Source organism: Asterias rubens, chromosome 14, assembly GCF_902459465.1.
Source record: "Asterias rubens chromosome 14, eAstRub1.3, whole genome shotgun sequence".
Taxonomy (NCBI): domain Eukaryota; kingdom Metazoa; phylum Echinodermata; class Asteroidea; order Forcipulatida; family Asteriidae; genus Asterias; species Asterias rubens.
Genome location: NC_047075.1, coordinates 3413360 through 3639542, shown reverse-complemented (window position 1 = coordinate 3639542; position 226183 = coordinate 3413360). Strand labels below are relative to the sequence as shown.

General features: G+C 40.3%; 9 protein-coding genes across 26 annotated transcripts; 5 read left to right on the top strand and 4 right to left on the bottom strand.

Annotated features, from left to right (window-relative positions):
• Positions 1-9158: 9158 nt before the first annotated feature.
• On the bottom strand, positions 9159-17748 carry LOC117299075. Its single transcript, XM_033782491.1, has 5 exons — positions 17560-17748; positions 12264-12423; positions 11617-11685; positions 10587-10829; positions 9159-9239 (listed from the first exon to the last, which is right to left on the bottom strand). The coding sequence occupies exons 2-5, from the start codon at positions 12420-12422 to the stop codon at positions 9174-9176; spliced, it is 537 nt and encodes a 178-aa protein (XP_033638382.1). The 5' UTR covers position 12423; positions 17560-17748; the 3' UTR covers positions 9159-9173.
• Positions 17749-22927: 5179 nt separating this feature from the next.
• On the bottom strand, positions 22928-29260 carry LOC117299474 (protein limb expression 1 homolog). Its single transcript, XM_033783014.1, has 5 exons — positions 29106-29260; positions 26898-27140; positions 26308-26471; positions 24511-24651; positions 22928-23751 (listed from the first exon to the last, which is right to left on the bottom strand). Exons 2-5 carry the CDS (start codon positions 27115-27117, stop codon positions 23350-23352), a joined length of 927 nt encoding a protein of 308 aa, XP_033638905.1. The 5' UTR covers positions 27118-27140; positions 29106-29260; the 3' UTR covers positions 22928-23349.
• A 259-nt stretch (positions 29261-29519) lies between these two features.
• Positions 29520-36263, top strand: LOC117299475 (low molecular weight phosphotyrosine protein phosphatase-like). Of its 3 annotated transcripts, none has more exons than XM_033783015.1 (5): positions 29520-29629; positions 31240-31430; positions 32868-32929; positions 33696-33795; positions 35764-36263. In XM_033783015.1, the coding sequence occupies exons 1-5, from the start codon at positions 29587-29589 to the stop codon at positions 35839-35841; spliced, it is 474 nt and encodes a 157-aa protein (XP_033638906.1). In that variant the 5' UTR covers positions 29520-29586; the 3' UTR covers positions 35842-36263. The 3 variants fall into 3 exon arrangements, with proteins under 3 accessions (XP_033638906.1, XP_033638907.1, XP_033638908.1); XM_033783016.1 differs by lacking the exon at positions 31240-31430 and adding an exon at positions 30983-31173 and having other exon boundaries at positions 29530-29629; XM_033783017.1 differs by lacking the exon at positions 31240-31430 and adding an exon at positions 30983-31173 and having other exon boundaries at positions 29610-29633.
• A 5678-nt stretch (positions 36264-41941) lies between these two features.
• Positions 41942-48899, bottom strand: LOC117299323. The gene is made up of 8 exons (XM_033782842.1): positions 48543-48899; positions 47510-47611; positions 46622-46806; positions 46028-46196; positions 45415-45566; positions 44606-44751; positions 43503-43607; positions 41942-42278 (listed from the first exon to the last, which is right to left on the bottom strand). The coding sequence occupies exons 1-8, from the start codon at positions 48581-48583 to the stop codon at positions 42219-42221; spliced, it is 960 nt and encodes a 319-aa protein (XP_033638733.1). The 5' UTR covers positions 48584-48899; the 3' UTR covers positions 41942-42218.
• Positions 48455-58017, top strand: LOC117299322 (integrator complex subunit 12-like). Of its 3 annotated transcripts, none has more exons than XM_033782841.1 (8): positions 48455-48513; positions 49856-50051; positions 50868-51008; positions 51388-51526; positions 51966-52168; positions 54647-54739; positions 56484-56606; positions 57545-58017. In XM_033782841.1, exons 2-8 carry the CDS (start codon positions 49908-49910, stop codon positions 57860-57862), a joined length of 1161 nt encoding a protein of 386 aa, XP_033638732.1. In that variant the 5' UTR covers positions 48455-48513; positions 49856-49907; the 3' UTR covers positions 57863-58017. The 3 variants fall into 3 exon arrangements, with proteins under 3 accessions (XP_033638732.1, XP_033638731.1, XP_033638730.1); XM_033782840.1 differs by lacking the exon at positions 48455-48513 and adding an exon at positions 48895-48916; XM_033782839.1 differs by lacking the exon at positions 48455-48513 and adding an exon at positions 48910-48950.
• Positions 58018-60805: 2788 nt separating this feature from the next.
• LOC117299564 (single insulin-like growth factor-binding domain protein-2) lies at positions 60806-63054 on the bottom strand. The gene is made up of 3 exons (XM_033783114.1): positions 62999-63054; positions 61888-61996; positions 60806-60943 (listed from the first exon to the last, which is right to left on the bottom strand). Exons 1-3 carry the CDS (start codon positions 63052-63054, stop codon positions 60806-60808), a joined length of 303 nt encoding a protein of 100 aa, XP_033639005.1.
• Positions 63055-73516: 10462 nt separating this feature from the next.
• Positions 73517-120854, top strand: LOC117299111 (vinculin-like). 13 transcript variants are annotated; one of them, XM_033782559.1, is made up of 30 exons: positions 73517-73878; positions 80403-80510; positions 83654-83825; positions 84724-84869; positions 85761-85929; positions 86921-87018; positions 88500-88623; positions 89599-89744; positions 89917-90109; positions 91800-91948; positions 92982-93144; positions 93636-93784; positions 94924-94989; positions 95412-95523; positions 97401-97598; positions 99918-100009; positions 101092-101223; positions 104902-105141; positions 107649-107756; positions 108021-108083; positions 108571-108633; positions 110489-110584; positions 111440-111505; positions 112332-112487; positions 114999-115080; positions 115529-115653; positions 116792-116907; positions 118975-119098; positions 119677-119767; positions 120509-120854. In XM_033782559.1, the coding sequence occupies exons 1-30, from the start codon at positions 73816-73818 to the stop codon at positions 120673-120675; spliced, it is 3777 nt and encodes a 1258-aa protein (XP_033638450.1). In that variant the 5' UTR covers positions 73517-73815; the 3' UTR covers positions 120676-120854. The 13 variants fall into 13 exon arrangements, with proteins under 13 accessions (XP_033638450.1, XP_033638459.1, XP_033638452.1 ...); XM_033782568.1 differs by lacking the exon at positions 104902-105141; XM_033782561.1 differs by lacking the exon at positions 110489-110584.
• Positions 120855-125894: 5040 nt separating this feature from the next.
• LOC117299390 (WD repeat-containing protein 76-like) lies at positions 125895-147642 on the top strand. 2 transcript variants are annotated; one of them, XM_033782929.1, is made up of 13 exons: positions 125895-126097; positions 127643-127846; positions 128283-128363; positions 129633-129694; positions 130004-130145; positions 131049-131354; positions 131744-131902; positions 132872-133008; positions 135020-135121; positions 135913-136065; positions 137600-137650; positions 140126-140228; positions 146929-147642. In XM_033782929.1, exons 1-13 carry the CDS (start codon positions 125993-125995, stop codon positions 147076-147078), a joined length of 1755 nt encoding a protein of 584 aa, XP_033638820.1. In that variant the 5' UTR covers positions 125895-125992; the 3' UTR covers positions 147079-147642. The 2 variants fall into 2 exon arrangements, with proteins under 2 accessions (XP_033638820.1, XP_033638821.1); XM_033782930.1 differs by lacking the exon at positions 125895-126097 and adding an exon at positions 126110-126247.
• A 3658-nt stretch (positions 147643-151300) lies between these two features.
• Positions 151301-207282, top strand: LOC117299563 (double-stranded RNA-specific adenosine deaminase-like). The gene is made up of 9 exons (XM_033783113.1): positions 151301-151405; positions 190696-192722; positions 194177-194333; positions 195338-195509; positions 200770-200863; positions 202525-202796; positions 203978-204160; positions 204448-204682; positions 205998-207282. The coding sequence occupies exons 1-9, from the start codon at positions 151301-151303 to the stop codon at positions 206230-206232; spliced, it is 3480 nt and encodes a 1159-aa protein (XP_033639004.1). The 3' UTR covers positions 206233-207282.
• Positions 207283-226183: the final 18901 nt, after the last annotated feature.

Genomic DNA, 226183 nt, shown 5'->3' with positions numbered 1-226183 from the left:
ATAGGACAAGCTGTCACAAAATGACATGTACGTGCTAAAACTACATATATTGTACACAATTCTTGGCTAGTACTCCTAATATTCGACTCGTGTTCAAGCCTAGTCTGGACGTCATCTGAACTTTGTTCATGGGAATTATTTGAATTGCTCCTTTGGACTTTTGAATGCTGATTCAACGTGGGCATTCATTTCCACACGAAATTGAATGGACCGGGTAGTTGAATGATTGGATTTCTGATGAAATTTGCAGGGGAAACACTGTATCCCGTGTGGTAGAATACCCCCCCCCCATGCATTCCCCCAGATCCTCCGCGAGTGGTATCATTTTCTTCGGGAGACCCATCTGAGTGATTATTTTAATGTTACCGGTGAAAAAGTTGGGATGCATAAAGATGCATTTCAAAATGGCCGCTTTCGCCGAATTGTGCCTATAATTTCTCGGTCTGCGAAACTTGGTCGTGGTGTCTATACAAATGGTTTCAGGGTCGAGGAACCCATGAAGACCAAATTAAAGAGTATTGGATCATTTTGACAAGACCGCCATTTTGAAATTTTGATTTTCAAAATGGCCGCCATTCAAATGCGTTTTTGCTATATATCGCTAGTAGATTCACGTGAATGGAATATAAAACCGGTGGGTGGGAGCCGGTTCACTCTAATCCCTAGCCCCCCCCCCCCCACCCCTTGACCCACTTGCACATCAAAGAACGTTCAATGCATCAAAAGTCTCCCAAAATTATTTCTTAACTCATCCTAAGTCCTATTAGATTAATCCTAAAGAAGAGTTTGGTGAAATCGACGGCTGTACTTTTTTGCTATCGTAGCTTCGATCGTGACGGTATGTTCAGATTAACGTACGCACAATCACTATTCTCTGAAGGAACTACCTGGTACCTCTCTACGGTGTCCTCTAAATGCCGTGGCGACTTTGGATTGTCGACCTGTGCGTATTCTTCCTCCCCAGCCGTTGCCTCCGCGTAGTTGACAATCTCAGACTTTTTGGTGACTGTTTTTAGGCTGATTACCGAGGTGTTCAGAGCTGTGTACGGGTCCTGCGTGACCGTGGAACTGTTGTTCAACCCTTGATAATGGCTATCAGATGTTTGGTTCCTTGCCACCATCTCTGGAACCGTCTTTGTGGTTTGTCTTTTACTCCGAATAGCACAGTAGATATTGAGGATGATTGAGGTGCACAACATAGTTGACAAGACTACAACTGCTACGACTAAGACAGAGCCGTCACTGAGTAATTGGTTGCCGTACCCAGCCGATGGGGGCGTAGCTGGTGATGTGCTCACCTTTTCGCTACCGTCAGGTTTGGTACCCCGTTCGATACCTGATGATGTGCTTACTTCGCTACCGCCCTGTGTGGTACCACCTTGGTCGATGTTTTCCTCGCTGTAGAATTCGGCAGGGTATACCGATAGCGGTATCCCGCCATCTTGCGCTACAAGCAGACTAGCAGAACCAAACAGAACGGCAATAAACAAAAGCGTCATATTTACCCTTAAAAAAAAACCAAAGTCAACGGTATGCAGTTCGAAAGCAAACAAGCTGATCTTAGGTTGCTTTTATTTTTAATGCGTTGTTTTACATGCGCAGTTTTTAAATACACAGTTTTAATTTAACCGCTGAGTTATACTGTAGTATTGCGTTGTCTGACAGTTTTTCCTTGCGGTTGAGTTAAACTGTCGTGTTGCATTGTTTTTCCAGTTTTTCTTTGCCGTTGTTTTGCGTTCTTTTACAGTTTTTATTTGCCGTTGATCGGTATACTGTAGCCTTGCGTTGTTTTACAGTTCTCCTTTACCGTTGAGTATTGCGTTATTTTACCGTTTTTCTTTGCCGTTGATAGAGTTATACTGTAATAGTGCGTTGTTTTTCAGTTTTTATTTGCAGTTGAATTTCGTGCCCAATGTAAATCTCTGACTGGAAGTAGAATACTCAGCAAAACGTTCTGGCGTTGCTTATAAATAGTGTCATTCACTAAAAGGTAGATCTCCTATTATACGTCAGTTTACCTTTACAATCAGCTCGCATTTTAAAAGGTGGTTCATGGTATGGAGTCGTCATCAGAACAACAGGAAAAAGTGGTATTGGTAGCTGGAGCTATTGGTCTTTTAAACGTTGTGGCCAGGTTTTTTTTAGTGGCGCTGCTTACCACGGAATTTGGGCGTTTTACGACGCAGAGAATCACATAATTAAGTACAGGGCGCCGTTTTCCGCGCTAAGGTGCGCCGACTGAACCCACTGATAAAGTTTCGAATCATTGTCACCACACAGGACGTGGTGAAAATAGCCTTGAAACTTCATCCTGTTGTCGATATTAAGGTTTTCTTTTCCGGACCCGGTATAACATTACTTTCCTTTTGTCTTTTGGTTCGGCCTCCGGTTCTGGGAAGATCCATAAGGGGATGACGTCACCATCTATAATGGCCGGTAATTAATGGTTGAGGAGAAAGGGAATAACAGTGTGAAGATATGGGCCCAATTTCATGGCTGTGCTTGCACCAAGACTAGCGCGAAGTATCCGCTCACAACCGGTTATAAACACTGATCATTACCAAAGGTTTAAACACCCCCACGTGACGCTCTCTCCCGGCCAGTAGTAATAGCGACACTGTCTGAGGTATTGAAGTATATCTTTTTAAAGGCACTGGACACGTTTGCTCAAAATATAGCATAATACTTGGGAACGAGCAACGGAGAGCTGTGCTATAAAACATCGTGAGAAATGACTCCCTCTGAAATAATGTAGATTTTGAGAAAGAGGAATTTTTCCACTAAAATATTTCAATCTGAGAAATGTCTGTCAGGCCTGAACCCATACAAATTAATTAGTGCAACAATGGAGTTTTTTCTTTCATTTTTTTCTTGCAACTTCGATGACCAACATTGAGCCCAAATGTTCACATTTGTATAGGTTTATACGCATCATGTTGGGATACCCCGTGTGAGATTCAACACTGTTCTTTGACAAACACCAAACGGGACATGCCTTCATGTAGTGCAGAAAGTCTATTTCGTACTGTGTTTTTTTGTTTTTGTTTTTTAAAGGAACACGTTGCCTTGAATCGGACGAGTTGGTCTATACAACGCGTTTGTAACCGTTTGTTATAAAATGCATTTGGTTAGAAAGAGGTTTAACATTAAAAGTAGAATACAATGATCCACACAACAAATATGCCTCGAAATTGCGTGGTTTTCCTTTTACTTTGCGAACTAACACGGTCGGCCATTTATGGGAGTCAATAATTTAATAATTTAATAAATGGCCGACCGTGTTAGTCGACGAGGTAAAATGTAAACCACGCAATTTCGAGTGATACTTGTGTGGATCATTATGTTCTACTTTTAAAATATCTTTCTAATCATATGCTATAACAAACGGTTACATACGCTTTTCAAAGACCAACTCGACCGATCCAAGGCAACGTGTTCCTCTAAACAACACACGGAAACTGTACAAACCGAAAGACAAAACAATTACGTTTAGTTTTCTTACTCAAGGACACAGGTGTTAAGACCGGAACTCGAGCCAACACTCCCGGTTGTCAAACTTCATGACTCTGGGCCTAATTTCATGGCTCTGCTTACCGACGAATTCGGCGCTTACGACGATCACGATTCCCCGCTTACTGTGCAAGCGCCTAATTTCTGCGCTAAGCTGATGTATAAGCGTAGCATGCATGTTGTTAGTACGCACGTGCAAAATCCAAAACTCGCCGTTAACCCATGAATTACGCCGCCCGACGTAAGCACATAATTCCCTGCTTCCGCAAGCGCAGATTCCTTGCTTACAGTAAGCAGATCCATGCAATGAGAACCTGCTATACACCGACAAGTGTTGCAAACAGAAACAGGTTACCAACTAAAATTAATTAAGTTTACATTGTTGTGACTGATCTGTCTCCCAACACATGTTTTTACTTAGCGATGACATTGGTAAGCAGTTTTTCCTCGGGGGCAATGGCACCATTGGCTTACGAGTCTTGTTGTTTTAATGTATAACTGTCTTTGAATTCAGTCTAGATGGCAAACGGCTCCTTCATCAACGATTGAACAATATTGATAGATAATCGTTTTGACTCAAATGTTTAAAGCCATTATACACTTTCGGAACAGAAAAAAAACCCACAGATTTACAAATAACTTAGAGGGTTTACAGAAGGCAATGTTGAAAGACTTCTCTTGAAATATTATTCCATGAAATGCTTTTACTTTTTGAGAAAACATTAAAACAATATCAATTCTCGATATCGAGAATTACGGATTTATTTTAAACACATGTCGTGACACGGCGAAACGTGCGGAAACAAGGGTGGGTTTTCCCGTTATTTTCTCCCGACTCCGATAACTGATTGAGCCTAAATTTTCACAGGTTTGTTATTTTATACATAAGCTGTGATACACGAAGTGTGGGCCTTTGTAAAATACTGTTTACTGGCTTTAACACTGATTTTTTGCAGAGCAAAGATTTCCATAGTGTCTTGCGAGTCTAGTAGTTTGTATGTACAACTTGTCTAATATCACTGTCTAATATTTGAACGGAGTGGAACGAAGATCGAAGACTACGCAATGAGATATAACAAATGGTTCCTTCGACAACAATAGAACTTACTAGATAATCGTTTTGACCTGGAAAAGAATGTTTAAGTCTCAGAATTTCGAATGTACAACTTGAAAGGAGTCTTTATTGACAGCAAATGGCTTATTCGACAACAATAGGATAACTAGAGAATCGTTTTGACCTGAGAAAGAATCATGTTTAACTCTGAACGGCTAATGGGGAGAATACAATTTAGTCCACGCGGGCCAGTGGCATCCCTGCCCCACCCGGTCACATTACAACGGGTGCGGGCCGAGCATCATTCATAGTCGTCGAAGAGCCGCCTGGAAGCGGCAAGCCTATGACACGCCAAAACATGTGTTTTTGAGCCCGGAACACCTACACTGGCTTTGAGGCAGAACTCAACAACAATCTTTGCTGTGAAACCACCGTAAAATCTCAGTGAAATGCATCATTTGGCTGAATTTCAAGGAGCTCTCAAGGGGTTCTCCATCGGATACCCTTATCGTGGTTGTTCATCATGATTTCATGAAAAGCTCTCCATCCAAGTCTAGACATATCTTAAGAAGACTGAAAGTGGATTTTCACTCCATTTCAACCACATTTCACTCATTTTTACAACAAGGGATATCTCATTGAGGTAAATTAGTGGACTGAGTGGACTGAACAAGCGTCCACTGTGTAAAGTCGTCACATTTACTTCGCATGAAATGTGCACCAAACGCTACTAAAGTCATGTGGACTCTAACCTTTTTGGCGGCCATTTTGAAAAGTCGTCACATGGACGCAGTGACACAATGCAATGGGAATGAATGGCAAAGAATCAGTGCACAATCGGACATTATGGTTTCTGGGCTGACTGCTGGGTGTTTTTCAGGCGTTGGGCAACAGTATTGAGCGACAGGTGAGTTTTTAACAATGTTGTATTAGAATTACTTAAATACATTCTAAGAATTTAAGGAAAAATTTTACGTCCTCGCCACCAACTTCCGGCCTTTTGTATGCCACCTCCCTATTGTTTAAGGGTTTATCCTTCTGGTGGATAACTTTCCGTATCACGCGTTCACTCATTTGTACAAAAAGGGATATCTTATTGAGGTAAATTAAATGCTATTTATTATTTCACGTCGAATGAAAAAGTGGTGGCGCCATACGAAAACTTTTCCGAACAAAAACAACTATACATAACCTTCTTTCTTTTGAGTCCAGCAATTTATTAATTATACTGATGACTGACTGACAAATCAATTAATTAAATAAAATCCAACGTATTTGTATTAATCGATTAACGTCTGGGAGTATAAGTTGACCATAATTAAATGATTTCTACGATAATAATCATGATTAAAATCTGAGAACACCCCACCAAACCCCTGGGTCAACAACGTTCAAATAAAATTAAATAACAAATATAAACAAGTCAACACATAAATAAACATCCCGGGGGAAAAAATCTACTGGTTTCTACAAAGTTTACGATAAAAATGAGGGGAACAAATATATATATAAAATGAAGATAATAAAATGAAGATTACAAAAAATGGGGGAAAAAATCTATTGGTTTCTACAAAAAGAAACATTAAAAATTATGAAAATAAAAAAAGAAATAAAACAATTAAGGTACAAACTTAAAAATAAACAAATGTTTATGATTATGTACATTTTGCTAATAATTCAACTGAGCAAGAAACGTGTAATTTTCACAAAAATATATAAAACAGGAATCATGATCAAATTCTACTTATTTTAAACCCTCAACCATAACAATAGGAGACTTTCCAACGCTAGGCGGCAGCAGACATACCGGGTAAATTTCCATTGTTTACGTAGTTCTGAACATGCGCATAATTCTGAGAACAATGGATTTACCCGGTAAGTCTGCTGCCCTCTATCGTCCCAGAAAGTCTCCCATTGACGAAAATCGAGTATACGATTATTAACACTTGTATGATAAATTTTTTGTTTAACCATATTGAAATTGTTTTAATCTATCGAGCTTATTATTCTGAAAATACACAACATGGACGCACTTCAGATGTAAACCCCCAAAAGGAAAACCCCTTTGTTCTCATTTTCCTTAGAACACTTATAGGCCTACTCACTAAATCAGTATTCAGTATATTTCCTGTAAACTTCCTTAAATTTCGTATAATATGAGAAACTTAAATAGAAAGCACGCACATTGGGTGCGTTCGTTTAGCTTCCCTGGGTCGACCCCGGTGTGTGGCGTTTTTTTTTTATTCCAGGACGAACGTGTGCAGATAATTACCCACGTTTGTCCTGGAAAAAAAAACGCCGCACACCGGGGTCGACCCAGGGAAGCTAAACGAACGCACCCATAGAAGCTTACCTTGGATCGGTCGAGTTGGTCCATGACAGCATTTCAAACCATTTGTTATGAAATGCATATGGTAAGATAATACATGCCCATTGAATTGAAGAAAGATGTTTTAAAAGTAGATGTAATAATCCACACAAACGTGCCTCCAAACTGCGTGGTTTTACTTTTTACTTTGCGAACTAACACGGTCGGCCATTTTGTGGAGCCAAAAACTTGACTCCACAAAATGCCGTGCCGTGTAAGTTCATGACGTATGCGGAAAACCATGCCATTCCGAGGCACGTTTGTGTGGATCGTTTAATTCTACTCTTAAAATTATCTTTCTAATCATATGCATTTCATAACAAACGGATTCAAATGCTTTTTATGGTATGGACCAACTCGACCGATCCAAGGCAACGTGTCCCTTTATTCTAAAATAACAAAAACACTAATAGAACTACAAAAAAACTGTATTCGTGGAAGCCCTTCATTTTTATTTTTGTTTTCAAGATAAAACCGCGATTTTTCGATTTTTAATGTTGTATTTTGTTGAAAATGTAAAACTCATCTCAAAACATATTTCTTTGGGAAACCATAGCCTTAACTTTTGGTTGTCTTGTGATGTCAGAGTTCTTGTTTTTGCACCAGGAATGTCATCATTGACAGACACGGCTACTAGAAATGTTCAACATTGTTATTATTATTTTTTTATTTTGCAGGGTACCTATCTTGGTCATTTTCAGAATACATGTACTTTCTAAGAGTTGATTTCTAAACGGATAGATTAACCACTTCTTGAGCAAGCTTTGGTTGATTTCACTGGTACCTATACAAAAAAAGGTAACAAATAAACAAAATAATGTTAAATGGTTTATGGTATGGTATGACAATTAAGAAGCAACTATCTAAAATGTAAACTTGCAGGTACAACCAATTATAATATCTCTTTTGAGGAAGTGTTGGCTCTAAAAGCAGCCGGCCTGGTCTCGACGTTTCAAGCAGAATACTCCGTCTCCTGAAGACGAGTAGAGGATACTGTTCGAAACGTCGAGAACACACCGCCTCCTTCCAGAGCCAACACTCTCTCAAAAGAGATCTTATACAATATGGTTATATTCGCAAATTTACTATTTAGAAAAAGACGATGTGACATGTGACATCACATGTTTACAAAAGAGCCACAGAGCCTGGACTTCCTGCAGGCATGATTTGTACACAGCTCAATGGAAGAAAACATAAAATCTTATATATTATGAAGATTGCACTGTCTAATTCTTATCAACTTTTGATATGATGAAAGGGGCACATCCCAAAACTTGTCCAGCTTTTAATTTCATAACTGTTTGTTTAATGTGGAAATTATGACACAAAATGTCAACTTTCCCCTAGAACCAGTGTAGTATCTTGCCTGCCAAAAATACTCAAAGAATGTAAAAGGTCACACTTATTGTATTGGATTCACATGGTCTATAGGTACTTCTTACATTAATGTTAGCTGTTTTTTGGTTGAGGTCAGGACCCGATTTCATAAAGCTGATAAGCAGCAAATTACTGCTCAGCAAATTTCCTTGCTGAGCAAAAATAAAACATAATGAGTGGGGCACCAGTTGCAACGATGTAACTTCATGGATTTTTGGTTGGTAACCAGTTTATGTTAAAAGCAAGATTTAAGAGCAGAATTTATGTGACAAGCTGATTATCATAATTTGTAGGCCCTCAAAAGCTTTTGAAAAGTGACGTTTTTCGGGTCATGCAATTAATAGATTATTTAATTACAACAATGTATCAGAACCTGTGGGGCTCTGTGCTTCAATATTGGTCATCGAATTTGCGAGAGGGTATAGTGAAAGAAAAATGCTTTCTGATGCAAAGTAAAATACTTCAGCTGAAGTCTTTTCTATATTCGCGCGATAAATTTCCCACAATGTTTTATAATATCAACAGTTCTCCATTGCTTGTTAAAAAGTATGCTACAGGTATTTTTTTTAATAATTACCACTTCCACTAGCTACCGGGCAACCTCGGTAGTCTAGTTGGTAAGACACTGCTCCGTGGGTTCGAATCCCACCCGAGTAACATGCCTGTGATATTTTGTTCACAGGACTCGGGAAAGTACTGAGTATACAGTGCTAACACACATCGGTGTATGGGTTATAACCAAAATTAATATTCTTTATCCCCGATGCAAATTTAACATCTCTTAAATTTACCAATAGTGTCCGTTGACCTCTAAATTCAACATACCTGCACTGAAGATTGATTTTTCCATTTTTCTGAAGACGTCTATTGTTTGTAGATGTGGGCGGGTGGACCGTAATGTCCATCGTAGTATCGTGGACGACTTGGTGGCTGTGGGGTTGGGAAGTAAAGACTTTTTTTATGAAGGCTGCACTTAAATCATGTATAGTATGTCAGTCTCCTGACGATGACTAGAGCAAGCTAGTCGAAACGTTGAGACCAATTTAAGAACCGACTCCACGGTAGTACAATTAATCACGATGCTATTAGTCCCAGCCAATGTTCAATACGATCCGCCAGGGTAACAGTTAAAAAGAAGGACAGTTCTTTTCATAACTGAGAAGTCTTTCGAACCTCCGAACATCTACTCCGCGGTAGTAGAATAAAGCAAGACAGTTAGAACAAACTCTACTTGGCAAGTAGATACACACATGGTGTTACCGCAAACCAAATGTATATTGATATCTGAATTGAACAATTCAGAAGTGAATAAAATAGTTCAGAATAATGTAGTTCTATAATATTGTGGAAATTATAACGTTTTGTGGAAAAATGTAAATTGAATTGATTTGAATAATAGGTATATAGTTTAGATATAGTTCAGAATATGTAGTTGAGATATAGTTCAGAATAATAGTTCAGATATAGTTCAGAATAATAAAGTTCATAATAGTAGTTCAGGATAATAGTTCAGACATACGCCTAGTTCAGATATAGTTCTGAATAATAGTTCAGATAGTTCAGATCTAGTTCAGAATAATATAGTTCAGATATAGTTCAGAATAATAGTTCAGATATAGTTAAGAACAATAGCTCAGAATAATAGTTCATTATAAAGTTCAGAATAATAGTATACAAATATTGACTGCTTCGAGCGCTATGGTTCCCGAGGTGATCCCCGGAGCGTTCTATTTTCCCAAGGCGGAGGGGAAATAGAACGCTACGGGGATCACCGCGGGAGTCATAGTTTTAACCATTGCACGAGTAAAAGCAGTCAATATTTGTTTTATAACACCCCAAACATTTCTAAATACTGTACTATTATTATTAAGTTACAGACCTGAATGCTACAATCCACGGACGACGCGAATACAGATTGCAAGAACGTTTACTGTGCTGCATGTATATGTGTCGTGCAGTCCGAAATGGTTACAGACTACTAATTTATCATCATCGGACACGCAACGGACGTCTGGGTACTGCACGCCGTGTGCTAGTCTTTGGACTAGCGCACGGCAAACCGAAGCACTATCACACGGCCGCCTTCTAGCAAAACTAAGACATGTCATGTGACGCGCTCTAAACCAATGAGCAGGCAGAAAACTTGTAAGGGGTGTTATAATTCAGAATAATAGCTCAGATATAGTTCAGATATATCGTTCAGAATAATAGTTCAGAATAATAGCTCAGGTATAGTTCAGAATAATATAGTTCAGTTATAGTTCAGTCCATACTCACCCCGTAATTATCTGCCCCGTAGCCGCCGAACAGGGCAAAGCTGCAGCAGTCCATGAACATCGCCATCAAACTGACCAGGAAGATGCTGATGGCCATTAAGATGGCTGTGGCGTACACTGAGACATCGATCACAACATGCGGGTTTGCGGAGATGGCGGACCATGAACCCCATGTGTAGAACCCGATCAGGAGCGATGAGAGTACAACTCCGGTCAGGTTGAGCATAAGGGAACCAAAGTTGATCTGAAAAAAAAACATTAAAAGAGTGGCCGAGTGGTTGAGAGCATCGAATTCAAGTTATGGGCCCAATGCCATAATACCCGTAAACGAATAATTGCTGTGCTTACTGTAGTCTCGGTTCAAGACTCTCCTGGATTTGTCACAACAGGGCGCGCTATCACCCCCAACGCGTTATCAACCACGAACCGCTATCACCCGAGAACCGCTATCACAGGAGATGTTTCCCCCCAATTTTTTTTTTTTTTTTTTTTTGGGGGGGGGGATTTAACGAATGTGCCAAGACTCTCCTGTGATAGCGGTTCTCGGGTGATAGCGGTTCGTGGTTGATATCGCGTTGGGGTGATAGCGCGCTCTCTTGTGACAAATCCAGGAGAGTCTTGAACCAAGACTACAATAGCAATAAAAATGTGCGTAAGCAAAACACGTATTTCACCATGATTTCTCAAGTAAGCAGAACATTTCTGGGCGCTCATGCACGCTCACCATGGATTTGCATTGTTACGTCACTCGTGCGCCTAGAAGTGCGGGTTAGCAAGCATGTATACAGTTCTTACCGGAAACAGTTTTATGAAAATATAAATTATGCTAGTCGGGGAAAATAGAACGCTTCGGGGATCACTTCGGGATCGGAGTCGTCGTTTTAACCATAGCTCTCGAAGCAGACAATAAATTATTAATTGTATGCTAAAAAACGCGGCAGCCGTGTAAAAGTCGTTTTATTTGATGATTTGACAATGATGATAGTCCGAAGACTATCTCAAGGCGCGCGTTGAATATCTTAAATGCTTACCAGCGAACGGGACTTCTTCTTGCTTCTGGTTGCAACGATGATCAAGTTCCCAAGACCGATCATTATAATCTATTAAAAAAAAACATACAAACAAATCAATTCGGTAATCAATAAAGAAAATATCCAATAAATGGATTTATAAATAAACGTATGTGCGTTGTATATAGTACATGCATGTGCATTTGCATATAAATTTAAAATTTGGCGTAGAATTAGACACTACGTATCTCTATGTGTAATTGATGTAGGTCAAAGGTGAATGTACATGCCGGCTGGAGGCCGGTCTCCAGTGCGTTGTTCACGAGCCTCGAAGTGTGACGTCAGATTTTCAGGCTAGACTTACACGAACCTTGTCCCCATGGTTTACTTTATTTTCAACCATGTGTACAATAGTATAGTCAACCCTGGGATGGAACCTCCTTACTTGGACCATGATTGGACCCTGATTGGACAACGAATTTACAGTATAAGAAAATGTTCGTACCGTACTTTGAGATTATGACGATGTGAATTTCGAAAAGTAGCCCCCCCCCCCTTTTTAAATGTGTATACGTATATTTGGATATGCAAATGATCCAATACCAGGGTGAGAGGGCGGTCAACCTTGTAACCGCTCGACACAGCCTGGGGGACGAGGTTGGACTTACCCCAACACCGGTCCACATAGGTGCCCCTCTAGCTGCATGGTCATTGGCGGTTGCGTTTGCGACCGTGTAAGCATCCTTCCCGAATATGACTAGAAGGTTCCCGAAGATCATATCGAGCCCCCCGATAAACAAGAGGAAGCCATCACGACCTGACACCATTCTGTGGGGAAAATATTATAAATAGAAAGAGTTATAATATTAATAATATAGGGTTCAGTTCACAAGTATCAAGCATACATCACTCCTTAATTGACCATAGTTTATCTCATATTAGAGCTAGACCAAAATACACAAAAATAGCCTCAGCGAGCCGACACGATAGGAAAGTTATTATAAATAGAAAGAGTTATAATAATATCTAGTTAAATGGCGCTGTACAAAACTATCAAACATTTCATTTCAAAAGGTGGAGGCGGTTTTTTGTAGGTATCGTCGAAACTCCGTGGTTAATAATGTCCATGCAGGAAGAACAATACACAATATTCAGGTTCAAATTTTGAGGCATTCCCTTTAGTTTTAACACAACCATATAACTTCCATTTTACTAGAAGTGTTTCTCAAAAATGCTGTATACTAAAGCTTCCTTAGGCTTCTAAACCAGTTGTTTTTATTGTCATCAATATACCAAACGTATACCTTCCCTATCCCATATAACATCTTAAACGTTCACCGTGTTTTTCCACACTTTGACATAATCCGCACCCATGAGGTTAATCAAAACCTTTGGACCAGAAAAGGTGTGGCATTAATATTCCCAAGAACGTTGAACAGAATCAAATGAAATGTGGATTGGAAGGTGACTCATTCGCCCTCTTTTCTGCATAACCAGTTCCTTTTTTAAAGTGTAGTTCCCAGTTTATAATGAATCAAGCAATGCAAATGGAAAGGTTAGGGTGTGGTGGTTACCTCCATGGTTTTAGGGTGTATGGGGTTATGTTGTCCTTACTCGTCCGCTCTCAAATGCATGACCAGTTACTTTTTCGAAGTGCAGTTGTTAGACCATAGAACCAAATTATGAAGTTTGATGTTAAAATGTGGTGTGTGTGTGGTGGTTTGGGATGGGTGTGTGTATGGTGTCCTTGCTCATTCGCCCTCTTTTCTAAATGACCAGTTACTTTTTCATGACGTCATCAAGTGCAGCTCCCAGTCAATAATAGAACCAAATCGTGTTGGATTTCATGTTCGTGTGTTGTGGTTGTGTTTCACTAGATTTTTAAGATTGGCTTGGATTCTGCCAATTCAGTCCAATGTAAAATTATTTTTCTGTCACTATTTTTCTGGCACGGTTGGCTTGTGCGTAAAGCGCTCGCCTCTCACCAAGGTGACCCCGGTTCGATTCCCGGTCGGGGCCATATGTGAGTTGAGTTGTGCGTTGGTTCTCTGCTGTGCCACGAAGGTTTTCAAGACTATCCGGTTTTCCTCCCTCAGGAAAAAATCAAACACTTTCGATCTTGGCTGTCCTCCGTGGTCATAATGGGTTGATGTGGCTGGCAGCTGAATGCGCCCTTGCATGCCTGCTTCTTGAACATGTTGTAGCCGCGTCCTCAGTCGCAATTCAGCTCTAGCTGCGAGTAAGGACGATTAGCCCCCCAAATTATTATCATTCTCTTGCAACTGTAATGACCAATAAAGTCAACACTTTCACAGGTTTGTTATCGTAAGCATTTATGGGGATACACTAAATGAGATTAATGGACTTTGTCAAATACAAAAAGTGTCCAGTGCCTCATTTCGAACTGAAACAAGATGGCGTCCAAGCGACCTCTAAGTGGTAGTTTTTTTCGTAGGGCCACATCTCTCGTGGTAAAGATTTTCTAACAAAGACCATGAATAGTTTCGCTATAATGCTGTCAGTGTTGTGGTTTATTTCGTTAGCTATGGGAACTATTTACAATCCTTTATGACGCACAAATGCGTAAAACTTGACCTTCCAGAGAACCAGAGAAAAAAAGAACTTGGCAATTGTGTGGGAACAGCCGAATGCATATCAAACAGAAATATTAGTTTCTCGTCCATAACTTTCAAACAATAAATTTTCATGTGTTGACAATTTACCAGTTACTTTTAATAAATAATAATAATAAAAATAATTAGAGATTTATTAAGCGCACAAATCTGCCTAAAATGGCACCCAAGGCGCACAAGAAAATACTAGAAACAGTAAATAAACGAAATAATGACAAGTATGGAAATAACAGTTAATTGCTGGATTCCTTCATGAGGTATGTTTTTGGATTCCTGTGAACAATTCTGTAGTTATGCTAGATTTGATAAACACTCTAAAAACTCCCGGGTCAGAATTGACCCGGATTTGGGTCCAAGGGGGCCGGACCCATTTCTGGGTCCGTTTGACCCGGAATCCGTGTCATCCGTTTTCAACATTGGTGAGGAAAAGAAACACAAATTCATTTTGCACAGGCCTTTTGGATTTTGATTGTTGTATTCGGATAGTATTGTTACTGCCTGCCGATAGGGCGTAGCCAATTGAAAGGAACCATCACTGCACCACACTCTTTAGGTGTGAACTTGTTTCCCCCTGAATACAAAGTATGATCCATAATTTGTAATGATAGCTAAGTCAGATAAGGATTTCAACCATATTTTAGTATCAACTGTTTGGCTGAGAAATATTTTCATTTGAAGTTACCTTTTTACTCTAAATAAAATGTATGATCCATTATTGTTAATGATAGCCAAGTCAAGTCAAAGTGTACGCGGTCATATTTTGTAAGTAAAACAGAATCATTTGTTTGCTGAGAGCTATTTTTATCTGAAGTGGTCTTTTAATTTCCCCTGCATAAAAAGTATAATCTAAAAATTATATCTAAAGTCAGCCTAAAGATTCAAATTACATTTAGTGTGTACAGTATACCAGTATCAATTTGTTGGATGAGACAAATTTTCATTTGAAGTGACCTTTTTCTCCTGCATAAAAAGTATCTAAAAAGTATATTCTTTAAATTGTAAAGATAGCTAATGTCAGTTAAAGATTCAAATCTTATTTAATGTACAGTATACCAGTATCAATTTGTTGGCTAAGAACTATTTTCATTTGAAGTAAGCTTTTTCACCTGCATCTAAAAAGTATAATCTATAGTTTTCAATGATAGCTAAGTCAGAAAAAGATTAAAATCATATTGTGTATGTATGTTAGTATCAATGTGTTGGCTGACAAATATTTTCATTTGAAGTGAACTTTTTCACCTGTTTTAAAAGTATAATCTAAAAAGTATGATCCATAATTTCTAATGATAGCCAAGTCAGGGAAAGTTTCCGGTCATTTTTGTATGTAAAAAAGAATTAATTTCTTGGCTAAGAAATATGTTCATTTGAAGTGAACTTTTTCCCCTGCATACAAAAACTAAATCTATAATGTTTTTAACATAATGATGGAAAATGTGAAGATGGCAAAAAGTGTGGTTTCTTTACCGCCTATTAGTCGAAAGCCTTTTTCGATTTGGCAACCTTCCAAAAACTAAACATACTAAAATGATTCTACACTCATATATTGTATAATTAAACACTCAATAACAATTAAAGACACTATGCATATGCATAAAATAACAAACCTGTGAAAATTTGAACTCAATTGGTCGTCGTAGTTAAGTTGCGAGGTAATAATGGAAGAAAAAACACCCTTGTTTCCCAAGTGTTTGTGCTTTCAGATGCTTGATTTCGGGACCTCATAATCCAATTCTGAGGTCTCGAAATCAAATTCAAATATTTTAGTGGAAAATTACGTCTTTCTAAAAAACTACGTTACTTCAGAGTGAGCAGTTTCTCACAATGTTTGATACTATCAACAGCTCTCCATTGCTCACTATAACTTTGTAAGTTTTTATACTAACATTTTTTTGGATTAAATACCAATAGTGTCCAGTGCTTATTAAGTATCTTTGAATTGAAATTTAGAAATGGAACCCCGATATGATTCTACTGTGACGATCAAAAATGCTTTCGACTGATACGTGGTATAAAAAAAAAACGCCATCTTCGCATTTTCCATCACAAACTTTAATATTGAATTCTTAAACTATACATGTACTTCGTTGGTGTCAGGACACTCCGTACCTTTGCCACTTCGTACCCTGGACACTTCTTATCTTTGCAAGGTACGAAGTGACTTTTGACACTTCTTACCTTGGACACTTCGTACCTTGTTACAAGATACTTCGTACCTCGTACCATGCGCGTACTAAATCGAGATTCCTGCATCGTTTATGATTATGTTGTGCTTTGTGTTCAGATTAAATCAAACCAAATTACTACACTATGTTGGGACCAAGGAGCCATTTTGAATATTGCTCGATTATTGGACTTTAAACTTATTATTAAAATAAAATAAAAATCGGCGGAAGATAGTGACCTTTGCGGACATTTTTTATACAAATAATTAATTTCACATTATACAAGGGACATTCACGTAGTTAAACAAAAAAATTCAGTTAATTAAGTACTATTGGTCACCGTATTATTTGGTATCTCAACGAACAATTAACTTATTAAAGGAATACACATTATAATACTTGATCGTTTAGCGTTGTAACCTTTACTCTCAAGTATGAAAATAACCTTTTTAAAGATGTATTTTTATATTAAAAGTTGGTTCCGTTTGCTCGTTATGATGTGTTTAAAGCCTACATAGCATTGGAATGCAGCCAAGCCAACAATGCCCAATATTGTAAAGACAGAACGTTTCCCTTATCACGCCATCTTCCAACTTTCCCTCACCAATTTTATTATTGAACTTTGAAACTATATACATGTAATCTGTTGAGTAACAACTTTACAACTTCAAGTCATATGAACGAACTGTTTAAAAGTATAATTATTCCAGTATGTTTAATAGATTTAGGAGTTGTTTTTAATGTAGATTCGTTGTGACGAGTTCCAAGACAAAAATGCCCAATATTGTAAAGACAGATAATTCCTTTACCACGCCATCTTCTAAACTTGCCATCAACTTAAAGCGAATAGTCCCTAATCTTTACCATTAGTCTACAGTGTTAACATTCTACGTGTGTGCTTGTATATTCTTAAGTCGAGGGGTCGGTAAACAAGACGCTCACATTGTTTGCTCATGGGGGGTTAAAATACTTGCAAACACCATGTCATGAACGACCAACATTGTCAAAGCATGGCATGAAAATTATGCAAAATGCAGTTCAGAATGTAAACTATGTTTTGACTGAAATGTTCATAAAGAGTTTCTTAGTACTAGGGTTGTTACGAATGAACATGTTCTCTGTGTTTCAGACAACAATGATTTGGGGTACAAAGATCTTTACAAACATACCTGATTTTCCAGCAGTCAAAAATACCTGACGATAAAGTTGAAGTAGGCAAGTTAACGTCGCTATACTGTCTCCTCTATAACGCAGTATCGACCTCTTGGCTAGCAATTTCTATAATGGATTTAGACTTTACCCAACTGGTTGTGACACAATAGGCGCGCCTGCAAACTTCTGTGAGAATTGTACGGGTTCACCGTCCCATGAAAGTTATTCAAAGCAAATCCATTGACGAAATTGAAAGTACCCCTTCCACCAGTTGAAGGTTCAACACATTGCTAACGTACGTGTACATGTACAGTAACTTTAACCAAGGTTTATTTTTTCTAGTATACGGGACTCCTTTGTTGGGCGTAAGAAAAATATCATATGTAATCAGCGAACCGATAGGTTGTTTTGGGGTGTGTTGTTTTTGTTCTCATTTTTTTGATTGTCCTGTATGATTGAAGTGCAGCGAAAACAATTCTTAGGCGAAATCCACGGCTACACGATGACGTCATAAACAAAACGCCCTCAAATGAAAACAATGGTGGCATACTCATGTTTGCATAATTGCTGTGCCATATCTAAGTAAAACCTTTAAGCAGTATTTTTTAAGAGTTGGAAGGGAAAGTATGCATATATTTTTTGAAAACAAGTTTGGTGGAAATATTTCTTGCAGTGAAAACACCTTTAAGGCAAAGGTGCGGGTGTTCAATTTGAATGACGACGTCATGAACAAAACGCCCTCAAATTAAAACAATGTTGTCATAACTGCTGTTCATAATTTGTTTAACAAGTTTAGGAGACCAATGTGGGCCATTAAAACAACTTTAAGGCAAAGGTATACGGGTTTTTGATTGGAATGATGACGTCATGAATAACACGCCCTAAAATGAAGTCAATGTTGAAATAACTGCTACGCCATATCAAAGTAAAACTTTCTAAAAGCCAATCAGTACTTTGTAAGAAATTTAAGGATAGGTGTTCATAATTTGTTTTAACAAGTTTGGGGACAAGGTGCATTGAAAATAACTGTAAGCAAATGTACGGGTCTGGATTGGAATGATGACGTCATGAATAACACGCCCTCAAATGAAATCAATTTCAACATAATTTCGCCATGTCAAAGTCACAAAGGCCGTAATAGATCCGTAACAAGTTTGGGGAATTGTTTTTGACATCAGTTGATGATTGCTTTTCGGTAAAATAAACAGTAGGTGTACGGACTGTGTATAAAGTGTTGAGTGTTTCTTTGCTTGGTTGACTCGGAAAGCTTTGCTTGATATGATTGGTAATAATGAATAATGAATATGATCAATATCATTCTTAGGGCGTGGTGGGGTCTGGGTACCCTTTGCACGACAAAAACACTGGACTCATTTGAAAAGCAAAGTTTACACACAAACAAACAGCCTTTAGTTACATCATAGAAAAAGTTCAGCCTTTAATACATTACATGCAAACAAGATGATTGAAAAAAATTAATTTTGACACAAGTAATTAAAAAAATTATAAATCTACAAATTTAAATGGCATTAGAACCACTACAACCACACCAAAACAAACATAATATAATTTAGAATTATGTACAATATGTGTAATACCAGAAAAAGAAAACACGTTTTTGTTATCCAAAGTTGTCAAGTTTTTCAGGAAAGGGTGAAAATCACACAGCAGTGTTTTCAGGAAAGTTTGGTAAATCCATAGTACATGCTAAAATAATTTTTGTGACAGAAATTGGATTGCTCATTTCTCAAAAACTACGCCACCTCATCAAGTAATATTCTAAGCGAAGCTTTCTACTGTCATTATCATTACAGTGTGTAAGTTAAGTGTAAATCTGTGGACTGTTTTTGTTTTGTATTGTACAAAAGTTCCAAAACCCTTTAGGCCTAATTGATATAACGGTGCTCATTGTAAAGGTTTCAAGAAAAGGTGTGGCCCAGTGAAAATAGTTTATTTTCACCCAATTGGGAACCCTTGATATTATTTGTATAAGTTTTCTCTGTCAACTTCGGCAAATTTGGAAGCCAATTTAACCACCAAACCATTCTTTTTCGCGTGCAATTGATTGCTGCTTAAAATAGTTTCGTTTTGAGCCTAGGCAAAAACAATGTTGCGTCATTCGATTTAACAAAATTAACAACTTAACAATCAACAAAACAGAATTCAAATTCGCAGGAGCTTTTTCCAGTCCAACCAGGTTGCTAAATTGAATGGTATGCTAAATTGAACACATTGCTTAAGCAATTTGAATGACAAAAAAAATGAAATTTAATGCATGAACTCTGAATTTGAAAAAAAGGAACAACTGGTTTGGCAAAATCGCTTTAAATCGAACGCATGAAAAATTAAATTGGCTGCACTTTTACCGAAATTGACAGAGAAAACCCATAACATGAGAGAATGATGTACCTTACTTGAACTTTCCTTTATAAAACTAAAACACACAATGTAGTTGAATAAATAGTTTAGAGTTGTTGATTTACAACTAAAAGCTACAGTATATAGGCAGGAAAAACAAGAATGTTACAATGACTTCTAAAAAAAGCATGAAAGAAAGATTGGTAAATGATTATATTTAATTGTATACAAGTAAAGTAGGATCAATTTAAAAGGCCAATTTGCAGAGAGAACTCTAAGGTGAAATTAAGTTTTGTGATGCACTCATTTTTCAATAAGTGAGATTTGAGTCCTCAAAAAGTGGGGAAAAAGTTACAAACTGTAGTACAATGTAGTTTTAATTTAATACTTTTGAGTGCGAAATGATGCCATCAAACAGCGACAACAAATGGGTATGTACTTTCTATAGTGGAGATTTCTCACCAGTCATAAGTTCAATGCTATTCTGACTGGATTAACTTAATATTCTCTGTACAAAAATGTATGAACCATGAATTTTGAAGTTTTTTTTATTTTTGACCGAAAATTGAACTTGTAATTAATTTTCCTTTTTTTTGAGGACTCTATCTAACTGAATTTGACCTCTGAGCCTCTCTTTTAGGCAGAGCACCAAAATCATCAACCTTCACCCAGCTGGTAAAACACTGCTTTAAAATCGCAAAGATCATGGGTTCGAATCACTCAGGAAAGTACCGAGTATACAGTGCTGACAAAATAGTAATAATGGCTTCTTATATAGCGCTCAGGTCCGTCACGCAGTGATGCTCATGGCACTCCAAATTTATCACCCCTGCCGTCGATTTCACTAAACTCTTCCTAACTTAAGACTAATCTTAGGACTTAGGACGAGTCCCAACCCTGCACTGTAGCATGCAGCCCTTAAGATTAATCCTAAGTTAGGACGAGTGAGATAAGACGAGTCCTAACTTTTTTGTGACTTAAGCCATCTCAGACCAAAGTTGATATTCTTTATTCCCCATGCAGATTTAACATCTATTAAAGGAACACGTTGCCTTGGATCGGTCGAGTTGGTCTTTGAAAAGCGTTTGTAACCGTTTGTTATAAAATGCATATGGGTAGAAAGATGTTGTAAAAGTAGAATACAATGATCCACACAAACATGCCTCGAAATTGCACGGTTCGGCCATTTATGGAGTCAAATTTTTGACTCCCATAAATGGCCAACCGTGTTAGTTCGCAGAGTAAAAGGAAAACCACGTAATTTCGAGGCAAACTTGTGTGGATCATTGTATTCTACTTTTAAAACATCTTTCCAACCATATGCATTTTATAAAAAACGCCCAAACGCTTTTTTATAGACCAACTCGTCCTATCCAAGGCAACGTGTTCCTTTAAACCTACACCCGTTGGTGTGAATGCTGCATTCTTGTCAACTTGGAAGGCTGCGTAGATTTTATTGAATTTTTCAATTTGAATTCTTCCCGCCTCACTCAGTTCAACAACAGCTGGGAGAAACACTAGCTATAGCAGTCACAACACAAATGCAACTAAAAAACAACTGTATTTTATACATTTTGAGCAGAAGAAAATAGCTTAAAATCCTTTTAAAAACCTTTAAATAAATGGCACTTTGATACAATGGAAATATTATTTATTTAAAAATCTTTTAAACCCCCTTTAATCTTTTTAAAGTGAAAAATAAAAAACTCTTACATTTTCATGACACTACCAATGCCTGTATTTCGAGTATAGAATTACATGTGCATTATTATCTTTGTTCTAGTCTTTGTAAGAAACGTTTCCACCAGAAACAGACAAACTGCTTTAAAAATCTTAAAGTTTAAAAATGCAGGAAAATACATTTCATACAATAAATTGGCCTTTCTCATTAAATATGTGATTTGCTCATCAGCATGTGGGCGCATATTCTTAGAGCTGCTTAAAAACAAAAATTGGCTGAGCACAACAAAATTATGCTCAGTAGAACAAGGTTACCAGCCGAAATAACATGTCATAATGTCACATTTCTGACCGGTATTCTGTTTATTTCTGCTTAGCAGGAATTTGTTAACATTATCTGCTTCTATGCAGCTCTATGACATTGGGCCCAGCACACAAACAGTACTGGTTTTCAAAATGAACAGTAAACATCGTGCCTTTTTGTATAGGTCTGATTGTGCCAAATTTGATGGTGTCTGCAACCAATAACGTATCATGTACGCATACATGAATGAATTAATTAACATACCTCATGGGAAGGGCTCATTGGATCGTATGAGAGAAAATAATTTAAATATATTTGAATATTACTGCTGAATATTAATGAGTAGAAACCTTTAAAAACTAACCACGTCCAACCCATCAGAATACAACGGTGTCACTGAACGGTGTTAGATTGAGTACTGCGTTGCCAAACTAAACATGCTTAGCAATGAACCAGGCATACCACCAAAATAAGAGTCCTCCAACCCTGGTGATGGACTGAGTACTGTGTGCCAAACTGATCAAACTTTGAAGGTGTCAAGCTTTGCTACAGTGCAAGGATAGGTCTTGAAAACAGACCATGGCCCAATTTCATAGCGCTGCTTAACGGAAAGCAAATTTTCGTGCTTACTGCAGCAAACAAATTTGTATTTCACAGACAGAAAAATTGGGCGGCCATATTGCGCGTTTACCATGGATTTGCATTGTGACGTCACTTATTTTTGTGCAGTAAGCACTGGAAGGTTAGCATGCCTCTTCGTGTGCTTACGGTTAGCAGCGCTATGAAATGGAAATCGCACAGTAAGCACAAAATCGGCCGCTAAGCAGCGCTATGAAACTGGGCCCATATAGTAAAGGGTTAAAGGCAATGGACACGTTTGGCGATTGTCAAAGACCAGCGTTCTCACTTGTATCCCAACATATGGATAAAATAACAAACCTGTGAAAATTTGGACTCAATTGGTCATCGAGTTTGCAAGAAAATAATTCCAGAAAAACACCCTTGTTGCACAAATTTGTGTGCTTTCAGATGCCAGAAAAAGGCTTTAGGCCTGACGTCCTTCTCAGATTCAAATATTTTAGTGAGAAATTACCCCTTTCTCAAAAACTACATTTCTTTCAGATGGAGTCAATATAGTTAAGTTGTATACTATCAACAGCTCTCCGTATTTATGCTGATGTATATTATGAGTAATTACCAAACTATAACCCGAGACTAGTCCTAACTCTTTGTGAAATCGACCCCTGCACTGCCAAACTTATATTTTGAGTAATTACCAACACATCCTGTGCCTTCATCCCTGTGGTCCTGTGGACTTCCCCAATGAATGGAGTCCTGGATGACAGTGTGTCATCCCTTGAAGAAACCAAATTCTTATCTATTTTTGACCAATATTTTCCCTGTTTAACCTCTGAAATTTTAAGGTGACTATTTGAAAGCATGGATGACGTGGTTGAGGCGGGATCTAACCTGGACCAAGCTGACTACAAGCAAGCATCAAGATGTCCTTCTTCTCCTTCGGGAAGCGCAGCTCTCTCCCGGCGAGTCTCGCCGTCTCGATCTCGTCGTCGGCTCGGTGGAGCTCCTCGGCGATGATCCCGCACATCTCCTGCTCCCGGGAGATCCAGTCCAGGGCCATCTGACTCCTCATGTCATCGTCGAGGTTGCGGTGCGAGTAGTGGGCAAGGACCTCCTGGCGGGAGCAGTCCCGCTCTCTCATAGCCTTCAGGCTGCCGTTCCAGTGCAGGAGCTGGAAGACGGTCATCAGCTCTTGGAATTCCAGCATGGACTTGGCGCGATTGGCTTCCAGCATGAAGCGGAATGCTCCAAGGCTCGTGTTGGGGTCGTTCTCATCTTCGGGTGAACCCTGTGGAAAAGGAACAGCCACTTTGAATATTTCTCAGTGAGAGTTAAAAGATTGAACCCAGATAGTGCCGAGAGCTTCCGTTACCTGCAATCTTGTTCGAAGATTGAGGGGGCCGTCGGGTGTGGCATAAACTATCCTCGCCCTCCACCCTGGTTCGAATCCTACCAGGCATGCCTCGAAATAACCCGCAGCTATTGCCATGGTGCCCTTTGCTTTTGCTATGGTGCCCTTTGCTTTTGCTGTGGTGCCCTTGGAATTGACCTTTGGGGTTTTTCCTGCCACATCTAAACTAAAACTTCATTCCTTGTCACTTTGTAAACGCTGTGATATGGTTTTACCATGAATAGCGTACCTAAATGCTTAATAATAATAATAATAATAATAATTCTGGGCCCAATTTCATAGAGCTGCTTAAGCAAAATTTTTTGCTTAAGCAAAAAATTCATTGCTTAGTAAAATCAGATTACCGGCCAAGACTCCACTCAATTGTTATGCTAAGTAAACAACAGCTAAATACTAGTCATAAGCAATGTATATGGCATGACATTTTGGGCAGTAACATGTGTAAAATAAGCGAGCTATTTTCGTGCTTAAGCAAATTTTTTGCTTAAGCAGCTCTATGAAATTGGCCCCTAGTATAGTAATGTGCAAGTTGGCTTTTCGCAGAAGTCTTGGCTTTACAACAGTTAAGAAAATAAATAGAAAAAAATAGTTGGCCACCTGACGATACAATTTGTTTACTTTCAAACTAAACCATACCTTGAACGATTTCTTTGCATCTTCAACAGCCTTGTTGATAAACTCATCGGTGATTTTTCTCGACGGGTGCTCGTTGAAGACAGAGTTCATGAGGGCTATCTTAGCCGCACTGCGCCTTGCCTCTGCCTTGGTGGGACAGTTCTACAAAAGAAGTATAGGTACAGTACAATTAATTGACATCAAAGAAAACAAAGTATAATTTTCTATAGTCATTTTATATGTAAAAGCCACCTCAGGGACTCGGTTCGAATCCCAACCATGGCACTACATGGATTGGATGTGGATTTTGGTTTTCAGTCCCAACTTGACTGCGTGGGTTTTCCCCTGAAACAATTTTCTGGGGTTTTCCTCCCACATCTAAAACTGAAATTTCTTCTTTATCTTCTCTCCTCTTGATATGTAATAAGTTTTTATTTATTTTTTAATTTTTTATGCAAGTCGCCTGACACACAAGGCCTGAAGGCCACTTCAAGGTGTGGGCTACAATTATTTTGTCCAGAGGCCGTTGCCACCTACTCCTAGGGCTGAAACAGGGTTATATACCCCTTTCACAGTCCATACGAATGTAGGCTTGGGTATCATCAATTCGAAGCCTGGCCGGTAGAGCACAAAGCACTACCTCCCCAATTTTATGTAGCAAGTGTCACGACCGGGATCCGAACCCACACCCTGCTGATCAAACACCAGTGCTTGAATCCGGTGCTCTTAACCGCACGGCCATGACACTGCCAAGTTAGAGCGTTGAGAATATTTCCAGATCCAGATCCAGAAATAACCTGCGTTGACCTGTGACCTTTGCATTGTAGACAATTGAGTATTGTGTTGTGCTATTTTCTTGTGAAGAATAGATTAGCTGCTGGAGATTCATATTTTTATACGCTCAAGTATGGCTACCAGGAAAAGGCATCAAGTCCATTGTCCCGTCTCAAACGATCTTTCTTCTTTAATCTTTTGATATGCATGACTGATATGCATAACTGTATGCAGTGTACCTTGGAACGTGTAAACACATGATTGTATTGTAATGGAGTTGTGTCAAAATACTTGCCTCATCACACAAGCGTACTAGGCTTCCTACACGCGCCATAAGCGCTCAAAAGTGTATACGCAAAGTAGTCACCCTTGTGAACCAATCAGCAGTGTTTTCTAGTTGGTGACGAGAGGCATCGATATGGCGCCCTGCCCAGTGAAGGACGGTTTAGGATCATCTTCTTACATTCAAGGCCGAGTTATAGATGGTCACACGATGGTCGGGCGATGGAAATCTTGAAGCGCGATCATTAAATCACACAGTTTTTAGGCCTCAGCGATAACTATAAACTGTGTTTTTTAGGATCGTGCGTCAAGATTTCCATTGTGCGACCAGCGCGCGACCGACTATACACCGGCCTGTAGGTCTTGCTCGCACAGGAATTTCCTCTTTGAGAGGGCAAGGCCATTTCCATTTTTTAAAGGGCACTTCCATTAGAAAAAGTCAATTGGAAACATTTGCAGGGGCACCAAGGCCCAAGACAGGGGCAACAGAGGCCATGGGCTGCGTGTAATTCCAGGCCTGCTCTCAGACCTCCTGATACAAAGAGAGGAAAACACCAGAAAAGGAGAAGAAACCAAAGCCTACATCCGTATGGACTGTAAAAAGGGTAACCCTCTTTCAGCCCTAGGAGCATGGTGGCAACAGCCTCTGGAATAAAATAATTGTAGCTCACACTTTGAAGTGGCCTACAGGCCTTGTGTGTCTGGTGACTTGCATAAAAAACAAAAGGCAAACAATACAAGCAGGTGTTCTCTCCTTTTTACCTGGAAACTAGCAAAGCAGCTTCCTCCTGGCAGGGTGACGAAGCAAACGTATGGTGGACTTGATGTCGGAATGGACTCGTAGACCACAAGAGGGCCTCCTTTCAGTTCTGTGCCGCGAGATGCTTTCATCTGCCAGAACTCTTGCAACGCTTCCACAACATTGACTATTGGACAAAATAGAAGGGTGGGTTTAGTTAAGCAATAGCATTAAGGTTTAAAGATGAGTACAAGTTACACTTCCACTGCACCCTTGTGGTCGCAAATGATTTTGCAAAGGGCACTCCCACTAGAAAACCTAAAAAGTCTATGTCTTTATAATAGGAAATTTTTGAAGGGGAATCAAGGCCAAGACCCAAGTTCTTATACATGTAGCTGCTTAAGCACAAAAAGTGGCTAAGCACAACAAAATCATGCTTACCAGAATATGGTTACCAACCAAACTACTATGTAACATGAATTTTGTGACTGGTATCCTGCTTGTTTTAGCTCAGCAGAAACTTCCTAAGTAATATTTTCTGCTTTAAGCAGCTCTATGAAACTGGCCCCAGGCCTGACTATATTAAATTCCTTGGCTTTCCAATTATTCTTACCTCTGCCGTAGCCATGTGTGTGCTTTGCGAAACTATTGACCACAGCATCGACTGCTTCTTTCAGCACTGTCTTCGCCTTCTGGTCACTCATGGGTGCCCCTGGGTGCCTCTGACCAGCACCTCTACCTCTGGGCGTCAACCCCGCCATCGCTGGGTTATGGCGCTGGGCAGCTGATGCTTGGCTACCGTTTGGAGCATGGTAGAACCTGTTTGCCATCATGACCCAAGATGCTGTTCAAGAATCTATGGAGACAATGTTGAGAATGAGGGATCGACCCCAAAAAGGGGAAATTACATGTAAATGTCCATAGATTTACATTAAACTCACAGGGTTTGATAATAATTATAGTGGAAAGCTTCCCTTCAAATATTACTTACTGAGGTGCTGAAGTTATTGAGAAATTAGTAAAAACAATGTCATGAAAATTCGTTTGTAAATGATTAAAATAATTTTCGTCTCATGAGACGAAATATATTTTCATGACATTGTTTTACTCATTTCACAAAAACTACAGCACCTCACAGCACGTAATATTTTCAGGGACGCTTTCTACTATTATTATCTTCAAACTGTGTAAGTTTAGTGTAAATCCGTGGACATTGTGTTTTTTGTCCTACAAAAGTTACATAGACCCATTAAGAAACTGGTAACAAATTCAATCAAAGACTGAAAGAGACCTTTTAACAAACTACATCCATGACATCACTAACTACTCAAGAGCAACTGGATTAACTGTGTTGACTTTGTATACATTTTTATGAAATGGTTAGGCCTACTTCTAGGTTCAATAGTCGCACGAAAGGCAATAGATAGCCTATTTCATTGATTGAAGAGTAACCCTAGTTGCAAAAAAGTAACCCTCCTCCCGACGGCGGAGAGGAGGGTTAAGTTATCGCAACTAGAGTAACCCCACTTTTGTGGCAAAGTAGAACCAGCACAACTGGGTGAGTCGCACTCCTTTTGAGGTCCATACATAATTGTTTGCGTTTGCATGTGTGTGAGTCGAGAATGGTGATCGTAAGCTCGCACAGAATTCGGCAGTAAGCAGCCAGAGCCATGAAATTTGGCCCAGGCTAGGATTTCACCATCGTTTCACTCACACCCGACTTGGTTGGGCTTTTCCTGATAATATTAGAAGTTACTAGAGCGGTCCTACTACTTGCCCTCAATTCGCCGACTTGCCGTCAACTCATTACATTTACATGAACAATTTATAAATGGGGCACGGAAGTGTTAAGTCTGGGCTAAACTACATCTTTCTCATGGTTTTCGGTACAAATTCATTCACAAAAACGACTTTGTGTTGATAAAAAAAAGTACCAATCATTGACATCTTGGGCCAAGACTAATCAATGTGAAAACGCATAATGGCGGCCGACGGTTTTGCTGCTTCGAGAAACTTTTTCACGAGAAAAAAACTCAAATTTTATTCCGAAATTTGACCTAAAACTTACTCGAATTCTCTTTGAACTGATACTTTACAGTTCTATGCTTCTTTAGTGGATTTTTAAATGTACATTGGTGGAGTTGACGGCGAGTTGACGGCAAGTAGTAGGACCCGGTTACTAGGGCCTAAAGTTTAACTAAATAAAACTCAGTCATTATTTATGGCAACTATAGAATACAGGGCCACACTCGGTGACAGCCCTAGCCCTAACCCTAACCCTAACCTTACCCTAACCCTGGCTGGAGTGGCCCTGTATTCTTCAAGTTCTATAATTGTACCTAACTATAATTTAATAGACCTTATGCACATGACGTCATTTCAGTACGGCGCCCCCGCATTGAGGGCAAAAGGAAATTGTTCATTGGTCAATCTATGTGCGTTTTGATTGTTTCGTCACCGTTTGACCTCAAAGATGGCGGCTGGATGACGTCAATGCATAAGGTCTATAAACAAGTAACTAAAAGATAAATAATAATAATGAAACACAGTTTACAATGTTAATTCTCCATGTCTTCGAGTCTTAGTGCTGCTAACGAAATAATGTTCTCTATTTCAGACTCTTCTTGATTGAATAATAAGAAAATTGTACATGCTAAATACTAACGGTGCTACTGCTCCATCATCCATGCTTACACACACTTAATAAAATACATTTTGTAACAATTATTAACGGTCCTACTAAAAGGCCGACAACATTGCTGTTGCAACATTTTCTCGTTCTCGGTTAAACTTCGAACACTAACAGAGATTAAATACATACCGGTTCAAAGGAAGAATACTCTAAATCTATCGGTTGAGCATGATTAATCTCAAGTTGTTTTTTGGGGGGTATTAAAAAAGTACTTCCCAACTTTACATAGAACAGAAACAAACAAACATATTGTTGACGATTGATTGTCCTTTTTTTGTCATAGCGCAGCGACTAGACAGTTTCAGAGTACCAGTGGCGTCATATTCAAATGGAAGCATGTACAACAGGGGCGGTAACCAGCGGCAGTAAAATATGATCTGGTTCCAGACTCTATTATTGAACTACTTTACTTATGAGTTGTTGAGACTGCGGAACCAAACTGTGTAATCCCGAGTTGGGTAAATGTTCCAACCGTAATTGGGCATAATAATGAACTTGAGTTGGGCATGCTTCCAATTACAGTTGGACTGCTGTAAACTATAATTGGGCAGTAGAAGTAATAGTTGGGACATTATTTTTATCAACTTGGGTAAATCTTAACGAAGTCAAAATGGCTGCCTCCGCAAATAAATCGGTTCTTTTCGTCTGCCTAGGTTGGTAGGGAAACGTGATTTACTGTTTTATTTAAAGTGACAATTATCACTTGCATATTGATGGGTGTGTGCTGGTCATCTTGGTATTTAAAATGCATGAATGTTGGCCGCGACAATGTTTGTTCGTGGGCACAAACGACCGTCCGCGTCTGATGTGCAGATGTGTATTATTTTTTTATTAATTTGTTTTGTGGTGTCCGAATTCTCGAATTTCGGGGGCGGGGTCAGACTCTCAGAGGTGGGGGGTGTATTATATTGTTCATTGTTGTGTATTGTTCATTGATGCAAACTTTGTTTCCTCTCTTGATTTGTAATACTTGCGCAGGAAAATGCGGGCGCAAAGTTGAAATAAAGACACTTTCAGACAGTTTTCGACCCTATTCAATGTATTGTAATTGTCAAAGACCAGTCTGAAACTGAGTGTTCTCACTTGCTGTGTCTCAACATGCATGTAAAATAACAAACCTGTGAAAATTTGAGCACAAGTGGTCGTCGAAGTTGCGAGATAATAGTGAAAGAAAAAACACCCTTGTCACACGAAGTCGAAGTTGTGTGCTTTCAGATGCTTGATTTCAAGACCTCAAAATCTAATTTTGAGGTCTCGAAATGAAATTCGTGGAAAATTACTCTTTCTCGAAAACTACGTTACTTCAGAGGGAGCCGTTTCTCAGAAGTTTTATACTATCAACAGCTCCTCGTCACCAAGAAAGGTTTTGTGCTAATTATTGTTTTGAGTATTACCAATAGTGTCCACTGCCTTTAAACACTGAAATCTTTGTTGTTAAACAAAAATGTTCATTGTTGTGAAATATTAAGTCTTTAAGACAATTTATCCCCAGAGGTTAGGGTGATGGTGTACCAATTAAAATTTGCACAATTTTCACCTGTACGTTACAGGTGAAAATTGTGCAATTTTTGTTCAAACATCTGATTCTGAATGTAACTTTGAAAGAATGTGCACTACTTAACTGACCCTCTTATTCTTAGGCGCTAAGGGGTGATGTTCTCAGCTACTTAACCCCAACCCAAGTCCTGACCGATGCAGACGAGAACACTCAAGTCTCAAACCAATTTGAAATTCCTACAACCAACTCACATGCCAACTCTTTTTGCCCCGAACCATTCAGTTCTTTTAACAACAACCTCCAGCTGTCAATCATCACTCAATCATGCTTGTGCAACAACATTTAAAGAGCAATGTCCCAATGAAATTGAAATTCTTCCTTAGGCCCCCCCCCCCCCCCCCCCCCCGCCACCTCCAGTCAAAACTCTTCAGAATGGAGTGTTCTGGAGGAAAAACAACCAAGTACCAAGAAGATACTTCTACCCGCCCTTCCTTTTTTATTTATAAAGGAAATATCTGTCGATCACCGATGGGCGAGAGTATGCTAGTCCACATGCTAGAAGAACGGGGTGTGGCAGATGATTGGTTGGTAGATAGTGCAGCCACTTCTACCTATCAGATTGACAAGGAGCCTGACCATATGGCCAATACTGTGTTAGTTGAAAATGGAATCAAGAAGAGCCATCATAAGGGGAGACAGGTGAGTCTGGTACCTAGAACCACATTTAAAAGCATGTTCTGTTTGTTTGTCTTTCTCTCTGTTTAGGCAATATATGCCGTTCCACAATGGCTGAAGCTATGCTGAAGCATGAGTTGAAAGCGAGAGATGTGATGTCGGAGTGGACTGTGGATAGTGCGGCGACATCCACGTATGAGATTGGCAATGAGCCAGATGATCGGGGGAATGATTTGTTGCAAGAGAATGGCATTGAGAAAAACAGGCACAGGGCAAGGCAGGTGAGGTGTTATATTCACTGAGTGTAAAGGGCTAGACTGGTGAATATCGACTGAGTGCAAGGGGCTAGTCAGGTGAGGTGTTATATTGACCATAGAGGAAGGACTGTCTTCCTCTATGTGTTGACTGATTGCAAAGAGCAAGACTGGTGAGGTTAAATTGACTAAGTGCTAGACTAGCAAGTTTGTTATATTGACCGAGTGTAAAGGGCTTGTAAGGTGATATTGACCGAGTCTAAAGAGCCAGACTGGTAAGGTTAAATTGACCGAGTGCAAAGTGCTAGACAAGTGAGTTTGTTATATTGACTGTAAAGGGCTAGAAAGGTGAGGTGTTGTTTTGAGCGAGCGCAACGAGCAAGACGGATGAGGTGTTATATTTGACTGATTACAAAGAGTTACGTAGACGGATGAGGTGTTATATTGACTGATTTCAAAGAGCTTGACAGATGTGGTGTTATATTGACCTGGTGTAAAGAGCAAGACGGGGGATGTTTTATATTGATTGAGGGCAATGAGCTACAGAGGTCTCTGGTGAGGTGTTAGCTATTGACTGACTGCAAAGAGGTAGACAGGCAAGCTTTTATAAAGACTGACTGTGTTGCAAATCGGTGAGGTGTTATAATGTTAGAATAAAAGAGTTGCAACGAGGTCCTAAACAGCCTGTCGTTAAAAACTGGTGTCCTAGGAAACCTGTCCCTAATTTGCTGAATTAGGGGCATTTTTTTTATGTTTATCTTTATCAGTAGTACAAACTTGTAATCTTTATTTTTGTGGTATTGAATGCTGTTTAGTTTTGAAATTATTTTCTTTGATATGGGGAATTAATAAGGGAATCAATGTGTGGTGAAGAGGTTTTCAACTAGTGGTTTAATCCCAACGAGGCCTGGTTCTTTATAATTTTACCGAGACAAAGTCGAGGTAAATTATCAAGAACCAGGCCTCGGCGGGTTTAAACCACTAGTTGAAAACCGATTCAACACACTTTGATTCCCATTCATAAATACCTTTTCGGTCAAAAAACATCAACACTTTTGGTCAAATAGTAAAATAACTGCAAAAATTATAATTGGTCAATGATTTCTTTCAACACAACACCCCCCCCCCCCAGCTATGAAATGGTAAGGCCCTCCGCTGCCACGGGTAAACAACTTTTAATAAGGGAATGCTTTGGGCGTCGCTCGTATCGCTTGATGTGCCACAACTGTCCCAGCCGTTGCTCTCGACCAATAGGAATGAAGAAACTGTCGTATAATCACAGGTGCAAGCTCGCGTGTCACGCCCATGTTCCAACACTTTTTACCGGTCATAAACAAAGGTTTATACACACCCACGTGATGTGCTCTCCACCAATAGGAATAGCGAAACTGTCCAAGGTATTTATGAATATGTTTTATTATCCCTAAAATTAATTTTGTTTTAATTTAATTTTTGTGTGTGTAGATTACAAAGCAAGATTACACCAAGTTTCACTACATTTTTGGATTTGATGATGACAACTTAAGGTAATTAAATAAGCTTTTATAACAATAATAAAAATAATTCATTCTTAAGCAGCTCTATGAAATTTGAGTTCAAACCACTAGTAGACCGCTAGGTCACAACAAGTCAGTATTTGTGTACTTATTAAAGGGAAGGTACACATTTGGTAATTACTCAAAACAAATATTATTTTAAAAACTGACTTGGTAACGAGCATTGGAGAGCTGTTGATAGTATAAAACATTGTGGGAAACGACTCCCTCTGAAGTAACGTAGTTTTTGAGAAAGAGGTAAAATAATAAAAGACTTCTAGCTAGAAGTCTTTTATTCCTATCTGAAAGCACACAAATTCGTCCAACAGGGGTGTTTTTTCTTTCATCGTTTTCTCGCAACTTAGATGACCAATTGAGCACAAATTTTCACAGGCTTGTTATTTTATGCTTATGATGGGCTACACCAAGTGAGAACACTGGTCTTTGACAACTACCAAACGTGTACAGTGCCTTTAAAGTACGGTAAAAGAGCCTTTGCATTCAGCGCCCCCACCCTTTGGAACTCTCTTCCTGCTACCCTCCGTTCCCAGATAAACCCGGACCTCTTCAAATCACATCTCAAAACCCACATGTCCACTCAATCTTTTTTGTAATCTCTTATTGTTTAGTTGATTTGTTGCTTTCTCTTGTATCATTTTTTTTTATTTGTAAAGCGCATTGAGATTACTTCTGCCTTGCGCTATATAAGTATTTCTTCTTAAACCCACAACTCACACACCTGTGTGATTGATTTCAGCATCTTAAACCAACGCAAGCCAGCAGGGAGCACCAGCCTCGTCAGACTCTTGGGTGATCTAGATCCACAAAAGGATCGCATCATTGTGGACCCCTACTACGTAAGTCAAAATGGAAATTGTTAAGTTAATATTTGCGATAGCACCTTGTGTTAATGTCCCTTGAGTAATTGGGGTGAGTGGTAGTTGCACCGAGTGACAGTCTCTTTTAAAGGCAGTGGACACTATTGGTAATTGTCAAAGACTAGCCTTCACAGTTGGTGTATCTCAACATAATATGCAGAAAATAACAAACCTGTGAAAATTTGAGCTCAATCGGTCATCGAAGTTGCGAGATAATAATGAAAGAAAAATAACCCTTGTCACACAAAGTTGTGTGCGTTTAGATGGCTGATTTCTCGAAATCAAATTCGTGGAAAATTACTTCTTTCTCGAAAACTATGGCACTTCAGAGGGAGCCGTTTCTCACAATGTTTCCTACCATCAACCTCTCCCCATTACTCATCACCAAGAAATGTTTTATGCCAATAGTTATTTTGAGTAATTACCAATAGTGTCCACTGCCTTTAAATAGTAGGGGTGAATTTGCCAAAACACAATTTGAAAATTCCTTCTCTGCACAGGACTTATACAGGTAGAACGTGTGCCATTGTCCTATGTTACAGTGATGCCTGTTGCCTATTGAACACTAGATCCTAGGACACACGGAACTGGTGCCTAAGACCTATGAAAATGGTGCCTAGGGCGTACCCACCTAGTGCCCACTTGGGCATACAGAACACCTGTGTCTAGTGCCTACAGAACACCTGTGTCTAGGGCCTACAAAACACCTGTGTCTAGAGCCTACATAACACCTGTGACTAGGGCCTACAGAACACTTGTGCCTAGAGCCTACAGAACACCTGTGTCTAGGGCCTACAGAACACTTGTGCCTAGAGCCTACAGAACACCTGTGTCTAGGGCCTACAGAACACTTGTGCCTAGAGCCTACAAAACACCTGTGTCTAGGGCCTACAGAACACTTGTGTCTAGAGCCTACAAAACACTTGTGTCTAGAGCCTACATAACACCTGTGTCTAGGGCCTACAGAACACTTGTGTCTAGAGCCTACAGAACACCTGTGTCTAGTGCCTACAGAATGCCTGTGTCTAGGGCCTACAGAACACTTGTGCCTAGTCCCTACAAAACACTTGTGCCTAGAGCCTACAGAACACTTGTGCCTAGTCCCTACAAAACATTTGTGTCTACAATCCCAGCCAAAATGCTTGGGCCACCCATTCCTAACATTATATAACACCATTCCCTGTCCACTTTCCATTGACAATAAACATTGTCTCCCCCGCCCCCCGTTTACTGTTGACTGTAGCGCAGAAGAAGGCGGCCAATTGGAACCAACATTGAAAGGGGGCAGGAGGCCCAACAAGGTATGGCCGGGATTGTAGAGCCTACAGAACACCTGCGCCTAGGGCCTATGGAACACTGGTGCATAGAGCCTAGCGAACACCTGTGCCTAAGAGCCTACAGAACACCTGTGTCTAGGGCCTACAGAACACCTGTGCCTAGGGCCTACAGAACACCTGTGACCAAGGTCTACAGAACACCTGTGTCTAGGGCCTACAGAACACCTGTGCCTAGGGCCTACAGAACACCTGTGCCTAGGGCCTACAGAACACCTGTGCCTAAGGCCTACAGAACACCTGTGCCTAGGGCCTACAGAACACCTGTGTCTAGGGCCTACAGAACACCTGTGCCTAAGGCCTACAGAATACCTGTGCCTAAGGCCTACAGAACACCTGTGCCTAGGGCCTACAGAACACCTGTGCCTAGGGCCTACAGAACACCTGTGTCTAGGGCCTACAGAACACCTGTGTCTAGGGCCTACAGAACACTTGTGCCTAGAGCCTACAGAACATCTGTGTCTAGGGCCTACAGAACACCTGTGACCAAGGTCTACAGAAACACTGGTGTCTAGAGCCGAACACCAGTGCTTAGTGCCTACGGAACACTGGTGTGTAGGGCCTTTTCAGATTTAATTTTTGAAGACTGTATTTATTTTTGTTATTCACACAGTACGACAAGGCCGCCTTTGAGAAGGTGTTTGTTCAAAACAAACGATGCCTGGAGGCATTCTTAAAGGAGGTACTGTAAGAATCTCAGAGATGCAGTAGAAGCTACAGTGAAGAGAGAGCGTCTCAATGTGTCGACTCGGTCACATTTCAATTGGGTAAAAACGTTTGTCGTGGCCGAGCGAGCGAATAAGAAAAAACAAACCCAAGCTCTGTTGTATCTGTTTAGTAGAGTGTGGGTTAAAGTCTCGCTTGTGACACTTGTGTCCCTAAGCAAGACACATAATTGCTTCTCTCCACCCAGGGGTAAATGAGTGCCTGATTGATTCAGCTTAGTAGCGCATATTATTTATTGCACAGGCTGTGTACTCCCAAGAGAGTTGAGATGGTTTATGGAATGACCAGGAGTAATAATGTAAAGGCCTGAATAAAAAACGATTATTATTATTATCATATAGAAAGGTTTGCGGTAACACCATGTAATGACTATCTCTAATGAGTTGGGGTGGTTCTTAAAAGAACCGTTGGTTTCAACTCGACGTTTCGTTCAGTATGCTCTGATCGTCTTCTGGAGAAAGCCAGAAGACCTTCTCCAGAAGACGATCAGAGCATACTGATCTAAATTCTGTAAGAAAAGTTACAGGCAACTCACTTGGATTGGGGTTGAATCCACAACCTTTGCCTTTCTAGAGCAGATGTCGTACCACTAGACCACTAAGCTAGCTCGTTGACTATAGAGGCAGTTCTAATCATATTTGTTGCAATAATTTAATAGATGCTTGTTTTTGCATTGAGGGTAAGGCATGTACTAAAGCCATTGGACCCTTTCGGTACAGAAAAAAAAAAAAAAGTTCACAGATTTACAAATAACTTACAGGGTTTACAGAAGGTAGTGGTGAAATACTTCTCTTGAAATATTATCCCATGAAATGCTTTACTTTTTGAGAAAACAGTAAAACAATATCAATTCTCGTTAACGAGAAGTACAGATTTATTTTAAACACATGTCATGACACGGCGAAACGCGCGGATACAAGGGTGGGTTTTCTCCCGACTCCGATGACCGATTGAGCCTAAATTTTCACAGGTTTGTTATTTGATATAGAAGTTGTGATACACGAAATGTGGGCCTTGGACAATACTGTTTACCGAAAGGGTCCAATGGCTTTAAGCACTGTATACTCGGTACTTTCCCCCGAGCTCTGTGAAAACAAGTTCACTTGCAAATCACGGGGCTGGGATTTGTGTGTAATGAATGCATGGTGTGTTCTAAATGCATGAAGAAAAAAAATCACGATTGGTGATGTGGGATATCTTAGTATTCTGCTCCAGCTAGGAACTTCCGAGATAAAGTTGGTCCCGAACATCTTGAATTTTAAGTGAACGCGATTCCGTTGATTCAAATATTTAAGTTTAACATTTGATTTGATGGCCATACAAAGTCTATCGTGTTGTTGGGAAGATAAACTTTAGCTATAAAATAAATGAAAGTAAAATACTTAAACTGATTTCACTGGGTGATTTTATTTTCAGACAATGCACGAATGAAATGTACTACATTAAGGGCACCGGATTTGCTGTGTCCTATGGATGGGACGTAAAGCCGTTGGTCCGGTGTGTTGTATAATGAACGTAAAAGAACTCAGTGCACTTATCAAAAAGAGAAGGGGTTCGCCCCGGTGTTCTTGGTTTGAATGGCTGCATTTTGCGCTATGTCCCAGCACTTTGCAAACCATGACATAGTAGAGTGCACGGCAACGACCCTGCAAGGTTTTAAACAGACGTTTAAGAACCAGTCACTAGTTAAAAAAACGTTAAAAAATACAATTACGGACACTTCGAAAGTTGAAAATTCGAAGTTTGAAATATTTTTTTTCAAAAACTTTGTGAAGTAGATTACGCGCTGTTACTAATAGCTGTGAATTGTATTCCGCGTGATAATCTTGCGCGCCTGACACGCGGAAGCCAGCCGGTTATAAACACTGGTCATTATCAACCGTTTAAACACCCCCACGTGACGCGCTCTCCACCAATAGGAGTAGAGAAACTGTCTGGGGTATTTATGAATGTATGTTAAAGGGCCTTGAGAGTCACCGAGTGGCGGATATGAGCACTATATAAGGAGTCACTATTAATATTTATTATTAATAAATATTAATTTATTATTATTTACATACCGCACACATAGATCAATTATCACTTGATTTTTGTTGCACAATAAACACAAAGTAGACTTGGAACCTAGCCCATCCCACACTCAAAATTGTTTTGTTGGGTCTAACAGTGGGGAACGATTATTTTGGAACACCAGTTAACAAAACTCGTGTTACCCGCCGCGCTGTGCAGTCGTGATACATTCGTTTTTGTTGCACGTCATTTGATTGGTTGTCGACCAATCAAACTTCACAATTTGTTACCGAGGTAAAACAATCAACTCTGGCGAATGGATGTCTGTAGTTGAGGCTATGTCTGGATGTCTGTAGTTCAAATAATGTTATCGCATCTGGGCCCAATTTCATAGAACTGCCAAGCACAAAAATTTGCTAAGCATGACATTTTTTGCCTTGATAAAAACAGGATTACCAACCAAATTGTCATGTGATTTTCAGGATAAGCAAACAACAGCTGAAAACCTGTTAACAAGCAATATGCAACAAATGGAAATTCGGTTGGTAATCCTCTTGTTATCAAGAAATAAATTTCATGCTAAGCAAATTTGTGTGCTAAGCAGCCCATGAAATTGAGCCCTAAGCACCAATTGGCACCAATTTGTTTCAATTATAAAGACATTTTCTCATGTTGATTTTATGATTTGGTTCTTTGCTTTGAATTGTGTTATTTTCTTTTTAAATGGTTGCACTCTAACAAAGGGTAATAAATGATCAAATGACTTCCTTTTAAAGGCACTGTACACTATTGATAATTACTCCAAATAATTGTTTAAAGGCAGTGGAAACTATTGGTAATTACTCAAAATAATTATTAGCACAAAACCTTTCTTGTTGACGAGTAGTGGGGAGAGGTGGATGGTATAAAACATTGTGAGAAACGGCTCCCTCTGAAGTGCCATAGTTTTCGAGAGAGAAGTAATTTTCCACGAATTTGATTTCGAGACCTCAGATTTAGAACTTGAGGTCTCAAAATCAACCATCTAAACGCACACAACTTTGTGTGACAAGGGTGTTTTTTTCTTTCATTATTATCTCACAACTTTGATGACCGATTGAGCTCAAATTTTCACAGGTTAGTTATTTTATGCATGTTACACCAACTGTGAAGGCTAGTCTTTGACAATTACCAATAGTGTCCACTGCCTTTAAATAACATCTGTTAGCATGATTGATTGTTTTGCAAACATTCGGATGTCCATGCTATAAAGGTTAAAACATTAACAAAGGATACACAAACATAGTTACATTTATGGTTCAAAAGAAAGTCATTTTATTTTATTTATTTCTTAGAAGTATTTTCATCTTATCTGTAATGTCCCAAAGAATTGTATCAGAGACAATTTAATAAAATATCAAATTGTATAAAGAAACAAATCAGAGTGAAAATTAAACTATATAAACTGATAACTATTATTTTCTTGCACCTTGTAGCTTTCTCACATTATGTTGTCCTTACTCAGGTTTAAGGCAGTGGACACTATTGGTAATTACTCAAAATAACTGTTAGCATAAAAACTTACTTGGTTACAAGCAATTGAGAGCTTTTGATAGTATAACACATTGCGAGAAAAGCCTCCCACTGAAGTAATGTAGTTTTTGAGAAAAAAGTTTTTTTTTTCACCCAACAAATAATATAAGACTTCGGGCCTGAAGCCTTTTCTTATGCATCTGAAAGCACACACGTTTGTCCAACCAGGGTGTTTTTTCTTTCATTATTCTCTTGCAACATTGATGACCAACTGAGAATACTGGTCTTTGACAAATACCAAAGGTGTCCAGGGGTCGATTTCACAAAGAGTTAGGACTGGTCCTAGCTTAGGACAAGTCTTAGGAGATATAAAAAACGCATGGGTAGTCCTAAGTTAGGACCAGTTACTCATCCTAACTCGAGATAAGACTAGTCGTAACTCTTCGTGAAATCCACCCCAGTGCCTTTAAACAACAAAATCGTGAAAATGTTTGTATTCACTATTACCCATTGCACACTGCACAACTGACTAATACAGCCTACTAATGTTGTCTGCCATTTTGGGAGTCGAAATGTACGCAAAGGCATTGACTCCCAAAATGGTGGAAATGGTAGACGCCCACTGTGACATCTTATGCAAGGTTTCAATTTATTGTCCCCTACTTCATGGCTCTGCTGACTACAGAATTCTTTGCTTACAGGCGCCATTCGTTGCTTACAGGGCTCGCACCAAATAACTTGGCTAGCCGTGTAAGTGGAGAATGGTAAGTAACATGAAGTAAGCATTTTGCATCAAGCCAAAATGCCTGGCGTCAAACAAATGTTTTTCTGAATCCGCAAGCGCCAACTGTTCACTCACAGTACGCAGAGCCATGAAATTGGTCCAACAGAAAGTAGGAACCATTTAACATCTTAAATTGAAAGGGCATTAATACATCATTGATTTTGACAGTTTTTCATAGTTTTTTTAAATCACATCCACAAAATGTGATGAAAATGAAATGAATGAATGACATAAAGTTAGAAGTTCATTCCAATAATCTAGGTTCAAAGAAATAAGTCGTAAAAAAAACGACCTCTGATAAAATAACTCATTCAAAAAATGCAGCACTAATTAATATTGTTTGGAGAAAATGGCGACTAACAATCACATTTCATGTGTATACAATTCACCCATCTTTTATTCAAATAATACGATACTTTAAAAGGATTTTTACTCTGAAAGATTCTTGGAGGGAGCTCATTTATTTTCACCACCGATGTGAAAACAATGTTTTACTGTTGCCTTTAAAGGTTGGATCATAGATTGGCAAGTACTTCAAAAACCAATGACCATAAAAACTTCTTGGTGAGTAGCACTGCAGCTGTTGATAGTATAAACTATTTTGAGAAAAGAATTCCCTTTGAAGTAGTTTGGTTCGGATAATTTTTACTCACAAACATTTGATTCTGAGAAACGATTCATGCATGACTCGTTTTTTTTCCAGATCTGTGAGGGTTGGTGTCTGTTCACAGTTGCTGCAGCCAGAGATGCTGTTGGTACCCACTATTGCCCTGCCATACGTGGATGTATTCGTTTCAATAATTGACGTTGGTCGGAAGGTCTTTGGTTCGAATCCCATTCTTTGTTCGAATCCCATTCTTTGTTCAACCCCCAAAACCAATATTATTTTGTGTGACATTACTGTGACAGTTTTATGCAGTTCTTCTCAGCAAAGACAAGAGACTTTCACACCTGACTTTTATTGTACCTTTCTTTATAATTTTGTCTATAGACACATTGCACAATGCGAAGTGCACTTGCACGCAGGTCTTCTGTCCACCATTTGGGGGGGGGAGTCAAAACATGCACAAAAGGATGGTACATGTGTTTACATGTGCATTGGTGAGTGAACACATGTACCATCCTTTTGTGCACATTTTGTTCCCCAATATGCACGTTATGCAATGGGTTTATACAAGTCAGTGGGTGCGTTCGTTTAGCTTCCCTGGGCCGACCCCAGTCTGCCCCGGTATGTTCAAATAGCTTTGACGGGGCTCACCTGGGTCAGCCCCCACTGCCCCGCTTGTGGAGTGGGTCACTTGGGGGTGACCTGAGGTGCATGCCGTCGCCACGAGAGGGCGAGTGTGATCGTTCGATTAGCTCTTGTCAGGGGCTCACCCGAGTGAGCACCGCAGGGTCGACCCAGGGAAGCTAAACGAACGCACCCACTATTATAGTGACAGAAAAAAAATCTATGACCTTTAACGTTTGTGCAAAACATTGGAGAGATGTACAAGACTTTTAGATCTTTGTATTTAGTATTTGCGTATTTCCGTGTATGATGCCTCATTATACAATGGTCCTGACCTCATTGAACTGCTCAACATTTACAGAGTTTAAAGTGAACACAACTTTGCATCTGAAAGCACACAAATTTGTGCAACAAGGGTGTTTTTTCTTTCATTATTTTCTTGCAACTTTGATGAATAATTGAGCCCAAATTTTCACAGAGTTGTTATTTTATGCAAAATGTTAGGTTACACCAGGTGAGAATACTGGTCTTTGACAATAACCAAACGTATCCAGCTGTCGATTTCACCAAATCCTTCCTAACTTAGGATTAATCTTAGGAGGAGTCACATGTAAACGTTAAGATTCATCCTAAGTTAGGACTAGTTACTCGTCCTAACTCAAGATAGGATTAATCCTAGCGTTTTGTGAAATCTGCTGTAGTGCCTTTAATTAACAGCTCAATGAAATTGGGCCAAGATCTGTTCTTTCTGCAGAAACATTAGACTGTGTACAACTACCTAGAGAGCTACCTAGAGTAGCCGAGGTCAATCAAGTACGTTTATTTCTTCATCGTTGTCGTCATCCTGAACCTGCAGAGAGAGCACCTGGTGAGTCAAAGAGACAATATTTTAATGAGTCATTTACAGGCAGTGGACACTTTCGGTAATTACTCAAAATAATTGTTATTATAAAAACTTACTTGGTAACAAGCAATGGAGAGCTCTTGATAGTAAAATAAAACATTGTGAGAAACGGCTCCCGCTGAAGTAATGTAGCTTTTGAGAAAGAGGTTATTTTCCACGAATTTGATTTCAAGACCTCAGATTTCAAGACCTCAGATTTACATTTGAGGTCCCGAAATCAAGCATCTGAAAGCACACAACTTTGTTGTGACGAGGGTGTTTTTTCTTCCGTGTTTATCTCGCAACTTCAACGACCAATTGAGCTCAATTTCACAGGTTTGTTATTTGGTGCACATGTTGAGATACAGCAAGTGAGAAGACTGGTCTTTGACAATTCACAATAGGAGACTTTCCAACGCTAGGCGGCAGCAGACATACCGGGTAAATTTCCATTGTTTACGTAGTTCTGAACATGCGCATAGTTCTGAGAACAATGGATTTACCCGGTAAGTCTGCTGCCCTCTATTGTCCCAGAAAGTCTCCCATAGTGTCCACTGTCTTTCAAGGGAGATACACGTTTGGTCATCACTCTTAAAATGTCAATATAAATTTACTTGGTTCTCAATACGCTTGATGCTACCAAAAAACATAAAGCATTTTGGCATATCATTTCACCTCGAAGTATCGTTGTAATGGAAAAAGATAGCAGTTTTTATCCCCCCAAATTTGAATCTGATGAATCATTTCCAGTAAACGGAAAGTGTAAAGTCAAGTCTCAAACTTCACAGTGTTTTTTTTTAAAGTTTTTTTTTATGGAAGTCGCCAGACACAAAAGGCCTGAAGGCCACTTCAAGGTGTGGGCTACAATTATTTTTGTCCAGAGGCCGTTGCCACCTACTCCTAGGGCTGAAACAGGGTTACCCCTTTTACAGTCCATACGGATGTGGGCTTGGGTATCATCAGTCCGAAGCCTGGCCGGTAGAGCAGAAAGCACTACCTCCCCAATTTTATGTAGCAAGTGTCAAAACCGGGATTCAAACCCACACTCTGCTGATCAAACACCAGAGCTTGAATCCGGTGCTCTTAACCGCTCGGCCATGACACACCACAAAGTCTCAAGTCTTTGAGGTCTTATGGATATCTCCCCCATCAAGAGAAAACTCTTAAGTTGGTCTACAGGTTTATGTTGTGAACAAAATGACAAACCTCTTCGAGAGCAAATAGTCGACTCTGTTCTTCTTTCAGAGTTTGCTTCTTCTCTTTAGTACGTCTCTTCCTGTGGGCTTTGTGACGGGACCTTCGCTCCAGAGACTGCGAAGTGCAAGAGACAAAACTCAATTACAGTAAACTCCAAGTGTTTAAATGCAGTGGACACCTTTCTTGGTGACGAGTAATGGGGAGAGGTTGATGGTATAAAACATTGTGAGAAACGGCTCCCTCTGAAGTGCCATAGTTTTCGAGAAAGAAGTAATTTTCCACGAATTTGATTTCGAGACCTCAGATTTAGAACTTGAGGTCTCGAAATCAACCATCTAAATGCACACAACTTCGTGTGACAAGGGTGTTTTTTTCTTTCATTATTATCTCGCAAGATGACCGATTGAGCTCAAATTTTCACAGGTTTGTTATTTTATGTTTATTTTGAGATACACCAACTGTGAAGGCTAGTCTTTGACAATTACCAATAGTGTCCACTGCCTTTAAATCAGATCTCCAAGTTTGAGATTGATACACTTGCGCAAAGGTAACACTGGCGTAAAGGTCACACGTTCATGACATTGTAACAGTGACATTAAGGTCATATGTTCATAACGGTGTTACACTGGCACACAGTTGTCTATGTAACACTGACGTAACGGTCACACATTGTGACGATGTTACACTGGTGTAAATGTCACATGTTTGTGATGATGTTACACTGACAAAAAGGTCACACCTTCATGACGATGTGACACTGGTATATTAAAGGTCATACTTTTGTGGTGTTGCTTAACTGACATTAAGGTCACATGTTGGTAATGATGCGTCACTGGCGTGAAGGTTACACTAGAACAATAGAACACTTTTTCTGGTGAGCATAGTTTTGTTGTGCTCAGCTACTTTTTGTGCTGCAGCTTCTCCATGAAATTGGGCCCTGATCACTGGCTCATTTATTTCATTCCTTAAACCATCTCAGCTGACTTAGCCACCGGAACTTGCATCCAATAAACTTTACCACTCAGCCACAACTCGTTTAAATGAACTCATGATTCGGGGACGCGGTTTTTAACAGAAAAATTTACTGTTGATGCATTTGTTGCCCTCCATACCTTTTTGTGTCTGGATTGATTCGATGAGGTACTGTGATGCTTTTCTGTGCACGTTGTCTCTTCACTTGCTGCAGCTGTATGGAGGGCCATTTGGGCCAAATATTCACGTATAGACTTAAGCTTACTATTGTTGATATATGCAGCATCTAAACACAAAATGATAAAGGATTATGAAAGTTTTGCTTTTACAATTAAATACATTTTTCTTGGCCCTGTTTACCACATTCTGTGCTTACACATGGCTTTTTTAATGTGCGTAATTCTAATGGTTTGTTAGTGCAGAATTACCACCAAATAGCCCCAATGTTTTTAAAAGGAATTCACCCAAGTCCTGCACCGCCCCGCCCCGCCCCGCCCCAGCCCCTTTCAAAAATACAACCAGAGAAATAGTTATCTTTCAGCAAAAAATCATGGCAACCTTCCCTACTAGGGTTTCTCTAAATACCCTGCCAAATACATCAGAATGCAACACAGTTGAAACCAAATGCAACAAAATGCAACAAGGGATCTTGTTGCTTTGTGCAGGCATACATGTACTGCTATGCAACAGTATGCACATACGTGTAGTGGTGGCTTGGCTTATATGTGGGACCATAAACTCTGCAAGATGCAACAAAGTTGACTGCAAAGTACAACACAATGCAACACCAATATAAAGTCACTTGACTGCTAAGTGCAACAAATTCAGTCAAAGAATGACATCTGAGTTTACTGCCGAATGCGACAGATTACCATAACTATTTCCATTTGGTGCGTATTGTTGCATTTAGAATGGTTAGGGTTCAATGTAAACTTGAGTACACACTTACTGATGGTAAACCTGCCATCTGACGGTAGTACTGTCATATCTTGACCAATTATCCGCAGTAACTCCAGCTGCTCCCTAATACTGGACTGATCAGTGATGGCCTTCTTTATCTCCTCTACCGCCCTCTGTTGTTCCTCCATGTCCATCTCACTCCTTGGAAAGACAAAGCAAACGAGTGGTAATAATTTGAAAACGCAGAGAATATTAGTTCCAATTCGGAAGCTCACTGATTTTGAAATATAAGTCGGTAAAAGCATCTTGAGTTCAATTCCATCTCATGGCAAGGTTGGCGTGTGCGTAAAGCGCTCGCCTCTCACCAAGGTGACCCCGGGTCGATTCCCAGCCGGGGGCCAAATGTGAGTTGAGTTGTGCGTTGGTTCTCTGCTGTGCCACAAAGGTTTTCCAGACCATCCAGCTTTCCTCCCTCGGGAAAAATCAAACACTTTCGATCTTGGCTGTGCTCCGTGGTCATAATAGGTTGATGTGGCTAGCAGCCAAAGGCGCCCTTGCATGTTTTATACTAGCAACAGCTCTCCATTGCTTGTTACCAAGTAAGTTTTTATGCTAACAATTATTTTGAGTAGTTACCAATAGTACCCGGTGCTTAAACTCACCACTGTAAGTTGTGCATTTTTTTCCTCTTGGCTGTAGGGCTTCCTGGACAGGAGTTGACTGTACTCTGACTACTGCTTCCAAAGCTGTCATCCGAGTCTGATAAATCAACGCTGTAAGCGACGTCCAAATCCGACTGAAGTAACTCTGCTGCAAATTGGGCTTCATCTTCTGTTCATGTGCAACATTCAAGACAAAAAGCAGTAGTGTTAGTCTGACGGATGAAACAAGGAAGGTTGAAGTAGCACTTAATACAACGACCTTAGGAATATTATGTTGGCTTATAATATAATTGATCATTCCTAAAACTACTGGTTTCAGGCCTGCAATACCGTGTAAAATTTGAGACCTGATTTCTATTAGCTGGAACATTTCAAAGGGCACCAAGGCAATAACGCCTCAATGAAGTATCAAGCCTGCAACCTACCCGTTGTTTCATTGTCCTGCAATGCACCCAGATTAACACCAGTTAGGTAGTCGCTGTCTGGACTACCAAAGATACCCCTAGTGTAAAATTGGTGCTCCGATTTCTACTGTAACTTTTGCAGGGCACCAAGGCAAAAACGCCTCAATGAAGTGTCAAGCCTGCAACCTACCCGTTGTTTCATTGTCCTGCAATGCACTCAGATAAACACCGGTTAGGTAGTCACTGTCTGGGCTACCAAAGACACCCTCCAATCGATTCCTGTTGGAATCCTGCTGGAAGCACCTCTCCCCATGCGGTGAAATAGAACGGTCCACATAATCATCGAGCGGGTCGAAGGTTGACGTCCAAGCAAGACTGTTAAGGACAAAAATTAATATTTGTAACTATTATTATTGTTATATTCAATATATTTCTGGTTATAAAACCAAGGACGCCTCATAAGTGAACTTAATCACTGTCTTGGTGCACCTTCAAAAGTTTCCCGTTGACTTTAAAGCCCCTTTCACACGAGAGAAATTTAGCAAAGGTCCCTTGCTAAATTGTAGCATGGTTGTAAGATTTTATAAAATGCACCTCGTGTGAAAGGACAATAGTGTTTTGGGGTGTCTAGGGTCCCATGTCAAATCTTGTCCAACATTGCTACATTTTGTCGGAGGTTCGGACCTACGACAAAATCTTACACTATCGGAAGTTTTGACCATGGGCTACATCATCGTGTGAAAGGAACCCTTGTTTATTGAACAACGTCCTAGGTGAAAATGCCCATACAGCGCATGCTACTGAGGGTGCTATCTTGTCCAACTAAGGTGATCAGGATTACCAATGCGTCATATCACTCTTATGTATCACAAGGGTTGTTAGTTTTTTAACTTTGCAGTGTGAAAGCTCACAAAATCAGTCACACATGGTGATAACAAATAAACAATCCAATAAATTGTGTAGCAAGGGACCCTGGCTATATTTTGGCCGTATGAAAAGGGCTTAAGATGTTCCAATGGTAGTACCCTTGCCCTTTCAAAGCTGAAGTTCCTGGCCCAGAACACTTTTCTTTTTTTACCTCTCCAATCTGTCGTCATCGGAGCCCAAATGGGCCATTTCCACATCTAGCTGAAAGAGGTCCTCATCGTTGCCTAGCAACAGAGGTTCGTCACTCCAACTGCTGTTAAGAAAATAAAAACAATAAATTTTAAGTTATCCATTGAAATTAACACAGTTTTGAGCTTGTTCTCATGATTTTGTATAAATTTGTCTGTTTCTAACAAAGTTTTACCGTCTCTTGCTTGGTTTCCTTCTGAAATTTCAAGTGTAATTTTAAAAGTGTTTTCTCTTCATGTGAAACTAAAAAAGAATATTTAAAACAAATTACTACAGTAGACCAATGTTGGGACTTAGTTTCTCTTGAGAAATTGGTAGCTGAAACGCTATATATAAGTTTTGACCTTTAAAAAAAATAAAATAAAATCAAGCGCACATTTTATTGCGCAAACAGAAGTAGGTACGTGCAGACATGTCTACAAGAACGCAAATAAAATGAACTTAAAATAGAGTGTAGCGAGCAGCATTGTGTAGGACTCCTCAATCAAGAGAACATATGTGATAAACTGATAAATAGACCACTAAATCCAAAGGTGCCCGACAAGCCCACTGCATGCATCCACCCCTTTCTCCCTCCATGATCCCTCCAGACACCCCCCCCCCCTACACCCACACACACACCCCCCACCCACCCCCCCCCCACCCCCCCCCCCCCCCCAACCCAAGCAGTGTTTTTTTTCACATTCTCTATCTATTCCTTCTACTTCTTCAGTCAACCCTTCTTAATTTCGGACAGCTAAACGATATAATTTGATCTAAATTAAGAGACATAAAGTTGTGGCTGGATGCGAAAAGCTAATAAAAATGACCACCCTTCATCCCACCCTTATTATGTTGGCAGACGTGTCCGCGCCGGCCATACGGAGCGCTCGCCCCACGAGCAACGCAAACCGTGCGTGTGTTTGCACGCGGTTTCCACCAACATCGAACAGAAATTTAGATAATCACAATCACTATTTCAATCAGGTTTTATTCTTTACAAAAAATATACCAACCTTGTTGAGGTTTGTAGAGGGAAGTTGTATTCCGCCAACATCTTGCTTTTTTCAAAACCCCATTTATTCAGCAAAAAAAAGAGTGAAATATTGAAGACAAACCGGTGTTACAGAAAATCACAAAATATTACGGCGCGCTATTGGGAAATTTCTCATATCATTTTCTCATTGTATATGCCATGCCACGTGAAAAGGCGGAAACTGGCCGAGCCCCTTGTTTTGTAACTAGTTTGTCATTACAAGGCGTCTGGGTACCATGGCAAATAATTTCAATTTGGTTCCTGGTATTCCACTCACCAAGAACTAACCGTTATAAAAATGATTGAATGTGCACCAGACTAAAACAAACGAAAAACAAAAAAAAACAGCGGTCGGTAAGTCATTTTTTTGTTTCGTAGAGAAGGGGTGGTGAGTATTTCTGTTTGGGTACCTCAATCAACCTAAATCTTCATTGCCAAAGTAAAACACCGAGAGTGATGTCATTAACTTAGGCCTAAATAAACAGTTACTGTGGTCAAAGACTAAGATTAAGAAGATTAATTTTGTGCATTGTTTTGTGACACAAGCTTTTATCTTTTCCGGAAGATAGAATAGCGCCCTCTTTGGCGGGTAAACAAAACAAATATAACTTTCATATTTATAAGTAGCCAACATGATATTATTAAAATTTGCATGGTTTCATCCCCACTTTTATTTTGAATTTTAATTGTAGCCCTTTTCCCAATCGTTTCCTTGTTGTCCAACCCCAAATATGAATATTATTTTTGTAAATTAAAAATAAATGGAGGAATATTTATACTGAAAATATTCCTCCTTAAAAAATTGTCAACTGTAAATTACATTTGACAATTTTTCTTGACTTTTTGTACAAATTATAATTATAAACCTTGAAAGTTTAAGCCCGGTTCATACTTCATGCGAATGCGAAGCGAATTTAACGTCACAACCCTCCTTTCGCAGCAATATATGCAATTGCAAGTGAGTTGAGCAGAGTTGAACTGTTGCAAATTATTCGTTGCGAATTTGTGACGTCAACATTCGCTTCACATTCGCTTCACATTCGCATGCGGAAGTATGAACCAGGCTTTATTTACTCCCTAAAATCTTGGCATGTGACGTCAATCCCCCTAATACCCTTCTCTTGAGTAAGCTACTTCAGTGTAAAAATGACTTTACGAGGTTCATTCTGCAGTCGTATTCACGATGTCATGGATTTGGAGACATTAGCGGAACGACCCTCAGTTCTAGCCTAGGGTAGGAGTACTGTCTATCCGTGTATTTTATTCTAGTTTTTCATTTATTTGCCTTTTCAGTGAATCTGTCCCACTTGGAAGGCAAGGTTTTCCTCACAGCGGATGTTAATCCATGATGACTGCATTGGAACTTGATCCGGTTTTCGTGAAAGCTTTGGGTTTCCTTCGCTCCCGCAGTAAGGAATCCACCGACCAACTCAAGGCATTGTTGGATGAAGCGCTTGCAGGGACCGGTCGGAGCCGGTTTCCTAAACCCGTAAGTATTTTTTTTTGTGATACTGTTCGCTTGGTCCCAGTGTGGGAGATGTCGACCGAGCAGTCCGCAGCCGATTTCACAAAACGCTAGGATTAATCCTATCTCGAGTTAGGACGAGTAACTTGCCTACAAGTAACTCGTCCTAATAAACTAAGGATGGGTTCAGTGCCTCCTATCGTCTATGGAATATGGAACTTAACTCGTCCAAAGATTAATCCTAAGTTAGGAAGAATTTGGTGAAAATGACGGCAGGGTGGTCATTTACTGACTGTGTGTTAGAATTCTGGCCTTTTCAGTCTTGACCCTTGTGTCCTTGAGCAAAGCATTTATCTTAATAAGCCTATTGCGAGTTAAATTTAAATAATGTCTGGTACAATGACTTGCTTAATTACAATGCACCGCTTACATTTGAATTCCTCAGACTACCGAGACAATTGCTACGCCATGTGATAAGGGGCAAGCTTTTGTATAGCAACCTCCAGGATGAGCAAACCCTGATACCATTTTGCCATACTCATCCATTCAGATTTGTGTATGGGTGTTCACCGTCTCTTACATTGTACGTAACTACGCAAAAGCTTGCCCTTAATCACGTGGTGTAGCAACTGTCTTGATAGTGTGAGGAATTCAAATGTAAGCTGTGCATCGTAACTAAGTGAGTCATTGCATTGTACCAGACATTATTCAAATCTAACTCGCAAATGGCTTATTGCTTTAAACAGGTGGTTGGTGTAAGAATCCTGGCCTTGTCAGTCTTGACCCTTGTTGTCCTCGAGCAAGGCATTTATCTTAATAGTTGCTCTCTCCAATAAACAGATGGCTGATGAGGGCAGGAAGGCATCTCACACTAGCAGGAGGCGAGAGGACAAGACGCCCACACCTTGCATCAAACTCGCTGCCACCGAGGGATCAAGGAAAGAGGCAGAGCGTCGAGCAGAGAAGAGAACTGGCGAACGGGTAAGGACATCCCCTCCCCCCCCTTGGTCACCCTCTCCATTGTTCATCCCTTGCTTTTTCTAAGTGCTTTCTGCCCTCTCTCTCTTTTCATTTCTTTCCCTTTGACTGCTTCTTTGATATGAGAGAAGTGGGCCTATTTATAGACCGCGTTCCCACTAGATCCACAATGATTTTTGTTGTATTATACGTTTAAATTTTGTTATTGTTGTAACCCTTCCCCAGGGTATGGGGTTTGTTCGTTTTTTGGAATAAAATTGATACATGTACAATTATTGTTATTATTATTATTATTATTTTTAAAGTATGAAATAACCGTCTTCTTGCAACTTCTTGGACCTATCTGAGATTCTCATATGTGGTAATAATTCATTCCTTTCAGCTGAAATCGGACGGGTCCGACAGTCTCGATCCGCCCCAGTCCAAGAAGCTACGCTCCTTAGAGAAGCAGAGGAAGCCCGTCATCGAGGACGATGATGATGACGATGACGACGACGATGAAGATTACGCGGGAGAAGAAGGTGACTTTCATGTAAAATATAATAATAATAATAATAAAGGCGCGCTAAATCTGGTGAAAAACCATTCAAAGGCGCCGGTCAAGATGGAAAGAGGGAAAATTCTCAAGTGTTGGGGAAAGCAAGTGTGAACAGGTGTGTCTTAAGTTGATGCTGAAAGATGGAGATGTCATGGATTTTCCTGAGGTTTTCAGGGAGTGAATTCCAGAGCCTGGGTGCTGTAATGGAAAACCCCCTGTCCCCGTAGCTGGCTAGACGAGACCGGGGAATATAGTAGAACATCACTCCATAAAAACACTCTGATGCAATCTTATGGCTCTGCTTACCGCCGAATTCGATGTTTACAATCGCCTTTCTCGCTAACGTGCAAGCGCCAAATTGCTGCGTTAGAAATAAATGTTGTGGAAATAAGTGTTGTGGAAACAAATGTTGTTGTTTACAGAAGACGAATCGGCCAGCACGGAGGACAGCAGCAAAGAGGAGGACACAGGCGAGAGTAACCCTGGCGACAGTAACCAGGGCAGCACAGATGCGGACGACTTTGCCCTGGAGCTTGGGCTCGCGTGCATCGTCTGCAAACAGTTGGATGTGTCTGCGGGGAACCAGCTGGTGGAGTGCCAGGAGTGTCATAGTCTTTATCATCAGGTGAGAATGTTGTTTACCGGTTTAATATGTGTATTGACCCCCTTGCATGCGCGACAAATGTGGCGACTGTGCCACGCTCACCATTTGGTGGGCAATTGGTTTATGTGTAAATGCTGCGTCCCCTAAAATGCGCCCTTCACTGATAATGCACAGTGACATTGCCCACCAATATGGTGCATCCAAGATTATTGTGATGATGACCTTAGGTGAATTAGGTCAATAGACTGTATCGATGCTACAATTTAAAAACCAGTCCCACAACATGGTGTTTGCGTGCGCGTGAGTGTGCATGCGTGTGCCATAAAAATCAAACCAGAAATACTGCAAGCCATATGCGCATCTAAACGTAAGCACGCAGCATTTAGCAGCTGCACGCTGCCTGCTCACATTTACACACGCATATGTCCTGCTCTGCTTAATGGCCACATTCATAGCATCTAAGGGTTATTCGATACAGTGGAGAGCATGCAAGTCTGGCATGAAATCAAACACTTTAAGGCAAAGTATACCATGTTCTTTGAACTGTTAGATTGTTTAATCCTGTCAAAATGTAGGGTACACAATCAAACTCACATGTGTCAAACAACTTCTTTAAATATACGTGGATTCAAGCGAGACTTGAAGTACCATTTGTTTCGCTAGCATTTTTCTTCACCTGTTCGGAACATATCTTTTGTGCCATCCTTTTTATATGCACCTTGTATGATTTTCCGAAGATGTGCTCATTCTAAGGCCGTGTCCGAAACGGCGACTTCGGCTACAGCTACGGCTAGATCGCGCGCGTCTGCCTATTCTTCAACACTGGTAGACGCGCTGATCTAGACAGAGCTGTAGCCAAAGTAGTCGTTTCGGACACGGCCTAATTCAATATTATTAAATTTGTATTATTGCATGTATACACATGTATATGTAGTCAATGAAACCATTGCGCAGCCTAGCTGCAATAGGAGACTTTTGAACCCTAGGTGGCAGCAGACTTGCCAGGTAAATGTCCATTGTTTACATAGTTCTGAGCATGCGCATATTATTACCGAGAACAATGGATTTTACCCGGGAAATCTGCTGCCACCAAGGGTCCTGAAAGTCCCCTACTGGCAGTGCCTTTCTTTCTTAAAGGAACATGTTGCCTTGGATCGGACGAGTTGGTCTTCAAAAAGCATTTGAAATCATTTGTTATGAAATGCATACTGTTGGAAAGATGTTTTAAAAGTAGAATATAATGATCCACATAAGTGTCACTAAAAAATGCACAGTTTTCATTTTACGTCGCGAACTAACACGGTCGGCCATTTAAGGGAGTCACAAATTTGACTCCCATAAATGTACGACCTTGTTATTGGACGAGGTAACAAGAAAACCACGCAATTTCGAGGCATGTTTGTGTGAATCATTGTATTCTACTTTTACAACATCTTTCTAACCATACCGATTTTATAGCAAACGGTTACAGAACGCTTTTCAAGGACCAACTCGACCGATCCAAGGCAACGTGTTCCTTTAATGATCAGCATACAAGTAAATAATTGTATCATTCTTTTTATCACCTCCTTATACCCTCCCTCATCTTGTCAACATTGTTTTTTTTTATGGTTGCTGTTTTAAATCTGATCTTTTTAATTGTTCTTGCCCATGTGTATGTATATTTTTGTAGTTGCCTTTTTAAATTATATTCTTCGGATACTCCTTTTCATTGTAATGTTGTAATTTGGTAAATCCTATTGTTATCTTTGTGTTAGCACTTTAAGGCCTTTAAATATCTTTTTATTATTATTATTATTATTATTATTATTATTATTATTATTATTATTATTATTATTATTATTATTATTATTATTATTATTATTATTATTATTATTATTATTATTATTTCATTTTATCACAGCATGCAAAAGAAAGATCTCATTTTCCTTTGTGCCGGTAACTCCTCGAGCCGGGCTACGTCCCGTAGCCTTAGATCTCAAGGGTCTTTCTCAGGATCCTCGCTGTTCCCAAAAGCGCTGCCTTCTGTAATAGATCTACCCTCACATTTGTCCCTATTTCATCTAGATGTTTCCCCAGTGCTTTGGGAATGGTGCCAAGTGCTCCAACCACCACGGGGACTACTTTTACCTTTACCTGCCAAATCTTACGAAGTTCCCTGGCCAGGTCCTGGTACTTCTCGATCTTTTCCATCTCCTTCGAAGCTACCCTTATATCACCTGGCACCGCTATGTCAATGAGATGACATTATTATTGTTATTATTATTATTATTATTATTATTATTATTATTATTATTATTATTATTATTATTATTATATAGGCCTAATTGTGTATTTTTTATATCCATCTTTTTATCTTGTTACATGAAACCGTGCAACGTAGCAAATTTTCTTTTTGTGGACTAATAAATAATGAATTATTTATTAATGAATGTATTGATTCTAAAAGTATCTGTTTCCAATTATGACTGAAAATTCTTTGGGAATTATTTCTTTCAGCTCTGTCACAAACCCCCAGCGAGTGAGGCTGACCCTAATGACCCCCGGCTTGTCTGGTATTGTAGCCGCTGTACGCGTAACATGAAGAAACAGGTGAGTTTCATTGAGCCAAGCTGCCAAACGCTTCTTGACTCCGCAAAAAAAATCCTGAAAATATGTAAATCTTTTCATGTTCTGATGAACAATTTTGAAAATCTCCCTGTTTATTATGTAGAAACGTTTTTTCCCCTTTATGTTGAATGTGATTCCAAATAATCTCCCTGATTGTTGTTAAGAAGAATTTGCAGCTTAACACCATGTGAAAATCTCTTTTTAAGTAGTGTTGGTAGTGTCTGCCCCCCATCAACCAACTAATTCAACACCGCCGCTCTGCCTTCTTCGGTCATGTCGCTCGCCTAGCTGACAACATCCCAGCTAAAAAAGCTCTAAGCATCGCCATCAACTCCAGGGGAGGCCTAGCACCGGCTCCTGGCTGGAAGAGACCTAGAAGCCTAGTGTTGGTAGTGTCTGCCCCCCATCAACCAACTAATTCAACACCGCCGCTCTGCCTTCTTCGGTCATGTCGCTCGCCTAGCTGACAACATCCCAGCTAAAAAAGCTCTAAGCATCGCCATCAACTCCAGGGGAGGCCTAGCACCGGCTCCTGGCTGGAAGAGACCTAGAAGCCTAGTGTTGGTAGTGTCTGCCCCCCATCAACCAACTAATTCAACACCGCCACTCTGCCTTCTTCGGTCATGTCGCTCACCTAGCTGACAACATCCCAGCTAAAAAAGCTCTAAGCATCGCCATCAACTCCAGGGGAGGCCTAGCACCGGCTCCTGCCTGGAAGAGACCTAGAGGCCTAGTGTTGGTAGTGTCTGCCCCCCATCAACCAACTAATTTAACGCCCCGCTGAGCCTTCTTCGGTCATGTCGCTCGCCTAGCTGACAACATCCCAGCTAAAAAAGCTCTAAGTATTGCCATCACCTTCAGGGGAGGCCTAGCACCGGCTCCTGGCTGGAAGAGACCTAGAGGCCGCGCTCGATCATCCTGCGCCTTTACAACTTGGCCGGCCTAGCGAAATCAACCACATGTGGCGAGAGTCTGTAGGACGTGGACACAGGAGATCGGCGCAACAGAACCTTGCTGTCTCTGCGGTCGATTGATTGATCGGTTCTGAAAAGAAATGGTGGTTGACACTTGACGTTTCTATCAGTATGCTCTGACCGTCTTTGGGAGATTGATGACGATCAGAGCATACTGATTGAATTATTGAGTTGTCAGCCACCAGTTCTTTTGAGAACCACCACTACTCAAAAGAGATCTACTCATGTTGCTGCCTCAAACCTCACATGATTTTACTCCCACCATGCAAAGTTTCAAATCCTAGTTAAAGGCAGTTGACACTTTTGGTGATTGTCGAAGACTAGTCTTCACAGTTGGTGTTACTCAAACTCAATGCATAAAATAACTAACCTGAGAGAATTTGAGCTCAATCCGTCGTTGAAGTTGCGAGAAAATAATGAAAGAAAAAACACCCTTGTCACACGAAGTTGTGTGCTTTCAGATGGTTGATTTCAAGACCTCAAATTCTAAAGCTGAGGTCTCGAAATCAAATTCGTAGAAAGTTACTCCATTCTCGAAAACTACGTTACTTCAGCGAGAGGCGTTTCTCACAATGTTTTATACTATCAACCTCTCCCCATTACTCGCTACCAAGTAAGGTTTTATGCTAATAAGTATTTGAGTAATTACCAATAGCTTCTACTGCCTTTAAAATGCACTTTGCTCCTACAAAACTTGCTCTTTTTTGCACAAGTTATTTTAGAACTTCCAATCGTTTGTCTTCCTATCTCAGGTTTCAAAGAAAGTAAAGAGCTCCGGGTCGTCAAGCAGCAGCACAAAAGAAAGCAGCAAAAGAGACGTAGAAATCAAAGGAGAATCTGAACCTGTGAATCTGTTCAAACGGACAGAGCATAAAGTAAGTGTGTTGAGGTTTCTGAATTAACTGTTTTGCAACATGCCTCGGTTTACATGGTGTTATTTTTCGTAACGCACATAAAAGAACCCAGTGCACTTATCGAATAGAGAAGAGGTTCGCCCCAGTGTTCCTGGTTTGACTGGCTGCATAATGCGCAACAGCACCTTGTAAACCATTATTTGTTTTTCTACCTCTGTACAAATTGTGAAGTTTGATTGGTCGAGAACAAATCATGCGACGCGCAACAAAAACGCAGGTTACAAGGCTCGACGGGCCGGGTAACATGAAAAGTGATGTACACCGGTGTACATCACCTTGATCGTTCCCAACGCTGGTCGATTTCCAGCGCTGTGTACGAAACAACGGTGGGTTCGAGGGAATTGTTTCTTGTTCGTCTGCTTATTTAACAATGCATAATCTGTTGTAAAAATGTTTGAAGATGACAACAGACTTTCGAGACGAGGAATAACAATTTTACAAAGGTATAACAAAACAATTGTTGCATGCTGTGACTGGGGTCCATGGGTTTCGTACACCCTCGAAGGGAAAAGGCATCCTCGGCTTCGCCTCGGGTTCCATTTCCCCCCTCGGGTGTACAAAACGCCATGGACCTCGTCACAGCGTGCAACAATTGTATAGTGATATGTGAAAGAAGTAGGTCTCATACTTCAAACGTAGCCCCACATACCTCGCAGGAAAATACTGAATGTTGAAGCACCTTGAGCGGATATAAGAAGCAACTATTATTATAATTATTATTTATAATTTAAGTTTGGTTAAAAAATACATCAATAATTAATCGCGGTGTTAATACAGTTGTTTAGCCGTAATTGGTTAAACCCCCCCCCCCATAAAATAACAATTATAAAAACAATTAATAAGAAAATTTTGTCAAGAATGATGTCATAGCAATATTTCTTCTTTGTGTTTTTCAACAGACTTCCACTTCTGCACCTCCTGTGAGCTCGTCTGCTAAAACGCCCTACACCGGTTTGGCAAGCTTTGCAGCCACAGCTCGCTCCTCATCCCACACCAAGCCGAGCTCCACCAGTAGCAAGCCCTCTAGTGCCCACTCCAAGTCAGGGTCTAAAGTGAGCCCTCTACCGTCACCTGTTAACAAGGCTCCTTCGCATTCGGGTTCCAAGACGCAAGGTGCGTCTAAGTCGAGCGGAACGTCAGGGAAGACTGCTCCTCAGACAAGCACCGCCTCGGCCATGAAGAGACTCCAACAGATGAAGAAGAAAGCTAAGAGATGAGTTTTGATTGGCCGGTAGACCAATCCAATTCATGCATTGACCATTCACAGGGAATGTTATAAGTATGTTAAAGAATACATTTTGGACTGAACACAACAAATTTACCAAAACAGGATTTGAAAATTAAATCATCAGCATTTTATTTGGTTTTACCCTTACAACGATGTGTTTGAGCATTGTATACTCAGCACTTTCCCAAGTTCTGTTAAAAAGAATTTCAGGCATATTACTCAAGTAATTGAGAGATTTTTTTTCCCGGAGTATTTGAGGAATATTTGGCTGAAAATATGGTCTGAGTTTTTGAAAGACTTTAGTCAAAGTAATTGAGAAAGTTTTGATCTAAGTTTTTGAGAAATTCATGTTGATGTTTTGAAAAACGGAAGATGTTATTTTTTTTCATTGTTGTAGAAAAATTGCAGACACCATTAAAAAACAATAATACACAAAGAAAACTGTTCAGTGTTTTGTTGTTTATTTGTTATACTACATTTTATAATTTACAATCAGTCAACATTTTAAACTGGTCTCTAAAGGATAGAATATTTAACCCTCCTACTGTTGGACCTTTCAATATTTTTTACTTTGGTTTTCAATAATAGATACACCATGCCAGCCTGAACAATGCGATTATCATGTTGGTGAATGCATATCTCAACACTTTATACCATATCACCCCTTACAAAGATTCTGCCTTTTGCTAGACCCCTTTTTAATACACGTGACGCCACACGCTCAAAAAACGCCCTCACTTTTATCAAAAGGTGCCCTCACTGGAATCAAAGGAAGCAAATCGTTGGACGACTGCTGTTCTTTATGCGTACAAACGTGCACGTGATCTCAGCATCCCTGTAGTGTTTTGCGTTATGCAAGGTGTCTCTATTGGTTTATAGCGCATCACATGACTATTTGGACTAAAAAGCCGCACGACTGCAACATGCTATTTTAAAGTAGCAAACGATGTTCTATACCTGTAGCAACCAATAAACTATCCAATAGCAACCAATTTACTATCCCATAGTAACCAATTTACTACCCCATAGTAACCAATTTACTATCCCATAGCAACCAATTTACTATACCATAGCAACCAATTTACTATGCCCATAGTAAAAATGGCTTCTTGGTCATTATTACGTACCTAGCAGCTATGCACTACATGGAGATGTAAAACAATTGCAGTGTATTAACTGTTTTCACTTTGCCTTGAGGGAAAACATGGAGCAATTGCTCCATGGGAAAGAGAACGCCTGAGTTGAGTCATGTTTTCAACAATAGCTCTTGAAGTAGTCAATACCTGATACTGTGCACAGCTGTGCCACACAGGTGTTACTTCACGGAGGCAACGTAGGCAGTTGCCTCAATGCCCTCTGGTCATTGTCTTGGTGCCCTTGAAATGATCCAGTAGAATGATACAAACTTCTCACAGTGTGCCCTTTACCAAAGAGAAAATACAGGCCTGACCACTCGCTGGAAAATTAATGTTTCCAAGAGTAGGAGGGTTGACTTCTTCATATAAATTATGTTAAGGTACATAGACTTGGTACAAGTCATAGACTTTGTACAAGTCGGGTCCCATGCTTGTTTACACTGCTGGGCCGTTCCAGTGTTGAGTTGCAAATACCATCTCTTGATTTTCCTGACCTGTACAAGACAGAATACAATGTAGATAGATTTAGACTAAAGAGCAAGTTAGACTTGTGTCAAGTCTAGGGTTTAAAGGAACAACCGCTTGCTCATAAATTTTTTTTAACAAATCTTTAAAAATCAGAAATATTAGAAACCCAAAACTCCTTGTACACATTTTTTAGATCTAAAAGTTTAGATGATCCTGACCTATACAAGACGGATATAAAGACGAATTTAGATCAATGGGAAAGTTAGACTTGTGTCAAGCCTGGGTTTAATAGAACAACCCCTTGCTCATAAAAAAGTTAAACAAATCTTTCAAAATCAGAAACAAAGAAACTCCTTGATTATCTTTTAGATCTCAAAGTTAAGATGATCATGATCTATACACGACGTGTCAGACGAATTTAGATTAAAGACACTGGACACCTTTGGTTATTGTCAAAGACCGGTCTTCTCACTTGGTGTATCTCAACATATGCATAAAATAACAAACCTGTGAAAATTTGAACTCAAATGGTCGTCGAGGTTGCGAGATAATAATGGAAGAAAAACAACCCTTGTCACCCTTGTGTGATTTCAGTTGCTTGATTTCGGGACCTCAAAATCTAATTCTGAGGTCTCAAAGTCTAATTCTGAGGTCTCGAAATCAAATTCGTGGAAAATTACTTCTTCTCGAAAACTATTACCTCAGAGTGAGACGTTTCTCACAATGTTGTATACTATCAACAGCTCTCTATTGCTTGTTACCGAGTAAAGTTTTATGCTAACAATTATTTTGAGTAATTACCAATAGAGCAAGTTAGACTTGTGTATATCTACTTAAGTGGCTACGTAGTCTTGGTTCTTGTGCATAAATTGTGTGCTTTAGATGCATATTATATAATAAAAGGCTATTTGTCTGAATTGTTTTGAGTGAGAAATTACTTCTTTCTCAAAATCTATACGCTACCAAAGGGGCCATTTCTCACGATGTTTTGTTGTTTTACACTGTCAACAGCTCTTCATTGCTCGTTACCAAGTTAGTTTTTATGACAACAATTTACAATTAGTGTCCAGTGCCTTAAACAATGACAAATACAGTGTATTTAATGGGAGACTTTGGGACGCTAGGTGGCAGCAGACTTACCAGGTAACTTTCCATTGTTTACGTAGTTCTGGGCGTGCGCACATGACCGAGAACAATGGATTCTACCTTGTTAGTCTGCTGCCACCCAGCGTCCAACAAGTCTCCCATTAGTTTGCAGTCTTGCTTTGTATTCTACTACCGCAAAGTAGATATCTTTTGCAATAAACCCATATAAATTACCTTTGACATTACTGCTCAGGCTTGCAGTATCCGGGCAGTGATGCACAGCTGGTTTTCCCCTTTTTGCAGACTGGTTTCTCACAATAAAGACCTTCAGAGCACTTGCCGTAATTCTCCATTAGCCCCTCACACAGCTCGTCCAACCCCTGAAGATAATATTAATAATTTGCATTTAGAGGGATATGATTTCTCCATTTTCAACCGGATTTCCGGGGGTGGGGGGGGGGGTCCCCCAAAAAGGGAAATTCCGTGGGTTTTTTTAAAGATCAAGTTCTAAAAGAATATTAACGCTCAGATTCAGGAGTAAGGCTGTTAAAACCAAAGATAAATGTTAAGTTTGCGAGCTCGCATGCTCTCGCGCTTTGTCTCTTTCTCAACAGCCTGTCAACACATCCCTAATTTATAATGCGCCGGTATTTCTTTTAAAAGTGCCACATATAAGAAGCAAAGATCTTCATTATATAAACAATTCTTTTGCAACTTACAGCCCGAGTTGTTGCCAACCCAGGTTGGAGAACTATAAATCCATATAATAATGCAAATCAAAAACACATCGCTACTTGTACACACACAAAAATAGTCGAACATTGTGTGGATACATGTATTGTTGAAAACATAACAACTAATTAGGCCCATGGGAGGTATTTTATTTAATTGAAAGTTTGCAGATTATGTTGATTTCGGGTTTAATCGTCTGTTAAAAACACTGGACACAATTGGTAATTGTCAAAGACCAGTCTTCTCACTTGGTGTATCTCAACATGCTTAAAATAACAAACCTGTGAAAATTTGAGCTCATTTGGTCGTCAAAGTTGCGAGATAACAATGAAAGAATAAAAAACCTTGCTTGCAGAGGCATGATTTCGGGACCTCAAAATCTAATTCCGAGGTCTCGAAATTCGTGGAAAAGTACTTCGTTGAAAAGTACTTCTTTCTCGAAACCTACGTACCGTCAGAGGGAGCCGTTTCTGGCATTGTTGTATACTATCATCAGCTCACCATTGCTTGTTACAAATTTTATGCTAAAAATTATTGTTTTGAGTGATAAACAACAGTGTCCACTGCCTTTAACAACTAGTTTCAGTCTTACCTTAGTGCAGACCTTACAACAATCGCACTCGTCTAGTATAGTCCCGTACTCACAATCTGGCTCTACACAGTTCATATCTTCACAATCCATGCAAATGGTGCCCTCGCAGCTTTAAAAGGATGGGTGTGAACATACAAGAACATTAATAAGAAACAGTTTTGTTCGGCGCTACTATTGACAAAAAATCATATGAACTTGGAAAAAAAATGGTTTTGTTTGACGAGAGGGCGTCTTTAAGCTTTAAAGCTGGGCAGGGCCCAATTTATTAGAGCTGCTTTAAAGGCCCATGACCCGTTTGGTAATCAGCGGCGTTAAACTAGGGTATACAAAATTAGGGGCAGGATTTGAAACTTTGCATGGTGGAGATAAGATATAGAAGAGTTTGCGGTAACACCAACCAAAAATTAGGGGCACACAATTTTCTAAGGGGTAGGGGGGGCACTTCAGAACAAAGAGGGAGCATGCGAGCGCGTAGCGCAAAGTCTTCACGGCGTGGGGTCTCGAACATTAATTTGCATTCTAGATGCTCCGTGGTGCAATCTCAGGCCATACAGACGCATGAAGAGAACTTGTAATTGACGAGCAACTTATAATGTAGTCATAATAATAATGAAATTTATACCGCGCATTTTCCATATTAAAAATGATCAAAAGCGCCTGACAATAAAATGACTACGAAGAACTAAAACAAAGATATAGAACACAACCCAAAAATAACATATTTATTAATTAAGCAAAAGTAAAATAAGCAAAAGAATAAACACATTTCTAATCTCCAACTTCGAGGCTTTGAAAGCCTTCAAAATCAGAGATGTCGAATGTGGGCCTTTTGGATTTGCCCAAGTAGAAAAAAAAAAGGGTTGGTCGGTTTGGAATATATTTTTTGTGAGAAATTGGGTGAGAAACTGCCTTTAATTTGCACCTTGTCGTCTGCGGAAAAGTGGTGGACTGGGGTGATATCCACTTTTTTAAAGTAAGTGGTGATACAATTTTTCGTTTGATATGCCCAAGTTCAAATTTAAATTTTGGTCAAAGTCCCAAAACGATGACGTCACATTTGAAACATTAAAATTGTAAACAGTCAAACACAATTGTCTTCTTTAGCACTTACCGTTGAAGACACACAGCCAAGACTGCCAACATCGCCAGAGAAAGAAACTTAGACATTGTTTTGTCGGAGTGTGAAGCCGAAATCGCTCTTTTAAATGTCCAAAGATTGGTACGAGACTCAAATCGACTGAGAACAAGGTTGTCGTTAAAGCTGTGACAGAAAATTTTAGTGGCGTTTCATTTCCGACGTTGACTCTTTTATACAAATTACTCCGCTGCGCAAAATTAATATCTAGGATGTTCCATTCTAAATGAAGGGTTGATTTGAAACTTAATGGAAGGGGTAAATATTATTTACTGGTTTATTTATTTTATGTTATTTTTAATCTTCTGACAATAACAAGTGCACTGTCGTCTGGGGCAATAAATTTGAACAAAAACATTCTCTCGCAACTTCGACGACCAATATTGAGTTCAAATTTCACAGGCGTGTTATTGTATGCATATGTTGAGATACAGCAAAACGGAATTTGTCGTACTGGCTGGACATGTGGGGGTCACGACAACAACTGAACAATGGACCCCACAAGACAATCTCAATGGACCCCACTAGGAAGTTCTTTAGAAAAGGGACAAAAGGTTAAACAACGCAGGACCCCAGCAAACCTTTTCCTTAATGATGTGTCTATATGTGGTTTTACCTTTTACAAGTTTAGTTTCCTTTCGGTGATACTTTTTTTTCTTCTTCATTTTTTATAGAAAAAGAGCCATCCGTTTCACATCCGTTTAATAATAATTCTCGAAGACTACCGATTTTGAAATGGTTTCTCCCTTTTCTCAATACAAAGAATTATTGCACCATCACCAACAATTGATGCAATAAGGAAATTTGTCCCACAATAAAATCAAAACCACCGCACTGTCATCACACAAAGGCATGTAATTAAAGCCAATATGTTTCTGAAATTATCATTGTATCATTCATAACTACCTCTTTTATAATACACACATATTGGTTTAGGCCTTAAAGGAACGGTCATAGATTGGTTAAAGCCATTGGTCACTTTCGGTAAACAGTGTTGTCCAAAGGCCCACACTTCGTGTATCACAACTTATATATAAAATAACAAACCTGTGAAAATTTAGGCTCAATCGGTCATCGGAGTCGGGAGAAAACAACGCAAAACTCTCCCTTGTTCCCGCACGTTTCGCCGTGTCATGACATGTGTTTAAAATAAATCCGTAATTCTCAATAATTATCGAGAATTGATATTGCTTTAATGTTTTCTCAAAAAGTAAAGCATTTCATGGAGTAATATTTCAAGAGAAGTCTTTCACCATAACCTTCTGTAAACTCTGTATGTTGTTTGTAAATCTGTGAGCTATTAAAAAAAAATTCTGTACCGAAAGTGTCCAATGGCTTTAACGACCGTTTCATTATTTCAAAAATTAAATTACAATGTCCATAAGTTTAGCTGACCTGCCGCCGATTTCACGAAACTTTACGCAACTGCGTAAGTCCACTTGCGCAACGTTTATGATGGCGCAACTTACCCCCATAAACGTCGCGCAAGTGGACTTACGCAGTTGCGTAAAGTTTCGTGAAATCGGCTGCTGTCCTCTAATTCAGTATTGCGTTAATACAACCAGTGTATGACACTGCCTTTAATTTTGGTAAACTAGAGCTAGTATTCAAAGGATCAGTTATTAATTTCATCTAAAGCCTGTGACCCGTCCTTGGTGTTTTGTTCTCTTGCGTGGGAGGAACAGCTGCTTCCAGGTTCACAAACGGAATCTTTCAAAAACTATAACAACCTCGTGCAGTTATATCCTTTGAATGAATTGGTAGTATTTTTCACACTCAATGGCCTCATAAAGCAGCAGCCGCAGAGGGCTGCAATTTGAAATGTGTTGCAGGGACTCTTTTTTTGTAGTGCAAAAACTAATTAAGAAATCATTCAATATTATTATTTGGTGTACTGTTTTGTTTACTACAATACACATGTGGTTTCTGGTGTGGCATGCGATTCTGTCTGCCAGGGAATTCTGTGAAGTAACGCTGTTTTTGAGAAAAAAAATAATTTCGCACTCAAATAATAATAAAAGTCTTCAGCTGATGCCTTTTATTATGCATCGGAAAGCACATACATTTTTTGTGCAAATAGTTTTTTTTTTCTGTCACTATTTTCTTTCAACTGTGATGCCCAAAAAATTGAGTTCAAATTTTTACAAATTTGTTGTTGTGTATGCATGGGACACACCGAAAACCATAATAATTGGTCTTTGACAAATAATACCAAAGGTGTCCAGTGCCTTGCTGCCCATAATACGATCTCTATGAAGAGTCACCTATGAATTACCTCAAAAACAAAAATTTACAAAACAAGAATTGAATTTGTTTTTTTTGTGTGGTTTTATTTCTCCAACGAGCGATATATAATATAACATACATAATGTGTGAATCTTAAGTTATCTACAATGGGAGACTTTTTGAAAGCTCTGCCACTAGAGGGCAGCAGACTTACCAGGTAAGGGTGCACAACTCCTATATCAAACAATGGTAAATGCTAAAAATTCAAAAATACTTAACACAAACTTAGAAGTCTTTCAGCCTCTTGAAAATTAAATCAGATACATTGTCATGCAACTAAACTTCAGATTTCTTCTCGAGTCTTGGTAGGTCAGCATTTTGGAATGTTTGCTAATTACCCTAGAAGATAAACTCATGTACACCGCTTGTTATCATTGGGGAACTCGTGTCCAGTACGTCCTGTTCCAGAACAGTTTGGTTTATGCTGGCAATGTGTTATGAAAAACAAAATACAGTTTGGCTAAATCTAAAATACAGAATCAAAAACACGCAAAACACAAGGTATTTGCTGTCAGTGACCGTCACCGTCATGCTTATCCTATTCCTAAGTTGTTGACATAGACCTTATCGCAAATACCAATGCGCAAGCGCAGACTGTTGACTGAGGTGCATTGTGGGATATATATGGATCAAATTTGGATACCAGCAAGACCACAATGCACCTAATTCCAAGCTTTACGCGCGCGCCCCGGTATTTGCGAAAAGGTCTATTACCTGGTGAAGAGCGCCCTCTCTTGGTGATTGGCAGATACTCTAAAGTTTCCCATTAGGCCTGTAACTATAAATTCTTCATGGTCATAGTTATTAATTAGCTTCAAGTGTTGTTGTTGTTGTTGTAGTTGTTGTTGTTGTTGTTGTTGTTGTTGTTGTTGTTGTTATTGTTATTGTTATTATTATTTGTATTATTATTACGATAAGTTTGGATTTCTCGTGTACGTACACGATCAGTATACCGAAACGTGAGGTTATGATAGAGGTTTTATTTATGTGGCGGCAAAAACGCTTCCGTTAAAAAACAGTTACGAAAGGCGCGTTATTAGTTTTTTACAGAATGGGGTCACGCCGTGCCTGGCTCTGTACAAACAGTGTGTGTGTGTCCTTGAAGAGTTTAATTATAAAGCACGGCTGAAACTGCCATGCCTATTATTAAAAAAATAGGCAACTATTATTTAATTTGACAACAAAGGGGGTTTGCCGTCTTCATTTGGGGCCAAGTTTTTATAGCTCCTTTTATAACTCCTGCCTGCTGCTAATTAAATTGCCAATCAAAAACAAGTCATGCATCAAAATTGTTTATCCTAAAACGCCTTGGCTGTCCTATATAAAATTATGATAATGAGCGGGGCCAATTTTATCTGCGTCACACTTGAAGGTTTGCCGAGGTGCAGTTAAGACGTTGTTTTCATAGAGCCACCTAATTAGCGGTCTCTCTCCATCACGTAAAAACAAAGGTAAAACACTTGAAGTTATTCATCGTTTAGCACCATTAAAATAACAGCAGGCCCCAATTTCATAGAGCTGATAATAACGGTAAGCGTACATTTGCGTGCTTAACTGTAGCAGAACAACATAATGTGTAAGGGCGGCGTATTCACAGGTAAGCACGAATAATAGGCAGCCATATTGCGCGTTCACAATGAAGCCGCGCTGAGTAGTGAAAATCCTACTGATGTAAGCACAAAATCAGCCATTAAGCAGCTCCATGAACCTGGGCGCGGTTCAAACCCATTTCGATTTTTCAACTAATGCCTTCAAATGCAATCAATGCGTTTCGCTTCTTGCATTTTATTTTATGTACACATTGGATGGACATCGCCATTTGTATTCCATTTTGGGGAGGGGGGGTCAGTTTTGAAAATTTTCTTTCATAATAATAATAATAATCGAAGCCTTAGCGCCGGTATCCGCCAATGCAGGCGCTCATGGCGCTTGCTCAAAAAAATCTGCACCCTAGTCAGCTTAGCTCCAGGCGCACTGCGTCGCGATATCTCAAAAAAGGGTATAGTCATTATGCTCCTCAAAGGCAATGATTATTTGTGGATGTTGAACAGATGTGTTTTGAGTGCTGATTTGAATGTATCAGTTGTGACAGCTGCCCGGACGTAATGTGGAAGACCATTCCATATCTTTGCTGCTGCGACTAGAAACGAACGCTCTCCCCAAGAGTTGCGTGCCCTGTGTTCTTCAAGGAGAAATTTGTCTGCAGAGAGTAGATTTTCTCGTGTTGGAACATATGGCTGCACAAGATCACATAACATGTAAGACGGGGATTGACCATTCATCGCTTTAAACACTAGCAAGCAGAGTTTGTACTAGATTCTCTGTTCAATTGGGAGCCAGTGCAGTTGTTTCAGAAGAGAGCTAATACTTACACTCTTTTTGGATAATGTAACTACTCTGGCTGCATTGTTTTGTAGACGTTGGAGTCGATTCAGTTGTGATTTGTTCAGTTTGTACAATGCAGAATTACCCATATCAAGCCTTGAAGTGATGTATGCATGGGATAACAGTTCTGCAACATGATCATTGATATGCTTGCGGACCATTCCAATATTTCTGAGTGACAGGAAAGCTGCTCGGGATACAGCGGAGATGTGGCGATCCATGGAGAGATTAGAATCCAAGATGACACCAAGATTCCTGACAGTGTCTGATGGAGGAATGACGCCTGTACCCACCCTGATCCCAGAGATATTTACCTTTGACCTTTGATGTTGAGATCCAATTACTATGAACTCTGTTGGTCTTCGGTACGGTAGACCTAATGATTTAGCCATAATCAGTCGTCTTTATAACAATTTATATTTTTGGGTGTTTGTATTTATTTGAGTTTCATTTTTATTTGTTTCATATCAACCAGAAGCAATGGTGTACGTGGTGTGGGCACTTGCTCTGCTGTCAGCAGTCATTTATTGGGACAGCGCAAAATCTGAGAATGTTTTGAGCAAAAGTCAACCACAAAGCGCCCATCAGAAGATGCGCAAAGGATACCAACACCAATTTTATCCCGGCCCTATACGGGACCATGCACTCCGCGGTAAGACGTACCGCACTGCAACAGTGCAGTCACATGTGCCCTGCGCAGTACTCTGTCTGCATGAGAACGCCTGCAAATCGTTCAATTACTGCGAGAATGACAAGCTCTGCGAGTTGAACCGTGCCGTGTACGCTGCGGATAAATCTGACATACAACCATCAAATGGCTGTTACTACTTTGACGAACAAGTTCATAAAGGTACGTTTGAAAACCCTGCATCTAGTGACATAGGGTTGTCCCGAGCGGTATGTTTGTAAACAATATGTTGTGTGTTCCGACGAAGCATCGGTCCAAAAGCTCCTAATTCAGACCCAGCCAAATTGCATGGCAAATGTACCCTAGGTTAAATCTTTGACTTAAACAAAATTCGGTTACACCCTTATGTTTTGACACCACTGTCCGTCAGTCCTGTTATAATATTTTCCTAACACTCAGATTTTGTTTGGAACATAACATAAGGTTTGTTTTACCATTATGGGTGTCTGAATATAGAGTCACCGCATCACTGCTCTCAAATGTCCATAGGATTTGTACAACAAATCTCTTATCCAATGGTTGATATAGGAACTCCTGGCTGAAATCAATGAGTTTTTTTTAAGTGTATCATTAGTTTTTGACGGAAATGCTGTTATAACGTGTTTGTTTACCATTTAAATGTATTGTGATATTAATTTTGTACACTCCTTAATTTTACGTTATTATTAATTAAAAGATCAGGCCCAACCTCAAGATTTTGAAAAACTAAAAACATTTCTGCCGTTGACGGCGTGCGTCAAAATGGCAATACTTTGACGTCATGTGTGGGAGTTTGCTTTGTCCCACACGCTGCAACAACGCGGCTAAACAAGTTGGAGCTCCCACATTGACGTAACATGAGTGATGACGTAACAGCTTTTAGCGAATCATCCAGAAAAGCACTGGATAAAACGGGGTACTCGAAATGATTATTTTTTTACACATTTAAAGACTATTTATACCCATACGACTCAATTTCCTTATTGGTTGAAAACATTTTAAGAGAAATTCAGCCCAAAAACAACGCCTTGCCATTTTCGTTTAGGTAGGTCATACTTAAAACAAAATGTTTGAAACTCAAAATTTCCCAACATTTTTAGATATTCGGTAATCTTGAGCTTTTAGACAATAACAAGTAACCTAATCGGATTGCTTTTGTCGAGAAATTGTTCAGGAAAGTTTTGTTTCTATGTTGTTTTCTCTTTTTTGTCTGGCAGAATGCGACGTTATTGAGATACCGGGCAACTCCATCCCGAACGACTTCCATTATGACTTCATGTTCCCGAGACTCAACTCAAGCACAAACATCAGACTGGACTTTGCCGCGAAAGGGCAAGAGAGCGCAATGTTAGCTCTTTCTGAAATGCCAAATGAAGATGAGTTTTATTCAATCGGTACGTTTTCTATTAATTGTTGTTTGTCTTTCATTGTGTCCACGGTTCCGCCCCTGAATATAATATTAATCTTATCCTGCGCTATGTTCCTTCCATACGTCTTCGTTCTTTGGATTCTGGCTTACTCGCTGTGCCCCAAAACGCTCGCTAATTTGGGGTTGGGGGGGACGACAGGTCCTTTGCACTCGCTGGACCGTTCATATGGAAGTTGCCCTCACATATTCGGTATACTAGTACAGGACAGTAGACACATTCAAAGACAGATTGAACAAAAACAGCCTTGTTGCACAAATTTGTGTGTTTTCAGGTGCCTTTCAGCTGAAGTCTTCCTTTATTTGAGTAAGAAATTACTTCTTTCTCGAAAACTATGCTATAACTTCGGAGGGAGCCGTTTCTCACACAGTTTTATAGTATCAACAGCTCTCCATTGTTCGTTGACAACAAAATTCTGCTTATAATTATTTTGAGTACTTACCAATATAGTGTCCGATGCCTTAAATCAATTGTTGTACATTTTTTACCAAACAGGTATCGGTGGGTGGGGCAACACGAAGTCAGCCATTCGTTGTGATAGGCATTGTTATCCTTTCGATTTTGAAGTTTCGAAGGACGACGTACTGGACGAGTTTGAGTATCGTCGATTCTGGCTAAACTACGACAACGGGATGATACAGGTAGGACAAGGTGGTCAGCTCGTCCCATTTATTAAATGGTACGATGAGACCCGTAGGGTGCAAGTCAATTATGTCGGTTTAGCTGCGTATAGCTCGCCTGTAAGCTGGATCTTTTACAGTTATTGCTATGAATGAATACAAATGGCACAACGTTTCTGTTTGCCTTAAAAAAAAATAAGCAGTATACTTTTTAATATATTGACGCACAGTTTTAGAGGTTTTGTTGCCCAAACTATAGTTATTAACAAAAGGGGCTGTATAGCTGTTATTGAAAACAGTCGCACAACGATCAAGTCACTGTGTATACCTTTAAAAAGAAGTAATACCAATTATGCCTCTTTTTCAAATAGCTCAGGCCAATTGATGCATAGTTTGGGGGGTTTGTTGCAAAAAATATAGTTAGTTAAAAAAAAACACCTGTAACCGAAACCGTCTAATTGATAAGTTTAATTGAAACACTTAATGTTCTATTATTTAAAATATATTAAGATTATGTAGGCCTTTTAATTGAAACACTTAATGTTCTATTATTTAAAATATATTAAGATTATGTAGGCCTTTTGTTGTATTTATAGTGTGAATAACTGTAATAGAACACAGATTTTGATCTCGATAAGTATAACAAGTTATCGACGTGGATGTGTTAGTTTCATGTAAGTTCACGTTCACGGATAACCGTCTTGATCTGAAATACTCTTATTCTTGTAGACATTAAAGGCAGTGGACACTATTGGTAATTACTCAAACTAATTATTAGCATAAAACCTTTCTTGGTGACTAGTAATGGGGAGTGGTTGATGGTATAAAACATTGTGAGAAACGGCTCCCTCTGAAGTGCCATATTTTTCGAGAAAGAAGTAATTTTCCACGAATTTGATTTCGAGACCTCAAGTTTAGAACTTGAGGTCTCGAAATCAACCATCTAAACGCCCACAACTTCGTGTGACAAGGGTGTTTTGTCTTTCATTATTATCTCGCAAGTTCGATGACCGAATGAGCTCCAATTTTCACAGGTTTGAATTAATTATGCTTATGTTGAGATACACCAACTGTGTAGTCTTTGACAATAACCAAAAGAGTCCACTGCCTTTAAAGCTAAGATTATGTAACCCAAACAATATTGTTGTATTTTGTGGTGTGAAAATTAATTGTAACAGAACACACAATTTCAATTAAAATATTAAAAATTAATCTACGGACAATAATGTGCTATAGTTTCAAGCTGGAAGTTCACCATACAAAATGCACAGACCGATTAGGGCTGCAAAAGAGGGGTAGCCTTTTCCCCACAAATACTTATAATAAAAAGATTATTGTACATACACAATCATGAGGGAACTTTCACTTAAAAAGTAGTAGGTTAATATTAATAATAATTAAATAGATTTAAAAACAAATATTTGTGGCATCAAGTCTGTTGTAGTGACATTATTATTATCAGTTTTGCAAAGAGAGTTAGTGTTGCTTTTTACTGTTGTTTTGCTAGTTAATGTGGGTCTTTTGGGACGCTTGGTGGGAGCAGACTTACAACAGGTAAAATCCTTTGTTGTCCGTTAAAGTCTTCTGGAAGTGGTATTTTTTCAAAATAAAGCTTTTGTCTCTAATACATGTGTTTTGATGAGTTGAATGTGAATAAACAGTTAACTAAGGTTTTAAAATTCAGTTCTTATGTTATTTACAAATTAAGAGTATACCCCGACCCGAGAGGGCGCTGTTCGTGACGTCAATCGTAATGCGTAGCGTAAACACAACTGCAAAGTACATGTACGGACCAAGTCGTGAGTTTGTACGTTTCAAAAAAACTGAATGCAGAAAAACACTTTTTGAAATGTACCAACTCACGACTTTTTGGACGTACATGTACTTTGCACGTGTGTTTACTATACGCATTGCAGGCAAAGTCTGCCTTGAATGACGTCACAAAAGGGGTAGGCGGAGTCAGCCCCCAAACAACTTTATATATTTTTTAAACATATAAATCGTGACAAACAATTACTAAAAAAATTGTTTTATTGTTCGTAAGCATATACTCTTATGTTTGAAAGAAAACAAATTCTATTTCCAGGTGACTTTAAGTACGCATGCTCAGAACTACGTAAGTAATGGACATTCTTGGTAATTCTGCTGCCACCTACCGTTCAAAGCTTTCCAATACCACACATCGATTACTTTTATGGTGTACATGTTGGGGAGAGTTCAAAATGTATTTTTGAATCGATGAACTTGTATTACAAAAAGCTGGACAGTCATAATTTTTCTAAATCGTGTCTAACTACGTGGCCTCATCAATGGCTTAGCACATGGAAAATCATCCCCATGCTTGAAGCCAATTTGATTACTCATAATATAAAATTATTGTACAAAACCTATTTATGATTCACAATTGATGTATGTCATTATCGTTCGTTGGATGAATAAAACCACATAAAAAGACAAACATTTCTTGTTTGGTGAATCTGTTCTTCAATGCAAATCATTGATGCCTCTGATCTATAGATCGTAACTATGAGCAGGGCCCAATTTCAATCTTGTTTTTCTCTGGTTAGAAATTTCATGCTTAGCAAATTTTTGTGCTTAGCAGCTCTATGAATTGGGCCCAGGTGCACAGGGAATTCTGTCCGCCGGAGATCTTCTGTGTGGTGATTATAGGTTGTAACTATGATCGCCACAAGAGGGCGGGCTAGCGGGCGTACAACAGTCTCAAAAGGGTAGTGATGGAGGGGGCGGGGTTCGCTATCGGTAGACATCATAGGACCCACGCCTGTAATAATTATAGATTTGGGTGACCCGTCCCTCCTAGTCCTTGACATACATGAACATTAATTAAACATTTTTTTTTAATGCATACTTGTGATTTCCCATAAAGACATCTTTTATATTAAATTTTACAATTTTCATACAGTCTGGAACCCCCCCCCCCGCACCCCCCGCCCTATGCAGTAAACTTTTTGACAAGAAAAAACAATTAGCAACAAGTCGGGAAACAAGACCCGTCCAGCGTGTTCAAAATACCTCCTCGGAACGTGTATTACGCATGGAGACGAACGACCAGGCACCCGTCTATAAATAACCTCAAAAACCCAACCCGTGTGGCATTGGAACGCAAGGAATGTCAGCTTGCTGAAAGACGATCATGTTTACTGTCTTCAAAACTGTCATTAAACCGGAAAAGTGAGCATTTTTAAACCGGAAAACGCAAGTTCGTGGTATATCGGGGACACTGTTGGATTGCTGTTTATTCTACATAGCTTCCGACTAGTCGGTTTTACTCTGTATTCTGAGTGCAACAGTTCCAGACAACGAGAACGGAGTTGTTCAGCGAGCAGAGGTAATTTTACCCCCCGAGGCCAAACAGCAAACTAGCGGGTGCTAGTGCAAGCAGACAAGATGCCGACCACATCGTACCGTACGAAGACTATTCACAGCATCTTGGATCCAGTTGCCCAACAGGTATTTATGTCCACATTTCTTTGGTTTAATCATGGCATGACAGGATTTGAGTCGAAGTGTTTGAACTTTGAGTTTATATGTTCATCCTTCCATTCTATCTAAGGAAAACTTTCCAGCCACCACTTTATTTGACTTTCTCATTCACTTTTTACAAAAATAAGTTTAATCTCGAAATTTTGACATCCCGATAATGTCAAAATTTTGAAAAAAGGAGAACAGCGCCCCAGTTACTAATACTGGGTCTACATGGTCTAGCCTATAAGATGTAACTATTTTATTTCATAACGAATGAGAAAGTGGTGGCAGGATACGGACAATTTTCAGTTCAGTTCCTGCCGCCCCCATTTTTCTCTGTTTTATCCCAGGGCCAGGGTGTAGTTATAGTGCATGGAGGTAGAAAGGACCAAAGCCAAATGATATTGATAGGGCCTGTGTAAGCATTATACAAACTTCTGACAGATTTAATAAGCACAGATAAATCCTGGAAACAATTTTCCGTATCCTGCCACCACTTTTTCCTTCATTTTGGGATACTGATTTATTTTGTAACATTTTGAATGAGAAAGTGGTGGCAGGATGTACGTGTATACGGAAATGTTTCTGTTTTTTTTAACTGTAAAAATAATGTGTCTGTTAAGTTTTTGTCATCAATCGTGAAGGTAAATATATCCTATTCTTAACCTGCATGACGTAAGCGTGGAATTTCCTGCTTCCGTAAGCGGCTATTTTTTGCTTACGGTAAGAAGAGCCATGAAATTGGGCCCTGCTATGATGGTGACACCTTGACAAAGTTGCTCGCTACATCGTGTTAGTTCCTGTGTGAAATTTCCTACCCCACCCCCTGAGGAGGTCGGGCTTCGCTCTTTTCATTTGTTTATTTTGCTTTAAAGACACTGGACACCTTTGGTAATTGTCAAAGAACAGTCTTCTCACTTGGTGTATCTCAACAATGCACAAAATAACAAACCTGTGAAAATTTGAACTCAATTGGTCATCGAAGTTGTGAGATAATAATGGAAGAAAAAAAACCACCCTTGTCACACGAAGTTGTGTGCTTTCAGTGTTGGTTTCGAGACCCCACAAGAGAAATTACTTCTTTCTCAAAAACTATGTTACTTCAGAGGGAGTCGTTTCTCATAATGTTTTATACTATCAACAGCTCTCCATTGCTTGTTACCAAGTAAGTTTTTATGCTTACAATTATTTTGAGTAATTACAAATAGTGTCCAGTGCCTTTGATAAAGTAACAAATACAATGGTCTCTGGGGAAAAAGGAAAAGTAGACGCTTAGCTTGCAAGTGAAACCACAGAGAAATCCTATGTCTTAGAATAGATATCCTGTTTTACTTCACTTGACAATAGCGTAGCCAAAGCTTCATGTTTTTGTTTTGGACAGTAATTAAATTTGTTCGTGTTTGTTATTTTTATTAATCATTTAAGTCAAGGTTATTTTTGTCTGTTTTTTTTGTCTAACCAGTTCCGCAGATTTTATTTTATTTAGGGTCTACTGCATTCTGTCTATTTTAATAATTAGTTGATTTAATGTATCTCTTCCTGTTTAGCTAATACATGTACTACTACAATAGGCCTGGAATTTCATTTCAAGCCCATTTTCATTTTGCATTAGGAACTTCCATTGAAAAATCTTTAAAAATTAAAGTCAGTTAGAAACTTTTGATGGGGCACCATTACCAAAGCCAAGACCAAAAGTGAGCAACCGATCGATGACCTAAGTTGCCTCTTTGTAATTAATTCAAAATGAAATGGTTCTCAAAAGTAGCTGTTCTTTGTCAACCCTTACAAGGTGTTATTTATTTTAATTTGGTTTTACTTTAAAGACAGTGGACACTATTGGTAATTGTCAAAGACCAGTCTTCTCACTTGGTGTATCTCAACATGCATAAAATAACAAACCTGTGAAAATTTGAGCTCGATCAGTCGTCGAAATTGCAAGATATTAATGAAAGAAAAACACCCTTGTCACACGAAGTTGTGTGCTTTCAGATGCTTGATTTCGAGACCGCTGCTCAAATTCTAAATCTGAGGTCTCAAAATCAAATTCAGGGAAATTTACTTCTTTCTCGAAAACTACTCCACTTCAGAGGGAGCCGTTTCTCACAATGTTTTATACTACCAACCTCTCCCAATTACTTGTTACCAAGTAAGGTTTCATGCTAATAAATATTTTGAGTAATTACCAATAGTGTCCACTGTCTTTAAGAGACTCAAATAAAATAAAAATGTCAGTATTTGTCTTGCTGTTTTCTGGATTGTTTTATTTTATTTTATGTTATTCTCTAATTATAGGTTTTCCGGTTTAGACTGGAAGCTTACAACAGTGGGAAGAGATATTATTTGCCACAAATATTTACAGTTGGCAAGTCCATGCACAAACAGGCGGGTTAGCGGAAACAAAGAATTATTTTTATTAGATCTCATTACCACCATTGTCTAGCCAGCTGGACTACATTGTACAGTAGTTAGATCATTGAGGAAGAGCAATCAATGATCATGGTTGAACTGGTCCGTTATTAAAGTAGGGCCGAGGAGGGCTGCGGGGCTCTCGCCCGGCTGCAGTGGGGGTGGTTCGTGGGGGCCAGCGGCGCTCCGTCTCCCACGAGCGTTATACTCGTCGGAGAGGTGGCTCGTGGGGGCCAGCGGCGCTCCGTCCCCCACGAGCGTTACGTGAAGACCCGGTCCAGGGCCAGGCCCAATTACTTAAAGCCTGTTGGCTAAGCGCAGACAAATATTACTTTGGAGAAACTGGTTACCACCCAAAAGTCCTTTGGTTAACATTGATGTGACAGGCGCTCTGGAGTGTTTTTTTGCTTATTAAGTGTAGACAAATTTGCTAAGCAGTATTTTTTATTTCCAGCATAGAAATTTGCTAAGCAGGTCCACAGTGTTTTTAGTGACAGGTGCCCCACCCATTTGTTGCTTAGTTTAGGAATTTGCTACAAGTTTGCTGAGCAGTATGTTCTGCTTAAATGTAAAACAGCTATATTATGAAATTGAACCCTAGCCACCTAGTATAACATTGTGTATGACTAACTGAATTCCTATTCATGAGTAATTCTACCATAACCCCTGCTGGGAGAAAGATAATCTTCATGCACTGTATGAGTTGAAAATTATTAAAAAAAACATTGTGAGTCATTCAGATGCAGACATCAAGCAATGGGGGAGGCCGGCTGGCTATGGCTGGCTGGACATGGCTTGCTGGCTATGGCCGGCTGGCCGTGTCCACCCTATTACCAGGCCTTGAACTTCACTCTTTAAAGACCATGAAGACACTGGACACATTTGGTAATTGCCGAACACCGGTATTTTTACTTGGTCTATCTCAGTGCATAAAAAAAACTAATTTCAGGCCCTGTGAAAATTTTGAAAGAGAATAACTATATAAAAGGCATGCAAAGTGCAAAGTGTTATAATAGGAGACTTTCCAACGCTAGGTGGCAGCAGACAAACCGGGTAAATTTCCATTGTTTACGTAGTTCTGAACATGCGCATAATTCTGAGAACAATGGATTTACCCGGTAAGTCTGCTGCCCTCTATCGTCCCAGAAAGTCTCCCATTGAGCGAGACATTACCTCTTTTTCAAAAAAACTACGTTACTTCAGAGGGAGGCATTTCTCGAGTCCACAGATTTACTTTAAACTTACACCATTTGGAGATATAATGGTAGTAGAAAGCAGACCTTCAAATATTAGTCGCTGAGGTGCTGTAGTTTTTGAGAAATGAGTAAAACAATGTCATGAAAATACGTTTTGACATGCTAAAATAATTTTCATCTCATGATCACTGAGTTGAAAACTATTTTCATGACATTGTTTTACTCATTTCTCAAAAACTACAGTACCTCAGCAAGTAATGTTTTCATGGAAGCTTTCTACTATCATTATCTTCAAACTGTGTAAGTTTAAGTCTTTGGACATTGTGTTTTTTGTCCTACATTGTGTTTTTTGTCCTACAAAAAGTAAACAGACCCTTTACGGGGCACTGCAGGTTTCCTCTGGTACGGCAAGGGTTTTGTAAGGGGCACTTCGCTGAGGGAAAATGCTCATTTGTATTGGAACTTTGCACTGAGCACCACAGCAAAAAGCATGGGGCACTACGGCAATTGTTTTGGGTGTCATGGGGTATTTTGACGCCTGCCCTATTTTTTGCTTTTAGGGTTTGGCTGATTCAAGAATTAAGATTTGTAATGAACATTTTTAAAGTAAAATAATACATGTAGCCCAAACAAAGTGGCAGTGATGTTAACCGGAAGGAAGTTGCCGATATAAAATGATATTAGAAAAAACTACTTTTTAAAATGTCACCCGAGGCCCGATGCTTTGTTTTTGAAAGGGCAAGGGCACCGAGGCATTTTCTTCTTGGTAAAGGGCACCCAAACAAAGTGGCAGGGATGTTAACAGGAAGGAAGTTGCCGATATAAAATGAGATAAAACTAGACCCTAAACAAACTTTTTAAAATTTCACCTCAGGTCTGATGCTTTGTTTTTGAAAGGGCAAGGGCACCAAGGCATTTTCTCGTTGGTAAAGGGCACCCAAACAAAGTGGCAGTGATGTTATCACGAAGGTTGCCTATATAACATGATTTAATATATATATGAGAAAAAACTACCTTTTAAAATTTCACCCCAGGCCTGATGCTTTGTTTTTGAAAGGGCAAGGGCACCAAGGCATTTTCTCCTTGGTAAAGGGCACCCTATAGGAGGCAGCTAACCGCTGATTTCACAACGACTAGAATAAATATTGTCGCCTAGTTACTGAATCACAATTTCTTGATTTGTGCAATTCATAATCATAGACGTTAAACCAATGTTTGTATGAGAGAGATTGGTTGTTGCCAGCTTGGTGTTTATATCCCTTTGTGGGAGTTTGCTGAGTTCCCTTGATGGGAAGATCATCTTAAACAAAATAACATTTCAGAGTATTTCAAGGGCACTAAGGCAATGACCTGGGCCCAATTTCATAGAGTTGCTAAGCACAAAAATTTGCTAAGCATGAAATTTCTTCCTTGATAAAAGCAGGATAACCAGCCAAATTTCCACGTGATTTTCAGGATAAGCAAACAACAGTTGAATACCAGTAACAAGCAATACGCAACAAATGGAAATTTAGTCGATAATCCTGTTTTTATGAAGAAAGAAATTTCATGCTAAGCAAATTTTGGTGCTTAGCAGCTCTATGAAATTGGGCCCAGGGCATGTTGCCTCCATTATTTTCTTCCTCCATGCCTCCATGTAGTATCAGGCCTGGTGTATACTAGAATCAACGATGCATTATTATCACACATGTTCATGGTCAGCTGGCTTGCCCAACCAGCTTGCCACAGTACCGACTCTGTCACTAGGATCGTGCCCATGTTTGGTAGGGTGTAGTTCTCATACACACAAGCATCATGTGTGTGTGGTTAGATGCTGTACCATCACTATGTGTGTCATCAGTAGACCATGTATATTCTGTCATGCGAGTACACTATCCAGCTACTTGTCAAAGCCTATTCAGCATCTAGACAAGATGCTTCATGTATTTTAAATGATCTACCATCAGCATTTTGTTTAATTGATTGCATGTGTAGGCCTCTCACACAAAATTTGGTTATGATTTTTTCTTGGGAGTTTAGAGGTTTGGAATGGATAGTGCTCTTACCCAAAGCAATAGTGCACCATCCCTTTATGATATTTTAATAGATAAATAAGTAGAAGACAGGACTGTTCTTCCTTAGACCAAATGCTCTACCATTCCTTTTAAGCCTGGTTCATACGTCCTGCGAATGCGTATGCGATGCGAATTTGACGTGAATTTGACGTCACAACCTTCCTTTCGCAGCGGTATTCGCAAGTAGGTTGAGCAGAGTTGAACTGCTGCGAAATATTCGTTGCGAATTTGTGACGTCAACATTCGCTTCGCCTCGCATTCGCAGGAAGTATCAACCGGGCTTTAGGGGCATATAATTGCTGAAAGACTTTTAATTTTAAAACTACCATACTACCATACTCTTCCAAAAACCAATGATGTTTCTGGAGTGGAAAACTAGAGGTTTTGAATGAATGAATTTACTTGATGGATCTACACATACATGTGTACCATCAATTTGTGATGGTTTTCGATTAAAGCCATTGGACACTTTCTGAACAGAACAATAATTAAAAGTTCACAGATTTACAAATAGCTTACAGGGTCTACAGAAGGTAATGGTGGAAGACTTCCCTTGAAATATTATTCCATGAAATGCTTTACTTTTTGAGAAAACATTAAAACAATTATCAATTATCAATATCGAGAATAATGGATTTATTTTAAGCACATGTCATTACACGGCGAAACGTGCGGAAACAAGGGTGGGTTTTTTCCGTTATTTTCTCCCGACTCCGATCACTGATTGAGCCTAAATTTTCACAGGTTTGTTATTTTATATATAAAGTGTGATACACGAAGTGTGGGCCTTTGGACAATACTGTTTACCGATGTTGTGCGATTGCTTTAACAAAATACATTTCCTTTCTTTCAGGTTGGACAACTTGTGATCCTTCATGAACAAGCTGAAGATGGAAATGCTATGTCAGATCTGACGTCGCCGATCAAGATCGTCGCCCAAGCTGTCAGCAACCTCGTAGCTGTAAGGACTCAAAAATCAAACCGAGAATATTCTTTTAAAATGTAGAGACACGGAAAGGAGGCAGCAGCCGATTTCACGAAAGGCTAGAATAAATCCTATATCGAGTTAAGACGAGTATCTCGTCCTAACTTAGGATGGGTTCAATGTGTCGTAACATCCATGGATACGGAAGTAAACTCGTCCTAAACGCCCGGTCACACAGGCCCCGATAACGAGAACGAAAATGAGGACGATAAAAATGCACGCCCTTGATTGGTTGAATGAGTGTGGGCGTATTCTGCGTGGAGCAATGCAACCAATAGAATGCGTTCTCTTTTCGTCTTTATCGTTATCATTTTCGCTATCGCTGCAGTGTGAATTGGCCGTAAGTCCTAAGACTAAACCTAAGTTAGGAAGAGTTTGGTGAAATCGACGGCTGGTCTTCTATTTAGAAAGGACGACCGTTCACCAAAAACACAAAAGCAAAATCCAGATTATGGCGTCTAAATATAAACTGATTTTTGGGTTGAACAAAGAATTGACTAGAACGGGATTCGAACCAATGTCCTCCACTCTAGTCAATTCTTTGTTCAACCCCAAAAATCATTTCAAAATTTACCCAGTCAGTTTCCCTTGTGGTTTATATTGATAAACATAAACTGATCTCTAGTACAGGGCCCAATGGTATAGAGCTGCTTATTTAACATGTTTTAAGCAGAAAACACTGCATGAAAACAGACATACACTGTACATGTATCCAAGGAAAGGGTGCTCAAGGCCCAAGTTTTGATTGTCATTTTTTTTGTTCAGTAGATATACTGCTTATATATGCAGCAATTACAAGTCACTAACCTCCCGATAATTTGGTGTGAATTACTATTTTATTTCATGAATAAGCTTTCAGATTGAAATTTGAAACCTGACATAATTTGATATCAACAACAACAACAATCTCTACATTCCAGAGAGGCATTTTTTGCAATAGTCAAAAGGTCAAATTCAATGCATTTTTGATTGAGTATCGTCACAACTCAATAAACTTACCCGCACAAAAATGTACAGACCCATATTTATTTGAATTGCGCATTTAGGATGTTGAAAAAATTGCACTGGGCCAGATTTCATAAAGATGTAGCACAAAAACTTGCTCATTACCAAGGAAGTTTGTGTGCTAATATTTTGAATAACTACCAAATGTGTCCAGTGCCTTTAATTTGGTAAGAATTTATTGTAATAATACAAATTGTGCTTGGGCTACTTGTTTTGGATAAACAACGCTATGAAATTGGACCCGGTTGTCTGCTGGCCAAATGCCGGTTAAAAGTCTGGCTGGTATTTCTGGCTACTTCATTACTTCCTTAATTTACATATTTTGTAAAGAACCACTTCCTGCACAGACTCTTCCTTTTGGCTTCAAATTCTATTCGAAGGAATTGTATTTGTTTGGTAATTGGCACTCACTGTTGGTTTCAATCTTGTATAGTTGTAGATAATAGAGAGGTTTTGCAAGCGTGCGGATACAGATACAGATATGGATATGATAACCGTATCCGTTCACGTCAGCCGCGTGTTGGATTTTGTTTCGCAACATACATGTACATGTATAGGTATGTGTCACTCGAGTACACTCGCATTCATTATTAGAGTGTTTTACCCGACAAGCATGACAGATAGAGACTCCAAGTTTTATACACTGCATTTTCTCATCGTTTTGCTTGCAAATGACAAACAATTTTCTATCTGTATCAAGCACTATACCAGTGAAAGCAATTCCGGGGGAAATGTTTCTTGATCTGGCCACAAAAAGACAACTAAAACTCTGCAAAACGGTATTTGCTTTTCTACGATGTGTATGAGCTCCTGTATCCGTTGCTAACGTGCATGCAAAATGTGATAGTTGCGGAGACGCGCCCTGTGAACACACAAAGTGTCGACGTATCGGTATCTGTATCTGTGTATCCGTAGACTTGTGAAACCTCTCTAATACCATAAAACTAACCTGTGAAAGTTTCATTGCAAAAGGCGGTAGCGTTTTTGAGATATTGCCTGAAATCTAGAGCGGTTTATGTCCACACAGGAAGAATAATCTCCAATTGGAATGTACACAATCTGAGAAGCACTACTGTCAGTAAACACTTCCCAGACTCAAATTTAAAGGGATAACAATCGATATGTTTTTCAATACCACATTACTTCAAATTCATAAATACCTCAGACAGTTTCGCTATTCCTATTGGTGGAGAGCGCGTCACATGGGTGTGTATAAACCTTTGTTTATGACCAGTAAAAAGTGTTGAAACATGGGCGTGACACGCGAACTTGCACCTGTGCTTTTAAGACAGTTTCTTTATTTCTACGTTGAGACCAATTTAAGAACTGACTCCGCGGTAGTACAGTTAATCCTGATCCTATAAGCTGAAGTAGTAGTCCCAGCCTATTTTCTATACCATCCGCCCGGGTAATAGTTAAAAAAGCGGGACAGTTCTTTTCAGAACTGAGAAGTCTATCGAACCCCCGAACATCTACTCCGCGGTAGTAGAATAAAGCAAGACAGTTCTCGGAAAACAAACTCTACCTGGCCAGTAGATACACACATGGTGTTACTGCAAACCAAATATTAGGTTTTTATTGTCTTTAATTTTGAAAGTCATTCCCAATCGTATACATACCCTTGCAAGGGAGGGTACACCTTTGGTAATTACTCCCAAAATGAATGACCATAACAACTTACTTGGCAAAAGCACTGCAGCTGTTAATAATGTATTAACATGATTAAAGGCAGTGGACACTATTGGTAATTACTCAGAATAATTATCAGCATTAAACCTTACATGGTTATGAGTAATGGGGAGAGGTTGATAGTATAAAACATTGTACGGCTCCCTGTGAAGGAATGTAGTTTTCGAGAAAGAAGTAATTTTCCACAAACTTGATTTTGAGACCTCGAAATCAAGCACCTGAAAGCACACAACTTTGTGTGACAAGAGTGTATTTTTCTTTCATTATTATCTCGCAACTTCGACGACCGATTGAGCTCAAATTTTCACAGGTTTGTTATTTTATGCATATGTTGAGATACACCATCTGTGAAGAGTAGTCTTTGACAAATACCAATAGTGTCCACTGTCTTTAACATTTCCACTTTCAAATCTCAACAATTCTAGGTCGGTAAACAGACTGCAAGTACCAGCAAAGATGAGATACTCCGCCGTGAGATGCCGCCTACGTTTCAGATGGTGGAGCGGTCTTCCGGGTTATTGGTGGACGCAAGTCACATGTTACAAGCCGACCCGTACTCGGTACCAGCCCGGAAGAAGCTCATTGATGGAGCTAGAGGTTGGTGCAGGATATCGTGGTGTATCGTGGTCTGTTGTTGTGTGTTGTAGTGTATTGTGGGCTGTCGTGGTGTGTCGTGGCCGAGCAGTCTACTGCTGAAACACCAGAGCTTGGGTCCAGTGAACTAGACTGTTTGGCCATAACACGCCCTACTTGTTTTGTTTGTACATCCAGGCTTTTTTAATCGAGGTATAACATTTTGACAATTTCAAACTTTGAGAGGTTTGCGATAACACCATGTGAATATTTCTTGATGGGTCTGAAGAGAACTGGTGTTTAACGACTTGATGTTTCGAACAGTATGCTCTGATCGTCTTAGCATAACCACCGGTTTGTTTCGGGAAATTTTGTGGCCGAGCGGTTAAGAGCACCGAATTCTAACTCGGGTGTTTCTGATCAGCAGAGTGTGGGTTTGAATCCCCAGCCGTGACAATTGTGTCCTTAAGCAAGACACTTAACCATTGCTTCGTCCTTTGGATGGGACATAAAGCCGTTGGTCCCATGTGTTGTGTAACGCATGTAAAAGAACCCAGTGCACTTATCGAAAAGGGAAGGGGTTTGTATGCGCCGTAGCGCCGTGTAAACCCTGTGCTAAATAATTGGGTCTCAGAATTCATCACTGCAGTAACCTATCTTTCTGAAAGTTTGTATATACTCAGCGCCTTGAGTTCCTTGTTTGGTAGATACGTGCGCTATATAAGACTGTGATATTATTATTATTTTTACTAACCAACAGTACTCAAAAGAGATTACACATGGTGTTACCGCAAACCTCTCTTAGTTGAATTTCTAACAGGCAAAGTTTGAAATCCTACTTAATTCAAACTTCCGCGTATTAAAGTACGATTTTAGGAGATTTTTTTGCACTTGCTAAACGATATTTACATTTTCAATGCAGGGATTCTTCAAGGCACCTCTGATCTCCTCTTTGTATTCGACGAGAGCGAAGTGCGTAAGATCGTCAAGATCTGTGAGCAAGTGCTTCAGTTATTGGCCGTGTCGGAGGTCGTGGACACCATGGCAGACATTCTGACTTTTGTTCAGGTACAGAGCAATTTTTTTTTCTTTTCAGAAATTAAAGACTTTTATCTAAAACCAGTTTTTCTAAAGTTGGCCCAGTATTGGGTATTTTCCCTCCAGTTAACTCTGCCCCTGGTCCCACTACCACCGTTCGAATTCACACTGAATTTGGCGCCATTGCTTTTGCCCATATTCAAGTCCAAAACCTGAACATAGTGTTTTTAGTGTTGGATTATTTTGATAGCAAGTTGCATTTGTGGAGTGTTGTGGCCTAGCGGTTAAGAGCACCGGACTCAAACCCTGGTATTTCTGATCAGCAGAGTGTGGGTTCGAGTCTTGGTCGTGACACTGTGTCCTTGAGCAAGACACTTAACCATGATGCTTTGTCCTTCGGATAGGATGTAAAGCCGTTGGTCCCATGTGTTGTGTATCGCACTTAAAAGAACCCAGGGCGTTTTTTGTAAAGAGAAAAGTTATCGCCACGGTGTTCCTTGTTTGATTGGCAGCATGTTGTGACACAGCACCTTGTAAACCAATACGTACATGGTGCTATGTAAAAAGATTCGGTCTGACATCGGACCCTTCCCATGAAATATGCTAATTACATTCAGGCATGCGTACAGATCCTATTGGTTGGCAAACGCCATAGAGTTGTGCACTAAGCAGACGCGTAATCGCGTCTGCGTCACGCAGCCATTAGCCATGTACAAAACAGCGCAATTTTCCCTCATTTTGCCAACCGTGCGCACGCGCTGTGTGCAATTTACATATTTCATGGGAAGGGTCTATTCAAACGTAGTCGCACATACCTTGCAGGAAATACTGTAGGTTACAGCGCCTTGAGCATCACTGAGTGGTGGATATGCCTGCTATATATAAGAAGCCACTATTATTATCCCCAATATTTAATTACAGAGTCTTACTCCCGGAGCGACCAGCATGAACGGTCAAGTATCAGCACGCAGGGAGGAGTTGATCAACGCGTCCCACGCCGCTCAGCTTGCTCAACACACCGAACAGTTCCAGAAGCTTATCCCCTTACTGGTCTCTAGCATGAAGATCTACGTCTTTATCGTACAGGACAGTAAGTATAACAGCAGCCCAGTGAAACCTTACCGAACAGTTCCAGAAGCTTATCCCCTTACTGGTCTCTAGCATGAAGATCTACGTCTTTATCGTACAGGACAGTAAGTATAACGGCAGCCCAGTGAAACCTTATATATACACCGCCCTGATTAACCGTCCATTTGCTCGGGACAGACTTTTTCTTAAAATAGTTTCAGGCTAACTCTACTAGAAAGAAATGAGTTCTGGTTTATGATTAAAAAATCTGGGCAATTTATTTGTTACCACAGTAGAAACCTTTTATACTGTAAGAGTCTTTCAGTTAAATGGTTTTGGTACTTTTTGTAGGGCACAAAACACAATGTCCACAGATTTAGATTAAACTTACACGGTTTGAAGAAAATGATGGTAGAAAGCTTCCCTGAAAATATTACTCGCTGAGGTGCTGTAGTTTTTGAGAAATATGAGTAAAACATTGCACCAAACTAATTTCGTCTCAGTTGTAGCATGTAAAATGGGTCGAAACAACTTACACCGTATAGGTCATTTTGGTTGGAACACAGATTGCAACACAACAGGCAATTCTATTTTCTTCATTTAAAGCCATTGGACACTAATAATAATTACTCAAAATAATTATCATCATAAAACCTTTCTTGATTACGAGTAATGGGGAGAGGTTGATAGTATAAAACATTGTGAGAAACAGCTCCCTCTGAAGTGACGTAGTTTTCGAGAGAGAAGTAATTTTCCACGAATTTGATTTCGAGACCTCAAGTTTAGAAATTGAGGTCTCGAAATCAAGCATCAGAAAGCACACAACTTCGTGTGACAAGGGTGTTTTTTTCTTTCATTATTATCTCGCAACTTCAACAACCGATTGAGCTCAAATTTTCACAGGTGTGTTATTTTATGCATATGTTGAGATACACCAACTGTTAAGACTAGTCTTTGACAATTACCAATAGTGTCCACTGTCTTTAATATGATTTGTTTGATTTATTTTGCAGATAAACCAGGCAAGCAAGAAGCCTGGGAGAATCGTACGTACATTGCCAGTAAAATGATCTATCATATTCAGGAGATCATACGCGTTCTGCTAGCTGTGGTGAGTTGAGTTACATGCATACATGTGGCAGTGTCATGGCCGAGCGGTTAAGAGCACCGGATTCAAGCACTGGTGTTTGATCAGCAGGGTGTGGGTTCGGATCCCGGTCGTGACACTTGCTACATAAAATTGGGGAGGTAGTGCTTTCTGCTCTACCGGCTAGGCTGCGAATTGAAGATACCCAAGCCTACATTCGTATGGACTGTGAAAGGGGTAACCCTGTTTCAGCCCTAGGAGTAGGTGGCAATGGCCTCTGGAAACAAATAGTTGTAGCCCACACCTTGAAGTGGCCTTCGGCCTTGTGTGTCAGCCAACTTGCATCAAAAAAAAATAATAATAGAGCTATATATATTGACTAGAGCGTTAACTTGCTCTGCGTTTTGAAGCCACCCTGGGCGCAGACATGTTTGATGTGTTGCGTGAATTTGGAATTTTAAGAGAACACACATTGCCGCCATTATTTTACATTTGGCGTGTGCGCTTACGTACGCAACTGTCCACTCGCGTACGTTTGCAGTAGCTTCAACTTGAGTGCCGTACTAAAAAAAGTAAACGCGCCTTTTAATCATGATGCACATGACGCTCGCAGTTTGTGCGCTGATCAGCAGATTGTGCGTTCACATTTACTGCATGTTTTGCTTTGATGGCACATAAAAAAGAACAAACGCACTATCATGCAAATAGCCGTACAATTGCCGTACAAAATTTCAAGCTTTTGTATTGTTTGTACATAAACACGGATGCGCCCACATGGCTTCAAAACCTTAGTGCGTGTATAACGGGGTGTTAGCGCTCTAGTCAATATATATAGCTCTATGGTTACATGCCATCATTGCCTAAGCCCAAATAATAATATAATAAAATATTAGAGTCTTATAGCGCATGTATCTACCAAAAAGGCACTCAAGGCGCTTAGTACACATACATTTTTACAGAAAGATAGGTTATTGAAGTTATGAATTCTTGGCCCAAATATGGCAAACCCCTTCTCTTTTCGGTAAGTGTGCTTGGTTCTTTTACATGCTTTACACAACACATGGGACCAATGGCTTTAAGTCCCATCCGAAGGGCGAAGCAATGGTTAAGTGCCTTGCTTTTAAGACTGGCCCCCATCTATGTTGCATGGTTGGATGTGGCTGGCTGCCAATGGCCCCCTTGCATTCCTAGTGCTAAAACTCTTTGTGGCTGCGTTCGTCACAACTTGGCTTCTCAGCTTCAAGTAAGGAAGATTGGCCACCTGAAATTTTAGTGTTATTTCTATAGAGAGGGGCTAAAGGCCCAATCACACGGGCCCGGGTAAAAAGAACGAAAACGAGAACGATTAAAATGCACGCCCACGATTGGTTGAATAAGCGTGGACGTATTCTGCGTGGAGCATTTCAACCAGTAGAATGCGTTCTCTTTGCGTCGTTATTGTTATCGTTTTTGTTATCGCTGCATGCAGTGTGACTCGGCCTTAATCCTCTATTTTGTCACCCTAGGACGATGATAGTTTCCGAGTGGATGACGTGACTGGTCTGCGTGCTGCTCAGAACCACATCAGGAACAACATGGAGAAGGCCAGAGGCTGGCTAGGTGATCCCAACGCAGCACCTGGCGGCATGGGTAAGACTGAGTGCTCCTTGCCCCTTCACTGATTGCCCCTCATACCCCTTAAATGATTGATTGTACCTGTTGCCCTTCACCGATTGCCCCTATTCCCCTTCACTGATTTTTCCTGGTGCCCCTTCATTTGTTGCCCCTATTACCTTTCACAGATTTCCCCAAGCGCTCCCTTCACTTATTGGCTCTGATGCCCCTTCACTGATTGCCCCTGGTGCCCCTTCACTGATTGCCCCCGGTGCCCCTTCACTGATTTTCCATTGTGCCATTTCACTGATTGCCCCTGGTGCCCCTTCACTGATTGCCCCTGGTGCCCCTTCACTGATTTTCCATTGTGCCATTTCACTGATTGCCCCTGATGCCCCTTCACTGATTGCCCCTGGTGCCACTTCACTGATTGCCCCCGGTGCCCCTTCACTGATTTTCCATTGTGCCATTTCACTGATTGCCCCTGGTGCCCCTTCACTGATTGCCCCTGGTGCCCCTTTACTGATTGCCTCTGGTGCCTTTCATCCAATGAGCAGCTGCAATGACACTCCAAAAAGAGCCCCAAAACTGCCTTGAGTCTTTGCCAAGAGTTTGCCCCACAGCAGGACATAAGTCACAACAGTGTAATTTATGTGGCATTTCAGCTGGTAATCTGTCTCTGTTTAGCAACATTTTGCTGTGCTAAGCAAATTTGTGTACGTGCCAGCTTTCTGAAACTGAGCCCTAATACAAGTTTTATAAAGCTGTTGAGCAGAAAATACTGCTCAGCAAAATAAATAAAAAGAGTTGGGCACCACTCACAACAATTTTCTGTTATTAGCTGGTTTCTGTGCTTAAAGATTTCATAAAGCTGTTAACATAGAAAACACTGATTAGAAATTGTCTATGCCAAAAATATGGGTGGGGCACCAGCCACAACATTGTAAACTTAATGGACTGTTGTCCAGCAACCAGTTTCTGCTAAGTAGTTTCTACTTTCGTAACCCACAGGTGAGAAAGCTCTACGACGTATTCTTGAGGACGCTCGGAAGGTTGCCAGCGGTCTGGACGGGCCACAGAGGGCAGCAATAGAGCAAGCTATTGACGAGATCACGGCCATGACCAATGAACTCGCTGACCTCAGGGCCAAGGGCCAGGTACGTAAACCGCCCCCCCCCCCCTCCAAGTCCTACTTTGATGGTTCCCCCATTGTCAACGGTGCCCTACAGAGCTTGGTTGACGAGATGGACGGTCAAATTTATCCAGTATTTTTTTATTAAGTAACTTCAACTCTACAATACCATCGTTTCTTCATTTTCTCATGCACAGGGGAATAGCCCACGCGCCTTGCAGCTTGCTAGTGCCATCAATGGTAAACTGGCCAATCTACAAGCCCAGATCGATGCTGCCATAGCCGAGGTATTGAAGAGCAGCATGGGCAAGCTTGCCTACACTGCTGGTGGGAAGATGGCCCAGGCTAAGGAATGGTTGAACAACCCTGGTGTTGATGATCGCGGAGTTGGTAAGACTTTGGACTTTGTAAATTTGGTTTGCGGTAACACCATGTGTGTATCTTTTTGCCAGGTAGAGTTGTTCTTAAAGAACTGTCTTGCTTTATTCTACTGCCGCGGAGTAGATAATCGGAGGTTCGGGAGACTTCTCAGTTCTGACAAGAACTGTCCTGCTTTTTAACTATTACCAGGGCGGATGGTATAGAAAATAGACTGGACTACTACTTTAGCTTATAGGATCGTAATTAACTGTACTGCCGCGGAGCCAGTTCTGAATTGGTCTCAATGTTTCAGCTAGCTTACTCTAGTCATCGTCAGGAGTAGATACACACATGGTGTTACCGCAAACCAAGTTTACATTGATGCCTCACCATGCAATGCCTCAAATCCTATATACTTTGTACTTTATCGTTTATTTTGATTTATTCTGGTTTCGACTGTACTGATTCACTGTACTTGCCAAAACAAAACAAAAACAGAGAGAAGAAAACGAAGGAAATTTCAGTTTTAGATGCAGGAGGAAAAACCCCAGATAAAATTATTCTAGGGACAACCTGCGCAGTCGGGCAGGAACTGAAAACCCAATCCTCGTAGTGCCCCAGGTCCTAGAGGTGGACGGTGATTCAATTCAATTCAATTCAAAACTTATATTTATTTCCATACTTACAACAGAGTACAAACAATTTTTTTTGAAGGAATAACCAATAAACAAAACTAAATAATAAATGAGGCTGAGAACAAAAATAGAGTATGGAGGCCTCATCTGAAGCCGAGGCTTATGTAGGGATGTCTGGGGACAGACAATAAACGGGGACAAGAACGAACGGCCCAACAAATAGAACAAAGACAGACATGATGAAGACAACAATTATGAGAATACTAATTGCATAATAATAATAATACCAATAATAACACTGATAATAAGAAATCGGTGATAGATACCACGACCAATTATTGTGATTTATTCTGATTTATTCTGCTTTTGACTGTACTTATTCACTGTACTTGCCAAAACAAAACAAAAACAGAGAGAAGAAAAGGAAGGAAGTTTAAGTTTTAGATGCAGAAGGAAAAACCCCAGAGAATTATACCAGGGAAAACCCACACATTCGGGCAGGAACTCAGTCTGGCAGGAACCCAATCCTTGTAGTGCCCCAGGCGTGATTCAATCCAGGGTCCTAGAGGTGGACGGTGACGAAAGATACCCAATCACCCAATTATTGTGATGATGCCTTCGGGTCATTTTAGTCAATAGGACGCTCACGCCTATTAAAGGCAGTGGACACTATTGGTAGTTACTCAAAATAATTACCATCATAAAACCTTTCTTGATTACAAGTAATAGGGAGAGGTTGATGGTATCAAACATTGTGAGAAACAGCTCCCTCTGAAGTGACGTAGTTTTTGAGAAAGAAGTAATTTCCCACGAATTAGATTTAGAGACCTCAAGTTTAGAATTTGAGGTCTCGAAATCAATCATCTGAAAGCACACAACTTCGTGTGAAGAGTGTTTTTTTTCTTTCATAGTTATCTCGCAACTCCGACGACCAATCGAGCTCAAATTTTCACAGGTTTGTTATTTTATGCATATGTTGAGATACAGCAAGTGAGAAGACTGGTCTTTGACATTTACCAATAGTGTCCACTGGCTTTAAGGGAACAACTCATTCTTCCATGTTTGTTTTTTTGGTCGCCCATCAGGTTATCGCGCCATCAAGGACATCATTGAAACCGGACGTAAGATCGCTGCAACCTGCGATGACATGGGTCAGCGGAATGAGCTACTCCGCCTCTGCAATGAGACGGAAGCCTTGGCCAAACACCTCAAGGACCTGTGCGATAAAGGCCAGGTATGGTTAACTAGTCAAATTGATGTGATGCGATCAAGCTAAATGAGTTGTTTATTGGAAACTTTCAGTAGGGAGAAACACTTGCCAAGAGGGTGAAACTTTGAAAAATCATATTTAAAGGCAGTGGACACTATTGGCAATTACACAAAATAGTTATCAGCATAAAACCTTACTTAGTAATGGGGAGAAGTTGATAGTATAAAACATTTTGAGAAACGGCTCCCTCTCGAAATCAAGCATCTGACAGCACACAACTTCGTGTGACAAGGGTGTTTTTTCCTTTCATTATTATCTCGCAAGTTCGGTGACCAATTCTGTTACCAGGTCTGTTATTTAATGTATATGTTGAGATACACCAAGTAAGAAGACTGGTCTTTGACAAAATAATTACCAATAGTGCCCAGTGTCTTTAAATGCCAAAATATCTTATTTTATATTGGCAACTTCCTTCTTAATAAATAACATCAAAAAATGATTCAAGTTAGCGTTGAAAGAAAATGTTCCAGTGTTTTTTTTTTACACTGTAAAGGTTCTGGGTACTTCTTGTTGGACAAAAAACACAATGTCCACAGATTTACATTAAACTTACCTGGTTTGAAGATAAGGATGGTAGAGAGCTTCCCTTAAAATATAATTTACTGAGGTGCTCTAGTTTTTGAGAAATAAGTAAACAAGTCAAAACAACTCTTGCTTGATAATGTTTGTTTCCCCTAACTCTTTGCCTGCTGGCTAGTCACTGAAAAAGTTAAGGGCAAACCCAGTGAGTACACAGCCCTGAGCTACCGTGGCGCTAAAATGGCTTTTTCATTTACAATCTTAACCTCTGCCCTCACTGGTACCCCTTTATATTCCTGGGTGAAGAGAAGCAATTATAGTAAAGCATCTTACTCAAGGACACAAGTGTCGTTGCCGGGATTCGAACCCAATGACTTAATCACCAGAACTTGAATTTGATGCTCTGAATCTCTTGGCCATGACACCCTACAAGAGTGATTTGTGTGATCTATCTGTATTTGTTTTTTTTTGTTGCTAGGGGAACACTCCGCAAGCAGAAGCAGCCGCTAAGAAGTTGTCTGAGAAACTTGGCAAGTTGAAAGAGAAGATGACGGAGATCGTGATGGGCCAGGTGTCGTCCGACTTCTTGGACCCCATGGCAGCCGTGCAGAAACTACAGGAAGCTGCGCTGGCACCGGAAGGTATGTGTAGCCTGAACATCTGACGTCACACTTTGAGGGCTGTGAATTACGCCGAGAACTTGCCTTGAGCAAGCATCAACAGACTGACGATGGCTAGAGCAAGCTAGTCTAAACTTTGAGACCAATTAAGAACTCACTCCACGGTAGTGAAGTTATTAACATGCACTAAAAGCTAAAGTAGTAGTCTCGGTCAAAATTCTACCTTCCGCCCAGGTTGTAGATCAAAAGCAGGACAGTTCTTTTCAGAACTAAGACGTCTCCCGAATTCCGAAAATAGTAGAACATAAACCAAGACAGTTCTCTAAAGAACAAAACCTACATGTACCTAGCAAGTAGACACACGCATGAAGTTACCGCAAACTGCCTCAAATTTCATTACCATGTTGTTGGATTGAGTCCTGCAGTTTGAGTTCCTACTTTAAAAGGTCCTAATATTCAAGGCATTGGTTTTTCTGTTGATTGCATTTCATGCTCTTTCCTATTACTTGCAGGAACCCCGAACCGCGAGGGTACTTTTACAAGCAGAGCGAATATATTTCTGACGAATACTAACAAGGCGGCCGACACCGCAGCACGCTTTGCCGACATCGCTGATGCAGATAAAGATACTGTGGATGAGATCAATCGCCTTAGCAATCAGGTTAGTCATAGGGTTTGTAGGGGTGTTCCCAGGGAGCATTTGGGGGGACATGTCCCCCTGTCCCCCCCCCCCCTGATTGACGCCTATGGAATAATTGGGTGCCGAGTGACAGGAAAGCTTCTGAGCATTTAGGGTGCCCTGGGAGCAGTGTGTGTCAGGTGCCTGGGAAGCATTTTGGTGTCGGGGGTTACTTGGGGAGCATTTGGGTGTCGGAGTGCCAAGGGAGAATTGGGTGTTGGGTGCCAAGGGAGAATTGGGTGTTGGGTGCCAAGGGAGAATTGGGTGTTGGGTGCCTCGGGAGAATTGGGTGTTGGGTGCCTTGGGAGAATTGGGTGTTGGGTGCCTCGGGAGAATTGGATGTTGGGTGCCAAGGGAGAATTGGGTGTTGGGTGCCAAGGGAGAATTGGGTGTTGGGTGCCAAGGGAGAATTGGGTGTTGGGTGCCACGGGAGAATTGGGTGTTGGGTGCCAAGGAAGCATTTGGGTGTCGGAGAATCATTAGGAGCATTTGGGTGTCAGGGTGCCCAGGAAATATTTGGGTGTCAGGATTGCCAAGGGAGCATTTGGATGTCCGGGGGGGGGGGGGGGTAACTTGGGGTGTCGGGGTGCCCAGGGAGCATGTGGGTGTCAGGAGTGCGTATTTGGGTGTTTGGTGTCTGGGAAACATGTGGATGTTGAGTGACAGGAAAGCTTTTGGGCATCTAGGGTGCCCAGTGAGAATTGAACGTCGGGGTGTTCAGGAGCACTTAATAATGATAAAAATAATAATAACCGTGTTTATAACGCGCCTTTCTGCCAAAGGATACAAAGCGCCAGGTATTATTACTGCAAGTAGTGGGACGAAGTTTTGAGATACAAGACCATGTCCTTAGCACCAGTTACTGGTTTACGTGGCGCATTAAGCTGCCAATCCAGCCAGGAGCACCGAGGATACACGACATGTATTAAACAGATTGATTCTTCTACTTGGTTTTTGTCAAGTTTTCTTGTTTTTGTTGTTGTTGTTTTTTAAGAGGGGTTGGGGGTCATTCCCACTGCCCCTGGATAGGCACAGGTTTTGCTGCCCTGGATAGGCACAGGTTTTGCTGTTGCAATTTTGTTCATTTACTAACCTTTGACATTTCGTTGTGTTTTGTAAAGGTTAAGGAGCTGACTCCTCAAGTGATCTCTGCCGCACGAATCGTATTGGTCAACCCCGGCAACAAGGTAATCTGAATAATTTAATAGCAGGTACCCGCTCTGTGCCAATTTCATAGAAAGCTGCGTAAGCACGAAAAGTAGCTAAGCTCAACAGAACTACAGTATGTCACACATAGCATCAATGAATGGTATCCTGCTCGTTTTTGCTTAGCAGTCAATTTCCAAGCAATATTTTCTCTTTTAAGAGTAGCTCTAATGAAATGGGGATCTGGGCCCAATTTCTTAAATCCTGTAAGCCCGAAAGGGTGCTAAGCACAGAAAAAAAGTGCTTAGCAAAAAATTCCATAAGGTTTTCTTTATTGCAACTAGTCCCGCACTCAATTTTTGCTTAGCAAAGAGATTTGCTAAGCATTAATTATTGCTTAAGCAGCTCTATGAAAATGAGCCCTGATTTTCAACTGAACTGTTTTGGTGTTGATGGTTAACAGGTTGCAGCGTCCCATCTTGACTTCATGAAGAAGGAATGGGAGGGGTCAATGAGGGAGCTCGACGCTAAGCTGACATCCTCACTGGATGTACCTGCATTCATGAAAGCATCAGGTGAGTCAAGTTGCCTACACAGGCGGGATTCGAACCTCTAATGTTTAGGTCAATATGCCTACACAGGCGGGATTCGAACCCACAACCCCCAGTTTGTACATGAAGCTGATATCCTCACTGGATGTACCTGCATTCATGAAAGCATCAGGTCAGTCAACTTGCCTACACTGGTGGGATTTGAACCTCTAATGTTTAGGTCAATATGCCTACACAGGCGGGATTCGAACCCACAACCCCCAGTTTGTACATGAAGCTGATATCCTCACTGGATGTACCTGCATTCATGAAAGCATCAGGTCAGTCAACTTGCCTACACTGGTGGGATTTGAACCTCTAATGTTTAGGTCAATATGCCTACATGTGTACACAGGCGGGATTCGAACCCACAACCCCCAGTTTGTACATGAAGCTGATATCCTCACTGGATGTACCTGCATTCATGACAGCATCAGGTCAGTCAACTTGCCTACACTGGTGGGATTTGAACCCCTCTTGTTTCTTTGCTGTACCCTCTGCACATTACAGTATCCAAACTGTTGCCACTAGTACTCAGTGTGTTAGTAGTCATCTGGTTAAGCGTGCACGATTCAGATGGAATTTGCACCCTTCTACTGGATGTTATAATAATTATAATATCGAAGTCTTATAAAGCACATGTATCTACCAAACAAGGTACTCAAGGCGCTGAGTATATACAAGCTTTTAGAAAGATAGGTTATTACAGCGATGAATTCTGAGACCCAATTATTTAACACCTTATAAGGGATTACAAGGTGCTACGACGCATACAGCAGCCACAGCCAGGAACACCAGGGGCGAACCCCTTCTCTTTTCGAAAAGTGCACTGGGTTCTTTTAACATGCGTTACACAACACATGGGACCAATGGCCGTACGTCCCATCCGAAGGACGAAGCAATGGTTAAGTGTCTTGCTTAAGGACACAAGTGTCACGGCTGAATGCAGTATTCTAACTGTTGCCACTGGCACCTCAGTGGTCAAGTGGTCAAGTACATGTAACCTGGTTTAATAGCATGCATGGTTTTGGTAGGATTTGAACCCACAACCCCCATTTGTGAGTAATGTGGTAATTCAATTTGGATGCGATCCTCGGCAAAACATATTTACAGGCCTAGCCTCAAAACAGACTGAACAGCAAAATACAAATACCGGTATGTGGATGAAATTAGGGCAACTAGAACAATGAAAAATGAGTGTATGAGGGGAGGAAGCAAGTACAAGAAGTTAATCTAGGAAGGTCACAAGAAAACTAACAAACAAAAGACTATTACAATACTATGTAATAGCAAAGGTAAACTAAATCACTGTTGCTCAGAAGCATGTTATCCCACACAAAATAAGATTCTTCAGGACTCAAACCCGTAACAAGTCTTCGGCTTAACGCACAGAGCAACTCGACCAACCAATTATTTAAAAGTTTATCCTTTTTGTTTCCCTTGTCCTTTATAACTTAAAGGCAGTGGACACTGTTGGTAATTATACAAAATATTGATTAGCATAAAACCTTACTTGGTAACGAGTAATGGGGAGAGGTTGGTAGTATAAAACACTGTGAGAAACGGCTCCATTTGAAGTGGAGTAGTTTTCAAGAAAGAAGTAATTTTCCACGAATTTGATTTCGAGACCTCAGATTTAGAATTTGAGGTCTCGAAATCAAGCATCTGAAAGCACACAACTTCGAGTAACAATGGTGGTTTTGCCTTTCAATAATATCTCACAACTTCGACGACCGATTGAGCTCAAATTTTCACAGGTGTGTTATTTTATGCATATGTTCAGATACACTAAGTGAGAAGACTGGTCTTTGGCAATTACCAATAGTGTCCACTGTCTTTAATATTTATTTTGATATTTTCAGAGGAAAGCATGAAGAAACAGACGGAGATAGCCAAGGCTGCCGTCAAGCAGCACGACCCTCAGACCTTCGCCTCTAGCATCTCCAACATCGCTCTACGCGGCAAGAACATGGTGAAGGTCGCTAAACGGGAAGCTGACAACAGCGAAGATCCGGAGTTCAAGCAGAAGGTGGACATCGCATCGGATAAACTCACTGATTGTAAGTTAAACGCACCATCCATTACTATTTTTATTATTGATGGTTTATTAAAATTGAACTTGTAGCCAATGGCTGAATTGCGTCAATATATACAGTAAAATATTTTAAAATAAACATTAGGCAATGCACAATAGACGAATTGCAACATGCGTCATCGGCCGCCATCCTTGATGAATGTGTGCGCGTGAAGAGCCATCACTGGCTGAGAGTCGTGCGTAGGGCGTACACACTTGCATTTTGAAATCCATTGTTACATCAAAGATGGTGGCCAACGACGCGCATCGCAATCCATCTGGAAATGATAAACTGACTGCTAGAACATACAAGAACAACTAAAAACATTAAAATACCGGAGAACTCTACATACAGGCAAGAAATAAAAATAACATTTGAAAAGCAAAAACATATTAAAACATTGAAGGGTCTACACAAAGTAGATTACTTGCGTCCCAGTTCGAATGAATCTGCAATATTCATTCCTAGAAGCAAATACAGTTGGGGTGATCGAAGACAAATTACTGATTGTAAGTTAAACACACCATCCATTACTTGCGTCCCAGTTCGAATGAAGCTGCAATATTCATTCCTAGAAGCAAATACAGTTGGGGTGTTCGCAGACAAACTCGCTGATTGTAAGTTAAACACACCATCCACTACTTGCGTCCCAGTTCGAATGAATCCGCAATATTCATTCCTAGAAGCAAATTCAGTTGGGGTGATCGAAGACAAACTCGCTGATTGTAAGTTAAACACACCATCCACTACTTGCGTCCCAGTTCGAATGAATCTGCAATATTCATTCCTAGAAGCAAATACAGTTGGGGTGATCGAAGACAAACTCGCTGATTGTAAGTTAAACACACCATCCACTACTTGCGTCCCAGTTCGAATGAATCTGCAATATTCATTCCTAGAAGCAAATACAGTTGGGGTGTTCGCAGACAAACTCGCTGATTGTAAGTTAAACACACCATCCATAACTTGTGCTCAGTGAGACACGGGAAGGAGACCCGGTCCTCTAATTAATAAAGAACGAGCATTTGCCAAAATACAATCAATGTTAATAAATGAACAAGCCAATCATGGCATCTAAGATATTATAAGTTATCACACAAGCGCGAGTGGAATACGGAAAAATATAGCGCTTCTGCGTCCCATATCCAACGAGGCCGAAGGCCTAGTTGAATATGGGACGCAGCGCTTCTGCGTCCCATATCCAACGGACGCAGACGCGCTATATTTTCCGTATTTCCACGAGTGCGTGTGATAACGTATTTATCTTCAAGCGTGACATAGAACACACAAGACGCAGGTTGTGATATTAGCCGTGCAATGTAGGTTTTTATCACCACTCCATTCTGCAATTCTGATTGGTGGATTAGCGCGTACTTGAAGATAAATGATATGATCTCTCCTTGACAGGTTTTTAATTCTTCAAACCCATAGCACACATACAATACAATGCAAAAAGTCTCAACAATACTGCCTAGTACATGTATAATGCACAGTCAAAGGTCACAAAAAGGGGAACACATACGATCTGGCTACGCGGACGCATGTGTGTCAATGCTGTCTGGCAAATACACACATGGTTTGACAATGGTTCTTACCAAATAGAGAGCTACAATGGGAAACTTTAGACTATCTGCCAATCACCAAGAGAGGGCGCTCTTCACCAGGTAATGTCAACAACTTAGGAATAGGAGAAGCATGAGTGACGGTCACTGACAGCAAATACCTTGTGTTTTGCGTGTTTTAGATTTTGTATTTTAGATTTAGCCAAACTGTATTTTGTTTTTCATAACACATTGCCAGCATAAACCAAACTGTTCTGGAACATGACGTACTGGACACGAGTTCCCCAAGGATAACAAGCGGAGTGCATGAGTTTTGGGGAGTGTTTCTTCTAGGGTAATTAGCAAAAATTCAAAAATGCTGACTTACCAAAACTTGAGAAGAAATCTGAAGTTTAGTTGTATGACAATGTATCTGATTTAATTTTCAAGAGGCTGAGAGACTTCTAAATATTTTTTGAGTATTTTTGAATGTTTAGCATTTACCATTGTTTGCTATAGGAGTTGTGCACCCTTGCCTGGTAGGTCTGCTGCCCTCTAGTGGCAGAGCTTTCAAAAAGTCCCCCATTCACAACCATTTAGGTATGAAAAGAGGGTCTAAACACACAATAATACTCATAGATACATGTAGATCTTTAACTCTATCGCTCCCATACATGTATAAACAGTAGAGAGAATTACAGACTAAAAGTAAGTTGCTCTTTCACATGCATGATAATATTTTGTTTTTTTTGTATAATTGAAGGTATTCCACCAACGGTGTTGACTGGGAAGCAGTTGATGCAAGACATGGGCAACCCCGACAAGATGGCCAACTGGCAAGATGCCAATAACAAGGTACATGTACCAAAACCTTTTTTTCACAATCTAAATGTCTTTTTAATTTGGTTGTCGGATTTACACCGATGCTACAATCGACGACGAGTGGTTAGTTCGTGAGGTACAAAGCGCATGCCGCTGAAATAAAAGTGCGAACGACTCTAGTCGTTTTCTAGCGACCGTATGTGAAAAAGATGACCGTGAACCATACCGTTATGCCGTGAACACATAAAAAGTCCATACTCACTCCTTTTCAGCTATTTTAAGAATAACTGGTCCTCTCTGCCTGCAGCACACTGTGATGTGACAAATTGCTATTGGTAACCAAGGATGCGACCAACCTCGACCAGCCTCGAGTGGATGGTCGCGAATAGTCCACTAGACTGGTCCAACTATAATTGACTGACGCGGGTTCGATCAGAGTTCCTACTTTTGTAGGACAAAAAACACAATGTCCACCGATATACACTCAACTTACATAGTTTGAAGATAATGATAGTAGAAAGCTTCCCTGAAAATATTACCTGCTGAGGTGCTGTAGTTTTTGGGAATGAGTAAAACAATGTCATAAAAATAATTTTCGTCTCATGAGACAAAAATTATTTTAATCTTTTACAAACGTATTTTCATGACACTGTTTTACTCAAAAACTACAGCACCTCAGACAGTAATATTTGAAAGGAAGCTTTCCACTATCATTATCTTCAAACCCTGTAAGTTTAATGTAAATCTATGGACATTGTGAAAACGTAACCCAAATCCTTTAACTATGGTCGTTGATCGAACTTGCTCAATGGTTAAGTGTCCAGCTTAAGGACACAAGTTCCGCGTCCAGGTGTAAGTCCACACAAAATATTTCAAGTCCCTTCACTATGTGGACCTCTTTTGTTCTCTAGTCCGCACTTCGTATGCATCTCTGTAAAAACTGGGTAGACAGGCTCTTCTTTTAGGAAATAAAAATGTCCATAAAGAAACATTCTTAAGGAGTATAAGAACAAGACCAGCGAAAAGGACGCCATTGCCACCATGTTGTTCCAGATTATATTCATAAGTTGCGACACTAACAGATTAAAGACTTTTACCTTTTTCCCCCCACACAGCTCATGACGTCTGTTGCGGAACTTAAAGTTCCGTTCATCTTCGTTATTCCTCTTCAGGAATACTACCCCCCTCCGCCTCCGGTGCCGGCACCCCCACCGGCACAAATGGGACGTGCCCAGCCGGCCAATCAGGTGGTCCTATTTGTCAGATTGACTAACTTGAGTGTTTATTATCCTCCCACAGTAACGAAAACCCATCTCAGTGCATGACTGAAAGAAATATGTAGATTGGTGTGTTGACATTTGGAAAAGTTGAATATTCGCCCTGTTTGAATGTTTACATCACATGTAAAATCACAATTGTTACTTAAAAAATGAATACTTTTTTTTCATTGGGCGTAATTTTTTCAAGTGATTGTTTTCTATCTCACTTTTCCAAATTGTCAATGCAACTGTTAACGCAGTGTACAATGTAGTTGAAATGTCACGTGTAGGTAACACCATTTTAAATTGTCATTTCATTGATAACGTAGATAGAGACTAAAGTCATGAAAATAGAATGAGCGTCATCCATCTATGATTAATAGTTTCCATTTGATCAACTTATTGTACAAAAATTGCACGATGTACAGTAGATACATGCTTCTTAACAGTAAACCAGCGTTTCTTTCTGTGGGACGTCTTCTCGAAAGTCAGACAAAATCGTGGAAATAATTTCTGGTCTGATTCTTGCAAGAAGATGTCACAAATGAACCAGTTGGTGAGACAGTCAAAATGGCCGATCGAGCCCAACCATGTTGCACAGAGAAACACTGTACCGTAAACTAACAATCCGTAATTGGAATGATGACTTTATTGTGTCTGTTGGACCCTCTTGTTCGTATCTGTGTTTGCATGGAGAATACGTGTTGGTACTTTACCTGTTGGTACATGTACGATTACCCTTTGGTACATTACCTTATGGTACTTTGCCTTTTGGTACTTAAAGACAGTGGACACTATTGGTAATTGTCAAAGACCAGTCTTCTCACTTGGTGTATATCAACATATGCATAAAATAACAAACCTGTGAAAATTTGAGCTTGATTGCTCGTCTGAGTTGCGAGATAACTATGAAAGAAAAAACACCCTTGTCACACGAAGTTATGTGCTTTTAGATGCTTGATTTCGAGACCTCAAATTCTAAACTTGAGGTCTCGAAATCAAATTCGTGGAAAATTACTTCTTTCTCGAAAACTACGACCCTTCAGAGGGAGCCGTTTCTCACAATGTTTTATACCATCAACCTCTCCCCATTACTCGTTACCAAGTGAGGTTTTATGCTGATAAATATTTTGAGTAATTACCAATAGTGTCCACTGCCTTTAAGCTGTTGGTACATGTACATGTACTTCACCTTTTTGGTACTTTAGCCTGGACGCCTTTGCTTCAAGTACAAACTCCTCCTAAATAAAACCCACCCCCTCGAATAGCACTCAGCACTAATGCTAAAAAAAAAAAACTCAGTACCCGGATCTCAGAGAACATGTTAAATTTTACTAAGTCTAAGCTTTCTGTTTAGTACCTGTGGATATTTCTGTCAGCTGCGCGGCTGCCAGCAAAACAATTGGGGCACTTGGAAGGTGCTGTGGTCAAAATAAACTACCCGCCATAACAATATGTCAGATACACATGTCATTCAACATTAAGTCGTTATAGTTTTGGTTGAAGAGCACGTTGTGTGTGTGTGTGCATAACACTGAAATATGTTGAAGACTGGCACCTCACAACGTTTTTTTCTGTAGATTTTCAGTTTTGCAAACCTGATACTGTTTTGGGTGTTTGTTATACGTATACAGACCATACTCAATAAATACATTTAGGTCTCAGGATTTTTTTTTTTGTCTCAGTCTGCAGCATTCAAGTGCTTGATCTTCATGTCTTGATCTTGTGAGGCGTGTGATTTTTTCAGATTTTTCCCCCTGATTTCAGGATATTTCATAGAAACTACCCCTGTCATGCCTGTTTGATAACGACATCCTATTCTTTGCCCGTTTGCATGTGAACTTTTTCAAGTAACATTCCGTGACTACCAGAGAGAACGAATCTATGTTGCATCATGCCTTCCTCCTTGTGGTTGTTTTAAGGAAGGATTTTTTATCTTTGTAATTGTCTTCTAATCCAAGGTGTGGAACTAATTCTTCTGGTGTTTCTGTGATGTCTTGCAAGTGTTGGAATGTTGAGACTTTAACTGTCTGTTTTTCAAGTGGCTGATATACCAATTAAGACCATGATGCTTTTATGTATGAACTGCGGGGCCCAAATTTCAGGTGACTGCCGAAGCAAACAAAACCAGCCTAGTTTGAAGTCACTGGACACGTTTGGTAATACTAAATAAATATCAGCATAAAAACTTACTTGGTAATGAGCAATGGAGAGCTGTTGATAGTATACAAATATTGAGTGGCTCAGAGTGGAATGGGAGGAATATTATCGCAAGGTAAAATTTGGACTGTTCCATTTCACAAGGCGAAATCAGATCACAACCTTTTGCACAGGTGCTCCTTTGTTTTAGCAGCGGTGCGGCGGCGCTGTACTGCTCAAAAACATTGCAAACAAGGATGATCCTAACTGTTGAACGGGAAATGCTATTCACCATGGGCGAATAGGTCTTTTTGATCACCGGTTAGGATGGGAGTAATAGTGAATGTCACGTGACGTAAGTTCCACCAATCAAATGACAAGGATCTGTATGTCAGTTATATAATCAAAAACATTGTGAGAAACGGCTTCCTCTGATGTAACATAGTTTTTTAGAAAGAGGTAATTTCTCATTAAAAAAGCTAATTCTGAGAAAGACCTTTTCTTGGGTATCTCAAAGCACACAAATTCGTGCAACAAGGGTATTTTTTCTTTCATTATTCTCTTGCAACTTTGATGACCAATTGAGTTCAAGTTTTCACAGGTTTTTTATTTTATGCATTACAGTTGGGATAAGCGTAGTGAGAATACTGGTCTTTGACAATGACCAAACGTGTCCAGTGCCTTGAAAGGAAACTTTCTGAAGAGGCTGTCATTTTTTTGTGACATTAAGTTTGTTGAGCACTATTGTGAGCTGAACAGGTTTGCGAGATTGGGCCCTTTTTTATTTTATGGGAAAGGCATGTGCTGCGGAATGCAATACTCATCAGTGTGCTGCTTGACGTGTCATTCGAGATAGTATAATATTGCAGAATGTGTCGTTGTCACTCATAAGTATACCCATCAGGGTGTATTTATACCCAGATTGGGAGCCACCCCCAACTTGGGTACTACCAATAATTCTAACGAGGAATAGACACAAATCCAATAAGGATTTTGTATACCCTGATTAGGGAAAGTGGTTCCAATGGGGTATATTTTTATCTGTAGTTTAGCAAAGAGACATTATTTATCATACATTTGGAGAGAGGGTCCCAGTCGGGGTAGATGTTTATATCACAATGGGAATAATTAAGCAATGATATCCAGATTTCCCCCAATCTGGTCCAGGGCATAAGTGTTATCCAAAATTGCAATAACTTAGCTGTTTTTTTAAGGAAAGGTTTGTGGTGTCCTCATTCCTTGTTCATGCTCATGGAGGTAGTTTTAAAAAGTCTTCCCATTTATTTGTTGGAAGGGGTTGAACTAGTTTCCTTGTAATCCTGAATAGTTCATTGTAAAGGGGGAGAGGGTCCCAGTCAATGTGTGTCTATCCCAAGTTAGAATTCTTCTTGGTATCCCGATCGGGGGAGAGGTCCCCCATCTGGGTATACACACACCCCAATGGGTATACTATAGGTGACAATGATCCTCTCTGTGTAAACAACAATGAACATCTTGACGAGTCTTTCCATGACCCACTGTATATAGCAGCCAATGGGAGGGCCGTATAACGGCCCCGGAAGCGTGTCTTCATACACGCCCCGCACCCACTCCTCTGGAGGACCTGATCTTCCTGGTTACCAGAGGGCAGCTGCTGAGTTACAAGAGGCCCTACACAGCCCGCCTGTTGCCCCCATGGCGCCTTATTATCCAGCGACACCGGCCTACTCCGCTAATCGTACCGACCCCCTTGTACACTCTGCGAGCCAACAGCCTTACCATGCTCAGGTTTTTATTTAATTTCCAGATTTATTTTTTTTACACCTCTTTTTCAATTGATTCTCATCAGACTGTTCCTTCTTCTTATTTCAGCCTTGTTGTGTTTTGTCATTCGTGTTTTTTTTTCTGTCAATTATGGCTTGTGATTTCTCAGACTTTTTCATGATTTCAAGATTTTCTCAAAATTAAATTGATTTCAATTTTTTTTTTCTTCATTCATTTTGATCAGGATTTTACCATTCTGTATTTTGTACCCTGTGTTTATTCCATCATATTTTCTGTGATCAATTCAGGCGTGGGTTTTTGCCAGGATTTTTCATCATATCAGGATTGATATGGCACTTGTTTTTAGTTTATTTCCATTCTTTCCTTTTTTTTGTATTTAATGTAATCAGAATCTTCCCTCTTGGTATTTTATCCTTGTACCCTGTGTTTTGGTTCAGCCGTGTGTTTTGTGGTTCGTGGTTTGATCCATTGTTTTTTCTGTCGTCCAATCAGGCCTTTGATTTCTCAGAATTTTTGATGATTTCAGGATTTTCTCCAAAACCCCCAAAAATCACATTCAGACATGAAATATGGACTCCATGCACACTTTCCTGGAAATTTATTGCACTGACTTCACTTGAAAATTGGCAACATGTTTTTATTGATCTTAACTTCTTTTAACATTTGCGTTCTCTTGTAATACTGCACATCTTGCGTTTTCAGTTTCAACTAATTTTGTGGTGCCCACGAGAAACTCTTTGTGTCAGATCTGTGACGGTATACGCATGCTTCGCACTTGTGGAAGGATTCCCATTGACATCGTCTGAAGTTGGCAAAGTTGTTCTTTGATACCATTTTATCCTTCGCATTCCGCTGTGATGTACATGTACTGCACGCATTTCACATTGGATTATTAATATTTCAAGATACTCCTTTACTACTCTTGTTAAATTCTTATCTGCACTTTTGTGATTGTTTGTATAAGACTACATCTAAAGTTGGCAAAATTTGCTTGAATTTTTCAATTTACTGGCTCAATATTCACATTTGCAAGTTGGTCATCGAGTTTGTTTTCTTGGCGGTGTCAACATCACGTCTCATTCTTAGAATTGACTCCCCGGACTAGACCTCCACGCATACATTCTACCAATAGACAGACAGAGGGCGATATGAATCAGCTATGCGCAAAGCTGTATAATCTTTGGTCAAGTGGTTGTGCCATTTTCGGTCCAAAATGTAGCACAGGCCAATTACTGGAACTACATGTAATTTTATAGAGCTGTATGTGAAAAATAATTTGGACCGCTTTGGCCCCATGTACCTTTATGTAGCTTATTAAGGAAACAAACTCGCAAACTTTAACGGTCCTTACGAGAACACACTTACTGATGATTCTACAAAATTTATGGTCTATTAAAGATTATCGCTTTCACAAATATTAATACAAAGTCAAAGCAAAAGCTAAAGCTGCTAATTGGCTCCATGCTCAAAATGTCAAGAAGCTTATTGGCTAATACAATAATCCCTCAAAAGACATGGAATGAGAAGCCAAGTAGAAAAAGTAGAAAATGAATGACTGGAGAATGAATATATAAATGTAAAATTAAGCATGTAGATCAAGTGATTACTAATTCACATTGTACATGTTATTTTTCTTCATTACATCATCTACATGTTGCTGACTGTTTTTTATTGTACTTTCAATTGTAATTTTGATACAATTTGGTTGATAATTTTTTGGTTCAGTTACTATAGTCACCATCCTTTAGCAGTAGTTATTTCCATCTGTTATCAATCTACCTGCAATATGCCTTTGCCTAACTATTCTTTTCCTGCTGTTTACACATATATGCCAAGAACATGTCCAGATGTCTGTGTTGTATCAAAATATCTGTGTTGTATCCAGATATATGTGTAGTATCCAGATATATGTGTAGTATCCAGATATATGTGTAGTATCCAGATTCTGTGTCATGTATCCAGAGAAGTAGTTATTTGTTTTTGTTACCAATCCTCTTGCAATATGCCCTCACTGTTCTATTCCTTTCCTGCTGTTTACTAGATTGCAATGAATATGTCCAGATATTTGTGTTGTATCCAGATTTACCAGATATCTGAGTTGTATCCAGATAGATATCTGAGGTGTATCCAGATATATCCATATATCTGAGTTGTATCCAGATAGATCCAGATATCTGAGTTGTATCCAGATAGATCCAGATATCTATGTTGTATCCAGATATATCCAGATATCTGAGTTGTATCCAGATAGATCCAGATATCTGAGTTGTATCCAGATAGATCCAGATATCTGAGTTGTATCCAGATAGATCCAGATATCTGAGTTGTATCCAGATAGATCCAGATATCTGAGTTGTATCCAGATAGATCCAGATATCTGAGTTGTATCCAGATAGATCCAGATATCTGAGTTGTATCCAGAGATATCTGTGTTGTATCCAGATATCTGTGTTGTATCCAAAGCAGTAGTATATTTGTGTTTGTTGATAGAGTAACTGATTGTTTTACAGCCATCCGGTTATCAGCCAGTAGAGGCAGCACGTACTGCACCTCAGGTTTACGCTGCGCCTCCCGCCGTACCTCCTGTGCCTCAGCCACCAGCATCATACTCACCGCAGGTCTTTTCCCCTTTCTGTCACTTACATGCTCCAAGACTATATTCTGTTACCTCTATCTGTGTTCTGTCATATTCTGCCATATTCTGTCTGCTGTTTCATTCTGTCTACCCGAATGTTCATTCAGTCGTATCTTTATACATGCCAGTTTTATACATTTCTGTTTGTCATACATTTTCTTGTCTATTGTCTACCTGTTTGTAAGTTTCATTCTGTCTCCCACTGTCTGCCTGTTTTTATTCTGTCTACCTCTGTACTGTACCTCAGGTTTACTCTGCGCCTCCCGCCGTACCTCCTGTGCCTCAGCCACCAGCATCGTACTCATCGCAGGTCTTTTCCCCTTTACCACTTTCTATCAGTCATGCTACTCATATTATAGTCTCTTACATATTCTGTTATCTCCATCTGTATTATTCTGTCTACCTGCAAGTTTCATTCTCTCACTTTCTTTATCTGTCAGTTTTATACCTTTATGTTTGTCACATTCTCTTTTGTTTCTCGTCTCTTGTTAGTTTCATTCTGTTGACCTTGTTTGTAAGTTTCATTCTATTGACCCTGTTTGTAAGTGTCATTCTGTTGACCCTGTTTGTAAGTTTCATTTTGTTGACCCTGTTTGTAAGTTTCATTATGTTGACATTGTTTGTAAGATTCATTTTGTTGACCTTGTTTGATAGTTTCATTCTGTTGACACTGTTTGTAAGTTTTATTTTGTTGACACTACCTTTAAGTTTCATTCTGTTGAACCTGTTTGTAAGTCTCATTCTGTTGACCACTGTCTGCCTGTTTTTATTCTATCCACCTCTGTTCTGTATCCCAGGAATATGCTGCCCCTCCCGTCGATTCTCCTGTGCCTCAGCCACCAGCACCAAACTCACCGCAGGTGTTTTTCCCTTTACCACTTTCTATCAGTCATGCTACTCATATTATAGTCTCTTACATATTCTGTTATCTCCATCTGTATTATTCTGTCTACCTGCAAGTTTCATTCTCTCACTTTCTTTATCTGTCAGTTTTATACCTTTATGTTTGTCACATTTTCTTTTGTTTCTCGTCTCTTGTTAGTTTCATTCTGTTGACCTTGTTTGTAAGTTTCATTCTATTGACCCTGTTTGTAAGTTTCATTCTGTTGACCCTGTTTGTAAGTTTCATTCTGTTGACCCTGTTTGTAAGTTTCATTCTGTTGACCCTGTTTGTAAGTTTCATTCTGTTGACCCTGTTTGTAAGTTCCATTCTGTTGACCCTGTTTGTAAGTTTCATTTTGTTGACCCTGTTTGTAAGTTTCATTATGTTGACATTGTTTGTAAGATTCATTTTGTTGACCTTGTTTGATAGTTTCATTCTGTTGACACTGTTTGTAAGTTTTATTTTGTTGACACTACCTTTAAGTTTCATTCTGTTGAACCTGTTTGTAAGTCTCATTCTGTTGACCACTGTCTGCCTGTTTTTATTCTATCCACCTCTGTTCTGTATCCCAGGAATATGCTGCCCCTCCCGTCGATTCTCCTGTGCCTCAGCCACCAGCACCAAACTCACCGCAGGTGTTTTTCCCTTTACCACTTTCTATCAGTCATGCTACTCATATTATAGTCTCTTACATATTCTGTTATCTCCATCTGTATTATTCTGTCTACCTGCAAGTTTCATTCTCTCACTTTCTTTATCTGTCAGTTTTATACCTTTATGTTTGTCACATTTTCTTTTGTTTCTCGTCTCTTGTTAGTTTCATTCTGTTGACCCGGTTTGTAAGTTTCATTCTATTGACCCTGTTTGTAAGTTTCATTCTGTTAACCCTGTATGTAAGTTTCATTCTGTTGACCCTGTTTGTAAGTTTCATTCTGTTGACCCTGTTTGTAAGTTTCATTCTGTTAACCCTGTTTGTAAGTTTCATTCTGTTGACCCTGTTTGTAAGTTTCATTCTGTTGACCCTGTTTGTAAGTTTCATTCTGTTGACCCTGTTTGTAAGTTTCATTCTGTTGAACCTGTTTGTAAGTCTCATTCTGTTGACCACTGTCTGCCTGTTTTTATTCTATCCACCTCTGTTCTGTATCCCAGGAATATGCTGCCCCTCCCGTCGATTCTCCTGTGCCTCAGCCACCAGCACCAAACTCACCGCAGGTGTTTTTCCCTTTACCACTTTCTACCACGCACGCTGCTGGTACATCATGATGTAGTCTCACGCTTTCACTTATTGGGTCATCTCCATCTGTCTCATTTTCTGTCTGCTGTTTCATTTTGTCTCTCTGCATGTTTCACTCATTCATTTTGTTTGTTTATCTATCTGCATAATTCCTACTCTGTATTGTCTGTCTGTCTGTATGTCTGTCTGTATGTCTGTCTGCCTATTGTTGTTTGTGTTTGTAAGTTTCATTCTGTCTCTCACTGTTTGGCTGTTTCACTTGTGTCACACTGTCTGCCTATCTCTGTTTCATTATGTTTACCGTGTTTGCCATTTTTATGTCCACCTTGTTCCTCATTTGTCTGCCATTTTCAATATTTTGTCAATTTGTTGCCACAAATTTCAGGAATAATCAATTTTGTGACACAAAAGCACGAAAGCCATTTTGGGTCATTTTCACACCTGTCCATTTCTGGCGTTTTGAAAACCTGTATTTTATGTGACGCATTTGGACAAATATTTTGATATCATTTCTTCATGTCATGTGTACTTCTTTTTGTAGCTTTTCACCTTAAATCACTTTTCAATTTCACCATCTTGAATGATTTGCTTGCTGTAGCCATCTTCATCTTACAAACAGTCATCTTCTCGACCTTCTCCTCCTCCTCCTCCTGCATCTTACTCATCAAGACGCTCCCCTTACACTACTTCTAAGGTAATTTACTTTCATCATCATCTACAGTCCCCAGACCCCCATACCCCTCCTTTTCCTCCTCCCACTCCTCCTCCTCCTCCTGCATCTTACTCATTAAGACGCTCCCCTTAAACTCCTTCTACGGTAACCACTTTCATCATCATCTAAAGTGCTTGTACCCCTACCTGATCCTCGTATCATCCTGCAAGAAGTACCTTGCTCTGATAAAGTCATGAATTATCGTAAATCCTTTGTGTTGCGGGCTCACTGGCCTAATGATGATGCCACACCCTTCCTGACATGCCCGATAGATGGTTCTATGTCCTTCGAAATCTATTGTGATGACACGGCCCTCTTGACTCATCGTGATGCCACGCCCCTCTTGATTTTTGACCTACTTTGCCTGGAGTATATACTTTGCTTGTCTACCTTTAACTTCTCTCATTCTTATCACAGCTTTTTCCATTTATACTTTCATTTAATTTGATCCACTGTTATCTACACTCACCCTTTTCGTTTCATCTTAAGCTTTCATGTCAGAAAAGTCCGTTTCCAATGGGAGACTTTTGGGGTCTCTAAGTGGCAGCAAATTTAACCAGGAAAATCCATTGCTCTTAGAAATGCGTGCATGCTCAAAACAACGTAAACTCAAAGTGATTTTGACGCTACATGGCTTTTTCGCAGGGATTGTTTCGCAGGAGTTGACCACAACTTAACTGAATTATTCGCTGCAAATTTGTGCTGTGGAAATTTGCTTTGCATTCACAGGTAGTATGAACTGGGCTAAATTTGTCTGCCACCCCTAGCAATCAAAAGTCTGCCATTCTGTACCTTTGTGATATTTCATCTTTCTCTCTTTCTCTCCCTAAACTGTAGACTCAAGACTCTGCACCCTTACCACCACCACCACCACCTAGCTACCAACCCATACAAGCACGCAAGGTTTTCAATCCTTTCTGCCTTTGTGTTATTCTCTCCCATTTCTTTAGTCTTTCTCATTCATGTCATTGGTTGATTATGTAATGCACTCTGAGGGCGCTCTTAAACCAAATTTGTTATAAGAGAATGCATTTTATACCGCCCAAAGTGGAAACTAAATGATGAAATGCGTCACATTATTCATGTTCTACTCCCATTTCTTAGCATTTCTCATCGATTTATTATGTAATGCGCTGTGAGGGGCCTTCCTCGCCAGTTTATGTGCGAGTGACTGCCACATACCTCCAAATTTGTGTGGTATGTATGAATGGCTAATGCATTGCCTCTCGCCAATGTGGCCCTGGTTCGATTCTAAGCGAAGGCCTTTATGTGAGTAGAGTTGCGCATTGGTTCTTTCCTATGCCACAAGGGTTTTTTTCTTTGGGATCTCCAGTTTTCATCCCTCCAAAAAGTCAAACACCTTCGATCTGTAGCTGTAGTCTGTGGTCATACATGGGTCCTTGTGGCTGGCTGCCAATGGCTTGAACACAGAGCCGCTTCTTTCACAAGTCGGCTTCTCGGCTGCAAGTCAGGATGATAAGCCTCCCAAGTTAATTGGTTACTAAGTGCCCTCACCCAGACTAAAATAGCGCCGTTATTGTTGTTCAGAAATGAAGAAACGTAAAAAGTTTATGGAACTAACACACTTTGTTGAAGTCAGCCACTGTGTAAGTCTAGAATTGTGATTAGATATACATGTACCTGTTTAGAAGCTCAAGAACTTCGTTGTTGTTTTTGGAGGGTTTTCATTCTTGGTATTAATGTCACTTAATAACGTTGCTTTGTGTAGGCCGATACCAGACCTATATCCACGGCCCAAATGACCCAAGCACACGTTCTGGACCCCTATGTACCATCAGCCTACAAGGCCACACCCACTGCAGGTCAAGGGTCACGGGCAGCTAACACCGCCGTTGGCCAACAGGACTGGCATACACCAGCAGAGGTTTCTGACTTTGTACTTTTTTTTTGCGTTTTCTGCCGTGAATTTCATTTTTTTTCACAGATAACTCCTCCTGCCTGCCGATTGCCATACCTAATTCTTTCATTAGCGTTCAGCAGTTAAGATATGCTTGTAATTTTTGCAACTTTGTTTATTTGGTTGTTGTTTCATTCATTACGATGTTTAACACTCAGCTTGAAGCGTAATAATCCGCATGATTGACATAATTTTTTCTCATTATGAACTGGTGTGACAGTAAACTATCATCGTTGGTTTGAGCAAGCTTCAGGAGAACAGACAATAACACAGAGGCTTAGGGACTGTTAAGCAAAGTTGTGGGACTCATATACTCAACACAATTGTACCTTGACACATTACTCATATTGTCAGAAAAATGTCTTCAACTTGTGTTGCAATTTTATTTGTACTCACGGAAAAGAACTCTTGTACTTAAAGAAAGCTCTTTTAATTCATCTTGCTTACTGAAAGTTACTGATACTCTTATTCACAGAAAAGAACCCGATACTTAAACTTACAGAAAGTTACTGATAGTCGTACTCACAGAAAATAATCGGTACTCAAAGTTAAGTTCAGAAAGTTATTCAAACTTGGCAAATTCACAGAAAGGTGCTCATACTCATACTCACAGAAAAGAACTCATACTTAAACTTACAGAAAGTTACTCAAATTATTCATACTCACAGAAAGGTACTCATTCATACTCATGTAAGTTATAGGTACTCAAACTTGTACCCACAGAAAGGTTGTGCATGCCCGTCGTACTGTTAAGAACTCTTTGAAATAGAATTGTACTCTCAGAAAAGTACTTTGCTCTTATTCATGAAAAAAAAAGTACTTACTGTTGAATTCACTGTAAAATACTTGTACTCAAACTATAACTCAATCAAAAGTACTCATTTTAAAATACTTGTATTTGCTCTAAAATACTACATGCAGGTTTTCTACTTGTACTCAAGGAAAAGTGCTCAACTAGCAGCTCTGGTGTAGTGTTAAGGATCCTGTTTTGAATGCCTGTAGCCCTGTACTTTTATTATAACCTTTAAGTATTTAAATTAACTGCATCATTTTTCATCTTAAGTTTAAGCTTTTTTCCCCCAAGCTAACATTTTTTAAATGTTGAATTCTCTTGAATGCTTTTATTCCTGTTTAAGGCATGATTGGTGTGTAATTGTTAAAGACGTTCTAAGGTCGACCAGCGATTTGCGTGCGCTGTTACGGAATTGTTGGCATCATTCACTGTGTTGCCTACGGTCTTAGTGCTTGTTCAAAATTATGACAGTTTAAAGGGTCTATGTAACTTTTGTAGGACAAAAACACAACGTCCACAGATCTACACTAAACTTACACAGTTTGAAGATAATGATAGTAGAAAGCATCCCTGAAAATATTATGTGCTGAGGTGTTGAGTTTTTGAGAAATAAGCAAAACAATGTCATGAAAATAATTTTTGCTCATGAGACGAAAATTATTTTAATCATTTACAAACGTATTTACTCATTTCTGACATTGTTTTACTCATTTCTCAAAAACTACAGCACCTCAGTAAGTAATATTTGAAGGGAAGCTTTCCACTAAATCATTATCTTCAAATCCTGTAAGTTTAATGTAAATCTATGGACATTTTGAAAAGGTACCCAACTCCTTTTAAAGTTTTAAAATGTGAATGCAGTTTTTTATTTTTCACCAAGGAATCATTTCCTGCCATTTCCACAGGTCTGTAGTATGGTAAGTTTGTTACAGACCAAATAATGGGAATTAACTTACCCCTATAATCGAGAAAAAAATAATGACATATTTTCCCTTTACTTTTATAGCGATATCATGTTTCAAATTCATGAATACTAACTATTTTTTGACTAACCTTGTAACACTGTATTCATAAAAATCATAAACATATAGCAGCTCAGTTTTGTTATTCGTCAGTCATCTATTTTTTTAAGCCACTTTTGTTTCCTACTTTTTTACAAAGACCATGTATCATCCAACTGTGCAAGCGTTAAATAACTGTGCTAGCTGTGTAAGTGAAGACTGCCTAGTAATGTGGAGTACATACACACACACAAGGAAAACAAATCTTTGCTAACCCGTGAAGTACGCTTGACAATAGTGCGGAATTCTTTGCTTCCAGGAGAAGCACTGATTCTTTGCTTACAGTAAGCAGAGTAGTGGAATTTGGCCCATGGCCAAATTACATAGAGCCTGGAAGCACTAGAACTTGCTAAGCACAAAAAAAAAATTCCTTGGCAGAAACGGGTTTCAAGCCAAAATAACATTGCGTTTACATTGTTATGACTGGTTTGCACTCAATTTTTGCTTAGCAAAGAAAATTGTCAATACGCTCTCGGGATTCAAACGAAGTCTACAGCCCTCGGCAAATCTAAATGCCCCCAATGGAGGGGTGTGAGCGGGGGTTTATACCTCTTTCGGCTGGCGCTAAGAAATGTTTCTGCTTATTATTCATGCCATATGTTCATTTATTGTTGATGCCGATAGATGCTGGACAGTGCTGGTAATGTGCGTCAGGCATTCGTGATGTCTCAGCCACCTGTAGAAGATATGAGCAATCTGAGAGTCGGTGAGTCACTTAACACATTATGCTATAGATCCCTTGCAAAATGCACAGTGCAATTGCATGCTAGTTTGGGAGTGAAAATCATGCACAAACTTGCACATTGACACCTGAAATGATGGAAATGTCCGGAGGTGTGTAAGGGTGTCTATATGGAAGTCAGAGACCCCCTTGCATATTGCGAAACGCAACCAGGTACCCTGAGGTTGCACCAAAATTTGTACGAACAAAGAACAGTTATCGTCCAATGGTCTGCCTCCTTTTTGCCCCAGGGATGGTGCTTTCTGGCCTCGATGAGGGCGTTTTTATACCCCTTGGTGAAGAGAAGCAATTAAAGCGAAGCATCTTGCTCATAGACACAAGTGTCATGGCCGAAAATCGAACCCACACTTTGATGACTTTACCCCAAGAACTTGGTTTTTTTTTTTTATGAACATTTTCCCGTTTCATTCAGACCATGCGCCACCACGACCACCGCTACCCCAGGGTGAGATCCCACCTCCCAGGCCCCCACCCCCAGAGGAGGAGACTGAGGCTCACTTCCCAAGAGAACCACCACCAAGTAACCAACCAATCATGGTGAGTATAGGGGCACAGCAAAGGCATCTGAACCAACACCTGGGCCCCATTTCATAGAGCTGCTAAGCACAAAAATCTGCTTAGCATGAAATTTCTTCCTTGATAAAAACAAGATTACCAACCAAATTTCCACGTGATTTTCAGAATAAGCAAACAACAGCTGAATACCAGTAACAAGCAATATGCAACAAACGGAAATTTGGTTGGTACTGATTTTATCAAGGAAGAAATTTCATGCTAAGCAAATTTTTATGAAATTGGGCCCTTAGCCACCAGAACTTGAGTCTATAACAACAGGTCATTCGATCGCCTAGAGCAGAACTTAACGGAACACGTTGCCTTGGACCGATCGAGTTGGTCTTTGAAAAACATTCGTAACCGTTTGTAATAAAATACATGTACATATGGTTAGAAAGATGATTTCAAAGTAGAATACAAAGATCCACACAAATTTGCCACGAAATTGCGTGGTTTTCCTTTTACTTTGCGAACTTACATGGTCGGCCATTTTTGGGTGTCAAAGATTTGACTCGCATATTGGCCGCCCATGTTAGTCGACGAGGTAAAAGGAAAACCATGCAATTTCGAGTGATACTTGCATACTAATGTGGATCATTATATTCTACTTTTTAAATATCTTTCTAATCATATGCATTTTATAACAAACGGTTACAAACGCTTTTCAAAGACCAACTCCACCGACCCAAGGCAACGTGTTCCTTTAAACCTGCGACCTCCTGATTAATTTGCCGACGCTCTAGCCTTAACGTTTGGGGTCTCTCTTTTATTATTATTATTATTATTATTATTAGTATTATTATTATTATTATTATTATTATTTTATTCAGCAAATATGTGAGCAAATATCTTTTTTTTTTTTTTTTTTTTTTTTTACTTTTTTCATTGTTGATATTTATCATATTTGTTTCATTGTATTGAAATGCAATGAAATGAAAAACATCTGGGAATCTTATTCCATTATGATTTCTTTTTTGTTTTAGCCTCCGAGAAATACTCTGCTAGGGTCGAAACGTCAGGCCCTAACCTATTTTTGTTATTATACCATAGGTCCTTTTGGTTGGTAAGCAGTGTGCAACAGCTAATTCTATTTTTTTTCAAATTTGTTTTTGAACTCCAGAAAGCAGCCTATGATTTGCATTTGGAGACCCAGAAGTGGTCGAGTCAAGGGAACGATCTGATCGCAGCAGCCAAGAAGATGGCTATCCTCATGGCTCAGATGAGTAAACATGTCAGGTAAGAGGGTAGGCTACCTCGGTCCCAGGGGTGATCGATCTCGTCGCGCCATGGCTCGGCCAGATCGATCACCCCTTGCGCTCTCATTACATCTGGAATTGGTTGAAGGTTTTTGGACGATCCACTCAAAGTGGTCGAGTCAAGGATGGCAAGAAGATGGCTATCCTCATGGCTCAGATGAGTAAACATGTCAGGTAAGGAAGTAGGCCACCTCGGTCCCAGGGGTGATCCCTTCGGCCTCGCCATGGCTCGGTAGGGTGAGGCGAGATTGATCACCCCTTGCGCTCTCATTACATCTGGAATTGGTTGAAGGTCTGTGGCCAATCCTCTCAAAGTGGTCGAGTCAAGGATGGCAAGAAAATGGCTATCCTCATGGCTCAGATGAGTAAACATGTCAGGTAAGGAAGTAGGTCACCTCGGTCCCAGGGGTGATCCCTTTGGCCTCGCCATGGCTGGGGAGGGTGAGGCGAGATCGATCACCCCTTGTGCTCTGATAACATCTGGAATTGGTTGAAGGTCTGTGGCCAATCCTCTCAAAGTGGTCGAGTCAAGGATGGCAAGAAGATGGCTATCCTCATGGCTCAGATGAGTAAACATGTCAGGTAAGGAAGTAGGTCACCTCGGTCCCAGGGGTGATCGATCTTGCCTCGCCATGGCTCGGGAGGGTGAGGCGAGATTGATCACCCCTTGCGCTCTCATTACATCTGGAATTGGTTGAAGGTCTGTGGCCGATCCACTCAAAGTGGTCAAGTCAAGGATGGCAAGAAGATGGCTATCCTCATGGCTCAGATGAGTAAACATGTCAGGTAAGGAAGTAGGCCACCTCGGTCCCAGGGGTGATCCCTTCGGCCTCGCCATGGCTCGGTAGGGTGAGGCGAGATTGATCACCCCTTGCGCTCTCATTACATCTGGAATTGGTTGAAGGTCTGTGGCCAATCCTCTCAAAGTGGTCGAGTCAAGGATGGCAAGAAGATGGCTACCCTCATGGCTCAGATGAGTAAACATGTCAGGTAAGGAAGTAGGCCACCTCGGTCCCATTTGTGACCCACTCTGAAAAATGAGTCACATGTCGCCCAATACAATATTAAGTTATGGACAGTTTAATGTGGAATATGTATAAAAGAAAATAATAATATATTTTTTTTTTTATTCTTTTTAACATCTTTAGTTGCATGGTTAACCTTTAGAACACTTACTTTTAGGCAATCCAGCTACTTATGTCTCATTTGTATCCTTTTGCACACAATGGTAGTTTAAAATATCATTTAATGGTGTAGTGGCTAATTTCAAACGGGAGTAACTCAGCAACGCGATACACCCCAAAGCTTAGACACATACCCAATTACTGCTGCTGCTGTGTCCTTTCCAGCCAAATTCCTGAAATTGCCTACATGTGACTCATTTTCACAGAGCTGGTCACATTTGTTCCCTTCCAAAAAAGAATTAAAATGTATTTTTTATAATTTTATGAAAGATCATCAAAAATCACAAGGCCCTACGGCCACTTTAAAGTTAGGGGCTTAACTGTCACCAGAGACCTGTTGCCACCTTACTCCTAGGGCTGGAGCAGGGTTATCCCCTTTCACAGTCCACAAGGATATATGTAGGCATGAGTATCATCCAGTAGGAGCATGGCTGGTAGAGCAGAATGCATTACCATCCCAATTTTTTACACAGCAATTATGATTAAGTGCATGACTGGGATTCAAATCCACACGCTACTGACGACAACACGAAAGCTTGGGTTCAGCGAACAAGACCACTTGGACACGACACACCAAAATATGCAAGGAAAGGCTTTGTCTTCAGCTTTCTTGATACACCTGCAGCCGATTTCATAAAATGCTAGGTTTAATTCTATCTAGAGTTAGGACGAGTAACCCCTTCTAACTGAGGATGGGTTCAATGCGTCCAAACGTCTTCGGATACAGAACTGAACTCGTCCCCAGTCCTAAGGTTAATCCTAAGTTAGGAAGAGTTTGGTGAAATTGATGGCAGGTTTCCAGATGGTACATGTATGTAGATTTCAGATTTTGCCAATTGTCTGTGTTTTTTTTTTGTTTTTAGGGGTGAAGGTGGTAGCAAGAAAGACTTCATCATGTGCGCTCGTATGATTGCTAAGCAGTCTGGAGAAGTAGTGAGGCTAGCCAATATGATTGCAGATCAGTGTACGGACAAACGCATTAGACTTGTAAGTAGTCCTCTTGTCATTGTTGCTTATATGCAGGGATTGATTTTATCGAACACATTTTCTATATTTTGACTGATAAGATTGTATTGCCAGTTTTAGAAGGCCTTTCGAAATCGCCGCCCAACTTTTTTTTTTTTTTTTTTTTTTAATGTATTAAAAAACTCAGAAATTTAATTGTGGACAAAAAAGTGTTCAAAAATGCATCAAAAACCTCTTCGGAATAATTAAAACTCACATGAGGTACACAGGAGGTGTTGATGATTAATGTGGAGGTACGATTGTGTCAGATTATTTCCTTCCAAAATAAAATAGTTTTTCCCGGTCTGGCCCCAATGCGTGAGAAAGTGGTTGATGTGCGTGTGACAGAGACAGAGTCCAAATGCGTAAGGTCTGTAGTAGTAGAAGTAGTGGTAGTGCAAAAGGTCATAATCAGATGACGCCAACTCGGGAGCCTCTCATGGTCGCTTTCCACACGTGACTGTCTAGCATGATATGAGCGTCCTCAACAAAGTTGTTTCTTGTTTAGCAAGGACCAAATATTATGACCATATATTATTTTTTGTTTCTCTTTAATACAGAACATGAAGCAAGTGATCGAGAGAATTCCTACTTTCAGCACTCAGTTGAAAATCCTGACTACCGTCAAGGCCACAATGTTGGGATCTCAAGGTAAGGCTAGGCATTGTTCACACAATGGATATGGCATGATTGGCTTGTCCGTAAAGCGCTTGCTGCTCACCACTTTGGCCCTGGTTCAATACACCAATCCATTAGGCTCTGCCCACAGCGCACGTGTGAGCAATGGCGCATGTGTGAGCAAGAACACAAGAGCCTCTCCAATGCCTTTTTGCAATCATTCTGCTGTGCGCGCCAAGCATACACGCACGCATGTCGGACTTTATAGTGTCGGACTTTTGGTTGTGCAATGGGTTGTGATTGGTCAATACGTAATGGGCCGGAGCTTAATGGATCGGTCTATTCCCAGCTAAGGCATATGTGTGGGTAGAGTTGAGCACCGGTTATCTCCTTTGCCATAAGTGTTATTTATCTATTGCTTCCAAACATATTTTTAGTCCTTCCGGTAAATTCATTTGTACCCAAAACATTTATGAAAGACCCACTCTTCTCGTTTTGCTCTAATAAGTGGTTGAGAATATCTATCCAGATCCAGATCCAGATCCTCAGAACAACACCCTGAAAGAGGATACAAGGTAAAGCAACTTAAAACTACGTTCCAACAAAAGTGACAGAAAGATGATTTTTAACTGGGCAGGACGAACTACTATCGAAAGCGCCCTCACGCGGTCAAAAATGCGGCGGATGGGTATGGGCTTTTGAGCCTGGGGTGATGGAAGTATGAGGCACATCAGAATATAAGTTTACAATATTATAATTTTTTTTGGACAACAGACGAAGAGAAAGATGAAGAGGCCACAGAGATGTTGATTGGAAACGCCCAGAACCTGATGCAAGCCGTGAAGGAGACCGTCCGTGCCTCTGAGGCCGCGTCCATCAAGATACGCACCGACGCCGGTCAGAAACTCCGCTGGGTTCGCCGTAATCCATACGCATACTAAGAGGTCAAGAGAGGGCGATGTCACCCAAAGGTAGCCCGACTGTGGGTTCTAGGCAATCGCCTGCAATTTAGAACAAGTTGAACATTTTGGGCCATGTCACACCAGGGTTCAATTTCATAGAGTCTGTAAGCACACAATGGCCCAGATGGCCGAATGATCTCAAACTTCTACAGGTTTGTCGGTCCATGTATATGGTGGATTACATACAGTGCTTTCACTGCCAGCAACTGTTTTGTTCGCAAAAACCAATTCTGTAATGATCCTAAGCAAAAGTTACCTAGCGTCACAATCGCCATTTTTGTTTTTTTCAAACAGTAAACAAAAACAGATTTCAAGCATAATTACCTGAACTCTTTTTGGATTTTTTGTACAGAATACCTGCTTTTTAAGATTAACTAATTAACATAAGAATTAAGAACTCTACGTAAACTAACCGAAGAACATTCATTTTGATTGGTGCTTGTGTTTTTTCAGTAAATTGTTTAGAAGGTGGCGCGTTTAATATTAGGTAGATAATTGTTTGTCTTCACTGCCTTTACTAAAAAAGCCACTGCTGGATTTCCGACAGGGCCCAGGGGTCGATTTTACAAAGAGTTAGGACTAGTCCTAACTTAGGACTAGCCCTAGGAGAGTTCAGGCTAGTCCTAAGTTAGGATGAGTAACTCGTCTTAACTCGAGATAAGACTAGTGTAACTCTTTGTGAAATCGACCCCAGAAGCCTGATCTCATAGACCTGCTTAAGCACAAAAAGCATATTAAAAAAATTTTACTCCCCAAAATAAGGTTACCAGCCAAAGTGCCATATCATGTGCACAATTTGGACTGGTATGTCCTATGTATTTTTGCTTAGCAGAAAGTTGATAAGCACTATTTTCTGCTTATAAAAGCAGCTCTATCAAATTGGGCCCAGTTTCATAATATGCAGCCAAGCAGAAATTCAGCTGTTAAGCGGCTCTATGAAATTGGGCAAAAAACGCAGAGTTCGATTTAGCTCAGCGTTCTCTATTTCGAAGGTTTTACAAAATAATTTGGGGCTGAACAAAGAAAATTTGCCTAGAGTGGGACTCGAACCTGCGCCTTCGGATTATGTGCTGGCATTTCACCAACTGAGCTGTCTAGCCCTATGTTGGTGGTTGCCTTTTTGGGCAAAATATCTTTATTCGGGGTGCCAGTCTTATGGTTTGACATAATAACAATCATGTATATGGTGTGTCTAAAACGGTACATGAAATTGCTGTTTGCTGTTTGCTGGGTTTGAAAGTTTTTTTAAATATTTTTTTGTTTCTTTATCGTGCTAATTCAGTTTTAGTTGTGTTTCAGAAATCACGCAGTTTCTGATAAAGCCATCTTTACAGAAAGCATGGGTTTTGGTTTTGAGCTACGCCAAGTGCTCTAACTTTTCGACATCATATATTATGGCCGAATCATACACTGTGTGACTTCAAAGAAGAACTACCCATTATTTCATAGAAATGGCACTAAACGAGGTTATAGTACCCTAGAATGGTACTCCAAAAGGTGCAAATGTTTAACTAGATATTCTAGACTAATCTAAAGTAGATAAACTCTAATAATGCTTATGTAACTTTTTTTTTAATAACTATTTCAAGAAATTTATTAATATTAGAAGTTTACCAATGATTATTTTTATAATAGACTTTATTTATTAGAGAGGCCTTATTTTTGCCAGTGCTTTGTGTTTTCTTTTTCTTCTCTCTATGCATATATTAATAAAATAAGCCTTATTCTATTAACGTGGTAAGAATTAAATTTCTAATATTTTGTCCTATAATCGCAATATGACGTTTTCATATTTAAAATAAAATCATGGGTATCATTATTTACCCTTGATTCAATCAGCATGCTATTGAATTGTCCTTTGAAAATGGATTTTTGAAAATGATTCTTGTTTTTATATTTAAAGAGAATTAGTATGTGGGTTTTGCTCATCTTGCTTTGATCCTTCAGTTGTCTCTTCTAAACCCTACACCAAATCATTTGGAGTTAAAGGTAAAATAATTGGTTGAATGCCTGACCCTTGGAAGTGTCGTGGCCTAGCGAATTCAAACTCTAGTGTTTCTGATCAATAGAGAGTGTGGGTTCGAGTCCCAGTCATGACACCTGTGACCTTAAAGGAACACGTTGCCTTGGATCGGACGAGTTGGTCTATAAAAAGCATTTTTAACCGTTTCTAACCGTTTCTAACACGGTCGGCCATTTATGGGAGTCAAAATTTTGACTCCCATAAATGGCCGACCGTGTTAGTCAAATTTTGACTCCCATAAATGGCCGACCGTGTTAGTCGACGAGGTAAAAGGAAAACCGTGCAATTTCGAGGCATGTTTGTGTGGATCATTGTATTCTACTTTTACAACATCTTTCTAGCCATATGCATTTTATAAAAAACGGTTACAAATGCTTTTCAAAGACCAACTCGACCGATCCATGGCAACGTGTTCCTTTAAGCAAGCCACTTTAGCCAGGGATCACACCCACGTTTACGATACAACCTAGGAAGCGGCAGCCAGGGGATCACATTAATTATAAGAAACCTACAGTAATTTATTGTTGCTGCAACCTCTGCCAAAACACAGGATTCAAACTGTCTCTACAAATGTAGGTACCAGGCAACCTCGGTAGTCTAGTTGGTAAAACGCTGCTCTAGAATTGCAAGGGTCGTGGGTTCAAATCCCACCCGAGTAACATGCCTGTGATATTTTTTTCACAGGACTCGGGAAAGTACTGAGTATACAGTGCTAACACACATCGGTGTACATGTATGGGTAAAAATCAAAATTAATATACCACAGTAATTTATTCACTTCTTTAATACTTTCTCCGTTGAATTCAGAAACACTGCCATTTTCATTTCGAAAAGGCGTTTTGCCTCGTTTTTAGGAAGGCGTTTTTGTACAATGTACATGATCATGTTTGTCATCCATTAAAAAGTTAGAAGTAACTGATTAAAAGAACTTTTTTTGTTTTATTGTACAAAGTTTTTCATTTGTTGTTCTTAGATTCCTTCTATAGAAAGATTTTAATAAACATGATCTATGCAGCAGATAATGAACACTTTACATTGAATTGTTGAATTTTGTGTTTATAAAAGTCTGACTTAATTATTTAAAGGCACTGGACACTATTGGTGACTGTCAAAGACCAGTCTACTCACTTGATGTATCCATATGCATCAAATAACAAACCTGTGAAAAGTTGTCGCACAAGTTGTGTCTTTTCAGATGACTTGAATTCGCGACCTCGATCTTGAATTCAATTCAAATATTTTAGTGGAAAATTACTTCTTTCTCAAAAAAACGTTACTTCAGAGGGAGCTGTTTCTCACAATGTTTTATACTATCAACAGCTCTCTGTTGCTCGTTACCAAGTAAGTTTTTATGCTAACAGTTATTTTTAGTAATTACCAATAGTTTCAAATGCCTCTAAAAAATGTAAGAAGTAGTTAATGGTCTAGACCTAATTTCATAAAGCCTATAAGCACAAAAACTTGCTAAGCACACAGAATAGTAGTGCTTAGCAGAAACAGGTTACCTAAGTTTGCATTGTTGTGGCTGGTGCCTGAATGACTAAATGTTTGCTTAGCAAAGAAATTTGTCAAGCAGTATTTTCTGCTTAAAGACACTGGACACATGGTAGGATTGTCAAAGACCAGTCTTTTCACTTGGTGTATTTCAACATATGCATAAAATAACAAACCTGTGAAAATTTGGGCTCAATTGGTCGTCGAAGTTGCAAGATAATAATGAGAGAAAAAACACCCTTGTCACTGGAAGTTGTGTGCTTTCAGATGCTTGATTTCGAGACCTCAACATTTTAATCTGAGGTCTCGAAATCAAATTCGTGGGAAATTACTTCAGTCTCGAAAACTACGTTACTTCAGAGGGAGCTGTTTCTCACAATGTTTTACACTATCAACAAAGCCTTTTTGAGATATTGCGGACACAATGCTACAACACTATTAAATTTTCCAGTGTACACCCAAACCAAACAGTGCGCTCCTATATTGTCCACCATACCTCCAAAAAGGCTAATTACTCGTTACCAAGTAAGGTTTAATGCTAAAAATTATTTTGACTAATTACCAATAGTGTCCACTGCCTTTAGCATCTGTAAGAAATTAGGCCCCCTGATGTTTCGACCCTAGAGTCTTTCTCAAAGCAACCCTACCTCCATGCTCGAAGGCTAAATGAAAACACAACATTAAACAGGTACTAAGTGTAACATAAACAGAGAGAGGGAGAGGGTCAGAAAGCCCACAGGATAAAAAACAAGAGGCAAACAATGAAAAGAGAGATTTTGGGTGGAGGGAACTTCTGGGCTGGTCTTACACTAAGAAGATGGAAACACAAAGTACAATATCAAAGGTGGGAAGAAGGGAAAAAGTAATTAATTCTTAAAAGGGGAATATCTGAAAAGGTTTTTAGTCATTTTCTTCTCGGAAGGTTTATTATAAAAGAAAACATTTATAATAACTGTTTGTTACAAACTGCTAGTATTGAATCTCATAAATCTTTGCCTTAGAATAATACAGAAAGTCTCATCTCGTTTCCTCAAAAGTGGAAGAGCTAGGGGTTAACCCAAAATAGTTTGAAGTAGGGCCCTATGGTCTTATAAAATCGCAAGTCTGGATTACGTTTGGTCTCTCTACTTTTTAGGTTTAAAGACAAACTTTTAACCATTTTTAATTTACAAAAGGGTACATTGTTCACAATTACTAAACCTGGAAAATTTGGGCTCAATCGAATTTGCAAGAAAAACACCCTAGTTGCATTATTTACTTTGTGTGCTTTCAGATGTATAATTAGGCTTCAGCTGAGCAAGTATTTTATTATTAATTGAGTGAGAAACTAAAGGCCTACCTCTCTAATTACTTTAGAGGGAACCTTTTTTAATGTTTTATAGTTACACTATCAACAGCTCCTTCAAGTAAGTCACATGGCCACATGCTAATAATTATCTAGAGCATCTAGAGTAATCAGTTTATCAATAGTGCCAAGCGCATTCAAAGTATTTGCATTTGACTGGTGAAAACTAGCAAACAACCTCCAACAATTACAAAGGCGCCGCCGTGGCGGTGGTCTTTAAACACCACTAATTGAATTCCCACTGCGCCTGAGGGCGTCTGCTAATAAACAAAGTCTGGTACACTGCGTTCTGATTTATGCCGACCAACAGTGAGAGCTTACGGTACCAGTCGAAAACCTTCAGCATACATTTTCGCGCGTAATATCGAACAGGGGGCGAATTACATAACATTTCACTTTTTGGGGTTACAAAACAGTAACAGTGAGACGAAAGCATGCTCGGAATTGCCGAATTCTACAAATCCTCTCCCAAAACCATGCCGAAAACGAAGAGGGCCCCGACGGAAGTGGCAAGTGCCATTGTGACGAAGAAACGAATGGTAAGGGAAAATCGCGGTGGTATTTTGACGGAGAAAACTGAGGAGGATTGGAACTGGAATTCTCGAGTTGTTATTCCAAAGTTGAAGTTGACGGGTGTCAACCATGTGCACGGCAAGGTTGAGGGTTTTGACCAGAGATGTGGAGATATGGTAAATTGTTTGTATAAAGTCAAGCTGCTTTCGTAGTGATGTAGTTTGCTTTGTGTGGGTGTAAGTGAGTCTTTCCTGCAGCCCTGTTAGAGAGTAGTGTTTCACCGCAACTGATTTTGTTTTTCTGCTTAAACTTGACCATGCTGTGCTGTGCTGTTCTTTCTTTCTGCTGCTGTCAAAATTTGCTGCACTTTTTGTTGTGGCCATTGCTGTAATCTCTAGAAAATATAAGGTAGTAGTATGATATGAGTGATTTCGGTCATAAAAGTGGTTCTCAAATTCAGCATCTTTTCGAAAAACTAAAACTTAGGGCAACATGCTGTTGTGCTAGGCCTACTTCTATAGTTTCAAGAAGTACTGTTGTACGTGCTCGTTCTCTTCTACTACACCTAGAACTTTGAGGTCGTTCCGCTATCATCTCCGAGTGGAGACGATGGCGGAAAGAACGTACTCAAAGAACTGAGCATTTTTACAAAGAGGGATAGGACAAGTTTTCGCATGGCACCACCACTTTTTTATTCGATATGAAATAACATAGTAGGCCCCCTATCTAAGCAGAAAATTGTATTTTTTGACGATGTTTTTTGATTTCACTCAACAAAAAGGAAATACAAGCATTATGAATGTATATTGAGTAGTGGGTGGGGAATGCTTTAGGTGTACAGTACACAGGAAACTTCAGTTCTGGCTGGCTAACGGCTAGTAACGCAACGGTCGTAAAACCTTTCACCCATCAACGCTGATTTGAAAAACGTATAACGTTAAGGAGGCCCTAAATATGAGTCCCCTAGAAGTACCTCAATGAGATATCCCTTTTTGTAAAAATGAGTGAAAAGATGGTGGCGCCATGCGGAAAGTTATCCAAGGGGATAATCTCATTGAGGGAAATTAGATACTATAATATTGCATATCGAATGAAAAAGTGGTGGCGCCATACGGAAATTTTTCCTTGTTCTCTCCTGTTACAAGACTTTTTCTCCGGGTCGTTGGTTTTTCCTCCCTGTCAAATGCCTGTGGAAAGACAAAAACTTTCAGCTGTGGTTATTGGTCGTAGTGACTGGCTACCAAATATAGAAAGTGGTTTTCAAATGCCTTCGGCGCGATCGTGTCAATGTCATCATTCTTTGCAATTCAGCTTCTCAGATACGAGTAAGGATGACTAGCCTCCAAAATTATTAGTATTATTCTTATGACATACATTTGTGGGAATTTGCCTCCATGCCCCTGGTCGTTTTTGGTGCCCTTTAAAATGCTCAAGAATAATTTGTCATTTCTTCTAAAGGTGCCCTTTACTCAGGAACGAAAGAATGAAGAATCTTGTCTGCACTAAGACAGTTTCCTCTGTTTTTGTAATTAAAGAATAATAAATAATAAGTTTGGCGAACTTGTTTTCAGACTAGAAGCTCATTTGCTCCGTTGGACCAAAACAGGACAGGTATCAACGTTAAAGTAGAGAATGAAACAAAGAAGTCGGGTAGGGTTCGTTCTGTCAAAAAGGAAAAACGAGTGGACATCATGAAAAAGAAAGAAGAATCTTTTGAGGAGGAGGACCAGTTGCTTGGCAACCAAGGAAGCGATGATGAAGATTCCGATTCTGACGTAAGTTATTTTTATAACTAGCTTTTATACAACGCTTTATCTACGGTTGTTTCAAAGCGCTTACCAAAGGCAGTGGACACTATTGGTAATTACTCAAAATAATTAGTAGCATAAAACCTTACTTGGTAACGAGTAATGGGGAAAGGTTGATAGTATAAAACATTGTGAGAAACGGCTCCCTCGCAACTTCGATGAATCCCGTTGTGAGCACTTTGGGTATTTGGTTTCAGTCTCTACCTGATTTCTTGGGTTTCCCAGGAATAATTCTGGCTGTTTGTACTAAACATTAATCAACCTTTGGGAAGGACTAGGGTCGAAACGTACGGCCATTAACTTTGTTTGTGCATTTATGGGTCTTTTTGATATTACAAGCAGTTTGCAACAGCTGGTTCTATTTTCTCTGTTTACTTAATTTGTTGTTATAATATTTTGACAGGAATCTGTTGATTATGAGAAGAGGAGACTTCAGAATATCCAGGAGAACAAACGCTTCTTTGAATCCTTGGGCATTCTAAAGGTAAGGATCTGACAAAAGTAATGGGACCATGAGGGAAGCTGACCGGGTAAATATTAATTTGGTTGAACAAAGACAGATTCACTAGAGCTGGACATTGAGCCTGGGCGGCTAGTGTAGAAGTCGCGACTATTGATTGCTTAATTGAGTCGCGACTACCATTATTCAAGTACTCGATTAATCGTACAGCACAACTACAACAAAAATAGTACCGACTACCTGCTTGCTGAACCAATAGGAGACTTTCTGGGACGAAAGGTGGCTGCAGATTTACCGGGTAAAGCTGTTGTTCTCAGAATTAGCGCATGTTTAGAACTACGTAAACAATGGAAATTTACCCGGTAAGTCTGCTGCCACCTAACGTTGGAAAGTCTCCCATTGTGACGCTCACGACTATTCACAACAGCATAATGTACTTAACAAAACACAACAGACATCGGTGACACACATCCTTTCAGCACGAATTTTACTATAATGCACCTTCGAAGTTGCAACTATTTGAGGCTGTCTAGTCGAGTAGTAAATTTCACTAGTCGCCCAGGCTTAAGGGATACGTACCTGCAACCTCCTTATTAATGTAATGGCACTTGCAGGGTATTTGATGTTCATGGTACTAATACTTTCCCTGACATAATATAATTTGGCATTTTAATGCTAGTCTTTTACTGCTCAATGTACTATCTAACTACATATTGTAAAATACATAATCAACCCTGATACTTGAGTTAGATGAATCATGAACGCTTTTGATAGTAGGGGAGCTGTTGATAGTATAAAACCTATTGAGAAACAGCTCCCTCTGAAGTAACGTAGTTTTCAAAAAAAGAGGTAACTTTCTATGAATGTGATTTCAAGACATCAGATTTAGATTTTGAGGTCTCGAAATCAAGCATCTAAAAGCACAAAACTTTGTGTGGCAAGGGTGTTTTTTGTTTAATTATTATCTCGCAACTTCGACGACCGATTGAGCTCAATTTTCACAGGTGTGTTATTTTATGCATATGTTGAGATACACCAGGTAAGAAGACTGGTCTTTGACAATTACCAATAGTGTCCAGTGTCTTTAATGAACTATTGTTGCTGGTCAGTCACTGAAAAAAAAAGAGGGCTAACTCTGCACCCCCTCACAAATGTGTCTAAAATTATATGATTCTATTTTTTTTTTCAAGTTCACCCAAACTACCAAACCTTGAAATACCATTCTTGAGACGTTTTTGTCAAGGTCGTTTTTGTTTGAAATTTTGTGTTCTTTGGTATTATTGTTATCTGCAGACTAAAAGCACACTGTCTACGCCAGCTCAGAAAAAGACAGCCGTCGTCAGAGGATTGAAAAGGTGATTTTGATTGTGTGGGAACGAGATATTTTAAAGGGACATGTTACCTTGGATCAGTCGAGTTGGTCCATGAAAAGCCTTTGAAACAATTTGTTATGAAATCGATATGGTTAGAAAGATGTTTTAAAAGTAGGCTATTAATGATCAGCACAAACATGCCACGAAATGGCATGGTTTTCCTTTTACTTTGCAAACTAACCATTGGCCATTTTATGCAGTCAAAAACTTGACTCCACAAAATATCAAATAAGGACAAACCCTCCCTATTAAAGTCCGTCTTTAATATTTTTTGTGATTTTCTTATTTTAGTGAGAAGAAACCACCCGTAGTCATACAAAGACGTGCTCCATCTTTGCGAATCCGAAGACTCGACCCATCAGGGGCATCACTACCGGACATTCCGGAACAACCGAGTCTGAACTGGGTTGAAGGAAGTGATTCCTACAGACATGTAAGTCGGTCTGTCTGTCTGATTGTTTTATTGTCACCTTCCGGAACAACCGAGTCTGGACTGGGTTGAAGGAAGTGATTCTTACAGACATGTAAGTCAGTCTGTCTGTTTGTCTGTCTGATTGTTTTATTGTTACCTGTCGGAACAAGCGACTCTGGATTGGGTTGAAGGAAGTGATTCTTACAGACATGTAAGTCGGTCTGTCTGTCTGTTTGTCTGTCTGATTGTTTTATTGTTACCTGCCGGAACAACCGACTCTGGATTGGGTTGAAGGAAGTGATTCTTACAGACATGTAAGTCGGTCTGTCTGTCTGATTGTTTTATTGTTACCTGCCGGAACAACCGACTCTGGACTGGGTTGAAGGAAGTGATTCTTACAGACATGTATGTACTAGTCATTTCCGCAGTCGGTCTGTCTGTCTGATTTTTTGTTTGTTTAGATGATCTTCCATCAAAGTAACGTAGCAACTTAAAGGCAGTGGACACTATTGGTAATTACTCAAAATAATTATTAGCATAAAACCTTACTTGGTAACGAGTAATGGGGAGAGGTAGATAGTATAAAACATTGTGAGAAACGGCTCCCTCTGAAGTGACGTAGTTTTCGAGAAAGAAGTAATTTTCCACGAATATGATTTCGAGACCTCAAGTTTAGAACTTGAGGTCTCGAAATCAAGCATCTGAAATCACACAACTCTGTGTGTTTTTCCTTTCATTGTTATCTCGCAACTTCGATGACCAATTGAGCTCAAATTTTCACAGAGTGAGAAGACTTGTCTTTGACAATTACCAATAGTGTCCAGTGTCTTTAAAGTGGCCGTCTGGCCCTTCTGATGTTAGACGATATCTCACACACACAAAACTAATTGAAAATTTCCATGTACAATATTTTGTCCTTCATAGGCAAGAAAACCCTCAGGACCTCTGGAGATGAAACCGACAAACAGCGGCACAGAAGACAACGGGGAGCTTTCCTTCCCCCTCATCGAAACCGTTTCACAACTCTCAAAATCGACGTCGCCTTCGGATCGAGTCGTTTCGAAGGACCTGCTGGCCCTGACCAAGACGCTACAGGGTCTGAAACTGGCTCCGGAGCACCTGGCCAAAGTGACCAAAGACAGAATTTTCTCGGTTGCAGTCCATCCGTCCGAGACCAAGGTCATCGCCTGCGCTGGTGACAAGTGGGGACGGATCGGAGTGTGGGATGTGGTAAGTAGGTGACTAGTGAAATTTACTACTCGACTAGTTGTGCCTCATATGCTACTTTGACACTAGTTGCAACTAAATTCTAATTACCAAGATGTATTGCGGCATGATGTTTGCTGAAGGGGCAATAGTCAAATTCACTCTGAAACGATTGAAGGATTCAATCACATTCCCAACGTTAATGGAATCCCACTCTCTAATCCGCTGGGCAAGTCGAGAGAAAATATTGAGAGAACAAAAATTTCACATTTTCCAACATGTAAACATATCCTTAGATTTAGCTGTAACAACATCAGCTATTGTGTTGTTGTTTTAACAGACTTCATTTAAGAGCGAATATTTTCAAAGGTATACTTTCCCATTAATTGGTCTTAAAAACTGCATTTTAACAGGATTCCCACGATGGTAATGATGGTGTGTACCTCTTTGAACCACACTCTCGGCCCGTCTCATGTCTCCAGTTTGCCCCCAGCAATCCGTCCAAACTCTACTCTTGCAGCTACGACGGCACCATCCGATGTGGCGACTTTCAGAAAGGCAAATTCGATGAGGTATTTAATCTTCATAAGATGTGATTTTAATCGGAAATCAGGGGGGTTCAAAACCCCAGGGCTCCCCCCCCCCCCCCTTGATTGGGTGTCATGGTCGAGCAGTTTAGAGCATCAATTTTTAAGTAGTCTTCGAAGTGTGGGTTCAAATCCCAGTCATGACACTTGTGTCCTTGGGCAAGATAATATAAACGGGGTGTCGTGGCCAAGCGGATAAGAGCACTGAATTCAAGCTCTGGTGATTCTGTTCAGTGGAGTGTGGGTTCGAATCCCGGTCGTGACACTTGTGTCCCTGAGCAAGACACTTCACTATAATTGCTTCTCTCCACCCAGGGGTAAATGGGTACCTGTGAGGGCAGAGTTGGTTCTTGTGATTGATTAACTTTGATTGCGCTACATATTGGCGGCACAGGCTGTATACTCCCCCCATGGAGCTGAGATGGTTTAAGAATGATTTAAGGCCCAGTGACCAAGGGTAATATTGTTGAAGCACCATGAGCGTCACTGCGTGACGGGCCTGAGCGCTATATAAGAAGCCACTATTATTATTATTAACTTTATTATACTATGATTGCTTTTCTTCACCCAGGGGTATAAATGGGTACCTGCGAGGGAAGAGGTTGATGTACCAAAATGCCCATAGCAGCCGCAAGGGTTGACCTACCTCCATTCACATACAAAGGTCGAAGTAAAAGCCATGTACAGATATGAAATTTACCAATGAAGTACATGTATGTTAAGACACCTGAAGTATCCTAAATTGCTATCACAAAACTAAATTTCTTGTGCCATGGTTTTGTTGTTGACATTTTTACTGACAAGATTTGGTTAAAGAAATGAACAAAAAGCCACGTCTGGGCGTTTTGTGATGGTGCCTTGTTCCATTGTTTATCATCAAATTTGGCGGTCGATGACGCTACGTGAAATCCATCTATTAAATCTCTCCTTTTGTCTCTCCTTCTGTGGCTTAAGGTGTATACCACGGACGTTAACGAGGACATTTACTGCAGCCATTTTGACTTTCTAAGTCCCGATGGATGCAAGCTGCTAGTGAGTCAGAACTACTGCCGGCAGGGACACGTTCAAATAAATGACTCCAGGCTTCGTTGGTAGGTAGAAAACACCTGGAATAAATTTCATAAAACTCTTTTAAGATAGGATACTGCTTAGCAAATTTCTGTGCTAAGCAAAAAATGGGTTGGGCACAAGTCACACCAAGTTAAACTTTATCGATTTTGGCTGGTATTCTGTCCTTAGCAAGTTTCTATGCTTATCGACTTTACGAAGGCAGTGGACACTATTGGTAAATACTCAAAATAATTATTAGCTTAAAACCTGACTTGGTAACGAGTAATGGGGAGAGGTTGATAGTATACAAATATTGACTGCTTCGACTGCTATGGTTGAAACTATGACACCCGAGGTGATCCCTGGAGCGTTCTATTTTCCTGAGGCGCAGGCCGAGGGAAAGTGGAACGGTCCGGGGATCACCGAGGTGACACCCGAGGTGACACCCGAGGTGACACCCGAGGTGATCCCTGGAGCGTTCTATTTTCCTGAGGCGCAGCCGAGGGAAAATGGAACTGTCCGGGGATCACCGAGGGACACCCGAGGTGACACCCGAGGTGATCCCTGGAGCGTTCTATTTTCCTGATGCGCAGCCGAGGGAAAATGGAACAGTCCGGGGATCACCGAGGGAGTCGTAGTTTTAACCATAGCACGAGTTAAAGCAGTCAATATTTGTTTTATAACACGCCAACAGACTATTTATCATCTTCGTACACGTAACGTTCGTACGCGCGTTTCAGATACACAGATGCACAACTGATTGGGTTTGAGGTGTGTAAAAAGACGTCAGGGTACTGCACGCCTTGTGATAGTCGTCAGACTATCACACGGCAAACGGCGCACTATCACACGACCGCCGTCTAGTAAAACTAAGACATATGATGTGACAGGCTCTAAACCAATGAAAAGGCAGAATATTTGTAAGGGATGTTCATAACATAAAACATTGTAAGAAACGGCTCCCTCTGAAGTGACATAGTTTTTGAGAGAAGTCATTTTCCACGAATTTGATTGTGACACCTCAGATTTAGAATTTGAGGTCTCAAAATCAAGCATCTGAAAGCACACAACTATGTGTGAAAAAGGGTGTTTTTTTTTTCATTATTATCTCGCAACTTCGATGGCCGACATATCAAATTTTTACAGGTTTGTTATTTTATGCATATGTTGAGATACACCAAGTGAGAAGACTGGTCTTTGACAATTACCAATAGTGTCCAGGGTCTTTAAGGAGATAATATTGCTTGGCAATTTCCTGCTGAACAAAAAATTTGCAGGATACCAGTCACAAATGGAATTGTCAAATTGTATTTTATTCTTGCACATAGCTACTTTTTGTGCTTCAAACCGCTCTGTGAAATTGGGCCTTTGTTCGTTTTAACCGGAAAGCTCGCTGTATAAATTTAAATATTTATTATAACTGGGAGGGGGAGTACATTTGTTGCACACACAAACAACAATCTGACAGCTCTTTTGTTAGACTTGATGACAAGTCGTTAGGCGCTGCCTATTTGTCTGCCGTTCATGCAACAGTCACAGTGCGATTATACACATGCAACAGTCATAGGTAGCGCGTGGCTGACTCACACACACATACTGGGATCGTAGCTACACCGCGCTGTAACTACACCGCGCTTAACAATTACTGTCTTGACTTCAAAAGTACTCTTTTGTGGACAATTTGAACAATTTGTAGGGTGTTATGGCCGAGCTCTGGGAGTGTGGGTTCGAATCCCGGTCATGACACTTGTGTCCTTGAGCAAGACACTTAACTATAATTGCTTCTCTCCACCCAGGGGTAAATGTGTACCTGTGAGGGCAGAGATGGTTCTTGTGGTTGTTTTAGTCGAGTAGCGCATGTATTTGTTGCACAGGCTGTGTACTCCCCAGGGAGCTGAGATGGTTTAAGGAATGATTTAAGGCCCAGTGGCCAAGAGAAATAATGTAGGAAGCGCTTTGAGACATCCTTCGAGTGTGAAAATAGCTTTATAAAAACTGGTTATTACTGAATAAATAAGATGAAATGTTGTGGGTTTTTTTTTGCTCCTGTAGCCTCACCTCTCAAGAGGGTTACTTTCTTCAAACCCGGTCGATCAAGACGGTGCACGTTAATCCAGCCAACTCGAATCACTTTATCACTGCTGCTTCCGATGGGTAAGTATTTACTTCTCATTCATAGACGCATAGTCCGTAGATCTTAATTTCGACCGACTCATACACATACACCCCAACTCGGGCGGGCAAGTGTTCGGTGCACGCTATTGCTGCGGTGTCGTCAGTGTATGCACAAAGACAAGAGAAAATCATGTTCCTTTTCATTCTCTATGGAAACAATTTCCTTGACATGACATCATGGTATACAAATGTAGATCACTGACCACAAGTGTTTGCAACTAAATAAAAACCAAATTATTTGAAAAACGGTGCATGGCTTAGGTGAGGTTAGGGGTGATAGACGCAGAAACTGCATATATAGTCGCTAGCTTAATGCAGTACATCAGCAAGATATACATTGTCAGAATTTCAGAATTTACTTTCTGGTTAATTTGAAACAATTATCAAGAATGTAGTACGCTGTTAGATCATGCAGCCATGTGGGGGAAAATAGATTGTTGAGGAAGACATTCAATTCCCATAAAAAGAAAAAAAGGGTTATCATTTTCTTGTGGCTTTTGTGCACAAAACTGGGCACAGGTACAACGCAGCATGACGCGCGGTGCCCAGCACTTGCGCACCCGGATTGATGTAGTGTGTATTGGGATCACGGATGTGTGTACCGTCTCTGCAACTGCAGTGGGAACTTTACACAGAGCGACGGGCGATGAATAAACAACAACAATTTCCAGCTTGATTTCAAGACCAAACCATGTGTTTTCATTCTCATTCCAACTCAATAAAAGAAAAGATTGTCAAATATGTTGTTTATCCCCCCCCCCTCTCCCCAGGACTGTTGCATTATGGGATCTTCGGAACCTCAAGCAGAAAGGCCTGTGCAAGAACATCTCTTCCATTTCGTTCCATCGCTCTACGTCGTCTGCTTATTTCTCCCCTGTAACGGGACGTAAGATCATCGCAACGTCGTTGGACGACAAAATCAGGTATAAGAGATATTAAATTTGCATTGGGGATAAAGAAAATTAATTTTTACCCATACATGTGTGTTAGCACTGTATACTCAGTACTTTCCCGAGTCCTGTGAAAAAATATCACAGGCATGTTAAAATATCACAGGCATGTTACTCGGGTGGCATTCAAAACCCATGACCCTTGCAATTCTAGAGCAGGGTCTTAAATAGACTACCGAGGTTGCCGGGTAGCTAGAGGTATGTGTTGTGATATTCATTATGAGTCGCTGAGCCTCACTGAAAGTATACTTTGCTTTTACTCATACAAAGATACAGGCCTGGATGCCTCGTTTTTGAAATGGCAGGGGCACCAAGGCATTTTCTCCTTGCTAAAGGGCACCGTATGAGGAGTTTCTGCTCCAGAGCAATTCAAGGGCACCAAGGCCATGCTTGTATCATTAAAGGCACAACTTCTTCAAATACCTGCCATACTATCTATACTACCCAACATCTATAAAAAATAATAATAATAATTACAACGTTTATAGAGCACTAAATACGGATGTTTCTAAGCGTTATAAACCAGATTGACCAAACAGATGGGTTTAAGTTGAGATTTAAAAGTGTCCAACGAAGGAGCTGCTTGAATGTGGGTGGGTAGCTTGTTCCAAAGTGTTGGAGCTATGACTGAAAAGGCCCGATCACCATAGCGTGTCATGGTGCAGGGTCCCGGGGAAAGCTGGAAATGAGCGACTGAGGAAGAGCGAAGGCGTCGGGGTAGCTGATGAAAGTAAAGAAGAACGAAGAGCTATGAGGTCTTGGAGATATACAGGAGCCAAATTATGAACAGCTTTATAATAATAATAATAATAATAAGACATTTGTAAAGCGCCTAATGCAAAAGCCTCTAAGCGCATTAAAGAAACAATAAAATAAACAATTAGAGAAAGATACAAGATACAAATAGGCAAATTACAAAAAAGAAGCTTTAAACAAATGAGTTTTCAACAAGGACTTAAATCATTGTAAAGTATTAGCTTGGCGAATATGCACAGGAAGACTATTCCAAAGAAACGGTGCAGCGTAAGAAAAAGATCTGTGGCCATAAAAAATGGAAGAAGCTCTAGTAGCAGAAAGCAGTGACTGTTGAGATGATACACAAGAATTTTGAAGTGGATGCGTTGGTGAATTGGAAGCCAATGAAGAGAGCGAATGATGGGTGTTATGTGTTCTGATTCTTATATTTATATGTCATACGGTGTGAAGGAAAAAAATGTCTGGAAAATAAGTTTCGACCCGACCCCCGTGGGTCTAAGAGAACTCAATCTGCGGTTTTTTAACAAAGTAATTGCTGGAGATAACGATTCGGAAAATTCTCCACAAAAACTCCAGTCAAATTTTAGGAATTAATCACCAAACTTTGAGCTGTTGGGCGCATGGCCATTTTAAGATTTGCGTTGTATGCCATTTTGTTTATGTTGCAAACCTTTGTACCGTGCATGGTTTTAAAAATTTTGCACAGGATAGCTCAGGACCAAACTTTTCTTTTCTTTTCCCGTTTCCAAAGATTTCTGACCGTGGCTGAGAGTGGTAAGATGGAAGTCCAAACATCTATAAGGTAAGTTTTTTTATCGTTAGGGTTTTTTTATTGCACTGGCTGCCCATCGCAAACAGAATTGACTTCAAACTTTGTCTACATGTCTTCAAATCCCTTCCTCACCAGTCACCATCATACATATCTGGAAGTGTCGTGGCCGAGCGGTTAAGAGCACCGCATTCAAACTCTGGTGTTTCTGATCAGCAGAGTGTGGGTTCGAATCCCCAGCCGTGACACTTGTGTCCTTAAGCAAGACACATAAACATTGCTTCGTCCTTCGGATGGGACGTAAAGCCGTTGGTCCCATGTGTTGTGTAACGCATCTAAAAGAACCCAGTGCACTTTTCGAAAAGAGAAGGGGTTCGCCCCAGTGTTCCTGGCTGTGGCTGCTGAATGCGCCGTAGCACCTTGTAAACCCTTATAAGGTGCTAAATAATTGGGTCTCAAAATTCATCACTGCAATAATCTATCTTTCCGAAAGTTTGTATATACTCAGCGCCTTGAGTACCTTGTTTGGTAGATACGTGCGCTATATAAGACTTTGATATTATTATATTATATATGACACGCTACTTCCATATGCCCCACCGCGTTCCCTGAGCTCTTTCTCGGAGAACCTCTTGGCCGAACACGCACGGTCTCTAGAGCTGGTTCTTGTGCTTTTTCTGCTGCTGCTCCAAATCGATGTAACTCATTACCATCACATCTTCGTCATGCAACTTCACATAAACAATTCAAGAAACTATTAAAGACTCGCTTATACAGAAATAGCTCAGGCATGTGAGACTTCCTCTTTTCAGCTGATTTCCTCTTTTTTGGTTTTGATTTTCCTGTTTTTTTTTCTTCCCATTCTGTGTACAAAAGGATAGGAATATTATCTTTTCCTGTTTTTTTTTCTTCCCATTCTGTGTACAAAAGGATAGGAATATTATCTTTTCCTGTTTTTTTCTTGCCTGGTATTCTCTTGTCCTGTTTTTTTGTGTGGGTAGTAACTCGCATGCCTGATAGCTGGCTGTTTTATTTCACTTTACATTGGAACATCTTGAGTTTGGACTTCCTTGTTGCATTTAGGCACTTTGTAACCTTGGGAAAAAAGCGCCTCATATAAATGCCGATATGTATGTATGTATGTATGTATGTATGTGTCGTGGCTAGATTTCACCAGGGCCCAATTTCTCAATGCTGTTAGAAAGCATTTGGTGATAATCGCGATATATCGCAATATCGATTAAATATCGCGATGTATTTGCTAGCTGAGACATCTTGCACCCCATAGGTTTGGAGTAAAACCAGAAGAATAGGTCATTAGAACACCTCTCTTAAGCTATGACTGTCTCTTCTACAACTTTCACTTGGAGTTTGAAGACTGATGATGTCAAATTTCATTAATCGCGATTATATCGAATATTGCGATATATTGTCGGCGATATATCGTGAATAAAATAAATCGATATCGCCCAAGCTTAATGTGCAGTGAGTTTTGTATCTGTTGGTTTTTTAATGATTTATATTGTAATGTGAACTTTGTACATCATTGATTGTATCTATGGTTATTATCGGTTTTCTCGGTCAATTTCGGCAAATGAGCAGCCAGTTAAACCACCAAGCTTTTCTATTTCGCCCGAAATCGAATGCTACTAAAAAGGGTCATTCAATTTCGTTTTATGATTAGTCAAATGTAATGTTGCGTCATTCGATTTAACAAAATAATCATTCAATGGAACAATTCAAAGCAGAGCAGCATTCAAATTCACAGACGCTTCTTGAGGCGTGTGTCACGAAAAAGAATGGCGATACGTTAAATTGAACAGAGTGCTAAAGGAGTTTGACATGGCTCAAAACGAAATTGAATAGCCGAATTCTGAATTTGAAACGCAGTAACAACTGGAGTAGGCAAAACAGCTTCAATTCGAACGCATGAAAATGAAATTGGCTGCTCATTTTCTGAATTTGACCGGGAAAACCTATACTATACCTAAGTTAACAGTAATGTGGAGTTCACGCACCTTTTTTGTCTATAGATAGGGTTTGATTTATATTTTGCTTATTTTTACTGGTGTACTTTTCTTTGGCATTTTTACTATGAGTGTTATGTGCCCTCAAACAGGCTGGTTCTGGAGAGTGCAATATAAATTCAATTAAATTGTTATTCCCAGGTCAAAATTCCAGTTGAACCTAGTTAACTGGGGTCAACTGGTTCAACTGGATAGTGACCAAACTCTTCCATTTTCCATATGAACCAACTGGTTTGGACTAGGTTTAACCGTGTTCAACTAGGTTGAAATTATAAACCAGTTGGTTTCTGTCCATTTTCCATATTAAACCAACTGGTTTTAACTGTGTTTAACTAGTTTGTCAACTGGTTTTCAACTAGTTCCAGTTAAACCCAGTTTAACTAGGTTCAACTGGAATTTTGACCTGGGTTGTTATTTTTAAACAGAGATGCACAACCCTTATAACTAGTGACATGTTTCTATTTGTTCTACCCCTGTGTAGTCATGATAATCACACAGGACGCTGGTTGTCTAATTTCCGCTCTGTGTGGTACCCTGGACGGGAAGATGCAGTGATCATCGGAAGTATGTTGAGACCACGAAGGGTGAGTTGGTAGACCATCTTGATTCTTTCCTATTCAATGCAGTGTGACCAAACCCAAGTTGGAAGGACAAATAATAATCTGGTTCCTTTTTGTACAATGAATATTAGCATCCATGACTGTTGGGTGATACAGAGAGTCTGACCAAAACACTTCATTTTTAACTTCTTCCAGACTGGCGCATTTGAATGTTATCAGTAAAGCGCGCCTTATAAATGCTGTTTATAATAGTGCCTATGCTAATGTTTTATTCTTAATGTTGGTGCACCTTAACAAGAGTCATATTTCAGGTAATAAAACTGAGGATATCTCATGTGAACTTGTAGCTCCCAAGCCTGAGGAAACCTGTAAACAAGGGTGCTTGCTCTGGAACCAGAAACACCAGGGTTAACCCCTACTCTTTCACTGTAGCTCCCAAGCCTGAGGAAACCTGTAAACAAGGGTGCTTGCTCTGGAACCAGAAACACCAGGGTTAACCCCTACTCTTTCACTGTAGCTCGCAAGCCTGAGGAAACCTGTAAACAAGGGTGCTTGCTCTGGAACCAGAAACACCATGGTTAACCCCTACTCTTTCACTGTAGCTCGCAAGCCTGAGGAAACCTGTAAACAAGGGTGCTTGCTATGTGAACCAGAAACACAAGGGTTAACCCCTACTCTTTCACTGTAGCTCGCAAGCCTGAGGAAACCTGTAAACAAGGGTGCTTGCTATGTGAACCAGAAACACAAGGGTTAATCCCTACTCTTTCACTGTAGCTTACAAGCCTGAGGAAACCTGTAAACAAGGGTGCTTGCTATGTGAACCAGAAACACAAGGGTTAACCCCTACTCTTTCACTGTAGCTCGCAAGCCTGATGAAACCTGTAAACAAGGGTGCTTGCTATGTGAACCAGAAACACAAGGGTTAACCCCTACTCTTTCACTGTAGCTTACAAGCCTGAGGAAACTTTTAAACAAGGGTGCTTGCTATGTGAACCAGAAACACCAGGGTTAACCCCTACTCTTTCACTGTAGCTCGCAAGCCTGAGGAAACCTGTAAACAAGGGTGCTTGCTATGTGAACCAGAAACACAAGGGTTAACCCCTACTCTTTCACTGTAGCTTACAAGCCTGAGGAAACTTTTAAACAAGGGTGCTTGCTATGTGAACCAGAAACACCAGGGTTAACCCCTACTCTTTCACTGTAGCTCGCAAGCCTGAGGAAACCTGTAAACAAGGGTGCTTGCTATGTGAACCAGAAACACCGGGGTTAACCCCTACTCTTTCACTGTAGCTTGCAAGCCTGAGGAAACTTTTAAACAAGGGTGCTTGCTATGTGAACCAGAAACACCAGGGTTAACCCCTACTCTTTCACTGTAGCTCGCAAGCCTGAGGAAACTTTTAAACAAGGGTGCTTGCTATGTGAACCAGAAACACCAGGGTTAACCCCTACTCTTTCACTGTAGCTCGCAAGCCTGAGGAAACCTGTAAACAAGGGTGCTTGCTATGTGAACCAGAAACACCAGGGTTAACCCCTACTCTTTCACTGTAGCTCGCAAGCCTGAGGAAACTTTTAAACAAGGGTGCTTGCTATGTGAACCAGAAACACCAGGGTTAACCCCTACTCTTTCACTGTAGCTCGCAAGCCTGAGGAAACTTTTAAACAAGGGTGCTTGCTATGTGAACCAGAAACACCAGGGTTAACCCCTACTCGTTCACTGTAGCTCGCAAGCCTGAGGAAACCTGTAAACAAGGGTGCTTGCTATGTGAACCAGAAACACAAGGGTTAACCCCTACTCTTTCACTGTAGCTCGCAATCCTGAGGAAACCTGTAAACAATGGTGCTTGCTATGTGAACCAGAAACACCAGGGTTAACCCCTACTCTTTCACTGTAGCTCGCAATCCTGAGGAAACCTGTAAACAATGGTGCTTGCTATGTGAACCAGAAACACCAGGGTTAACCCCTACTCTTTCACTGTAGCTCGCAATCCTGAGGAAACCTGTAAACAATGGTGCTTGCTATGTGAACCAGAAACACAAGGGTTAACCCCTACTCTTTCACTGTAGCTTGCAAGCCTGAGGAAACCTGTAAACAATGGTGCTTGCTATGTGAACCAGAAACACAAGGGTTAACCCCTACTCTTTCACTGTAGCTTGCAAGCCTGAGGAAACCTGTAAACAAGGGTGCTTGCTATGTGAACCAGAAACACTGGGGTTAACCCCTACTCTTTCACTGTAGCTCGCAAGCCTGAGGAAACCTGTAAACAAGGGTGCTTGCTATGTGAACCAGAAACACCAGGGTTAACCCCTACTCTTTCACTGTAGCTTACAAGCCTGAGGAAACCTGTAAACAAGGGTGCTTGCTATTTGAACCAGAAACACCATGGTTAACCCCTACTCTTTCACTGTAGCTCGCAAGCCTGAGGAAACCTGTAAACAAGGGTGCTTGCTATGTGAACCAGAAACACCAGGGTTAATCCCTACTCTTTCACTGTAGCTTACAAGCCTGAGGAAACCTTTTAAACAAGGGTGCTTCCTATGTGAACCAGAAACACAAGGGTTAACCCCTACTCTTTCACTGTAGCTCGCAAGCCTGAGGAAACCTGTAAACAAGGGTGCTTGCTATGTGAACCAGAAACACAAGGGTTAACCCTACTCTTTCACTGTAGCTTACAAGCCTGAGGAAACCTGTAAACAATGGGTGCTTGCCTATGTGAACCAGAAACACAAGGGTTAACCCCTACTCTTTCACTGTAGCTCGCAAGCCTGAGGAAACCTGTAAACAAGGGTGCTTGCTATGTGAACCAGAAACACAAGGGTTAACCCCTACTCTTTCACTGTAGCTCTCAAGCCTGAGGAAACTGTAAACAAGGGTGCTTGCTATGTGAACCAGAAACACCAGGGTTAACCCCTACTCTTTCACTGTAGCTCGCAAGCCTGAGGAAACCTGTAAACAAGGGTGCTTGCTATGTGAACCAGAAACACAAGGGTTAACCCCTACTCTTTCACTGTAGCTTACAAGCCTGAGGAAACCTTTTAAACAAGGGTGCTTGCTATGTGAACCAGAAACACCAGGGTTAACCCCTACTCTTTCACTGTAGCTCGCAAGCCTGAGGAAACCTGTAAACAAGGGTGCTTGCTATGTGAACCAGAAACACCGGGGTTAACCCCCTACTCTTTCACTGTAGCTTGCAAGCCTGAGGAAACTTTTAAACAAGGGGTGCTTGCTATGTGAACCAGAAACACCAGGGTTAACCCCTACTCTTTCACTGTAGCTCGCAAGCCTGAGGAAACTTTTAAACAAGGGTGCTTGCTATGTGAACCAGAAACACCAGGGTTAACCCCTACTCTTTCACTGTAGCTCGCAAGCCTGAGGAAACCTGTAAACAAGGGTGCTTGCTATGTGAACCAGAAACACCAGGGTTAACCCCTACTCTTTCACTGTAGCTCGCAAGCCTGAGGAAACTTTTAAACAAGGGTGCTTGCTATGTGAACCAGAAACACCAGGGTTAACCCCTACTCTTTCACTGTAGCTCGCAAGCCTGAGGAAACTTTTAAACAAGGGTGCTTGCTATGTGAACCAGAAACACCAGGGTTAACCCCTACTCGTTCACTGTAGCTCGCAAGCCTGAGGAAACCTGTAAACAAGGGTGCTTGCTATGTGAACCAGAAACACAAGGGTTAACCCCTACTCTTTCACTGTAGCTCGCAATCCTGAGGAAACCTGTAAACAATGGTGCTTGCTATGTGAACCAGAAACACCAGGGTTAACCCCTACTCTTTCACTGTAGCTCGCAATCCTGAGGAAACCTGTAAACAATGGTGCTTGCTATGTGAACCAGAAACACCAGGGTTAACCCCTACTCTTTCACTGTAGCTCGCAATCCTGAGGAAACCTGTAAACAATGGTGCTTGCTATGTGAACCAGAAACACAAGGGTTAACCCCTACTCTTTCACTGTAGCTTGCAAGCCTGAGGAAACCTGTAAACAATGGTGCTTGCTATGTGAACCAGAAACACAAGGGTTAACCCCTACTCTTTCACTGTAGCTTGCAAGCCTGAGGAAACCTGTAAACAAGGGTGCTTGCTATGTGAACCAGAAACACTGGGGTTAACCCCTACTCTTTCACTGTAGCTCGCAAGCCTGAGGAAACCTGTAAACAAGGGTGCTTGCTATGTGAACCAGAAACACCAGGGTTAACCCCTACTCTTTCACTGTAGCTTACAAGCCTGAGGAAACCTGTAAACAAGGGTGCTTGCTATTTGAACCAGAAACACCATGGTTAACCCCTACTCTTTCACTGTAGCTCGCAAGCCTGAGGAAACCTGTAAACAAGGGTGCTTGCTATGTGAACCAGAAACACCAGGGTTAATCCCTACTCTTTCACTGTAGCTTACAAGCCTGAGGAAACTTTTAAACAAGGGTGCTTCCTATGTGAACCAGAAACACAAGGGTTAACCCCTACTCTTTCACTGTAGCTCGCAAGCCTGATGAAACCTGTAAACAAGGGTGCTTGCTATGTGAACCAGAAACACCAGGGTTAACCCCTACTCTTTCACTGTAGCTTACAAGCCTGAGGAAACTTTTAAACAATGGTGCTTCCTATGTGAACCAGAAACACAAGGGTTAACCCCTACTCTTTCACTGTAGCTCGCAAGCCTGAGGAAACCTGTAAACAAGGGTGCTTGCTATGTGAACCAGAAACACAAGGGTTAACCCCTACTCTTTCACTGTAGCTCGCAAGCCTGAGGAAACCTGTAAACAAGGGTGCTTGCTATGTGAACCAGAAACACCAGGGTTAACCCCTACTCTTTCACTGTAGCTCGCAAGCCTGAGGAAACCTGTAAACAAGGGTGCTTGCTATGTGAACCAGAAACACAAGGGTTAACCCCTACTCTTTCACTGTAGCTTACAAGCCTGAGGAAACCTGTAAACAAGGGTGCTTGCTATGTGAACCAGAAACACCAGGGTTAACCCCTACTCTTTCACTGTAGCTTACAAGCCTGAGGAAACTTTTAAACAAGGGTGCTTTCTATGTGAACCAGAAACACAAGGGTTAACCCCTACTCTTTCACTGTAGCTCGCAAGCCTGAGGAAACCTGTAAACAAGGGTGCTTGCTATGTGAACCAGAAACACAAGGGTTAACCCCTACTCTTTCACTGTAGCTCGCAAGCCTGAGGAAACCTGTAAACAAGGGTGCTTGCTCTGGAACCAGAAACACCAGGGTTAACCCCTACTCTTTCACTGTAGCTCGCAAGCCTGAGGAAACCTGTAAACAAGGGTGCTTGCTCTGGAACCAGAAACACAAGGGTTAACCCCTACTCTTTCACTGTAGCTCGCAAGCCTGAGGAAACCTGTAAACAAGGGTGCTTGCTCTGGAACCAGAAACACAAGGGTTAACCCCTACTCTTTCACTGTAGCTCGCAAGCCTGAGGAAACCTGTAAACAAGGGTGCTTGCTCTGGAACCAGAGACACCAGGGTTAATCCCTACTCTTTCACTGTAGCTCCCAAGCCAGAGGAAACCTGTAAACAAGGGTGCTTGCTATGTGAACCAGAAACACCACGGTTAACCCCTACTCTTTCACTGTAGCTTACAAGCCTGAGGAAACCTGTAGACAAGGGTGCTTGCTATGTGAACCAGAAACACAAGGGTTAACCCCTACTCTTTCACTGTAGCTTACAAGCCTGAGGAAACCTGTAAACAAGGGTGCTTGCTATGTGAACCAGAAACACAAGGGTTAACCCCTACTCTTTCACTGTAGCTCGCAAGCCTGAGGAAACTTTTAAACAAGGGTGCTTGCTATGTGAACCAGAAACACCGGGGTTAACCCCTACTCTTTCACTGTAGCTTGCAAGCCTGATGAAACCTGTAACCAAGGGTGCTTGCTATGTGAACCAGAAACACCATGGTTAACCCCTACTCTTTCACTGTAGCTCGCAAGCCTGATGAAACCTGTAACCAAGGGTGCTTGCTATGTGAACCAGAAACACTGGGATCAACCCCCTACTCTTCCATGATAAGTGCCCCGAAACGCCTTGGTGCAAGTTTGAGTGCACACGTTAGTCGACCCATGGTTTACCAACGAACATGCGCAGTGGTGTATTCACTCGAACGACTCGTTTAGAAGCCTAGTCAACCATCGGTACCACGGTATTCAACACTCACTGGTTCCCTTTTGCGCTTTATGCACACTAGCATGGTGCTGGTTCTAAATGGTCGACAACGGTAGTCAGCCAATGGTTGACCCGCCTGGGTTCAAGTCAAAATACATGTAGTCAACCTTTGCATAGCGCACTTGCTGTTGTTTCAGGCAAAATTGCATTAAAGCCATTGGACACTTTCTGAACAGAACAAAAATTTAAAGTTCACAGATTTACAAATAACTTACAGGGTTAACAGAAGGTAATGGTGAAAGACTTCCCTTGAAATATTATGCCATGAAATGCTTTACTTTTCGAGAAAACATTAAAACAGTTCTCGATATCGAGAATAACGGATTTATTTTAATCACATGTCATGACACGGCGAAACGTGCGGAAACCAAGGGTGGGTTTTCCCGTTATTTTCTCCCGACTCAGATGACCGATTGAGCCTAAATTTTCACAGGTTTGTTATTTTATATATAAGTTGTGATACACGAAGTGTGGGCCTTTTGGACAATACTGTTTACCGATGTTGTGCGATTGCTCAAAAGAAATTCTTGCTTCGTTGTTTTATTTTTAGATCCAAGTGTATGGAGAGGGAGGAACGTTGCTGCACACGTTGATGGACGAGGAATCTCTTGGGTCGGTCTGCTCCATCAACGCCTGTCACCCAACGAGGGACATCATTGTCGGGGGAAACTCCAGCGGAAAACTTCATGTCTTCATGTAACAAAAAAAAAAAAAAAAAAAGACCCAATGTTTTGGGGTGTTTTGTTGTTTTTTAGACAAAAGAGAAGAGAGAATTGCTTCACGTCTTCAAGTAAAGGACCAAAGAAGAAAAGACCCAATGTGTTGGGTGTTTTGTGTTTTTTAGACAACCGAGAAGAGGGAATAGAATTTCCAGCTGAAAACTTCATATCTTCCGGTAAAGGACCGAAGAAGAAAATACCCAATATTTTGGCGATGTTTTTTTTAGACCAAAGAGAACGTGATGTCTTGAAATTAATACCAAAGATTCATTTTTTGTTTGAAAGTTGTAAATGCAAGAGAACTTGTTTGGTTCAGAGCTGTGTGTGGCATTTGGTGCTCGATATTTGGGGCATGGTGGTAACCCCCCCCCCCCCCCTATTGTGTTTAATTGGTGAAGTTCGCGCAATGATTATCAAGGGGTTGTTTAGTGACCTACGTAGGTAATGCGCACATAAGTTGAAGTCAACGGCAGCGGAACACTTTTAAAAGTGTGGGGGGGGGGGTTTCCTATGTCAGTCAGAGTATGTGTTTTTCAAACATCATGCATGCACACAGGTTTTAAGTTGCCGGTCGCCCTGAGATGACAAGACAAGAGTCGTTCGTACTTGAAGTACTTGAAGTACGAACGACTCTTGTCTTGTCATCAAGACAAGAGTCGTTCGTACTTGAAGTACGAACGACTCTTGTCTTGTCATCTCAGGGCGACTGGCAACTTAACGCCTGCTAACATTTTGTTATAACTGGTCCATTCTGCACTGTGCTGTTAAACTGGCTGTTGGTAACAAGCGATGCGATCACGTCTTGAAGGCTGGTTCCAAATAGCTGACCGTTGACTAGAGGGAGTTCAAACTATGGTCAACGATAGTCCTTGCGCGAACTTAGCCATTGTGTGTTTGAAATCTCAGGAAATGATTAAAGGATCTTGATTAGGGGGGGTGGGGGGAAGGTACTTCAGTTCAAGAGGAAAATAGTGTGTTAAACTATGGGAACATGGGGGGGGGGGTTGAACTCCTTGCCCCCCCCCCAATGTCAGGTACATGTATGGTACATGTATCGTGTATTGAAAGAGTTGTAAATTTGAAGCCCATTTTGATCCAAATGAACGCTTCTGCGTAGATGGGTTGTCAGAATTCTCCTGCACATTGGGTTTATTGGGTTGTGCTGTTTTTGGACCCAAAATGGCTCTATTAGGCAACCGCGTGACCAGAGAAAACGGGTATTTTGAGCATGCTTTTGATAATGTCCAGAGATGCACATTGTTGCTTTCCCCAAGTACTGTGGAGAAAAGAGATAGAGAAAGCGTCTTTCTTATGTATAGTTATAAACAAACCTTGTATTTATGTAAAAAGCCAAGAAGCTGCCATTTTTATTGGACATAACAAAGCCGGCAAGCTTTCTGTATATAGAAGAAGGGGGGTTCTCTGAAAGTGTACAGAGCTTATCAATTAGGTTGTTGACATTCCAATATCGTAACCACGGAACTGGGTATTTAGAAGAACATTACAGATTTGCTATTAAAAACTCTGGTGTTGAGGAGATTGTTTTGTCTAGCAAAGTTTGTTGGGAAACAAAAGATGATAAGGATATAAAAATGCCAAACTGCTAATCAAGAACACAAAATTCACTGTATGGTAAAGTCAATTTCAACTTGGGGAGTAGGGAAGGTACACGTTTGGTAATTACTCAAAACAAATATTAAATATCAAAACTGACTTGACAAAGAGCATTGGAGAGCTGTTGATAGTATAAAACATTGTGGGAAACGACTCCCTCTGAAGAAACGTAGTTTTTGAGAAAGATGCATTTTCTCACTAAACTAATAAAAGACTTCTAGCTAGAAGTCTTTAATTCCTATCTAAAAGCACACAAATTCGTCCAACAAGGGTGTTTTTTCTTTCATCATTTTCTCGCAACTTCGATGACCGATTGAGCCCAAATTTTCACAGGCTTGTTATTTTATGCTTATGATGGGATACACCAAGTGAGAAGACTGGTCTTTGACAATTATCAAACGTGCCCAGTGCCTTTAAAGGCACTGCTAGAGTAGACACTTTTAGTAATTACACAAAATAATTTTTAGCATAAAACCTTACTTGGTAACGGGCAATGTAGAGGTGTTGATAGTATAAAACATTGTTAGAAACGGCTCCCTCTGAAGTAACGTAGTTTTATTGTTAGGAAAGGGAACAAAGTCCCTTTTCTTGCCTCCTATTGCCACCAAACAAGGGATGTTTATACATGTTACTATATTTATTCTAACTTTTTGATCACAAATATAATCAAACAAAGCTATATTTAAAGTTACAAGATGATTGTTAGAATACAATGTATACTTGTTTACATTACTTATTATTGTTGTTTGTATTGTTGTTTGGATTTTTCTTGTACCGTCCTCGAGGCAAGAGATTAAAATATAAATGTTTTTTTCTTGAATATGAGTGTTTGAGTTAGATTTATTACTCCAAAGTGCCTACAATTTACTACAACTTGTTACTGTCCTTATTTGTTGGAGTACTTGCTAATTTAACCCTACCCTAAAGGCAGTGGACTATATTTCGAGACCTCTGAATTAGATTTTGAGGTCCCGAAATCAAGCATCTGAAAGCACACAACTGTGACGGGTGTTTTCCTTCCATTATTATCTCGCAATTTGACAACCAATTAAGCTAAAATTTTCACAGGTTTGTTATTTTATGCATATGTTGAGATACATCAAGCGAGAAGACTGGTCTTTGACATTGACCAAAGGTGTCCAGTGTCTTTAAAGCAAAGCGTGATGTCACAATAAAAATCATCATGGTAATAAAATTAATCTTTAGTGCTTTAATTCAAGCTCAGGGTCAAAAGCGTGTCCTGGCCGAATGGTTAAGAGCAGCGGACGCAAGCTCAGGTGTGTTTCTGAGTGTGGGTTTGAGTCCTGGTCATGCTTTACCATAATTGCTTTATTCTTCAGATGCGACATTGAAGGAAAACGTTGCCTTGGATCGGTTTATAAAATGCATATGGTTAGAAAGATATTTTTAAAATAGAATACAATGATCCATTGCCTCCAATTGCAGGGTTTTTCCTTTTACTTTGCGAACTTACACGGTTGGCCATTTATGGGAGTCAAAAGTTTGACTCCCATATTAAAATGGCCGACCGTGTTAGTCAACGAGTAAGGAAAACCACGCAATTTCGATGGCCGACCGTGTTAGTCGACGAGGTAAAAGTAAAACCACGCAATTTCGATTGATACTAGTGGGGATCAATGTATTCTACTTTTAAAATATCTCTTTAAATCATATGCATTTTATAACAGGTTACAACGCTATTCAAAGACCATTGGTTGTGCATATATTAAAGAACCAAGAACACTTATCATGGAAGTGTAGGGGTTGACTAGTAAGCACCCTTATTTACAGGTTTCCTCAAGATTGTGAGTTACAGTGATTAACATCAATTATGAGGCATCCTTGGTTTCAATGCCAAAAATATATAATAATTAATAATATCATCATCATCATCATTCTCTTGATCCATCGTGGGAGACGTACAGCCGCCCAACAAATGCGCTCTGCTGTTGATTGCCACAGCTGCCAAACCCGGGACTCGAAGTCCGCTTCCAGCTGGCCCACCCAGGTGCTGCGAGGTTGGCCTCTTGGCCTCTTCCATGCTGGGCAGGGGCGGTATCCTCCCCGTGCTTTGACGCTCAGCCTGAGGGCCACATGGGCAGGTGTATTCTCTGGGAGCCGTCTGACATACCTAATAGCAGCCTTTTTATTCTGAATTTTTAAAGTAAAACGGGAACAATTTACCCCGTGTCCCGTTTCGAAACCCCTGCCAACCTTACGCAACTTCCCCTTCCAACCCACGCCTACAACTGGCCCACTTTCTTTACATATTGCACATACAAATACACAATTTCAGCGGCAGCAGTGCAATCACGCAACGACAAAATTAGAAATGACAACATGAAGAGTAACCCGACTTAAATCTACACACATTTCTAATGAGTGTTTGCAATCAGGGATGCACCAGACTAGGAAAAAGGGGAAACCCCGCTTTTCTAACCAATCACACGACATCATTCTTTGGGGAAAACCAGACACTACGAAATAACGTGCCCTGATTTTATGTCTGTGTTTGAATGAGAAACTCCAGATTGTTTCATTGCATGATGATTGCTGAAGGACTTCACATGGAAATGATTTGCTCACACTATGTCTACAAAAGACAGTAAATCCAACTGTAAGAAGAGTTATCCCGTTCGTCGAAGTTTGAGACTGCAGCCGAGAAAGACGGCGACAAACGAGAAGAAAACGGCGGTAAGTCCATCTGCATCATTTCGTTTTCTACCTCCATCAAACACAACATTGCTCATGCATCTAGATCATTGATCATGCCTCAGAATCTGAAATATTATACGATAGATGAGTTCATTTTGCATCCTCCTGCCCTCTATATATTAAAAGTGGGATTCCTAAAAGTGTTAAACTTCTTTTTTTACCCCTTAAGTACAAGTGACAAATATACAACCAGTTCAATTTTTACTCTTTTAAAGGCCGTGGACACTATTATTGGTAATTGTCAAAGACTAGCCTTCACATTTGGTGTATCTCAACATATGCATAAAATAACAAACCTGTGAAAATTTGAGCTCAATCGGTCATCGAACTTGCGAGATAATAATGAAAGAAAAAAAACCCTTGTCACACGAAGTTGTGTGCGTTTAGATGGTTGATTTCGAGACCTCAAGTTCTAAATCTGAGGTCTTGAAATCAAATTTGTAGAAAATTACTTCTTTCTCGTAAACTATGGCACTTCAGAGAGAGCCGTTTCTCACAATGTTTAATACTATCAACCTCTCCCCATTACTCGTCACCAAGTAAGGTTTTATGCTAATAATTATTTTGAGTAATTACCAATTAGTGTCCACTGCCTTTAAAAAATGTATAAAGATTTCTTCAACAAGGCAGACAGACAGGCATGCCAGGACACAGGCTAGTCTTGAAACATATTTTTTGAACACTACATGTTTGAAAAATGTAATAATTCATTGTGATAAACTGATTTATTAACTGATGTTGAGACTTTGTTGGTCATGTTGGTGCATTGTAAGAATGCAGGATACACTTCGTAGCTACAGTAGGCCTATACCAGCACCTCTGCGGAGTCGGAGTCGGAGTCACAGTTAGTTGCGATAGCATAAGGGGAGGAGGGGTTACGTTATCGCAACTAATTAAGTCACAGTATGATTATGAATTATTAATATCGCCGTACTAATAAACATGACAATGTTGAAGGATGATTTTTTTGAAAGGAGATTTAGTCCAAAGTCTTTCTCCTCGCATCCACCTCCCCATGATGTCTTCTCAGTCATACTCTCAGTATGTTGTGGTGTCCATCAGACAATACTGCCACGTTTTTACTCAATTTCCAAAAGTATTGATTGAGCCTGAACCAGCATTAAACAGTTTGTGCTCCGAACATAATAGGGCCTACTGTATGGAGATGGTTGGAGTTGAGGGACAAGCCCCCTCTGTTGACGATAATGTCAGTGTAATGATGAAACAACATCAGTGAAGACCAGGTACATTGTACACTAGCCCATCACCATTTGAGGGGCATTATGAAAGCATGACACCGGACCTTAGAATTTTGCAAATTTAGGTTCTTTGACTTTGCATGCCATGTGTAGCCTACCGTGTACCGGTGTCAAGCTTGACCGGTGTCCCAGGGAATTCTGTACGTCGGAATTTCTGTCCCCCATTATGGAAAATTAAAATGGGATGGAGGAGGATTGTTCAAAAGAGGGCGCTAATGGAAGACATTTGTACACAGTATTGCCATATGGGGAGACAGAATTCTTTTATTATTTTAGTGAGAAATTACCTACTTTCTCAAAAACTACGTTACTTCAGAGGGAGTCGTTTCCCACAATGGTTTATACTATCAACAGCTCTCCACTGCTCGTTACCAAGTCAGTTTTTAAGTTAATATTGTAATTACCAAACGTGTACCTTCCCTTTAAAGACTCTGGACACTATTGATAATTGTCAAAGACCAGTCTTCTCAGTTGGTGTATCTCAACACATAAAATAACAAACCTGTGAAAACTTGAGCTCAATTGAGGTCGGCGAAGTTGCGAGATAAGAAAAACCACCCTTGTCACACTAAGTTCTGTGCTTTCAGATGCTTGATTTCGTGATCTCAAATTCTAAATCTGAGGTCCCAAAATCAAATTCATGGAAAATTACTTCTAAAAAACTAGGTCACTTCAGAGGGAGCCGTTTCTCACAATTTTTTATAGTATCAACCTTTCCCCATTACTCGTTACCAAGTAAGGTTTTGTGCTAATAATTATTTTGAGTAATTACCAATAGTGTACATTGCCTTTAAGGCCAGAATTGTTTAAAGGGAAGGTACACGTTTGGTAGTTGTCAAAGACCAGTCTTCTCACTTGGTGTATCCCAACATTTAAGCATAAAGTAACAAATCTGTGAAAATTTGAGCTAAATTGGTCTTCGAAGTTGCGAGAAAGTGATTAGAGAAAAAACACCCTTGTTGGACGAATTTGTGTGCGTTCAGATAGGAATAAAATACTTCTGGCTAGAAGTCTTTTATTATTTTAGTGAGAATTTACCTCTTTTTCAAAATCTATGCTACTTCAGAGGAAGCCGTTTCTCCAATGTTTTACATGTAGGCCTATACTATCAACAGCTCTCCAATGCTCGTTACCAAGTCAGTTTTTAAGTTAATATTTGTTTTGAGTTACCAAACGTGTACCTTCCCTTTAAAGACAGTGGACACTATTGGTAATTGTCAAAGCTCACTTGGTGTATCTCAACATATGCATAAAATAACAAACCTGTGAAAGATTGAGCTCAATCGGTCATCGAACTTGCGAGATAATAATGAAAGAAAAAAACACCCTTGTCACACGAAGTTGTGTGCATTTAGATGGTTGATTTCGAGACCTCAAGTTCTAAATCTGAGGTCTCAAAATCAAATTCATGGACAATTATTTCTTTCTCGAAAACTATGGCACTTCAGAGGGAGCCGTTTCTCAACGTTTTATACCATCAACCTCTCCCCATTACTCGTCACCAAGAAAGGTGTAATGCTAATAATTATTTTGAGTAAATACCAATAGTGTCCACTGATTTTAATGAGTGTTATGAATTGCGCATAAAGCTAAGTACGTAGGTTTGTCCCCCCCCCCCCCCCTGTATAAACACACTCTTACATACTTGAATTTATTCACCGAGGTATCAGGTGGCGCCGACCTGTCACAAGAACATATCATCCTCCCTGGTCCCAAGTGCCTCTTGATGTCACCTTTGAAATCTCACACTCCGCTCCGAACGGGGGTTTAAAGGCACTGGACACTATTGGTAGTTACTCAAAATAATCATGGCCAAGCTACATCGAATGACATGTACATGTATACATAAGAGCATCGGGCTCAACATTCTGGTGTTTCTGATCAGCAGAGTGTGGGTTTGAATCACTTGCTTCGTCCTCTGGACATGCTGGATGGGACATAAAGCTGTTTGTCTCTTGTGTTATGTCACGCATGCAAACACACTTGATTGGCTGCATCACATGCATATTTTGGATACACCAAGTGAGACTATTGGTCTTTTACATTTACCAAACATGACCAGTCACTTTAAGTAAAAAAAGAGAGAAGATCGGAAGGCGAGGGGGGTAAATAATGAATAATTGAGCAGGGGCCCCTGTCAAACAGGTTTGCATTATTGCGCAAAAGTTATCTGAGGGGCTTGAACTTTTGCGGAAACAAATCGTATGCCGTGGGCTTTGAAGCGACTGGTCCCCTTGTTGTGTAGTGTAGTGGCCGAGCGGTTAAGAGCACCGAATTCAAACTCTGGTGTTTCTGATCAGCAGAGTGTGGGTTCGAATCCCCAGCCGTGACACTTGTGTCCTTAAGCAAGACACTTAACCATTGCTTCGTCCTTCGGATGGGACATAAAGCCATTGGTCCAATGTGTTGAGTAACGGATGTAAAAGTACCCAGTGCACTTATCGAAAAAGAGAAGGGGTTCGCCCCGGTGTTCCTGGCTGTGGCTGCTGTATGCAATTACCAAATGTGTCCAGTGCCTTTAAATAGCTTCCTTGGATGGTTTCAAGTTGGCTGAACTCTGGGTGCAGAGTTACTTGAAAGGGGCAGGTGGCATTTTCTTATGACAATTATATGCGCAATCATTCTCACCGCTAGGGAGATCGTTGCCGTTGCGCCTTGCGTTACTGCTGAGGTGTACCTCTTGGCTGCTTGGAATGTGTGTTTTTTTTAATTGATAGACAGGTTTTTTAATTAGGCAGTGGGCAGTATTGGTTATTATTCAAAATAATTGTTGGCATAAAAACTTACTTGGTACAGGCAATGGAGAGCTGTTGGTTTTAAAACATTGTGAGAAACGGCTCCCTCTGAAGTAACACAGTTTTCGAGAACGAGGGTATTTTCCATGAATTTTATTACAAGACCTCAGAATTAGATTTTGAGAACCCGAAATTAAGCATCTGAAAGCACACAACTTTGTGTGACGAGGGTGTTTTTTCGTCACTTATTTTCTCGCAACTTTGACGACCAATTGAGTTCAAATTTTCACAGCTATTTTTCATGCATCTTGAGACACACCAAGTGAGAAGACTGGTCTTTGACAATTACCAATAGTGTCCAGTGTCTTTAAAGGCCTAAATTGCTTTTGTTGAAAAGGAGACTGGAGTCAGCATCTTTCCTTCTTTTGTTTTTCATTTTGATGTGTTGGTGGTTTAACTTTAAAATCAAGATTTCACATTTTGGAATAGTAGGCTATTATTTTATATTTTTAGTAAAACAGCCTCTGAACTTCACTCTTGAAGGAGCACAGAAATTTCCCTGCTGGTAAAGGGGCACAGCAATTTCCCTGCTGGTAAAGGGGCACAGCAATTTCCTTGTTGGTATAAAGGGGCACAGCAATTTCCCTGCTGGTAAAGGGGCACAGCAATTTCCCTGCTGGTATAAAGGGGCACAGCAATTTCCCTGCTGGTAAAGGGGCACAGCAATTTCCCTGCTGGTAAAGGGGCACAGCAATTTCCCTGCTGGTAAAAGGGCACAGCAATTTCCCTGCTGGTAAAAGGGCACAGCAATTTCCCTGCTGGTAAAGGGGCACAGCAATTTCCCTGCTGGTATAAAGGGGCACAGCAATTTCCCTGCTGGTAAAGGGGCACAGCAATTTCCCTGCTGGTATAAAAGGGCACAGCAATTTCCCTGCTGGTAAAGGGGCACAGCAATTTCCCTGCTGGTAAAGGGGCACAGCAATTTCCCTGCTGGTATAAAGGGGCACAGCAATTTCCCTGCTGGTATAAAGGGGCACAGCAATTTCCCTGCTGGTATAAAGGGGCACAGCAATTTCCCTGCTGGTAAAGGGGCACAGCAATTTCCCTGCTGGTATAAAGGGGCACAGCAATTTCCCTGCTGGTAAAGGGGCACAGCAATTTCCCTGCTGGTATAAAGGGGCACAGCAATTTCCCTGCTGGTAAAGGGGCACAGCAATTTCCCTGCTGGTATAAAAGGGCACAGCAATTTCCCTGCTGGTAAAGGGGCACAGCAATTTCCCTGCTGGTAAAAGGGCACAGCAATTTCCCTGCTGGTAAAAGGGCACAGCAATTTCCCTGCTGGTAAAGGGGCACAGCAATTTCCCTGCTGGTATAAAGGGGCACAGCAATTTCCCTGCTGGTATAAAGGGGCACAGCAATTTCCCTGCTGGTATAAAGGGGCACAGCAATTTCCCTGCTGGTAAAGGGGCACAGCAATTTCCCTGCTGGTATAAAGGGGCACAGCAATTTCCCTGCTGGTAAAGGGGCACAGCAATTTCCCTGCTGGTATAAAAGGGCACAGCAATTTCCCTGCTGGTAAAGGGGCACAGCAATTTCCCTGCTGGTAAAAGGGCACAGCAATTTCCCTGCTGGTAAAGGGGCACAGCAATTTCCCTGCTGGTATAAAGGGGCACAGCAATTTCCCTGCTGGTATAAAGGGGCACCTCGATGTAAATTTGTATTAGAACTTTGCAAAAGGCTCCACAGTTAATAAAGCACAGGGCACCATGGCACCATGGCAATTGGTGTTGTTGCCTTGTGTTAGTTTGATGCCTGATGTGAAAACAATCAGGGCTGACACTTCACGTAGGCAACAAAGGCGATTACCTCTATGCCCCTGGTCACTGCCTTGGTGCCCTTGAAATGCCTCATTGTAGTTCCTCATAGGGTGCTCTTTACCAAAGAGAAATTGCTTCGGTGCCCTTGCCCTTTAAAAAAACAAAGCATACAGGCATGAACAATGTTCTGAATATAAAGCGAAATTGACTAGAATTTAGACAGGATTTGCCCTTAAAGGGTACTTTTTGTAGGACAAAAAACACAATGTCCACAGATTTACACTTAACTTACACAGTTTGAAGATAATGATAGTAGAAAGCTTCCCTGAAAATATTACGTGCTGAGGTGCTGTAGTTTTTGGGAAATGAGTAAAACAATGTCATGAAAATAGTTTTCGTCTCATGAGACGAAAATTATTTTAAGCATATTACAAATGTATTTTCATTACATTGTTTTACTCATTTCTCAAAAACTACAGCATCAAAATATTTGCAATTTGAAGGGAAGCTTTCCACTATCATTATCTTCAAACCCTGTAAGTTTAATGTAAATCTATGGACATTTTGAAAAAGTACCCAAATCCCTTAACTTTTTGAATGACTGGCCAGTAGGACCATTTAGCTTGTCATTTTACTAGTCCTTTAGCTTTTCCACCTGTCATTATTTAATACGAATAATGGATCCCTTTCAACACTGAACTACATGTAGCCAGATTAGAAAGAAATCTGCCAAACAGCTTTATAAAATTTGGGCCAGGTAAGAATACAATTTGGCATAAATTATTAAGGGAGATAAAGTGCCGGCCGAAAATCAATATTTAGCCTAGCAAATTTGCACATTTTAAATGCATTTTGTGTACACAACAATTTCCGGGCTGACCACCGATTGTGTACATTAAAAGTATGTTGTATACTATCGATGCACAATGTGTTTTTCTACTATTGCATTTTGTTCCCCCCCCCCCAAACAAAAATACATGTATAAATAATTATGGTACATGCCTTGAACTTCGCTCTTGAATATTCCCTGGTTATTAGAAGGAGCAGTTCTATGAGGAAAATGTTAGAATGAAACTTAAAGGCAGTGGACACTATTTGTAATTACTCAAAATAATTATTAGCATAAAACCTCACTTGGTATTAACGAGTAATGGGGAGTGGTTGATGGTATAAAACATTGTGAGAAACGGCTCCGTCTGAAGTGACATAGTTTTTTAGAAAGAAGGTTTTGATTTCGGGACCTCAGAATTAGAATTTGAGGTCACGAAATCAAGCATCTGAAAGCACACAACTTAGTGTGGCAAGGGTGTTTTTTCCGACGACCAATCGAGCTCAAATTTTCACAGGTTTGTTATTTTATGCATATGTTGAGATTCACCAAGTGAGAGGACTGGTCTTTGACAATTACCAATAGTGTCCAATGGCTTTAAAGAGAGCACCACAGCAAAAGCACAGTGCGCCACAGCAAGTGCAATTGCTGTGGGTGCCGTGGGTTATTTTGATGCCTGTTCATAACTTATAAATATTCTTCTAGTCGTAGATTGCTTGCAAGAGGGAACTGCAAAATAATGCATGAATGCGCATTACACAACACACCTTAAAGGCAGTGGACACTATCGGTAATTGTCAAAGACCAGTCTTCTAACTTGGTGTACAATGTATGTATCTCAAAATATGCATAAAATAACCAACCTGTGAAAATTTCAGCTCAAAATGGTCAGCGAAGCTGCGAGATAACTATGAAAGAAAAAACACCCTTGTCACACGAAGTTGTGAGCTTTCAGATGCTTGATTTTGAGACCTCAAATTCTAAATCTCAGGTCTCGAAATCAAATTCCTGGAAAATTGCTTCTTTCTCGAGAACTACGTTACTTCAGAGGGAGCCGTTTCTCTCAATGTTTTATACTATCAACCTCTCCCCATTACTCGTTACCAAGTAAGGTTTTGTGATAATAATTATTTTAAGTATATTACCAATATTGTCCACTGCCTTTAAGAGTATTAATCAGACTGATAAGCGACCCGCTATACGCTTGAGGGGGATGGGACGCTATATAGCTAGCCCCAAGATTCATAAATTGCCGTCCCTCTAATTGGGTTCTAAGTGATCTGGTGCACAAGCAGATTGTTTTTTCATTAAGAGACCACCTCCTAATTGCCTGTGTGTATAATTCAGTTCGAAGACGACACGCGTGGTGCTGTATCGTCAATGTTGTGTGCACTGTATGCATGGTTGGGCTGTCGTCCGACATACATTACACACACGACGTCTGGTTATAGCGTCAGCTATTTACACATGTAGTTTTCCTTGCTCTCAAATGTAATTTTAACCACCGCTGCCGAGGCGTAAGGGTAGATGGTTTTAAAATAAAGAGCAGAGAACCTTGGCGTAGATGCTTTCCCAAGTACTGTCCTAAACACGAGCTTTAAGAAAAGGTAGGACAATTTAAGTAGTATCTGTTGTTGTTTCTCGTTATGTTGGTGAAATTTTATTTTGACATGGTGTAGTCACACTGACACTAAGCTTGGGCGATATCGATTTATTTTATTCACGATATATCGCCGACAATATATCGCGATATTCGATATCATCGCGATTAATTAAATTTGACATCATCAGTCTTCAAACTCCCAGTGAAAGTTGTAGAAGAGACAGTCATGGCATAAGAGAGGTGTTCTAATGACCTATTCTTCTGGTTTTACTCCAAACCTATGGGGTGCAAGATGTCTCAGCTAGGAAATACATCGCGATATTGCAATACTTGATTGATGATATATTGCGATATATCGATATTTCGATTCAAACCAAATCGATCCGATATCGAAATCGTTTCCAAATTAATATCGCGATATTCGATAATATCGTGGTATCGCCCATGCTTAACCTACAATCAGCAATGATCATACTACTAATTAATTATGTAGTCAGTACATGTACGTTTACACAGAGCTGCCAAAACTCTCCCTGTTTATGAAGTCTTAGGTTTCCGGAAAATCAACCGATCTTTCCATGTTCTGACGAACAAACTTGCCATTCTCCCTGATATGGCAACTTTGTCCCTGTTTTTATGTAAAAGGCAGTGGACACTATTGGTAATTACTCAAAATAATTATTAGCATGAAACCTCACTTGGTAACGAGTAATGGGGAGAGGTTGATAGTATAAAACATTGTGGAAAACGGCTCCCTCTGAAGTGACCTAGTTTTTTTAGAAAGAAGTAAGTTTCCACGAATTTGATTTCGGGACCTCAGATTTTAGAATTTGAGGTCACGAAATCAAGCATCTGAAAGCACACAACTTCGTGTGACAATGGTGGTTTTTCTTTCATTATTATCTCGCGACTTGCCGACCAATTGAGCTCATGTTTTCACAGGTTTGTTATTTTATGCATGTTTAGATACACCAACTGGGACGTAAAGCTGTTGGTCCCATGTGTTGTGTAACGCATGTAAAAGAACCCAGTGCACTTATCGAAAAAGAGAAGGGGTTCGCCCCGGTGTTCCTGGCTGTGGCTGCTGTATGTGCCATAGCACCTTGTAAACCCTTATAAGGTGCTGTTAATAATTCTCAGAATTCATCGCTGCAATTACCTATCTTTCTGAAAGTTTGTATATATACTCAGCGCCTTGAGTACCTTGTTTGGTAGATACATGCGCTATATAAGACTTCAATATTATTATTATTATTATTATTATTATTATTATGCCCTCGGTCATTGCCTTGGTGCCCTTAAAATGCTCCAGTAGAAATGTAGAATTTCTTCATAGAGTGCCATATATTACAAAGGAGAAAAGGCCTTGGTGCCCGTACCCTTTCCCATAACGCATCATACAGGCCTTAGGTAGGAGAAATTGAATAGGGTGTTTGTCATTGTGTGATGGAATGTTTTTGTAGCTACAGTAACAGTAACAACTCACTCGTTGATGGTGATCACAGTTAATTAATTATGTCAGGTTCATGGATAGGGAGTTTAGTAATTGATCGTCAGCATCAGCTGATAATCATGTCATGTCTAGGTCATGACAACGAGTGCGTGTATTCAGTACTCAAAACATTTTCATTGAAAGCGCGGAGCTGCCTGCTACATACATACATATTGTGGATCCCTATCGCATTTTAAATGTAATTTTAAAGGCAGTGGACACAATTGGATAATTACTCAAAATAATTATTGCCTTAAAATCTTTCTTGGTGACGAGTAATGGGGAGAGGTTGATGGTATAAAACATTGTGAGAAACGGCTCCCTCTGAAGTGCCATAGTTTTCCGAGAAAGAAGTAATTTTCCACGAATTTGATTTTGAGACCTCAAGTTTAGAACTTGAGGTCTCGAAATCAACCATCTAACTGTCTAAACGCACACAACTTCGTGTTGGAAGGGTTATTTTTCTGTCATTATTATCTCGCAAGTTTGATGACCGATTGAACTCAAATTTTCACAGGTTTGTTATTTTATGCATTTAATGTTGAGATATACCAACTGTGAAGGCTAGTCTTTGACAATTACCAATAGTGTTCACTGCCTTTAAATGTGATTTTAAAGGGTGCGAGCACTCTCTGTACAACATTGCGTTAACACTATATCATGTGACTGTCATGTCTAGGTCTCGACAACGAGTAGGCAGGGCTCAAAACATTTTGATTGATATGTTTGTAACACAATCGCGACGCTGCCTGCTATATTATGGATCCCTACCGCATTTTAAATGTAATTTTAAAGGGTGCGAGCACTCTCTGGACAACATTGCGTTTTAAAACACTACATGTATATCATGTCATGTGACCCAGGCCTCGAATTTCCCTCTTTTAAGGGGCACCTCTAAGGTAAGGTAAGGTTTATTTATTTGCAACCACATACGGTTGGATTCATTATAAAAAAATACTAAAACTTACAAAATACATCACAAAAAATGTAATTAAACTATGTATTAACAAGGGAAAGGTTCAAAAAGAAAATGAAAAATATCAAAGAATGGCCAGTAAAAATATTACTCTATGAGGAAAATTGTAAATTTGTACAGGAACCTTGCAAAGGGCACCACAGAAAAGCACAGGGCACCACGGCAAGTGCTGTGGGTGCTGTGGGTTATTTCGAGGCCTGCATGTCTAGGTCTCACCAACGAGTAGGCAGGGCTCAAAACATTTGCCCTTGAAATGCTCCAGCCTCTGCTCTCATAGCGGAGAAAATGCCTTGGTGCCCTTTCAAAAAACAAAACATACATGCCTGGCTAGCTACATGTAGTTGGTTGCCTTCATGAAGGCAACGAAGGCGATCACCTCCATGTCCCCTGGTCATTGCCTTGGTGCCCTTGAACCGCTCCGGTAGAAACTTACAATGTCCTCATAGGGTGCCCTTTACCAAGGAGAAAACGCTTGGTGCACTTGCCCTTTCCAAAAACAAAGCATACATGCCTGGCTGTTGGTTGCCTTCATGAAGGCAAAGAAGGCGATCGCCTCCATGTCCCCTGGTCATTGCCTTGGTGCCCTTGAAATGGTCCGGTAGAAACTTACAATGTCCTCATAGGCTGGTGCTCTTTACCAAGGAGAAAATGCTTTTGCCCTTTAAAAGAAATTAAGCATTACAAGGCCTGTGTTTATGTTTATGTCACGACAATGAGTATTCAGGGTTCAAAACTATTTTTATTGAAATGTTTATAGCACAATCGAGCTGCTTGTTATCGTACACCATGTGTTTCTTACACATCATGGGTCCCTAGCTGCATTTTAAATAAGGGAATCAATGTGCGGTGAAGAGGTTTTCAACTAGGTGTTTAATCCCAACGAGGTCTGGTTCTTGATCATTTTACCGAGACAAAGTTGAGGTAAATATTATCAAGAACCAGGCCTTCGGCGGGTTTAAAACACAAGTTGAAAACCGATTCAACACACTTTGATTGCCATTCATAAATACCTTTTCGGTCAAAAAACATCAACACTTTGGGTCAAAAAGTAAAATAAATGCAAAAATTATAATTGTTCAATGATTTCTTTCAACACAACACCCCTCCAGCTATGAAATGGTAAGGCCCATATAAGGGAATGCTGTGCGCGTATCGCGTGATGTAACACAACTGTCTCGGCCACTGCTCTCGACCAATAGGAAAGAAGAAACTGTCTTATAAGAACAGGTGCAAGCTCGCGTGTCACGGCCATGTTTCAACACTTTTTACCGGTCATAAACAAAGGTTTATACACACCCACGTGATGCGCTCTCCACCAATAGGAATAGCAAAACTGTCCGAGGTTTTTATGAATGTAATTTTAAAGGGTGCAAGCACTATCTCTATTAACAACATGGTGTTTTAACACTATAGCATACACGTGTGTCCTTTTCACAAAACAAAAACTCTGTGTTGATCACAGATCACTCTTGTAAGTTGACAGACCTTTTCACAGCAACATTTTAATCAGGCGTTGCCTCGTGTGTGTAGGCCCCTCGAATCTCGAAACCAGCTCTGCTTGGTAGGTGGTTTTTGTGGCAAATTACGCTTTCAGCAAAACAGCTGATTTCGCACCCCGGCAGTGTGAAAGCAGAGCGGATTGGAAACAAGTTGAAATAGCACTCCGCACTTATGCTAAAAATAGAAGCTAAGTACATAGGTCTCAGGTAAAGTAACAAATTTCACTAACGCTGGCGTCTTTCCAATGTTTACCCGCGACTAACTACTACTACCGGTGCCGATGACGCAGTGATCATGTAGGCGGTGTGGCATGGTTGGCTTGTGCGTAAAAGCCCTCGCCTCTCACCAAGGTGACCCCGGTTCAATTCCAGGCCAGGGCCACATTGTGAGTTGAGTTGTGCGTTGGTTCTCTGCTGTGCCACAAGGGTTTTCCAGAGACCATCCGGTTTTACCCCCTCTGGAAAAATCAAACACTTTCGATCTTTGCTGTGCTCTTATTCCGTGGTCATAATGGGTTGATGTGGCTGGCAGCCAAAGGAGCCCTTGCGTTGGAGCCACATTCTTCCCAATTCAGCTTTTTGCTGCGAGTAAGGATGATTAGCCTCCCAAATTATTATTAGGCTTATGTTTGTCTGACAGCCAAGTATTCTAAGCACTAGTGACGTCATTAGTGCGGGGTGCTAATGTAAATGTATGAAGTCAATACTGGAATGGTGTAGCTTTCAGCACAGATCGGGGTTGATAGTATGAAAAGGCTGCAACGATTTAGAGCGTCGAATTCAAGTTCTCGTGGCTGAGACATCCAGGTATGGGTTTGAATCCCGGTCTTGACACTTGTGTCCTTGAGCAAGACACTTAACTATATTTGCTTCTCATCGCCCAGGGGTAAATGGGTACCTGAGATGGTTGTTGTGATTGGTTTAGCTTGGTGCGTTACATATTTGCAGCACGGGCGTTATACTCCAAAGGGAGCTGAGATGGTTTTAAGGATTGAAATAAAATGGCCCAGTGACCAGGGTTAATTGTATGTTAAAGCGCCTACAGCTACACTGACTGACGGATATGTGCGCTATAAGAAGTCACTATTGATTATCATGTAAATAGGAAACAACTCATTTTCTTTTGTCACTGATTTCGTTTCCGCACCTTGTAAACCACCAGCTATGTTAAAAGGAGTAGATCTCATAATTCAAACGTAGTCCCACATATCTTGCAGGAAAATACTTACTGTTACAGTGCGTTGAGCGTCACAGAGTGACGGATATGGGCGCTACGGTGTATAATATAAGAAGCCACTATTATTATTACTATTGTTATTACTATTATCATGGAAACAGGAAACAACTTGTTTTCTTTGTCCCTGATTTCGGTTCATTGATCTCTGGACTGGTTTTTACAGAAAGAAAAAAAATGTGATTAGACGCGCAAGAAAATCAATCGACCACTCACACTAATGCAACTTAACTAATCAATACAATAGGTCTGATACAAGGCGCAATCTGTCATTGGAAATAGATGGGAGATGATTATGCTGCAGCTGGGCCGTCTGTTATGGTTGAGGATTTGGTGGGGGAGGATTAGGCGGCAGGATTAGGGAGGGGTAGGGCACTGAGTGGGATACATGTAAATTGAAATGGGTTGTTACTTCTTCTTCTTCTTCCTTCTTCTAGTGCAGCCTTCATGATTGATGATAGTCGGACTGCCAGACGCACCGAGACGAACCCCCTTCTCTTTGTGATTTGTACTGGGGTCTTTTACGTGCGTTGATAGTTGTTGTGACAACACACAGGACCTACAGCTTTACGTCCCACCTTTAGGACAAAGCAGTGGTTAAGTGTCTTGCTTTTAAAAGGACACAAGTGTCTCAACTCCAAAACCCACACTCTGTTGATCAGGTCAGAGCTTGAGTTTTGTGCTCTTAACCGCTCGGCCACGACACTTCCTACTTTAAAAACAGGGTATGGTATACTTGTGGTTATTACATGCACTCTGTACTGGTGCTTGTTGTTAGAAATTACTCCCTTTCAAGTAAATGTAGGTCCAGAGGAAGAGGTTATTTTCGCATCTGTTATAGTAACAGATTTGGTGGGGTAAGATTAGGGGGCAGGATCAGGGAGGGGATACAAGGGCACTGAGTGGGATTCTGGAACGAAACTGAATGAGCTAATGATAGAACTGAGGCCTAATTGTATGTAAACCATGCTAGATACTTTACATGTAAATGACAGGGCTTGAATGAGGGAAAAGTCTACAATATCACAGAGTTTGCACATTTAGTTTACGGGACTAGAACATTTGGTACACAAGACCAGTATCAAAAGCTACTCAACTGTTGTTTACGTGAACAAGCACTTAAAGGCAGTGGACACTATTGGTAATTACTCAAAATAATTATTAGCATAAAACCTTTCTTGGTGACCAGTAATCGGGTAAGGTTGATGGTATAAAACATTGTGAGAAACGGCTCCCTCTGAAGTGCCATGTTTTCGAGAAAGAAGTAATTTTCCATGAGTTTGATTTAGAGACCTTAGATTTAGAACTTGAGGTCTCAAAATCAACCATCTCAACCATGCAAACAACTTTGTGCGACAAGGGTGTTTTTTTTTCTTTCATTTTTATCTCGCAAGTTCATTGACCGTTTCAGTCAAATTTTCACAGGTTTGTTATTTTATGCATATATGTTGAGATACACCAACTGTGAAGGCTAGTCTAGCTAGGCTAGACATACAGTATTGACTCCCCCGTTTTTCGTGTATTCTATTATCATCAATCATACAGCGCAGTCGCACAAAAATGACATCCACAGTTGCCTTTTAGTTTAGGCTCGTCACTCCATATGTGCTACCTAAGCTGGATCTTGCTTGTTTTCGATAGCGAACACCTTAGGCCAAAATTGTTTAAGCGTCCCGCCCGCTTCTTTTTTAGAGGCCGCCACCTTTCTTATAATAATAATAATAAGACTTGTAATGCGCACATATCCACCCTGCTGGGTGTTCAAGGTGCAGTAAAACCAAAAACAAAACAAAAAACAAAAACACAACACAAAGAAAAACAAAAACAACAAAATTAGTCATTGAAAACCTGTGACATAAGATAAGTTTTGAGAAGAGACTTGAATTTTGCGGTACAAACACAAGATCGAAGATTAAGTGGTAGAGAGTTCCAGATGCGTCCAGATGCGTGGCGCGGCTGAAGAAAAACACATGTCACCCCATGAGTGTCGAGACTTGGGTTCAATGAGGAGAAGCATGGAACTTGATCGAAGATTCCTTGATGGAGTGTAAACTTGAAGCAGTTCAGAAATGTTCGGCAAACTGTATTGTCCAAGGCCCACACTTCATGTATTACAACTTGTATAAAATAACAAACCTGTGAAAGCTTAGGCTCAATTGGTCATCGGAGTCTGGAGAAAATAACGGGAAAGCCCACCCTTGTTTCCGCATGTTTCGCCATGTCATGACATGTGTTTAAAATAAATCCGTAAATTCTCGATATCGAGAATTGATAATTGTTTTATTCAAGAGAAGTCTTTCACCATTACCTTCTATTAACCCTGTAAGAAGTAAACCTGTGAACTTTTTTTTTTTTTTTCTGTACCGAAAGTGTATAATGGCTTTAAAGACAAAGTATACCGTCGTTTTTTGTTTAACCATTCGGATGCATCCAGAAATAACCACAGAATTTAAATCTGATATCAAGTCTGCATTCTCCAGGCAAGTGTTTGCCAGAGGGGAGTCCAGGTGTGTTTCACAGACTATTTTTAATTTTACAGAGACTCTTGACAATACCCATAGAGTTAAATATAAGAACTAGAGGGCGCACTGGCCTATGTACGTTCCCCGGCATGCACGCAGGCGGCCATTTTGTAAGTTGACAAAACGGGCATCGCACAGCGTGTGTTTGTTCGGCCATTTTGTAAGTTGACAAAACAGCATCGCGTAGCGTTCAATAAACACAAACTCCAACCTGTGTTTCATATTCAACGCGAGTACAGAATGGCGCGCGCATGTCTCCTTGCGGTACCGTCGTGTTTGCGCAAGCAGCATCACCGGTGCGCCCTCTAGTTCTTATATATAACTCTATGACAATACCACATCTTGAGTTCGTGCACTAGACCGCCCGGCCATGACACGACACGACACATCTTTAACAATCTGAGAATTACACCATTAATATTTACAGCTCAAGTGCCGCGAAAATTATCATCAAGCCAACTTCAAGTGGTATTCCTTAAGGCCCAGTGTGTGCATAACTCCTAAGTGGAGATTGCATAAACACAAGGTCATTAGAAAGAGGTATTGTGACGAGTCGATATGGTGACAGTTATACTGTTATAATAAATGATAAATTCGAATCTGGGATAAAGAATATTAATGTTGGTTTACCCTTTCACCAATGTGTGTAAGGACTGTATATTTGCCGACACAAACTCTTTTAAATGTTTCTGTTTTTAAGTTTGGAATGTTTTACTGTCCTCTTCAAAGGGGCACTGGACACTATTGTTAATTACTCAAAATAATTGTTAGCACAGAAACTTAGTTGGTAACGAGCAATGGAGAGCTGTTAATAAAAAACATTTGTGTGAAACGGCTCTCTCTGAGGTGACCTAGTTTTTGAGACAGATGTACATGTAATTTATCATTCAAATATTGAACCTAAATTTTCACAGGTTTGTTATTTTATATATAAGTTGTGATACACAAAGTGTGGAACTTGGACAATACTGTTTACCGAAAGTGTATAATGGCTTAAAATTAAAGGAACAAACAAGCCACCTGCAGGGCTGTATGCTTCGTTTTTGAAAGGGCAAAGGCACCAAGGCATTTTCTCTTTGGCAAAGGGCACCTTATGAGGAAATTGTAAATTTCTACAGGAGCATTTCAAGGGCACCAAGGCAATGACAAGGGGCAACGGAGGCAATCAGGCCTGAAGTATCAGGCCTGCACCTGCATGATAATCAAAGCTACATGTACTGGACACCTTTGGTAAATTGTCAAAGACCAGTATTCTCACTTGGTGCCCCCAACATATGCATACAATTTTGGCTCAATAGCTGATGTAGCCCGGGGGATTCAACTGATAATTTTGTAATTGTAAGTCTCACAGTCAAACTACTGTGCTTTGACTTTTAAAGGCACTGGACACTATTGGTAATTACTCAAAATAATTGTTAGCATAAAAACTTACTTGGTAACAAGCAATGGAGAGCTGTTGAAAGTATAGAACAGGCTCCCTCTGAAGTAACGTTGTTTTTAAGAAAGAAGTAATTTTTCACAAATTTAATTTTGAGACCTCAGTATTAGATTTGAGGTCTGAAAATCAAGCATATAAAAGCACACAACTTCCTGTGACAAGGGTGTTTTTTCCTTTCATTATTATCTCGTAACTTCAACGACCAATTGAGGTCAAATTTTCACAGGTTTGTTATTTTATGCATATTGTTGCGATACACCAAGTGAGAAGACTGGTCTTTGACGATCACCGAAAGGTGTCCAGTGTCTTTAAAGCCAGTGGACACTATTGGTAAATGTCAAAGACCAGTCTTCTCACTTGCTGTATCTCAACATATGCATAAAATAACAAACCTGTGAAAATTTGAGCTCGATTGGTCGTCGGAGTTGCGAGATAACTATGAAAGAAAAAAACACCCTTGTCACATGAAGTTGTGTGCTTTCATGCTTGATTTCGAGACCTCAAATTCTAAACTTGAGGTCTCGAAATCAAATTCGTGGAAAATTACTTCTTTCTCGAAAACTACTCCACTTCAGAGGGAGCCGTTCCTCACAATGTTTTGTACTACCAACCTCTCCCTATTACTCGTTACCAAGAAAGGTTTTTTGCTAATAATTATTTTGAGTACTTACCAATGGTGTCCACTGTCTTTAAAGGAGCAAACCAGCCACCTGCATTATAATTATCTGTTCGGCTCAGACAGTAATGATCAGTGATCAAATAGATGGCGTTCGGAGGATGATCGTCGGTCATGCGTGAAGATCAAATGACTCCCACTCCAGGGATACAATCTGCAATGCACAATGCATAATTAATAGGATTGTGCGGAGACATCATTGGCTTAGTGGTAGAGTACATTCCAATCCTCTTACAAGAAACATTCCATAATGAGATTGTGCGCCTTTGGTTTTTGGAGGGGTACACTTCATTATAATCCTCTAGTTTTTCAAGAAACATATCTAGATAGGGATGGTACAGGCCTGATACTTCACGGAGGCAACGAAGGCGATTGCCTCCGTGTCCCCTGGTCATTGCCTTGGTGCCCTTGCCTCCGTGTCCCCTAGTCATTGCCTTGGTGCCCTTGCCTCCGTGTCCCCTGGTCATTGCCTTGGTGCCCTTGAAATGCTCCAGTACAATTTTGCAATTTCATCATAGGGTGCCCTTCACCAAGAAGAAAATGCCTTGGTGCCCTTGCCCTTTCAAAAACGAAGCATACAGCCCTGATGGTACATCATTGGTTTTGGAATGAGCATTTATTCCAATCCTCTAGTTTTCAACAAACCTATGATTTAATAGATGGTACATCATTAGCTTAGTGGTAGAGTACAATCCTCTTACAAGAAAGATTTCATAATGAGATTGTACGCCTTTGGTTTTTGGAGGAGTAACTTTATTTGAATCCTCTCTTTTCAATCGGTGGTACATTATTTGTTGGCAGTCCCTCTTACCTCATGTTCAAGAAACAATTTGTGATGGGATAGTACGTCTTTGGTTTTTGGAAGAGTACATTCATTCCAATCCTCTAGTTTCCAAGAAACATAATGAATGGCACTGGCTGAGTCAGAAACCAGCTGAGAGGGTGTATAGCATTAGACGTTGAAGCTTGGAAGAGTCTTCCCATTGCTGTCTTATTATGAATGAGCCGTATTCATTGCATATCATGAATATTAATGAAGGCACTGACCCAAACTTATTATGCAAATTTCCATTCACTGAAGCTCAGTCACTCAAATCTGACACCCAGGGAGTATTCTGACACCCTCTGTAGTGTCGTCCCTGCAGTTAACTATCCTCCCTCATTATTACTAAGCAATATTCATCGCATATCATGAATATTAATGAGCCACTGACCCAAACTTATTATGCAAAATTCCATTCACTGAAGCTCAGTCACTCAACCCTGACACCCAGGTGCATTCTGACACCCTCTGTAGTCTACCCATTGCTCCCTCATTATGAATGTGCAATATTCCTCGCATCTCATGAATATTAATGAGCCACTGACCTGAACTTATTATGCTAATTCCCTTTCGCTGAAGCTCAGTCACCGAGGTGCATGCTAACAGACTCGGCATAGTCTCATAGTTTTTGACAGTTCGCTGTCTGTAGTGGACGATCTACATGTGGTTGGGACGTTAGTTTTTGTTATCTGTTGTGGCATGGAGGCTGCAGTAATTACAGGGCCCGTCTGGATTCCCTTCTCACGTCGCTGTCGTTTGGTATTTTAGTTGAAATACTTTCATACGATTGGACGTTGGAATGGCTGGATGCGCACGCCTCGTCCGGTTGTCAAGGCAACCATGGCAGGGAGGACAGGTGGAGGTTAAGACGATAACTAAGTTTTCTGTAAGTTGAAATTTGTTGTTAATCCATTTTTGTTTTAAAATCTGATGTTGTAAAACCATATTCATTAGTTTGGGCAGTCAGGTTGGCTCTGTGATTTCTGTCCCTTTTTTCCATCTCTCTGAGGACCCTGCAGGTGATTTCACGAAATGCTAGGATTAATCCTAACTCGAGTTAGGACGAGTAACCCGTTCAATGCGTCCTACGTATTTGGATACGGACCTGAACCCTTCCTGAGAGTCCTAAGATTAATCCTAAGTTAGGAAGAGTTAGGTGAAATCGACGGCTGGTTCCAGGTTCTGAACCATTTTAAAATAAGGGAATTAAAAGGGTAGCGACGAGTTCTTAAATGGCCATTTAAAACGACAGGTTGTGGCCGTGTGATAAAGGCCCGAGCTACAGGCGTGGTGCATTTTTATGAGATATTTTTTCGGATATATGCATTTGTGCGCATAGTAATGCATCGTTGTATCCATGGGCTAAAATGGCGCGGCGAGATTGATCAACCCTGAGAACTAGGACGTGGGCTAACCCAAATAAATGCTATCCGAAAACAACCAAGTATAAACTCAGTATGTGGTATGTAGCGCACTTAGCTAATTTAATCATAAGAACCATCTCTGCCATCACAGGTACCTTGTACCCCTGGGTAAAGAGAAGCAATTATATATTGCAGTTATATATTATAACTTGTGGCGTGCCATGGCCGAGCAGTTAAGAGCACCGGACTCAAGCTCTGGTGTTTGATCAGAAGAGTGTGGGTTCGAATCCCGGTCGTGACACTTGCTACGTAAAATTGGGGAGGTAGTGCTTTCTGCTTTACCGGCCAGGCTTTATTCGGACTGATGATACCCAAGCCTACATCTGTATGGACTGTAAAAGGGGTAACCCTGTTTCAGCCCAAGGAGTAGGTGGCAATGGCCTCTGGAAGCAAATAATTGTAGCCCACACCTTGTGTGTCTGGCGACTTGCATAAAAAAAGTGTCTTGCTCCAGTACACAAGTGTCATTACCGGGGTTTGAACCCACACCCTGACGACTCTGCAACTTGTGTCCACGCTTCTTAACACAAACTAAATTTTCTTTTTTTACGTTATTTCTGTTGGTATTTTTACTGACAAAAATAATTTGATTAGGGAAGTTAACAAAATTAGGAATAACTGGATGTTTTGTGATGACTGGACAGAAATAAATGTCTCTAAAGGATTTATTGATACTGGACAGGTCCGGAGGTTGTCAAAGACCAGTATTCTCTCTTTGCATACATTAGCATACCTGTATAAATTTGGGCTCAATTGGTCATCAATGTTGAAGGAATTTAATGATAGCAAAAACAAACTTTTTGCACAAGCTTAAGTGTGCTTTCAGACAAAGAAGAAAGCAATGAAGTCTTTCTCAGATTCAAATGTTTTAGTGATAAATTACCTCATTCTCAAAAACTACGTTACTTCAGAGGGAGCCGTTTCTCACAATGTTTTAATATACTATAAACAGCTCTCCGTTGCTCATTATTTATGCTTTTAAAATGTATACTTTGAGTAATTACTTTTAAAGAAATGAACAATATTGTTAGCACTAATTGACATTCTGAGGTGATTATACAGAAACAAATGTCTCTAAACGGTTCAGCTGAACTTGCAGATACAGAAAAAAAACCCTTAATTTTCTTATCAAATGCTACAGTGAGCATGTTTCCCTATAGTTTTAGCGTCATGCATGTACAATTCTGGTTTCAAAGTGAGCCCATCTGTGACCAATTAAACCTCACATTACAGCTGGGTCTCTTTCTTTAACTTATTAATTATTTAGCACTGGTAACTAAAAGCTGGACCACCTAAACATGGGCTGCTTTTAGCAAGTATATTTGGGCTACTTTGCATTTTTTTTTCTGTGACCATTTTGTCAGCTCCACTTTTCCTGTAAAACACATTTAAAAGTTAGAGGGAAGAATTTGCTTTTGTTAATCACTCTTAAAATTAATGACAATAGAAAAGCCTACAGCAGGTTTTGGTAAAGCATTTTGACAAAGATTTCACTTCCAAGAAATGTAAAAAGATATAAGTTTTTTAATCTGGGAAACATTACTCTCAGGGGGGGGTTCAAACCCACGACCACTGCTCTAGATTGCAAGTGTCGTGGGTTCGAATCCCACCGGAGTAATATGCCTGTGATATTTTGTTGAGTCCTGCGAACAAAATATCACAGGCATATTACTCAGGTGGGATTTGAACCGCCAACACTTGCATTTCTAGAGCAGTGGGCGTGGGTTCGAATCCCACCCTAGTAATAATATGCCAGTGATATTTTTTTCACAGGACTTGGGAAAGTACTGAGTATACAGTGCTAAAACACATCGGTGTATGAGTAAAGACAAAACAAACTAATGATTTCTGCGTCCCTGATCGGATTTAGCCCAGTTGTTAATGGAGTATTGATCCTGAATGTGTGGATAACAGATCAATGCATAATGCATACATTGTAAGTGAGCAGGATTTGCATGTACCACACATTTAGGTGATTGGAATACAACATGGTTTTCAAGAACAAAAGGGAATAATGTTTGAGAATAGGACAATTTCAATGTCTGCTGGCTGGAATGGTGTGAATTTGTTTTACATCGATGAATGTGTACTACTTGGTAAGGTTTTTCTGTGTAAACAGTTTTGTGAAAATTTCAGAGCTGATCTGTTGTTTCATCAAAATAGTTGCTTCCTGAAATGGCACCCATTCCTGAATTCCCATCTTGTGCCTTTGGCGCTCTATTGTCTAATTGCTTTAACAACAAACTTGGAAAATGTGTCTTTGAAGTCAGTTTTTATTCTAAAAAAGCAAATATTTAGTGGGGCGCTGGTTACCTAATGCACACTTAATATAGTCTTGGGTGGTAAAATGTTTCTGCGAAGTAATACTTTTTTGTGCTCAGCAAATTCTGTGCTTACAGGCCATGTTCCTTGAACTCGCCTGGCCAGTTACTGGTTACATGTAGACTCTGGAACTCACTTCCGAAATACCTCAGACAAATACACAACATCACTCTCTTCCAGCAGAAACTCAAAACACTTTGTTCTTGCTTGCTTTCCACAAAACTTGACCGGCGCCTTTGAATGTTTCTCTTTTTCAGTAAAGTGCGCCTTATAAATGCTGTAGTTTATTATTATTTATGAAATTGCTGTAGTGGCGTTCATTGCACACACATGTAGTTCCCTACCTCGTGCATTTGGCACTCTATGGTCTTAAAGGAACACGTTGCCTTGGATCGGACGAGTTGGTCGTTGAAAAGCGTTTGAAATCGTTTTTTTTATGAAATGCATATGGTTAGATAGATAATTCAAAAGTAGAATATAATGATCTACACAAATGTGCCCCGGAATTGCGTGGTTTTCCTTTTACTTTGCGAACTCACACGGTCGGACATTTATGGGAGTACAAAATTTGGCCGACCGTGTTAGTCGACGAGGTAAAAGGAAACCACGCAATTTCGAGGCATACTTGTGTAGATCATTGTATTCTACTTTTAAAACATCTCTCTATCCATGTCATTTTATATGAAACCGTTACAAGCACTTTTTACAGACCAACTTAGAAAATGTGTCATGAGCTTAGCAAGTTTTTGTGCTTACAGGCTTTACTCAATTTGGCCCTGCTAAGCAGCTTAGTAAATGTAATGAATATTCAATAACTAAGTAGACTTTACCTGACAGATGGGTGGCTACTAATGGTACATTTAATTATCTCATAACCGTTATTTGCATAACTATGGTATTAGGGCACTCAAAAAAGAAAAATCAATGGTGACAGGAGTGATCGTGATTTGAAGAGATCGGCTGGCAAAAGTGCTGACAGCAATCAGTTTATGGGATGCGAGGCATTGCATGGTGAGGTATCAATGTACATCGGTTTGCGGAAACACCATGTGTGAGACTACTTGCTCGAGGTAGATTATGTTCTTTTGAGAACTTGTCTTGTTTTATTCTACTATTGCTGAGTAGATTTCTTTGGAAATCAGGAGACGTCTCAGTTCTGAAAAGAACTGTCCTGCTTTTAAACTACATGTACTACCTGTGCGGAAGGTAGAAAATCGGCCGGGACTACTATACTTTTACCTTGGTGGATTGAGGGGACTTCTCGTTATTAACTTCACTACCGAGGAGTGAATTCTTATCAGTCTCAACATTTTGACTAGCTTTGGGAGACTTTTCAGTTCTGAAAAGAACTGTCCTGCTTTTAAACTACTACCTGGGCGGATGGTTAGAAGTGTAGGCCTGGACTACATGTACTATACTTTTGTTTATTAGTGGATTGCGGGGACTTCTTGTATTAACTTCAATACCACAGAGTGAGTTGTTATTGGTCTCAACGTTTTGACTAGCCTTTTGAGACTTCTCAGTTCTGAAAAGAACTGTCCTGCTTTTCAACTACTACCTGCGGCTGGTTGGTAGGAAATCGATTGGTTGTCTTCTCTGGAGGTATTCTTCGTTGACAGGTATTAAATGTTTCTTGATTTATGAATGTTTTTCTCCTAAAACCAATGATGTATCGTCCTTTTACATACAATGTGTTTTTTACTAACCAATGTACCGTCCCTTTAAGATATCAGTATTATTAGAAGCTTTGATGGTGTGGATAAATAGGAAGAAACTATAAATAAATATTCATAAATACCCCAGACAGTTTCTCTACTCCTATTGGTGGAGAGCGCGTCATGTGGGGGTGTTTAAACCTTTGATAATGACCAGCTGGAGCTGTTTATAACAAGCTAGCTTTCGCGTGTCTGGCGCGCAAGATTATCACGCGGAACGCAACTAGCTATAGTAACAGCGCATAATTTAAGCGCGCGCGCGTACACACAACCCGTGCACATCGAACAGATTCTTCTTCATATGAATGCACTCTTCCAAAAACCAATGATGCACCATCCCTTTATGATGTGTTTCTTGAAAACTAGATGATTTGAATGAACGTACTCTTCCAAAAACCAATGATGTACCATCCCTTTATGATATGTTTCTTGAAAACTAGAGGATTGGAATGAATGTACTCTTCCAAAAACCAATGATGTACCATCCCTTTATGATATGTTTCTTGAAAACTAGATGATTTGAATGAACATACTCTTCCAAAAACCAATGATGCACCATCCCTTTATGATATGTTTCTTGAAAACTAGAGGATTGGAATGAATGTACTCTTCCAAAAACCAATGATGTACCATCCCTTTATGATATGTTTCTTCATAACCAGAGATTTAAAGTGAATGTATTACATAAACTAATAACGTATCATTTCTCATAATCATTATTAACCAAGCTGGGCCTTCAACGTCTAATGCTACACCTTCTCAGCTTATTTCTAACTCGGCCCGGTACGAGGCGTCGATTCTAACAACTCTAAGAACTTGTCATTCATCCCTGGTATCAGATTGCATGATAACTTCACACCATAGATGAGACTATTTTTAATACGCTACGCCGAAAAAGCACCATGAGTTTTTTGCAAGGCCAACTATAATAAAAAACATGTTTAGCGTTCCCGCTCGCTTCCTTTTTAGAGGCCGCCTGAAAAAACAAAAAATATTTTAACAATCTCAGACGGAAACAAAAATTAATTGGTTTCAAAATAACCCAGCCGGTTGTCTGTAAAAATGTGTCATCTGGCCATTTGAGAAAAAAAAACTCCTCCTTTTTTCAAAAAGGCAAGACGCTAAACATGTTCTTTTTATTTTTTATGCTTGGTGTGTGACGGCTCAGCTGTAATGACGGCTCAGCTGTAATTTCTTGTTACAGACAAGAAATTGGTGTGGATTTTGCTGTGATTGACCGGTCAAGCTTTTTAATTTAAAAGACAAATGGAAATTCTTAGTCGGTTGAAGCTGTAAACTGTGTACTTTGTGAATGACGTCGTATGAGCAGTATAATGCTGTGCTAAAACTAATTACATCCCTGTGGTGAGAGAACTTCTTTGAGATAGGGAGGAACCCTATCATTCAAATTACTTTGTAATCTGTTGTGCAATTAGCTGCAAGAGGTTCAGTTTCTAATCCAATTTATTGTTAATCCCATTCTTCCAATCACCAATTTTCCCATGGGAGAAGATTAACATGATATCGGCTCATAAGTCCTTTTCTAATCTACCACCAGAGGCACCCACTTGGGGAAGTATAGAGTAGTGATTGACTTTGAAGGCACTGGGGTCAATTTCACAATGAGTTAGGATAGTCCTAAGATAGGTAGGACAAGTAACTCGAGTAACTCGTCCTAACTCGAGATAAAATTGTAAATGTGATATGAGGAAATTTGCAGTCAAAAGCGCCTTCGTGTGGTCAAATAGTCAATTGCATTCCCTCCTTCCAGTTACTGTAGGTCTAGACTGGTCCCCTGTCATTATCTACAAGGATAAGAGCAGGTATTGGTTTACATTTATACACATGTACAGTGTACATTCGATTTAACTGCGAATCTCCAGAACCATGAAGCCATGTTGAAATGATGCGAGGTCAAAGGTGATTATGTTACTTAGGCTCAACAGCAGAACTCTGGCGTTACTCATAAGCCTCAAAGTGTGATGTCAGATTGTCACAGGCTACTTTGAAGGTCCAGTGTTATTCTGAAAATAATTTATTAAGGTAGTGATGACAGGTATTCGATTAAGTGTGAAGCAGTCCAGCTTCTCGTGTGGTGATTATTATGCGCCCTGTCCCAGTTGTTGACTTGGGGTGGGGGGGGGGGGCGAGGCAAGGAGAGGGTCGCTCCGCGGAGATGTCTTCCCATGGTGTCATTAGTCGACAGATTCTTGTGAATTAATCTCCATAATTTATAAGCCCACTCAGAAAGACATGTCGGCACGTCGCGAATCATCGGGCGTGATGTTATTTTTTTTCGCGCGAGGTACCAGCCGACTTCATCGGTGAACCCACTTGCCCTTTCTGAGCTGTTGTTGTGTCATGCTGGTGACAGTTTGTGTCCGGAGGCGGCGCATGTGTGCAACGAGCACGGACCCTTGTGTTTATGAGAGAAATAGTCATAATTTGCCCTGAGGTTGCCGGGAGTAACATATGTACTCAAAATGCACAACTCGCTTGTGTTGGGGCTGTGTAAGATGAAAATAAAAAAATAGAGCGGGTTGTTGTGTGGGGCCTACAGATACAGATTTGAAAACTGTAACCATTCTAGAGTTTGGAAGTTTAAAGACAGTGGACACTTTTGGTAATTGTCAAAGACTAGTCTTCACAGTTGGTGTATCTCAACATATGCAAAAAATAACAAACCTGTGAAAATTTGAGCTCAATCGGGCGTCGAAGTTGCAAGATAATAATGAAAGAAAAAGCACACTTGTCAAACGAAGTTGTGTGCTTTCAGATGCTTGATTTCGAGACCTTGAAATCAAATTCGTGGAAAGTTTTACTTCTTTCTCGAAAACTACGTCACTTCAGAGGGAGCTGTTTCTCACAATGTTTAAAACTATCAACCTCTCTTCATTACTCGTAACCAAGAAAGGTTTTATGATGATAATTATTTTGAGTAATTACCAATAGTGTCCACTGCCTTAAACGAGTTATTCCCTTTTTGTTTGTTTATGTCTCTTGAAAACAAGAGCATTGGAATGAGTGTTGTGCCCACTGTTATAAAAATCAATGATGTTTTATCCCTAATTCATCATGTTTCTTGAAAACCAAAGGATTGGACTTAATGTACTCTTTCAAAAACCAAAGATGTACCATCTCTTTAAAATTTGTTCTTGATAACCAGAGGATTTGAAGAAATGTACTCATGATGTACCGTCCCTTTACGATATTTGTCTTGAAAGCTAGAGGGGATCCGAATGAATTGGAGTTGATAACCGTTATTATTCTAGGGTTGGGACATTTAAAGGCACTGGACAGTATTGGTAGTTGTCGAAGACCAGTATTCTCACTTGGTGTATCTCAACATATGCATAATATAACAAACCTGTGAAAATTTGAACGTTGCGAGATAATAATTTAAGAAAAAAACACCCTTGTCACCAAAAGTTGTGTGCTTCAGATGCTTGATTTCGGGACATCAAAATCTAATTCTGAGTTTTAAAATTCGAATTCTTGAAAAATTACTTCTTCTCGAAAGTATGTTACTTCAGATGAAGCCGTTTCTCACAATGTTTTATACTGGTTGCGTTCGTTTAGCTTCCCTGGGTCGACCCCGGTGTGTGGCGTTTTTTTTTCCCCAGGACAAACGTGTGTAATTATCTGCACACGTTCGTCCTGGAAAAAGAAAAGGCCACACACCGGGGTCGACCCAGGGAAGCTAAACGAACACACCCACTATCAACAGCTCTCCATTGCTTGTTACCAAGTAAGTTTTTATGCTAACAATTATTTTGAGTAATTACCAAAAGTGTCCAGCGCCTTTAACCGTTTAATCAATTTTTAAAAGAATCTTATTGTCTCTATGAAGAGAAGAATGTTGGAAATCGGTTTTGTTTTGTTTTTACAAATCCTTGACATTAATTTCTGATTTGCGGTTGAACAAAGAGTATTTGCCTCTAAGCAGGATTTGAACCAATGACTTCCAGACTGAGCTCTCCACCAACCGAGCTATCTAGCCCTTTGTTGGCTGTTTCCCTATTTTGTCAATATCTTTGTTTTAACTTGTTTCCCCCCCCCCCCCCCAAGGTTTGAGTTTCTGTATTATTTACCAATCAAATGACACTACCTTTGAGAAAATCTTTCCCAACTCTTTATCCAAATTGAGCGAGTTTAAGTTTGACCTAGCAGGGGGGAATATTTGTCATTGAGCATCAAAGACACTGCCCACATGCTGTGAAGTTATGCAGGGTAAATCCTGGGGAAAAAAATACCTCGCTATTATAACCATGGATGTCCGAAAACGCTAACACTGTATCTCAAATCTATGGCTCTCTAATTATTTGTTTTATTTGTTAAAGCAACCACAGTGTAAGTGCCCAGAAAAAATTGTTTTACTTAAGTATTTTTTGACAATGTACATTTAAGCACGTGAATTTAAGTATTTTGAACTTCTGTCGTGTAATTTGTGAGATGTTTTAACCAACCTCATTGAATTGAATTATAAGAGGGTTCCCCCAACACCCTGTGCATTTTTTTAGTGTCTTTTATAGTGGTTTATCTCATATTTACTTATTGTCGTCTTCTTATATAATGTTCCTTTGTACCCCGCGGTGGTGCAATTTTTGTGTATTATCTCTAGATAAAATACACAAAAATTAGACTAGAGGATTGGGAATGAATGTACTCCTCCAAAAACAAATTGAAAACTAGAGGATTGGAATAAATGTACTCTTCCCCCAAAAAACAACAATGTTATTATTGTGAAATCAGTATTCTCATTATTGTTAATAATAAATAATAATAATAATAAGACTTGTAATGCGCACATATCCATCCATCAAGGCGCAGTAAAACCAAAAACAAAAACAAAAACAAAACAAAAACAAAACACAACACAAAGAAAAACAGGCACAACAAAATTAGTCATTGAAAACCTGTGACATAAGATAAGTTTTGAGAAGGTTGTTGTCTTCATCATGTCTGTCTTTGTTCTAATTGTCGGTCCCTTCGTTCTTGTCCCCGTTTATTGTCTGTCCCCAGGCATCCCTACATAAGCCTCGGCTTCCAGATGATGCCTCCATACTCTATTTGTTTTATTTTTCTCACCCTCATTATTAATAGCTTTGTTTATTGGTTATTCCTTAAAAACATTGTCTGTACTCTAATTTCATGAAGTATGGAAATAAATATCAGGTTGAATGAATGTACATGTGCACCATCCCTTTATGATGTCCCTTGAAAAATATAGGTTTGGAATGAATGTAATCTTCCCAAACCAGTGATGTACCCCATCCTTTTATCGTTTCTTGAGTTGAAAGTTAGTGGATTGGTAAAAACATAGAGCAAGGATGTACTCTTCCAAAAACCAATGATGTATCATCCCTTCATTTCTCGTCCACTTGAGCAACCCCTATAAGATCCATTCTCCTAAACCGTTCCCAAGAGGAGCCTGCTGAAGTAAATTAGACCATGGCTGATGCGTAGATGTTTCACATGCTAAATGTGTCACCAGCTTACATACACAGCTGTAGTAGCCCCAACAATTGATAATGCATACCAATCCCTTAAAGGGAAGGTACACATTTGGTAATTGTCACAGACCAGTGTCTTCACTTGGTGTATCCCATCATAAGCATAAAATAACAAGCCTGTGAAAATTTGAGCTCAATTGGTCATCGGAGTTGCGAGAAAATGACGAAAGAAAAAACACCCTTGTTGGACGAATTTGTGTGCTTTCAGATAGGAATAAAAGACTTCTAGCTAGAAGTCTTTTATTATTTTAGTGAGAAATTACCTCTTTCTCAAAACTACGTTACTTCAGAGGGAGTCGTTTCCCACAATGTTTTATACTACCAACAGCTCCCCAATGCTCGTTACCAAGTCAGTTTTTAAGTTAATACTTGTTTTTAGTAATTACATTACAAACATTGTGAGAAACGGCTCTCTCCTAAGTAACAAAGTTTTTGAGAAAAAAGGTAATTTCCCACTTAAAGAATGAAAGACTTCAAGCCTGAAGCATTTTATTATGCATCTGAAATCACATAAAGTTGTGCAACAAGGGTATTTTTCTTACATTATTTTCTCTTAACTTGGATAACCAATTGAGCCCAAATTTTCACAGATTTGTTATTTTAATGCATGTTGAGAATACGGGGCCCAATTTCATTATGCTGCTTAAGCACAAAAATGAGCTAAGCAAAACAATAATTATGCTAACCAGAATAATGTTACTAGGTAAAACACCATGTCACATGTACAACTTGCGACTGCTACCCTGCTGGTTTTTGCTAAGCAGAGATTTTTTAAAAGCAGTATTTTCCGGGCCCATCTTAATAGAACTGCTTAAACAGCCAAGTTTGCTCAAAAAGTTTTCCGCTAAGCAGAAATGAGCAGGATACCAGTCACAATATTTTGCTTGTGACATTGAAGTTTGGCTGGTAACCACACTCTGGTAAGCGTAATTTTGTCATGTTCAGCGGCTCTATGAAATTGGGCCCTGGCCTTTCACAACCCAGGTCAAAATTCCAGTTGAACCTAGTTAATCAACTGGTTAAACTGGTTAGTGATCAAACTCATCCATTTTCCATATTAACCAACTGGTTTGGACTAGGTTTAACTGTGTTCAACTAGGTTGAAACTATAAACCAGTTGGTTTCTGTCCATTTTCCATATTTTAAACCAACTGGTTTTAACTGTGTTTAACTAGTTTATCAACTGGTTTTCTACTAGTTCCAGTTAAACCCAGTTTAACTAGGTTCAACTGGAATTTTGACCTGGGAACTGCCAAAGGTGTTCAGTGCCTTTAAAGGGCTTGCATACTTTTTGTGGGACACAAAACGCAAAATGTCCACAGATTTACACCGTTTGAAGATAATGAGAGTAGAAAGCTTGTGAACCTTAAAATATTACTTGCTGAGGTGATGTAGTTTTTTAGAAATGAGTAAAACAATGTCAATAATTTTCGTCTCCTGAGATGAAAGTTATTTTGTGACGTGTTTTACTCCAATCTACCATCGTTATCTTCAAACTGTGTAAGTTTGATGTAAAACTGTAGACATTGTGTTTTGTTGTCCTACATTAAGTATCAAGACCCTTTAAGCAGCGCTATGAAGTTGGTGCCTTGGTCTTTGATAATATTACCAAAGGTGTCCCTTTAAACATGTCCTACCACCCCGACATACATGTAACACGGTGGCATCTTCGTTGACATCTACAGTCGACCAGCACCAAATGTCAGCGGCTTTTAGATGCCAGCACACAAGTTTTTTTTTGTTGAGCAATTGGAGCAATTACAAACAGAGGAGACTGGATGTCTAGTATCGGACTCTCCGCTCTTTATCCTCTCTTGTGTAGCTTATGTTTGGGATGTGTGCTGCTGTGGTGATGGCTCATTGACGACTGGTCTCTCAGACTGACCTCTGGGAAACTTAGATGGGTGGGAAATACATATTTGGTTTGCGGTAACACCATGTGTGTGTCTACTTGCCAGGTAGACTTTGTTCTTTAGAGAACTGTCATTCTTTATATTCTACTACCGCAGAGTATGTTGTTGATTGAGAGATGAACTAAGTACATACTGTATAGGGGCTTTGCTTGGCAACAGACAGCGCAGGATAGAGTGAAACAGAGAATTGGTGAAGAGGCTTTCCTCATGGAGTAAAGTGAAATAGGCTAGATGACGACCGCAGAGTAAATTTTTGGAATCCGGGAGACTTCTTAGTAGTGAAAAGAACTGTTACTACTACCTGGTCAGATTGTAAAAAAAATTGGCTGGGATAACTACTTTAGCTTTTAGTGGATCGTTATTTACTTCACTACGTCGGAGTGAGTTCTTAATTGCTCTTAACGTTTCGACTAGGTTGCTCTAGTCATCATCAGGAGACGGGAATTATTTGGCCGAAGAGCATCCCCTGTGGCTTTGGGGCACTCTTTGGGCTTCGTCTGCGGTGTTTGAATGTGGACTTTGTTATAGAGGAATTGTGGCAGTAGCCTTTTGAGTGAGATGATGTATGGTGTGCATAACAGCACACAGAGATGGCAACGGGTATGTACTGTTCATAGAGTTATATATAAGAACTAGAGGGCGCACTGGCCTATATACGCGTTCCGGCATGCGCGCAGACGGCCATTTTCTAAGTTGGCAAAACTGGCATCTTACAGCGTGTGTTTGTGCGGCCATTTTGTAAGTTGAACAAACAGCATCGCGTGAGCGTTCAATAAAAAAAAAATCAAACGTGTATTTCATATTAAACGCGCGTGCAGAATGACGTGCTTGTCATCTTGCGGTCCTGTGGCGTTTGTGCACGAAGCATCACTCGTGCGCCCTCTAGTTCTTAATTATAACTCTATGGTACTGTTGAAAGTGTTTGTACTTTCATATTTTATCTTATTTTCCTCTTTTTTTTTTTTTGAGTGGAGTTATGCTACATCTTTTATTCAACAAACGATTTTGTTTATTTATAGGTTAAGTCATAGATTGGCGCAATTTTCTCCCTACTTAAGTCTGATATCCAGGGGGGGGGGTAGGTTCAGCAAAATGTTTTTTTTTTACAGGGAAATTCAAATGTGATTTTGCTTTTGACTGTCGACATTGTCTGTCGTACTCTCATATTTGATTGTAGCTTTGTTCATTTAGATGAACTTGGAGTTTTCAGGTACAGTCATAGATTTTAAACCAGGTGCAATTATCTTCCTACATGTACTTAAGTCTGATTACCAATTGTTTGGCCCTCAGAAATATTAGCAAAATTGTTTTTTTTAAGGGAAAAATCAAAATGGGATTTTGCTTTCAGTCCCTCTCTCTCTGACAAAATTGGTTTATAAGCTGACAACACGGGTTTGTCAGGAGTTCTCCTCTCACTTCTAAAATCGAGACTTCCTTCTTTGTCTTCTCTCCATTGGGTTCTTGGCTAGTACAGTGATTAAAGGAACTTAGCCTTGGATCAGTCGAGTTGGTCTTTAAAAAGCTTTTGTAACCGTTTGTTATAAAATGCATATGACTAGAGAGATATTTTAAAAGTAGAATATAATGATCCACGCAAGTATCACTCGAAATTGTGTGGTTTTCCTTTTACCTCGTCGACTAACACGGTCGGCCATTTATGGGAGTCAAATTTTTGACTCCCATAAATGGCAGACTGTGTTAGTTCGCAAAATAAAAGGAAAACCAGAAAATTTTGAGGCAAATTTGTGTGGATCATTTTATTCTACTTTTAAAATATCATTCTAACCATATATGCATTTTAAAGCAAACGGTTTCAAACGCTTTTCAAAGGCCAACTCGACTGATCCAAGGCAACGTGTTCCTTTAAGTTGGCTTTTTTCTTCTTTCTTCTTCCTTGGCTTACATCCTGAAACAAAATGAAATGTACGGTCTTGTGGGTTTTCCATCCAAATTCTAGCCATGCATCTTGTCCCTCATCATCAACCCACATACAGTCCATCATTACTCCTTCAGTCAAGATGACATTTGCTCCACCGCCTAACACCGCTTTGCAGAGTATAGTCAGACCACAACTGACTGAAGGATCTCTGTATCTCTGCAATCGTGGTAGCCCGCAGGAAAATTGCTTTGTTATTCTGTATGTTTTGTTTTTTTGCCGATGGATCATTGAGGCGGTATATTTTGTTGTCTGTCATCCAAGTATGAGGAGTATTTCCCTCTGGCTATGCTTGAATGGTAGGAAAAGTAGTTAGCTCTGCTACGTGCCTACGTGACAATGTGTGGCTTTTTTTTGTTTAATAGGGGGAGGGGAGGTTGGGGAAGATTTGTGAACAGTACACGTACATGGATGTCATTATCTTGGTCAAATTAAAGGCAGTGGACACTATTGGTAGGCCCTAATTGTCAAAGACTAGCCTTCACAGTTCGTGTGTCTCAACAATATGCATAAAATAACAAACCTGTGAAAATTTGAGCTCAATCGGTCATCGAAGTTGCGAGATAATAATGAAAGAAAAATAACCCTTGTCACACGAAGTTGTGTGCGTTTAGATGGTTGATTTCGAGACCTCAAGTTCTAAATCTGAGGTCTCTAAATCAAATTCGTGGAAAATTACTTCTTTCTCTAAAACTATGGCACTTCAGAGGGAGCCGTTTCTCACAATGTTTTATACCATCAACCTCTCCCCATTACTCGTCACCAAGAAAGGTTTATGGCAATAATTATTTTGAGTAATTACCAATAGCGTCGACTGCCTTTAATGCAGTCGACATAATCTAATGCATTATTCACTGATTGATTAACCAACTTATGTTTTGATCGATTGATTTATTGATTTATAATTCATGTATGTAATGGATGACCTGTGATGGTTATCAATACATTGTTTTGTATTAAGTAATTTGAATAAGACGTACATAATTCACCATCTTGTATTAAGACTGTTATTTTAGCCCTATCCCTTACCCTAACAAAGGACCCTATTTAGGTTCAGAAGAAGCTGGGTTCTTTTGTGCCATAATCTAGGGATACACAAAAATATATACAACCCAACTCTTACCTTCCCCAACCCTAACCCCGACCCCACCCCTAAACATGACCCTAACACTGCCAAACCATTACCCTCAACCTGCCCAACCGTAACCCTTTTCCTGCCTAACCCCAACTCTAACCCTTACAGACACTGCCCAACCGTAATCCCTTTACCATCACCCTGCCAAACCCTAATCCTTACCCCAACCCTTTACCATCACCCTGCCAAACCCTAATCCTTACCCCAACCTTTTACCATCATTCTGCCAAACCCTAATCCTCACCCCAACCCCAACCCCAACCCTTAACCATCACCCTGCCAAACCCTAATCCTTACCCCAACCCTTAACCATCACCCTGCCAAACCCTAATCCTTACCCCAACCCTTTACCATCACCCTGCCAAACCCTAATCCTTACCCCAACCCTTTACCATCACCCTGCCAAACCCTAATCCTTACCCCAACCTTTTACCATCATTCTGCCAAACCCTAATCCTCACCCCAACCCCAACCCTTTACCATCACCCTGCCAAACCCTAATCCTTACCCCAACCTTTTACCATCATTCTGCCAAACCCTAATCCTCACCCCAACCCCAACCCTTAACCATCACCCTGCCAAACCCTAATCCTTACCCCAACCCTTAACCATCACCCTGCCAAACCCTAATCCTTACCCCAACCCTTTACCATCACCCTGCCAAACCCTAATCCTTACCCCAACCCTTTACCATCACCCTGCCAAACCCTAATCCTTGCCCCAACCCTTTACCATCACCCTGCCAAACCCTAATCCTTACCCCAACCCTTTACCATTACCCTGCAAAACCCTAATCCTTACCCCAACCCTTTACCATTACCCTGCCAAACCCTAATCCTTACCCCAACCCTTTACCATCACCCTGCCAAACCCTAATCCTTACCCCAACCCTTTACCATCACCCTGCCAAACCGTAATCCTTACCCCAACCCTTTACCATCACCCTGCCAAATCCTAATCCTTACCCCAACCCTTTACCATCACCCTGCCAAACCGTAATCCTAACCCCCAACCCTTTACCATCACCCTGCCAAACCGTAATCCTTACCCCAATCCTTTACCATCACCCTGCCAAACTGTAATCCTTACCCCAACCCTTTACCATCACCCTGCCAAACCCTAATCCTTACCCCAACCCTTTACCATCACCCTGCCAAACCCTAATCCTTACCCCAACCCTTTACCATCACCCTGCCAAACCCTAATCCTTACCCCAACCCTTTACCATCACCCTGCCAAACCCTAATCCTTACCCCAACCCTTTACCATCACCCTGCCAAACCCTAATCCTTACCCCAACCCTTTACCATCACCCTGCCAAACCCTAATCCTTACCCCAACCCTTTACCATCACCCTGCCAAACCCTAATCCTTACCCCAACCCTTTACCATCACCCTGCCAAACCCTAATCCTTACCCCAACCCTTTACCATCACCCTGCCCAACCCTTACCGTCACCCTTGTTTTTGTCTTTCTGTAGTTACAATGTTTTTTTTTAGCTTGCGTATAAACTTGATACCAGTTTCCCGGAAATAATATTTCTATCAGAAATAATTATTTCCTGTATGTGAGGAAATTGTTGCCAACTGAATCTGCTCTTGAGTATATTTTGATAACGGCAATTAATGTAAGCCTTTGATTTTTCTGGTATTCTGGACCAAAATTTGTTGCTGTTCGGCCAAAGCATCATAAAATGAAACACTGAGGTCTTTCTACTGTTTTTCACAAATCATCATTTCACTGTTCCCTCAGCTTTTTCTTATTAAAGGCAGTCGACACTATTGCCAATTGTCAAAGACCAGCCTTCACAGTTGGTGTATCTCAACATATAATGCATAAAATAACTAACCTGTGAAAATTTGAGATCAATCTGTCATTAAAGTTGCGAGATAAAAATGAAATAAAAAAACATCCTTGTCACACGAAGTTGTGTGCGTTTAGATGGTCGATTTCGAGACCTCAAGTTCTAAATCCGAGGTGTCAAAATCAAATTCGTGGAAAACTACTTCTTTCTCGAAAACTATGGCACTTCAGAGGGAGCCGTTTCTCACAATGTTTTATACCATCAACCTCTCCCCATTACTCGTTACCAAGAAAGGTTTTATGCTAATAAATATTTTGAGTAATTACCAATAGTGCCCACTGCCTTTAAAAGCAGTGTATCCTTTCGGTAATTACTCCATAAGTTTATGACCATACAAACAAAACTGACTTGGTAAAGAGCGCTGGAGAGGTTAACTTTTTACCCAAACATTTGAATCTGAGAAAGACTTCAGGCATGAAGCATTTCTCACGCATCTGAAAGCACCGAATTCATTGTTTATTCATTGAAAAACATTGTTTATTTTCTATGATGACAAAATTTTCTCATGTTTGATATTTTATGCACATGTTGGTCTTTGACATTTACCAAATAGTATACGCTGCCTTTGGCATTATAGAGACAAAATTGTCAACATATGCAACCAAAGTACCGTAGGGCCATTGCAACCAGACAGATCGCTCGCTGCAGGGTTTACATGGTGAGACTGGTGCTGTGATATTTTGGGATCGTCCAAAAAATCATCTCTCTTTTTTTCCAGTGGCTTTCAGCAAAGCTTTCAGCCACAATTCTTAATGTTCATTTTTGAATTGCATCGAAAAAAGTAAAACAAGCCCAGTGTTCAACCAAACAAAAAATGCAATGCCTTTATGAATGAGACGCCATTAACTCCGTGCCGTTTAATAATGCCACGCCAAATTTCCTCATTAAAGTAGGTTTATTTGGGATTTGTTAACATCTGCTCTTGTCGTACTCTCTTGTTGAGAAATACCTACATGTTGGGAAAAACACCTGTCTTTTATTAATTTAAATACACTTTCCTAACTGCGCTACTTCAAGTTGTGCTCTCTTTGTTCTTATTACATTTGCATCTAGATCTGTCATTCAAAGGCACTGGACACTATTGGTAATTACTCAAAATAATTGTTAACATGAAAACTTCCTCGGTAACAAGCAATGGAGAGCTGTTGATAGAAACGGCTTCCTCTGAGGTAAAAGAAGTAATTTTCCACTAAAGTGTTTGGATTTGATTTTGAGACCTCAGAATTAGATTTTGAGATCCCGAAATCAAGCATCTGAAAGCACACAATTTTCGTTTGGCAAGGGTGTTTTTTCTTTCATTATTATCTTGCAACTTCAACGACCGATTGAGCTCAAATTTTCACAGATTTGTTATTTCATGCATATGTTGAGATACACCAAGTGAGAAGACTAGTCTTTGACAAACAATAGTGTCCACTGTCTTTAATCGATAAAAAATACTGCAGCTTTGGCTAGTGTATTGGCTAGTGTAATCTACTTGCTGGGTAGATTTTGTTTTTTTGAGAGCTTGTCTTGCTATATAGAACATCTATCTGTTCAAGCTAGAATTAAATTCAAAATTCTCCTTTTAACTTTTCAATGTTTGCAAGGCACAGCCCCGATTTATCTCCAGGACCTAGTTCACAAATACATTCCTTCGAGAAATTTACGCTCTAAGTCAAAGTCTCTTCTTGTCATTTCCACCCCTGTTACAAAACCTTATGGTGCTCGCTCTTTCCAAGTAGCTGCAGCTGAACTGTGGAATGGCTTACCCGAGTCTGTCAAGGATGCTTCCACAGTTGACACATTCAAAAAACGCCTTAAAACTCATCTTTTCAACGCTTTTCAGTAACTTTCTTTGATGGTTCTTTCTTCCTTTGTTTTGTTTTCCTTAAAGCGCATAGGGACTTTGTTTTAGTGATATGCGCCATATAAATACGGTTTATTATTATTATTATTATATATTCTACTACCGCAGAGTATATTTTCGGACTTTGGGAGACTTCTCTCTTGGTAACCCAGGGTGATTTCCTACCCTCTGCCCAGGTAGTTGTTGATAAGGTGCGCAGTTTTTTTTTTCAGATCTGAGAAGTCTACCAAAGTCTACTTTAAAGACACTCGACACTGTTGGAAATTCTCAAAGACTTGTCTTCTTACGTGGTGTATCTCAACATATGCATAAAATAACAAACCTGTGAAAATTTGAGCTCAATCTGTCAATCGGTCGTCGAAGTTGCGAGATAATAATGAAAGAAAAAACACCCTTGTCACACGAAGTTGTGTGCTTTCAGATGCTTGATTTCGAGACCTCAAATTCTAAATCTGAGGTCTTTAATCAAATTTGCGGAAAATTACTTCTTTCTCGAAAACAACGTCACTTCAGAGGGAGCCGTTTCTCACAATGTTTTACACTATCAACCTCTCCCCATTACTTGTTACCAAGTAAGATTTTTATGCTAATAATTATTTTGAGTTATAACCAATAGTGTCCACTTCCTTTAAAGAAGAACTCTCTGACAATGACGGTTCATTTATGAATGTTCTCTTTTTTTTCTTTTTTTGCAGGGGTCTGTGAGAGCCAAGATGGCTGCCCACAGCAGTGACCTCAGAGAAAAGGTCATCGGTAAGCTGCGTGACAACAATGGACCAATGGAAACCCTCGCCCTTGCCCGCTCCTTGGGCTTGAACACACGGAAGCAGATTAATCCAACGCTGTACAAAATGCAACAGCAGGGCACCATCTTAAAGGTGTCAGACTCCCCACCCAAGTGGGGTCTCAAACACGAGGTCACGCTGGGTCATGAATCTTTGGTCACAGGTCAAAATTCACCCCTGCATAGTTCCCACATGCAGTGCGACATGAATGAAACGGAAGACGACTTGCCTAGTTTGGAATATGTAAATAATATCGGAACGGGTGAAAGCGCCCAACAAGGGATGGATGGTTCCTTTAATCTGCATAATGACGCTGTCTCGCGACACACCTCAGATAAAAGGATGTACCATCAAGACGAGCGCACAGTGCAATATAAATCCTCCCCCATGAGAGATAATGAGCAAGGCCCACTCTGCTATGGAGCAGCACCGGCAGCTGCCTACACTAAGGGTGATTCCATTTCAGAGATGGGTGCGAGAGGGAGTCAAGCTGACTTGTACTGCGCACCTGGTAGCAACGACGTACAGATGGGTCCTGCCCCGTCCTCATCCAGTTCCAGCGATGATATGGAGAGTTTGGACCAACACGACGGAGTCAGCAATGGGCTTCCAAATACGCCGACCATTGCAGAGGCTATCGAGTTCCTGAAGCCTTCCATAGCGCAGCCAGAGAATAGAAACAACATGAACTACAAGTTGCTGTCCGCACTCTGCCAACAGAAGGACCCCATCCACTCCAATGAGCTGGCGAAGCTTGTTGGTTATCGATCCAAGAAGGACATCAACCCGACCTTGTTCGGGATGCAGAAGCAAGGTCTTGTCAGAAAAGTATCAGAATCACCTCCTCTCTGGGTGGTAACACACCATGGGAGGCAGTCAATGGTGAGTGGGGAACCATCTGGCCAGCCACAGGGACAGCAGCGCCAGTTTCCAAAATCTCAGGGCGGGGTCTCTGGGAGTTCCACACAGCAGCGCCAGACACAGCATCTGCAGCAGCAACAGCACCAGCAGCATCAGCAGCGGCAGTACCAGACATCCCAGCACAGGAACATGAGAGGTCCTCCCACGACAAACAGCAACCAGTCCTGGCAGTCCGGGTGGGTACCCCCGACACCAGCTACCCTGATTCAGGGTAACCACAACGATAGATTCCAAGGAAATACAAACGGCCCTAGTATGCAGAGGCCAGGAGATGGTTTCCACGATGACAATGCCTGGATGATGGACCAGGAGAGCCAGTCGCAAGACTCTACAGAATCAAATGGTGCAATACCACCTTCTGCACCCAGTGAGTTTGAGTCTTACCAAGACCAGCAACACCCACCGATTCCTCAATATGAGAGCAGAGGATCCCCTCAACCAAACAGTGACCTGGCTGAGCAAATCCAAAAGGCTCTGTCCAGCGGGGATCCCTTATCAACGATGGACATCGCTCTCGCCATCGGATGCAAAAATGCGCGAGACATCAATCCGACAGTTTACACCATGCAACGAAACAAGCTCCTAGAACGAGTGAAAGATTCTCCTCCAGTCTGGAAGCTGTCTTCGGCCGGAATGGAACTTGCAAGGAGCAACACTTCGCCTGACCTCACTGCAGCCGGCAGACCCCCTCCAAGTCCCCAAGAGCTTTTCCAAAAGAACACTAGCTGGAGAACTAGTAACAACGGCCAGGCATCCGTTCCAAATTTCCACGCTCAGAGTGCCGGCAACAGTCAAGCAATGGTGCCGTCCCACATGGCAAAGGGCCAATCTCCTATGGTGACCCATAGTAGCGGACCTGTTGCTTCCCACAATGCAGCTGGGGCAACAATGAGTAGCGAAATGTTTGGTGCTATCAATAAGAACCCGATCAGCGCGCTTACTGAGTACGCCCAGTCCAGGCACTTACCGGTCACTATCGAGATGGTCAACCAACAAGGACCTCCTCATAATCCAAGGTAAAAAATTAATTAATTCGAGTCGGATTACATCACTATAACAATTATAGATTTTTGTTTAAATTTTGCATCAGGGTTAAAGGCAGTGGACACTATTGGTAATTACTAGAAATAATTATTAGCATAAAAACTTACTCGTTAAAGATTAATTGGGAGCTGTTGATAGTATAAAACATTGTGAGAAACGGCTCCCTCTGAAGTAATGTAGTTTTCGAGAAAGAAGTAATTTTCCACGAATTTGATTTCGAGACCTCAGATTTAGATTTGAAATCAAGCGTCTGAACGCACACTTCAGAGAGCGTCTGTGTGACAAGGGTGTTTTTTTCTTTCATTATTATCTCGCAACTTCAACGACCAACTTTCACAGGTGTGTTTTTTTATGCATATGTTGAGATACACCAAGTGAGAAGACTGGTCTTTGATAATTACCAATAGTGTCCAGTGTCTTTAAGATTATAGTTTGTTTTTACCCTTTAGGCCCTTGTCACACGAGGCAATCTTTTGTGGTCAACTTGGGGGCAACCACCACCAGTACATGCTGCAGGACCACTTTGGTATCACATTTTTCAAACAATGTCTTACGATCCACTAATATGTGAACATTCAAATGCGAATGGATTCTCTTTGTGGAGATTGCGGGGAACTGGTTGCCTGTTATTTACCACGAGTGTGACATGGGCCTAACACTAATGTTAATCATTGCGGATCCAGCGCTCGAACACAGGATTTGAATTGCCTCTATCCATCAGGCTAGCTCGGTGGTCTAGTGGTAAGACATCTGCTCTAGGATTGCAACGGTCGTGGGTTTGAATCCCACCACGGTGATTTGCTGATGGATTTTGTTTCTTACAGAACTTGGCGAAAGTAGGCATTGGTATCATCCCCTAGTAGCCTTGCTGGTTGAGCAGGATGCACTACTTTCCCAACTTTTTATGAAGCAATTATCATGGCCGAGTGGTTAAGAGCACCGGATTCAAGTTCTGGTGTTTGATCAGCAGTGAGTGTGAGTTTGAATCCCCAGTCGTGACACTTGCTACGTAAAATTGGGGAGGTAGTGCTTTCTGCTCTACCGGCCAGGCTTCGGATTGATGATACCCAAGCCTAGATTCGTATGGACTGTAACGGGGGTAACCCTGTTTCAGCCCTAGGAGTTGGTGGCAACGGCCTCTGGAAAAAGAAATTGTAGCCCACACCTTGAAGTGGCCTTCAGGCCTTGTGTGTCTGGCAACTTGCATTATAAAAAGTTAAAATAAAATTTAGTGCCTTGCTTTAGTGCACAATTGTGTCATGACAATTATTTGATCCCACACTCTGCTGCTGACAACACCAGAGATACGGTCCGGTTATCTAGACTCCTCGGCCACGACACACCGTGCAGCTGATGCTCAAGGTGCCTAAATATAGATAAATCGTGTAAGATTTGTGAATTTTGTTGTATTACTTCTTTCGTTTAGGTTTACATTCTGTGCTGTCGTTGGCAACAATTACTTCCCCCAAATCACCAGCCGAAGCAAGAAAGATGGCCGCCGGGAAGCTGCGGATATCGCGCTACGGACCCTGATAGCAGAGGGAAGCTACCAGCCGAAAATGAGTACCGGCCCACTTGAAGCGGTATGTATGTTTTCCAACTAATCGTTTTGATAAAATAACGACAAGTTGTGTTTATTATTTTACATTGTTTGGGGTTTTGATAAAAAAAAAACTGTACAGTTTGGTGGATGACAACATAAAGAAGCTAATTTGTTTGAAAACTTGTAGGTGTTTTACTTTTGTTTTGTACTTTGGATGATTTTAGAAATGAAGAAGTAAAAACTATTATACAGTTTCCAGGTCATTCTAAATTAATCAAATTAATATTCTGGAATGAACTGAAAAATCTCTGTACAAAAACATACTGACCATCTACATGTATATTTGAAATGTGACACCATCAAAATTTGTTTGGGTGTGAGTAACAATTGCACTTGAAAGGTATCAAACACAGTGGCGTTTTACACCATTTTAATGTGAGGCTATAAGTTTGTATTTTTTAAGCCACCCTTATGAAAACTCTATCTTTTGGAAATTGAGTGGAAAGAAAATCATAGTTTGACATTGGAGCCCCTCTTTCTACCTATTATTATTATTATTCTTATTCCGCCCAGGTAGTAGTTAAAAAGCAGGGCAGTTCGTTTCAGAACTAAGAAGTCTCGAAAATTCTGAAATTCTACGCTGCGGTAGTAGAATAGTATACAAATATTGTGTGGCTCAGAGTGGAATGGGAGGAATATTATCGCGGCGGCGCTGTACTGCTCAAAAACATTGAATGGGAAATGCTATTCCCCATGGGCGAATAGGTCTTTTTGATCGCCGGTGCGGATGGGAGTAATAGTGAATGTCACGTTAAGTAAGTTCCACCAATCAAATGACAAGGATCTGTTTGTCAGTTATATAATAGAATGTAAAGCAAGACATGTTCTCAAAAGAACATAATCTTCACATGGTGTTAATACCGCAAACCAAATATTTATTGATACCTCACCATGCAATGCCTGAAATCCCATATATTCATAACATTTGTGATTTTATGTGGGTTTTTTTTGCTTCTTTTTTTCTCTCATTCTACACACATACAGTCCTCAGGTGGCTCGACCACATTCTATGACCACATGGCCGGTTTGAGTCATCAAGCATTTAATTCCATAGCAGCAAGTATACCCGATAACATCAGTGGGCGTAAAGTACTAGCTGCATTGATCATGAAGACAGGAGAGGCAGACAAGGGGAGAGTCATCAGCCTTGGAACAGGTAAGGGTCCTTATCCTTTGTACCTGAGTCATCCGCGCATGTCCCTGCATCCGAGTTTCAAAGTTTTAGGGCGGCTTTCAGACTTCTTGATAGCGAAAATGACAAGTACATGTAGGCGGCTTTGCTCCCAAACGATCTCAATAAGCCTCCCTATGGGATTTTTGTGCACAGATCTGTCGGTGAGAAAATCAAAAGTTACAACGGGTCAAATCGACCCAAAATTTCCTCTTGTACAAAACTTAGTGCTATGGGGATTTTCAAAGCGAGGCTAGAGGCCAGGGAGTGGACCTGACACCCCCCCCACCCCCCCCCCCCCTTATCTCGAGTTAGGGCAAGTTACTTAGGACTATAGCGTTAAGTACTTAATAGCTCTTAAAGAATCCTAATCTTTTTGGAATCCACCCAAAGTCATATTAATCCAGAGGTTCAAATCCCACTCTAGTCAAGTAGGCCTATCTGTTCAACCCAAAATCATGTTTTACTTATCCAGTCAGTTTCCCTTGTGATTTATTATTTGATAACGTTTATTTACAGTTATGTTTCATATGTTTTGTAGATCATAGCAATTAAAGTGAAGTACCTTTGGATAGACTTACCATCTGGGATCTACTTCTAGATTTCCTGCTGCATAGACACAGCATGCTTTTTACAAAGAAGAACATTTTTGCTATTAAAGACGAGCATGACAAAAAGTAAACCCCAAAATTGTTCATCTCTGCCACGAAACGCTTAAAAGGCAGTGGACACTATTGGTAATTACTAAAAATTATTATCAGCTCTCCATTGCGTGTTACCAAGTAGAGTTTTTATGCTAGTATATATTTTGAGTATTTCCCAAACTGGTCCAGTGCCTTTAATGAAAGTAGGAATTTTGTCCCTCTCCATAATTTTTACTTTTTAAATGCTTTCTTTTCTCGAGCTGTGCACACTTTGTGCCAGTGGGAAGTCCAGACTACGCAGGGTAAACATGTGATGTCACGAGAAACATCACCAGTTATAATATTTCCCAAGCATTCTATTTCTGGTCCTTGAGAGTTAGTTTTGCCCGTGGCGCGGCGGGGCATCACTCTGTACTGCCTGTGGTGTGTGGTATTTGCTGTGGAATGTTTAGAATGTTTCATGCCTGTATGGCTGGCCAGGTAGGCTGGCAGAGTTAAAGCTAGGGTCATGGATTTGGTAAATACTCCGAAAGAATTGATGACCCTTTAAAACTTACGTGGTGAAGCTCTGCAGCTGTTGTTAGTGTAAATTAATTTGGGAAAGGATGCACTTTGTAGTTAAAGGCAGTGGACGCTATTGGTAATTACTCAAAATATTTTTTAGCATAAAAACTTACTTGGTAACAAGTAATGGGGAGAGGTTGATGGTATAAAACATTGTGAGAAACGGCTCCCTCTGAAATAACATAGTTTTCGAGAGCAAAGATTTAGATTTTGAGGTCTCAAAATCAAGCATCTGAAAGCACACAACTTTGTGTGACAAGGGGTGTTTTTTTATTTCATTCATATCTCTCAACTTCGACGACCAATATTGAGCTCAAATTTTCACAGGTTTCTTATTTTATGCATAATTTGAGATACACCAAGTGGGAAGACTGGTCTTTGACAATTACCAGTAGTGTCCTGTGTCTTTAATATGGTTTGGATCATATTTGTTCATTCCAAATACATTTGAATCTAAAAGAAACAATTCATGCTTTCGTTTCTGAAGGTTGGTGTCCATGTGAATGCCACATCTAGAGATGCGATTGGTACTTGTTAATTGTCACCTTACTTAACGTAGAAGGCTTTGTACATTTTTGTGTAATACTGTGACTGTTAGTTGCCGTTGTCTTAGACATTGTATTTAGCTGATCGAAAATTTCACATGTGACTATTGTATCTTTCCTTACAATTTTGCCTGTACAGCATTATTATTATTATGAAGAGTTTTTTTTTTTTAATCTATGACCGTACCTTTAAGGCACTTCAGATGCCCAGTTAGTGCTCTAATAACATTTAAACTGAGGACATGACCTGCGTCTTTCAGTCTGAGTGGGTCAAACATACAAACATCCATTTATAAATGTATTAAAGGGAAGGTACAATTACTCAAAACAAATTTTAACTTAAAAACTGACTTGGTAAATTTCATTTAGACCACAGCGCTTTAAACGAACAATAGCAATGCAGATAATACAACAAATGATAAATAAAGCAATAAACAGACACTAAGGAAAAAGATGTTTTTTAAGTGCTTTCTTGAAAATAGGCAGTGAAATTGAGGTGCGTATTGTGATGGGAAGATGGTTCCACAGTCCTGGAGCGGCTAAGGAAAATGAAACGTGTTCCTTTAAATGATTTGGGGGTTGAACAAAGACAAGTTGACTAGAGCGTGATTTGACCCAATGACCTCCTGATTAGTGTTCTTATAGGCACTCTACCAAATGAGCTATTTAGCAGTATGTTGGCGGTCTCCTTATTTTGTCATTATCATTGTTTAGGGGTGCCAGTCATTAACTAAAAATTAAAATTAAACAATAATATTGGTATATTTATACCAGTTTATTTTATTCCATTTTAATCCATACCATTCCTGTATAATACCTAAAATTAACACGACGTAGTATACCTAAAATTAACACTGGCGTGTCATGGCTGAGCGGTTAAGAGCACCGGATTCCAGCTCTGGTGTTTGATCAGCAGGGTGTGGGTTGGAATCTCGGTCATGACACTTGCTACGTAACATTGGGGAGGTAGTGCTTTCTGCTCTACCGGCTAGGCTTCGGACTGATGATACCCAAGCCCTACATCCGTATGGTCTGTAAAAGGGGCAACCCTGTTTCAGCCCCAGGAGTTGGTGGCAACGGCCTCTGGAAAAATAATAATTGTAGCCCACACCTTGAAGTGGCCTTCAGGCCTTGTGTGTCTGGCAACTTGCAATTGCAAAGAAAAAGAGGGAAAATTTTTTTTAAAAAGGTGCACCAATGCACGGGGGAGAAGCTCTCAATCCACCGTAGTTATCAAAACATGATTTATGATTTATGATTAATGAGTGCGATTTGTCATTTGCAGATTGATTTGACCCGCAAAACAAATAAGGAAGAGGATCATTTGCTGACATTCCAACGTACATTTTATCTCATAATTTAAAGGGAAGGTGTGCGATTGTCTGTCACTCTTAAAATTAATGGCAATAACGTCTTATTTGTTTAGATCATGTACAGATACAGCATTTTCAGAATCATTGCATTTTTAAAGGGTGTATGTACTTTTTGTAGGACAAAAAACACAATGTCCACAGATTTACACTAAACTTACACAGTTTGAAGATAATGATAGTAGAAAAGTTTCCCTGAAAACATTACGTGCTGTGGTGCTGTAGTTTTGGGGAAATGAGTAAAACAATGTCACGAAAATTGTTTTAAGCATTTACAAACGGATTTCCATGACATTGTTTTACTCATTTCTCAAAAACTACAGCACCTCAGTACATGTAAGTAATATTTGAAGGGAAGCTTTCCACTATCATTATCTTCAAACCCTGTAAGTTTAATGTAAATCTATGGACATTTTGAAAAAGTACCCAAATAATAATAATAACTTTCGATTTATATAGCGCCTAATAACTAACACTTAATTCTCTAAGCGCTTTACATTAGTGCCCTGGTCATAGGGCCAATAACATCCCTTTTTAATGTTTCTCAGCTCCCTTGGGAGTATACAACCTGGGCAACAGTTTATATCGCTCCAAAGGCTTTTTCATTCACAATATCAACCTCTACCCTCGCAGGTTCCCATTTATTCCCCTGGGTGAAGAGAAGCAATTATAGTAAAGTATCTTGCTCAAGGACACAAGTGTCACGACCGGGATGCGAACCCACACTCCGGTGAAAACGCACCAGAACTTGAACTCGATGCTCTTAACCATGTTAACCACTCGGCCATGACACTCTACTTTAAGTAATATGGTTACGGAAACAAATAACAGTTTTTATCCCTACAAATTTGAATCTGAATAGCGTTAATGTCTTTCGAATTGAAACTTTTCACTGACTTTTAGTTTTATTGTTAGTTATTTATATTATAGGATTAAAACAATCAAACGGTAAAAAAGAACCCAGAGGTATACTGTTATTGCAAAAAATCTCCTCGTTTTGTGTAAAGCTTGACATTTAGTAGTTTAAGGGTGTCCAGACGATGAGGAAAAGCTTAAAATTTGTTGTTTTTAGTCATAACTGTGATTTTGATAGGCAATAAGACATGTCATAAAAGTAGATAAAAGGGAGGTTTAGCTGCACGTTACGCGAGAAAAAACGTGAACGTGAACGTCAGAAAATTGTGTCATTTCTAGGTGATTCACCACTTTAGGCTGATTGCATGCTCACGTATGGCATCTGCACGTACATACCTGACGTGAAAAGTGGTAACTTTCAAAATGGCGATGTAAACACTTGCCATGGAATCAAGCAGGAGTTTTTCCCTTAAACTCTAACATGATTGTTTGGGATTTTTTTTTTTTTTTTTCCTGCCTTTTGTAGAATGTCGTCTAGCTAAAACAAACACAAGAATGCGTGAAGTTGACATTAATTTTCTTCCTACGTGTTGATACAGATGCCAGCCGGTAGATCCTGGTGAGGGTGTGTAGTCTTGGCTGGAATGTATCTATAAAATATCACTATCAGAGACAGTTGGGTGCCAAACATGGGAGCTATTACTTAGCCCTTTTGAGACCTTTCACTTATCATCGGTGATCTGTGAGTTTGATAGGCATGACATCACAATTCTCCCCCAAAAGGATGTTTTTGGCACTAACCTTAGGTTATTGGAACCGTTTTATTGTTCTAAGTCTATACAATATAAAAATCTACTCGGTGGTAGTAGAATATAAAGTATATATAGAAAAGTTTGCGGTAACACCATGTAATAACAATCTCTAAATGAGTTGGGGTGGTTCTGAAAAGAACCGTTGGATTAACTCGACGTTTCGATCAGTATGCTCTGATCGTCTTCTGGAGAATGCTGGACTAATATAAAGTAGGCAGTTTGTCTAAAGAACAAACTCTACCTGGCAAGTAGATACACACACATGGTGTTACCGCAAACCAAATGTATAATTTTTTTTTTACTTAATGCATTTTCATTTAATGACTTTTTCATCATTTCAAAATATGAAATTGCCATTAGTGACGCTATAGTTATGAGCAGACGTTATCCTGTTTGTTTTAATATCGTTGGGTGTACTCGCATTTAATCCTGATTTATGGTGTCGTTAATTGCAGGTAACCGATGCGTTACGGGTGACATGTTAAGCTTAGAGGGTGGAACAGTCAACGATTCTCATGCAGAGATCATCACCAGACGGGCTTTCTTAAGGTAAGATCAAGTAATCCACACCCTTGGGAGGGGGAGGGGGGTGGATACCCCAGTTCCTTAATTAAAGGAATGTTACAGAATTGGTTAGAAACAAAAATCGTGAAATTTACATCAAACTTACACGGTCTAATGATGATGATAGTTGAAAACATCCCTTGAAATATTTTTGTCTGAAATTCCATATTTGATGAGAAATAAATAATCTAACTTCGCGTTTGGAGTTTATCGCTCAGTGAGCGTTTTATTCATTTTTATTTTGGCATCGATGCAATGCTAAATTTGTAATCGTTTTTTTTTTCACTATTCTCTCGTGACCCAGATGGCCGATCGATCTCAAACTTCTACAGGTTTGTCAGTTTATGTACATGGTGGATTACATAAAGTGCTTACACTGCCAGCAACTTTTTTTGCTAGCAAAACCAATTATGTAATGTTCCTTTAATAATAGTTATACTAACTTGGGTTGATCAAAACGTCTCATCTGAGTACATGAAGTTTGCCTGTGGTTTTTTTTTTCACAGAACTCGGGGAAAGTACGGAGCATACAGTGCTTTACACACTTCAAACCAAATAAAATTCTGATGGTTGAATTGGAGTGTGTGCCCCTGAGGAGTTATAATGATGATAATATAATAATTTGGGGGGCTAATCGTCCTTACTCGCAGCTAAGAGCTGAATTGCGAAGGACGCGGCTACAACGTGTTCGAGAAGCAGGCATGCAAGGGCGCATTCAGCTGCCAGCCACATCATCCCATTATGACCACGGAGCACAGCCAAGAGCGAAAGTGTTTGATATTTTTTCCTGAGGGAGGAAAGCCGGATAGTCTGGAAAACCCTCGTTGCACAGCAGAGAACCAACGCACAACTCAACTCACATATGGCCCCGACCGGGAATCGAACCGGGGTCACCTTGGTGAGAGGCGAGCGCTTTACGCACAAGCCAACCGTGCCACCCTAACTTCTCATGCATATTTCATGGGTTAGTAGGGAATTTGTGCTTGTTCATGTGCGTACTCCACGCGACTAGGCATTCTTCGCTTAGACAGCTATAGCGCAGAAATTCAGCGCTTGCACAGTATAAGCGGAGGTGCTGAAATGTGCCATCCCTTTATGCAATAATTTCCCCTCGATCAGATGGAGAGTCAATCTAAATGCTAATTCACTGCGCCTGATTAAGCGTGAACAATCTCCGAGCTGTAAATGCATTAGTTCCTTCACCATGGATTCCTGCCGATGTTTATCACACCTTTCACGATCACTGCCTCCATTCTAAACAATAAGAATGATGATCATTCATTCTAGATTCTTTAACTTTTATTACACTGAGCAACTGTGTAATGTTAAACAAGTTGTGTCTACTCATTAGCGGTACGGTCTAAAATCTTGAAAAGCTTGCCCCTTAATCATGTGACTTAACAACTGTCTCGATAGTCTGAGGAATTCAAATAGACATGTAAGTGGTTACTTGTGATGAAGCGTGTTATTGTCAGACAATATTAAACCCCAAATGTTTTATTATAGGGAGCTGGGCAAAATAGGGGCACATACATGTAGAGTGCCGGTATATTAGTCCGGAGGTTGTTGGTTCAAATCCCTCTCTAGTCAATTTAATTTTTATTAAACCCCCCCCCCCAATTTTTTTATTATTATCATCTCACCAGGTATCTGTACAACCAACTGACAGACTTCAAGCAAAACCCGGAGAACACGATCCTGAGCGAGAGGTCACCGGGTCAGTTCAGGGTCAAGCAAGGTGTGACCTTTCACCTCTACATCAGCACGGCACCCTGCGGTGACGGGGCGCAGTTCTCTCGGACCGATGCCGGGGAGAACGCAGAGGGCCCCGAGGGACTAGAGCTGACTGGGCATGCTCAGCATCTACCGACATTCGGAAAGAATATACAGGGGCTGCTCCGAACAAAAATGGAATACGGTAAATGTCTAGTCTAATACAAGTAGAATACACCCCACGATTTGGATTCTCCTGAAATGAAAAACACTGCGGTCTAATGATATCACTTTTGTTCATATTACCCATTTATCGTCACCGTTTTCACGAAGAGGCATTTCTCCAAAACAATCCTCGTTTTTGATGTTCGTAGACATCAATATTATTCAGATGATTGATTTCAGTTTTTTTTTGTGAGGTATCGCCCAACTCACAACTCACTAGATCAGACTGCCACTTAAATTATTTGGGCTGTCGACCCAAATCGACTGCCACCAGGGGCACGTTGCCACCTACTCCTGGGGTTCGCTCGTCCCCAGCGCCTTGCCTTGCTGCGATTGGCAAACGTATCATGCACTGTCATTGGTTTAATAATGCGCAGTCCCATCATGCATCACACTCACACTGCACCGTTTTCTATGCACTGTACGCATGCCGTACTTCCTGAACAAGAATCTGTGCAAGCGATTAGCCCATCCCAGCAGTCCTGGATAGACTGGCCGCTGTGGCCGAGCGAACTCCTGGGGCTGAAGCAGGGTTACACCCGGTACAGTCCATGAGGTTGTAGGCATGGGTATCATCCACTAGTAGCCGAATGCACCAGTAGGCTGGTTTCATATAGAAGACTAGCGTAGTCCAACTACACAGAGCTCGTGCAATGTTAGTCAATGGTCAACGATAAGTCCTTACGCGAACTTAGCCTAGACTGTCTAATAATATCGATAATAATATCAAAGTCTTATGTAGCGCACGTATCTACTTTAAGGTGCGCAAGCAAGGCGCTTATTATATACAAACTTTCAGAAAGATTATTAAAGTGATGAATTCTGAGAGCCAATTATGTAGCACCTTATTAGGGTTTACAAGGTGCTATGGCGCATACAGCAGCCACAGCCAGAAACACCCGGGGCGAACCCCTTCTCTTTTCGATAAGTGCACTGGGTTATTTACATGCATTAAACAACACATGGGACCAACGGCTTTGTGTACCATCCAAAGGACGAAGCAAAGGTTAAGTGTCTTGCTTAACGGACACAAGTGTCACGGCTGGGGATTCGAACCCACACTCTGCTGATCAGAAACACCAGAGTTTGAATTCAGTGCTCTTATCCGCTCATCCACAACACTTCTTGTAAACAGTATATTTGCTTCTTGTTCCCATTCAGGTGAAGGCACAATTCCAGTGGACTCCAGCCATCCAGTGCAGACATGGGACGGCATCATTAGAGGAGAGAGACTCCGCACTATGTCATGCAGCGATAAGGTGGCAAGATGGAACATCCTTGGCCTCCAGGGGGCGCTTCTAAGTCACTTCATCGAGCCGATTTATCTTAGCTCTGTAACACTAGGTGAGGATTACTGAACGTCTGGAGACGCCAATGTCCATGTGCCATGAGCGCTAATACCAGTTTTGCTCTTGTCACTTTTCTTTTGTTGTGTACTTAAGTTTATTCCATAGTTTTAACATAGTATTTTTGTCTTCTAGTTCTATACTACGTGTGCATTTAGTTCTTTTAAAAATGTGTTTCAAAAGGGCGCTATCAGATGATATTTCTACACAATTCTGCTTAGGGGGATGGAATCTCCTACAAAAGTACTGATATTTTATTCCATCACACACATCTACTCTCCACAGGTTCCCTATACCACCACGGCCATTTATCTCGCGCCACCTGCTGCCGTCTGAGCCACTCCTTGGAGACTCAAGAGTTGACCACATCCCTACCTTCCCTCTACCGAATCAACCACCCCCAACTGGGCTGCGTCACGGCGTTTGACCCTCCTAGGGGTACCGAGAAGACTAAGGCTCTCAGCATCAACTGGTTCGTTGAATGCCCGGGGCCGGAGGTAACAGATGGGACCAAAGGAAGGTAACGCATTCTTTTTGTTTTAGTTGGTTTTACCCGTAGAGTTATATATAAGAACTAGAGCGCGCACTGGCCTATATACGCGCCCCGGTATGCGAGCAGGCGGCCATTTTCTAAGTTGACAAATTAGCTATCTCACAGCGTGTGTTTGTGCGGCCATTTTGTAAGTTGAACAAACAGCATCGCGTGAGCGTTCAATAAAAAAAACCTCTAACGTGTATTCATATTCAACGCGCGTGCAGAATGACGTGCTTGTCATCTTGCCGTCCCGTGGCGTTTGTGCGCGTAGCATCACTCGTGCGCCCTCTAGTTCTTATATATAACTCTATAGTTTTACCCATACCCTGATGATTGTATAGCACTGTATATATTCAGTACTCTCCCGAGTTCTGTGAATGTGAATAGTATCCACAGGCATGAATTGAAGGCAGTGGACACTATTGGTAATTACTCAAAATAATTATCAGCATAACACCTCGCTTGGTGACGAGTAATGGGGAGAGGTTGATAGTATAAAACATTGTGAGAAACGACTCCCTCTGGAGTGACGTAATTTTCGAGAAAGAAGTACTTTTCCACGAATTTGATTCCGAGACCTCCGACATCAAGCATCTGAAAGCAAACAACTTCGTGTGACAAGGGTGTTTTTTCTTTCATTGTTATCTCGCAACTCCAACGGCCGATCGAGCTCAACTTTTCACAGGTTTGTTATTTGATGCCTATGTTGAGATACACCAAGTGAGAAGACTGGTCTTTGACAATTACCAATAGTGTCCAGTGTCTTTAAACACTTATCTTGGAAGAGTAGGGGTTAACTCCTGTGTTTTTGGTTCACATGGTCAAAACCTCAGGTCCTCACGCTTCCGAGTTAGAGTGGTTAAGTTCACTTATGAGGCATCCTTGGTTTCAATACTAGAAAGATAACGTAATAATAATATTCATTGGTTTTACCCATTCCCCATTGTGTGTAATACATATAGTACTGTATATACCTCCCCGAGTCCTGTGAACAAAATCCACAAGCATACATTACATGAAAGCTACATTAGAGATAGATGCTCAAAATAACACATCCTTTTCTTCTGGCAACTCACACCTGTTGTCTGTATGTAATTCCTTTTCTAAACAGTGGATGGCGGACTTGATTGAATCATCCACCCCAGCAGGGCTGCTGACTGCCCATTGCATATTAACTGCTCATTCATAAATTTAGGGACCCAAGTAAATAATGTCAGCACCAACCACTCGTTGAAAATGAAAATATGCTGATTCTAAAATCTTGCTTTCTTGTTCTGTTGAAATATTTTTTCTTGACTAGGATTCAAGGTGTGGTACCCTCCCAGCTATGCAAATCCACTCTCTTCACAGAGTTCCAGCGAGTCGCCCAGCTCTACGGCAGAGATGACCTCCTCCAGGCCAAGACGTACCACGACGCAAAGGGGATGGCGGCAGATTTTGAGACGGCTAAGAAGTATATGAAGGAGAGCTTCAAGAAAGGGGGCTATGGAGTGTGGATCGAGAAGCCGGTCGAAGAGGAACTTTTCTCATTGTGATGAGGGTCAATATCGCTAAGCATGAATGAATGGAAAACATTATCATACATTGTATTTTCTATGGGGTTTCAGCGGATAAACATTTTAGCTGAGCAGGTTTTGTCTATTTGGGGTTGTTGTTCTCAAGCAAGAAAGGAGGCTTCAGATCAAGAAACCTGTTGAAGAGGATTCTGTTCTCATTGTGATCAGGGCTAATATTGCTTAGAAACCTGTCGAATAGGAACTTTGATGAGGGCTGATACTGCTGAATGAAAAGCGTTAACATGAAATGTATTTTCAGCAGATAACTTATTTCAGCTTAGCAGGGTATTTTGCTTAGCAATTAAGTAGGCGAAGCCGTTTTTAGATTGAGAAATCTTATGCAGAGGAACTTTTCTTCTTGTAATCAGGGTCTATGATTATTGAGTCCCGTTGTTGCTTAGCATGAATTAAGCATTTACACACAATTTTGTTTCTATGGGGTTTCAGCAGATAACGCTTCAGCTTAGCATTTTTTTTTTCACTTTGCAACAAAGTAGGCTATAAAGCGGTGTCTTTTGCAAAGTCCCATTGTCGCTTAGCATTTATAACATAAAATCATTGACACGCAGTGTATTTTGCATGGGGTTTCAGCAAATAACCTGTTTCAGCTTTACCAGCAGGTCTTTTTTGCTTAGCAACAAAGTAGGCTAAGCATATATAGCCTTTTTCAGAGGAGCTTTTCTCATTGTCGTCAGGACCTATTTCATCTTAGCAGGTTTGTTTGGTTTTTGCTTAGCAAGAAAGGAGGCTAAGCAGTGTTTTCCTTACCATGGTCAATATTTATACACTCCATATAATGTTTTGTAGACTTCTTGTATGATGTAAGCTCGGACTTCAAATCTATCTCGGTTTTTGTACAACTTTATAGAATCATGTTTTCTCTCTTATGGTTGTATCTACAATTTTGAACTTGCTTAAAAATATAGATAGTGATTGGAGGATTGTGTAACTTTCCATGTAGTAATAATAATAACCCGTTTTTATATAGCACTTTTCACACCCGTAGGGCGTCCCAAAGCGCTTCACATTATTACCCCTGGTCACTGGGCCTTAATTCACTCCTTAAACCATCTCAGCTCCCTGGGGAGTATACAGCCTCGTGCAACAAATGCGCTACTCGGCTAAGTCAATCACAAGAACCATCTCTGCCCTCACAGGTGCCCATTTACCCCTGGGTGGAGAGAAGCAATTATAGTTAATTGACTTGCTCAGGGACACAAGGTTCACGTCCGGGATTCGAACCCACACTCTGCTGAACAGAAGCAACAGAGCTTGAGGTCATTGGATAGAAAGAGGACAGAGCATGGACAAATTGTATGGCACTGTTTATTGCAAAATTCTGTGCTTACAGACATAAAGCTCCTTTCATAAATACCTCAGACACTTTCGCTATTCCTATTGGTGGAGAGTGTGTCACGTGGGTGTGTATAAACCTTTGTTTATGACCAGTAAAAAGTGTTGAAACATGGGCGTGACACGCGAGCTTGCACCTGTGCTTAAAAGACAGTTTCTTCATTCCTATTGGTCGAGAGCAACGGCCGGAACAGTTGTGCCTCATCACGGGATACGCGCGACGCGCACAGCATTCCCTTATAAGGAGTTGTTTACCCGAGGGCCTTGACTGGGCCTTACCATTTCATAGCTGGAGGGGTGTTGTTGAAAGAAACCATTGAAAAATTAGAATTTTTGCATTTAGTTTACTTTTTGACCATAAGTGTTGATGTTTTTTGACCGAAAAAAATGTTTATGAATGGGAATCACTTCGTCTCGGTAAGTTTATCAAGAACCAGGCCTCGTTGGGATTAAACCACTAGTTGAAAACCTCTTCACCACACATTGATTCCCTTTTTAAAGAATTTCTGAGTTTGGCCACAAAAACTATACATCCATACAGAATACAACACTGTTGAAATGAGGACCATGCCAACTGCAAAAAAAATGTTTCAAGGGATTTTGTTGCAGTGTGCAGACATGTTGTTTGTGATAAGACTGAGCATGCAAGGACATTATGCACATAAGTCTAGTGGCGACTTGGCTAATATTATACAAATATTAACTGCTTCGAGTGTTATGGTTAAAACTATGACTCCCGAGGTGATCCCCGGAGTGTTCTATTTTCCCTATACAAATCAGTTTCTATGCATATATTTAATGGGGTATCAAAAACAGTGTCAAATAGCAGAAAAACATCTTCCACTGGGTTTCCTTTTGTAACTGGATGGTAATTTATATCTTTGAAAGAAAGTATCCGCCGTCGATTTCACAAAGAGTTAAGACTCGTCTTATCTCGTCCTAACTTATGATTAATCTTAAGGTCTGCATGCTACAGTGCAGGGTTGGGACTCGTCCTAAGTCCTAAGATTAATCTTGAGTTAGGAAGAGTTTTGTGAAATCGACGGCTGTTCCTTAATGTCTCTGAAAAGCAGAAAAATCTCTGAAATTTATTTGTTATTCCCAAGTTTGAGCAATGACTACTCTATATTCCGACACCCCTATGTTCCGACAATATTTTGTTAAACAAAATAAACCTCACGATTTGCATGTCGGTTGTTAGAACAAGGATTGGGAAAATACACAAGTTGTATCAAAATATTGGGTGTGTTTATTTAGCTTCCCTGGGTCGAACCCCGATCTGCCCCGGTACGTTCGAATAGCTTTGACGGGGCTCACCCGGGTCAGCCCCCAGTGCCCTGGTTGTGGAGTGGAACACTTGGGGGTGACCTGAGGTGCATGCCGCCACCACGAGAGTGAGCGTTGCGGGGTCGACCCATGGAAGCTTATCGAACGCACCCTTTGTGGTGTCGGAACAAAGGGGTGTAACCATTTGAGCAATTGTCGGAAGAGTATGTATCTATTATGAAACATTTGCAAATTTGAATATTTATAAAGATTATGTAATCATCAAGAGTTTTTTGTATCGTCACTTAAAACAAAAAAAAGGTAAATAAATAATTGTAACTTCCAAAAATTTACGTACATTTAATATTATATAATATGCAATTTAAGTGTCGATAAAGTGCCTTATTTCCCTATTTTGCTGTAAGTATTTATAGTTTATAGTTTTAGTTCCAATTATTAAAGAGTTTTGAGGGGTTTTTTTTTCCAGTATTTTTTCTTCCTTTTTTTTCTTGCGGTTTGAGTGCATTTAAGAGTTAAAGTTGTACATGTATATATATATCGCTGCAAAGTGTTTTAAAATTTGCATGTAACGTTGTTCGGATATTTCTAAGCATAGTTGTGATACTTTGCTGTCGTCAATTTTTTGGGGGTAGAAAAACAGGCAATTTATTAATAATCGTCCTTTTTCCCATTAGAGTCAATTTCAATTTGTTGTTAAAGAAAAAATATTGTTTAGGAAATAATGAAGCAAAGTTATAGCAGGGCCCCAGTCAATTGTAAATGTTAATGGACTTTGACTGGTGATCTATTTCTGCTATTACAATGTAAGCAAGAATTTCCTGTGGTAAGGAGTATTTTCAGGGGTGAGAGTCGTTACTACGAAAAAAAGTCTGAAACTTGGAAACAAATTCAAAGGTATGTTGAAATGATGCCATTTCTACCGTTTGGTAACCCCTGGGGTTATAGATTCCAAGGAGCTTTTGGAAACAGTATCCAAAGCACTAGAGAACTATACCTATGAGCAGGATTTCTTTATTTGTGGAAAAAATATTGTCTGGTTTTCTTCACCAGGCCAACATAAAAGTCTGAACTCAGCCAAAAGTCTGAACAATCTCATCCCTTGTATTTTGTGCTTGCCACTTTCAGGAAATTGGGTCTTGTTTGGTCACATAAGTTTATCTAACAACTTGCAGGAGGTAGTAAAGAGGCCTTGGGCCCAATTTCATTTGCCTGTTTTAATACAAGTAAGCAAAGTTTGGTACTTGTTGTGCAGAAACGCTTCCATTTTAAGCAAAGTTGCAGTTTATAAAAGATCAACAAGATTTGACAGTGCGAGTGCACATTCACAAAGGATTTGCATAATTGGTCTTTTATTTGTTTTAAACCATACGTTGCTACATTAATCGCCCTTTGGATTTTTTTAAAGAAAAGATAGCCATGATTACTCTCTGATTCTTTCTATGAAACTTATATTCATCTACTTGTATGGTAATTATCAATTTTATTGATCTTTTTGTATGGTTTTGTAGTCCTTATGTTTCATTTGTACAGTGTGTCTATTGAGCGAGCCAAACAAATTTTCAGTAGTATTATGCGATGGTATATTTTAGAACCTATGCACAAGTTTTTTACTCTGCCTCTAGTTCTGTGGAATTATATTCTTACAAAGCCATGAAAACCCATGAATCTACGGGTTGTATAAAGCAGTAATGTTGAGCCTAGCCTGAACAGTGACGTTACACCTCGAGGCTGGTGAATAACACCAGATACCTGGCTCCAAAACCGGCGTGTATAGATTCACCTTTGACCTCAGTCATTTCACAAAGTTACGCAGTCAAATTCTATTGCAGACTTGACAGCAGTGTACTGTCTGGGCATCTATGTCACTGCGCGTTTATCGTATCATTGTATCCACTGGATCTGGCGGCAGGGATCCGTCTTTATCCTTGCGGATAAAGACAGGGGCTGTAATAGGGGCCCAGTCTATGTTTGGCCCAGTTTCATAGAGCCTGCATTTTTTGTCTTTGTCTGCAGACAAAGACAAAAAATGAAAATTTTCTGCTGAGCAAAGATGGTACGGATACCAGCCACAGTTAGTATGAAGTATAATGGTATTTGGCTGGTGACCTTGTTCAGGTAAGCATAATTTGTATTATGCAAGCTCAAAGCAAGGCCCAATTTCATAGACCTTCTGCAGAAAATATTTCTTCTGCTTAGTAAAAGTTCATAAATTTCTGGTTAGCAAAAATTAGCAGGATTACCAGTCCCAATGGTAAGACATTGTATTTTGGCTGGTAAACAAGTCCAGGTAAGCACAATAGACCGATCCACTAAGCTCCGCCGCATTGCGTATTGACCAATCACAACGCAACGAAGGTCCGACAAATAAGATCCGACATGCGTGCACTGTATCTTGGCACGCGCGGCAGAGTTGTGCAGAAAGGCATTGGAGAGCGTGTTCTTGCTCTCCAAGCGTCGTGGGCGGAGCCTACTGGATAGGTCTTTTGTTTCGTGCTAAGCCATCTTGATTTTCTTCTATTCAACTGCATGTAAACCAAAGAGAGGCTGGGAGGAACAGATAGTCTGGTTCCTTTTTAAGAAGTTACAATTTGTATCTTATTGTCATTGTGTATACGGGACACCTGGCAAAATGAGGATGATGCCATGGTAAAGAAGTGGATGGGGTTGGTAGCCTTTTTTGTTAGTGTAAGTAGTAGGCCTAGGCCTATGTTCAAAGTGGTTTTCTATTTCATAATCAACAAATGGAGAAAATAGTGTAGGGCCCAATTCCTAGGCTATGTTTACCGTAAGCAAAGAGTTGGCCATTTGCGAGTTCCATGTAGATTTGAATGTCTGGTACAATGACTCGCTTAATTTCGATGCACCCTTTACATTTGAATTCCTCGGACTATCGGGACAGTTGCTACGCAACGTGATTAGGAGCAAGCTTGTGCGTGGTTGTGTAAGAGACGGTGAACACCCATACACAATTCTAAATAAGTGTTAGTGTGTATGGAACAGTGACACCGGGGTTTGCTCTTCCTGGAGGTTGCTATACAAAAGCTTGCCCCTAATCACGTTGCGTAGCAAGTGTCTTGATAGTCTGAGGAATTCAAATGTAAAGTGTGCATTGTAACTAAGCAAGTCATTGTGCCAGACATTATTCAAAATTAACTCGCAAATGGCAGGGAATCCCGCACTTACGTCAAACGACTACACTGGTTAGCAGGGAATTTTTGCTTGTGCGCGGCCATACTCAAAGTTACTAAGTTGTCTGCTTATGCAGTTAATTGGACCCTAGGCTTAGTTGAATAAAGCTGTTACAAAGAAATTTCTTTGCTAAGCAAGAAATGAGTGAGGTACCAGTCAGAGCAATGTTTACTGTATGGTATTTTGGTCTGTAACTTGTTTCTGGGGTTTTTCTGTGCATGAAATTCGGCTTGAACTTACTAACTTTTTATTTTTATTTTTTCACATCTGTAAAGTTAATCTTCAAGAAAGAACCAAAAAAAGCAATATCATTTTTAACTTGCCTAGCCATTTAAAGTTAGTATAATTATTTTTATTTGATTCATTTTTAGAGATATGCATTGAGAGGTTTTCTGAAACTTGTTTAATGTAGTTTTTAAAAGTTACATTCTACAGTTGTTCTCGCAGAGCCAGTCACATGATTGTATTAGCTGTTGCGGGTTTTTATGATTTTAAATAAAGTATGCTATAATATTATCATCCTATTAAATGTTGATATTGTATGAATTGTTTGATTGAAATCAGCTTCGAGTTACACTTGTTACCTTGGCCCAACTTCATAGAATTGCTTAAAGGCAGTGGACACTTTTGGTAATTACTCAAAATAATTTTTAGCATAAAACCTTTCTTGGTGACGAGTAATGGGGAGAGGTTGATGGTTTAAAACATTGTGAGCAACGGCTCCCTCTGAAGTGCCATAGTTTTCGAGAAAGAAGTAATTTTCCACGAATTTGATTTCGAGACCTCAGATTTAGAACTTTAGGTCTCGAAATCAACCATCTAAACGCACACAACTTCTTGTGACAAGGGTTATTTTTCTTCATTATTAACTCGCAACTTCGATGACCGATTGAGCTCAAATTTTCACATGTTTGTTATTTTATGCATATGCTGAGATACATCAACTGTGAAGGCTAGTCTTTGACAATTACCAATAGTATCCACTGCCTTTAAAGCCCCAAAAGTAGCTAAGCACAACAAACTTATGCTAACCAGAATTGAGTAACCAGCTGAAATGTTACTATATCCTGTTTATGTTTGCTAGGCAGAAAAATGATTCTGCAAAACTCCGCCCAAGCTTCCGAAAGGATTGGCCCCTTGTTGCAAAAAAAAAATGTTTATGGTGGTATGACATTCTCCCCCTTTGAAGTTTTTGTTGAAGTTACATTGCCCGTTTATCGCACAGAAAATTGTCCTGACTCGAGGTAGGATTAATCCTAGCGTTTCGTGACAGCTCCCTGACACTAAGTGCAACAAAATCTCCTTCAAATAAGGGAATCAATGTGTGGTGAAGAGGTTTTCAACTAGTGGTTTAATCCCAACGAGGCCTGGTTCTTGGTTATTTTATCGGCGGGTTTAAACCACTAGTTGAAAACCGAATCAACACACTTTGATTCCCATTCATAACCAACCCCAAAAATGTAGCATTTCACACCATTTGAACGCATGAGGGCTATATTAGATAATGTAATTTTCTTTTCCAGTTTTCAGAAGGACTCAACTTATTAGAAAATGACTGGCTAAGAACCACTGAACTCCTCTAATAAAGAAACTTCCCATTGTTTTATTGACGCCGCTCCGGTAGCACCATGTGCAGTGTAATCTATTTTGTGTAGTGTTGGTTCCAAAAAGAAATGGCCGATTTTTGAAAAAACGACAAGGGGGTAGTAAGCTTGACGTTTTTTCAGCCTCGGAAACATTTTCTCTCCGAATTGCCTCAAAATGTAACCAAAGGAAGTTCGTCATGTGTAAAAGACAGTCTCCAAGTTACAGGTTGCTTGAACAATAGGATGGGTCTCAAATATTCATTTTAACCTTGATTTTAAACCGTCGTACTATCCGAAATGAGGCATTATCTCAAAAAGTAGCCATGGTAGATGACTAAAACCAAGATTTTCCTGCTCCTCGCCCTCTAATACACCTAGGTATGAAATTTCAGGCAATTTGGAAGACAAAAGTTTCGGCCGATTTTTAAAAAAACGACAAGGGGGTAAGCTTGACGTTTTTTCAGCCTCGGAAACATTTTCTTTCCGAATAGCCTCAAAATTTAACCAAAGGAAGTTCGTCATGTGTAAAAGACAGTCTCCAAGTTACAGGTTGCTTGAACAATAGGATGGGTCTCAAATATTCATTTAACCTTGATTTTAAACCGTCGTACTATCCGAAATGAGGCATTATCTCAAAAAGTAGCCATCGTAGACGACTAAAACCAAGATTTTCCTGCTCCTCGCCCTCTAATACACCTAGGTATGAAATTTCGGGCAATTTGGAAGACAAAAGTTTTGGCCGATTTTTGAAAAAATGACAAGGGGGTAAGCTTGACGTTTTTTCAGCCTCGGAAACACTTTCTTTCCGAATTGCCTCAAAATTTAACCAAAGGAAGTTCGTCATGTGTAAAAGACAGTCTCCAAGTAACAGATTGCTGGAACAATAGGATGGGTCTCAAATATTCATTTTAATCTTGATTTTAAACCGTCGTACTATCCGAAATGAGGCATTATCTCAAAAAGTAGCCATCGTAGACGACTAAAACAAAGATTTTCCTGCTCCTCGCCCTCTAATACACCTAGGTATGAAATTTCAGGCAATTTGGAAGACAAAAGTTTTGGCCGATTTCTGAAAAAACGACAAGGGGGTAAGCTTGACGTTTTTTCAGCCTCGGAAACACTTTCTTTCCGAATTGCCTCAAAATTTAACCAAAGGAAGTTCGTCATGTGTAAAAGACAGTCTCCAAGTAACAGATTGCTGGAACAATAGGATGGGTCTCAAATATTCATTTTAATCTTGATTTTAAACCGTCGTACTATCCGAAATGAGGCATTATCTCAAAAAGTAGCCATCGTAGACGACTAAAACAAAGATTTTCCTGCTCCTCGCCCTCTAATACACCTAGGTATGAAATTTCAGGCAATTTGGAAGACAAAAGTTTCGGCCGATTTTTGAAAAAACGACAAGGGGGTAAGCTTGACGTTTTTTCAGCCTCGGAAACATTTTCTCTCCGAATTGCCTCAAAATTTAATCAAAGGAAGTTCGTCATGTGTAAAAGACAGTCTCCAAGTTACAGGTTGCTTGAACAATAGGATGGGTCTCAAATATTCATTTTAACCTTGATTTTAAACCGTCGTACTATCCGAAATGAGGCATTATCTCAAAAAGTAGCCATCGTAGACGACTAAAACCAAGATTTTCCTGCTCCTCGCCCTCTAATACACCTAGGTATGAAATTTCAGGCAATTTGGAAGACAAAAGTTTCGGCCGATTTTTGAAAAAACGACAAGGGGGTAAGCTTGACGTTTTTTCAGCCTCGGAAACACTTTCTTTCCGAATTGCCTCAAGATTTAACCAAAGGAAGTTCGTCATGTGTAAAAGACAGTCTCCAAGTAACAGATTGCTGGAACAATAGGATGGGTCTCAAATATTCATTTTAATCTTGATTTTAAACCGTCGTACTATCCGAAATGAGGCATTATCTCAAAAAGTAGCCATCGTAGACGACTAAAACAAAGATTTTCCTGCTCCTCGCCCTCTAATACACCTAGGTATGAAATTTCAGGCAATTTGGAAGACAAAAGTTTCGGCCGATTTTTGAAAAAACGACAAGGGGGTAAGCTTGACGTTTTTTCAGCCTCGGAAACATTTTCTTTCCGAATAGCCTCAAAATTTAACCAAAGGAAGTTCGTCATGTGTAAAAGACAGTCTCCAAGTTACAGGTTGCTTGAACAATAGGATGGGTCTCAAATATTCATTTTAACCTTGATTTTAAACCGTCGTACTATCCGAAATGAGGCATTATCTCAAAAAGTAGCCATCGTAGACGACTAAAACCAAGATTTTCCTGCTCCTCGCCCTCTAATACACCTAGGTATGAAATTTCGGGCAATTTGGAAGACAAAAGTTTTGGCCGATTTCTGAAAAAACGACAAGGGGGTAAGCTTGACGTTTTTTCAGCCTCGGAAACACTTTCTTTCCGAATTGCCTCAAAATTTAACCAAAGGAAGTTCGTCATGTGTAAAAGACAGTCTCCAAGTAACAGATTGCTGGAACAATAGGATGGGTCTCAAATATTCATTTTAATCTTGATTTTAAACCGTCGTACTATCCGAAATGAGGCATTATCTCAAAAAGTAGCCATCGTAGACGACTAAAACAAAGATTTTCCTGCTCCTCGCCCTCTAATACACCTAGGTATGAAATTTCAGGCAATTTGGAAGACAAAAGTTTCGGCCGATTTTTGAAAAAACGACAAGGGGGTAAGCTTGACGTTTTTTCAGCCTCGGAAACATTTTCTCTCCGAATTGCCTCAAAATTTAATCAAAGGAAGTTCGTCATGTGTAAAAGACAGTCTCCAAGTTACAGGTTGCTTGAACAATAGGATGGGTCTCAAATATTCATTTTAACCTTGATTTTAAACCGTCGTACTATCCGAAATGAGGCATTATCTCAAAAAGTAGCCATCGTAGACGACTAAAACCAAGATTTTCCTGCTCCTCGCCCTCTAATACACCTAGGTATGAAATTTCAGGCAATTTGGAAGACAAAAGTTTCGGCCGATTTTTGAAAAAACGACAAGGGGGTAAGCTTGACGTTTTTTCAGCCTCGGAAACATTTTCTCTCCGAATTGCCTCAAAATTTAATCAAAGGAAGTTCGTCATGTGTAAAAGACAGTCTCCAAGTTACAGGTTGCTTGAACAATAGGATGGGTCTCAAATATTCATTTTAACCTTGATTTTAAACCGTCGTACTATCCGAAATGAGGCATTATCTCAAAAAGTAGCCATCGTAGACGACTAAAACCAAGATTTTCCTGCTCCTCGCCCTCTAATACACCTAGGTATGAAATTTCAGGCAATTTGGAAGACAAAAGTTTCGGCCGATTTTTGAAAAAACGACAAGGGGGTAAGCTTGACGTTTTTTCAGCCTCGGAAACACTTTCTTTCCGAATTGCCTCAAGATTTAACCAAAGGAAGTTCGTCATGTGTAAAAGACAGTCTCCAAGTAACAGATTGCTGGAACAATAGGATGGGTCTCAAATATTCATTTTAATCTTGATTTTAAACCGTCGTACTATCCGAAATGAGGCATTATCTCAAAAAGTAGCCATCGTAGACGACTAAAACAAAGATTTTCCTGCTCCTCGCCCTCTAATACACCTAGGTATGAAATTTCAGGCAATTTGGAAGACAAAAGTTTCGGCCGATTTTTGAAAAAACGACAAGGGGGGTAAGCTTGACGTTTTTTCAGCCTCGGAAACATTTTCTTTCCGAATAGCCTCAAAATTTAACCAAAGGAAGTTCGTCATGTGTAAAAGACAGTCTCCAAGTTACAGGTTGCTTGAACAATAGGATGGGTCTCAAATATTCATTTTAACCTTGATTTTAAACCGTCGTACTATCCGAAATGAGGCATTATCTCAAAAAGTAGCCATCGTAGACGACTAAAACCAAGATTTTCCTGCTCCTCGCCCTCTAATACACCTAGGTATGAAATTTCGGGCAATTTGGAAGACAAAAGTTTTGGCCGATTTCTGAAAAAACGACAAGGGGGTAAGCTTGACGTTTTTTCAGCCTCGGAAACACTTTCTTTCCGAATTGCCTCAAAATTTAACCAAAGGAAGTTCGTCATGTGTAAAAGACAGTCTCCAAGTAACAGATTGCTGGAACAATAGGATGGGTCTCAAATATTCATTTTAATCTTGATTTTAAACCGTCGTACTATCCGAAATGAGGCATTATCTCAAAAAGTAGCCATCGTAGACGACTAAAACAAAGATTTTCCTGCTCCTCGCCCTCTAATACACCTAGGTATGAAATTTCAGGCAATTTGGAAGACAAAAGTTTCGGCCGATTTTTGAAAAAACGACAAGGGGGTAAGCTTGACGTTTTTTCAGCCTCGGAAACATTTTCTCTCCGAATTGCCTCAAAATTTAATCAAAGGAAGTTCGTCATGTGTAAAAGACAGTCTCCAAGTTACAGGTTGCTTGAACAATAGGATGGGTCTCAAATATTCATTTTAACCTTGATTTTAAACCGTCGTACTATCCGAAATGAGGCATTATCTCAAAAAGTAGCCATCGTAGACGACTAAAACCAAGATTTTCCTGCTCCTCGCCCTCTAATACACCTAGGTATGAAATTTCAGGCAATTTGGAAGACAAAAGTTTCGGCCGATTTTTGAAAAAACGACAAGGGGGTAAGCTTGACGTTTTTTCAGCCTCGGAAACACTTTCTCTCCGAATTGCCTCAAAATTTAACCAAAGGAAGTTTGTAATGTGTAAAAGACAGTCTCCAAGTAACAGATTGCTGGAACAATAGGATGGGTCTCAAATATTCATTTTAATCTGGATTTTAAACCGTCGTACTATCCGAAATGAGGCATTATCTCAAAAAGTAGCCGTCGTAGACGACTAAAACCAAGATTTTCCTGCTCCTCGCCCTCTAATACACCTAGGTATAAATTTCAGGCGATTTGGAAGACACAAATTTCGGCCGATTTTTGAAAAAACGACAAGGGGGTAAGCTTGACGTTTTTTCAGCCTCGGAAACACTTTCTTTCCGAATTGCCTCAAAATTTAACCAAAGGAAGTTCGTCATGTGTAAAAGACAGTCTCCAAGTTACAGGTTGCTGGAACAATAGGATGGGTCTCAAATATTCATTTTAACCTTGATTTTAAACCGTCGTACTATCCGAAATGAGGCATTATCTCAAAAAGTAGCCATCGTAGACGACTAAAACCAAGATTTTCCTGCTCCTCGCCCTCTAATACACCTAGGTATGAAATTTCAGGCAATTTGGAAGACAAAAGTTTCGGCCGATTTTTGAAAAAACGACAAGGGTAGGTAAGATTGACGTTTTTTTTCACCCTCGAAATTTCCCCCCCCCCCCCCCGCTTTGCCTCACAATTTAACCAAAGGAAGTTCGTCATGTGTAAAAGACAGTCTCCAAGTAACAGATTGCTGGAAAACTGTGATGGTCTCAAATTCATTTTAACCTCTCTTTTTGGAGGCGCTGCTATATCAAGAAGTAAGCGATTTTGCGACAAGAACACGAATAGTCGGGTACCCTATAGTTGGTCTTATAACCCATGCTTTGTACCCAGTAATTTACCGCGTACACGTGTATTCAAAATGATCTCCAACCATGCAGTTGACTCTGGCTGTCTCCGTGGACGATATTTAGAGCCTTTTTGATTTATTTTTTATCTTCAGGGAACTGTTCAGGCAAGACTAATGTGTACTCGTTTTATCTGATTCAATATTAAGTCGTTCAAACCCATGGTAAAAGCAATGTTTGTGATTTGTTTGTTTCTATTAGCTATAGGTCTACGCTACGTTAGCTGGTATGCTTGTGTATGTACATGTACATGTACGTGTAGGTCTACTGTGCACAACACACAATGGGTATGGTGTGTTATTGCTCAATATAATTCTCTGTTATAGTTAGTAGGCCTGTAGGTTGCTGTTTTCCCGTTGATTATTCAGAGATTAAAACAAAACGGCCAGAAATTGGTGGTGAGGTCGTAAAATTGTTCCAATCTAATTATTCACTGCATACAATTGTACAGCCTATCTATGGCAATGCTTTGATGTTGTACCCTGGATTTAAAACTTTGCATGGTGGAAATACGATATGGACAGTTTTGCGGTAACACCATGCAACGACTATCATCTCTAAATATGGGGTGGTTCTGAAAATAACCGTTGGTTTCAATTGACGTTTCGGTCAGTATTCTCTGATCGCCTTTGGAGAATAACAAAATTCTTTTACGATGCACAAACACTCGACGTTTAAATTTTAATTTTAATGATTTTAATTATTTAAATAAATAAAAATAAATAAAAAATTGCTGCTTAAAATAAATTTGAATGTGTATGTCAATTATTGTCTGAATTCTTTTTATATTGATTTAAAGAGCAGTCATAATGTGAAATGTAGAAACTCAAACATTAAACAAATATTGAATTAAAACATAAAGAATACTCCGTCCCGTGTCTTATTTAGAGTTCAATTTCCTTAGATTATCAAATATTTATTACATATAATAATAAATGGTTTTGTTGGTCACATTGTTACGCCCCCTGTTTGAATACCTCCCCCCCCCCCATTCGCCCGATTTGCCCGGCTTCTAGAGACTTTTTCAATCGCTGATATTTTCTCAGTTAGATAGACCCGTTTTAGTCCCGTGCATTTTATTTATCTCAAACACCGTCGAATTTGTGCATGCATCAACTCTGTTGTACCCAGTCCCAATCTTTACATTACCTGGGGTACTATGGCATCGGGAAATCCTTGTAAAACACGCGAGTGGAAGGCACTCGCTGTATACGTTTTGATTTAAAGTTGTCCACTCTAAGGTTTATAATTAAACTCGAACCCATTGTTCATAAGAAGAGCGGTGGCCCAGTGGTAGAGCTCCGGATTCTGAGCGCAAAGGTACTGAGTTCGAGCCACGGCGTGTGTCTTTTTCTACGCGAAAGAACATTGGTTTAAGCGGAACCCTATGGCATAGGGAAAGCCTTGCTTTATACCTAATAAATAACATGCGAGTGGAAGGCACCCGCTATTACGTTTTGATTTAAATTTGAATTCATTCTAAGGTTTATATTTAAACTCGAACCTTTTGTTATGAAGAAGGACAGTGGCACAGTGGTAGGGCTCTGGACTCTGAAGCCAAAGGTGCTGGGTTCGAACCCCGGTGTGTGTTCTTTTTCTGCGTTGAAGAACATTGGTTTACGCGGTACCCTACGGCATAGGGAAATCCTTGCTTAACCCCTAATCAATAATTAATGCGAGTGGAAGGCATAAGTTACAATATGTTTTGATATAAAGTTGTTTACTCTAGGGTATAAAATTAAACTCGAACGCAAATGAAGTAAGAGTAGTAGTGGCCCAATGGAAGGGCTCCGGGCTCTACACCCAATGGTACGGGGTTCGAATCCCCCGGTCTGTGTTCTTTTTCTACGCTTGAGAACATTGGTTTGCGCGGTTCCCTATGGTATAGGGAAATCCTTGCTTTACACTTGGTAAATAATTTGCGAGTGGGAGGCAAATAATACGTTTTGATTTAAAATTGTTCATTCTAAGGTATAACATTAAACTCGAACGCAAATGAAGTAAGAGTAGTAGTGGCCTAATGGAAGGGCTCCGGGCTCTACACCCAATGGTACGGGGTTCGATTCCCGATCTGTGTTCTTTTAGTATGCTTGAGAACGTTGGTTTGCGCGGTATCCTATGGCATAGGGAAATCCTTGCTTTACACTTGGTAAATAATTTGCGAGTGGGAGGCAAATAATACGTTTTGATTTAAAATTGTTCATTCTAAGGTATAACATTAAACTCGAACGCAAATGAAGTAAGAGTAGTAGTGGCCTAATGGAAGGGCTCCGGGCTCTACACCCAATGGTACGGGGTTCGATTCCCGATCTGTGTTCTTTTAGTATGCTTGAGAACGTTGGTTTGCGCGGTATCCTATGGCATAGGGAAATCCTTGCTTTACACTTGTAAATAATTTGCGAGTGGAAGGCATAAGCTATAATACGTTTTGATTTAAAGTTGTTCATTCTTAGATATAACATTAAACTCGAACGCAAATGAAGTAAGAGTAGTAGTAGCCCAATGGAAGGGCTTCCGACTCTACACCCAATGGTACGGAGTTCGATTCCCGGGTGTTCTTTTACTACGTTTTGATTTAAAGTTGTTCATTCTAAGGTATAACATTAAACTCGAACGCCATAAAAGTAAGAGGAGACGTGGCTCAATGGAAGGGCTCCCGACTCTACACCCAATGGTACGGGGTTCGATTCTCGGGTGTTCTTTTACTACGTTTTAATTAAAAGTTTGTCATACGAAGGTTTAAAATTAAACTCGAACGCAAATGAAGTAAGAGGAGACGTGGCTCAATGGAAGGGCTCCGGACTCTACACCCAATGGTGCGGAGTTCGATTCCCGGGTGTTCTTTTACTACGTTTTAATTAAAAGTTTGTCATACGAAGGTTTAAAATAAAACTCGAACGCATATTAGTAAGAAGGAGCAGTGGCCCAGTGGAAGGGCTCTGGTCTCTGGACCGGAGGGTCCCGGGATCGAATCCAGCTTCAGAAAAGTTGGAGACGTTTTAAAAATGTTTTATTTTTAATTTTTTTTTAAACTTATATAAAAAAGAGCATAGGTTCGTTTTAAGTTTTAAGTTTTAAGTTTCTTTTCTAAGCGAGTGCTAGCGGTGAGTGCCACTGCGCGGTGTGTGCCACTGTCTGGTGAGTCGAGACTTCTCGGACGGCAACCGCGCTGCCACCACCGGGGTTCGAACCGGGGACCCTTCGCTACGGAAGCCGACACCTACCCACGACACCCACTTGGGTCCCCCCCAAAATCATTCGCATTTTAGACCTGATAAACCTTCGGTTCATACTTTACACAGAAAGCTATGGCATGGGATTTCAGTGCTTTATACTTAGTATATAATTGAATACTCATCATAGGATACTATGGTATGGGAATATCAACGCTTTATACTTGGTGTATAATTTGCGAGTTGAATACATTTCATAGGATACTATGGTATGGGAATATCAATGCTTTATACTTAGTATATTATACTTTATACTTTATACTTGGTATATAATTTGCGAGGGGAACACTTTCCACATGATGCTATGGCATAGTAAAATCAGTGCTTTATACTTAGTAATTTCGAGTGAAATGCACAAGTTGTGGGCTGGTTACATAGGCATGGGAAACTCATTGGTTCTGACTTAAAACATATTTGAGTTAAAATCTACACACTGTATAGTTTAAAATTGGAAAAGGGGTACGCATGGTACTATGGCATAGGGAAATCCTTGCTTTGGACTTGGTAAATAATTTGCGAGTGGAAGGCATAATACGCTTTTACTGACGGGTATTGGTAGTAGATAGGGGACTCTTGTGTTCGGACTTAAAAAGTATTCGACGAGTTGAAGGCACACGCTGTAGGCATAAAGATAGACAATTAGTTTAATTAATGGGGAAATGGTACGCATGGTACAATGGCGTAGGGAAATTCGCTTTGGACTTGGTAAATAATTTGAGAGTGGAAGGCATACGCTTTACTGACGGGTAGACAGGGGACTCTTTGGTTGTGATTCAAAAAATTGGTGAGTGGATGGAAGGCACACGCTGTAAGTATGGCGCATTGGTTTACAAGGAAACATAGGCATAATAGGGGACTTACAAAATAATTATTTGAGTCGAAGGCACACGATGTAGGTATAGAAAATTAGTTCACATGGGAAGTTGGTCTGGCATTTCGATGGGAATTGGGGATTGTCGGTCGCTGTGGAAAGGGTAGCGGGGTACACTGGGGTTGGGTGGCTGAGTCTTTAGTAGGCTAGCTAGGATCAACATGACGGCGGGAATATAACTTCTTTGAATTTCCACCAGTGTTCTTGGTGGGTACTCGCCGTGATGGTAAAATTGGTTTTATTGAGTTTGATACAATAATTATTTGAGACATTGTTATATCGAAAATCAGGCAATAAAAACAATTACATCAAAAAGTTACTAAGGTAGACGACTAAACCCAAGTTTTCAGGCGATTTTGAAAAACACAATTTTTTTCGGAAGATTTTTGAGAAAACGGCATGGGGTATAACTTGACGTTTTTTTCACCCTCAAAAAAAATTTCTCTCAGATTTGCCTAAAAATTTAACCAAAGAAAGTTCTTTATGTGCAAAAGACGCTCTACGGATTACAGATTGCTGGAACAATTGGAAGGGCCTCAAATTAATATTAATTTTAATCTTGATTTGGGGGCATCGAAAACTAGACAATATCTCAAAAAGTTGCCTACGACTCAGACCAAGGTTTTTCTGTGCACCTCGTCCTTCATTACACATCTGGATGAAATTTCAGACGATTAAAAAAATAAAAATAAAAAACCCGCCAGTTTTATTCAGACCATGTTCAGACTTTAAAAATTTACATTATCATTTGGCAGTATAGGTGGCAAACCAGTTTTAGATTTACAACTTGACATGAGAAAGGCAATCTGCAAAGGCTTAAACATGATGTATCAATTCTTTTGGATGGTAGGCCTACGACTCCGAATGTCAGAGCACCGCCGGGTCATTTTGGTTGGTAAACAGTTTACGACAGCTCAGTGTTACATAACATGTAAACAAAAACTGACATAGAAACACGTAGGAGTGGCCGACACGAATTGAAGTAGATAATCTATAAGAACTTACACAGAAAAGTCGATTGTTTCATCAGATCATGGAGGAATTCTTCATCCAGTATCTGATTGACGGCAAATTGGCAATGACAATGCATTGACCTATGCTCTAACGTTACAGCTACTTCCGGATTGCCGTTGTTTATGCTGAGCATGAAGGTGGAATACAATTGCGACAAGAATTGCCCGTTTTATGACAAACTAGGTGGTTACACGCCTTCCACGAGGCCTTCATCCTATTCTACATTATTAACTTAAATTAGCTGCATGATGAAGCTTACCCATAGAGACATTAAATCACATCAAATCATCGTAAGTATAATATCCACGGTGTTGACAACTTCACAAGCATGGCTGGTGGCCATTTTGAATATCGCGTCACGGCATCAAGCCGTCGAGTACCCAGACCTCTACTACTCTGTTGATGTTTATTTCGCGTAGCGTGGAAATTGGGTACCTGTCGGTTGCTTTAGCTGGTTCCAATCACCGGTGCCTGTCCAAGATCAAAGGGGCAAACTGGCTCCCGCAAGATCTCGCGGAATGATTCGAAATGCGAGAATCGAAGGCTTGAATGTTATTAAAAGTGATGAATAAACGCTTACACTGTAACTAATTGTGGAAATTAAACCAAGTAGCCTTACGTTTGTTTAACTTGAAATGATTTAGCGCAAAGTTGAAAGAACTAAAGGTAATATATGAGGTCTATTTTTTGGTTCGTTTCTCAGCTTATTATTAATGTAGGAATAAATAACTTGTAGGTAGATTATTAAAAAGTGACCTTATTTCGTTGTTGAAAATATCTCACTCAAATTTGCGCCACCAAATAATCTAACTTTTAAAGCCTTCGGTACACTTCAACCACCCCCCCCCCCAAAAAAAAAAAAAAATAATAATAATAATATTAATAACAAAATATGGCCATCTTATGCATGTTGTTGTGTTAGAAAATTGCAAGGATTTTACTAAAACGCAAGGCTTACCATTTGAATTTTTGTAACAAAAAATGCAAGGCTTTGAACATCCATTTTTTGTAGGGTAAACCGTTTTTGTTTACTGAAAAAGTTTAAAGAGATGAGCCTTGTGCCTCAAAATAAATACATCAATAAAAAAAACTAAAAAAAATACAAACAAAACAAGGGGTAGATGTCCTACAGTTTATCAAATTTTGGGCCATAAATTTCAGAAAACACAAAGAGTGGTTTTTATTTTCTAAAATAATGCGATAGGTACCTCCGACTCTGATGTGTTTTTAATAATATTTTCAACTTGAGGAATGGTTTTAGATATAGATTGGTCAACATCAAATCTAAATCTTAGAAAAAAATAAAAGGTACATGATGCCATCACTGAAGAAACCAGCTTCATTTTAATGCATACAAATCGAACTTCAAAAATGTGGTCAAATAATACAAATAAATAAAATCACAAGGCATAAGTCAAGCATTTTTTATCAATGTTTTGTAATTTTGTTTATTTGAATAGTACAATATAACACATTTGGCTTGATCAGAAATGTATAAGGTTAAATCACAATAGTTAAAGGCAGTGGACACTATTGGTAATTACTCAAAATAATTATTAGCATAAAACCTTTCTTGGTGACGAGTAATGGGGAGAGGTTGATAGTATAAAACATTGTGAGAAACGACTCCCTCTGAAGTGCCATAGTTTTCGAGAAAGAAGTAATTTTCCACAAATGTGATTTAGAACTTGAGGTCTCGAAATCAACCTTCTGAACGCACACAACTTCGTGTGACATGGGTGTTTTTTTTCTTCATTATTATCTCGCAACTTCGATGACCGTTTGAGCTCAAATTTTCACAGGTTAGTTATTGTATGCATTATGTTGAGATACA

Bases quoted from the DNA above. Each gene is read 5' to 3' on its own strand.
- LOC117299075 (XM_033782491.1), bottom strand. From the start codon at position 12,422: ATGGTGTCAGGTCGTGATGGCTTCCTCTTGTTTATCGGGGGGCTCGAT. The intron at 11,686-12,263 runs GTAAGTCCAACC...TTTTTTTAATAG, and splicing joins CTATGTGGACCGGTGTTGGG to ATTATAATGATCGGTCTTGG. The intron at 10,830-11,616 runs GTAAGCATTTAA...TTTTTTTTTCAG, and splicing joins AGAAGAAGTCCCGTTCGCTG to ATCAACTTTGGTTCCCTTAT.
- LOC117299474 (XM_033783014.1), bottom strand. From the start codon at position 27,117: ATGATGGCAAACAGGTTCTACCATGCTCCAAACGGTAGCCAAGCATCA. The intron at 26,472-26,897 runs GTAAGAATAATT...TTTGTCCAATAG, and splicing joins CACACATGGCTACGGCAGAG to TCAATGTTGTGGAAGCGTTG. The intron at 24,652-26,307 runs GTAAAAAGGAGA...CTTCTTTTGTAG, and splicing joins GCTGCTTTGCTAGTTTCCAG to AACTGTCCCACCAAGGCAGA.
- LOC117299475 (XM_033783015.1), top strand. From the start codon at position 29,587: ATGGCTGCCTCCGCAAATAAATCGGTTCTTTTCGTCTGCCTAG. The intron at 29,630-31,239 runs GTTGGTAGGGAA...CTCTCTGTTTAG, and splicing joins GGTTCTTTTCGTCTGCCTAG to GCAATATATGCCGTTCCACA. The intron at 33,796-35,763 runs GTAAGTCAAAAT...TTATTCACACAG, and splicing joins TCATTGTGGACCCCTACTAC to TACGACAAGGCCGCCTTTGA.
- LOC117299323 (XM_033782842.1), bottom strand. From the start codon at position 48,583: ATGTTGGCGGAATACAACTTCCCTCTACAAACCTCAACAAG. The intron at 47,612-48,542 runs GTTGGTATATTT...TTTTCTTAACAG, and splicing joins CCTCTACAAACCTCAACAAG to CAGTTGGAGTGACGAACCTC. The intron at 42,279-43,502 runs GTTTGTCATTTT...TTGACTCACCAG, and splicing joins GACTATTTGCTCTCGAAGAG to GTGCTCTCTCTGCAGGTTCA.
- LOC117299322 (XM_033782841.1), top strand. From the start codon at position 49,908: ATGATGACTGCATTGGAACTTGATCCGGTTTTCGTGAAAGCTTTGGGT. The intron at 51,527-51,965 runs GTGACTTTCATG...TGTTGTTTACAG, and splicing joins AGATTACGCGGGAGAAGAAG to AAGACGAATCGGCCAGCACG. The intron at 52,169-54,646 runs GTGAGAATGTTG...TATTTCTTTCAG, and splicing joins GTCATAGTCTTTATCATCAG to CTCTGTCACAAACCCCCAGC.
- LOC117299564 (XM_033783114.1), bottom strand. From the start codon at position 63,054: ATGTCTAAGTTTCTTTCTCTGGCGATGTTGGCAGTCTTGGCTGTGTGT. The intron at 61,997-62,998 runs GTAAGTGCTAAA...ATCCTTTTAAAG, and splicing joins TTGGCTGTGTGTCTTCAACG to CTGCGAGGGCACCATTTGCA. The intron at 60,944-61,887 runs GTAAGACTGAAA...TATTATCTTCAG, and splicing joins GTTGTAAGGTCTGCACTAAG to GGGTTGGACGAGCTGTGTGA.
- LOC117299111 (XM_033782559.1), top strand. From the start codon at position 73,816: ATGCCGACCACATCGTACCGTACGAAGACTATTCACAGCATCTTGGAT. The intron at 91,949-92,981 runs GTATGGTTAACT...TTTTGTTGCTAG, and splicing joins ACCTGTGCGATAAAGGCCAG to GGGAACACTCCGCAAGCAGA. The intron at 95,524-97,400 runs GTGAGTCAAGTT...TGATATTTTCAG, and splicing joins TGCATTCATGAAAGCATCAG to AGGAAAGCATGAAGAAACAG.
- LOC117299390 (XM_033782929.1), top strand. From the start codon at position 125,993: ATGCTCGGAATTGCCGAATTCTACAAATCCTCTCCCAAAACCATGCCG. The intron at 126,098-127,642 runs GTAAGGGAAAAT...ACTTGTTTTCAG, and splicing joins TTGTGACGAAGAAACGAATG to ACTAGAAGCTCATTTGCTCC. The intron at 131,355-131,743 runs GTAAGTAGGTGA...GCATTTTAACAG, and splicing joins GGATCGGAGTGTGGGATGTG to GATTCCCACGATGGTAATGA.
- LOC117299563 (XM_033783113.1), top strand. From the start codon at position 151,301: ATGTCTACAAAAGACAGTAAATCCAACTGTAAGAAGAGTTATCCCGTT. The intron at 151,406-190,695 runs GTAAGTCCATCT...CTTTTTTTGCAG, and splicing joins CAAACGAGAAGAAAACGGCG to GGGTCTGTGAGAGCCAAGAT. The intron at 194,334-195,337 runs GTATGTATGTTT...ACACACATACAG, and splicing joins GTACCGGCCCACTTGAAGCG to TCCTCAGGTGGCTCGACCAC.